Source organism: Leptosomus discolor, chromosome Z, assembly GCF_034619465.1.
Source record: "Leptosomus discolor isolate bLepDis1 chromosome Z, bLepDis1.hap2, whole genome shotgun sequence".
Taxonomy (NCBI): Eukaryota; Metazoa; Chordata; class Aves; order Leptosomiformes; family Leptosomidae; genus Leptosomus; species Leptosomus discolor.
In genome coordinates this window covers 23,437,282-23,725,639 of record NC_141419.1, presented here as the reverse complement: position 1 = coordinate 23,725,639, position 288,358 = coordinate 23,437,282, and the positions used below count along the sequence as shown (strand labels likewise).

At 41.2% G+C, this 288,358-nt stretch overlaps 6 protein-coding genes across 7 annotated transcripts; 2 read left to right on the top strand and 4 right to left on the bottom strand.

Annotated features, from left to right (window-relative positions):
- Window positions 1-13,681: 13,681 nt before the first annotated feature.
- UGCG (UDP-glucose ceramide glucosyltransferase) lies at window positions 13,682-45,969 on the bottom strand. Its single transcript, XM_086479288.1, has 9 exons — window positions 45,872-45,969; window positions 23,875-24,016; window positions 20,135-20,237; window positions 19,136-19,237; window positions 18,591-18,703; window positions 16,628-16,806; window positions 16,117-16,203; window positions 15,476-15,665; window positions 13,682-14,132 (listed from the first exon to the last, which is right to left on the bottom strand). The coding sequence occupies exons 1-9, from the start codon at window positions 45,967-45,969 to the stop codon at window positions 13,962-13,964; spliced, it is 1,185 nt and encodes a 394-aa protein (XP_086335414.1). The 3' UTR covers window positions 13,682-13,961.
- Window positions 45,970-110,103: 64,134 nt separating this feature from the next.
- On the top strand, window positions 110,104-167,513 carry SHOC1 (shortage in chiasmata 1). Its single transcript, XM_086480472.1, is given in 29 exon segments — window positions 110,104-110,172; window positions 113,942-114,071; window positions 114,674-114,755; window positions 120,556-120,746; window positions 125,355-125,517; window positions 126,685-126,787; window positions 127,496-127,652; window positions 128,990-129,097; window positions 134,586-134,715; window positions 135,517-135,611; window positions 136,628-136,870; window positions 138,018-138,467; window positions 144,411-144,536; window positions 146,509-146,685; window positions 149,950-150,057; window positions 151,807-151,997; window positions 152,960-153,032; window positions 154,457-154,526; window positions 155,060-155,244; window positions 155,773-155,878; window positions 157,625-157,736; window positions 158,731-158,852; window positions 160,455-160,548; window positions 162,957-163,106; window positions 164,136-164,295; window positions 164,515-164,707; window positions 164,709-164,818; window positions 164,821-165,069; window positions 167,413-167,513. Coding segments are annotated over 29 exon segments (4,248 nt in total).
- Window positions 167,514-172,394: 4,881 nt separating this feature from the next.
- GNG10 (G protein subunit gamma 10) lies at window positions 172,395-178,291 on the bottom strand. The gene is made up of 3 exons (XM_086478980.1): window positions 178,211-178,291; window positions 174,624-174,755; window positions 172,395-172,422 (listed from the first exon to the last, which is right to left on the bottom strand). Exons 1-2 carry the CDS (start codon window positions 178,289-178,291, stop codon window positions 174,630-174,632), a joined length of 207 nt encoding a protein of 68 aa, XP_086335106.1. The 3' UTR covers window positions 172,395-172,422; window positions 174,624-174,629.
- A 2,859-nt stretch (window positions 178,292-181,150) lies between these two features.
- On the bottom strand, window positions 181,151-188,773 carry DNAJC25 (DnaJ heat shock protein family (Hsp40) member C25). The gene is made up of 4 exons (XM_086478979.1): window positions 188,459-188,773; window positions 186,813-186,965; window positions 184,665-185,135; window positions 181,151-182,081 (listed from the first exon to the last, which is right to left on the bottom strand). Exons 1-4 carry the CDS (start codon window positions 188,771-188,773, stop codon window positions 181,959-181,961), a joined length of 1,062 nt encoding a protein of 353 aa, XP_086335105.1. The 3' UTR covers window positions 181,151-181,958.
- Window positions 188,774-193,740: 4,967 nt separating this feature from the next.
- Window positions 193,741-258,090, top strand: ECPAS (Ecm29 proteasome adaptor and scaffold). 2 transcript variants are annotated; one of them, XM_086479171.1, is made up of 49 exons: window positions 193,741-193,762; window positions 203,114-203,244; window positions 208,759-208,875; window positions 210,420-210,538; window positions 211,650-211,802; window positions 213,941-214,109; window positions 214,639-214,778; window positions 216,304-216,385; window positions 216,639-216,758; window positions 216,936-217,021; window positions 217,293-217,371; window positions 218,489-218,538; window positions 219,072-219,138; window positions 219,241-219,363; window positions 220,528-220,631; window positions 221,656-221,779; window positions 223,986-224,066; window positions 224,808-225,036; window positions 225,585-225,676; window positions 227,547-227,681; window positions 229,787-229,952; window positions 230,365-230,537; window positions 231,042-231,143; window positions 232,655-232,778; window positions 233,755-233,900; window positions 235,017-235,071; window positions 235,853-235,967; window positions 236,912-236,977; window positions 237,226-237,343; window positions 239,247-239,414; window positions 240,307-240,386; window positions 241,157-241,262; window positions 242,547-242,594; window positions 243,546-243,667; window positions 244,825-244,975; window positions 245,918-245,983; window positions 247,839-247,928; window positions 248,433-248,499; window positions 249,242-249,333; window positions 249,431-249,497; window positions 249,732-249,923; window positions 250,888-251,096; window positions 251,602-251,645; window positions 252,221-252,413; window positions 253,029-253,173; window positions 253,768-253,873; window positions 254,031-254,119; window positions 255,182-255,253; window positions 256,048-258,090. In XM_086479171.1, exons 1-49 carry the CDS (start codon window positions 193,741-193,743, stop codon window positions 256,185-256,187), a joined length of 5,535 nt encoding a protein of 1,844 aa, XP_086335297.1. In that variant the 3' UTR covers window positions 256,188-258,090. The 2 variants fall into 2 exon arrangements, with proteins under 2 accessions (XP_086335297.1, XP_086335296.1); XM_086479170.1 differs by lacking the exon at window positions 193,741-193,762 and adding an exon at window positions 194,144-194,180.
- Window positions 258,091-261,439: 3,349 nt separating this feature from the next.
- SMC2 (structural maintenance of chromosomes 2) lies at window positions 261,440-281,579 on the bottom strand. The gene is made up of 24 exons (XM_086480048.1): window positions 281,412-281,579; window positions 280,525-280,674; window positions 279,696-279,818; window positions 278,745-278,783; window positions 278,442-278,552; window positions 278,219-278,263; window positions 277,484-277,717; window positions 276,651-276,800; window positions 275,769-276,002; window positions 274,733-274,892; window positions 272,795-272,909; window positions 271,870-272,008; window positions 271,504-271,623; window positions 270,965-271,169; window positions 270,233-270,368; window positions 269,133-269,257; window positions 268,154-268,347; window positions 267,723-267,866; window positions 267,310-267,504; window positions 266,555-266,755; window positions 265,026-265,142; window positions 263,531-263,691; window positions 262,512-262,659; window positions 261,440-261,640 (listed from the first exon to the last, which is right to left on the bottom strand). Exons 1-24 carry the CDS (start codon window positions 281,577-281,579, stop codon window positions 261,440-261,442), a joined length of 3,615 nt encoding a protein of 1,204 aa, XP_086336174.1.
- Between the last annotated feature and the right edge of the window lie 6,779 nt (window positions 281,580-288,358).

Sequence of the window (288,358 nt, the reverse complement as noted above, 5' to 3'; positions counted from 1 at the left end):
GGAGCTGGTGCTGCACCAGCACTCTTAGGTGACAGAGAGACTCCCGCAGCAACAGCTTCTTAGAGAAATGGAAATGTAATTAAACAATCCTGTCCTGGGGGTCCTGTGGGACTGGCAGCACCAGCCACACAGGGGGACTGTGCCAACTCTGTCACTTACTTCTAGCCTCTTTGTACTCTCTCCTCCAGTGTGAGAGCCCAGCAGCAAAATTCACACCGTGGGCCACGGCTGAGGCTCCGCCTGTGCAGCACCAAGAGTGAAAATGGGCTACGCTGACTACTTGCTCTCAGTTGAATCACTGACATAGAGGGATGATGCAGAGAGCCACTCACCTCTGTTTCCCTGTGCAGTGATAACTCAGGAAGGGTTGAGTGAGGACTCATTAGGATATGAGGGAAGAAAGGGGAGAGGCACATGTGCCTCCTCCAGGAAAGGGGAGAGGGACACGTGCTTTCACAGGTCAGAAAATGGCCCTCCTGGCTCCATCCACACTCACTGCCCTTCTCTGAATTTGCTGTAAAGCCCATTCCCCTTGGCTTCTGCCTGCAGATGTTGCAATAGGATGTTTGCAGCTTGCTGCGCATGTGATGTTGTGCCATCCATCCTGGCTTGCTCAGAATTGGTTCAAATAGTTGCACCACTCCCCTATGTTAGCTTTCACCCACCCAAACTTGGGTCTGTGGTTTTGCTAAGACCCAACAACTGGACTGTGCTCTTAGCTGAATGGGAAACGGGCTGGTAAAGAGAAGAAAAAATGGTATGCAGTGTTACTAGAGCAGGCTTTCAGAAAACCTTCCCATATTGAATAGCTATTCAGCTATCAAAGAGACAATGCAAGAAACTGGCAAGGGAACAGTGCTATCTGCAAAGTTCATCAAAGCCCAAAAGCTAATTCAAAATTCTTTTATAGGGATTACCAATAAACACTCAGAATAAAGAGAATGCTAAAGACAGCCTAGAAGAAAAACATGGTAGGTGGCACTCACTAAAAGTGCTCAGTTTCAGTCTGCCTGCGCTCAGGTCATGTCTCTGAGGTTGTCAGGAGCAAGTCACACCACATGGGTTGTGATGATGCACAGTGGAGTCTTCACGGCATCTGCTTACACATTGATGAAGCCTGAAGGTCCTGAGCCTGGTCCCTGCTCTCACACAGTGCAGCCACCTCCACGGGCACACAGCAAATACCACAGCATGGTTTTCTTGCTATCCTTTGCCCCATGCATGAGTACAATGCCACAGTAGGTACAAAGGCATTTGCCACGTGTGTTTCCAAAGAAAAAAATTTTCATCTTCCCCTGTGGCAGTGTCCAGGGCCTTCGTCCAACTTCATCAGCATATGGCATTTTCTTCGGCAGGAGGGCAACCACGAAACTGTGCTCCTTCCTCAGCAGGCAAAATGGCCTGAAAGAGCAAGTCCAAGTACATGTACAATGACTTAAATCTGTAGGAGACGTTTGCAAACACAGAGACCTGAGAAATGCTAGTCTCCACAAAGGCTTTGGTTAGGAAACACAATTATAGCTAAAAAGACTAATTCCAAATAACACTGCTAGCAAATACCAGTATAATCATTCAAACGAGACGTGGGGAGGATACATCCATTGCCTTACACATCATTATGCCAGAGAAACCAGAATAAAGACGGTATAAGACGCTAGATTTCAAACTGGCATAATCTTACACTTTTCCTTTCTTTTTTTTTTGCACTGGAACAAATGAAGACAGTGAGGAATCCAGCCCTGTGGCTGCTAGATAAATAATAAAGCTTCTCGGGAATAGAATACCACCTTGTGGAAAAATTCAAGGCTAAGATCTCGGTTTGCTTGAATTTCTGTAATATCTGGTACTTTGCTAAAAGTGTACTGTGTTTGAACAAAAGGGCTTTCTAGTACGTAGAAATGCAAACACCTCCACTTTTTTAATTTACTAAAATAGAAATGTCATCTATTTAATAAAAAATAAAGGGGAGGAGGTCTATTAACAGCACATTTTCTGTTTGTTTTTTTTTTCTGTTTACATGACAAACGTATACACAAACAAGCATGCCTTATATTTGTTTAAAATTACATAAAATACATCCTCCTAATGAAAAAAAAATAGGAGTTAATATGAAAGTCAATATATTTGGGTTGAAAGTGAATATATTGCATATAAATACAATGTGCACATGGTTAATGTTGCTTAGCTAGCGTAAAGCTAAACCTAATCCAATATGGAACTCAAATTCCCACAGCTTAATACATTTTATGACTAAGCTGCATGCTTTAACAGCCATTCATAAACCCCAAATCACTTAGCCCAACATCCAAAAACCAGCATGTGCACCGAAGCCTGGGCTAAGCCATTAAAGGCATTGCTGTCTGAGGGTGTGACCCTACTGCAGCTTGTACTGGTGTTGGGGCTGTCTGCTGCAGTTTCCCTCCTCCTGCCAGCCACCAGACCCTTCACTGAGCTCTTCCACCCCTAAAGCAACAAACAACCAAAAAAAGAAACACCACCCCCTGCCTGCCCCCAAACCCAACCTTTACTACTTCCCCTCCTTCGTGACTGGATTTAGTTTGCTGAAACAGCTTTGCAAACAGTTTAGCAATCATTGCAGCCAGCACAAAAGAGGGGCATTCAGAAACCGTCTGCGGCCTCTTCCCAGCTGCGCCCATGACTTGAAGCTGGCGGGTGCTTAAATTTCTGCTGCCAAGGGTCTCTTTCAATGGATCCCTAAAACTTGCACAGTCTTGTCAAGCTCAGGAGCCCATGCCCCATGCTTCAGACCACTGGAGGACCAGCGGGCGCATTTGTCTAAACTGAGAGCTGCACTTCCCAGGGATACACAATAGGTGCCGGACACACAGCAGCTCTTTGCACCAGCTTTCTGAATGCCAGGGTACCCAGACAAAAGCACAAGACAGAAGACACCCAGAGAGCAGCTGAACCTTCTGTTTTATTCCCCAACTCACCTTCTTCACTGCTCCAAAGCATCTCCAGAGCATCCAGTACCCCATTCCAGCAGCCCCTGGCTCCACTTACCAGGTTTCAGGCAGTGGGCTCTGGCACAGAGGCTGGACATACCTTGAACCCAGCAGAAAGCCGTGCTATGCCCACCCACATGTGCTGCCCATTGCCAGCACTCACCGCCCCACCGGCCATGGGAGCAGCAGGACCAGCTGGTGGTGGTCAGCATGATGGTGGCTGTCAGGGCACCACAGCTGGCTCTGCATTTGTGCTCCAGCAAGCAGCAGGCCCTTCCCACATGCAAGTCCTCCAAGAGGTGCACACCAGCAGCACGTGCATGGTTGGCTTCTGTGTGAAATAGTACTCCTGGAAACAGAGGAAAGGAGCAAAAGTGGAGAGAGCAATGTTGGTCCCTGCAACAGGCACAAAAAGGTTGTCACACAACTCATTCCAATAGATATGCTGTTTGGGCAGGGAGCAGCAGCCTGCGTCTGCACTTGTCTGGGAGGGAAGAAATGGGAAGCAAGAGGGGGAGAGCAAACCTAGAGCTAAGATGATGGCAGTAGGAAGATGGCAGGAAAGGGAGAAGCCTGGCAGAGGGATGGGGGCACTGGGGCAAAGAGGAATGCTTGATGTGAAGGACAGTTTGTTGATTCCCTCACCCAGAAAAGATTAGTCTTATCCAAAATGCACTCAGAATCTGCATACATCACAGATACATAAACCCCATTTATTTTCTTTTTTCACCCAGTTATTTCAGGAATGAGCGTTGGAGCCAGCAGCTACAGCCAATGATTACAGTCAGCAATCCATTTGTATTGTTTCCATCTCAGGCTGAGAAGGAGATAATTTGCCTTTGGTTCAGAGTAATGGAATGCTTTTTCCCCTATTTATACTGAACTAAAATAATTTCAGATTCATAATCTGAATGCTTGCAGAGAGGCTTGAATGCTGCTCCCTGGCTGAATGCACCTATTTGATCATTAACACAAAATGCAGACACGAAGACCTGACTGCCTGTGTTACACTCCTGAAACAGACATGTTCTTTACTCGAAGTCTGCATGCAGGCAGGAGAGCCTTATTAGGGCAGTCTAGTGATGCCTAGAGCACTTGTCATTTCAGTTCTCATCAACAAAAGTTGAAAGTCTTCAAAAAACCCAACTTCAGTCAGACCCTCAAACAGTACACAGCAGCCAGAAACTAAGCGTGTGAAATCCAGACTTGGTGTTGTTGTTGGGGTTTTTTTGTTTGTTTGGGGTTTTTTTGATCTGGTGAAAAATGAGAGGTTGCTTAGTCATTGATTCCTCCTGGTAGGAAGTATCAGAAAACACTCAGCTTCTCAACTTTACCTACAGTTAGCTAATTAACATGGCAAAAGCAAAACCCCAAATATTCAGATGTTTTAAATAGGTGCTTGGGATAGCTTGCCAGTTAGGCAGACATAGGGCATAAAGGTTGAAGAAACGTAACAGAGACCAGTTATGCACCTAGTCTGTACAAAGGAAAATTTTGGGGACTCAGAAGGAGCCAATAAAATAACTTGGTTGGCGTGACTAAGACTTGCCATCAAGAGGACTCAAATACACTTGCTACAAAGGGATTTCATCAGAGATCCGAAATAAATTAGGTTATGCATTACTCTGGCATACACGCTCCCATTTTACAGGGTGCTGATGCACATATGACAGCCAGGATGTCATGCTGTCATCCAGAGGGACCTGGTCTGGCTGGAAAAACGGGCCAACAGGAACTTCATGAAGTTCAACAAGGAGAAGTTCAAAGTCATGCACCTGGAGAGGAACAACTGCTGGGGGCCAACTGGCTGGAAAGCAGCTTGGCAGAAAAGGATCTGGAGGTGTTGGTGGACAACAAGTTGAATGTGAGTCATCAGTGTGCACTTACTGCAAAGTAGGCTAATGGTGTGCTGGGTTGCACAGGGAGGAATGATGCCAGGGGTTAAGGAATGGTGATCCTTTCCCACTGCTCAGCACAGGTCAGGCCACCCCTCCAGCAAGTCCGTGGAAATGCCACAAAGATGATAAAGGAACTGGAAAATCTGACATATGAGAAACTGAGAGAGATGGGACTTTTCAGCCTGGAGAAGTCAAAGCTCAAGGGGATCTATCCACATGTATAAAATATCTGATGAGCGTGGAGTAAAGAAGATGGAGCCAGACTTTTTTCAGTGGTGCTCAGTGACAAGACCAGAGGCAACTGCAAACTGAAACACAGGAGGTTGCCCCTGAACATCTGGAAACACTTTTGCTATAAGAGTGGCCTAACAGACTGTTCAGATAATTTGACGAGTCTCCATGATGCTCAAAACCCAACTGCACACAGTCCTGAGTGGCCTGCTCTAGCTGACCCTGCTTTGAGTAGGGGGGCTGGACTAGGCCTCCAGAGGTCCTTTCCAACCTCAGCAACTCTGCAAGACCAAGATTCATGCCTAATTCTTTGTGGAGAGAGCTGCACTGCAGCTCACTGACAGCAGCACATACATCTACTCTTGGAGAGACAAGAGAGCAAGGAGGTCCTGTGCTACAAGGATGCTCACAGTGGCCTATTTGGTGCTGTTTGCAGCAGCAGTGATTATCTATCTTCCACTGAAGAGTCCAATTGCCATGTTTACCAAGAGGGTCCCTGAAGCAGTATGGACCCTCTCTGGTGGGAAGTAGAAATTTCTTAGTCACACAAAGTTTTCTTAAACTGCTGTCTTCTGATTCATTGCCTATGGACTTGTGGACATCTGGAGGCTACTTCTAAAGGACACACAGAATGTAACTAAGCAAAGTGAGCTTGTCACAAAAGCCTTCAACAGACCATCCAAGAAAAAAAGTTTAAGGATCTATCAACTGGGCAGACATAGGAAAAAGAATGGCCGTGATTTGATCAACCTGATCAAACTCAAGTAGGTAGTGAGGCACCTTTCTCCCCCCAAAACAATAGGTTTCAACTAAGTATGGAGAAACATCCAGGAACCTGAAACGTTGCCAAGATGTGTAGCAAGGACTGTCTTTCATAGGAATATTACAGTGAGACTCTCCAAACAACCTATTTATCTCTGAATAAATGCAAAGCAAAGGCTTACCTTTTTTATTTTTTTCCCCTTTCCATTGCCACCTTGGCAGGAACTGGTTCCTAGCAAGGGACTGCCAAGCATCAACTGTGTCAGACTTACACCATTTGCAGACTGTGTGGTATGTGGAGATAACATCCACCAACCAGGACTCGAGTGTGCCCTTTAGTGCCCTTTGATCTTCATCCGTTGCTATCAGCTGGGAAGAGGTGGTCATTTTCCTTTGTTTAGGTGAAATACATTAATCCACTAATCACAGTGTTGCAATGGGAGCAAATGGCTATTACGGATGCAGCAGACATCAGAAGTGACTGCAGTGCAAACCAGGTGAAGGCACACAGCAGGGAAGCTCCAGTGCAGAGTGATGAAACAGCAGAGCTTCAGTTGTTTCAGACACTTGCCACTTCCAGCGCACAGAAAAAAGGGAGGAAATATGTGTCCAGTGTATTTATCATGGCAGCATCAACTTCCTGTGGAGTGAGAAGCTCAAAAATTCACAGCCAAGAGTGGGGAAAACCAACAATGTGAAGTTGGGAGTAGTAAATTGACTAATTCCACAATGTTTTTTTCAGAGTGGGAAGTTGCTGGGGTTTGGTGGTGGAGGAAAGGGACCAGTAAAAAAGGCCTCCTTTGGTCTGTTAGACACTTTCCTTTAGGATGTGATCTGTGTTTAGACCTAAAGCAACAACAGGAAACTCTACTCATGCAGTGCAAAATCACATAATTTTGTGACCAGCGAGCTGGCCTCTGTGGTCCTGCAAAACAGCTATCACCACCCATTTGAAGGGTAATTTGCCCTGGGATACCTGTATCACTTTTACTTCGAACAGCCCTATGGGTAGATGGCCTCTGGGCATAACTCTGCAGCTGGGCTTAGGTTACTTCACTGAGACTCTGCAAAAACCAGCCTTGAGACAGGCCCTATGCACGAGTGTAGTCTGTCCTGCTTTACAGACTTGGTTTTATTACTTTATATGTTGACAAAGAACAGGTCCAGTGTTCAACAGCAGCAGACAGCCTGAGGCAGAAATGCACCAGCTTCTCTGTTAACCATAGAACAGAGGGCTGGAAACGCCAAATTTCACTTCTGCTGCTCATTTCACCTATGGCTTTAAGCAAAATGAAATCATCTCTTTAGCCATTACCTGCTGCATACAAAAGCAATCTGCTTGACAGGCAAAGCACAAAAATATTACACTGTTGTATTATGACTGCACAAAGACTGTGACTGCCACTGAATGTCAAATACGACTGTTCACTCCTAGCAGGGTTAGCATATTTCTGATGTATTATGATAATTGTTTGTGTCAGTCTGCATACAGACAAGATACGCATTATATTCACATGCAGTCATCATTGATCACATGCTACACAACTCTGCTTGTCATTATAATTGCAGGAGGATACACCAACATTTTAAGTCTGTGCTGTTCTAGTACCTGAAAGTAAGAGGGCCCCCAGTCCATACCATCAGGGTTAGTCAGGCCCTACTCACAGCACAACACTCCTAATATCTGCCAGCTCTCTTCTCCCTTCCTGATACACTCTCTGTTTTAGACAAATGGACTCTCCAGGTCCCACAGGGACCCTTCGCAGTAAGGAAAACCACCAGCAACAGTTTGAAGAGAAAATGTTGTCATCTCAAATGAAGCACATGGCTGCAGACACTCCCAAACTTTGGGAAGGTCCAGATCTGCCAGCTCCAGCTGTAGCTCCCTCCCCACTGAGCCAATGGGCCTACCATGACAGGCCAGCCTTATCCTACAAGTCATCTGCAGGAGTTTGCATGCAACTGAAAGCTCCAAGACACGGGGAGCCAGATCAGGAAGGTCTCTATCACCAGGAGTCACCAGCTGCAAGTTCTCGTGTCTTGCTACTTAAGAGCTGCAGGGTGGGCAGCAACCCATGCTAGCTTGCTTTCTTTCTTTGCCAGCCACACGGCATAACCCTAAACTCGATCTTGCTGAAAGCCCTGTATAACTCCAGGGAAACATGCTTATTCTAAAGCTAGCCTTGAGGACGCTCTTAGAGGTCTCAGCCTCTTTCCTAAGCAGGAACCCTTAACAATTCTAAGGTTTCATCTCCGTGTTATTCTTCCTCATTACCCAACATGTTGCAAAAGCACCCAGAAGCCAGTGAAACTGAACAGCGACAAAATTATGTGTCTTGCCTTGCTCAGATTTTGGAGGGCTGCCAGCTAAGGAAGCAGAGGCTCTGGATTCTCCCTCAGTGGGGGGTTACTGAGATGACCCAAGAGGCTAGACAAAACATCGTTCAAGCTTGTAAATAAAAAGCCCTGAAATAAACCTCTGCCTTTTTTTGAGCTTTCCTCTGTCTGCTGAGAGATGAAATGAAACTGCATACTAGCCCCAATAGCTCATGATTTATTTGACTTTGGGCTGCTGGCTTTTTATATTAGGAAAAAAAAAAATTATTTTACCTGTCTGGTCCACCTACAGAAAAGAACAGACTCATCAAATTCAAGGCTTCTTGAAAGGTTTCATTTTGGTATTAGTACATATATAATTATATTTAAAAGTTCATATATGAAAATGTATGCACATGTAAATTTATATATATTATGTATATACAAATAGAAAAATAAACTTAATTGTACATACTGACAGAATCCTCCAAAAGGCTTCACAGTTTCTCCATATTTTGTCATTTCCACAGGGTTAGGGGGTCACTTTTGAATGTGTTACTGCATTTCACGTGTGTGCTGTATAGGTCTCCTGTTGTCTCAGCACCTCCCCCCAGTATTTGGGTATCCGAGAAAGGAAAGAGCCCTTACAAGCAAAATAAGTTACTGTTGAATACGTAGAAACACTCTTCTAGGCAACAGGCAAGTCTTAAAAGAGGAAAAGCTACTCATCTTACAGTAAGGGCAGGGGGGTGTGGGAAGACTAGCAGAGCTTTAGATTTGAGTTCGCTGCACCCCTGTGAGCAGATTTAAGTTTAACACAGGCCCAGAGGATGCAAAGCCCAAGTCAAGAACAGTAACTCACTTCATGTCAAAGCCCAGTGAAGAGATTTCTTTTGACAGCTCCTGTTTCGTGCTCCCAGTGAGCTTACTGGCTTCCTGCACAGGCACACAAGCCTGACCTCTCCCATTCACCCACAAGTTGGCCACATAAAATGGCCATTAATTCCAGCTGGCACATGGGTTCAGCTGAGGCCCTTCCTTCCTGTCAGCAACAGGGAAAAAAAATAGAGCGGGGGGGGGGGGGGGGGGGGGGGGGGGGGGGGGGGGAGCGGGGGATGTGTAGGAGGATGAAGCAGAAACAAGGAGCAATCCACAAACTCCACAAACTTCCATCGCAAGCTGTCTGGTTTGCACCTCTTAATTGATCATCTATAGTCAGACCAACAGTTTGGCAAAAATACTTAGAACTGATTAGGATCAAGAAGAGGAACCATATTCTCCCCAGAAGCACAAACCATATGTAAGTAGCAGCCCACTCTTGATCTGATGAGAATTTTAAAAAAATAAAGCATTCCAAAAGTTGCACTGAAGAGTATTAGAAATACTAATTTTCTTTTTTTACAGTCTCTTAGTTTACAGGAATAAGCTGATTAGTTACTTTAATCCAAGCTTAAGTGTGAAGACAAGCATCATGAAATCCTTCCACTGAAAAGGCTAGACAGACATACTTTTTTCCATATGCAGACTGCAGGGTTTCAGCACAGAACATTTACAAGATACTAACCTGAAACTGCTTTTTAAAAGGAAACACGCTGGACATAACCCTGCAAGGTTATAGTCCAACAATGACAAAGTCTTAGGATCCACAAGGCTGGCTGGTTTGCTTGTAGTTGAACAAAAGGGAACCGAAGGCAGAACTGGACACCGATCTGCCTGTAGGACTTGTAACTGAAAACACAGCCAGCTGTCAGTAGAAACTGCTGTGGCTGAATTGGCCTGAGGCACTTCACTAAACTTTGCTTCCTTACTGAAACATTCAAACTCTAAGGACCAGACAAATAAGTAGTGAAAGCAGAATGTGGAGAATTTAACCGTAAGAATTATCACTTATTCTCAATTGTCTTCTAGCTGGCAACCAAAATCTGTTGTGCGATGTGGAAGAGTCAGAAACCTTTACAGCAGTCTGACTTCAAGATCATCTGACTTCAGGACACACAGAGCCAGGGGGGTTTCATTCTGTGAGATTTTTGGAGTTGTGTATTGTCATGGGGTGGTTGTTTGTTGTTGGTATTTGTTTTTTTAAAAGCATATCCCAGATCACCATCAAACCACAGATTTGAATTACAGAGCGTTCTACAACACTAAGGCAGGAATCATACATGCCTTCTCCAAAGCCACCTTGATGTTAGAGATGGCTTTCCTAGGGGAAGTTCTCATCTGTCCAGATAATGCAGCACTTACTGTTACAGGGCAGTTCCCTTGTGGAATTTAGTTTATTTGAAGAGCTAAGCAAGCACCTTTATTTAAACTTGTGCATTCACTCTGAGTATCCATGTAGTAGACCCATGCAGTATAATCTCACAATCAGTTAGAAACTTCGGCTTGTGCATTCTCAGATCCAAAAACTGGATTAAGTTTAAAATTACTGCCATTCTATACACTGCCATCCTCTCTTCCAAGTGTTATTTAGACAAGCCTGGAGAGTATTTAAGATGAAGTCACTTTGTATAACTAAAAGTTTATCCATTGCCATACAAAACTCCAGGTTTCCTTAGCCCCGATAGCCAGAATTAGTGTCCCAGCTGTTGGGGGAGCAGTTTAACCCAAGAACAGCTGGCACTCAACCCCACCTTAGAATCAGATGATCAGAAATTAGCTATGAGGATTAAAAGAAGCCTTTAAGATGAATGAAACAGCTTTCAGAAGCTGAATGCAGGTTGTTAGGAGAGATACTTTTCCTGCTAACAAAACAGACTGAGAGGAAATACAATTCAGTTATCAGGAGACTGAAGAGTAGCAACAAAAGGAATTCCAGTGGGAAAGATTTCATTTGAAAGCACAGAATAAAAATCAAAACATCAGTTAATAGCAGGCAGGAAAATAATAAAAGGATTCAGGAAAGGGTATTTAGATATTTTGCTGCGTGGCTGCAAATGTATAGAGCACAAAATACACTCAAGAATATTTAAGTTTCTGTCACTAGTTTTCAAGTGATTCCAGTGGTGTTTGTTTCTGCCATGCCTCCCAGATTCCAGGAATTCTATCACACACACAGTTTCTTAAATTCTGCATGAAAATCTTCATTACTGTTAGGGTAGAGATAAGAAAAAGCCAAGTCAGACACCAGAGCAAGCAGAGTGCTTTCTTGGTAGAGTACCTCAAAGCAAATTATCAATACTACTCCTCAATTTCAACATGTTTTGTGGCAAAGATATCCATCTCAATTCTGAATCTAGGCTGACTAGTTACAATAGATAGGGAAATATCTGTTCAGTTGTGAGCTTTTTATACACTGAAGTTATTCTAAAAAACTAAGGATAACTTAATCAGATTTAGGCACATGTGAAGTAACTGCAGCAAAATATAAAATCCAAACCAGACGGTCCAGGTATTAAAAAAAACTCAAAAGAAAGGCACATCCATTTATTGCTACAAAGACTAATTCAAAATCAAATCTATCAAAACTGCCATAAAGCTGTCATGTTAACAGCATCATTGAACAAAAGGTAAACCCACCCCCCTCCCCGTATTCCAAAGAGATTGTATTTAAAATTTATTTTTAAATAAAAGAAAAAACAAGACAATTATTTTAAATAAACATGGTATATTCTACATCACAACTTTACATTAGCCATTTTTAACTTTTAGAAGTTCTGTCGCAGCATCTTCTACAATGTTTGACAGTATTGGTTTCCATTTTGTAATCAACCGAACAATACCCCAATGAAACTATTTGCTTAAGTGAAGCTTTATTTTCCATGACCAAAGATGGCTCTGCTAATACAAAAGCACCTGTTGAACAATTATCCCCACCTAATTTTTTAAAAAATTAAGTCTGTTCAGCCTTTTTTTTGGTTCTGTTCCATTGCCTGCATAGAAATCAGCATAAAGCTAAGTTGCAAGCTAAGCTTCACTTCAGCAGTGCAACGAATGGCATCAAGCTTCATGAAACAAATGAAGATACAAACATTGTCAGCAAAATTCAACTAGGTAAAAAACAATATTAAAACCAGAATGTTTTTGTGGGTCACAACTAGACTAGCTTTCAGTACGCAACTTTCCTCAGGAGAAGTGCTCCTTCCTGATTCACATGAAAAGAATGAAGCATGCAACAAAAGCCTTTGTTCATAAAAAAATGCCCATTACAAGAGTTCCATGGTATCATAAGGCAAAATAGATACTAAGGTGGATGAAGCATTTTGGCCCAGAGTATGTTTTATGACACATACATCACATTACACTTGTGTAGCATATGACAGGGTAAGGGATTGGCTCAGTAAGGTAAAAATATCTATTTTTATAAATAAATGTCATTATTGCTAATATGCTACACGTTATCACCTAGCTTTTAAAGCTGCTTTGTTTGCATTAGCCTTGTAATTAGCAGCTCACATTCATGGTGACAATATGTTATTCCATATGAAGAAAAGTAAAGCAGCATAAATACCATTATGAAAACGAAAGGCTTATGCAACTTCCCTCTCTAGCTTTGCTGTGTTTTTTTTTAATTAAAGTGTGTTCAAAGAAAACAAGTCCAGTTCACCACAAATTAGGAAGTCTCACAATGAAGTTGGAAACCAAGCTACAGGGAACAGAGAGGTGAAAACACGGCATGCATTATAATCTAGTCCTTTTAGTCATACCACTGGAATACGAAAGTCCAATTTGAAGGCTAGACTAACAGTAGTAGGCAAAAAGCCAAGAGTAGACTTAGTTTGACATTTAAATTAAGATTACAGTTTTAATCAGTAACAGCAAACTCACCCGGTCCTTTAATATATTATGACTAGTATAGGTATGTATGTTCATTTTAAAAAGATATTAAATACCTGCATCATGAAATTACATTATTAAGACATTGTGTAAGAAAATAGCTCATGTGTGAAATGTTTCTGAAATGTATTTCTGCTCCCTTCTACCCCCTATGATGTCACATACACACACACACCTGCCCCCACCCCTCAAAGCATTCACTCACAGGGAAAAACAAACACCCCTTAAAAAAGGATGGAAATACTGAAGGGGACCAGGTTGGGTAGTTACAGCACAGTGCTTAACAAGGTTCAAGACAGAACCAGATCAGAGTTGGCCAAAAGGTGCCCACAATACATGCTTGACCAGCAGTTCCTTCCAACTCACTGTCAAACTCAGTCCACTTTTGGTTCATTGCAACAACTAAAGTATTTCACACATACACATATAAACACGACTCCAGCTTTACTTTCATTTGTTTTTGCAAAGCATTTTTACCTTTCCATTCATTTTGTTCTGCAGCAACTACAAGAGGTAGGCGTAAAGCATTTAAGAGCTTCTTTCCCAAGGTCCTGTTACTAGCTCAGTTTAGTGGGATAAAACAGAAATCAGCTGTACTTCCATGATTTCACTAGGTACAGCCTTGTACAATCCAGCTGGAAAATAATATGTGAACCCTGGATTTACTATGCTAGCACACCATGGAGTAAGAAGCTGTTCATATCCAGAAGGATATTTTTTTTTTAAAAAAAAAAAAAAAGAGTTTACTGCAGAGCATTCCTGTAGAAAGTAGATGTCAGGACCAATTCTCTCCATTTCTATTTGTACACAGGAGCAAGGTACCATTTGGCCAAGACTTCAGATGTATTTTCACAGATGCAAGTGCCATGCAAAAATAAATTAAAGAACAGATACCAAAACATACAAGTAACAAAACTACTGAAGGTAGATTTTCGTAAAAGTATTTATATAAACAATTTATAATACTTTTCTTGCCCCCCTTCTCTCTTTGACATTCATAGTTACAAAGCTAGGGCTATACATCAAGAATTTCTTCCGCAGTGCCTCCACAACGTAATCTGTAGCGTCCTGTCCTCCAGCTAATAGTAGGGTCCCACAAAGCAGATAGGAAAATATAAATCGTCATGGACTCTCTGATGAACCAAGCTACTGCATAATCAAGTTTTGAAAAACACAGAGCACCACCCTAGGAATATAAAAAACAAGTATTTAAACATACCGATTATTCAAAAGGAACTTTAAATTAATTTGAAACATTTGTGTTACAGGTAAATCTATTCTGAAACTCATTATACAGATTTACATATCAATATTTTTAATTGATTTTTATTTATTTTTTTTTACAATCCAATAACATTTTCCTCCTCCTCAAGATATGATTACCAATATTAAACATGAGGAGCTTGGCAGAATGACCCTGAAAGTTTGAGAAGAGACTTGTAGGTAGAACAAAAGCCAAGGAAAAGTGTGACAATTTCACTCTTCTCTTTTTGAAGCTTTGCAAAACTGTTCAAGCAGACACTGTTTTTGTACCATACTACTTTTGTACCAGAAGAACAGTATCTAGACAGAACACTCCTCCACATTCCCAGAGGAGTGAAATTCAAATAAATAAGCCTTTGGCCTATTGCATAAGAAAAGTGGGACTAAGGAAAAAGCTTATAGCCTCTCTATTTTCTGCTTATTTGCGAATTTCCAGCTACACACAGAGCTGGAAATCAAAGAGGCTTAAAAAGAGAAGAGCAGGCACAAAGCTCTCTCACATCCTGTGCACGGTGAGAAGAGCAATCAGAAAGGTAACTGTTAAACTGACCTGGAGTCCTAAAGAATCAGCACAAGGCCTAACTTTATTTTTTATTTCCAATGTGTTAAGACTACCAAAGCCATTTTTCAGTCTGATGAGACCTATGATAAGTTTGAATTCACAAGTAAACATGGATCAGATTTGGATGGAATATGGTGAGAGTGGAGAGTAATCTAAATGGTTCCTACAGCATTAGAAGAACAAATGCTATTCTGCTTTGTGATATCTTTCTATATTAAAAGATTTGAGGCCTCACTTCTCATCATGGGAAAATTTTACTTTTAGAAGTAGGCTACAGCTATCATATAAGTCCATTATTACCAAAATAGAATTAAAAACTTGCTTAAGAGTACATACACACCCCAATAAATATCTGACAGTGACAACTAAGATAAAGAAAAAACAAAATCCCACAAAGCTGCCACTCTTGCACTGCTAAAGCTTAAAATTTCTGGATATGCTGAGGTAGAGCAGACTGGAAACGTGAAGATATGCAAACTTTGAAAGCCTAGGCAGGGGCAGGTGCATATAGAAAACAAAATCACAACCAACCACACTTACTCTTTTTTGTGTTACTATAACTGAAGCTGGAAGACTAAGAAGTGACAGTATTTGACCCTTGATGTCAAGAAAATTACTTTGTTGTTATAGTTAGGCTTAACTTTTTGCTGAAGTAGATGGCACTAGTAACTTTAATAACCTCCAAAGAAAATGAAGCTACGTACCTGAACACCTTTTAGTTGAATGTAGTCAAATATAAACCACGCCAAGCAGTGACACATGAAAAATACCATTATATCCCATCTAAACACGTGATGAGCTGCCCATCCAATAACTAGACTGGCAACAAAGCACTCTGAGATTGGCTCACAAATTATTGTGGCAGGCAACATATTAATTCGCAGTTTGGCCCACCTAAAAAAGACAAACAAACCAGTTCTGACTATGCATTATTGTTTATGTTCTCCTCCCTGCCCTCATCAAATGAGCCATCATCATTTCTGACAATGTCAGTTTAATCTCATTCAATTTACACTGCTGAATAAAATACTGCAAAAATAAAAATTCTCCCTTTCAAAGATGCACATAGCTTTTAGAAGTTACTAAGGGTTTTTTTTAGGTTTGGGGTTTTTGGTTTTGTTGTGGGTTTTTTTTAATATTTTATCAGTCATACTTTTGTGGAAAGTCAGTGCCTGCTGCCCAACACAAACAAGAACCATGCATCAAGCTAGGCGTTAGAACTCCAGCATTCTGGACATTAGATCAAATTAGCTTGGAAAATGTATTCCCTCTCATTATCAGGTTATCCACATCAGAAGCAGGTGACAGGGGTGTGTGGGAGAGGATGTAAAGATTAAAATTTTACCTAATCATTCTGGACTGAAACTGAGAAATAGAATATGAACCAGAGTTTTGCATTGCAACCTGTGTGGCCATGGCAAATTTCCAGCCCCTGAAAAACAAATTTATTTTTATTAAAAAACATGCAAATAAGATGCAAAAAACAACTAGAAAACAAACACCCAAGAATTTTTTTAGGCTTGAAAAGTTTCTTTGGCATGTGTGCCATATTATTACAATAGGTATAAGAAAAAACTTAAGTGTGTTTTATCGAGTCTCTTCATTGGCAAAGAGCAAATACCAGTTGAATAATACTTAAACCAAGTTCAGAAACTTTTTTCTAAAGGAATTGACAATGATATGGCTTAATTATGTTTAAAAGACTATATTAATAGAACAAAGGCCATGTCATAAGCATGTTTGCTTTATACATGTGAAGTTGACCTGAACACCTATAGTTTATAGTATGTACCATGTGTTTAAAAAAATATTTAAACTGCACTTAAAGCAATAAGCTTACTTCAGAATCATCTTACCGGTCAGCTATAGCTTTGGCCATAAAGTAGTCTTCAGCAATATATTGTGCAAAAGCTATCAGTCCTCCAGCTTGGTCCAAGACATCCTTCCTCATCAAGCATGACATTCCTGTTACACACTTAAAGCCAGTTAAGTTGGCTGAAATATATGACCTTGGATGTGAAGTTCCAAAATAAACCTGCCAAACCAAGATGAGGATTTTAAAACTCTGTATGTATTTATGCAAGTACTACTCACTAAACTTTTTCTCCAAAAATGTTTAGAGGGAAAAGAACTAGACATGGCGAGTTATGACAGTGTATTCAGAAAGTTCTTTACCACCAATTCAGAAAGCTAGTCTACCACCAAACCTGAGAAATCTAGTAACAATATTGGCTGTGTTTTTACAAATCTATAAGTGTATTTTAAATCTGCATATTAAACTACTGTATTTTATTTGGTATTTAACTCCTAATTTATTGAGGTTGTTCCCAGGGAATACATAAATTTAAAAAATCTATTAGGTAACTTACTAATCACTAATATTAATATATTATTTGGTGATAGCTGACAGACATGCAATCTCCTTCCTCTTGTAGAGATTAACTACATACATGTTCTTAGAAACTTACTATATGGTTGTACAGAAGCAGGCGAATTTTGTTTACTTAACGTACTAGCAAACAGAAACAGCAAAGAAAAAAATCAGATTGTGAGCAAGTCTTTTTACAAGATTCAGTAACTTAAAACTAGCAGTATCCTATAAAGACACAGTGGGAATGACTGCTAACACCTCTCACTACTATTCTTCCTACAGATGGCCTTCACACTGGTTCTTACTAATACAGAAATTCAAGGAAAGGCATGCTCATCTTGCAGTATGCTGAATCTGGAAGCAAAAAGCTCTTCCATGAATATAGATGCAGGAGTTGTAATTCTTGCTACTTTAGCACATAGCAGTACTAAGATGTTCGTGGTATAGCTCCTTGCTCTTCTCTTGTAAGAGGAAATGCAGTCACCAAAAAAAAAAAAATCACATGAGCTGCCCTCTCTTCATGCAATGAAGGAGTACTGAATTACACTGCATTATCATCTCTCACATTTCTGCCTTTGACATACAATAGTTAGCCTTGCAGCCAAAATACCTTGTGTGTGCCAGCTTAGAATAAAAGGCAGCTGATTAAATTACATGCCTTCAAACACAAGGAACAAACAAGAAAACTCAACCTCTTAATTCCACAAAAGAACTTACTGACAAAGAAGAGAGGGGAGAATAGGACAGAATGAGTGATATGAAGATGGTGAACAGGAACTAACTGTTAACTTTCTCTTCCAAAACAAGTATTAGCAGACATGAAATAGCACTAGAGAAGAACATTGGTCAGAGTGAACAAGGTGGTGTTCCTGTAACAGATAGCAGATCTATGGAACTCCTTGGTAAAGACTATTATAGACGTTCAAATTCTATATGGATTCAGAGAAAGAATGGAAAAGTTAAGGTAAGAAGTCTCTCCTAAAATACTGATATATTGAGGATTAGCAAACATACAAGTCTACTTCCTGCTCAGGAAGTCTCTCAGCTGAAAATCACAGAAAGTTTAGACAGTATTACAGGAAAACAGACTATAAGCCCTACTTGTGTTCTGCTTATAACCCCTGCTGGAAACAAGATACTGTGTGAACTGGACTTTGCTCTAACTTGTCACAGCCATTTCTGTGTTCTTTTTCAGACATCAAGAACAGAATTAATGGCCCCTTCTGACTAAGCACTAGAAAGAGTTCTTCAGTTTTAATAATTTTTTAAATAAAATCCGTCATTTTCATCCTGTAATCTATTGTTTATATGGTAAAAGTTATCCTAGATAGCTTGACATGTGACTGCAGCTGAAAATAAACATTTCTTCACTCAAAATGGGCAAGAGGCACTATACAACTTCTAGTCAGCAAGGTCTTGCAAAAAAAAAAAGCCAACATTGCACTCACCTGTTCCAGGGTAGCTGCAAAACCCTGTCTATCTGCAACATAGGGAAGCCCATGAACCAAGCCTACTTTTTCAGTCATTTGATTGGCCATATCTGTCAGTGTGTCTGGTGTTACTAAGTGACAAAAGAAAAAAGGCAGTTCATTTAGCAATTCTGTCATTAGCAGCCTACTGGTTAGAGACACTAATTCTCATTCTATTACCAATATCAAGAGCACATATACTTTGATACACATTATTTTGGAGGCTCAAAGTGTCAGAAAAATAATAATAGCGATTAACATCATTATTATAATCAATAAATATAACGGAAACAATTTGAACAGTATTTTTTTAAGCGGGATTTTCATCTTTACTTGGAGATTAAACATTTTTATACCATGAAAATATTTTTTCCAGATTTTTAACTTCCATTTCTACTTGTATTCTCAGTCACAATAAACCTTCCATTTCTACTTTTGTTCTCAGTCACAATAAACTCCAACAACTGCTTGCCCACAGGGAATAAGAGCAATATAATAGTCAGCACATTACAACACACACCCACCTCTGATTCCACTATCACAAATCCATATGAGATCATACTTGGCAACTTCATAGCCAGGCATTAAGTTATTAATCTTGGGGTTGATGCCAACCTTCTTGCCACCTAAAAAATACAAACACCATACACAAATGATGTATGGGTTTTTTTAGAATTCACTCGATACCCAGAATATTTAGATATACTAACTGAAGAACAGTAAGTGTTTACCCGTCAATTCTTACAGTTCACTTTTATGAAAAGGATTTAAGTTTTAATTATTCCTTCACTTTCGTATTTTAGATCTTACTACAATTACGCAGAGAATTTAAAAGGAAAAAAATATTCAAATGCCTCCTCAAAACAGCAGGGTAACAAGGTTAATGTAATTAAAAAGGCAGTGGAACTACAAACTTTATTACTACATTCTGTAAGGTAAATGTTTTCTGCCTCTTATTTCTTAAGACTACTGATTATGACCATTATACTCCACAGTAATTTTCGCAGAAAAACTAAAAAGGAGCAGAAAAAAGGGAGACACACTCTTTTGCTTCCAACTGACAGACATGGTCCAGTTTGTTTCATGTCAGAGGAAAAGAAAAAAGACATTCTATTACCGAGTTCTAATATCCCTTCCCTCCTCTAACTCAAATGTAAAGCAAAGAAAGAGCCCCACAGTCTAAGCTGATGAAAGAGGATTGTTGCAGGATCTCACGCTCAAACACAGCCAAAACTGTAAGTCACTTCCCGCACATTTAGTTCAGTGCAGAGACAGGATTTAAACTATTTCAGATTTAGAAGGGAAAAGTTGCAAAGGCTACATAAATGGTTCTTCCTAGAGTTCTTTTAGACTCATGTCACAGATTGTGACTACAAACTTATTTCTTCACCCCAAACTGATGATTAAGCTACAGAACCAACATGAGCTGAATAAGATTATTATTTTCAAATACTGTATATGGGGATGAAGACCTAAGACCACTTTACAAGTAAGAGTCTCACCTTTTGAGTTGCACTGCTTACCTATGAATAGTCTAGCATCAACATTCGGGTATTTGCCAAGGAGCTTTTTGCACACATCAATAGCTGGATCATCATGATCTTGTACACAGAGTAGTACTTCATACTAGTAAAAACAAAAATGTATACACACACATATATATTTACACACACTTAATAACAATATGGTCTAGGGAATAAAGCTTAAAATTGTACCAAATGGAAAAATTAACAAGCACTGTTACAGAATTAAAAATAAAACCAAAGGGGTTGGGGTTGTTTGTTTGTTTTTTACAGCTAAGTAAGACTATTTTTAATGCACAACCAAGTACCTGTGAAAAAATAACGAAGCCTGTATCCCAATAAATTCTTGTACTGAGGAACATTAGTTTTCCTGTTATCAGAAGGGTTTCTATTAGGTATGAAGCAAGACATCCTGGTATACAAGGTAAAATTTTTATTTCCACTTCCATTTTTGTTCACATATGAGTCTTAAATCCAGTCTTACATTCAATGAAATTACAGCACACAAAATATTAAAGGAATGATGTTAAGATGCAGTTGACTGCACACCTCTGAACTACACCTTCCTTTCCTTTACTTTGTAGATGCATACGCAGAACAGAGCTGGAAGACAACCCACACAGACCAGTACATGTACACTTAATATTGTGTAATACAAAGAAGCTCAGGAACATGTATATGCAATGTATATGTATTTTCCTCATTAATATGATAATAGTTAAAAATCAACAAAAGGTAACAGAAAACTATAACTGAAAAATAACAGAAAATCAAGCTACATGCTTACACATGAGCTACACATAGTGCGCAAGGAAATAGCATTAAGAATCATTCATTAGAGAGAGCTTTGCAAGTTTTGATGGAGGTGTTTCTGCATTAACAGCAAATTCTTTAAATACTCCATACTTGATATAACCTTCCCCTCTCCCTGCTAAAATTACTGAACTATTACAAGTTACTACAAGCTCCAATTCAAAGAACAGAATTCAGAAAATGCAAGTTTCTGATCAAGATACCGAGAAGCCATTTTTAAAGTCCAAGATTTAAAAATTCATCTCATTAAAACAATTTTCTTGGACCTCTTTCATATAGCAGTTGTAAATGAGAGTGCCAACTAGTGATCAAAACCGTTCTTATTCTCCTTTTTACACTATATCACCTCATTGAACTTCATTTTCAGTGAACTACTTAACCAATAAGTAATCTGAACTTTGAAAGCTGCCTGTGGGCTCAATGATGACAATCTCTCATGTTCTTGTTCAGTAAGAAGTAGTATTTCACACAACAGAAGACATTAAGTTAAATACCATTTTTCTTGAAAGAATATATTTATTGTTAAACACAAAAAAACTCCCAGTGGCTAATCGCATTCAGAATATTGTGGAAACTTAAAATCATTGACTACTAGATGGGAGTTGCTAAGAATTGGTCTAGCACTACAAACTATCAGATAAACACATCCCTACCTCTCAGAATGCAAGCTCAAAGCCAATTTGCCTAAAGAGCAAGCAGTACTTGAATCTTATCATTTTACCAGCATGGAAAATGGAATTTAAAGGGTAAAAGACCTGTCTCACTAAGCAGATGAGTCCTTCCACCACAACAGGATGATCATGACAGCATGAACCATAAAAATTGAAAATGAAATAAGTTAGTGCTTTGCTGCTCATCCAATTAAATATGTAAAAGAACAACTATTTTTGCTGGTAATTAAATAACTATTCTTGAATCCTCAGTTGCAATGACACTTCTATACCCATATTCTCCAAGAAATTAAACCATAAGTAATAAAAAACTTTGACATTGCAATATCTGAAGACAAAAATTCACAGTAAATGGCCTTTGTATGCAGTAATAAAGTAAAGAACTACAAAATGTATGACTGAAGCAGAAGAAATACAACGATGTTTATCTACAGAAACATTACAATCACATTCATTTGAATGTAACTCAAATAGAAAGATTTCTGCCAAACTTATGATAAGCACAGTAGGTAAGAACTGCTCATTAATAAAAATAATGTGCAAGTCCTGCAGTTTAGAAGCTGTATAACTGGCTTCTACGCAGGGCAAGATTATTTCACACATGGGGTATCATAGAAGAGTATCAGAGAATCATTATCACTGCAGCTTCACTGGAACAAGTTTAAGATTATTCTTTCCCAATAAATTTTCCCTGGACACCTGAGCTTCAAATACCAGGCAATACAGACTGTTGTTCTAATTTTTGTGGTGTAATGTCAATCTCTTAAACAAAGTATTTTTGTAGTTATTGTACAGAAGTGTTTCCAAACAGTTTGGGGATCTTGCTCGCGCTGTATAATCTGTGCCCCAGTAAACCAAAGCATTCGTACCTCCATTTTCACTCTCCCTAGGAAAAACAGAGTTGTCACTATTGTTATGTGAAATTCAGATTTATGTGGAGTAGCAATATTTTAGGATTGCTGCCCATATGTATAAGTTATCAGAAGTAAGGGTCAAGACTATCTCTCAAAGCAAGATCCAGAATAACTGCTTTTCTGAATTCTTAAACAAGTTGTATTTATAGTCAAGTCTTTCAGCTGCATAATATTTTGATGCTCATTATAATAATGATTAAACAGCTTAAGAAATTGTTGCAGCTTCTTTGCACTATTTGCAATATTGGCATACACAGCATGCCTCAATTAGGCTTTAAACTTATCTTATCCACACTTAATCTTTACTGCACTTCCATCGAGTCAAAAGGATTCAAGTGTTCATGCCTGAAGCTTTTCAAAAGGCCCCAAGCTTCATTACAGAAAACATGATCCAACTTTTAGTAAGTTCTGAATAGCAGGGGTTGTTTTGTTTGTTTTACTCCACCTACTTAGGAGTCAGTTTAAAGCGCTTGGTCAGAAACACACAAAGAAAACCCACTGTACAGCTTACATGTACCTCTGACCTTTTACAACTGAAGCAGCAGTGTCAGAAACAGTTTCAAGAAGAACTGAGAAAAGAGTTTTTATTAAAAGTAAATTACAAGTTGTAGAATTCAGGAGGTACGCAGTAGAAAATGTAGTCCTTTTTCCAGGCACAGGAGCATACACCAAGTAGTAAATGACGCAGCAAGCATTTGCTCCTGTAAGCTGTAAACTCCTTTGAGCAAGGGCAGCATCTGACACACTTATCACTTACATTACTTACCACTTATATTACAAAGTCAAACAGTGTTCAAGAGCAAATGTAAGCTTTTTTTAACTGTTTCCCAACACTGACAAGTGGCTCAGAGACTATCCTACCTACCAACAACTGGTGAGGTACACCACCTCATCATTGAGCATTTCTTCAATAGATGAGCCATAAGTAAGAATGACCAGAAAGTTTCAGACTATCAGTTAAGTGCACTCTTACAGGGCCTGTTACAGAAAAGTAGTTAATTGGGGAGGGTGTCTGGCCTCTCAAACGATCTTTTAATAAAGACTGAAGGGTTTCGTACTGCTATTGTGGTGTTTATATGGGAATAATGATTAAACAAATCTTAGTGAAGAGCACAGTATGTTTGTCCATAAACCTTGGTCATGTTCTTTTATGGACAGCTTTTTAAAAAGCAGTAAGTTTTGTCCACAACATGTAAAAATGCATAATTATGCATTCGCTGCGGAAAGAACAACAATCCAAAATCCAAACTATGATCAAGTGCATAGTTCTAGCCCAAACTCCTGATACGACTTTTGGAGGCATGGAAAGAAAAAAAAAAAAGGCACTAAGTAGTATACATACTTTCGGATAATCCAGTTCAAAGAAGGTTTCTAAGTTGTTGATCAGGTTAGGATCCACACCTTTTAACGGCTTTAGAAGTGAAACACCAGGAAGCTTGCTATATGGTTGTTTGTCTGTGGTTTTCTTATTGAGGTGGAGGCGTCTGAAAGGAGAAGTAACATACAACCACGTAAAGAAAATACGCTAGAGAATTCCATTCAAAACACAATCAGAACTAAGAAATCCTGGAAGTTAGAATTGCTGCAAAAAATTAGTTTTGGTTGTAGAAACAACAGCTTTCTTTATATCTGACAGCTGATGTGTCAGAGACAAAGCCTAAAAACCTTAACATTGTATGCAGGCTAAATTCAACCTTATTCAACTTACTAGACATTATGAAATTAATGCATTTTGCACCATGCATTTTGAACAATAACAGCATCACTTTCTTCAAACTGCACACGAGGCAAGATTTTTCCACCTTCCTCCTTAGCATTAAAACTCATAGTATACCAACAAGGTAATCAGAAAAAACAATTTACTGTAAACAAGGCAAAAAAAGAAAAGGGTCAGGTGCTTTTTCCTGCATTAAGTTAGGCAAAACTTAGAGCAAGCTGAAAGAAAGTACAGGGGAAACAGTTCATCTTACTGATCAATTTGTTAACAAAGACGTCCAAGAAAAGGATAAGGATCTATCAACTGTAGTATAAAAATTCTAGAAACTGGACATCAGTCTGGGTCAGCAGCATATATAAACAGAGAAAACAGTCCCAGTCACTAGTATTTCAGCAACGAATATACAAAGTAAATTGAAGATCATGCCACAACTCACTAACATGAATGTTTAATCCTACAGTCCTGTCAGATTGAATGCAAAATTAAATTCTAAAAGCTTGATGGGCCAGTATACAATCAACTTTGCATCAAGTAAATATATACATGATTTAAATAACTGGAGAAAAAGTATTTGCCAAAATTTGCAAGTTAGTGTATACACCGCATACAAGACTCTTTCCATCATCTACCAGAACTCCTGGCTAACTGGGGAGGTCCCAGTGGACTGGAGAACAGCAAATGTGACACCCATCTGCAAGAAAGGCCAAAAGGAGGATCTGGGAAACTGCAGACCTGTCAGTCTGACCTCGGTGCCAGGGAAGGTCATGGGGCAGATCATCCTGAGTGCCACCATGAGTCATTTACAGAACAACCAGGTGATCAGGCCAGTCAGCAGGGGTTTATGAAAGGTCCTGCTTAACGAACCTGATCTCCTTCTAAGATAGATGACCTGCCTGATGGATGAGGGAAAGGCTGTGGATATTGTTCACCTTGACCTCTGTAAAGCCTTTGACAGCACAGCATTCTGCTGGAGAAACTGGCTGCTCATGGCTTGGATGGGCATCCTGTTTGCTGGATAAAAAACTAGCCAGATGGCTGGGCTCAAAGAGTGGTGGTGAATGGAGTTAAATCCAGTTGGTGGCCAGTCACAAGTGGTGTCCCCCAGGGTTCAGTATTGGGGCCAATTCTGTTTAGTATCTTTACCAATGATTGGACAAGGGGATCAACTGCACCCTCAGTAAGTTTGCAGACGACACCAAGTTCGAAAGGGAGCATGGACCTGCTTGAGGGTAGGGAGGCTCTGCAGAGGGATCTGGACAGGCTGGATCAATGGGCCAAGGCCAATTGTATGAGGTTCAACAAGGCCAAGTGCTGGGTCCTGCACTTGGGTCACAACAACCCCATGCAGCGCTACAGGTTTGGGGATGAGTGGCTGGAAAGCTGCCCGGCAGAAAAGGACCTGGGGGTACTGGTCGACAGCCGGCTGAACAGGAGCCAACAGTGTGCCCAGGTGGCCAAGAAGGCCAACAGCATCCGGGCCTGTATCAGAAACAGTGTGGCCAGCAGGAGTAGGGAGGTGATCGTGTCCCTGTACTTGGCACTGGTGAGGCCACACCTTGAACACTGTGTGCAGTTTTGGGCCCCTCACTGCAAGACAGACATTGAGGTGCTGGAGCGTGTCCAGAGAAGGGCAACAAAGTGGGTGAAAGCCCTGGAGAATAAGTCTTACGAGGAGTGGCTGAGGGAACTGGGGCTCTTTAGTCTTAAGAAAAGGAAGCTGAGGGGAGACCTTATTGCTCTCTAACCACCTGAGAGATACTGTAGAGAGGCAGGCGCTGGTCTCTTCTCACAGCTAATTAATGATAGAACAAGAGGGAACGGACTCAAGTTGCAGCAAGATAGGTTTAGGCTTGACATTAGGAAAAATTTCTTCACTGAACGGGCTGTCAGACATTGCAATAGGCTGCCCAGGGAGGTGGTTGAGTCACCATCCCTTAATGTGTTTAAAGGTCATTTGGATGTGGGGCTTGGAGATATGGTCTAGGGATGTACTTGGTAGAGTAGGGTTCGTGGTTGGACTTGATGATCTCAAAGGTCTTTGCCAACCTGAACGATTCCATGATTCTATACTGTGGTTCTCTAACATGCAAAGCAGTCAGACTGAAAGAATATTTTATTGCAGCATGTACCTAATGGTATCAATTCTTAACTTACAAGCTTTCACACTTTAAAATTTATAAGATGCTACCTCAAACAAAAAACCAAAAAACAACCCAAAAATCGGAACAGGTTTCCTTCACAGAGTGCTTCATCCTGGTTAAATGGTAAAAAAGTCAAGTTCCCAGGAAGCACACTCCTGAAGAACGTGCCTGACAAAGTGAAATCACTGAACTACAAAGCAGCTCCACTAAGAGAAGAGACTCCAGTAGTTCTCTAGTCATTTCTTCCTGAAATGGGACAGTAACATCATATCTGTTACCTTACCAGCCCACCCACCCCCGCAATATTCTCCTTTTAGGCAGGTTTGCAGCTGGACACCAGGGGCATAACACTGATACAGGGAATAAACAATGGACTCACTAAAAAGACAGGACAAAGCAGATGATGTCCTTGTACTGTTATTGAGTCCAAGCCTGGGCACTGCAGAGGTAGACTGAAATAGTGACAATCAGACCAAAGTAAGAAAAGCAATAGTTCAGATAGCTACCACAGACAAGGATTTCCTTACAATTTTCACAAACATAAACAGCAAACAAGGGCTTTAGTGCCAATAAGAAGGGAAAGTCTCAACAATGCAACTTGCACCAGGAGGAAGAAAAGGTAGACAATGCAAGGAAAAAAAAGGTACTCAGTTTACTGCAGTACTCAGACTGCAATGATGCATATAGCTTTGTACAGAGGCAAAAGCCTTGATGAACAGGAAATAAGAGGAGGAATTGGCAGATTAAATGGAAAAAGGTAAGGAGAGAAAGGATGAAGACGGACTTGAGGCAGGACTGTGACAAAGAATCAGCACCAAGTAATAAAACTGCAGAATCTTGCAAGGCATCACAGTACAAACCATGCTGAGACATAGTACTATGCAGGTGATTGAATTACATAAGAAAAAGCCTACACATCATGTAAGAGAGGGAAACCTTGGCAAACATGCAAACGAGGCATGCAGCACTACTAGGATCTTTTCAGTTATGAAATACCATACACTGAGACTTTTGACAGAGTATGGCTCAGTACAGTAAGACTATTTTTAACATGCTGTCTTAAAAATAAGACTAGTTCATGTTCTAGTTGTAACGCTGCACAAAAGTGGCAGCCTGCCATCCTGAAAGGACTGTGGTATTGTGACATCAAGGTGAAGCAACTTCCATGTCAGTAATTGCAATGCTCTGTTAGACTCTATGAAGCAAGAGGCAAATTAACAATAAACGAGATTATTTTACACTGAGAAGGACTATCTCAGTGGCATATTCTAAAGAAGAATTTAAGTTACAATTGAAAACCTACCATCACCAGAGAAACAGACCAACCATCATAAAAACAAATTACAATATTCAAATTAAGGCTAATATTTAGCATGGAAGTCAAAATAACAGACTAAATTTAAATAACATTAACTAAATTTAAATAACATTAACCTTGTTGATGCAGGTAAATTCTAATGAAGTTGTGTGCTACAGAACATGCACCAAAGTCTCCAAAGTAGAGGTAAGATGAAGCAGCAAGTTGATACTTCTGAGCACTTCACTTGTGCTTATGGCAGTTCAGTTCTCTCAGACAGGTGTTGTGAGCAGTGGTATTCATTCCCATGGAGCATGTATGACACATACAGTTCAAAATTATAAAGGAAAGCAATTCTTTCACAAAGTTTGTACCATGTATATAATATTACCTATTATTTTGCACTGAAGTTAGCCCAGAGCAGTCAAAACCACTAACTACACAGATGTACTTGCTTAATGCATTTTTAAAATACCCCTGCCTAATGCAGTAAGCTGCAGAAAAACACTACACCAAGGAATGTATAACAACTTTGAGCTCTGAAACAGATGCTAGCAGAGCCCTGTTTAAAGGCACTCTCAGATCCTATGTCTGAAAGACCAGTAGCCAGGTTATCTATAAGCACTTTTGCACCTCATTAAATGGATCAGTCTGCAATCCCCAGGTAGAGAAACTGTGAAATACCTTCTAAGCAGTCTGGTGCTAGTATATATAGGTGGGGAAAGAAAAAAAAAAAAGGCAGCAGAACACATAATGGTGTCAGGAGCTCTAGTTCAACTATTCTATATCATGCAAGAGGCACCCGCAAAATTTTCTCAAACTTAGTGCCTTAACACAGTTAATGACCAACACACAGAAGCAACTGTAATCCAGACCTCCTCTCTCAGAGGACAAAAGTCTCCCCAGAGACAAAATCCAGGCTACTGAGTTATCACTGCCTAGTATACTACATGACAAAGTCTTGCTAACCTGTAGCAAACTAAGCAACAAAACTTTTTTTTTTTTAAAAAGGCCAAGACTACACATGCTCTTCCCAGCTCATTAAGGGCAGGAGAGTATTCCAGCAAAAGCAAAAAGTTTGCTACAGTAGACAGCCTGCTAGGTCTCTCAGCAGAGGTAGTAACATATGCCTTTTAAAAGGAGCTGAAAACCTAAACACTCTTTATTCACTCCTTTTAACCTTCCCTCAGCAGCTACTTTACTTAAAGAATCATCCTATTAGGGGGAGGTAAGTAATTCTTGCTCAGAAATTTGTTAACATACTCAAATGCTGCGAGACAGCACTAAAAAAAATGTAGGAAGCACTGAAGACATCACCTGAAGGCTATGGTTCCACAGGCCGTTGAGAGAAGCTAACAGATCGCTACTTCTGAAAGGAGCTGATTTCCTGCCTCTACTTCTGAATTTACACACTCCCCCTTCCCCAGTTCATTTTCACACAGGTGGTTTGTGGTCTGCTATGGAGTAACAGGCAGGAGATCACAGCTTGAACAGGAGAAAAAAAAACATAAGACTATCCTTCTTTTGGCAACAGAAAGGTAAAAAGGATGAGGTCCTCATATCTTCCTTACTTTTGGAAATGTTTTAAGATATGATTATGTATAAAAGGTAGATACCTTTATCCATAGAAGAAATTTGCCATAGGTACACCGCACTGGTCAGTGCATTAAATACAACTGAAAGATTGGAGGAGTTCAAAGAGTGTTACAGACAACCCTAAATTCATGAAAGGGTTAAGAGCACCCTTGCTTCGCAAAGACTAATACTAACTCATTTTAAATCCTGCCACAGTAACGTAATGGTATAGAGACAATGTCACATGAGAAGGCACACATAACTAGCAAATAAGTTTCAATCTCTCTTAGCAGTGATTTTTTATACAGGCATCTGACCATTTTACAATTAAGTAACCAGGAACACTTTTTATATAGAGATTGTACTTTTATATATTAAAATAATATATTAAAATAATGGCCTTGGGATTACTGGTTAAGGGATCAGGAGCACAAGTACTGTTCTCCTCTATCCTTCCAGTTTCTGGGAATGAGGAGGAAATGACAGGAAGAGCCAGCAGATCAATATCTGGCTCCAAGCCTGGTGTCACCAGCAGAATTTTGGGGGTTTTGAGCATGGGTCAGTCTACACAACACCAAGCCTGCTAGTGACAGACAGGGTACACCTGCCTCAAAGGGGGGAAAGGATCTTCGCACAGGAGTTAGCAGGGCTCAATGAAAGAGCATTAAACTATATTTGAAGGTGAAAAGTAATAAAACCAGGCTCACTAGAGATAAGCCTGACAGTGGCACACCCATTTTTGGGGAACGGTGTGTGAGCGAGGTCCTTCAGTGTGCTGTCTCAGTGGAGGTAGGGGATGCAAAACCACACGGCAGCAAAGACTGAAGGGTTGATGATGTGTTAGAAACCACAGGAGCACCTAAGAACACTCATGCAGGAACAGGGGCTTCTCCCTTAAAAAACGTGGCAGGATAAACAACACAACTGAAGCGCATCTGCACCAATGCACACAGCATAGACCACAGACAGGAGGAGCTGGAAGCCATTGTACAGCTGGAAAACTATGATAACGTCATCCCACCATGTTTCTGTGATGATAACACACACAACCGGAGTGCTGCAATGGATGGCTATAAGCTCTTCAGAAGGGATAGACAAGGAAGGAGAGGCAGTGGGGTGGCTTTGTACCTTAGCAAGTGTTTTGACTGACTAATGATGGTGACAATAGGGCTGAGCGTTTATGGGTAAGAATCAGGGTCAAAGGCCAACAAGGCAGATATCATGGTGAGAGTCTGTTATAGACCACCCAACCAGGATGAAGGGGAGATGAAATATTCCATAAGCACCTGAGAGAAGTCTCACAATCACTAGCCCTTGCTCTCGTGGGGGACTTCAACTTACCAGATGTCTGCTGAAAATACAATACAGCAGAGAGGAAACAGTCTAGGAGGTTCCTGGAGTGTGTAGAAGATAACTTCCTGACAGCCCTGGTAAGGGACCCAACCAGAGACTGCACTCTGCTGGATGTGTTGTTTGTGAACAGAGAAGAGCTTGTGGGTGATGTGATGGCTGGAGGCTGTCTCTGGCACAGCAATCATGAAATGATAGAATTTTTGATTCTCAGAGAAGTAAGGAGAGCAGTCAGCAGAACCACCACACCTTGGACTTTTGGCAGGCAGATTTCAGCCTGTTTAGGAACCTGGTTGGCAGAGTCCCTTGTGAGGCAGTCCTGAAGGGTGAAAGAGTCCAGGAAGGCTGGGCATTCAAGAAGGAATTCTTAACAGCAAAGGAGCAGGCTATCCCCATGTGCCGAAACAGGAGCCAGCAGGGAAGACAGCTTTTGCTGGAACTCAGGAAAAAAAAAAGAGAGTTTATGACCTTTGGAAGAAGGGGGAGGCAATTCAGGAGGACTACAAGGATGTCACGAAATTATGCAGGGAGAAAATTAGAAGGGCCAAAGCCCAACTGGAACTTAATTTGGCTACTGCCATAAAAGACAATAAAAAATGTTTCTATAAATACATTAGCAACAAAAGGAGGTTGGCAACAATCCATTAGCAACAACTGGGGTTGTTTAGTCTGGAGGAGGCTGAGCGGAGACCTTATCGCTCTCTACAACTGCCTGAAAGGAGGTTGTAGTGAGGTGGGCGTCAGTCTCTTCTCCCAAGTAAGAAGTGATAGGACAAGAGGCAGTGGCCTCAAGTTGCACCAGGGGAGGTTTAGATTGGACATCAGGAAATACTTCTTCACCAAAAGGGTTGTCAAGCATTGGACCAGGCTGCCCAGGGTAGTGGCTGAGTGACCATCCCTGGAGGTGTTTAAAAGACATGTAGATGAGGAGCTTAGGGACATGGTTTAGTGGCAGACTTGGCAGTGTTAAGTTAATGGTTAGACTTGATGATCTTAAAGGTCTTTTCCAACCTAAATGATTCTATGATTATATATTCATAGATGGAATAAGATTTTATTTATGTATCAGTCATGAATTCAAGATAGCATTTGGCTTGGGAGCTACAGTGCAAGTTTTTGCTTGCCTGCGAAGGTGGGAAGGAAGGGGTCTGCCCGAGCAGGCTGTCAAAGCTCCGGTCCACCCCACCAGGAAGCAAACCAAGACACTTTGGTGCAGAGGCAGAAAGAAGCAGAAGAGGACTCACTGCAATGACACAACCAAGCCCAAACAGCACACTTATCAAGTGCTTATTTCCTCATACTGTTCTACCCAGATTTAAGCACAAAGGCATCCTCCTGTGCATTAAGAGGCCTACTACACTATTACTCCTTTTTAGGGACCTCCTAGACTTCAGATAGATTTGAAAATTGCAAAACAGATCAAACAAAACCCAATACCACCTGTGGCCACAGGCCTCCTACAAAATGGACATGATTACTCTTATGGCAAGAACTAAACAACTTGCTCTTATTTTCAAGCTTTTCCCCCCTAGAGTGGAGCTTTTTAACCTAGCTGAACCAGTTTAACTACAGGTTACTGCTCAGAGGCTCTCCCTCTTTCCTCCTTTCCTCTCTTTTTCTGAGATATGTTGTGGTTCTCAGTGGTGCTGACATTTGTCTGATCCTACAGTGACCTAGCTGACATACTTAAACCACCACATAACTATTACCCCCACACGCAACGTTAGCATTCTGTCAGTTTATCTTGCAAGTATACAGTTCAAAAGGATGTGGCAAGATGATCATGCAGTTCACTAGCAGCAAAGATCCCCCCAATGTTCCTTCTCCTCTGTGCTGTCGTCAACACCAGCCAAACAAGACATCATGCCAGTATCAATGCCCCTTACAATCCTGCTTCAACTCACTTGCTTCATAGAAAGTTAAAGCTAGCTTTTTTCCTCCCATTTCAGGTTGTCTTCTGCCAAATTAATGTTAGGGTGCCTTAAGGAATGCTGCAATAAGCTCCAGAACATGTTCAAGAAGGTGGCTGTGAATGTGCTGCCAAGATCACAGGAACAGAGGGGAAATAGGGTCTCCTAACTCCTCAGGCTTCAGAAGTTTCCAGAAAAGCTGAGCTGCCCATGGATGACCAGCATAAGCCCACTCACCATGGAGTCAGAGGAGGACCAGTGTCGGCACAAAGGAAGCATCAGAGGCATAACACCTTCCTCTGGAAACATACACAAGGATTAGGGTCAGGGCCCTTCCACAACCAGCTCCACATCAGTTTTCCTTTACAGTATTTAATCACTTATACCTTGCTCCCTGCCCTTATTCGCCTGCCAGAAACAGCTAATTAGAATTAACTACTAGCAGAAAACAGTGTCAGCATTCACAAGTGACTCCTGAAGCAATACTCAAGGCATGCCACCCTTCTACCTCTCTCAGCTGAAATGAAGAGATCGCCCCATAGAAGTGTGCTGATGCCAGTTCAGGACACCTTTGCCTGGCTGCTCGCCCAGGTCAACCCATCCCACCAGCCAATCAACACCAGAGTTTTCTCAGGTAGGCAGTCTTCCTCATCCTCCATTCTTGCCACTTGGTTATATGCGATTCAATGGCCACACGGACACATAGCAAGTCAATTCACCCACCGGCCTAACAATTACACAAGAGTCAGATCCGACAACAGGGAGCAGCAGAAATGCACAGCTGGAGACAAGTGGAAAGGACTTAGAAGGAAACCCTAATGTCACTTCTAGTGTGACAGCAATTGCAACTAAAAACATTAACACATTGCTTGGCCTTGATAAAATGCTCAGAGATATAAGGAAGTATACACGTCTGAAAGAAGGAAATGTCAGGTAAGATTCAGGTGCTCACTTTGTAGTACAGACTTTTTGTGGACAGCTGCCAGCAGAGAAACAGTCATAGGTTTGTGCCTGCCTGCAAAAAAACTCAAAACAGAAAATGTAATCCTGTGGTTTGCATACTAGAAATATATGTTGAAAAGCATCCTGCAATTGGTTAGCACTTCATCAAATGCTAGCTGAGGGTTTAGAAGTCAGACCAAACATCTCTCAATACCAATGTGTATTTTTTCCTGTACTACATATCCCAGAGGAAAAAAGAAAAGCACCTTAGAAAACAATGACTGAAATCACAAGGGGTAGTGGAGAGGAAGAGGAATGAGTTAAAAAAAACCCCAGCAACCTTCAAACAAGCTCCAAAATAGAAAGAGTCAAAGCTTTTCCACAAAAAAAAAAAAAAAAAAAAAGAGTCAAATTAAAGGTCTTGAGATGGAACTGAGTGAGAAAGAGCCTAGATTATGATCATAATTATTTTTCAGAAGGTAAATACTCTCAAAAAACAAACATCAATTTTGTCTTCCACTTTTGGGAAGCAGTATTTGATCAGTGGCTAGTAATAAAGACAAACAAAATTATACAATGCAGAACAGTGTAAGTCCTATCTAGTGCTATTTGACATTTTGAATTTGAAATCTTCATACACAGCTGAAACTCTTTAAAAAGCATCTTCCAAATATTACCACAAAAGTCATGTTCAGTAAATGGAATCCATACCTTGATACAGCCTTCCCTTTAAAGTTGGCCGGCGGGGGGGGGGGGTTAAACTTCTTTCAAACATGTTTCAGAGTTTTAAGTAGAAAAACCCCTTATCTTTCAGGAAGAATGAACAAACACTACAGACCTCAATTTAAAACCAGCAGACACTCCCTTTTTTTAAATCTAGAAATTCCTTCCCTACACCCCTCCCCGCCCCCACACCTGCACAGTAAGAGAAACAGGCTCCCATACAATAGACTGCAGTTAAACCTGAAGTAATGGAAACCCTTTTACAGTCTGAATCCTGAAACCTGAAATTAAACTAAACACAGCAAGCTGTCTACAACAGCCATAACTGGATCATAGTAAGCATTACAACGAACACAGAGTTTTTCCTTGCAGCCTATCTGCAGGCTGCCATCAAAATAGCAATTCATTCCCTGTTTCTGCTTTCCCACACCCTCAGCCTACTGGCAGCTATAAAGCAGTCAGCACCACAAGATAAATTGGATCAGCCTGCTGATCAGAGAACTATCCCACAGAAAAAGCTAGCTTGCTGATTTGAGTCACCATGTCGCCACATGCTCACTAAGGGCAGATGAGAATGGCAGAAATTTTTAGAAAGGTATAGGGTTGGAGAGTATTTGGGTTATCTCTTTGAATATCAAATCAAGAGCCACTGATGCATAGAAATAGAAATGCTTTTTGATACAGACTCCTTGCCATAAACGTTATGCAACTTCAGAGAATGGCTTCCAGTATGATTTGTGTTTTATTTATGAAAGCATCTCCAGTGGATGGCAGTAACTCTGGGCCAGATAAACCAACCACAGCAGAAAACTTTTAGCACAGGATCAACCCCTCAATGTTAAGTATACGATCTTCTAAAACACAAAGCCTTAGAACATTTCTACTGTGAGACTATTCAGTTTGTTTTCTGACTCTCATTTTGCAAACCTATAGGATTAAAATAGCTCAGGCCTATTCATTTTATAAAGTGCAAGTTTAAAAGATAGCACATTAGATAATGTGCTTCCAACAGACCCCATGCTTTTCCTTATTGCTCCCTTGGTGCCAAAGATCCCTGCCACCCATCAACATTTTCCAGTTTCTTCTCCTTAAAAGCTTCCAAAACAGTTAACTGCCCATAACAGAATTATGTTAATGACTAAACAGAAGCTACATTAACAAATCATAAAGCAGATACCATGCCAACTTTTTTTTTTTTTTAAACTTTCAGTGGATGGCAGGCCATTTTTTATTTAACTAACTCAGCTGCAAATGTTTTCAGAATACAAAACAGCATATCACTGAAGCAGAAACCTTACTCAAACACCAGTTCACACAAGTTTGAACACACAGTCCCAGGCCCTACTACCCTCAGTTGGGGTAATAGAGAGCCATAAACCTTGTTTGGACTGCATCATAGTCAGCAAGACAGTGTCACTGCCCTCACACTGCAAGTGCCCTGGAAAGTTTGAATAACTCTCCTATAAGGAACAACAGAAACTGAAGAAAGCAATCACAAAAAAAAATTTGAAAGAAAATATTAACTTAAAAGTAGCACTTCTACAGTCAACACCATACTTATGGATGTTTTCTGCCTTTTCCCCGGCCTGCTATACTGACTGCACAATATGAGGTGATACAGTGTGTGGTTGAAATAGTGTCGAGGGTTTTACCTGTTAACCTTTTGAAATACTAATGAGACGTTTCAAAATTAAGATACTCTATACTTCCTTTTAAGCATTTGTTTCATAACAGCATTTCGAACCAGATTGTCGTATGTAAATTGTGTAGTGTTGAGGGAGGTAATTTTTTTTTTTTTGAGGATCTATAAACTAAGTGTAGTGGCTTGGCTTTTTTTAGAAAGATAACAGGTGAAATGTACCAAGTTAGTTTTTCTGGCTTGTATCTGCTGGAAATATACATATATATATATATATATAAAAGGCTCTTCTGAAATGCTCTCAAGTATGGTGTTGACTGTAGAAGTGTTACTTTAACATTTTCTTTCAAATGTTTTTGAAAGATAGTCCTAATCTTTCACTTAGTACACTGCTTCACTTCGGCTTTCTATCTTTGTCTACACTTGTAAACACATTTACCTTACTTGTCCAAACCACAGTGTAAGACTTTCTTTATGCATGCTACAACTTCAATAATTTGACTCAAGGTATGAATTCACCCAGGCCAATTATGAGAAGGTATACTGTAGCCTAGGTCCTCATCAATTATTATTAAACCCAACGTATTTAAGAAAACTCAAAACTATTCACCTTGCAATCAGCAAAGCAAAAAGCTTTTTTTAATCTATAGCAAACAATTTCTCACAAAGCGATTAATTGATTATTTCTTCTAAACCATAGTCCTCAGTAAAATGCAAAAAGTGTGTCAAACCCACAGAACCTCATTTCAGTTAAAATAAAATGTAAAAACTCCAGTGAACTCTGACACCACTCTTCAGCATTATGCAATTCCCAGGACAGAAATATTGAAGGGTACTCTAGAAAACCAGTAAAACTAGTTACACACTTAGCATGCCACAGAGCAGTTCTGACAGAAATTTCACAAGTTAAAGTCACTACCATCATCTACCACTACTTATCCACGTTAATCAAAAGTTATGCAGGCTCATGTAAAGCCTCAGCTTCTTTAAACTTCTTTGAAATCTTCGTACCCTAACAAAACCCAACACAAAGATTATATTCTTCCTCATCTCACCGTTCAGCTTCAACTCCAGCTGACATACAAAGCTGGATGCTTTTTGTCCTCCAAGAGCTCCGCTAACCCAACTCACCTTATTTTCCTTACATACTCTAAATCTTTCAATCTTCTATCTTCCCCTTCCAAACAAACCACTCACACAGATGTGGTTTCCTTCTAAAGCCCATTTCTCACATCCATTGCACCATCTTCCCTCCTCTCAACATAAGCATACCATCCAGTCTGCCACAATTCCTCTCCTTTAAATCTACACTAGACAGTCTTTAATCTAGGCTTCAGTTCCTTGCATTCTGTTAAATCATTCATGTTCAGAGCCACTACTACCATTTTGTCACCCCAAAGTTTATAGTCTGCATCATCCTCCTGACTCACACTATTAAAAAAAAATCGGCCTTCCCTAACTGCCTCCAACATTATGGGTTGTCTCCCACATTGTTATCACTCTCATATTTCTGGTCCTGCACTGTTCTGCTTTCCCTAATTATTAATCTTGTAACACAAAGATTAACTCATTCAACCACAATCTTAGTATAACTCAAAAATTAACTCCTGCTTTCTCCAGATCTGTCTTTCCCTAAGGATTACTTAAATTTAGCTGCTGTGACTACACAGTGCCAGGTAAATTTCAACTTGTTTAAAAGAAGCAACATATATAACCTACAACCACCATACAACCTCCTTTTCAGTCTACACCTCTAATAGTCCACGCTGTAGCTTGAGTGTCATCTTTCACAAAAATCACAGAACAACAGAGGTTGGAAAGCACCTCTGCAGACCAGCTACTCCAACCCTCTGGCTCAAAGTGGGTTAACTACAGTAGGTTGCTCGGGAGCATCCAGTCAGCCTTTCCTGTTTCCAAGGATGGATCCTCCACAACCTCTCTAGAAATCCTGCTCCAGTGTTCAACCAAGAAAGTCTTATTTCATTTAGCATGAGAATCTTTCATTTGAAATTGTGCTTGTTGCCTCTCTTCCTGTTACTGAGCACCGCCGAAGAGTCTTGCCCCATCTTCATCACATCCCTCCACCCCCCCCAAAATCAGGTATTTTCACACGTTGATGGGATCACCCTGAGCCTTCTCAAGGCTGAACAGTTCCAGCTCTCAGCCTCTCCTTGTATGTCACATGCTGCAGTCCCACCACCATCTCTGTAGCCCCAAGCAGACTTGCAACAGTATATACATGTCTCTCATACTGGGGACCCCAAAAAATGTGCACTGCACTCCACTGTGCCTTACTGGTGTTGCGTAGAACAGGAGGATCACCTCTCTCAACCTGCCAGCAATGCAGCCCAGGATGCTCTTGGCTTGCTTTGCCACCACAGGCACGTTGCTGTTCTTCGTCAAATTGGCATCCACCAGCACTTCCAGGTCCTTTCTGTGAAGCTGCTTTCTATCCAGTCACACCTCAGCCTGTGCTGATGCACAGTGTTATTCCTGCCAGGTGCAGGACTTGGCACTTGCCCTGATTGAACTTCATAAGGTTTCTGCCGGACTGTTTCTCCAGCCTGCCCAGGTCCCTCTGAATGACAACACACCCATCTGATACATCAGCCACTCCTCCCAGCTCTGTATCATCAGCAAACTTGCTGATACATCCTGTCTTCCAGGTCATTAATGAATATGTCAAACACTGTTGGCTCCAGCACTGACCGCCGCTGATTTTGCGCATCTCAAACTTAGCATCCCTTCAGTGGTTTCCATATTCTATCACAAGCTATCATTATCCTATCCACCCACTGTGCACAGAGCAAACTGCTGAAATTTGGTCCAGCTTTGAGCAGGGGGTTGGAACCAGACACATTCAAGATCAGGCTTGATGGGGCTCTGGGCAACCTGATGGAGCTAAAGATGTCCCTGCTCACTGCAGGGGACTTGATGGCCTTTGGGGGTCCCTTCCAGACCAATGCATTCTATGGTTCTATGATTTCCAGCCTGAAGCATTCCAATCTCCTTCACGGTGCTGAAAAACTGACTCTCACCTCTGCCTGTAAGTTGTTAGAGAAAAGTCTCAGCCACTTGTGGGTTCCCACACCCTTGTCATTTTCCTGTGTTTCTCCCCAGTAACTGTACTTGACTTCTTATCTTTGCATTGCTGCCTTCCAGACTTGCCTCTGCTACAATGCCATCATCCACTTGCTGAGTAAAAGCAACCCATCAAGTTGTATGGATGTAACACTCATACCAACTAATTGAAGGTTTCTGCATAAAGCAGGGTCTATGCTCAATGCACAGATTATGTGAGACAAGGTTACTGAGAGACAGAGCAGGAAGAGGAAAATGTTACCCAAGATCAAACAGAAGCCTCAGATAACTTTATAACTTTTCATGCTTCTCCAATGTCCCAGTTTGTAGTCAAACATCCAAGTCCCTTTTTTTCTTGCTTTTAACCCTCTAAATTTTTGCAGAAAGAGATCGCTAACACAGATCATGAGACATATCTATATATAAGACAACTATCTATTGGTAAAGTTACCAACGTTTTACATCAAACTTGTCATCAGCTACATAACTGGAACAGCCATTTACCCTGCGGTAGACCACCTGAATGGAAAATTTCAGTGTAAGTGTTCAAGTTCAGTAAAGATTCAACTAAGGAATGAAGACAAATCCAAGAACAGACATGGTATTCTGCATGTGGTAGACATCTTCCAGCCACTTCCTCTAGAAACTCCAGTACAATCACACTTCAGTTTTCTGTTTGACTATCAACACAAGGGAAGGGTACCTCTAATCTCAGAAACTAGTATTTGCATTATCTCCACCAAAGTCTATCTGGTGTTACCAGGCATAACTGAACTAACGTTTTGATAGTAACAGGAGAGTTCTCTAAAGATCACCTTTTAAATTAGATCTACACTACATCCCCTCCTGGCTCCTATCTGTGACAAGACTGCCTCTGAAGCACTTCCACAAACCACCGAAAACGCAACCCTGTTACAGCAAAGTGAGTAACTACTACTGCTTTTAACAGCTACTTTAGCCAATCTATTGCCAGACACTGACAGTGGAAAATATAAGACAGCCCAGAGGAAGAAAGCACTCCCCCAACAGGCAAAAACATCAAAAGGAGAGGACAGAAAAACAATCAGAAAGGTCAGAGAACAGAGCACGGTAAGCCTGGATGGAAATCACGGACTGAGCAGCAAGGCAGGGACAAAGAGAAAAACAGAGTGACAAGCCAATCGAATAGGAGCAAAAGAAATAGAACAGTTGTTTTCTTAGGAATGAAAGGTCACAACTACCATACAGTAATAGATTATTAACCAAAATATTACAATGACTTCACATAAAAAAAACCAAAAGTCAAACATCGGCTGTGTGGGGGTTTTTGTTCAGGTTTAGAAAGCTCTTCAATATTGCAGAAGTACTTTAGGAAACTTGAGTTCTATTCATCTCTGCAAACTGAATTTCTTCCTTGTGTGCACATGCATTACACTAAGGTTTAGTTACTTTTAGTTATATTCAGATATTTTACTACATCTGTGTTTCTGAAAGTCTTAGGCTTCACTCAGGAGACAAGGCGCAATGAGCCCAGTTACGTCCAAATGCCACATGAATGCAGAATGCATTATTTCTTCATTGACTACTATAACTTACAGACAACTAAATTATTTTTAAAAGCTAAAACCAGCAATATATTTATCAATTAAGTGATATGCACTACCCTTCCCTTGCACCTGGGAACCAAGGCAATGAACAACCTCACTATTAACTGACTGGGGATGTCTTCAAGAAACTGATTTACATTAAGTGCTATAATTAGAATTGCCACTGACAGCTGTTACAAGAACAGAGACTCAAAACCAGAACATGACTGCATGAGTCCAGTTTTGTGGATCAGGCAAATAAAGCAGCAAGACATAAACAGCTTAAGAGATTTACCAAACATTTTCTAGCAACTCTGTGGCAGAGGCAATGCTAAGTCCAAGTTGCCAAAGACTGAATTTGACTTCCTCAACTTAAAAGCCTTATTCTTCTTCTACTGCCTCTCCTCAGTCCCAGAATAACTTTGCAATACACACCTCTACTTGGTGTTCAAGCTGAAATAATAAATCAACAACAAGAAGTGACAGTTATTCAGAGAAAAAAATATAAAACCTTTCATTCCTTTTTAGACATAGGTCTGAAGATATAGTAGGGAAACTGAGATCAGATTGATTATGCTTAAATAAGGCATTTCCTAAGTTCTGCAGGCTTCACTTGCCAGCTTTATTTTAGAAAGAGGTACGCCATGTTCAGAAAGCTCCTATCGTTATTAACTTAGAACCACCTATTTTGAACCACAGTTAAAACAACAAATCCACTGCCACAGATCTTGCTAGCCAATGATTCAGAATTACAAGATGTGTTACCAAGTGCCATAAACCCCAAGAAAACAGCTTTGGTTTTGTTTCGGTTTTTACTTTTTCCCTGATTTCACAAGACTTCCGTTCCACTCTTTGCATGTCTTTACACTGAAGTTAGTAAGACTCATTAAATAACTATTTTAAGACAGTTAAAATATCCAAATTCACCCCTCAGTTTCCTGAACAACACTTTAGCCAACACTATAAATCTTTTTTCCTTATTAGCACATCATACACATGCTCTTCCATTTCAGATATAGCTATACATTTGGGTTTAGTTCTGAAACTTCACTTTAGTTGTCTATTAAAGTACACAACTTCAGGTGGTTTCAGAGTCAGTATATCAGATAATCTGCAATACTAAACTCCTGCTACTGGACCAGCTGGTGGCTCAACTCCAACTGAGTTGAGAGCACCCACATGCAAGCAAGGAAGGGTCTTAGTCAAGGTCCTGAGTTAGGTATGAAGGACAGCAACTCAAACAGGTTAAATATCACAGCCTTACTGTGCAGAGTAATATATGCAAACTGCACTTTATCTAATTACTAGCTAAAAAAACCCGCTATTTGGTCCATGTTTATTGCGTTTACTTCACCGACTATTACTGAGAGCACCAAACCAAGACCCATTTCATAATCACATACATTAGACAATTTATAAAGATTGGCCTTTTGACTTAACAGTGTGGCTATCTGCATTTCATTGCTGCAGTCCACCTGTTTATTTTAAAGGAGTGTGAAACCAACCCATCCTACTATATTTATTTACAAACCAAAACCATTCAAAGTGGGGAGAGGCAGTAAGGGAAAGGGACCGCAAGAACCAGATTTCGCAAATGCAGTATGGAAGAACAGACTTTTTCCCTCAACTGAAGTCTTGTACAGTACCTTAGTTATCCAAAACCTACATCTTTTAAAGCAATTGCAGCACAAACCAACACAGCTGAAATACTACCACGGCCTTAACCTTGACAACTGCTGACAGTACTTCAAGGCAAAAAAGCTTACTTTCTTGAATAATCTACTTAATTCACACATGTTCTAAGCATTTTGCCAAGTCAAACATCTAAAATACCAATGGGAAACCACAGGAGGACAACTACCTAGGCCACAACAGCTTTGCTGACACATTTCAACATTATCTTAGTACTCCAGTGGCACAGATTGGCCCTTGCAATTCACCAGTTCAGCATTGCTAGACTCAGTGCAGATCGAAGACAAACAGTCCCTACCCCAATGACTTTAAAAAACATGTTAAACCAACGATACTGTCCATAAAGAGAAAACAGGAAGACTAATTAGTTTCATCTTTCTTCTTCTCTTCCTTTAACAGGTACAGTGTAAGTAGTTTTCAGTATAGGACAAGTACCACATAATTCTACTCTAATACTACATCCTCCCACTGACATAAAAAGGAGCTTCTGTCTGTAAGTGAAGACCCCCTTCATACCTCAGTGGTCTAGGAAAGGGTGCAGTGTGCTGTGCCCACTATCAAGAGCAAAACCCTCTCTATGAGATGAGGGGCACTAGTAACAGTGTCCAGTCACCAGAGTTTGCAGGCCATGGCATTAATAATCACCATCTGTCTGGGGTGTCTTCCCCATAAATGCGCTCCACCAGTCAAAGCAAACACAGTTGATTACTTTCTGCTAATTTCCTTCACAGGGTACCTCGCTTGCAGGACTAGGCTATTCCTTCACATACCATTCCACCAGACAACCCCACACCCTCCTCCCTTGTGCAGAGCAGTGTTTGTAAGTGGCACAGGCTCCAAACTGTGCAGTGCTTTTTCCAGCCATCAGCTATATCCCACCAGCTCCAGTTTCCCAGCACCACCACAGGCACCACAGGGACATTTCCCTGAGACAGCTGCTGTAGGTGTCCAGCATTTCTCTAATTTCACTACAAGCAAAGGGCAGCTGTGTGGTCACATTATGGGGAGCAGTGGTCCCGTTTCCACAGATCTGTCAAATTGCTGTAACTGGGGCAGCTTCTCCACAACAGCCTGCCAACCCAGCACAGCTTGCAGCTTGCAGTTTGGTCACTCCAGTGCTACCAGCTGCTCACCTCCAACCAAGGGCCACCTTTTCGCACTGAACACTAAATACCCCTGTTACCACCAGCCCATTACTCTGACAAAGACAGTCAGCTGTTGGCTCTGGACCTGCTGAGATGGTATCTTGAGAGCCCTACTAGAAGCACACTTTTCTCCAGGGGTCTCACTGGTTGGAACATGACATCCCCAATTCTTTCCCATCCCCTTGGCAGCTGGCAAGTTTTCCACCTGTTAACACACTGTTTGTATTAACTCTCCATACACAATAGCTACACTTGCAACACAAATTCTTAATAACAAAACACACAACTCCTTCCAAGTTTCACACCACTGCAAATATTCCAGCCCCAGGCCACACCAGGTCCAGTTGCTCCCTGTGTTCCCCAACAATTACTACCACAGGCGAGACAACCTCAAGTCAGACAATTGTACTCACTTTAAATTATTGCAAATTGACAAACAACTAATTACTGATTTGGGTATTAGGAAAACAAACAAACCAACTTTTAGGGGAGCACCTTTTGTCCTCCTTCCCCAGGCTCAGCTTCAGACCTTTCCTCTCCACCTCTGTATCCAAACTGCTTGCTTCCACTGCTCCTTACTCTTGAGTCCCTCCCAAGCCCTTCAGTGAGGTGACACAGGAGGTGAGAGTCAGTGCATAATGGTTTCTCTGCCACACCTTGCTGTTTTCCTCCACTGCTGGTTGCTTCTTAACTGTCACTCTGCTCTATCAGGCGTACCTGCTCCGCAGTGACTTACCTACAGGTTGCAATCCCCTTGGCAGAGTCTCTGCCCCAGTATGGGTCTGCCACGGGCTGCAGTCTCCTCAGGGGTGGGTCACCCACAGGCTGCAGTCCCTCCCTCAGGGTGTCTCCACCCCAGAATGGGTTGCCCACAGGTCACAGTCTCTTCAGGGCTATGTATACTTGCTCTGGCGTGCCCACAGTCCACTCAGGAGTGTCCCTGCTCCAGTGTGCAGCCTCCACAGGAGGTAGTCCCTCTGAGGGTGTAGCTCCTGTAGCACAGGCTGCCTAACAATGTGCCCTTCCTCTGGTTCTGTGTTCTCTCCTCTCCCTGTCTTTTGGTGTATTTCATCCTTTTTCCTCCTGTTTATCCTCTCGTATGTCTTCCCCCATATCTACATTTGGGTCTCATGCCCCTCGCAGCTGCCACTAAAGATTTGTGAGCAGCAGCACCACATGCACTCATCTGATAGGTTGAGGTTTTAGCATGCAACAGGCTGTTTTCATCAGCTTCAAAACTGTCCAGAATCTGCTGTGCCCATGGTAGTTCATGGTCTCTTCCCCCACCAGGCACCCTCGCAGCTCCCCAGCACTGAGATCCTGCCGTTTGTGCCCAAGACAACCCATACTGCTGGTTTTCAAGAAAGAAGTTAATTATCTCAGAAAATATAAGATCTAAAGGCAACCAAGCTACAGTACAGATAAGCGATTAGAGCTTATAAGTGATTTCACATAAAAAAAAGAACAAGACAGCCATGACCAAGGGCAAAGGCAAGTCTTCTAGCATCCATGAATTCAAGAGAAGCTTTGCCTTCAGCAAATGCTAGTGTTTATCACAGATACCTATCAGATGTATGTGGAACAGCAAAAAAGGAGAACAGATAAGTATAAGCAAGGCAAACAGAAATTCAGGTATTTTCTAATCCCTGTAGTGATGCAACAGCGGCCTTTTATTTAAGGGAGTAATAACATGGCCTTCTACAGAAGGAGAGGTGCCTTCTTAAACCTTTCCCCACATACTCTCAAGACAATTCCTTTGCCAAGCTCAAGCAAGAATATGCTTTGTCTGTCAGCCATCAAAATGCAAACATTCCTCACAAACTCTTAGAGCATTTTTCTTTGGCGGTATTCAGGAAAGGTCTGGACACTATATATACTTCTTTTTACTAGTACTATCATTTCTCAAAAAAAAAAAGTGTACTTACAGCTAAAATTCTGTCTTATCAGCACAGAGTACTGCGCTACTTCGGCTGTTCTGTTGTACACACGTTCCAGTCAAAAAAGCACACATTTTGTAACTGCTACGCCCACTGGTCTCCCACCATCAGCAGAAAATCCTCGCTTTACAGCTGTACCAGCAAACAACAAAACCCGAGCCCTCCCCAGCAGCGCTAAAGGCAAAGGAGCAAAGATCTGGGTGCAAAAGCAGGCTGCAGAAACCTACAGAGAGCTTCTACCCGGAGACCGACGGCAGGGTACTAGCTATGCCCCCACAACAGCCGACCCGACCCCCGGGATGCGCGCCGGGCCTGGCGCCGGGGGCCGCCGGACACAGGCGGCGGGCGCTGCCAAGGCGCCGGCCCGCAGGTGTGCTCCTCCGGCCCCACGCCCGGGGAGGGGAGGCGAGAGGCTCCCCGTGCCTGGCACCCGGCGGGGGAGGGCGGAGAGGTGCCGCCGGCCCGCGGGGGAGGCGGCGCGGTGGCGGGGGACGAGGCCCGGCGCCCCGCTCCTCGACGGCGGGGCCGCTCTAGCTCCTGGCGCGATGGCGGGCGGGTGGGGCGGAGGGGAGTGAGGGAACAACGCCGGCCCCACGCACAGCCCCCCGCCGCGGCCTACGCTTACGTGTAGATGATGGACATGAAGTGCATGAGCCAGAGCACGACGAAGAGGATGAGCCCGAAGATGGCGAGCCCCGCCAGGGCCAGGGCGAGCACCGCCATCCCTGGGGCGCGGCGGCCCGAGCAGGAGCGAAGCGAGGAATGGTCGCTCGGCGGCCTGCCGGCGTGCAGAGCGACGGCTGCCGCGGGCAGGCTCTCGAGGTGCCGCCTGCTCCTTCTGCCGCTGCTGCTGCCACCCCACCGGCCGCCGCCCCGCCAGCCGCCCGCGCACTGAAGAACCTCGGGCCCGGCCCAGCCCGGCCTGCCCGCCCCCGCCTTTCTGTCAGGCGCAGGCCCCGCCCGGCCCCCGCTGGCGGCTGGCCCCGGAGAGGCGGGGCGGACAGTCACGGGGCTGGCGGCGGGGCGGGCCGCGTCGTTAGGTCCGTTTCCGCGCCTCCCCTGCCCGGGCCGGCGGCTCGCTGCGCCGCCGGCTGCGTGACCTTGGGAGCGTCCCGCCCGGGTCGGCGGCGGCGGGCGACAGCGTGGCGCGGGGCCGGGGCGGCGGCAGGCGAGGGGCGTGCGGGGTGGGGCCCGGCGGCCGCCGAGGAGGGGTGCGGGAGCGGCGGCTGCTCGTTGTCCCCAGACTTCGCTGGTGGCTGTTAAGCGCTCCCCGCCCCGCGAAGGCCTTGTCGCCGCCGCTGGCGAGACCACAGGCCTTTAACGGCAGAAGTAGGGCTGGGGCAGCCGGTCGTTGCCCAGATGACCTAGCACGGATGGGGTGCTAGGGCTATGTAGCCTTTATTGTATTTTATTTATTGTTTTTGAGTCTGAAACCTTTCTTGGTGACATATAATGTGGCAGGGTAGGATTGCTATTTCCAGCGTAGGTGAGCACTTGGAAGTCGGTGATGGCGCCGATCCTCCCCGCATCAGGCTAGCCGCTGAGAGGACCGGGGTGATCCCAGTAGTTGTGCTGCAGGTACCGTCCGCAAGGCCCCTCCAGTGATAAAGCAACGCGGGGACTAACAGCCTTGCCTAGGTTTGGGTTAGTGCCCAGTGGATGAGAGACGCTGTTGCTTGTTACTAATCATCTAAGCCACCTAGTCTTAATTTCATCATGGTATTTATAGCAATTCCTGTTACTGTGATGTTGCCCCCCTTTTTGAGGGGATTCGTGTGGAGAAACTTCTCAGCACTTCCATTCAGCTTTTACACTAGGGTTTACACCAGCATTTTGGATCTGGGGTCAGAAACATCAATTTATCTCTGCTGATTGTGTAATAGGCAAACATGCATTGCATTAACAGATTTAAATTTAACTCCATTAATTTGGAGTATGCTGCAGAAAGGTAAAATTACTTGAGTGCCTGCGGCTGCACACTGAGCTTGCCAGATGCAGGTTAGTTCTTCATGCTGGAAGAACCATGGCCATACATAAGAGATTGTGGTTTCCTGTACATGAGAAGTTACCCTTTTTCCTCAGGACTCTTGACCAGTAGCACAGAATATTGCAGTGTATGCACACTCCTAATAGATTTTTTTCTTCCACAGCTCTCAATTATTAATGCAGATGGAGTGTTTATAAATTCTGTTTAAGAACTCAGTCATGGTTTTTTTAAAACATTCTAGTCACCATAATGCTTCGAAACTGTAGAAGAGTTAGGTTTCAAGGTATCACTGGTTGCGCATGAGAATTTGGGATGTAGAGATTTAAAGGCAACTTACTGTCAGAAAATCTAGGATCTCAATGCGGCAGGAAATCAACTAAATTTAAATTAAAAACACAATTTAAAATTCAGGTGAAAAGCTACGAATAACTCTGGTAAGAGCAGGTGTGGTATCAGTCCAGGCTAGAGTCAGCACTGCCTGTCTGTGTCATCTGTTAGTTCCTGCTTAATGTTAGTTCCCACATAATTCATGGCCAGCAACATACATTTACACTGGCTTCAGTGTTTTTTTTTAATAAAACTTCCTTAAAATTAAATTTTCAAGTAAAACAAATTACCTTAATTTTCAAATTCCCCTGTCACAGATTGTGTCCATATGTCACCTGTAACTGAAAGTGGCAGTCTGTATTTTTCTGTTTGTTCCTGTGGTGAGTCTCTAATGATGACATTTATATTATTAAGATCACCTCAATGACCTTTATAGCTCAATTTTGGCATTGTCACAAGACTAGTCAAGCCAGAGAATTACGAGCTGATATGTATGAGTTGTTTGAAGACAACTGATATAGCCCTTATCTGGTTGGATTGCATCTCTCTCCCAAGGGAGAACTAGCCTCTGCAAAACAGTACCTTGCATTAAAATACAACAGTACAGTGAATTTGGGAAGGTTAAGGGCCTGTCTTCGATAGTCAGTTGAGCAAATAATTACAGTTTTAATAAACTTTTTCTGGTTTTGAAGAAGTATTGAGCTGAAGCAGTAAAGCTAATTCTTTGTCCTAGAAGGTGTTTGCCTGGGAGATTACGTTGACAGCCTGCTTATTTTGCAATAGCTAGGGTCAGTGGCTCCATGCAAACAAACTTTGCTGAGGCTTCTCCATAAATGACATGAATAAAGGTCATTCAACCTGCTATTGACTCCTATACTTCAGCAAACGATACCAATGAATGAACAGTCCTCAAACAATATTACTCAGGAAAATGCCAAGCTGGCGTAAATCACTTTGCTTTAGCAAAGGACCCCCCGGCTTTGTGCCATCCTCTCTGAGGCAGCATTATGTCCTCCATGCTTTGTTGTGTGGGGAAAAAGAACTTCTCACTCATGAGCGGTTTAAGGTAAAAAGCTGCAGCACCCAACACTCAAGCCACTGTCTGGTTTACAATAGGAAGCTGAATCTGGAGATTCTTTGTGAGCATGGTGGAGGGAAGTAGGTAGGGTAAGGCCTTTGACCTGAGTCCCTTCTCCAGTAAAACCCTGCCACATCGATTCTTTAAGTGGGTGTATTAAGCTTAGTGGGAGCAAAGAAAAGAGCAAAGGTTGCCTGGAACAAGGGGCCGTCCAGAGCTGTGACAGTTCAGTACTAGAGGACGTGCTCCTGGTCTCCCCTCTGTTAGTGTGGAGGGCTATGATTCACAGAGAGCAGTGTTCTTCAGACAGTGCGAATCTGCCTCCTCCTCAAAGATGCCTCATCGTGCCTCAAAGGCATGATACACCCTGGTGCTTTAATCAAATGCTTTGGACTTAATGCTAATGTGTACTGTATTTAAATTTAAAAAACCAAACCAACCGACCTTCCCATGTGCTATAGAGCTACTGTTCCTGGTTCATTCATCATTTTGCCAAAATATGGATTAATTTAGTTAACAGTATTTGAGTGTAGCTTTGCTGCAGACTGAGAAAGATTAATTTAATAGAAATCTCCTTCCTAAGGGTCCTAAGTGGCCTAGATATGAGACTTTTTTTTTTCGAACAGCAAAAATCTGTAATATTTTGCTGCAATATAAACACTTACATAATTCTGAACTGATAAAAAGGTATATGTATGTTTAGATCATTAGCAGAAGAACACTGGTAAGTTAACCTGTAACAATAGTGGTATTAGTTCTGAGAAGACTGTGGGAACCAAAACCACAAAAGTATCTCATACTAGTATATATAACCTCTATGCAGACTTTTCAGTTTCCTCCTAAATCATCAGAGTTTCTGTCAAAAACCATAGTTTACATAAGCTTTGGAGAGAGAAAATTGTGATTTAGTTCTCCATCTTCATGTGGCAAAATAATTTGTCACCTGAGTTCCAGTTTAAAATGTATTTAAAATCCACTGAAATGCTATTTCATTAAAATCCACTGAAACAAACAGCTTGTGTGTGCCTTTGTTAGTATTTCCAAGTATACACTCCCCAGTTCACTGTGCTATTACTATTTTTGTTCAGAATGATATCACTGAGGTTCTGGGCAAACCGAACGTTTGGACGTTTAGAAATTGTTTCCAGGATTAGTTGATTCATCATGTTCCCAGGGACTGAGGTGAGGCTAATCAGCCTGTAGTTTCCTGGCTCTAACTTCTTGCTCTTCCGGAAAACAGGAGGGACATTTGCTTTCTCCTAGTCCTCAGGATCCTCCCCTGTTCTGCCTGACCTTTCAAAGACAATCAAAAGTGGTCTCATGACAGTGTCAGCCAGCACCCTCAGCACTTGTGTGCATCCCATCAGATCCAATGGCCGCATGTGTGTACAGTCTAGTTCAATGTTCCCTAACCTGATCCTCCTCCACTAAAGGAAGGCACTGAGTACTTCAGTCTTCTCCATGTCCTTTGTCACCAGGTACCCTCCTCCCTTCACCACTGGTCCCACAGTTTCTGTGATCTTCCTTATGCTTTAGGATCCTTGTAGAAGTTTTTGAAGCATCCTTCACATTCCTCATTGAATTCAACTCCATATGGACTGTGGCTTTCCCTACATGCTCAGAGAGTGTGTCTGTATTCCTCCTGGATTGCCTGTCCTGCTCCCATCTCTTGTAAGATTCCTTTTTTCGCTGCTGGTCATTCGTGCAGGCCTTTTTAACCTTTTTTCTTCATATGCTCTGAATATCTAACCTTCCTTTATTGCTTTCCCTGACTGTCCTTTGAAGTTCTTACTCTTCACCTGGAGCCCAGTAGAGAGAGCTCAATCTTCCTAGCATTTTAATGGCTCTTGCCCAGTCTTGTCTTTTTGTTTTCTGAGTCTCTTTTTCTTCAAACTTACTCCACCCCTGCTTGCTCCCTAAACTATGTGCTGCCATATTTCACAGGGGTTTGTTCCAAGGCCCACCCCTAAAAGTGTTTGCTCTATCTTGTCCTCTGCTAGGTACTCCAGAGCTTCTCCTTTTAATTTCCAATTATCAATGACCAAGACCAATGTGGATTTATTATAAGCAAGTGTTAACAGTTCCTTTTTTCCATTTTCATCTGTCTGTTTTGTTTTTGGTTTTGTTTTTGTTTTTGTTTTTTAATTCCTTTGCCTTCCCTTGTCTCTGTTCATTTTTATTGTGAGATTTTCAGGACAAGGATAATCTCTCTAAGGTGAAAAGACTTTTTTTTTTCCACTATACAGACTGCAGCAAAATTGTTGTATCTACATAGCAGTGTTTTCTTTTGCTTTTAAAAAAATGTCGTGTCCTATAAACAAATTAAATGCTCCTTCTGGGGAATATCATGCTGTCCTCACCTCCTGGAAAACAAAACCATCTGGCCACAGTATTTCAATTGTTGCGGAGCCACAGGCTAAGGAGGGTGGCCAAGACTCTCCCTGTGTGATGATCTGAGAAAAAGGGATGGTGATCAGGGGTGAGAGCATCTGGTTGAAACAGCTTGATATCTGTGATATTTTTCATATCTGATGTTTTTCCCATGCAGTTTATGTGAATCCTTCATGGACAATGGTATCTGAGGGACAAAAGGAAACAGTATATATATTTGTAGGCTCAGGGCTGTTTTTTTTCAAACTTCCAAATCCTCTCATCCTCTCCCCTAAATCCTAGAGGCTAGCTTTGTTTCAAAAGTAATCTCTGTGTTCCAGTGTTTAAAAAGTCACCCCTCTAACGCATATAAAGCAAACAGCTTCTCTTTAAAAGCTAAATGTGTTTGCAGGTATGTCCATGGAATTTTACATGCTGAGCAGAACATATGTCAAAATATAATTGTTTTTTCATGATCAAACCCCACGTTCAAGAAATATTGAATATGAACATAGAGAGGGAAAGAGAAGGTTTTACAACATTTTGCTCTGTTCAGGTAATGTTTTAAATTTATGTCTTTCATTAATAAATGAAAATAAATGAACTTCGATTTTTTTCACTAGTACCTTCAAAAAAATCTTTATTGTTCATTGTCTAGACAGATACACACTATACATGGACTTTTCACTCTCACTGTATTTTTTTATTCATGGTGTTCAATTAGCCATTGACATCACCTCATAATGGTTAATGTACTGTATGGACAATTCAGTTTTGTAAAGATAAGGAGAAGAATCAAACAAAATTGCAAATTGGTTAGATAGGTAAACGTTGCGTGACTTCTGGAAGAGCAACCATTCATTCAATGGGAGAGTTTCTGAGTTTCCGTCGATACAAAGATTCTTTCAAATAAAAATCTCCCGTAAATAAATGCTGAGTGCAAGTGAAAAAGCATACTACCAATGGAAACATATAGTCAAGTTCCTTTTTCAAATGTTGGACCCAAGCAGACACCTGGTTCTTGGCATCTAGCAATCCTTTTGCTGTGAAACTGTTGCGTTCTCGTTAATCCAGGCAAGGGCAGTCCAGAGCACAATTTCAAAGTCTTAGTGGATTCAATAAGCAAAAAGTTGTTTGGGGAGTTAGGAACCAAAGACATCTGGCAAGGGCTAGAACTGGGGGAGAGGATTTGATCTGGGAGCAACACAACAGAAACTGGGGGTCAGAGGGCCCCCTTGGGCTAGAAGACCAAAAATATGAATGTTTTTTTAAGCTGAAAGCAAGAGCCAAAAAGGGTGAAATTAAGGGAAAGCATGATAAGGGGAGCAGAATCCAATCACAGGAGAACTGAGCTGAGCAGTGATGTTTCACGACTGAATATGACACTAGATTTAAAATTAATGTTTGATGCTTCCATCAACAAATATTTGATGCTCCAAGAATACAAATAGATACAAATAATATAGCTAGATGTATCTATAGATACTGGCACAGAAATTAGTCCTTAAGAAAGCAGCTGGTGCACTCCTGAGCCGCACACTGGGCACCTGTGGTACAAAAATGGTGGCTGGGGTGGGAAGTGGTTCCTGAGCTCAGTAGAAGCAGATCCAGTAGCAGCTGGAAAGTACCCAGCCCTTTCTCACTGCTACGGCCATGAGGGCCTGGAAGCAAACCCGCCTTGGCCAGGTAGGTGAGCAAAATCACAGATGTTTTCATCCTTACTTACCAAAGCACCCCAGTATTAGGGGAGTGGAGGAAATAAGTGCTTTAGAAAGATACCTGGCTTAGAAATCATATTCAGCCCTGCCTTGAAGCTGGGTGCCTAGCAATTTCTGAAGTCCACAATTAACACATTGATTACAAGATATCTCTTGTGATTGAATGTAGTCATCAGGACACCTCACAGGTTTTCCTACTCGTGTCTCAAGGGCTAGAATTACAGCATACTCCACTAGCTTCATCAGGGGCATCCCTAAGGAATGTCTGTTTCCCAAGTGCCTGAGAAGATACAAGCTGTATTTCCCAACTGCTGCTCAGTTGCCAAGCATTCAGGAATCACTCTGCACTCCCATATGGCGTGCTGAGATCTCCTTCCTGATATCTGCAAATATTTGCATGCAATCTCCCAGAATTTGAGTGGAGGTGCAGACTAAAGGTGGAAAGAAAGCTTATGCACGAGTAGCCAGAACTCCCTGAGACATCCATTCTACCCATATGCTTGGTTCTCTTGGCAGAATCACAGATTCATAAATTGAAAGACACAGCTTGACTTGTCCAGTCTCTACTTGGGTGCTGCAGAAAGAAGCTGAGGACAGTGTAGCCTGAGGATAAAAATACACTACTAAAATTGTTAGAGGAAAATTCATCTGGCATTTTCAGACTGCTTTTTAAAAAAACATTTCAGTGGCTATTACATGACTGGTTTAGAAACAGTTGATTCTGAATAGCTGCTAACACAATATTTCAATCAATCAAATATGAATTGTTCTAGAGTTGCTCACTTAGCTTTTACCGCTGCTTCTCCATCTTACCACTTCACTTTCTGACATCCCAGTTCCCTTATTTTGTGAAACCAAGCTCAAAAATAGAGTTCTACTTACAGGAACATGGTAAAAACTGCTGTGCAAGTAATGTTTCACCACAACCTTAAGCAAGTTTTCCTGATTCTTTCTCAGGAGCACCTCTTATTAACGATGTCAAATACAGGTACACATCCTGCAAAAGCAGCACCTGCATTTCTGCACCTGCTGTTTAAATGAGCTGCAAGTAACAGGCCTCTATAACTAAGAAGCTCCGCAGTCCAAAAACGTGTGTATAGTGTAGTCCAGACATGCTATTACAAACAGAGAAATGTTTTTTTCCAGAAGGATGTGACCAGTCTTTTGTTGTGGGCTTGCAGTTGCACAGCCATTTCCACAATTACGTGCTGAACTGGGCAACGCTAATAGGTCATTATGACCTCCACAGCCACTCCTGCACAGCTGGGAGGTACACAGTGTGGTGAACCGAGACTAGCTGAAACAGTGGGGAGTCCACCCAGTTTCAGGTAAGACCCTCGGCTCTTCTCACCATGCTCACCCCAGATCACAGGGATCATCTATTCTGAGCTATGCCCATTTTCCATAATAGTTACAGGCTCTGGCTTTGCACAGGGACAAGCATCTAGTTAGAAGAAACGACAATAGGTAACTAACTTGATGACCTGACATGCCTGAGCTGCTAGGTTTCCTGTGATGTCTTTGTGGTCCTTTGTATTTCTGCTGTGGTTACTTAATTACCACTTTCACAATGAAGCTGTTGTTAAGTGGCTCAGAAGACTAATATATATTGAGTCTAGACAGACACAGTTTGAAACCAGAGTTTTCAGTTTCTGTCTAGATAATGAATGCTATCTGAGTTTCTGTTTCTAAAAATATTCAACATTTCCATAGCATTTTTAGGTTCTTTGCAAATGAAAGGTCATCCTTAGTTGTGTTGTTGCATCCTGTTTGACATGAATTACTCGTTAAGAAAGTGGGGAAAGCTGATGGGGAAATTAACAAGTTTCAGTTACCATTTAAGCCCATTACAAAAGCCACATGCTTTAATGCTTTTCTAAATTTCTTTGCAATGGAATATTTTTATAATTAAGCACACAGCAGGTGAGAGAAGGCTGTGCTTTGATGCATTACAAAGGAGGCAGCTCTGAGAAAATTCTGAGAAATGCTTTTAAATAGTGATTTTATAAAATTCTGCGTACATTTTCCTTTCCCTAAGCAGAACATACTTTTGTTTCTTTATTGTAAATATTAACTTCTTAGGTGGTGTGTCAACTGAGTGCATACTGGGGACTGCTAGCTAGGAAGAGATGTGGAATTACTAGATCTTTTAGCATCATGGTCGTTTCTTGTGACTTCTGCTTTTACTCAGGAGGTTTTCTCTCAGTTCAGTTGTTGACATTGACCCAGAGAGTGACTGTTACATAAAGATGTACAGACAGGAATGAATGTGATTTGGTATGGATGAATGGCAGAACGGTGTCTAAAATTATGCCCCTGAAATGGAATATATACTTGCTTACTTCTGGAATCAACTGCCTTTAGCAACCATTAGTGTCTGTCATCAGGCGTGCTTACATTTGTAAGAGCAGAGTCTTGCCAGGAACAGAAGTAGAAGCAGCTGGTTGCTGTTGTGTCAACATTCGTGATACCAGCCTAGACATCAAGGAAGAAATCAAGGAACAGCTGCAGGATCCATCAAAATTTCTCTTTGTTCAGGAGCATGAGCTGTTTCATATATTGCAAATAGTGAACAAACAGGTGACTGAACGATTTTCCCCACTTTCTTTTAAGTTTGAGACCTCAGTGCAGAGGACGAAACCGAAAGCCAGAAGGTTAGCACTTGATTTTGTCCTTCTGCTTGTTTATATGTGAGAAAAAGGCCTGTGCTCTTGAATTGGTCTTCTGTTGAGTGAGCTTGGAGACGTCGTGGAAGCATTGGCACTGTATCTGGGAGACAGAGCTGCTGTGCCCTTTGCCCAAAAACAAGAAGTTCAATACTTCACCAGTAGATCTGGTGGATTACCTGAAATATAGGGGACAGGTTCATTCTGTGTACTCATCATCATGAGTCATTGTTGCATTGCATGATGTATTCCAACCCCATGGTGTCAGTGTAAGGTGTGATGGTTAATTTTGATAAGTAGGAAGCAAGTGTCTACAAATTACTGCATCCTCCAAAAGGGGTTATTACAAGATTGTATCTTGTCATCCATTTCTTAGTGACTTGCTCTGGTTTTTATTACAGTTAAAGTTTCTTTTCAGGTATGCCATTTTGGTAAGTTTGGATACGGAAATACTATATTGTATTTCTGTGTATGACACCCTTAAGGACCTGGGCATCTGTAGAAACTAGTATGCATTTTATTTTCAGATGACTCCAGCACAGTTGAGTCGGAAACATTTTATGTACCCCCTCCTGGAAACCTTGCCTTCACCCTTTCTTTCTTTTTCCCTCTCAAGCAAAAAGAAATATTACTCAGGAAACAAGTATTTTGTGTGTATGTGTTTGTGTGTATGTAATCGCAAGCGTTAGTTATGGCTAAATGAACAATGTTGCTTGGCAGTCTAAAGACATTCATTTTCTTGAGCATGTGTTTGTGTGCTCAATACAGCCTTACCTTGCTTTTCATTGGGGTGTGACACACTGTTTCTCAGTGCTATGAGAGAGTAGGAGGCTCAACTAAGAGGCTTATATCATACAAACAGGTGTGGCTTCCGAAGAAACTCCAGGCTATTTCCAACAGGAACTTATTTGCCACTGAGTCTTTTCACAGTTATCTATTCATGTGAGTGGAGCTGGTGAACAAAGTCTCATTGGGCAATAAAGCTATGCATGGCATGGAGTAACCAGTTTTCCCAAAAGGCAAAATGAAAAACTTGGACTTCTCTGGCTGCTTCAGGTATTCACATGGAAACTTACTCTTTGGTTAAAGGGCTGTATGAACAAAGAAGTTGGGATGGATTGACTGCAGTCCTTGTCTCCATCCTTAGGGAATGGGGAGCAGGTGCCAGACCCTTCATGTGGACAGGCATATCATGCAGGGTCTGAATGCAACCTCCCTGAGCATCTTTAGGGCAACCTATTAGTAACGAGTAAGAACACAGGCCACTGGTGTCCTACAGGCAGGGTCTGACACAATGGTACCAGTCCATTCTCTAAGACACTGACAGGTTGTAGCTGTGTTAGTTTTTCTGGAACTATTGCCTACAGGTATTCCACCTTGTATGGAGACAGTTAAATATCAAGGCAGTGTGAAAAAAAGTGTGACAATCAAATTCAATTGTTTAAGGAGTGTTAAATTATGGTCATGAATACTTTCACAGTATTTACCTGATTCTGGGAAAAGCAAAATTAATTACTCTGCTATGTTTTGCCATATCTGCTAATGTCTCTGATTTAAAGGACAGATATCAGCACAGTTAACTAGGTCCCGGGCTCGGGGGTGGATAGGATGCTATTGTATGTTCATGCATGCTATTATGCATTAAATATAGAGTAGTCCGTGACCAAGTATCACTAAAGCAAAAAAGTAAGCAGCATGGCATCAGCTGTTGTAATTGTTGTCCCAAAAGGTGATTCCAGACTGAAAGCAATGCACCATCAGTTGTCAGAGAATATTGAACCCTGACTGCAATGGAGCTATGTTCAGCTATACTAGCCTAAAGCCTGGCCCAACATTTGAAAAAAAAACCCCGATATTAAAATAAATCCATGTTCAAAGTGTTACTGAGATTTTCATTATTTATCTTAGACATTTTCTTAAGTTTTAAAGAAATCCCGGTGTACTTTCTTGTGCCAAGAGTTAAACAGAACAAAACCATGTTCTGCTCCCATGAATCTCACTGTGGTATATGAAATATAGGATGTTTCATATCTGGTCATGCTGAATTAATTTATGTTTGTAATCTTTTCCCACTTTACCTGTACATACAGAATTGAACATTTGCTCAACACATTATTATTTCCTTAAACACAATGAACCAACAGCCTTCCTTACATACTCTGTTTCCAGTTTTTATCCACATTTCTGAGGGCTAGGAAAATAATTCCCAAGGCTACCATTTCCAATTAATGCAATCTACAAGCCTGCAATGTGATCTAATCATGTTATAATTCACATAGCTACTTACATGCAAAATCTAGATTTTTTTATTATAATTTCATTTCACTTCTACTCTAAGTATGTTGCATACTTTGTGATACTACAAAGAGGCCAGACTGTTCCTCAAAGAGCTTCTAGTCAGGTTTTAGCCATGATACTCAAAGACAATAAACAAAGAGGGGGAGATAAATAAGGGAAAATTAAAGTTACAACTAAATTACAGTATATAGAGACACCATCAGAAGTCCATTTCATAGTCTCTCTACAGCAGTGTAACAAATACAAAATACAAAAGCATATCTTAAAAGACATGTTTAAACACAGCAGCTGTATCAGTTTTGTTGTGATAATTCTGGAGTAAGCCAAATAAGACTGCGAACAGTAGCAATGTACTGAGAAATACAAATGAAAAAAAAACTATAAAAGTACTTTTGTATTAAAGACACAAAATCACTTTCTAACACACCATTAAGTTAGGGCTTAATTTTAAATCATGCCCATCTTAAGAAAGCAACCCCTGTGTCCATTTGCACTGGGCACATTACTGAGTTATTCTCTTTGTTCCCAACTGAAAAGTAAATGCAGTTTCAGTGGATGCATTGGTTGACCACTGAAATGATTCTCAGCACCTTCAGAGAGCTTTGTAGTCTGCAGTTCTTTTCTGATACACATAAGATATTTCAAGCATTTCCCCCTTTAGTGCCAAAGCTTGCTGCACTTCTCTTACCTTTCTAATTCACCCATTTTACTGAATGGGGACCTGTCTAACAGTCAGCTTTCCCATTCACATTAAGCACCAGATCTATGCAACATACAGAGATTCTGAGGCCCTGTGTATCCTGTTTGGACAGCAAAGGAAACAACATTTACAAAACCCCTTCCACCCCAGAACTGTGCTCATATTCACTGCCAAAAGGACACCAGGAGAACATCCCCAAAGTAGAGAGGTAATATGAAAGAAGCTATTGATACCACAAATGCCACACATCTTTTTCTGTGCCATACATAGATTACTGTCTATGGATTCGACTTTTGGCTTCCTTACCCTTAATATCTGGAATGTCCCTGAGCAAAGTAAGTGCTTACAAAATACTTTGCTCTTTTTTGTGTGCTGTACACTCCTCCTAACTCTCTTTTTCATGAATGTCAATCCTTTTACAAGTGGATATAAAAGGAAAGTGCCCATCTGACTTGGAAGGGCCTTCCTACCCCCTGTCCCCTGGTTATGCTGCCCCACATCTGCCCTGTAGCGGACACCATGCTCTGAATCTGGTCCTCTGTCTCTCCGCTCAGAAGATCAAACCCATCTCACAGCTGAAGAGACCTGTTACTGGGGAACTGGGTAGAAGTGAGCTTGAAATAAGAGGGAAGGAGATGCCTGCTTTAAGACATGAGACTGGATACTCCAAAAGTCAGCAAGAGAGACTTGGTATGGTTTGTTTGACGTGTTTGATGTAGATGCCTTGAGCAGTGAGATCAGAACGAGAAGCAAAGTTTTCAAAGAGCTAACTTGACATTCAGAGCCTGAAGGACCTTGAGACCTACCACTCCTCATTGACCCTACTATCTAAGCACCTCTCTTGTGGCCAGCACTCTCTTCTAGAACCTGACGTGTCTGTTTACTGACATGGTACGTAGACTTTTGTGCTCTTGCTACTCGCTGTAGCTTAATACTGAAATTTCCAGCAGTCCAGTCACTGTGTTCCTGTTCAATGGTCAAAAGCACTGACTAAACTTTGTTATATGACCTAGTAATTTTTCCATTTCAGTCCAACTTAATCTCTCTTACTTCCCATTTGAGATCCCTTTGCAAGCCCTTGATTTTTAAAGAGCGCTGACCAAGGCACTCCAGCCTTAGTGATACAAATTACAGTAAAATTAAATACATCCATTGTAAGCCGTACTTAAAATACAGAGTTTGAGATTGTCTGCCGTAGGAGTAGGCCAGGCAAAGAGAAGGTCATAGTAGCTGTATACTCTCCAGGTACTTTGCCCTGGAGGACTAGCTGAAGTCTAAAAAGCCATCTAGCATGTTCCTACATGATACAGGTCTGCTTAGACCCTCCCCAGCACATGCAGCTTGTCCCAGCTTCCTCACCACTCCCAGCCTTGGTCTGCTGCCGGACAGTGTTTCTGAGGAGGTCCATGGGTCAGAGATCTGTCTTCTGAAGTACCTGTGTGGAAGAAATCCTTTCCTGGCTAGATACAGGAGTTTCTCAAGCCCTTTTTTATCACTCTTGCCTTAGATCTGCTGTAAAGGAGCAAAGATCTCACCTGAGTACTGAAGAGGGATCCCATACCAAAAAAAGAGGATGAAATGAGAGGATGATAAAGCATGAAAACAAAACCCAGAGGTTATGCTTTAAAAAAAAAAAACAACAAAACAACCAACACACAAAACAAGAAACAACCCCAAAAATGTTCATTATTACAGAACCAGCTTGGGTAGGCAACAGGAAAAGTGGATCAAGTCAGGGAGGTGCAGGCCTTCATTAACCTTGACAGTCACCAGCAAATGTTGCAAGAATGTCATTCAGAAAAACATGTGGCAAGATTGTTTGGAAATATAGCCATGTGCTGTAGGGGTTTGGGGCATGATGTCATTTTTACAAAGCCCATGTGTGTGTCTGGCTTGCAACAAGCACTGTGAGTGCAGCTTACCAGAGAAATCCTGATCACTGCAAGCTGGATTTCTCACCGAAATGAATGAGTGGCCTCCTGGCACAGCAACGTGCGGGAATGTTTGGCCCACAGAATTACACATTTCTGCTGATATGTAATGAAGTGCAGTACTAGGAGTCATTACGGGCTAAGAGCTTTACTGAGAATATCTGCAGCATACACTTGCGTATCTCTAATGGCTGTGATTATGATGCACGCAGTGCCAGCCATGCCATCAGCAATACATAGGGCAGAAAACAAACTTCTCCATCCTTCCCCAAGGTTCAATATGTTTTTCCTACTTTTTCTTCCAATTTCTATCAATTTATGTTTTGGGGTTTTTTATTTATTTTCATTCTGTCTTTTTAAAGTGTACCAGATCTAAAAAATCTTATTTTTGTGCAATAGACAGGACTGAAATGCTGTACTGATTTGCAGCCAGTTCAGAATGAAGTAAGGTTTTGTTTCCAATCCTCCTTTGGGCAGAACTTTTGGTTTTTTGTCACCAAGACCATAGTTGCTCTCACCCCACAGAAGATTTTCCCTGTTACAAACATTAAGCTGAGTCCTAGAATTATGTGCTCTATGTGTCTTTAAGAGTCATGCCTTTAAACATCTTTAAGAAAGTTTTCCAAATTTATGCCCAGACCTTGCTTTTTCACTGTGTGCTAAGCACTGCCCTAGATGGTAGGTGACGATTTAGTGCTAACACTTCATTGCCTTCCTCTTCTATATATATAGCCGATTTTTGACAAACCTTCTTGAGACTATGATGACCATATTTATGTAACATATTTTGCAATCTTAACTCTTAGAAAAAAGCTAATTTACATCACTGTTGGAGAACTTGAATTCAAATGGTGTAAAATTTGGTAGTGCTTAAGCAAAACCTGACAACATCGATCTGACATTTGTGGCCAGTGAGACCATGAATTTTTGATTTCAAGCAGATTAAATTCCTTGGCTCTAGCAGAGGGGAGAAGGAGCAGGAGAAATGCTTTTCACAAGCAGTTTAAAGAGAAGTGTGGCCAGCAGGTCAAGGGAGGTGATTCTGCCCCTCTACTCTGCCCTCGTGAGAACCCACCTGGAATACTGCGTCCAGCTGTGGAGCCCCCAACACAAGAGAGACATGGAGCTGCTGGAGCGGGTCTAGAGGAGGGCTACCAAGATGGTCAGAGGGTTGGAACACCTCTTCTACAACGACAGGCTGAGAGAGTCGGGCTTGTTCAGCCTGGAAAAGAGAAGGCTCCAGGGAGACCTTATAGTGGCCTTCCAGTACCTGAAGGGGGCCTACAAGAAGGCTGGGGAGGGACTTTTTGCAAGGGCCTGCAGTGACAGGACGAGGGGTAATGGTTGGAAGCTGAGAGAGGGCAGGTTTAGACTAGATACAAGGAAGAAGTTCTTCACCCTGAGGGTGGTGAGAGACTGGACAGATTGCCTAAGGAAGTTGTGGATGCTCCATCCCTGGCAGTGTTCAAGACCAGGCTGGTTAGAGACTTGAGCAACCTGGTCTAGTGGGAGGTGTCCCTGCCATGTCAGGCGGGTTGGAACTAGATGATCTTTGAGGTCCCTTCCAACCCAAACCATTCTATGATACGTTCCCATACAGACAGAAGTAACTTAAACTGATAGCATCCATACCAACAGCCAAGCATTGTCAGTGCTGTAATTATTTTCATGGTAGTACAGGTATCAGGGAATTTGACTGTCAGAAGGTAGTGTATTTTATGCTCTTGTATCTTGCCCAGTGCCTTGTGATGCTTTACTGTCTCTATGGTGTTTTGATTAGTCTAGGTGACAACAGGATCTTTCTATCCATTTCTTGCTTGCGCAAGGGTGTATGAACATGAAGAAACTTGCTTCACTGATTGCACAGGTGGAGCAACCGTGTCCCATTTCCTGTTACCAGGTGTATTACTATCTATGGAGCTCTGCAGTTTATAAATACTGCCACAGCTCGTTAGCAGAACTACATCAACCACAGTATCTCATAACTGCTCCATATGAAAGTTTTCCCAGGTACCAGGGTGTGTTCAAGAAGGCCTGGGAAGAATAATGCTCAAACCCATGTTAAGCAACAGTAAACAGATAAATTGCCTTCTCTTCCTTCACTTGTGTAACAACGCCTGCTCTTGCGTGCATTTCCCATAGTGATCCTGACAAGCCATGAGGATACACTGTCGCAGTGCTGGCCTGCACTGAAAATTCTGCCAGGAGTGTCTTAGCATTGTTTCATGTGCCTGGCTTACTTTGTCCTGAAGTGATTACTGTACTGTACTGTACAGCAGAAAGTGCACCTGGGGAATCAAGTTCTAACTGCGATCTTTTCCTCCCTCTGCTCCTTTTTTTTTGTGAATGTTAACAATAACTATTCCCCTCCCTTTTTGAACGTTTAAAAGGCATCCTTTTTCAGCCTGCAAGCTGATTATGAACAATAATTTATTTCCACAACCCTTCAGTGAGGCAAGTAGGGACAATTATCACCATTTCACTGAAAGGATAATTGAGATACAAAGTTTAATGGACTGCTTAAGGCTGTATGACAAAGTCTTGTTTTTATTTACGTTTTTTTTAACAATTTGAAAAGTTCAGAGAAAGGAATCTCAAAAAACATTAATCTGCTTTATAGAGCTGTAAATGAGATCACTGCCCCCAGTCTAAATTACTTTTTTCCATGTTAGCCAATGAGACCAGCACTTGGTTAAATTTCACTTAACAGGGCAGCTATCTCTGTCCAGACCCAATACCATTATCCTTCTCTGTGAGAGGGTCACTCAACAGCAACATTCAGCACAAGCTTGACTTTAAAAAGTAGTTTGAACACAAGTTCATGGTTTCAGTGCAAAGTCTTCCTTCAGTAATCATCACTCACTGTAAACCTGTCTTCTATCATCCATTTTAATTTGGTGATGGACTTCTTAAGCCACCTGACACTTCCTGAAGAGCAGGAGCACCTGCACAGTGAATCAGCTTGGAGTAGTGAGAGTAACTTCACTCTTCTCGCAGATGTTTTACTCCCTTGTATCTACATGACCCAACCATCCAACACCGGAAGAAATCCCGGTAATTGTGAGCTTCTGCACTTCTATCTTCACCTTTGCATTTTATCAGCAATAGAGTAGGGTAGAACCATGATGTCTTGCCTTGCAGTCTGTTTTGTGGCAAAACAAAGCTAACACGCCAAGCCATGCTCAATGAAAATGGGCATGCAGTGGTCACTCCACGTGCTAGCAAAAGTATGAAACTACATTTGCCAAATATATTCCTTTCTGAATTTCTTTGAGGTGCTGCTATATAAGAGGCACTAGATGGAATATTTTTCTAAGTCTGCCAAAGTTCAGACCTTCCAAGAAGGCAGAAATCAAATCATTCCACAAAACTTAGCAACTAGTTTCTGCTAGAAAACTAGTACCTTAGATACTCATTTAGCATGATTTCCTTTAGTCCTGGTAGGATTTGTTATGAATATTACATGAAAAATCTCACCAGTAAGAACAGTGGTTTCCAATTTTCATGTTATAATTAATGTTGTTGTTATTATTATCATTATTATTAATAATATTATAATTTATTTTCCTTAAAATCCAGGATACAGCTATGTGGTCTTAATAAATATACTGTACAAAACTAGCAAGTTATCTCTGAGAATGAGTAATTTACCTCTTTTTATTTTAATAGAAGGATTCTGTCCATAGAGCTGTTTGTATATTTGTATATGTATTTTTATTAATGGAATACATTTCAAGTCTCATTTGTCCTTGTCTATTGTCAATTCATGATATATTGTTTTCTGTACTTCAGAGGTGACACTCCCTTATTGGGTAACAATTTTAGTGGGACTGAAAGCTGTGCCAGCAAACACAGCCTCAGGAAGCCCTGCCCCATCTTTTATTTATTCTGGGCAAAAATGTACTCCTAGTGTGAAAGCCTGACCTTAGCACTGGTGACAAAGGAGCATGGGCTAGTGTAATATACATGGGTGTCATCCCTGGCACTTAAGAGCCCAAGAAATACAGTATATTGCAAGGGAAAACCTGGACTGTATCCAGGCACAGCCCCAAGCTGAGGATGCATTGCTGCTTCTTAGTTTCACATGCAGTGTCTGTATTGCTTACACTTTACCCAGTAAAGTAAATTTTGACCTTAATATGGCAGTTTTAGTAATGGATGGAGCCACAAGTGTGCTATCTACTTTTAGCTGAGTTTTGCCCTATATGGGGGCAATGGGACCAATATGTTAAAAATATAGAACTTATTTCTTGTGGTATACACATTTCTTTTAAAAAGACTACAATTCCTTCCATCCTGTCTTCTACTAAAGCTTCCTTTCTTCTTTCTCCTCTAGGCTACTTGACCAGCTTGCAGCTGCTCTTTTAAACTGGCTTAGGAACTTTCTGAATCTTTCCTTTCTCAGTTACCAGCAGCAGAGTCAGAGGTTCCCATGGAAACACCGGGGGAAACAATGCAAAGCTTATAGCAGAGCTGCCTGAGCCCCAGCTTTAAGTGGAGCTTCATGGTTGTATTGTGATTGTGCAAGGGTTGATGCTTGAAGTGCCCATGCTAAACTGTTCAAGAACAAGCAAATGACAGCGGACTGACTTTTGGGATAAGAATTATACACAGGCCTACATATTTTTGCCTAGTATTATGGAACCTCTTAAGGAAGGTTGTTATAATGCATGGTTTTTTGCCATTATCCTGTGTGTCCTTGTAATTCTAATAATAAGAATATTTTTCTCATTTCCATGGCAACACCCATTAGTGAGGTGAAGCTGTTCAGCTCATTCTTCATTGCTGCTGATTTTACTCAGAAAGCTGTTTTTGAAACAAACAGTTAAGAAGAAGTATGCAGTCTGTAGTCCTTGTTTCTTTGCTCCTCATATGATAAGCACTATGGAGACCAGGCAATGTGACCTCTTCCTTCCAGCCATTACATTACTCTGTCAGAACATCGGAAAAAAAAGAAATGTATCCAATTATGGTTTTCAATATAAATAATCTTAGCAATGGTAACTACATTTTTTGCTGTTATAAGGACTTGGGCAGGACCTATGTCAGCACTAAGTCTTGAGCTCACAGACATGTCCTATGAGCAAATGTAAGCTTAGGCTCGTTCAGTTCTTCTCTTTCCCTGAGTAGTAATTTACCCATCTTCCTCTTCTGCACCAGAGCTGGCTCATAGCCAGATGGGGGCTGGCTCAACACCTGTCTTGTCAATGTGAGTTCATGTATGCTGCGTTTCCATTTCATATGACATACAAGTAAATCTGGGGCATAACACCACTGACAGAGGAGTACCTGGGGACCGTGGCCACAGGATTGGTGGTATCTTGCTTATGCATGGCTTATGTCAAGTTTATATCATAGACTGCTTCAGGGCTTGAGTGTCATCACTGTCACAGTGGCATCAGCTGACCATGCAGTGCGGGGCATCCTTAATCCTTAGCCCTTGAGTGAGTTCTGTAGTATTCAGAGTTTTATCTACAGATTAATCCAGGATGAGAATGGTTGCCGCTGTTCATAACTAAAACTATGAAACGTTAAAAACTGGTTAAAATGCTGAAAAGTATATGACTTGAGATTTATTTAAGAAGGGAGGATTCCACAGTTCTTTATAAACTGCAGATATGAACAGCCCAAAAAACTCAGCTGCTGGCACACGGGAAGAAAGCAGACAGACAGCACTTACTGTTCTTAGTTACTGTTTACATTGTGGGTAATGCACAGAAACTCCAGGCATGGATAGGGATGCCACAATGATTGACGGTGCACTGACAAAGGATGGAAAGACAGCCCATGTTCCAAAGGGCTTAATGTTTGTCATGCAGAACTCCACACAGCAAGAAGGGACAAAGAACAATAAATCAAACTTGGGATGCAGCTCCTTGCTGTCTGGGCAGCTGGGCACTGGTAGGGCCAGAGGTGTGTATCTGCTGCTGGTGTGCACAGAAGAATGGTGCTCAGCTCACACTTTTCTCTGTATGGGCCTCACTGCAAAAGCAGGTGTAAACATCTGTGCAGATGTTCTTCAGATGATAAACTTGGTATGTAAGTGTTAAAGGAAGAAGACTTGGGGTAAAAATATTTCATTTTCATGCCATTTTTATTTCCCCCAAGGGAGCTCCATCAGCACAGATGCCTGGAAAGAATGCACTGGATTTGTATATCCTGCCACAGTGCCTACAACAGGGCACCACTAGCTGCAGACTTCTGCAGCTGTTCTGCAGGCAGATATGTTCCCACAAGATGTCCTGCATTTATGCCAAAGCATGTCATACATGTCATTTATTTGCATAGTGTATTGTAATGACATGGTCTTCCCCCACAGCTGTTGGTGACACTACGGCCCTGCTGATCTGAGGGTTGATAGCAAGCAGAGCAGGAAGATATTCTCCCTTCTCTGTGACCTTCACAAGAGTAAGTGCTTCAAGAAGAGAGGCACAAACAGAAATTTGTTTGAAACACTCATCCTTAGTCAGATGCCTACCCTGGCTCTCTGCAGGTGCTGGAATCCCAGAATGGGACAACTTTCCATAGCCAACTCTACATGGCCAACTCTGCATGGCCAACTCTGCACAGCCAACTCTGTGCGAGGACAAATCTACACGGGGACAACTCTCTGAAGATTGGCAGATTCTGACAGTATTCCCTGTCGCACGATGCCATGCTGGACCTCCCTGCAACACGGCACCACACCAGTCCTCCCCGCCACATGGTGGGCTCTGCGAAGTCCTTGAACATCGGCAGGGGCTCTGCCCTGAGCAACTGGCAGCAAGTGGTCTCTCACAGGGGGGTGGAGAGGGGACCACCCATGAGCTTATTCCTGCCGTGCCTGCAGTATGCATTACATTAGCGGGAGGAGAAGGAGGTGTGCACGCAGGGGGCAAGTGGTGGGGGAGCAGCTCTGGGCGCAGCTCTGGGCACAGGGGGGAAGCCGGCCACCTGAGGACTGCTGAGCTGAACTGTCCTAGACCTGTTTCTGCTCGTGTGTATGCAGTGCTGGTACCGCCATGTGCATTGTGCAGACAAGGAAGAAGCGTTGCAGTGGTGGAGAGTTGCAGTCCTTCCCGTGTTGCTGGTTGCCCAGGATGGAGGACGCTGGGATGGGGGGGCGCCATGCCTATAAGTCCCTCAATTAAAAAACCAAAACCAACCCCAAAAATAAAGAGAAAAAATAAAACAAGCCAAGGCCAAAAAACCAGAAGGCTCTTCTGCCAGGCAGTGCTCAGGTGGCCAGCATCTCCTCTGCACCTGGAGCTGCGCCCAAAGCTGCTCTACCCGCTGCTTCCCTGCTGCATCCCCTGCTGCTTGCCCCCCTGCTTGCATGCCACCTGCTGCTCCCCCTAATGCAATACATACTGCAGGCATGGCAGGAACGAGCTTGGGGGTGATCCCTCCTCCGCCTCCCATGAGAGACCACTTGCTGCCAGGTGCTTGGGGCAGAGCCCTCACTGATGTTCAAGGACTTTGCAGAGCTCACCACGCAGTGGGGAGGACCTATGTGGCGCTGTGCAGTGGGCAGGACCAATGGAATCTGCCAACTCGTGGAGAGTTGTCCCCATGCAGATTTGGCTGCAGAAAGTTGTCCTAGACCCAAACTACAGAACCTGACGCTTCAAGACAAACAGCATCCATTACAAGAGTCAGAGAGAGGGTTGCCAATATTATTTACCTGAAAGTAGCACTTTAACCCCCTAGGAGGTCTGTTTTGTGGGGTACTGCATGCACCATATTGAGGGATAGTTCCATCTCCAAAGAGCTGAACATTTAGCTGTAGAAGACAAGCTGAAAAGAGGAATAACTATCTTTTAAACACACAATTTTATAGATAATCAATTTAAGCTTAATTTAAACTAAAACTTAAAGATAATATTAAGACTTAAAGATAATAACTAAGACCTAAATTTGTATTACCTATATCTGATCACACACAACCTAAATATCTGTTCTAAGTCAGCGGGTAGATTTGTTCTATGGTAAATGGAGAGAGAGAGAGGGATATGTTTGCAGAAGGGCATACCACCCAACTTAAATATGTGTGAATAATCCCTCTCTTCAGGAGTAATTTGCACAAGCAGTTTGAATTAGACATTACCTCAGCAATAGCTGGGTGGGATGAATCACTCTGTGTGACTTGCCCAAGGTGACATAGGAAGTTAATGCTGGAGTATGACCCAGAGTCCTCAGCCCAATGCCTCAGCCCTAAAAGCATCTGCCTTCCTTCATGTCCTGGTTCTAACTTAATGTGCTGTGTTTTACCTCCCTTCTGATCCAGCAGAAAGTTCAAGTTGTTGATGTGATCTAAGAAGTAAATAGGAATTAATACAAAATATTAGTAATCTTGGGTCATTTCTCTTTCCACCTGCTGTAGTAAAAGCTCATTCTTTTCACAATAATTTAGTCTATGGCATTTCCTTTTCATCTGAAATACAGTAAGTTTCACTAAAGCTCTATGTGCTCTGAAATACAGTTTAAAAAGTATTGGTATTCAAGCAGGAGACAAAGATGCACTTAGAAACAGAGAACAGCTTTTTAAACTTAGAGATCAAGAGAAGTTATTATTCCTCTCTACTCTTTTCATCATTATGGGCTTACAAAAATGTTCTGCCTAACATTTCTGGGGTGATCCCTCTCTGTCCTCTGGGAGTAAGAGATCATCTGCGGTTGTTGGAGATAGACTAGGTCAATGTCAGGCTGGCATTTGATTTAGCAGACAGCCAGCAATGTGTCATTCCCTTCCTATTCTGAGGAATGCAGCTGTCCCGGGTGTCAGGGTCTCGGGGAATGACACTCTGGTCACCCATGTTAACCTCTGGTAATGATCTGAAAGCACAAACAGAAAAGATAAAGGCTTGTGGTTCAGACTGAGGTTCTTTGACTCTGTATTACAGAGAGATTGCTAATGAGGTGGTCCTAACATCCTTGCTGGCCTTCAAATCTTTCAGTTGGCAGCCATCAGCAGTCTGTCACAAACCTGTGTTTTTTGAGGCTGTAAGCAGAGCACGGAGAGCTTCTCAGTCCTCTCACATGGGACAAACTAATGGATTCTGATCCAGATTGAGATTTTCCACGTTAGACACTCCAAAAACTACTGGTCACACATGTGCAAATATCATGACGAAATTCGTATCGTTGGCTTTCTAAGATGAGAGGTGGTAAAGAAAACTATGTTATACTGGTGCCTGCAAGGAGCACAATCATTTCCTAATACTGGGCATACAGGTGTACTGGTCAAAGTCCTGGTTCTGGAGACACAGCTATGTAAAATATCTCTGATTCTGACAGCAGATCGTCCAGGTCGCCCAAGTTCCAGAGGTGGTCACGGAGTTTCTCCTGATGTTTCCCATGTCAAGGCATGCTGCTATAAATGCTTCATGCAGAGAAACTGTAGAACTGCATGAGCAGTGACAACATTTCAAACTGCTTTTTGTCATACAACCTCCCCACCACAATATGGGAAGAATATGGGAGAGATGCCAAGTGCACCGCTCTACTGGAGCAGCTTTCTGTACAGTGCAAAATCAGAAAAGAGTGCTCTCACTGGAAGGACATGTTAATTTTTATCAGTGTGCATCAGCAGAAGAGTCATTCACTGTGCTATTCTATGGTGCTTTCAGTAAATCCTGGATGGATGCTCTGAGAATAGTAGAGGGCGTGATCTTCATCTGGGCTCTTTCATATCTGGAAAACAGCATGCTGTGATGAATCTTGCAGTATTATTCTGCAGGTAATAAAGAGCAGTTGTGATCTTAAGGCTGGATTAAAGGATGCCTTGAATTTTTCATTGTTCGTGAATTTCCGCCCTATCTTTTCCCTCCTAATTGTATGCAGGATTTATGTCATGTGTGTCTGGGCTAAAAGACTATGTTTGCAACTACCTTCATTGCTTTGTTTTCAGTAGACACTCTTACTACACAAGTACTTTACATTTACAATCACGTATTTTTACTGCTTCCTTGGAAAGTTTCTATCTCATAAAAGGCCTAAGAAATCTTGTAACTTTCTGCAGAGTTTGCTGGGATGTCCAAATCACAGTCACAGGATCTGTCATCTCTTTGCACCTCACCTTCTGCAGTTATAACACTCCCATAATTATGGCTTAAAGAGAGAATATAAACAGGTTGTTAAAATGTTGGCGTTCTTTTTCCTTTGGGTGTGGCTAATTCCCGGCCAGCCTCTCCTGATCAGACTCATAGCTGTTTTCAAAATGAGCTTTTCTCCAGATACACACATCTATGTTGGTAAACTGACCAGACATAAAACCATCTACAGAAGCCATGTAGCATAGTCTGGGTAAACAATTAGTACAAAAGGCTCTGTTAAATGAAGAGTACCCTTGAATGTTTTTGCTTTTCTCTTAGCAGCAGTTATACAGTTCAACACCATTGAGATCTTTGTGCTGTCTGGTCACCTTTGTATTGGAAATAAGAAATAACCACACTGTCATTTGTAACTTCAATGCAGGACTATGCCAAGAAGAAAAATTTCTTCCTTCTTGGTTTAACTTCCTGGACAAATATGACCCAATGCCTCTCTGATCCTGAGTACATCAGAATTTATATTTATGACAAATAACTCTCCAGATCACTTTCCTCTTAGTACAAGCTTTACGTGTTCTCCTGGCATATGAAGGTTCAATGTTTCATTAATGAGGTTCTTTGTCATAAGGAATTTGCTATATTTATAGAAGGAAAAAAAAAAAAGACTCCATGTCTCCCACCTGTTCTCCTGTATTAATTCTGTTCAGATGAAGCACACAACTTTTAAAACTATATGGATGCTGTGCTTCTGAGAGACCCTATAATGAAAACCCAGGAAATCTCTCGACTATCCTGCAGGCTCTATGCTCTCCCCAGTGAGATGTGTATATTTAAAGATCGTCTGATTATCTTATTTTGCAGTAGTTTTCTTGCATCTTGTTATCCACTCTGGCAATATGAAGGGAGTAAATAACAGCCCTTTGAGCAGGGGGGACATCAGCCGGGGAATATTTAATTGTAAGAAGCATTCTTACACTTAATTGTAAGAAGCACTGCAAAAAGTTTTCTGGAATGCAATCGCAGCCTGGTAGGGCACAAATGCATACAACAATATGACCAGCAAGTTGCTAGTTCTGAAAAAAAGCACCAAGACCAGAAGAAAAAGGAGTGGAAAAATAAGAGAAATTTGGATCCTGCATGCTTATTCTGGGCTCAAGGACTGTGGTGACAGTCATCCCTTCTCTACCTAGAAATTCCAGCTGCATCTATGTGACAGGACTGTGAGCCTATTGTGCTTGCCTGTATAATACTGCCTTCACCTAAGATATAAAAATAATAATAGATGCCATATCAATAGATGGGACATTTCATGTTTCACATCTGTCTTCTTTGGAAATCATGTTGAATGAGACTTATCAGTTTGAACAGGTCTGTCTCCTTTCAGACACCAGTCTACCTTTATGATTATGTGAGCTGTGCTGGTATTAAAATCACTGATGTGTGTATACAGGAGACAGCACAAAACTCAAAATGCAGAAAGCCCATACTTGGGACAATTTCCAAGCTGGAGATTTCCCAAATGCACTATGCTGCAGATTATCTATATTTTGTTTTTAAAAGATGAAGACATGCCGTTAAATACATCTGTATATACATTGCTCCATTTTACCAATGAAGTCAAGAGTCAGGAAGCCAAAATGATGATCTGGCTTTAAAATGATGAAGTTTGCTTTTTTACTTAGTAAAACAAATAGGTATCTAGTTGCATTCAGAGCTTTTAATCTCCTCAATTTGAACTTTTGACCATACATCAATGTAGCTCACACGTTCAGGCTTCTCTTTGTTTTGTGAAATATTGTATTTGTGGGAAAAACTATGGGGGGGGAAAAGCATCATGCTAAGAGGAAGGATGTTGCATAAAAGCAGTGCAAAACATGGGAGGAAATCACAGTTCACTGCTATCACTGGTAACTTGTTCTTTGCAGTGTGTTTGCTGATCAAATCAGCTTGGTGTTCTTACAGTTAGGATCCAGCTTTAGCGTTCTGTGTCATTTGCATGATAATGCTACAAGCCAGTTGCACCAGAAAGTACTTTTGCTGATGAAATCTAATTATACAGGCTTCAGTTCAAAGAAGCCCTTTAGTGTAAAGCCAGTTCTGTGGACAGCCATGAAACTGCCTTTATGCTTAGGGCTACCTATATATCTAAATGAAGTCAGTGCTTTTCCTGTTCTTCCCCCTTCCACAAGATACTAGTCCATTCAGGTAAACGAGAAGTGCACAAAACCTCTGTATTCCCATTCTTCTAGAGGTTGTACTTCTTTATGGCACATCTTCTTAATCACTATGCGCAAAGTAAAGGACCAAAAACGTTTCAGCTAACATATACAGCAAAGATTGACAAGGCAGAGCTTGGTAGCCCTAGACAGGGATTTTCTAAAATATCTCATTATATCAAATTACTATCTTATACTGAAATCAAGGAAGTTTTGACTGTTGTGCAGGTGAGTATCTTTACCTCTTATTATTATTCAAATAGTTTTAGAAGTCCAACCTGCACATGAACTTAGCTACTACTTGTTCTCCTCTATCTGTGCAGGATACAATATGAAGCAGTAGTTGGTACAGTGTTAATTCAAAACTAACAGGAAGGAATGAAAAAAATTGAGATATAAAGTAACATAAAACCAGTTATAGTTATAGCTATAACTGAGTTATAGCAGGTAATCCAAAGCTTGAAGGAGCATAAAACTTTCTTCCCAAATGTGCTATGAACGCACCACTTGAAGGAAATGGAATAAGCAAGTAAAACTGTACAGGCTGAGTAGAAGAAACTGTGCCTTGCTTCTCACATGGGCTGCAGGGAAAGGGCATCAGCAAAAAAGCAGTGGTAGCAGCATGTTTGAGATGAACTATTTGTTAACAAACCACCCCCACACACCCCCCAAACAGGCCGTTTCATTCTATGTGTCTCTGTTAAAGGTTGGTGCTGTGTGATACTAGCTGGGAATACTCTTCAGCAGGCTGTTTTAAGTAGAGAGTGAGTTAGTTCATTGATAGAGCTATGACAGCTTTAAATCCTAAGCATTATTTTGTATTAGCCTATGAAAAGTAGTCTTCCATGCAATGCAAATTTACCATTCTTAAGTCAAAGGCCAAGCTGGTACACAAAGGGGTACAAAAAGTCAATTTGCAGCAACTTTTACGGAACTTGAGCCTGAGTGGCAAAGATTGAACTGAAGATCTCCTGGTTTATGTCTGGAGCTAACTCTAAGTGAAGTCAGTCTGTAGATAGCATGTAATAACAAGGGAAAACAATTTGCTATACTCAACTGGATCTGAATCTTTTCCATAAATCTAGAATAATATATAATATAATCTATCTATAAATCAACCCTACTTCAAGAATTAGAACATTTATGGGAGTTTTATTAACAAATAATTTGCATGGCAGCAACATATATCCCAAAGCCAAAACTATTTTCATATCCATCCCTTTTTCACTCATCTCCATTTCCATTGCCAAGATTCGCTGGAGACTGAAACCAAAAGTACTTGGAGAAAAAGGTACTTTACACAGTGCTTTTGATCGAAACAGAACCAATAAATCTATGTTACAGAAACAGATGAAATTTTCCATTTCCTTTTAAGCCCAGTCAGATAATTTTCTAAGGGCAATTTCCTCATCTAAACCATCCATGTATGTTTCTCCCATTATTAATTTCAAGTGCCTACTGCACAGAAAAAGGATAAAAGAGTTACCTTCCTGACTGCTACAGAACATTCCAAAGGTTGGAGGACCTTGCAGGAAAATTAGGATCAAAATTCCATATTTATAATGGATCTTGGAAAATAATGGGGGGAAAAAAAAGAAAAAAACAAACAAAAAACCCCTATAATAGTGTCTTATTCCTTACCAGTGCATATTTGTCACAGATAGCAAGGAGGGGTCTCTTCTGAGAGAGTTTTTCTAAGAATTTAGTATTATGATCTTACTTAATTACTGTGAAGACCTGCACCTAACTACTAAATAACAAGTTTTTACACTTCACTTTGAAGTTTCTGGTGCTGGACATTTTGAAAAACATGACTCTGGTCATGGCAACTTCTATATAAAGAAGTGCTTCTTCTCTAGCCCTTTTACAATGTTCCTGCACTGTGGAAAGAATTGGTGGGCTCCAAGTCAGGGTAGAAAAAAAAAAAATATTTACTTCCTACCAGACAAGGAAGTCATGTTCCTAAAAGTAAATCAAAGCAGAGAGAAATAACTTGGCTAACACATGTAGAAATGTAGACATCTGGATTCCTCAGCTGTCCAACACTCCGCACTTTTGTGTTGTCATGTATTCTGTTAAAATGGGAGACAAAATTTTCTGCTGAGGCCAGTTTTGCTAATTGCATTTATTGACTTTATTGAACACTAAATCTAAAGAGCAGTGGAAAATTATGCCCAATATAAAATGTTGGACACAGGGCTGCCTAACACACCCACTGAGGCAGAGGATTGCAGGTAGAGGTGGAGTTTTAAAAACTGGGTTCATCTTTTAGCTCTGTCATTGAGTTCTAAAAGACAAGCTCCATTACCTGGTCTGCTTGAATTTGTCCACAACGATATACTTACTCTGGGGATATTAACACTACTTAACTGTCAGGGTTTGTGAACGCAAAATTGCTCATTTTCTGAAGATCTATGGAAGGAAAAGGTTATGGAAACAGAAAATAAATCTATTTTATGGGGCAGGGTGGTTACAAACCATTTGGTCGAGAAGGCTCCAGTAAGCATGTAAGATTGTGAGAGAAGGAATTTAATAGGGCTTTGCCTCTCAGTTTGTTTTAATTAATTTTGTTTATGCTTTTGGACCTCAGCATGTTTGAACAAAAGTAGTATGTTTGCCAAGAACTTTTGCATGTAGAGAATAAGTGATTCCTGGAACACCAGAAATTATCAGTCATAAGCATGACCATGTTGTGGGATAATTACTGGAAGTGAATTGAAAATTAAACTTATATTATAGACACAGCATTGTTCACACGTTAAGGAAAGATACAGAACAAAGTGCAGCTGGTACACAAGGAATCCATTCCACACAAGTTCCCTGGGCAACCTTGGATGTTGGCAACACCAGGGAAGCTTGATGTGCTGACTCTAAGAGAAAACATCACGGTGGGTGGAGCAGAGTGAAATCACCGCAACCAGGCTCTGTGATACCACTGGTGGGGTGGGAACTTGATGGTACCATGGAACTGATAAGGCCAACACTCTGTCATTTTTTGATAAAATACCATCCTTTGGGTGAACTTTGCTCATTATAATACCAAAACACACCTCCATCCCAAAAGCTACCCACCTGCAAGGTGTGACGACCCCTCACTGAGCTTGTGCCCTGAATTTCTCTATTCCATACCTTTAAAAGCAAAGCAAGAGAATTTTACTCCAATCATAATAAAGGTATGTATGACTGGAGTCACTCAAGATCCACCTGAAAGGTAAAAAAATATTATAAAAACAGCGTACAAGAGAAGGATGTCAGGGAAGATACCATCGATGACAATTCACAGACCATCTTAGACTTCTGGAATCAGTCAACAGGCTGAGCCTCTCTTCCCACCCCCCATAGGGACACCTTTGGGTAAGACACGAACACTTGGTTTCACCAAGTGCTCCCTGGGAAACTCTGAAATCTCTATAGAGTTGGTTTTACAACTTAGTGTGCTTTATAGCCAGGCTGTGTTATTCTTATCTAAACTTGCACGTGCTTTGCAGACAGTGAATTTATCACTGGCAATCCAAAGAACTTGTATATCTGTCACTGCTCTAACAAACTGCACTATCATTAATCTGGCCATGTGAGCTCTTGTGAACGTGAGCACACTCCTACGTGTGGCAGTGATAGTTTCATGGAGACTGCTAGACTGAAGGCGCTGGGACTCCATAATTGTGATGGTTCAATTATCTATCGAGCTGTATGAGCTCTTAAGTGCTGCTAGACTGATATTGGACATGACTGGACCCATAGAGCTGAATTGGGCATCACTCAGAATGATCACCCAGCCGCCCCCTGCCCCTCTGATATCTGAGGACAATCTGGAAAGGAAGGGTGTTTATTTTCTGCCAAATTCCTTTGCCCTTTAATGTGACACATGTACAGAAGAGTTTTTAAAAACAACTGGGCATTTTAATTATCCCTTTTTTCCTGAACTTTGTCAAGTTTAAACATGAATACAGAAAATTATTCCTGAGAAAGACAGATACTGAGCCTTTGGGTTTGAGATACACCGTGATCCTTTATGCTGCATTCCTAGAATGGAGATATTTGGAACTGAAGGTAGATATTGTCTTGACCCAGCGTCTACCCCATGACTGCAGGCAGGGTTGCATTCTGACCTGATGGTGCTCCATGGTGCTAGTGGTATCTCATGCTGCTACTCAGTATCACCAACACTAGATCTTGAAGCATCAGCACAGAGATTTGCTTAAAACCTAAGACAGGCTTAAAAGTCACAAAAATGCCCTGTTTTTTTTCTCTGTTTTTGGTTTCAAAGCCCAGGCTGCACTTAGAACCCTTCTTAACCTTCAAACTTGAGAGCTAGGAATGTCTAAATAGAAATTGTGACTATTCTGTAAGCACATGAGACTAGAGTCAGAGGCTACAGGAAGGGAAAACAACTTCCCTGAGAATCATGATATCTAAAATTCACATGTAGCTATGTTCCACTTCTGTAGATCCAAGCTGCCTGAGTATGTGGCTTCACAGGTCTTTTTTTTCTGGGCAGAAAAGCTGCCTTGAGAAGTTCTGTAATTCTCCCATTTTCCAAACCCTCACTGTGGTTCACTGCTCCTGGTTTTGTACTGTTAGTGCAGCTTGTTTGAGGCCAAGCTATAAACTGGTGCACTGAAATGGTAAGTCTTAAAAATAAGATTGTTTTCTCTATAATGTTATTGTTCACCAGGTATCTCTGGTGAGGGTTTACAAGACATAGGCCAATGAGTCAGTCTCTGCTTTTTTCAGCAGTTGGTTTAAGCTGGATCACATTCATCCTTGACTTTTATGCAAGAATAGTAAGATTAAGAGTTTCTTTTCTGATACAGAGGGAAGGAAGCACAGCTAGAGATTTTGTTTACTTAAAAATTGTAATTATTTCAGAAAAAAGAGTAGATAAAATAATGTTTTCCTATTTAACATCTCCCAATACTAAAATGAAATAAGCAGACAGTGATCAAGGATTTTACATTTACTGTGTACCAGCATCACATTGCACTAGGTCTTAAAGCAAAGCAGATTTTTCAGCATTTGTAGGGCAAATGAATCTGTATCGAAGTAGCTAAAAACTATTAATAGAGAGTCCCAAGGAAACTGCTTGCTTTTTCTCATTATGTCAGTGCAAATTTAATTAGTAAGGTGCACATTAATTAACCTAGAGTCAGCTATTAATAAAGAAGCTGAATAAAATCTTATGTGTTTCTTTTCTAAACCATCTACCAAGATCTCAGTTTGGACTTCTCTCACAAGCTTTGACTATACTTACATCAGAAGTGATGCAGCTTTCCAGACTAGCTACAGACTAACTTGTGACAAAAACTATCACTTTTTGTAAGTCATCTAGGGTCCAAATCTAACCTGCTTTTTCACATACAAAAATGAATTAAGTAAATTTCCAGCTTGTGGAAAATACTGGGCTAGAAGTGGTGATCTCTGACTTTTTTTTTTTCCTCTCTCTTTATATGGAAAAAGCAACTCAGGTCTGAATGCACCTTAGCTTCAATAATTTCTAAATGCTTACAGTTGGCCTGCAGAATGCTGAGGTAAAAGATGCTTTTATGATTCAGATCCAAAATCACAGACAGATATGAGTATTTTTTCTTAAATTCCCAAATTACTTTTCCCGTGGGTCTTTGAGAAAATCTCTTAGAATAGTGCCTCTGTAGGGGTTCTTTTTCTTTTTCTCTAATACGGAAATAATGACAGCTTCTTTTCATCACAAGCTTACCTCAAGGTTAAATTAATTATTTTTTCTAGAGTCATTTGAGAGTAGCTGCTTAACATGTCACTTCAAATTAATTAATAAGCTAGCTTGCAAAGAGGCCTTAAGCTTGACCTCTAATGATACAACTGTACCACAGTGGCAGCAATCACTGTGGTGTCATTCAGACCCAGCTGAGATAGCTTAACCAGCTGTTTCAGGTGCTTATAACTGCATCATTTTGGCAAACCAGATCTCTTACGAGCTATAAATCCTAAATGTTAAAACCAATATGGCATTGATTCTTTGAACAAATGACACATGAGCTTTGCTATCCCAAAGGAGTGAAAGAATCACAGAACCATGGAATGGTTTGGGTTGGAAGAGACCTTAAAGATCACCTAGTTCCAACCCTGCTGCCATGGGCAGGGACACCTTCCACTAGACCAAGTTGCTCAAAGCCCCATCCAACCTGGCCTTGAACACTACCAGGGAGGGGGCAGTCACAGCTTCTCTGGGCAACCTCTTCCAGTGTCTCACCATCCTCACAGGAAAGAATTTCTTCCTAATATCTGATCTAAATCTCCCCTCTTTCAGGTTGAAACCATTACCCCTCATCCTATCACTACACTCCCTGATCAAGAGTCCCTCCCCACCTTTCCTGTAGGCCTCCTTCAGGTACTGGAAGGCTGCTAGAAGGTCTCCTTGGAGCCTTCTCTTCTCCAGGCTGAACAACCCCAATTCTCTCAGTCTGTCCTCGCAGGGGAGGTGCTCCGGCCCCCCAGTGATCTTCATGGCCCTCCTCTGGACCTGCTCCAACAGGGTGCTGGGACCCCCAGAGCTGGATGCAGTACTGCAGGTAGGGTCTCACCAGAGCAGAGTAGAGGGGCAGAATCTCCTCCCTTGACCTGCTGGCCATGCTTGTTTTGATGCAGCCCAGGATGCCGTTGGCTTTCTGGGCTGCGAGCACACATCGCTGGCTCATATTCAGTTTTTCATCCACCAGCACCCCCAAGTCCTTCTCCGCAGGGCTGCTCTCAGTCCACTCATCGCCCAGCCTGTATCTGTGCTTGGGATTGCCTTGACCCAGGTGCAGGACCTTGCACTCAGCCCTGCTGAACTTCATGAGGTTTGCACAGGCCCACCTCTCCAGCCTGTCAAGGTCCCTTTGGATGGCCTCACTTGCCGCTAGAATATCAACAAAGAAGTACTCCTCTCTGAAAGACTCTACTCAGTGTTAATCCAGACTGTTGCAAATTACTGTCACTTTCCATATGTCAGATATGTAACACTTAACTGATGTCAAGTGGGTTTCTATTTTCATTTGCTTCAACAGAGGAAATACCTGTATATGTCACATTTTCACATTATGAGGGGTATTACCTGATACAGGTGTTCAATCACCTGCAGCAAATTTTCCTTTCACTTAGATAAATTAGCAAGAAAACTGAGGACATGCTAGCTATCAGTTGCCTGCACTGAGCCCTTTTACTTCTGTAGTGTGAGTCCAGATTGCACAGTTTGTAACCAATCTCCTATACATCTGTTTAACCACAAAATCTCATGGAGGCATTCGTGGGGACGGAGTAAAGGAAGGACAGTTCCTGTTTGTTCTAACAAAACTCCCTTTCTTTTTCCAGGAAAGCTATCTTACATTACTGCAGTTCTGTCTTCTGTCTGTGAAAGACAGTTTCCTACATAAAATATTTCCAAAAGCTTTTGCAGCTTGTAGTTCCACAAATAAAAGGATTTCCAACTCTTCCTCTGTGTGATTACCCCCCAGTCTGAAAGACGTCAGTATGAAGAAATGTGTTTCCTGACAACCCACCTATGTATTCTTTAACTCATTTTATCTCATTACACTTTATTGTACCATGGAAATAAAGTGTTTCCTGGTCTTACAGCTCCAGGCAAAAGTCCTGATAAGGTCTGCTAATACCTATGAAGATTGTTAGAACTACAGATCTGGACATGAAGAGCTATTTCAATCAAGCTGTTAAAAATTATTTTTTCACAGTGTTCTACATACTAGCTAGTCAGACTTTACATGTAGTAGCAAATCAAACTTCATACGTAGCACCTAATTAAGGAATCGGGAATTTTTTTCTTTACCTCTTGTGATTATATGTTCACATTCTTTTCGAGATTAAGAAGCCCTTTTCTCACCCTCTGATAAGAAAATAGTTTTCAGCTTAATCTTTCCCATTTCTTTGAATCTCATTACTCATTTACTTGAATCTCATTTCTGCTCAGAAATGGATTTTGTATTTGTTTTCTTTTTTAAAAATTGGGGTAAAAGGAAGGCAATGATCTATAAATACTGGCTTACAGAAAAAATTACTAATGAAATTGCCTGTTTTGAAAAAAAAAAAAGGTTTTTTTTAGTCCTATGTCCTTTAGCTTTCAGTATTTTGGGTTTTTTTTCTCATGTGATTCATGATCCTACAATTAAAAATGGGTCTGTGATGGGATGTAGCATGAGATAAAGTGATACAAAGATTGAGAACAATGGAGCACACCTGAACATGCCACCATGGCATTTTTCAGCGAATTAATTTACCTTTTGCAAACATGCTCTTCTTTAGGTAAACATTATTTTTTTAACAGGAACTACTGTACTCCATTCAAAACTTTAAAGATAATTGAAGGGTGTAAGTTCAGAAAAAAATCCATTTCAAGCTAGTTTAAACAATATGACAATATCTTTTGTTACATGCTTGTACTGAGGATCTAATCTCCACCATAGCCTTTCAGGTGCTCTTCAATGCGAAGGATAGAAATAAAAAGACATACTCGCAACTGATTTAGGCTAAGAAAGCAGCTTTCATGCAGACTGAAATTACTTTATGTGCACTTAGGCAGTCTATACCTGCTGTCATATAGAACAATGACAGACTGCCTAAAAACATGAGAATATGAACAAAAAAAAATCAAATAAGAAAGTCAAAGATAGGCAGTAAACATTATTATCTTTATTTCTGTCTTCATCTGTGGTGAAAGGTGTTTACAGATATATTACTGCCTCCCTAACTTCCTTGGGTGATCATTTGACCAATATAGTAGGGATTCAGACTTTCACAATTTGAGCCTAATTATACAAAAAATTTTTTGTCCACTACAGATCAGACACAACTTATGGATAGCATAGATGTCCAGGGCCTTTTTATATATAATTCCAAAGTCACTTTCTCTCTCCAAACCACCTTACCACTCTGCATAGTGCTCAGCTTAGGCACTTTAAAATTAGGTCATAGAATAACTTAGATGGGAAAATACCCATACAGATCTTTGGTCCAACCCCATCTCAAAGCAGAAGCAACTAGATCAAGTTGTTTGGGGTCTTACTGAGCTTTGAGTACCTCCAAGAATAGAAAACCCACAGCCTCTCTGGGCACCTCGGCCAGCGTTTGACCACACTTACAATGAAAAATTTTTTCTTCTTATATTCAGCTGAAATTTCGCTTACGATTAGCAAATAATGCCTCTTTCTTCTCTTCCCACTGTGTACCTCTGGCTCTGTCTTCTCTGTGGCCCATCTTCAAGTATTTTAATTCAATTAGATCCCTGCTTAGCTTTCTACTCTGCAGGCTAAACTCACCTGCCTTTCGATGCATGTGATGTGCTTCAGCCCCTTGAACCATCTCAGTGGCCCTCCTCTGGATTCACTCCAGTTTGTTGGTATCTCTTTTGCTCTGCCCAAAACTGGACACCAGTATTCCAGGTACAGCTTCATGAGTATGGTTCCAAGTGATTAAAGGGAAATAATTATGTCCCTTAACCTGGGACCACACTCCTAATTGGTGTGTTCTGAATTGCAAGGACAAATACAGCCTGAAATTACCAGTCCCGACTGGCACACTGATTGGAGTCCTGCAAGAGGTTTCTACCACAGGACTGGCTGGATTGTTCATGGAGAAGCTGATGCTGGCAAAATGGTGTGTTAAGAGAGATGTAAGAACACTGTGTTTTTACAGCCCGGGAAATGGGCCAGACAGGCCATCTTGGCTATAGAAGACACATTATGGAGCATTTGCTGAGGACTGGGAGTTCAGAGTATTGCTCCTTAGCAGGAACAGCCTATCTATAAACAGCTCTGAAGCTCAGCTTCCACCCACCACCTTGAAAAACTACTGTGTGTATATTATATCTTCATTACAGCAAGACTAGAATTTAGCAGGGTATGATAGCTTCCTTTGGCTTTTATTAGTGAAGAAAGAAAGTGTTTTCTTGCTCTTCGATTGAAGACACTAGTGTTTTCCAAGGTGCATCCTAGCTTAGCCTGTCACCGGTTTTAAGTAAAAAAGCAAATACCAAGAATGCAGCGTAAGAATGGGAAACCTCATAATCTTATTAGAAGACTGGAACTGCATCTGGAACATCTCAGCTAGCCACCCTGGAAAGTAAAGACCTCTGTCGACCAAGTAGGGACTTCATAAGAAGGCCCAAAGCAGGCTTTTTCAGGCAAATCTGTTGTTTTACTTCATCAGCCTAAAGGCTGTTTCCCCCAGGGAAAGAAATGCCTTGGACTTTCTAATACTGTCAGTGTATTTGCAAAGAACAAGTAGAGCCTTCCTCTTCTACCACTGGTGTGCTGCACTGCCCCTCAGGCCTCGAGATACTTTGCACAAGAGAAGTCGTCTGCAAAGGCTCCTTCTCCATACACAAGCCAAAATGATGAGGAGCAGGTTATGCTGAACTATGGTTAACTTCTTTCACATCCTGACACAGACAGCAGCCAATGAATAATTGTGTAGAAACTGCTGAGCTACTGAGCAAAGTGTTGGCTGGGATCTAATCTTAAAACTAGCCATAATAAAAGATCCTGTCAAAAGATAAACAAATGAAAAAGACTGCACAGAATTTCAAATACCAATGTCTCTTCGTCCCTGACCTTCCTCATATGGATTGTTTTCATCATATACATGTCACCATTTTTCTGTCAGCATCCTGCCTCTGAGCCTCCCTAGCAAATATATGTTAATTCCATGTTTCCCTCAGGACGTCTCTGAAAGCCTTCGTTTGTATTTTCAGGAACACTAAGTAGTGCACTTACAATATTTATAGCACAGCTGAAGATGTTCTGTAATCATTTTCCTTCTCCTTTTATTCCAGGTGCATGGCAACTACTATAACATTGCTCTTGGAAAATGTGCCAGAAACTCTCATCTCATCTAAGTCCAGGATTTAACTTTTTTTGTACTTTTTACTGCAATATTTCAAGTATAGTATAGAAAAATTTTAAGCATAGGCCACCATATATATTATATGGTAACAATTAACAGATATCCTTCAGAATATTAACCCCTCGTACATGCATATTCATAAAACCTTGCTAACCCATGCTTCTTTTACTAAAATAAACACTTAACCTCCCTGATAATAGTTGCTAATACTGTCCTGTAATATAACTCAATCCATCTTGACAACCAAATGAGAGATACCAAAAGGGAAGAGGCAGTCCCTTACTCTGAAACAAGAAATAAAATAGCAGAGATACGTACTTTCCTAAGTACTCAGGGGATGACATTTTTCCTGTGGGAAGACAAGACAATAAAGCTGGTAGGATAATGGAAAGTTATGAAAACTAGATGACATACCAACAGACAGTACTGCATGCTGGGAAAGCACACAGCCATCAAGTCTATTTTTGTGTAGCTGCAATACTTGAAGCATTGTATTCACTTGTGATGCATTATCGTAGTCATTTAAACAGTGGTAATACTTGGATAGCATGAACTACAATTAACTATCTTCTGGTATTTTCTCATCACAAAAAAAAAGGGGATGAGTCAGTGATACATTTACTCCAGTGATGAAGCTCGCCTAAGAAGCTCCTACCTCCTCGTTCCTCCTGCCCTGCTGCTTGTCAGTCATGGCCCTCCCACACGCCTTGACTCTGCCATGCAGCTGTCTGGGGGCTTAAGAAATTATCTGGGTTGAGGATCAATCACTTTCGCCTATCTGAGAGGGCTTATTTGGGACCCAGACAATTTCAGAAGCAAATCTGATCTCCCTATATGTTTATGTGTTTACACCTTGCTGCATCATTGTAGTGTCTGAATGCCAGGTCATTTGACAAGGCCTATATATGTTCCACCTCGCCAGAATTAAGGGGTGGGACTCACCAGCCATTATATCTACTATAAGCAACTCAACATGTGTGGGGTAGTCCCCAAGTGGGGTGTGGCCACCCACAGAGGATGGCCCATGAGGCACCTACCCAATAGAAACAATAAATACTAACAAAAATAACATCAGCTCTCACTCATCTTCACTGCAAGAAAAAAGGAAGTGCACTCAAGTGGCCACCTTGTCAGCTCAAGGGAAAACAGCTCCAAGGGCTAGTGTACAGTACAGGTGAACTACCCTGATTTTGCTCTAATGCTGAAGACAGTGGTTAAACTACCCAGCTGCCCGGTTCCTCTCTCCCCTCTTCTGTGCTTGCTGCTCCTCTTTCACCACTATTGGTGCTTGTTTGACCAGCCTGATCACAGGCTAAACTGACATAAAATCAGCCCCACCAAATAAATACATGAATAGTTTTATCCTTGTTTGGCTACCTAATAATAACTAACTCACCTCACCCACTCGACTCCTGTAGTGGGTCCCAGTTGTTGTGCAGTGTTTACCCCTCACAATCATGACAGCAGTGCCCTCTCTCAGATACCAGAAAGTATCACCATTAGCCTACATGTATGTAAACCAGCAAGTATTGTTTTAATTTGTCTGGATTTGTGAGCATTTGATCATTAACATCTTTAAAAGTAACTATGCGATACTGAGGAAGTGTTTTGCTGAATGACTTGGCACCCAGCTTCTGAGGACAGACAGGACAGAAACTGAATTCCTGTAAGTTCAGAGAAACTTACTCAGCAGTTTCTGCACCAAGACTGTACCTTCTGCTTGAGCATTTCCGCGCTTCATTTCAGCAGATCTCCAGTCCTAGAGGAGATGAAGAGTCTCTGGGTAAGTCTGATTTCCAGTGATTAATTGGCTTCAGTTTTAAAAATTCATGCCTCACTTCCAGCTTGAATTTGATTAGTTTTGACTTCCAGCAAGTGGATTTTCTTATACTGTTGGTCCCTTGACAGTGGTGTCTGTTCTATGTAACTACGGAAACAGAGTACTAGAAAAGTAGTTTTATAAAACTGTTATTTTGCTATCAGTCTCAAATATTGCTGATATGATGTACATTCCTGTGAATCTTCATACTGTCTCCTTCACCTCTTTTCTAAGGGCTCTAGGGAACGACTGTCAGAGGAAACATCTTAGTGTACCCACAGCATTTGCTGCTCTGCAAAGTTCATGCAGTCACACTGCCAAAAACCTGGAATGATTTTATTTTTCTGAGAACAGCATACTCAGCTGCATATATTATGGTTTCTTCCTTTTAGCCATTATCTGATGTGCTAGACAATGGGCACAGCTGGAGAAGAGACATCAGATCATTGAGACCACTGGGCAGGAGTTATGCCAAGACATCTATTCTTGGATGCTCAAAAGATCTGTCAACCTCATCAGAGACCTACAATCTGGGCTGACTTTTCTAAAGTTTGAATGGAAGGACCAGATGGCTTTACACTTCTTTTGCAGCTGGAAGATAAATAATCTGTTGGATCATCTGGGCATACATCATCTAAACAATTCCCTTACAAGGTCAGTGTGGCTTTGCTGCATGGTGAAAACAGAGGAAGAAAGGAGTCCGCGCTTGCATTGGCACCCATGCAAGCCACCCTGGTTGGTGGTAGTGGCTTCTTCATTAGAATCTCATTTATCATGAGGGCAACAGGGCATACCTATGGTGTCCCCCAAGGCTGTGAGAGAAGCCTACCTGTGCACAAAGCCTACCTTCTCAGCCTTAGAGCTGCAAAACACATTTGTGACACTCAGTAAGAGAATGCCATAGGAAAACCAAAAGAAATCCTATAGGGTGCATCTTTTTTTTAGATTTAGGAATCAATGAGACTTTGCCAATTATTTTATCTTTAATGTAACACATATAAAACAGACACAGATCCCTATGTAGACATATGATATCTAATAATACATCTAATAAAATTATATGATATATAACAACAAAGAACTAGTACAATGTGACCAAAATTTCCTAGGAAGGAAGGAAGGAAAATCCTGGAATAGCTAACAAGCTTTCATGTTAGTTCTGAATTAGTTATGAAATAATCTTCACCATCTGAAAATAAAGTTGTCTGCTACAAGGCTTAGTAAGGGCTGAAACAGTTTTTAAGATATTCCCAGGATTTAGTAACATGTAGAAAACAGCTGCCCCATGCAGCTGCATGCATGTTCTCACAGCCAGCCATGCTGAGCCTCACTTTGTGCGCTGCTCACTAGCAGCAGCAGCTGGGATGACAGTCCTCGCAGATGTTAAGACACTGAGCCGGTTTCACCCTCTGAATTTTCCAGGCACTTAGCCTCCAGCTGTCTTGGCTCAGTGCGACCATTCTTCCACTTCAGAACCTCACCACAGTCACCCACAGGACAAGCCCTACTGATGGCTGACCAGCAACATTTCCTGCAAAGAGGTCTGAGGCTGCACAGGGCTTGTGCTGCAACAGCAAGAAAAGTGCCTTTTCAGCCCAGCCTTAGCAGGAAAGTTGAGTACTGCACTCTTCCAACTTTGCTCTCCTACAGCAGTGGCGGAAATGATTCAATGAGGAAAGGGCTAAGACCAAATCCAATCACCTGTTCTTCACAGTGACTTCTGTAATCCTTCATCTTCATGGGCACTGTTTATAGTCCTTTGAGAGCAGGGACCTGGGGAAGTACTCTGCACAGCCATAGTCACCGTATATATATATACAGTTCGTGACAGAACTTAACTGAGTACTTCAGGTATGCTGACAGCACACATACTACACACAGCTGCTGGCCTCCTCTCATAGGTGAAACACAGTGTGCCGACACACTCTGTAAACTGCTCTTTGGACTCCTCATACGCTGTTCTGAAAAGTTATGCTGTCAACATGCAGTGGACCATTTGTGAGTTGAGGTCAAATAATGACTGTCACCTCCACATGAAAGAGACCTGGCACAAAGTAAGATCTCTTACACTGCTGCACCATCAGATCTGTTCAACTGAGGAAGATATGCCACATTAAAAGCAGGATTATTTGCTTGACAGTCATATTAATGTCTGCCTGAAACCCCAGCCTGAGATTGTAAATACTTAGCATGTAAGACCCAATGGGCTGCACTGAAGAGTGATGACCAATATCCTTGCAAGACTGCTTAAACGTTTGGAAGGTCCCTAACAACTGAAGAAAAGGAAACCTACCTTCCCCAATCTTCAAGAAAGATTGAAAGGACACACCAGGGAACAACAGGGCAACCAACCTCACTGAGGATGGAGCAAGTCCTTTTGAAGCACTTTTCTGGGCACAGGAAGGAGACGGAGTGACTGTGGACAGTCAGCATGACTGCGTGACCAGCTGGGTGTCTCCTGCGATAAAATGACTGGAACTGTGGATGAGGGGAGAGAAGTGGATGTCATTTACCTTAACAGTGCTCACAGCACCATTTCCACAATATTCTTGTATCCCAGTTGGGATACTACAGTCTGGGTAGGTAGATAACCATATCAGTAAATACCTGGTTGGATGATAGGCCTCAGAGGCTGGTGGATAATAAGTCATACTCTGCCTTGAGGCTGGTAACAAGTAGGGTCCACAGGGATCTGTACTGGACCTGTCCTGTTTAAGATCTGTGTCATTGACGAAGTGGACAAGGTGATGGGGTGCGGTTTCATCAAGTTACCAGGTAACACCAAGTTGCAAGGACCAGTTGATAATGCATGAGGGCAGGACTGCCGTCAAGAGGGACCTGGATCGGCAGGACAAAGGGTCCAGCAGGGCCGCCATGTACTTGGGGCAGGAGCAATGTGCAGCCCTGCCCCAGGCAGGCAGCCCTAGTGGGGCTGCTGTCAGCACTGGGAACAAGGTCCTGGGCCCTGGTAGGCAGCCAGCTGAGCAAGGGCCATCTGATCAGCAACAGGGGCCAGCAGCACCCGCAGCAGTGTGAGCAGAGTTCAGTTTTGCAGGACCCCAGCACCTATGGGGAGGGGATGGAGAGGGCAGGGACAGGCTCTTTGCAGTGGTGCCTGGCAGGAGGGTGAGAATTAACAGGCATAAGCTGAAACTGAAGAGATTCAGGCTGGAGATAAGGAACACATTTTTTCCCACAGGGACAGCCAGGCAATGGGGCAGGTTTCACAAAGGGATTGTGTCCTCTCTGTCATTGGGTGTTCTTGAACCCCAACTGGACAAAACCCTGAGTATCCTGGCTGATCTGGCTGATGACCCTGCTTTGGGGAGGAGGCTGAGCTAGTGTCCTCCCAAGGTCACTTCCAGCCTGAATGACTCTGTGAATGCTTTTATGTTGAACTGTCTAAGACCTCTGTGTGAAAAAAAAATACCCTTGAGCCCCAAAATTCCTGTAAGTCTTTTCATCCTCCATGGTTGTCTTTGCCGATGCACTGAGATTGAATTCACAAACAGAATTATTCCTATGGATTTATTGTGATAGAGGTGTCTTTGGGAGGCTTTTGGCTGTATTTCTTTCTGATTATTGGTTGCTAGAGATTGAACTCTGCTGCAATCTCACAAAAAATGCCCTCAGTCGTAGAGTCCTTGATATTGATTCCTGTGGTCTGTATAGTATTCTGACTTTTCTAGTCATTTCTTGTGGTGACCATTCTTTCAAAGATGTATCATGCATGCTTTGATGTCATAGATGGGGACTTCAGATTCACTGATTAGTTTTGTTTCTCTGTTTTGTCTGTCACATCATCTAAAACCAATCTTTTCCTGATTGACATGATGCCTCCTCAGTATCAAAACAGCTCCCTGCTGGACACATTACTAAGACTAGCCAGATTCCTGCCAACTCCTGATCAAAAGTTTTCAATGGAACTGCTCATGGATTGCAGTGCCATTCAGTGCGAATTAGAGAGACACAACGTGCATCACACAAAATTATTCTATTAAAAATAGTAATAGGCTTCATATATCCATGCTAGCAAGCAAGAAGCCTATTACCTTTCACTAGTAATCCTCCCTCCTATTTCCGTTTCCTTATATAGTGTCACCTTTCCAGGTCACATCCGACCTAAACTGCAGGCTTTTCTGGATGGGTTCTTTCCTTATCTGTTCATTTAAGTGGCAATACTATAATAATGCAGAACTAGTCACAAAACCAGAGGTGGAGTTTCTTGTCACCAGGTTTCACATAGCTGAGCACTGAGTGGGAGTAGATTGGCAAGTCTTTGGCTTGTCTTTGTCCTGCATCATGATAAATCTTCCACCCATGTAAAAGTGCCATCTGAACACACAGCATCTCAAGATGGTTCTGCGGTTGTGAAAATTAGGTGAAAGGTGAGTGTACTGCATAAATCACTGGGAGCTGAGTCAGCAACACAGAGTTTTGTAATATTAAAAATGTTTCTCTCTTCCAAACAGATCCTACTGTGTAAATACTTTAGTATGTAGCACTGAGTGTGACTAAGAAAATCATGATTTGCTTATAAGCACATTTGGAGCCAAGGCTCACTCTCCTATTAAGTGTATGTGCCCAGTGCAGCACAATGGTGCCCTGGTTTGCACTGGTATCTCCTAACTACCGTAACAAGTACCAGGCACAGTGAGGGTATTCATCTTACAGAAAAAAAGACAAATTGCTTGATTAATGTAAAATATGTATGTAAACAGTGTATAGTAAGTTAATATATAAAGCATACTTATATATATTAACATATACAAATTAATACAAAGGGGAGAGGGTAATTGTGTCAGAGGTTGCCTAAACCTTGGGGACAACACAGGTGCCTCAAGTTTCAAGTAATCTTAGAGCTGCAAGTTGCTTCTTTGCCTCTGGCTGCCTGCAGGAATGGGATGACTTTGTTGCCTCAGCCTTGCCCTGGTAGCCTTTTAGGACATCCCAAAAGACATTTTGCATGATCCATATTTCAAGGATGTACCAATCCATCAAAAGAACAGAAAGAGCCTGTCAGTTTACTTTAATTACTTGCTTTCTTACAGGACAAGCTTTAAGAAAAAAAAATGATCAAGACTTTTTGCTTCGACTAAAAGTTAAGTAGTTGATTATTATAGTGTAGATGAAGGTAACCCAAAAGAAAAATAAACAAAATTTTTTAAACTCTGAGACTGTAGCATTGTCCATTAATTTCAGTTCATGACACAAACTAACAAGGAAATTTCCTTGGCTGATTCTGGTGTTAATGAATGACCAAGGGATGCTTCTAAGCTTTCATAGCTGAGGGTCTCATTCCTAAAAACACCACAGCCTCCAAATACTGCATTACAGAACAGGACACAAGCATGGGATGCAGCTTACTGAACATAGCCTGAGTGTTTTTTTCATTTTCCTTTCAATTGAAGTATCAAAGACCTGTTCTTTCTTCTTTAATTTGTAATAGATAAACCCTTGAGGGATGTGAACATATCAGAAACATCTCTACATGGTGTTTTATCTTGCTTCTCTCTGCTAATTTATGAAAATACAAACCAAGCATTGTTAGGTTCACTTCTCTGTATAGAAATTTGATTTTTATGCTTTTGCTGTTCAAGAGTTCTCTCCAATCATAAAGCTCTGCTCTTATCACCCCGTTCAGCAGATGGTAGGGAGAGCTGACTGGACTGAAACTTCAGCTGGACTTCTTCTTAGGCCACACAACACACATCATTAAAACTTTCCCTTAATTTCCCAAAGTCATACAAAAGCTATAAACAATGTCATATTGGTTACATGGGAATTCTGACAATCTTGAAACTTGTGACAGATCCTGTCAGTGAGACACCAAGAGCATGACATAATGTGTCAACATTGCAGAAGACAAATGTGGCAAAGAGTCTTGTAAGTATGCACCTGCCCTCCCTTGCAGTACTGACTGAACACACAATTACTATCTGGAGGTATAACATAACCTGTGTTATGCAAAGGACTTCTTGCATGACTGTATCATTCTTATGCCTGTACATTATAAATCATGCACTGTAAGCTTTCTCATTCAAATAACTTAATAATTTTATAATTTACCATTGTTGCGTGGCGTTGCAGGGAAACTAAGCATGACACACGAAAATGCCAGGAAACGGATGTCAGAATGGCACGCTGTGAGGGCCCAGCCTTGGTAGCTTTCTGATCTCAAGGTTAGGGAAAGCGTGTTAGATTTTTAACCTTATTCCTTCATGGTCTTTGCTTTTTAGGCCTTCTTGGGGAAAAAAGAGTGGCTGTATGAGTCGCCGTGGACTAAGCAGGCCCAGGACAGGAGTTACGAGTATTAGCAAGAGTAACAGATGGAGTGTGCAAGCTGAAGCTGCTCTCTCCTGCTGACTTTCTGTCAACTGAAAAATGACTCCACTACTCAACTGACAGTACAGGTGTTTCCAGGTTTGCAGAAGAAATGGGCTTAGATGGTACTACTCACACAGACCCGACGGAGAGTAAACAAGATGACATCATGAAGGCACTTGAAACTGTGTAAAAATTAATTTCAGATTGACGGCACTCCCAGTGCAAAAGCGAGCTAGGATGACACACGCAGCAGGGACTGAATCATGTTGCCAAAATATCCCTGTGAGGCAGAAGCAAATGACGCTTGTCACCACAAGCACAATCTAGTGATACTGGGGACACGTGACAAACTGCATAACCTTTTCACATCTATGGGTAGTGGTATGAGAGGAATATCATGATTTCACTGCAGAAGAATATCCTGGTGATCCTCAAACTCATTCACCTCAGGATTCCCACTCTCTCTTTTGTAACCTTCACACAACTGTTGACCCATGTAAACTTTTTACTACTGCTACAGCTTTAAAAGCTGTGTTTCTTTGACCATTTCCATGACTCACAGAGTACAGGATGATTACAGCCTATTGGCACAGACCCTGTGTATAAGCTGTTCCAACTATATTGACAACCCTATGAATTTGCACTAGCTATCTTTTCCCTCTTTTTCATGTCTTCAGTAGTTAACATTAGTGTAATGTTTCAGCAGGAAGCCAGGCAACATAACTTTCATTAATTTCTGCAGTATAAAAAATCCACCCTCAGACACTACAGCCGAGACAGGAAGGGGGAGTTCCAGCGCAGAATGGTGAATACCCTTAGAAGGTCTCAGTATACCAAATCATTTGCTTGAAGACAGTCATAAGCAGAAACCTGACTTAATAACATTTTGCAACAATTATGACCCTTTTGATCCATGACCCTGAAAGTACTTAGTGATGAAATACTTTACTCAAGGTCAGACTTGACGCCAGTGATAAGAATTGGTATCAGAAGTGAAAAGAAAGCACTTAACAGATAAAATAAAGCACCCTGCATGTTTTTAGTTTTAACTCTGGGTCTTGAGCAAACAACATCCTCAAAATTGCCTGTGGCTCAGAGTACGTTAGACACTCTGTACTAATAAAAGCTTGTGGCTACCAACAGTAACATACATGTCAGAACACCTGGACCTTTTCCTCAAATCAATCTATCCTTGCTATGAAGTAGCTATAGAATCTATTTTCTGTGTGTTAATTTCTTTTTTTTTCCTTAAAAATATCAAACCCTTTTTACTAGGTTTTACAGACCAACATAAAAAGAAGTCATTAGTGTTTACAGAGATTTGCTGAAGGTAAAATATTTGGAAAATACTTTACTCAACACTACGGTTTCAGTGATACTACACTTCAGTAAACAATGGAGGCTGGCTTTTCAGTAGTTAATTTTTTATGGCACTTTAATTTCACTCCAAAAGAAAGCCTCCTTCTGTGCTCCATCAGGTGTGGAACATGAAACCAAACAGATGACTAACTAAAGCCTGACAAAAGTTACAGTAAAAATGCCTGGACACTCACAGATATTTTGAAACATGAGATGTAGCTTCCTAGATTAAACCACTATTACGACCAGCCTGGTCTCATGCCTCCTCCAGCAGCTACCAATATTCAATGTTTCTGAGGGAATAAACAGAGAATACCTAGCTGGTGTGGAAACATCTAATGAAAGGTGAAAGGTGAAGGGAAGAGGAATAGTCTGTCATTACTGGTGTATGTGAGGTTTTCTGACCACAACACTCCCTTTCACCATCACCAGCTGTTGGAGGGATAGTTACCAAATGCAGCAGAAATAACATCAGCACAGTCCTAAGGCAGACAGCTTGACACAGATATCTCCTGAGCTCAGGTAAGTACTGATCCTGATCATTATGTCAATGCTGCCCTCTAGTTAGAAGACCTGAGCTCTCCTTGGAGCCACCACTGCTACTGTAAAGCATTGAAACGTTTAATTGCAGAGCTCTACTTACTATAGCTCCATAAAAATCACATCTTGCAGGGCCTATTCTTTAAGAGCCCTTCCCTATACCAGACATCAAATTTCCTGAGTGCACTCCAAATACCCATTAGTGTGCTATCTGGTGTATTAACCTACGGCCTTGCAAAAAGCTGCATTTGTTTTGGATTATAATGTCCAAGAAGCTGTCAACACCCTATCATTCTGAAAGTGTTCAGTGTACAGTTAAGTCTATAAAAAGTGAATTCACCACCAGCTGTTAGCCCTCCTGAGATCATGATTTCACTCCCTGCTTGCTGCCCACTGTAGTATGGACTGGGATAATTACCCCATATACAAAGGATTTCACATGGCAGTTGCTCACTTCCTCAGACTCTCCAGCTGGAACAGGTAATCCCAGAGAAGATCAGGTTCAGAGCCTGCACTGACCACGGGGAGATCTTTTGAATGCCTTTCCTAGCCAGACGGATAGCTCTAGATGTGGTCATCCAACTGAAGAAGGCTCTCAGTACATAACACCCACCCAAATTTCAAAGCTCACACAGTTTCCTGTCTCTGTCAAGAGCACCAGTGTTTCCAGACTTCTGACTGCTTTTTTCTTTGGAAGAGAGTTTTAAGGATATCATATTCTCCTGAGCCAACTGTTTCCCTCATTTCCTTACACTTTCGCTGTATTTATTCAAGGCCATCCATCCTAATGATCACAGGGGGCTGCTGAGTCCTTGGCAAAAGCAAAAAAGCATTCTCGTTCTGTGTTCTTTTGTCATTATCATCTGAAGGGCTTGACAGACAACAGCAGGTCACCCTTCCAGCAGAGATGAGATTACTCAGTCCTCAAACTAGTCCCCCTGCTCTCCCATTTGTAAGTCATTCCTAACCACAGTAGAAACTTCTGAGATGATATCTGAACTACAATCTTGTTGTGAAGCTGGCAGTTATTTGGCTTTCATGTCTTCAGAGCTGGATGATGCTATTACCTGTCAAAGCCAGCATGCTGCAGAATGTCAACCACTTGGCTTCATTTCAGCTCAGATCAGAAGATATTGAGACTGCCTGTGATAAGGAAGCATGAGGAGGAACTGTCAAAAGTCTCTGACAACCCCATTTATCATACTGCCCAACCATAATTACAAAAGCCCATAAGTTCAGACACTATCTAGATACACCTATGCTTCTTTTCACCCTAACACCAGAAATATCTTCCTCTAGTTCCTGCATGGAAAAAAATTACTCTTTCTTTTCTGTAACTTAGCGCACATCTCTATCATTCAAGCCACTTAGAGCAGGCTATAACAAGGTATTCTCCCTGTTTGGGAGACTTCCAAAAACTTCACCTCATGAGGTATAATGCTTTCTACAACTGTCAGCATGTTCTTGTTTCTGTTACAGTTTTCTGTCCTGGTGAATGTAGTTTGCCATGTACAACTGAAGTGCTGTTGCAACAAAATACTAAACACTAGCCGGTCTAGATTGTTTAGAGATGCAAATCATATTACTGTGTTTTTATTACACTGTTATTCTTCACCTTATATGCAAAGATGTTCAGTTAGAAAAGATCTCCATATTAAAACCCATATGTAAGCCTCACAAGTAAAAACGCATCATATGTAAACCAAGCAAACAGATTTTTACTAAGCTTTTACATCAGAATACAACAGTTGATGACTTGAATGAGCCTCACAGATTTGTTTTATCATCCTATTTGCTAACGCAGTCTATGAATATATCACAAATTATTTGACTTAACAAATTATCTTTGCAGCTATATTATTCAAGACTTATATTTTGCTATTCATGAAAAAAAAAAGGCCACACCAGTAATTAATATTGTGGCCAACACTGAAGCACTTAGCATTTCCAAACCCAGCTCCCAAGACACCTGAGTCTGGCTGCTCAAGATGGCTGCTCAAGTTGGCTGCCCAAGATGGTAGATTAGTTTTATCCAGTCATAGACCTATCCTGAAGAGAACTATTCAAGCTATTTACAAATACGCTCTGAAGCCAAGAGAACAAAAAACTGCAGCTAATTAGTAACCTCAGGTCACTATTACATATATCCTGACTGTTGCATTTTCTATTAAGAATTTCACTAACATCTAGCTTTTCACAGCTCTGGATATGCAGGAGAAAAACAAATGTAAAAAAACCCAAGATCAGTCCTCAAAGGAGCTCACAGAAAGTAGCAACCACTATCAATAGTGCACGAACTATGCATGAAAGAATGCCTTTGAGTCTTGGTGTAATAACCACACCAAGACCTGGCAAAGTGTCTGCATTAAAGAGAATACAGATTGTATTAATGACCATCAGATAACACATGCAGACATTGTGTTTGTCTTCTTCCTTCTGCAGTTTTCTCTTTGTTTTCCTTCACCTAGATGCAATATCTACTTTCAGACAATTCCCTTTAAATTTGGTACATCCCTAAGTACATTGCAGATGTGTATTCCCTGAGTTTGGACCTCTGTTTTGCACAGTACTGTAACCGTATTAAAATTTGCAAAATGCATAAAACCACAGAATATAGTCCTTGCTTTCCTCCTGTGGCCTTGGCTACATGATCTAGTGAGCCCTTGCTAGCACATGCTAGCATAGCATTCGCTGCACCTCTTCAGCCACTCTGCTGTTACCAAGTTGCCCCCTTTCACTTTTCCACCCTTCACCTTTCCACTGGTGCTACTGGCAGTTTGGGTGAAAGACAAGCTGTCTTTCGGAAGCTGTGGCTGCCCCCTCCCTGTCAGTGTTCAAGGACAGGCTGGATGGGGCTTTGAGCAACCTGGTCTAGCAGAGGGTGTCCCTGCCTATGGCAGGGGTTTGGAACTAGATGGTCTTTGCGGTCCCTTCCAACACAAACCATTCTATGATTCCATGGTTCTGTGGTGCAGGTGTCACAAAGTCCTGCATTGTGAATCCTCCACTCACACATCACAGTGGAGCAAGCTACTACTGAGCCTGCTGAAGGAAATGTTAAATAGATGAAGTGTTTCCCTGCAGTGATTCGGATGCAGAGACAGTTTGTGTTATTAAGCATTGAGGGCAGGTAGTCTAATGACGAGGACTGATTGCTGCACATTTAATGGAGAATAGTATTTCAGCTTTGTGTCTCTATGTGAACTGTTGCCTAAAAGGTCCTGGAAAAAGTTTCAGAGGCTACTTTGAAGACTGTGTAGACAGGGATGGCAGGATAACAACAGCAACCCAACACAAGCAGGAGCCATGGATGTTGAACTGATGCTGTTTCTAAAGGCAGATGCTCACTGCAGAATGGCATTTCTAGGCCAGAAATGCAACCTGGAACTGCTGGGAGTAATCCATCTAATTTTACATTTTGCACATGCCTGAGTTAGGAGATAGGTCTGATAGCTAAGAGGAAGAGTAATACCCCTCCCCCATTCTGAGCAATGAAATATACTGAGCACTGAGTACCTCTATCATTGACTGTACAGGGAACCTGACTTTAAATATCTGTAATTAAACAATGTATGTGCCTCCCTTCTGATTAAAAACATAATTACCACTGGAAGGTCCAGAATTCGGTAACTATGCAGCACAGAAGGGGCTTGTCATTGCTGCTCTGCTGCTTTGTCTTCAGATTTAGACTGACATCAAAATTAAGTGCCCCTGGCACTGTTTAATTCATCAAATATTGCTGCAGTTGTTCCAGACAAGCAAATAAAAAGGTATCCTGGGTTTCTTCCTTTTTCTTCTTGATCTATACAGCTATGACAGAAAAACAGGGTTTTTTCCCCCCAGAAGAATGCTAGTCTCTTGTTCTTAAGTCACCACACTTCTGCCTGAAATGAATAACATATCGTACCAAATACTACATACTGAAGTAAGCCATCAGTAGAAAACATAGCAACAATGACTACATTGCATCTTTTTTTAAGCCACTGAAAACATACAAGGTGTTGATATGCTTCAGACACTAACATGAAAGGTATCATAGTTAAGACTATCCCTTATCATACTAGAAATCTCTGTGTCTGTGAGAAACAAAGAAAAGTGAACAGAAAGAATCGCCATTGTAATTGCTCTTTTACCAATGAGTACTTCAGCCTGGCTAGGATTCTGACTGATATGTTTTCTATCAGATCTCCAACCCGGGCAGAAGAGGAAGATCAGCAAAAAGATCTGCTATATTAGTATATACACAAGCAGTTTGGGATAGTAGTGAGCAACTCTAAAGAAAGTTTTACAGCAACTGATATGGCTGCAAGACTTTCAGATTTTAAAATTATATTTGTGCACTTGAAATGGTGATGGTATTGAAAAGAAACCAGTGGCCCATGAGTCATCATGAGGAAACTGCAAAACAATCACAATTTCCACACCAATGTCTTTATGGTAGCAACGGACACTTCAGAATTGCCCTTCAGTTCTAAGATTAAAATTGATAATACACTCGGGAAGTACTATACGTACATGGCAGGAGAATTAAATTAAACTTGGATGAAAACAAAAGCAGTGAAGGCAGAGTGTAAAAATATGTATCCCAGGTAATCACACGCCCCTCCATATGAGTTCACTGAGAAACACTGACACAAATCCAGCTATTTTGCCTTGTGGTTTTCACTGAAACCACACTCAAAGACTAAGTCTTAGATAGCCAAAATGTAAATGTTCTCTGAGTTAGTGCTTTATGCTTTCACCAAGTTTCTACAGCTAGTGTACCTGTGGCATCCTATTAATACTTCATTATCATGGCACAGAATGTCTTAGTCCAACTTGTGAAATGAACCATAATAAAACTCCAATCTTAAAAAAATCAACGGAATAAAAACTCATCTTGCTAAAGATTTTATGTGTCTCCAGGGATGTCTGAGGCTGGCACGTCTTCACAGGGTCCTTTTTAAATGGGTCTCCTCCACTATGCAAATGGCCCAGGTCTGGAGTCATCTTCGACTGTCACTCTGATGCCTGCTTTGTTTAGTATAAAGTTTGCAAATGTACTTCAAAAAGCATTATTAATATTAGAATGGTACTACTCAATTATTTGAATTACTTTCAGGGCTTAGTTGAGACATGTGTGACAGAATTATTTTTCATACCTAAAAAAAAATTATGTAGAAATATTACACGATATCTCCTCCTCAACAAACAGGGTGTGCAAAACCAACGCAAAAATCTTTAGTGGTACATGTGAACGATCACATGCCCTACATACATGGTTTTTCAAGGAAGATGACATGATCATTTGCAGTATTCAGGAACTGTTAAACACAAATATTTAAGTTCACTATGTTTCTGTGGCAGCATAATAATGTAGCTGTGACTAACTTTCATTTCTTTCTCCTTTGGAAGTAAGTAAATCGAGCACTTTTATTTCAATGGCTATTACTAAAGCCAATTCCCCTTTTGAGCGTGCTCTGTTCTGACAGAGAAGCTGTTTCTTTACGCCAACAGGAAGATCCCTTTCTCAGGAGATACCCGGAGAGCCGAAGCCCTTCTCTTTCAGCCCCAGCGGGAACTTTCTGCCTACGCTTTGCTCTTGCAAGTGGAAGCTGTTTACCTAGATGTGAGACAATGACAGCCCCTAGTGGAGCACAATAGCATCTACAGCAGCCTTTCACAAAACCTCTTCCACAAGCACTGCAGGATTTGCTTTACTTGGATGTGTATTTTTCTACCAATGTTGGTGACAAATGAGTATGACCACAAGTTTCTCCATTCTTCATGCACTCTAACTAGGTATTAGCTGCACGCCCCGGTCCATCAAGTTGTTTTATTTTATCACTTCTAGACTTACCAATTATATTTTCCAGTTATTTTTTTCCTGAAATGAAAGCGAGTACAAAGTTTTATTGGTTTTCTCATTGTTCTGATTCACAAGTAAAAAAAATTTTATTTGGCATTTGTTCACACTTGAGGTGGCACAGTGCTACTTACTACCAGATATCTTTCATATCTTTGCTTTTCTCTGCAATCTTCAGCTGTCTTGTTTGAAAGCAGAATTTTTGCCTTTCTTTCCTTCATGAAGTTGTTTGCCATCGTCACATGACATAGGCAGGAATTTTACCTTGATGTAAAAGTTATTATTACCACCATTAAGATGAAATTTGGCAATTCTAGTTGAGATGTTCTGACAAAAGGCAGTCTCTTAGTGACTAAAATGATCGAACGCATGACAAGATCAACCCTGATATTATCTGATTCAAAGTACCTATTTAAAAAGCAAACACCGAAACATTACTGTAGGTGTGAGCAGTGTTGCAAAACAAAGGCAAATTCAACAAACCATTAACAAATTATAAAATAGAGAGTACGGCTACTTGTGGGATAAACATAATCTCATCAACTCATGTTGCTTCACACTGAGGCATCCATTTTAGAGGTGCATTATATAGCTGATGTACCTCGAGCAGCAGAGACTGCAAAAACCCAAAGACTCCACAGTTCTTATTTAGCAGTCAAACTCTTCCAATTTCCTCAGTAAAATACAATTCCATGATACTGTCTCTCTAGGAATAAGGCAATTTGATTTTACAAATCGCTGCGGTTTTTTTGTTTAGACAGTAAGTTACAAAGGTGATTTTCCAGAGCCAAACACTCCTTCATTACAGAAATGAGACTACTGCCTTGTACAAAGCAGACCACAAACTTCAATGTGTTCTCCAGTCATAATGGAGTATTCCTTGAGCCTTTACATCAAACGGGATGAGCCTTGCTAACTCTAAAATATAAATGATCCAGTGTTTACTCAGTAAGATCAACCCTTTTCATGCCTCTCCTCCCTATTCTTGAAAGGAGAATACCATTAATATACAAGCTAACATATAGACATATAATAGATCTTGGAGTAAGCGAGAACAACAGAGTTCACATGGATTGTGCAATATGCATTCTGTGAAGGGCACACCATTCCTTGTTTTATCTTCTTTTTTCAACTTAATTGCAAATAAACCTCCAGTTGAAAAGCAAAGCATCTATTTGAAAATGTGGCTACCGTGACATGATGTGTTCGCTACCATTACTAAGTGTCTGTACTTCTGTAAATTAGGAAGCAAGCCGCGGAAACGAACAAAGTATGATCAGGAGGACTGTCAGCTCAATAACAAGTTATTGAAAGATAGTATGCCTATGAAATGACATGTCCAGGCAGTGCATTAGTCAATCTTCAGAGGTGCTGAAGGCTCTTGAAAAGCCATTCCCGATCGACCTCCAAAGGGTGCTGGTATCAAGAGACTGCATTGTTCTGAATAGACAAGAGATATTTTGTGTGTGTGTGCTACAATGACTGCATCAGTTGATTTAATCTGAATCATAGCACTTTTAATGTTCAGAAAACAACACCTAAATTCATTCACCACCTGATGCTTACAGCTGTATGCCAAACTTCTAGTGCACCTGTAACACACAACATGGATAATTTTCTTCTTTTTTTTTTTTTTTTTTCCACTTTGTTAGATACATCGACCACAAACCTCCCTCAGAATCATGCACTAAATAGCAGGACCACTGTGACTGAAACTTCTGAAGCTCAATATTGTAAAAATAAGTCACTGGGGCAGACTGGTGAAGTTCCTGCTGACTGGAAGAGGGTAAACCTAACCCCTCTAACATAAGGGGAAAAAGGAAGACCCGGAGAACTGCAGGCCAGTCAATCTCACATCTGTGCCCAGAAAGATCATGGAGCGGATCCTCCTGGAAACTCTGTCAGGGCACATGGGAAATAAGGAGGTGATTGGTGACAGCCAACATGGCTTCACTAAGGGCAAATTGTGCCTGACCAATTTGATGGCCTTTTACAATGCGGTTACAGCATTGGTGGATAAGGGAAGGGCAACAGATGTCACCTACCTGGACTTGTCCAAAGCATTTAATACTGTCACATACGATATCCTTGTCTCTAAATTGGAGAGACATGGCTTTGATGGGTGGACCACCTGGTGGATCAGGAATTGGCTGCATGGTCACACTCAAAGAGTTACAGTCAACAGCTCAATGTCCAGATAGAGACCAGTGACGAGTGGTTCTCCTCAAGGGTCAGTATTGGGACCAGCGCTGTTTAACATCTTTGTCGGGGGCATGGACAGTGGGATTGAGTGCACCCTCAGCAAGTTTGTAGATGACACCAAGCTGCGCAATACTCTAGCAGGAAGGGATGTCAACCAGAAGGACCCTGACAGGCTGGAGAGGTGGGCCTGTGCAAACCTCATGAAATCCAACAAGGCCAAGTGTAAGGTCCTGCCCCTGCATTGGGGCAATACCAAGCACAGATACAGGCTGGGTGATGAGTGGATTTAGAACAGCCCTGTGGAGAAGGACTTAGGCGTGCTGGTGGATGAAAAGCCGGACATGACGCAGTGTTGTAAGAGTAAGAATGTAACGTTTGCCTGTCATAGTCTCTCAGGGACTTTCACTGAAACAGTTTTGCAAAGTTGCAAATATAGATAATTTATTAAGGCGACAGATATAACGAATACGGAATTGCCATTGATAAATGAACTTACTGCAATAGTGCTAATATATTACAATAATGCTGGCCAAGTTTTCCCAGTATTCTTCAGCAGGGGCAAAGGCGCAATTCTTACGAAGACGGTGTCCCTAGCTTGGGTAGAGGAAGAGGAGAACAGCCCATCGATCATCTCTTCTAGATCTTCAGTCCCTTTCTCCCAATTTTTACCCCTTATTCTCCTCTTTTTATTCTCTAATTCTTTCTTTCCCCTCCACAGGTTACATACAGCATGATTTAGGCGGAGAGTTGGGTAACACAGTCAGATATGTTTAGCATGATCTCTATAATTTTCGTTAACATAAGCAAAGGTGTTAACTGTACTATTAATTTTCTAGATAATTAAGCAAAGGTTTCACTGCAGGGTGTCATAGCCTTCAGAGTTTTGTGCTGAAACTGTTTTTCTGCTTGGTCTCTCGCTCATTAGCCAAAACGGAGCCATCTTGCCCCCGCAAGCCTCCCTCTTTCAGCTATTTTATCCCCTCAAAGGTTTGCAGAAGGGAGAAGAAGATACCAGCAATCTCATCCTTTTGCTGTTTTTTGCCAGATAAGCAGGTTGCTCAGCTGTTGTCCTTGCTCTGTCCACAGCACGATAAACACATCGCTTTACTTTACTTGAAGCCTTGCAAACCTTGCAAACCTGGCACTTCCCCGCACCCAGCAGTGTGCACTCACAGCCCAGAAAGCCAATCGCATCCTGGGCTGCATCAAGACAAGAGTGGCCAGCAGGTTGAGGGAGCTGATTCTGCCTCTCTACTCTGCTCTCATGAGACCCCACCTGCAGTGCTGTGTCCAGCTTTGGAGTCCCCAGCACAAGACAAACAAGACAAACCTGCTCGAGCGGTTCCAGAGGGCCATGAAGATGATCAGGGGGCTGGAACACTCTCCCTATGAAAACAGGCTGAGAGAGTTGGGGTTGTTCAGCCTGGAGAAGAGAAGGCTTCAGGGAGACCTTCTAGCGGCCTTCCAGTACTTAAAGGGGGCCTATGGGAAAGGTGGGGAGGGACTCTTGATCAGGGAGTGTAGTAATAGGACAAGGGGTAATGGTTTCAACTTGAAAGAGGGGAGATTTAGATTAGATATTAGGAAGAAATTCTTTCCTGTGAGGATGGTGAGACACTGGAAGAGGTTGCCCAGAGAAGCTGTGGCTGCCCCCTCACTGGCAGTGTTCAAGGACAGGCTGGATGGGGCTGGGAGCAACCTGGTCTAGTGCAAGATGTACTTGCCCATGGCAGGGGGTTGGAACTAGGTGATCTTTAAGGTCCCTTCCAACCCAAACCAGTCTGTGGTTCTATGATGATTCTATGATCTTGCAGTGGATAGCCTAGGAACAGAGCCAATGATGGTTAGGAACAAGTAATTTTAAAAGCTTCTTCCTAAGTCAAGAGCAAATGCTAGTCAACTATTAAGCTTCACAACTCCACATGCTTATTTGATAGCCCTGTTTAGCTTTTGGTGAAACAAACTGATGATTTTGTTTGCCACATTCTTCTTACACAACACCAAAAAGCGTTCAGCATAAATAGCTGCTGAAGCTTCCCTGTTGCAAAAAGAAATTAAGAAAAAAATAAACAGCTTGGATTTGGAGTTTGAAAAAGAAAGATGTGGTTTGAAAAGACGAAAAAATAGATGTGTAAAAAATTGGTTGGATGATCAGGCTCAGAAGCTGCTGGTTAATGGGTTGTACTCAACCTGGATGCAGGTAGAAGTTGGATACCCCAAGGATCTATCCTGGGACCTAATCCTGTCCCCTATCAGTGACGTAGACAAGGCAAGGGAGTGCAATTTCACCAAATACGCAGACGACACCATGTTATGGCAACCAGTCAATACACACAAGGGCTGGCCTGCCATCCAGAGGGCCCTGAACAGCACAAAAAAGGAGCTAACATCAACCCAACAAAACTCAGCCAGGACAAATGCACAGACCTGGAAAGGCAGAAGTGCAGCAGTGATCCCAGCTGTCGCCAGCGGGACAAGGGAGAACCTCTGAGGGGAAGGCCCTGGGCCCTGGCAGGCAGCGAGCTCAGCAGGGGCCAGCAGCACACTGGGTAGCAACAGTGGGGATAGGCTCAAAGAAGAGAGGTTCAAACTGGAGATAAGGAAAAGCTTTTCCCCCACAAAGACAGCCATACAGTGGAGTTAGGACACAGAGAGTTTATATCACCGTCACCTGGGAGAATCTCACCTGATCTGATGTCTGACCCTGCTTTGAGCAGGTTGATCTAAGGTCCTTTCCAAATTAAATTATCCTATGATCCTATATTCCTTTCCCCATCATTATCATGTATTAAATAAATATAAATCAAAGCTGCCATTTCCATCTAACAGAGCTGAGGCATCTTATTCTAGCCCCTAAGCAGCCACCTGGAAAGCTAAGAACTTCATCAACAGCCTCTACAGCAAATCAAATTTATGTAAAATACAAAGCAAATAAAAGAGCAATGTATTATGTTCAGGTTCTTACAACTCTTCTCATTCCAGTATCCGAGCATCATAGGTGAAATACAAGCACATGACCCAAGGACACACTTCGTGGGTGTGTTCCAGTTTCCTCTACTTTTCTCTCAGCAACTACAGCATCTTTCACAGAATTTGCCAGCCTTCCACCAATGGCTGAGGCAGAAAAGTATGTCTCTTTCAACATTCATTTCCCATATAAATATAATTACGTATTACAATGCAGTAGCGATGCAAAGTAGCAACTTGATTAAAAGATGTCATAGGAAGATACGCTTCTGAACGAATGACTGTGATACATTTAGGTATCCATATTGTGTGGCTAACCTTTTTCTCTGTCTTGTTTTTCTGGATGCCTTAGTTCTTCGTGTCGTCTTCAAAGTCTGCTCTTGTAGAATGAACACTTGTTTTGTTCATTTAAGCTGGCTTATAAAAATTCTTGATGAGTAACACAGAAAATATTTATACCATTTACATTTCTGTGGAGGTTTTGAATAACTTGTGCTTGAGGAATACACATACGGACAGAACAAATCAGGCATAACTCCATTATGTGTTATCCAAGGATATAAATCCTCTGAAACAAAATTAACTGATTCCTCCAGAAAAAAAAAAAAAAAATCCACAACTTCACACATTTTCAATCTCTTTTGATCTCAAAGCAATATGAAGCAAAATACTTCTTTTTTCCAAATTACAAATATTTCTTTCCATCTTTATTGCTTTCTTGCCTTAGTGGTATTTTACATTCAGTTCTGATTTCTGCAACTAGCACAAAATGAAATGAGAAAAAAAAAAAAAAAAGTTATAAAAAAGACTTGGGACCAAATTCTCAGTTAACATGAGTGGTGATGCTTATACACAGTTAAGCTGAACTGAACCAGCTGTGATCTAGCTCACAACATTCTATCTTCTAGAGAATAATGAGATATAATCAGGATTATGATATATATATATATTTCTATTGTATATCTTATATATTACTATTATATATTTATAGTAAACTTGTGCTCAACACTGCAAGACACTCAAAAAAGTCTTTCTGAAGTCCCATGATAAATTTTATGGAAGCTGAGGAAAGAGCACAGCAGCAGATTCCATAGCACTGGTCAGGGCTAAAACCAAATATGTCATCGTTTCCGGCAATTCTAAAGAGCAGCCCCACTGTAAAAGATGAGCAGGAGAAACACATGCAGCTGCCAAATTTCATCTCATCTCTCCCCACACTCCTTACCCCGACAGACAGTGCTGACTGGCATTCATGTCATTCTCATCCATAACATTCTCAGCTTCACTCACAAGAAATCCCACCAAGATGCAGCCTGTAGTCTTACGAGGAAAGCATGTGCTTGCCCAGTGAATACCAAAGCTACCACTTTGATTTCACATAGCCCCCACTGGCATCCTGCATGGAGGAAGGCTTTGCCTGGGTTCAGGCAATGAGCTGGAAAGGCTTCTTCCATTCACGATCTTAATCGTAACAGCAGTAATATACTTTGTATATACCACTTACCACTTTTCACCAGCCATACAAAAAATTCCCGTGCACGTGTTTAAAAGTTTTACATACAGACATCCAGATCTACAGGTATATCTGAGGAAAAGAGTCATGGTGGTAACTATGAATTGCTGCCAATTTTCTTCTGCAGGACATGTACCCCATTAACTCTTCAATCTGATAAAGAAAAACTGGAGATACCATAATCCTGATAGGATAATATCTCTATCCCCTTAATCACACTATGCATTGCTGCATTGTTTCTTGGAGTAGCTGCATAAGGTACCTGATCTGCTCCAGTTGTTGTCCTTCCACCTTTCCCAGGTACTTCAAAGGCTTTGCTACTGGGGGGCATTTCTCTGCTGTAACATCCTGTTCAATTACTGATAATATACTGTTATTTTGTTTCCTGGTGCGGGGTAAAACCATGCATTTCTCTATATTCCAACCAGAGAAATACTTTAGAAGTTACTGTGTTTTGTGTGTTATGCCTACTTGGCCCAACAATTTGTCTTCTATTTTTTAGAGAGCAGAACAGAAATACATTTTAAAAATATAAATACTGAGATAACAATAAAGCATTGGCAATTGCACTTTTCATAGGAACAGCTGTCTGGGAAACAATGGCAATATCCCTGTGCCTACACTAATGATGGGCTAAACCCATCCTCTCAGTTAAGAAAAAAGTAGTACTTGGTACCAGTAAAGACAGCATCTGTCCGTATGTTTTTTACTTAATGTTTTCACTCACTGCAATGTACAAAAGCTAATGCAGCTCTTAAAAACAGAGCAAAAAGTGTAACTTTTGTTTTCCCCACAGAAGTCTAACCTCATCTGGGACTCAACCCGCAAGGAGTTCTTGGAGGAGCCACACTTTCCAGACTCCCAAGACTACTGCAGCAACAGGTTGAACACACCTGCTGGAGCATTACCAAAGATTTCTGCACTTCTGATACATCCTCAGTGGGTACCTACTTCTAAGGTAAAAGGAGGAGGTAAGGACATGCAATATAATGGCTTTATGGTGCCAACCACAGTATAAGAGGGTGCCATTCCAGCAAGCAGAACTGCATCTGGAGCCTAGTTGCAGCCAGGATATGACATGTGTAAAGTCGGGGGGGGGAGAGACAGCATTCTCACAACTACTCTTGAAATTTCTGTCAGTCGAGGCATTACTCAGAGCCTGGACCGCAGCAGAAATTTGATGCTAAATGTCTGCTGAGAAAAACAATTTCTTCAACAGACAGCAGCATGACAACTCTGGGAGCAATTTACGGAGCCAATTAAAAGGTAAAAAAAAAAAAAATAATTAAAAAAAATTTAAAAAAAGCAAGCCTTTTCTCCAAAGTTGACAGCTATTTGTAGGAACTGACATTTCATATGCTTGCTGAGCACATGAAGTGGAATCATTTCTGGATATTAAGTTCTGGCCTCATCCTACTTCTGTTCCCAAGGTAACAAACAGCAGGTCAGCGGTTTTGGATACAATTGTTTTTAAAACTAACCTTGTCTCTTCCTTTGGCTTCTTCTTCCATACAAGCTGCTACCGGTGGACAGAAGATGAAATTCTGTTACTTAATTGCATTTACTGCTTTAAATATATTTTCAGCTCTGCTTTGAAGATCACCTAAGTTTTCCCATCTGCGCCTCCTGAGAATTTTTCTTTCATAGAGAGATTAGGGACTATCTGCTTCTGACCCCTGGGCGCTGCCGCTTGTAAGGGGAACGCTGCAGTATTTCAGCACAACGCAACGCCCCCGTCAGTTCCACAGCACTCTCCGCGGAGGGCCCTGCGGCAGCGCCGCGGACACAGCCCTCCCCCGCAGGTAGGATGGCTGCCGGCACCCTCAGCGGCCGCGCCCGGGGTTCGCGCCCCCGCAGCCCCGCGGCGGGGGTCTGAGGGCAGCGAGGGCGCGCGGCGGCGAGCGGAGGCCGCGGAAGGGGCGGCAGGCAGGGCGGCAGCCCGCGGAGGCCGCGGAAGGGGCGGCAGGCAGGGCGGCAGCCCGCGGAGGCCGCGGAAGGGGCGGCAGGCAGGGCGGCAGCCCGCGGAGGCCGCGGAAGGGGCGGCAGGCAGGGCGGCAGCCCGCGGAGGCCGCGGAAGGGGCGGCAGGCAGGGCGGCAGCCCGCGGAGGCCGCGGAAGCGGGGCCGGGCAGGGCGGCAGCCCCAGCCCACCGAGGGCGCCAAGGCTGGGAGGCGCGGTAGCCGACCAGAGGAGCGCGTTCCGCTTCCCGCGCGGGCAGAGGGCGCGGCGGCGGCGGCGAGGCCCTGAGGGGAAGGCGGCGGTGCCGCGGCCTGGGCGTGCGCGTCGTACCTCGCTGCTCTCCGTATGCGTCGTGCGCTGCCGGTCCTTCTCCGATTTTGGAAACTGCGGATTTGAAAGGAACTGCTGCTGGCAGAAGCACCTCGTACTGCATGTTTCACTTGTGTGAGGTGGTGTTCCCTGGAGTTCCTGGGAAATTAAACAGGATCGTGTTCTTCTGCAGTTCTACACTTTCTCCTTAAAAAACTTCAAAGATTTTAAGTGTGCTTGGATTTGCTTGTGTCCTCACAGACTTGTGTTTCGAAGTCCCACTCTTTCCATCTTAAACTGGAAACTTGAAAGGTACTTGACTGAGATGGTGTTGATGTTTTACTGATGAAGTGACACACCCTTAAGAACTGCTACTAAGCAGTTCGCTGCTTTTAGCTCTATTAATTCACAAATATATATCACTGTCAGTAATAGCTGCAAATCTATTGCTTAGTATTTGTATGAATGCATGGTTATGTTGTATAAAGAAACCTTAATACATGATGCACATCAGTATCATTAAGTTGCAGTTCTAGTCCCTGTCCTCCTGCACTTAGAATTAAGGTACAAACCTGCCCCTCCTTACAAACCTGTCCCTTGCTCCACTCTCCCACACAAAATCTGTTTGATGTAGACCCTATGGAGTGTCGAGCAGGTTGTCCAAAAGGTTTTCCTTAGCATCCCCAGTGGTTTTGGTCCACTGGTTGGATTCACCACTGTCTCTAACCACCCACCCACCTTCCATGGGAAGCTTCCCCTCTGCTCTGTTCTCCATCTGATTTTATACCTTATTCCCTCTTTCTTTACTTTTCCTGAACCTACCTTCTTACTTCCCCTGCACTTTATTTTCTCTGCCCAGACTCCTCTCAAGTAAGCAAACAGCCACTAATTATTTTTTTCTTATTGTTCCCAATTCTGTTGCATCCATACCCAAGTTTGGTATTTCCAACCCTGTTACCTAGGCAGTTTTAGCCTAATACCATGTTACTGATACCCAGTGGTATGTATATGAAGACAGTTTCTGTCACAAGTTTCCCTTATGGCCCTACAATTCACGTTGGTTATGTTTCATTTACATCGTACACTTTTGGGGTAGAATTATCTTACTTTAGCCTTGACTCTTCTACCTAACTTTAATTAAGAACAAATATTCTCTTACCTTATGCATACCTGGTCAACCATATATCCTGTTTTGCGCTCACACCTTACCTCTGTCCTTGTATAGTTTTCACGTCACTGCTGGTTCCCATCAGAAGCATCAAATGATTTAGAGACCAGGTGTTCCAGCAGGACCTCTTGCTCTCAACTGGCCTATACAATCACCTTTTCCTTTGTAAATCTGAAGGAGAGAGAAAAAAAGTCCCCTCATAAATACATGAGGCAGTGAAAAGTTAATAGTTTAGATAGCTGAACCACTATTTTTAAATGCTTATTTAGAATCCATAAAAATTAATTGAATCAGTTCATTTCTCAAAATTATTGCTTAGGGGAGGTAATATGTATTGCTTACATTCATTTAATGGTTTGAAAGGTTTTCTATGAAACAAACTGCAAGAGGCATAGCTAAAAAAAACCCCAAAGCCCAGTGCCTCTGGATAAGAATCAAGTGTCCATGGTCTGCAGTTACTTTGTTACATCCTTCCAAAGGAAGAATACTGAATGCTTTGGGTATCCTTCCATAGGAAATTCAGTCCAAGGTGCACGGGCTAGCAGAAATGAGGAAGTTGTTCTTGTTGAAAGTTAATTTCAACCTTCTCTTCAACATTTTTGCATGATATAGGAAGTTTTTAACTGATCCGTATTCTGTGTATCTTCTAGACAAATGAAATGTTGAAAGCATCACAAACCAAGATGTTTGCAGCTTTGAAGTATCACTCAACAGACTATTTGTATGAGGTATAGTTTTATTATTTCTCTTAATATTCTGAAAGAAATATGGCAGTAACTGAAGAAAAGATTGAGTGCACATTAAAAAAGATACAGAGAGCTACTTTCTCAAGAATTCTGTTTCAGGGAAGTTGGTACAGCGCTTGCTGGAATAACATAGTGAAATCATTACAGGTTTTTTAATAAAAAATTAAATATTGCCAAAACTGAAGAGCATAAATTTGTGTGTGTGTGTCTGTTGCACTTACAATTGTGCTTTATAGCCAGTTTCCTGCCTAGAGCTTTCTTTGGAGAGTGCACTGTGCCTTCTAATGCATGAAATTCAATTACCTTTTTGGAGAACTAATCCAATTCTCTAGCTACTTTAATATATGGCAGGATACTGGTGTGCAACACTGTGTTCCCTACTGATGGTAGGGAAGAGTTTTTATAATGTTTTAGATTAAATTCATGGAAAGCGGATGTTTTCTTACCTACAATGAATATTTTGACTTTATAGATGTTGATCAGTTAGACATAGAACCCTTATGAAGTCTTGCTTTCCTTCCTGTCTACATCTGTGTGATGTTACCAACTGCTTATCACTGAAGCACAGTGTCTTACTTAATTGAGTTTTTACTTATTTACATTTTCAAAGAAAGCCTGTGAGCCAAATGAAAACTTCTCTGGCAGAGTGGTGCTTTGCCAAAAGGGGACATTTCTAGTGTGTGAGCAGAAGAATGAGGTAGTGAGACATGATGCCTTCAAGAGTTCAGGGAGAGTGCAAATACATAGACGAGCACTCCTGGCACATAGCTGGAGACAAACAGCCTGGGAAGTGGTCCAGCAGTAGTATTCACAGGTAAACCAAGATCCTCGTTATGAAACCCATTGCCCTCATCCCTTTCCTTAGAGTGCAAGAATTGTTCCATGTAGTGCCTGTGTACGTGGCTAGCGTTTTCTTAGATTGTAGCAACCAGAACTTATTTTTCTATTCTGACTCCAACAGTATGCAATCTGTCATTCAATAATTGTGTGAAAACCTTCTGACAGTAGTTCCATTCTGTTTGATCTTCAGATGTTTCTGTGTGGTCTATGAATAAAAAATAGGTGTGTTAACAAAATATGATGTGGGTTATCATGCAAAAGAGAAGAATTATGATTCATGGCTTTTCTCGCCTGAATTTTGAGGAGTAGGGCAGTGCTGACAGCAGGACAAATGGAAAGTGGTAGAAGAGAAATGTTTGGTGACCTGCTGAATGGCTGCTCTGGAGCAGTGTGTGAATGTTGCTCTGTAAGACTACCGGAAGGGGTTAATGGATGTGATCACGCATTTAAAGGTGTTACAGACCTGACTGTGCAAGGGATATGCTGTGCTAACACTGCATTCTTGTGCCTAAGTTCTATGCTCCTGCTAGAAAGTACCTGGTAGTTAAATTGACTTTTGACGCACCTGATATATCAAGTGCACTTGCCTAATGCTTCCAGTTCTTAGGAAATGCTGGAATTCAATGAGCCTATCAGACTCTGATTCCTACATGCCTCTGGCTGAACTGGATGTGGAATCCTACTCTTAATGTACTTGTTACGCATTTTTATCAACCCCAGATAGTTTTTCTAGCTGCCCAGTATAAATGTATTTTTGAAGAAAAGAGCCTTTTCAGCCATTAAAGACACAAGGCTTAGATTCCTCATGCTGTTGAGTGTTGTAGGTATGATTATGAAGTCGTCTTAGAAGTTCAACATTCACTTATTTTGTAGACTAGCAATATATGCAAGCTGCATGGAGCTATAAAAATGCACAAAGCTTTTGGTTAGAAGAAAAATTTGCAGAGACCTTTACATTTCCTTGAGAAAAGGGGTAAATATGCATTGATTAAATACAATAGCCATTAATAATGGCCTTGAAAAACACTTTTATGTATTTGAGAAAGGCAAGAAAGGCCGTGTATTAGCAGACTTTATAAAGTGAACTAGTTCAGCCTAACCTGTACATTCAGAGCAAGTTCATTTAAAAGGTTTTGTAAAATGCACAGTTTTCCTGTTTTAAGGCCATTATCTGTGACAATAGCCCTAGGATGTGTTTTTTGCACTTTACAGACATCAATGACTGAAAGCAATTTTAGCTATTAAGCTAAAGTTAGCCTCAGTAAAACTACAGCCTGGTGTTTAAAATGCCTTTCTAATCTCTGTCATATTATTGCTTGTATTCACTTGTTCAGTAGTTTCTACTTAAACTCCAGCAGGTCATTCTTCTGTAACCTAAGAGTACTTTTGAGAGCTGTTATGTCATGATCTTTACAACTTGTTTTAATGAAGAGAAAGGTTGTCATCAGCTCTTTCTGTTCCTGTGATCTCTTCCAGGAGTTTACTAGCTGTACTTTATTTTATGGTAAATGCAGTTGTTTTAGCGGTAACTGATGTATGGCCAGTAACATGTAGAAGACCTAGGTCCAGTTGCCTGTAGTTTTGGCCTTCTTTGTTCAGAATTTGTAAAGGAGAAGATCACTGGGGAAATGTCATGCTTTGACTTAGGCAAGAGGAAATGCATTGGATTGGTAATGGTGTTTATCGAGCCTTTTAAAGAAAAGATGCTATGATGGCAGTAGTTTTTGCCTTTTTTGGTTTAACTGGCATTTACAGAATTGTAACTGTCCTACAAAGGATTAAACTGAAATGGAGAAAGGATCTGTAATGGTGACCTTTCACAGAAATTACAGTGTTTATTCACATTGTTTCCCATGTCTTCTTTTTTTTCTTTTCTTTGTTCTTTTTTTTTCCCCCCCATTTTCTTTCTGCCTATACAGGAAGGTTTGAAGAGCACATCAACAGCACGGTTGTTCTGGTAGCAATCCAAGTCAGTGACCTATTTCTCGTTTGTCACCTGAGATGTCTAGCGGTGCAGGCTATAACTAGCTTGACAGCATATGCTGAAATGGGTGGACATTTCCAGGACCTGAAGCAACAGAAATGAAGTTATGCAATGGACTTAGAACTATAGAGAAGTTTCTAGTCTCATGATGCTCTCCCACATTTCTGTAGCTAGTTGCCTTTTCCAATATGCCTTTTGCACCCCAGAATTTTTGAGAACATCCTTCTAAGCTATAAACTTGTTAAATCCAAACCCCTGTGTAAGAATCATTTTTCTGTGCTTCCTAAACTCACTGTTTATTCTGTGGTTCTGTGTTGTTTATATGGTACCACACGTGGGCTTTTGTGGCAAAAGAACTGTTAGATAGTTTATTGAAGGTGGTCTGTGTGAAGAGCTACTGAAGTTGCCACATTGACTATTTAATTCTAGAATTCAGTTGATTACTACCATGCTCCAGTGTTGTTTTCGTTGAAGACAAAAGGATTTATAAAGGGCTTTTTTTAGCTCATAATGGCACATGAATGCTGAGAGGCTTTAGAATATTATGAGCACTAAAAACAGCAATAGTAGGAATAATTTTAAATTGTTTCTGATCAGCTTATACACGTGTCAGCTCAGGAGATGTATGCAAATGTTATGCACTTGTAGTTGCACACGCAGAGTTTAGGTAAATGTAGCTAAGCCTATATGCAATTTTGCATACACAGAAGTGTACATTAGAAGTTAACTGTCAAGTCAGGTAAATGTTAATATCTTCTCTTAGTTTGGACTGTGTCAGTTTTACAAAAAAAAAAAGTTTAAATATAAAATATCAGGTTCTAGTAGAAAATAGTTTAAAGTGGTGGGACTGTTTGAAGTGGTAGTGTATAAAAAGGAAAAGAATGAAACTGTCTCATAATTTTATCACATCCCTTATTTTTTGTGCAGAGCATGGCGAGGCAGAAGTATTCCATTTGGAGATTATCACTGTGCTTTCCTCCCTGTTTACATCAAGATGAAAAGTATCATCTCACTGGACTCTTTGCTGATGATAAGTATAGAAAGCCATGGACTAGAAGTAGGTTGTATAGTCCTTAAGTTTTAGTTTAAATTTACTGTGGATTAAAGCAACACCTCGTGTTTGTGCACAATGTGATAAGTCTGGTAAAAAAAATGGAAATCATTTCCAGAAGTAGCACTACGTCAGTTCATATAGCTCTTGAAGGTATCACATGTTCCTTGCCTAAGTAGAAACAAATGGCTAATGAATATTTATTTGTGTATGGCACCATAAATGAGGGTGATATTTGATTAGTTTGTAGAGATCTCTGGAAAACTTTCTCTCTGGACATGTGGTTATGGAAGAAAAACAATGGTCAGAGATAAGTAAAATAATAAATTTGATTAGTTGGGATAGGTTTGAAAGATGATGCTAAGGTTTTGACATATGGAAAAAAATGGGGGGTTTTCAAGCATTGAGGGGGAAACATATATATAAAAGTATTTGCATCTTTCTGGTGTATTTGCATTTCCTTTTGCTAATGGGAACTAAGAGCGTTGTTTCTTCTGTACATCCTGTGTAAGGTTTGGTTAGCCCCTGCAATGACTCAATCAATACATGAAAATAAAAATTAATTTTAGTATTTTCTATGTGATTCTTTTTATCTCTTTTTGTCTCAGTTACTTCAACCCAGAACATGATTGCTATGTCTGTACTGGATCAATGGAAGAAAAGTTTATGTGTGGAGGATTTCCTGGAAAAGTCAGTAACCTTAAGTTAAAAACATATGTGATTTCTTTGATATCATTTAGGTACTTTGTGAATCATAAGCTAATGATGATAACAGAATATGGAAATGTTTTCTGACAGTGGCAAGTGTACAGTGTGCTGGAGGTGTACACTGTAGCACATAGCTTAAAGATGGCTTTTTTGCTAAAAGTAGTATTGTGTTTTTATGGAGTTCTCTGCTTCTTTATCTCAGCTTTGTAATGGTTTTGTAATCTATTTATGATGTTGGAGAAAGTCTCTGAAATCCATGCATGAGCATGAAATTAAACCATGAGAACATATTTTCCTCCTCTCTCTCTAAGACAGTTACCTCTTGTAACTGTAGATGAAGGTATTCAAAGATAGGATATTTATAAACCTTTGAAAAGGTGTAAAAGGCAGCTATAAAAAGTAAAATTTGCATTATAGCAATTGAAGAGAGATGTATTATTTTAAAATTATATATAAAGCCAAAATGTATCAAATGAACTCTGAAATAGAGTTCGTTTTTAAAAAACAGGTTTGCAACACAACCTTTACAGCAGATTATGGTTCTGTGAAACCAGTAAAATGGTGTGAATTTCTGCTCTCAAACAATCGTCAGTGAGAAAGAAATAGAGACATTACATTTGTGCTTTTACAGGCCAGTCTAACATCTACGTTATCTTCAAATCTGCATAAAAACATGGTTGTGAAGAAAACTTGTGGTTGAAGAATTAATTAACCACGTACAGAAAATGCCAGCACCAGGCTTGCCAGTACATTACAGTGGCACTCTTCTGTGATTTTGCTATGATATGGTCTTTAATTGCATTGCTACATACTATTTTTTTCAGCATAACCCTCTACTCATTCATGGTACAGAAATGATCATGCTCATTGAATAGATCAAAGCTGTGCACAGAGTGATGGGGCTGTCTGTGAAATTCAGCCCCTATTGTAGCAACGGAGAGGTGTTTTTCCTGTAGAAGTGGTGCTGCATGAAGAGTGCATAGCTTTTCAAAAACATAGTTACTGCATGAGAAGAAAACCAGAATAAAAAGTACATAGTGAGAGGATTTCTGGAATAAAAAGTCTTTACCCTTAGTTTAAAAGGACAGTTAACTCTCTTGGTGTTCTGTGTAATACTTTGATCATTAGTTAATAATCATAATAGACTCTGAAGAGATTGTATTTTCCTAGTATTGCGTAATTCCTGGAGTTTGGTTAAGGAAGTCGAATATTGCCTGGGGAAGTGATTCTGGTTTTGGCTTTGTCAAAACTCGTCTGTGACTTTGGGCAACTAATTTGAACCAAAAACTGCAGTTATCCACTGAATATGCTCCTCTTGTTTGCTGGCAGATGATCTCTGAAGAAGATGAGTACTCATAACAGATTGATTGGCAAGTACTAGTGTTTAAACATGGAAAAATGCCAAATACTTTGAAAGGCTAGAAGTTTGATGTCTCAGATTGGCACCCAGCATGAGTATCTTGGGTTTGTTCTAGAGAATATATTATTAGTATTATAATTATAATATTAGTATTTTAATAGGAATCTTGTGAATATTAATGAGTTAATTTTCCATTTTTCTCACAATACTGTTAGAACTATCCGTGATAGTGTGCTTGTATATTTGTATTCCACTTGGGTTTTGTTAAACGGCCTAGAGCCATATGCCTGGTAGTGAAGATAATAGCGTTGAACAATTTTTGTTACTTAGTCAACTGGAAGATTTGTGAAAAAAAATTGTTTATGGTCACAGCTTTACCACAGTACCCAGCAGGGCATAACATAGTGTCAGTTTTTAAACAGGGTCAAAGTCCAGTTAAAAGTTTTCTAATGTTTCAGTGCCTTCCTTTGTAACTTTCAACATTATTTTGATAGGGATTTTTAATAAAACTTCCCCTTTTCTTTTTTGAAAAAGAAAAGAAAAGCAACAAATAACTGGAAAGTGTTCTCAGGTTTGGTCCTTTGGATCCATAGTATTAGCCTTTAGCTTCTGGAGACATATCAATAGTGAGGTAAATATTTTATAAGGCTTTGTGGAAAGCTCGAGGAGGTTTCCTTGTGATGCATGCATTCCTTTCTTGGGTTGATGGAACGTGCACTCTATAGGCTAATGGGCAGTCTCTTCCTGTCGTTTTATGTCTCTGGAGTTCAGATAACTAGCAGATGTTGAAATGGCTAACTTTAAGCTGTATTGGCCCTCCTTTGCACCTTGTCCTCAGGCTTGTGGTACTAAGTGAAGAAATGTCTGAGTACTTTTAAAAGTTTGGACCTGAAGCCCTAACTCTCCTCTAACATTTGAGTTAGAAAAAATGCACATTATGTGAAAGATGGGCTGATTTTAACTGCTGAACATAAAAAATGGAGAATTAAAAATATTTAAATAATATTAAGAAAAAGAACAGTTTTGCACAGATGCAGAAATTTTATTGTGCTATATAAATAGCAAAACTCAAAGTAAAAAAAAATGTACTCACTTGTTGCCAAAACCAACCTGGAAATGTTGTTGTAGAGACTTGTGTTTGAATAGCTTAACTGGGGTTGGACTAGATAACCTCCAGAAGTCCCTTCCAACCTCAACCATTTTGTGATTCTGTGATCCTGTGAACTAGAAGCATTTGATTATATTTTCAGGCTTTAATTCAGTCCAGCATCTATCAATGTAACCAGTACACCACTGCATTTTTAAAGAAAACTGTATAGATTTTGAGATTTTATGAAAAAAAAGATAATGACAAAATTAATTGCATCTGAAATTATTCTGTGTTGCAATGATCTTGAATTCTAGGTTTAGATTAATGCCAAAAATGCACTGAATAACAATTGAAATTACATTCTTCATCTTCAGAAAAAAAATAAGACTATTATATGTAATATAATCATCTTTGCACCTTGAGAGTATGATAAATCTTCGAGGATGCTGCAAAACCCATGCAAAGATATCACACAAGGCATTGTCTAGACTAATATCAAAAGAAATTCCCAGAGCAGTTGTTACAAAGACACAGTGTGGTTTAGTGAGCAATTCGAGTCAGTTAGATGCCATCTCAAGGGATATTAAATGCCAAGAATGAAGAAGTTCATTAGACCAAACAGCATTTACTTTGCCTGCTGTTTTAGCACTTAAGCTAGTCATAACATCTGAGGAAATCAGTGCATGTATTAGTCTCCAGTTACAGAAAATTTGAGATTATTTCACTTAATGTATTTTAAAATGAAGTGGGCTTCGTCTGTGTACCAGTGGAAAAATAACTGGACTGTAACTAGGAAATCAGGAGCAAGGAGTTAAATTTAGGAGGAGAGGATGTATTTGTGCTTCAGGTTCTTCAAGTGTTTTGCATTCGGTTTAAAGTAAGTAAAGAGAATCGAAGTAACTCAGGTATTTTAGCATAGTGGCTTCCCTGTGAGTAGGACTAAGCAGTATTAATACACATAATTCATCACAAGTTATTGTAAGTGTTCCTGTTTGGGAACATAATATACTGCCATGTATTTTCAAAGCAACACACACAAAAAAGAGACAGGAATGGGTAGTAAGTATGGTAGGTGGTTTATTTTGGCTATTTAAAACTTGGCCTACAGTAAATGTTTTTCAGTAGATTTACTGTTAGTAAGGAACAAGGAGTGAATAGCGTGACAAGTAAATTTATAGATAACACTAATTTCTTTCTGATAGTCAAAATGGCAGATGACAGAAAATAAGCAAGATGTTATAATCTTTTCAAAACTGGTTAGAAACAAGTACTAAAATGTTCTGCTGTCATTTAAACCAATGGTAGGCATTTTTTCTGGAGTACAGTGTTCACTGCTGGCTATGGCTCACAGAACAGTAGTCCTGGGGTTGTAAAAAAAAAAAAAAAAAAAAAAAAAAAGTATATGTATCTAGTTAGAAAATATTTTAGACTTACAGTTTGGCATAACAGCTATCAAAGTATGTCCCAGATGTGCTGATATGTAATACGCTTATAACTGAGTTCAGTATCTTTGGATTGCTTATCATAAGATTCAATACATTCTGTTCTAAGACTCTGCTCAGAAGATTACTTTGTTATCTTTTAACAGTAGGCACATGTTTTTACTAGCAAATAGGTGCTTTGTGTAGATTTTTTTATGCTTTTTCTGTGTGTCTAAAAATTTAAGTAACAAGGTTAGGAGTGATGCTATTTTGACATAAGCTTGTCAACTTGGGTTTTTTGGGTTTGTGATTTTTTTGTTAAGCTTTTCATGGAAGCCAGTGAGGAGTGTAAGTGTGAATGACTGATCAAAGAGGTCAGTGAAGTGGGCTGATACATTAGGGAAAACTGGTTCAAAGTGCCAGGGAGCCTACTATCTCCTTGGAGAGGCTGAGAAACAAAAAGGACAAGAAACAAGTGAGGGAAAAACACTGAGTGAGAAAAACACTGAGGAGACACAGACTGCCTAGACAGGGATGAGGGGACCCCTGGCAGGAAAGGGGATAAGGAAGTGAGTCTAATTCTTAGAAACTGCCAAATGACTTAATTGGATAAACCCCCTTACTAGCTTTAGTACATGAACTTAATTGCCATGCTTATTTTGATGATGGGACTCAACTGTGCATATTTCAAAGATACTGCTGAAAGTTTTGCTTCATGTTGTAAAGATCTAATTGAAGCTAAATACGTACAATCTAAAGTAGTGCCTTCTGTGTTCAAAACACTGTGCAAGCATAGCTATGTGACTTGAACATGTGTTTCCATACTTAGAGTAGTTTGTTATGTAAAATATTTACAGATTTCCAGAACAGCCTTACTAAGGGATTGACTCTGGAAAAGGCTGGCCCATGTAATCTCAAATCAGCAACTCGTATAGGCATGATCTATTTATAAAACTGTAGGGAAAACCATTGCTTTGAGTGAAGCAAAAATGTCATAAAATACTTGATTTTTTTTTTTTTTAAGATGTGTAGTAGAATTTCCTCACTATTGCTGCCTAAACATGAATGCCTATACTGAAATTCAGAGGTGCACTCATATACTGGTTCCATTTATGAGATTTACCTCCAGATGGCTAGCAAATATCAAGACTGTATAATGCAAAGGATTATTAAAAACCTGAATAAGTCGATAGAATGTGCAGTTGAGAAATCAGTTGTCTGAAATTAGAATATTAAGTTCAGGAAGTATAGATGAGCAGAAAATTTGGGTTCTTCAGAAAAGTCAGCACTCATCAGAGTCAGTTTATTGTTCCAGTCAATTTATGTGGATACCATAGCATTAACAGGACTATATTTTAATTTAAAACTACAAATATTTTGTTCAGATGCATAATTAGCTGAGGACTATGATTTTTTTTTTTCTTCTGTAGTCAAATGATTTTGCTATTTATTTGGCAAGCAGCATTTTTTCCTGGCAAATAATAGTAGTATTGAGATTAGTATGAAAAGTGACAGGAAAATGAAATGGTTTTGTTTCTTCATTTATCCCGTCTTTTCCCTATTGCAGTTACTTGCAATTTCTGCATGAGTTTTGAAACACAGCAACACATTTAACTAATAGGTTTGATGCTTTTTCCAGCCATTATCCTTTTGTTCTGTTTAATGCTGATGTTTAATCCCTTAAAACTTAAAGGGATTTTTTTGGAGAAGAAATAAACATGTAATTTGACCATGGATCTGGTGAAAAGTGATAACAACTCTGTAATTTCTGATCTTACTCAGTGAACACAGTGATTATCAAAGTTCTTAGAGTATCTTTTTGAGTGTTTTTGACTCACTGAGGAGTCAGGGAAGTTATGACAGTGTTTTTACAACAGCTTAAGTATCAGATTTTTTTTTTCTGCTCCTTAGGAAACCTGTCTCCTCTGTGGAGTTCCATGTTAGTAATGAATTAATGGCAGTTATTCCAAGTTCAAATCCCTGCTCTCAGACTGACATAGCAGGACCTTTTTTACTTATGAAGAATGTTTTTAAGGAAGAATCCACCCAAGACAAGTATTTGAAGATTGACTATACCACTGAATTTAAAGAACAATGGCAAGGTAGGTTGTTTAATTTGTTGTTGCCTAACTTTCTGTGGAGTCAGCTTGTTAACTTCCATAAATTTTCGTGTGTGATCTGTTGACATTGAAGAGATCATTTGAGTGATCACAGCCTTTGCAAATGCAGAAGTTAGAACCGTTTAAGAGAGATTTGTTCGCTGGAGAAGCATGTCTTGTGTTAACAGTTCCAGATAGATGCAAGCCAAAAGAAGTTTCAGGCTGATCAAATACATAGCAGAAGGTAACAAAAAGTATCACAATAAGTAGATGTTACCAGGCATTGATCAAAATGCTAATAATCCTTTGTACCTCAATAAAATTAGATCCTTGTGTTCTTTTATCATGTCAAGGAGGGAAAAGGTAAGCAGCTTCTGCTTTTTTGCTGCAATGAAGATAGTTCAAATTGGTTAGTGTTCCTATGTGTTTTCTGAAATTTTATGATTAGCACCCTAATAGATACAATCAATTCTGGTCACAGAAAGCAAAATGTTGAGAATGTGTTTGATTCACCTGTACTATGATTTATTATTCTGAACTGTCTGGGGTCTTTTTTCGATACAGTGACACAGAGGAGGCAGGTGGTTCTTGATACAATATTGTACAAGAGAACATTTACTAAGAACATAGTATCGACCATGCAAGTGTATTACAGTTAGTAGTTGAAAGACAGTAATCTTAATTCATCTCATTGAATAATTAGCTGGGGTTTCTTCAAAGTTATGTGGCATGTGGTGGAAGGTTTCAAAGATTAATAAAGCTCTCTGTATTACTTACAAAAAGAATAAAAATAATTCAGATGCTTTCCAATGTCTTAGCTACTACTTTCTTAGGAACAATTAAGAGAGCTAAATTCCCATGGACAGTGGTCTGAAAGAAAAAAAAAAAGTATAAATTTCATAAAACATTTTATATTTTTGAACTTACAGATTATTATCATGCTTAAACAAACATAAATAGGCGAGCTAAAGAGACTGGATTTTTTTTTAATTTAAGAATATTAAATTATTCACTATTTCGGTTGACTGGTCTATTGTATAATAATTATCTTCCAATGTAACTGATGTGTTACTGCAAATCCTTTTTCTAATTTTCTGTTTGCATGAAAGAAGGATATGTTAGCAAAATTCTGTTGACTTTTGAGGGAGGTATTGATTCTAACATTTTTAAAAGCTGCCATTCTGAAAGATTTGCAAGCTATTTTGTGTCATTGAGAATATGCTAATTAATTCCAGCTAATCTGCTAACAGCACAAAACTCACTAGGTTTCACTAAAGGTGTGAAAATACATACAGAAAGTGCAAAAACATGGAAGTTTACTGATAGATAAAAATTATTAGAAGTGGAATATTATGGGTGATATCACATAATTATCTAACCTGTATTGAAAAACAGTAAGAAAGAACATGATATAGGCTTTGAAATGATCATTTAAAATGTATTCTTCCAAGAGAGGAAGGTTATCTTTGAATACTAACTAGCTTGTTTTATTACTGCAGGAGTTTTTGTGCGTTTTAAAATGTGATGTGGTTATTTCTGTTAATGTAACCTTGTTATTCCTTTCAAATAACAAATTTAATTTCTTCAGTTGTTTCACTTTATGAGGTGTAATATAAGAAATAATGTATATAATACTTACTAAGAGCTGTAGTATTTAAAGGTTCTTGTTTAAAGCAAAAAAGTTTCCAGTAAGGTTGTGAAGTTTACTGCAATAGGTTATGCACACATTTAAAATGTAGCTAGTAAATTATTACTGGACTGTAGCAGTGGAAAATGCTAAGAAAGTGAAAACCTGTGAAACATGAAGCACATTGAATAGAAAAGCTAAAAACTTAATCTGGTTCTGACATGCGGAAAAAAACTTTACAACCTGAAAGGTTATAAAGTAGGTATGTTTATTGCGCGCAGATGCACGGGGGATCGCTCCACCACAAACGTGCATGTCCATCATGGCCGCTTGTCCAGTATTTATACAATTAAAACACTACATATTCCAGAGACACCTATACATATTCATGATCTACCCCCGAAAAGGCAGTCCCTTCCGGTCACTTCATTTCCATAATCTCCGCCTTGGGCTCCTCCTTGGTGCGCTTGCACAGTCCCTCCAGGTGGTCGTGAACAGGGGTCTTCAGGGATGAAGGCCGTAGGTCTTCCTCGCTGTGTACTTTTCACCTTTCCCCTGAAATCTCTAATTTGGCTGAGCTTGCAGTCCCAGACCGGTTTCGGCCTTGTCTGTCCTTAAGTGCACATCTGGCTACCTCCCTTTTGTTATTGTTTGAAGATGGATGTTAGCTAGCCCTGTTAGCCCTTATCTCCTCCCGCCTTTGACACCTTTGAACCATGAATTACATCCTTGGTTTTGTCTCTTCTGTTTCCCCTTAACAGCTTCTTTCTCCAGCATTCTGGGCCTCCTTCTCAGGTCGTTTGCAGGTGTTAGTAATTAATTGCCTACTTGCCTGCATGTTAGTTCTGGGAAAGCAGGTTTTAATAGTTTTAGCATTTTCTATGTAGCTCTCTATTAATATTTTCGATATATCTTCGATTAGAAAGTATATTTTCTATATGGCCCCCTATCAGTTCAGTCAGTAGCTGTAGAGTTCCAGTCTTCATTGCAATTACAGTAGATTTATATTAGATTACAAACAAGTTTTCAATATTTAACATGCTGTTAATTGCCTTTCTGTTTTGCATAGGCTATCTGTTGGCAGTGGAATGGCAACCATCTTTGTACCATTAAGCTGAAAAGCACTAACTTTACACTAGCACATGATGACACTGGCAGTGAAACCCCCATTCAAACATGACCTGAATATGTGCTCCCTGATTGACAAAGTACTTTAGCACATGCTTAAGCCTATTAAAGTTCTTTTCTTAAGTGCTTTAATGATCAGAAATTACTGAATCAAAGAAAGTGATGATACTGCATTCAAGTTACAATTCTGAAAAATAAGCATATTAAAAAATGTGGAACTTCACTTCCTAAAATCACAAAATGGCAACTCAGTTCAGTTTTGCATGGATTTCAAACATTGGCATTTGTGAATTTCAAACTTTACTTATTGCTCCAGTTGTAAAATTCTTTATTAGGAAAGCAGTTAGGTGTGTGGTTGCATCTGTTCCATCTCAGGACGGCACTTCATTAGATGTGTAAGTGCTTTCTTGCATAGGCATGCTTCCCTGAGGTAGGAGTTAAAAGGTTAAAATCTGTTGAAATTAACAAAGAAATGCACTAATTTAAATACTTGAATCACATTAGAATAAAGAGATTCATTGAAAAAAACCTGGTTTTTTCATACACTTGAAGTACTAGAGCCTCTTATAATAAAAATATACAATACAAATTAATATAATTTTAAAAAATCTGCTAAATTAGGTTCATAAATGCAAATCAAGGGCAAAGTTGTGCCTCATTTGACCGGATAAATCTGGTGTTAGGATATTATGACTTACCCTGCTTTATTTGAATTAACAAAAATCAAATGAGGTATTATTTGAAGACAGTATGGAAGTTGAAGCCGTCTTTATTTTCTGATTGATTTTAGCACCTAATTTTGCAACCACTATTTACCTGAATATTGAGGTGCTTCCTATTTTGTTTGTCTGGTTGCCTGAAGAAAACAAAGAAGAATAGATTGGGGATTTTGTAAATTGTATCAGAAAAGATACCTATTTTTCTATTGAAGTTACTTTAAGCTTTGTAGGCAGCTAGAAGCTCCAGTAGCCTCTCGCGAACCGTTCATCTCATTAAACAGAGACATTTTATAACAAGGCATTTATTTTTTAATTGGTGGATTTCTTTATGGGGATGTGTTTGTGTTAGCAGCATAAAACAGTTTGGGCAGAACGTAATCAGTCTCTATCATTTCCAGCCACTAGGAAGGAAAGGAGGGTTAGTCAAGATGGGGAGGCATTCAGTGCAAGAGGGATGTGGGAATGAGAAGACTTCCATTTTTCCTTCTATATGTATTGTAGATGTATAATATGTGTGTATATGTATATTTGTGCATTATATTGCAAATATAAAGGATTGCATTAAATACAGTTGTGATTACCGCATCAGTTCTGTCTCATGGATAGTAGTAGTCTAAACTCAAAAGAAATTAAGGTCCATAACATTATCTTTTTTTAGGATTCATAATTTGTAACCTATATCTTTTGTCTGCTCATTTTGTAAATGAATTTTTTGTTGCTTCAGAATTAAGAGAATCTGCGTTTAGATTTAGATGTATATGGAGAGACTGCCTCATTTCTGTATTAAAAAATGCACTGAGCTAAGTTTCTCAGCCAAAATCTACCTCAAAAGTTCCTTTATCATACTTTACAATGCAAACAAGTGAATGAAAACAAAGTAACGTTTTCTTTTTAACAGGTATTATATAAAACAAAAGAAAAAGCAAAAGAAAAACAGAGCTTATCATATGAACCATTGGAAGTCTAGGCTTTGTTGCATTTGAAGCTTAAAATCCTAAAATATTTAAAGTAAAAAGTAGTTATTGTTTTGCTGACATTTGTAGCATTCCAACAGTTGCTGAACAATTCTGCTTATTCTGATAATTCTTATTATGTTTATATTGTTTGTTAATGTATTTTTTTCTCATTTTACTTCAGATTTATGTATGGAAGAAGAACTTCTTTTTATTGATCATCTTGAAAATTTTCGTAAAAAACTGCCTACTTCATCTATACTTCTGAGCAGACTACAGTTTTTTTATGTGAAGGATCCCCTTTTAGATTCTGAAGGACAGAACTTAACAGAAGAGAACGTTTTCAGGTATCTACAAATTGTTGTACGATGTTAAACATAACTAATACTATATGTGTAAAGCCATTAACATTTTAGCATGTTCTGTTGTATGTTAAAAATTTAACTAATTTATATTTGCAACAGGTTAAACTTCAGCTTTTCTTCTTACTTATGAAAAAATGAGTAGGATGAAATTTATATGCATTATTTAAGAAATCTGGATAAATGAAATTATGTCATTCTTGCATTCTGTAAGTGTGAAATGTGCTCAGGATTTCAGTTTTGGAACACTGAAAAAAAGTCCATCTTTAAGGGACCTGGTCCTCCCTCAGACTGACTGATTCCCTATCAGTAAAATGCCACTAAATTTCATTGGGCCAGGATTTTACACATGCTTCTGTGTTCCTTCCTTCCTCTCAGTCATGCTGTCAGAAAATACATGCTTATCTTAACCTGCTGAATTGTATTTCTTCATGTTCAAATATTAAATATTGTTATGTTTTTGCTTACTTTCAAATTGCTAGGTAGGTTGCATTTAATTGAATGAGGTCTTATGTGAGGAATCTGAACAAACTGGTACATTAAAACAGGTAGAAGTTATATTCAGAACGTGTCTAGTATTTTGTAAATGTATTCATCTGTATACATACATTCATAAAGTCTGTCTGAACTTTGCGCTGGTTTACTCCATGTCTGGATGACCTGTGTAGCTTCCTTTGCACTTGATAGGGTTGCATGATTCACAAGCAAGGTGAAGCAGATTTTACCTGACTTAACTGTACCTATATAGTAAAAGAATAGGGAGAAGTGGGGTTTTTCAAACATGAGTCCTGATCACGCGGTGAGTCTTGGACATAAGATTATGTGCAAGTGTGAGTACTGTAAATACCCAGCAAAGAGAACATGATGCAAATTCTGCAATGACTTTCAGAAATAGCAGAAACTTTTTTAAGGCAGGTCGCAATATTAAGTGGTTCTACTCTGCATGTAATGTACTATTTCTTAAAAATTAATTTCAGTTAATTACACAGATTGGTACAGCGTCCCTTGGAATTGCTTTCTTAGAAAAGCATGGATTTAGAAGGAAGTAACTTTTGGCACATATATTGCTATCAAAGCTATTGCTAAGACTTTCAGTCTTAGAGATGAAGTAATACAATGAAGTCACTTGCTTTATTTTATGATCTTTTAAAGGGAATGTTTAACTTTCCAAAATGAAATTAAGATGGAAGAGAGTAAAAAAGAATTGCAGGGGATTAAAGAGAACTTCTGTACCATACCTGTAGAAGATGAAGAGGTATCATCTTATTGTTTCTTACTAAATATTATATTAGTGATTGCTTTATGTTATGCATACGTGTTTGATCATCTGCAAGTCATTTTAAGGAATTCTTTTCATACTTGCCAAGTATTTATAGCCTTCGTATATCCAAAATTAGAAAACACTAGTAGTATTTGGGGTTTTTTAATTCTTGGATGCTGTTGTTGGAAATCTCCACTCTGACCAGCTATTTCTCCTGGGACCTGATGTGTTGGCCATTTTATGTAGGTACTGTTACACTAAGAATTAAAAAGAAGCAGAACAAGAAGCCATGACATGTGCATGGGAAAGGGAAAGTTCCAAGACATATTCTGGGACTTGAGGGGCCAGCTGGGCTTCTTTTAAGAAAAGAAGTCAAATCTATTTTTTTTCTCCATTTTTCAAAATTCTAAAAAACAAACTCTCAATGAAATAAATGAGATTTTGCTTGATTGGGAACTATAAGTTCTGATCCACTCTTTATACTCCACTGAATCAGTTTGAAATACTGTGGCACTATTTTTTTCTCTGTATGGAGCAAAGCTTTGTGTGTGCTGTGTAAATGTCATATGACTTCTTTTGACCTCTTAAAAGCTCTTAAATTGGTTTAGAATTAAGCTATTTCAAGATTTTGAAAAAGCTTAGACTGTACAGTAACATCAAAGGAAATTTACTTACCAGTCTGTTGTGATTAATATTTTTCAGTATTTTATATTGCCTGTTGAGTTAGAATTCTGCAAACCCAGCAGTGGCAGATCAGAATCTGTTAAGGTTCCATCGTACTTGGAACTGAAAGAGTTGTTAAATTTAGCTCCAGAAACTATGGCTGATGAAGACATGTGCAAAGACGTGATCAAAGAAGGTGAGGGTTGTTTTTCTTAAATGCTTGACCTGATTTTCCTTTCATTTGCACACATTTAACACAATCTGGCTCTTTTATATTCAGTTCACTTACAAATTGCATCACAGCATATCAAATGAGAATTTCTCCATATGAGAGTATGAACTCTATATACCCAAATTTCTGAGTATTAGAAATGTCACCTCAAGTAGCCAAGGGGAAGTAAACTATTTGCTATTTGGTTCAATCCACAGTTGTGTTGTAATCTTGGAAACAAACATAACGTGAGCTGTGATTCATGATATCCAGTCTACCATGAATATAATAATTTAGTGTTAAGTTTTCTGTCTGTAATTAAATTTACTTTCAGAGACATCCTTAAAAGGATTATATGCAGCAGAGTCATACTGTAAAAATTGCTTGTATTACATTGTAATTGCAAACATGAAAGCAGATTTCTGGAAAAAAAGGTTAAATATTTCCATGGATAACAGTAATATTCTAAATGACAGTATTAATTTCTTTAAAGGAATTTAAGAAAAGTTACTAAATGCTTTTATACTACAGTTAAGTACAACTTTAATGACAGTTATTGGCTATTGGATTGATATCTATGACAGTATTTTATGTAATTAAAAGAAAAATCACAGTGCCTGAGATTTTTTTATTTTGATTGAAAAAAACAGTTTCTATTGGTTTTGGCAAACAAGTGAAGAAAACCACTTTTTTGGTAGACAGCAAGCAGCTCAAAGAAGCAAGATTCATGTTTCTGACTGGGAGTGTGTGTGCTGAATTCTGTTTCTGATAGGGCAGCAGTTTGGAGTAATCCAATCACTTATTGAAGATAGGAACAAAACTTAATTTTTAAAAGTGTATATTTGAGTACGGCAGTTTCATGTGCATTCCTTTGATACATTTAGTACATCACAACCTATGTGCCATGTTCCAAGATGAATGACCCAGCCTCCACTGGAGAGGTTTGAGGATTTTGTACATAAATGTCAACATATTATTCTTTTTTGCTCTGTTTTAGTCCTTTTTAGTAGCAAGAGAATCTATATACACAAACTCCTAGTAAACTACATTTAGGCTTCCTACTTGTTCCAGAAATCACATCCCTGTAGTCATAAGAACTTTGAATAATTCAGATAGTGACTGTACTATATTGTATTTTTTTCTGGCACCTTTAAAGGATGAGACTGGGCACTGCTCTGATCAGCTACGGATTTGAGGTTACTGTAAAGTTTTCTAACAAAGTGTTACAGAGATTCAATAAAAAGATTGAAAGAAAAAAATTACTCTCATAGGAAAAAGGAATAAACAGTTCATTTGTGGCACCTTTTAAAATACCTTTTCAGATCTCAAAGCAGAAATTACCTACGAAATGGAAATTTCCAAGTACTGTCCCATGCCACAAGAGGTTTGCTCCAGTAATAGCAGAAGTATGTTGGAATTCTGTGAGTCAGGTAGGAAGATCTACATAAATCAAGGGGTGATATTTAAAATAAATTCTGTAAGTCTTTGTCCCCATATTCTGTCATTGGGAGTACATGAATCATATAGACATAAGAACATTTTCTTTGTGTAATCTGCTATTTGGTACCTGCACCATAGGCAGGTATAAGTACCCATACACCTTTCAAGAGTTTTAAAAGCTAAACACAACCAACTTTAGAGTTCCTTCATGTTGCTTTTGGCTGCAGCTGTGTCTGTATCTTTTGCACTTCATTAGTTTTTTAGATTTTTTTGTCTAACTTCTTAGATTAGATGTAAGGAAGTAGTTCTTCACGGTGAGGGTGGTGAGACACTGGCACAGGTTGCCCAGAGAAGCTGTGGCTGCCCCCTCCCTGGAGGTGTTCAAGGCCAGGTTGGATGGGGCTGGGAGCAACCTGGTCTAGTAGAAGTTGTCCCTGCCCATGGCAGCAGGGTTGGCAGTAGATGATCTTTAAGGTCCCTTCCAGCCCAAACCATTCGATGGTTCTACCTAGAGAGGGCAGAGAAAAGTTAAGGCAGATTGATTAAAATTGTGGAGTCAAAAAGCACAGTTTAAGAGTTTGTTGAAGTCTTACGTAAATGCTTTAAAAGAGGATGATGGAGGACAATCCAGGGAGAAGTACTGAGTTTATAACTTCTAGAGGTTCCTGTGCAGACATTTTGGTTTGCAAATGGTTCAGTAAAGCTCTGTGATCGAGAAATTAAGTCATGTAGTCCTCAGAGCTGTTTTCCACAAAAATAAACAGAAAGTGTGCGTTGAATCCTGGCTTCTCCTAAACTGGCATCAGGAAATCCTTTATACCCACCCGCTTTTAATAGCTTGAAAACTCAGACAAGCATGCTGGTTACAATGCATACCAATGACAGACAGGTTTGGTATTTGACTGTTCATCCTAACCATCCAACCTCAATTAAAATTTCTTTAGGTTCCAGGTGTAACCTCTCAAAATAGTGGATATTCTTGCCAGCCCTACTGTTTTCATAGGTTAATTTGGCTGGCTAAGAGAGGCAGAAAAATAGCTGTGATAGTGACATTTTTCACCTTTAATTTCATGCAGAAAAGCCTGCGCAGAGTGACATTTACAAGTGAATGTGATCTGGGGAGAGTGGCAGTACTTGAATAAGCACATACCTCTCATCCTAAAGTATATCCTATCTTGGAAAAAGACCATCCATTATTGCATTGGACAGTAGCAGTATTATCCTCTGGTGCATGTTCACTTGATAGTTTTCCATCCAGCAGTTACTAAAATACTTTAGAAACTTGAGTTTTGTCCAGACCAAGACTCTTCTGTCGTGGTTTGAGCCTACCCATCTGGCAACAAAAGCACCCCACAGCTGCTCACTCACCCCTACCCTGGGGAGGAGAAAATACAAGCAAGAGGGCTTGAGGATAGAGACAAAGGACAGGGAGGGCTCACTCACCAGTTATGGGCATGGGCAAAAGACAGACTCGACTTGGGGATAACAACACACATTTGATACAAAACAACCACCACCATCAAGGATAATAAGAGATACAACCAGGTCTTAAATGCAACACAGCTTCCCCGCCCCCTGCCTCCCACCTTCCCGGTCTCAGCTCTGCTCCCTCTTCCCCCCCAGCAGCGCAGGGGGCAGGGAATGGGGGTCACAGTCCGTCCGGCACGAGGTGTCCCCGCTGCTCCTTTCCCCTCAGGGAGAGGGGCCCTCGCAGCCCTCCCCTGCCCCACCGCGGGGTCCCTCTCCCGGCAGACAGCCCTCCGCCCACTGCCCCAACGCGAGTCCTTCCCGCGGGGCCGCAGCTCCCCAGAACCCCCCGGGGCGGGTCCCTCCCGGGGCTGCCGCCCTCCCACCGACGGGCGGCTCCAGCGCGGGCTGCCTCGGAGCCACGGCTGCTCCGGGCCCGGCCCCTGCTCCTCCGGCCCGGAGCCCTCCGCGGGCTGCAGGGCGACCTCTGGGCCACCGCTGGGCTCCAGGGGCTGCAGGGGCTCAGCCGCCACCCCACCGCGGGCCGCAGGGGAGCCTCTGCTCCGGCACAGCTCCCCCTCTCCTTCCTCACCGACCCGGGTGTCCGCAGGGCTGTCTCTCTCCCATCCCCCTTCACTCACCAGCACCAATAGACCAAAGAGACAGCAGTCAACGGCTTCTTTCACTCCTAAATAGTTATTCGCAGCGGCACCTTTGGCCTGACCTTGCCCAGAGGTGGGTCCAAAATTGGAGCCGGGGGAGCTTCTTGAAGCCTCTTATAGGGGCCACCTCTGCAGCCCCCTCCCCCACTACCAAAACCACACCAAAACCCTGCCAGACACCAAACCACCACATGTTCTCAGTTTCAATATGATTTAAACTGGACTGGTAGTGTTGCAAATCTGCAGTGGATAAGAAAAACTTATCTACACAAAGTTAGAGACGTCCTTTAATAACAATGTGCATGGGGGACATGGGATTCTTCCCAAAGGTGTCCACCGGCACATTACAATCAACAGATATTTATACATTAAATTCATACGTATTTAGTTTATACAATACATATTTAATTTCATCCTCTCGATGATTGATTCTTCTTTTCTCGCTTCTGATGCAAATTAGTGTGCAGCTGCAGTCGTAGTCTTCTATTGTTCCCTTTTGAGTAGGTGGTGTAATTTGGGTAGGTGATCCGTGAGTCGGAGGTCTTGACCACTCCTCGAATTGACCATGTTTGGTCAGGGAACATGTCCTTGGCTGGCAGGCTTTTGGCTCGTACCTACTCTGGTCATGATTCAAAGATTACACACAATGGGTATCATCATAAATCCTGTCTGGCAGACATCTTGGACTACAACATACTGTCCTTGTTTCTAACCACTAACAAATTATTGGTTAATGGATACCTTAGGTCTGGAATTTTACAGAGGCATGCTAGCAGCATAAGCAATACAGATTTTATTTTATATTTAATAATTTATTCTATTTGAGACTGATCTACCTAAAATTATCACTAGTTATCCCTACTAATGGATATTAATTAGAATTCTTGATATTCAAATCAGAATAAGAGGGGTAAGTGGTTTTCAAACAGCGTCACTGCTGCATAACAGGTTTCAAGATTCTCTAGTTTCTAAACCGCAATCACCTGGTGAAGTTTCTATGCTTACAGATTTTAAAACACTCACAGTTCTAACATTCTAAATCTGATGATTTTATGCAACAATAGTTGTCCCCTTCAGGCTAATAGCATCACACTCCTGATTCTGTAGTGGACTTTTGGTAGGAGCAATCGTATCAGCTCTCAGTGCCTGGTATAAAAGCTCAAGGCAAACCCAGCGTATGTTGTCCCACCAAGACAAAGCTAGACTGGAAATTATTGCCTAGCATGCTTAACTGTAATCTGAATCTAGTGAGCTATCTCATTGCTTTTTACTTCTGAAGCTTATGGTAAGCAGGAGGAGCTTAAGTGCAGTAGATCTGAGCAGTTTGGGACCCTCCTCCTGTATGCAATAGTAACAAGTTGACTGAACTTGTCCGGGATATTGTCCATTCTTCTGGAGTAGATGAGTAGTCAAACCATCTTGAATTGTTTTTAAAAGAAAGTGATAGCTTTAATCTTTATGGCCAGTTTTCTGACTTAGCGCTGCCATTGAATCAGGCAAGATTCAATCACTGGGGCACAGACAGCTTCAATGTCTTTTTTTTTTTTTCTTAGGGTATACTCAGTTCTCTAGGATAGAGACCCGCAAACCTGTACATGCACTAAGACACTGTTTGCTAATGGAAGTTCCTATATCAGGTGTCAATTTCAGTAGAGATACCCTACAGTCTTCTAATTTATTTTGCTATTTATGAGTTACCAAAGTGAAATATGTTTGCTTGAACTCAGAGAAGAAACAGTCATAAAATGGCATTTTCTGCCAACATTTAATTGTTTGCCTTCCTCTTCTGCTAACTATGGGGATTGTTTGTTGATAAATGGGTTGAGCAACAAGAGAATTCATTATTCAGCCTCAGTCATTAATGCTCTGGGAAGGGGAATGGCACCCTGAGTGAGGCAGAGTTTAACTAATGTACCTGGTCAGAATGTTTTGATCTCAAAGGCAAAAATAACTAGACAAGAACGAATATAAATAGTATTGCTTGAAGAGAAAGAATTGTGCTTTTTAGATATGTCAGGGATTTTTTCTGTCCTGAGATCAACTCCTGTCCTGTTCAAAGAAAAGTGCTAAATTTGTTTCTCACTACAAAAAACAGTTTTTGAGCTTAAGTTCACAGTAGAAGTTCACTGAGCTTTGTTTGTTCTAAGTCAATGGGAAAGAAATTACACTGATTGGAAGTCTGTTTCTTTCTTTTGTAACCACTTTTATTTCTTACCTTTTATTTTTTTCCCCAGTGTGTACTGTACATTATCTGTCTTTCTAACACTGTCCTTTGTCCTTCCTGTGGTAAAATCTTCTTGTTAGGTCAGACAAGGAGCAGCTGCAAGCAGCTGGGCAGGTGGCTGATTCATAGCCTGCTGTGTGCCAGTTGGCCAAACAATGTGTGTGTGGTGATTGCATCTGCTTACTGTCTGTTGGAATGAATAGGGAATTTGTTACAAGTGTTCTTCCTTGTGGAGGCACTTACAGTTTTACTTACAGTTTTCCTGGCTATTAGTTTTCGCAGAACATGGAGGAACTGTGGTTTTTGTGACCTCTACTTTCTGGTCAAGCTTAACAAGAAATATTGTTAGAAGAACGCCAGAGAGGTGAATACCAGGGCAGTCGTGTAGAGTGCCAATTTTTGTGGAATGACATGAAAATCAATGAAGTTGCAAATTACTTACTAGTTTTTAATAAAAAGCAATAATCCATTGAAATGTTCACATTTAATATGACTGGGAAAAAAAGGAATTGAAAAGTCTCTTTTAGGGGACTTTTAACATGCCAGGTTTGTTTGTATACTGCTTTAAAAAAACAGTGGTGTAATTCATTACAGTGGTCATCCCTAGAAATTAAAATTAGTAGTAATTCTGATTAAAAGAATAACTTTGTCTTTAAAGTCCTGACTCTCTGTTTCTGAAGTTCCTGTAACATTCAATTCAATGTTACAGCCACCACAATATTGTCTGAAGTCTCTCTCCCATCTAATTAACTTCATTTATGTGGGCCCTATCTAAGAAGGCCAGTACGGATGAACACTTAATGTCAAAACTTCAGCCGTAGTACCTGGTGATTTAATCATAAAAATCATCTTGCATGGGAACAGTATGTAGCCAGAACTACATTACTGAATGCGTAAAGGAATGTGATCTATACATTATTATCACCAAACTGTCTGGAAATTAAATGTAACGTATTTGGGGTTTATTGCTTAAATAGTGAATTATGTCATGAAAATATTTTGTATTTTAATCCAAAACTTAACTAGTGTAAAATCCCTAAGCATGTGTGTTTCATTGACAAGTAGCTTTGTGATTTAGATTTTTTAATTTTTGTTGGGGGGGGGGGGGCTTTATGCAATTTCTAGCTAAATGTGTTCCATACCTGAAAGACGAAACAGAAGTACCTTTAACTCCTCCATACAGACGACAAAGATCATGGGTTAATTTTCTGCGCACAGGACTTCAAGAAGAACCTGTTTCTCTTTCTGGTAACAGGTAATGAAAACTTCATATTAATATAAGTCCTGTCATAAATGCTCTAAATCATAAATCCTCCAAATTAGTGCAAAAATAACTTTAGTCTATTTGTGAATTGGTAGTTATGTTCTTTGAGACAGCTGCATATATTTTGTTTTGCCTGAAAGAGTGAACAGAGCATGATCCATATCTGTGGCTTTTCAGGGGAGCTTGAAAAACGAGATGACAGTCGCTACCGTAGCTGCCTTTCTCCTGGGGGCCTTAACAGCCTGAAAATTCAATCTCCTTTTTGGAGTAGGCAATAGTAAATATTTATGTGTATAGCTAGTGTGTATATGCATATATTTATACATGTGGCAAACACATATGTTGAGCAAGTATCACCTACAAGATCTCCAGAAGAGATACAGGAAGAAAGTATTTGTGTTTTGGGGATAACCCGACCAATGGAATTTAAGCCTTTTCATGCTGACATAGGATCAGGATTGCTTCATCCTTCTCATCTGGTTTGTGAGACTAGCATTTTTTGCCTTGCTATATTTCTCACATATGCACGAAGAATTTAAATATCCTTTTTGGGAGGGAACCACAATCTTTGTGAACTAGCCTTGATGGCTCCTCTCACTGCTACCTGTTCACCATGGTGTTGCATAAAGTGCCCCTTTATATGGACAAGAAAAAAATTTTAATGAGTGAATGCATGAACTGAAAATTTAGAAAGAAAGTAGATCTTTAAAAGGTAGCTTTGTATATATCAAAATTCAACAGATAATGCTGTTAAACTTCATACCTCCAAGTCTTATTTTATATTCTTCTTAGTATTTTGATTACAGAGCCCTCTAGGGAATACATAGAAAGTTTGTTATGGCAATCAGAGAAGTATTGGGATAAGATGAACTCTCTTTTGCTTGTCGGTAAGGATTTCTAATTGATGTTCAGTTTCTAATTGATGTTGAGGAGTTCCATGTACATGGAGAAAATATAGCAAAGAAGATAATGTTATATTACAGAGCACAGCTTTTGAGCCATTGGAGTGTATCCAATTAAGATAATCCAGTCTTCAGAGTGTTACATAATTATTTTAGTACATATGAAAAGTTACAGTATGGCAACATAGAAGTTGTTGTATCATGTATCCTTCTATGGAGGTAATTTGAATGAAGTAAGCATTTTATTTCATTACAACAATGTTCAGCTCACTACTACTATTCATATTCAATAACTGAAATTTGGTAGTCTGTCAAACTCACTTCTGTCTGCTATTTTTCCTTAAATAATGTTTCAAATTATGTATCATCAATAGAAAAGTACTGTTAATGGAAAATAACAGCTTGACAAGAGCAGAGTTCCTATCAGGCAGCAAAATTTATGAAACCAAAATAAGCTGCAGGTTATTTCTGACAGCACCAGAATGCTCATTACCGCTGTTCTTTCCTTTCATTTTATTTGCCTTCATTTTACAAATCTCAGGATTAAGTTATATATATTGACGTTATGTTGTCCAATTCATTTGTACATTCATTTATAGCTGAAAATAATGTATGGTAGGCTCATTACTATTTAAGTTCATTATTTTTTTCAGGTGAGGATTATGTTAAATCTTTGTAAGCATGACAAGTAAACCCACAGATAATGAACAAGATAATTTGTAACTTTAGTGATGCAGCAACACATTGTTAGATCTGAAAAAAATTTAATACACATCCCCCCTTACTCATACACTCAATAAGTTAAAAGCACACTTGCTCTGATAATACTAACTGCTTTGCTCTTAAGTCTATTAATGGACACTTGGAGTTACAAATGGAAGTATAAACAATGGATATATGTAGTAGGTCATCAGTACTTTAAAGCTTTCATTTCCAAAATTACATTCTGGTTTCATGTTTCTAGATTATTAATATTATATGTTGATTTCTGGTTTTTGTAGAGTTTCAGACTGTTAAGCTTGCATATCAGCATCATTCACTTACAGAACTGAAGGAAATGCTAGCAGTTGAGGCAGAAGGACCAATGCTCAGCTCACTAGAGGAGGGCTGGTGGCTTCATTTGGGTTTAAATCCAGTCTGCATAGAAACTTTGGAGCAATTAAAGATGGATGCCAGTAATACAAACAGTTTGCTTCCTACAGAAGTAGAAACATTCACACGATTTACATCACATCAGCTAGAAAGTAAGTATCTTCTTTTTTTAAAAAAAGTGATAAAAAGGCAAAGATAAGTACTTTAACAGAGAGTCACACAGTGACAGTTACAGCCCTCCAAGGAAGGAAATGGAAGATTTCTTTTTCTCAAGAACAAAATGTTTTATAGCTATATGAAGTAGCAACCCTACTACAAGTAAGGTGTACTTTCACAAACATAGAACAAATTGTAAATACAAAAGTGTTTAACTGCACAAAGTTATCTTTTCTGTTACTGTGCAGATGAAAAGGAGCCTCCACCAGCCATACTATTTTTTAATAAAATAGTTTCATAGAGGAGAATTTCTTGACAAATACTAATTTTGCATTGGAATATTTTAGTAAAGCAGATATTCGTATAGTCCTATCTGCAGAAGGTCAGTGGGGAGAGCATGTTATAGTGAAAATTCTTTTGTGACACTGTTCAGAGGGGTTTTTCTTATGCTGGCTGTGGTTTCAAATGTGAACCACTCAAACTTCAGAATTTCTCTTGGACCATTATGCATACTTATAGTCAAACTTTATTAGAAAATACAAAAAGTTATTTAAATTTTATTATGTAACTATGGCCTGACGGCAAGGCACCAGTTGTGGTTGTAGAACTCCAAGGATTGATAATAACATGATATATTGTGAAACAAATAGGCACTGCTTATGAAAGAATGTTTCCACTTAACTGCTTTTTACATATCATAAAGTGTTTAACTACTGTGTTTAGCATGGATGTGCAGCAGCAATGCAAAAAACTGCAGTTCTAGTGAAGCTCATCTTTAGAGGGAGATAATTACATGCTTTACTACTTTTTTTTCCTCTAAAAAAATTCTATTAATCTTTTAATCTTTCTTCCTAATGAAAAGTGTTGCATCGCACTCCTAGAAATCTAACACCAGTAAGCACCATGCAGATGGTGAAAACTTCTCTAAACAGTAACATAGCCTTCTATTTCTCAACATTGTTCATTTTTACTTAGGATTAATCAGTACAAATTTTCTAAAAGTGGATTCTAACGATCTGGGAAGGCAGAAAGAAGAAATAAAAAAATGCTTTCTCTGTAATTATCCAAAATTGTTAACTCCAATCATGAGAAAGAGGAAAAAAAATCTATGTTGAAGTGAAGAAATAAAATTTTAATTTTTAGGATGGCTTGAAGAGAAGAATTCTGTGACAAACCAGGAGCTGCTTTCTGCTGAAAGACATCAGTTGGATAAAGTAATTAATCTTTACATGTTACAGCAGACTCAAAGGCAGTACTTTGCCCTGCATATTAGTACTCCATTTGCCAAAATTCACAGTACACATACATCTGTGGAAGAGCTTACTGGAGGAAATATAAAAAAGAATAAGGTAGAAGAGGCAATTTATTTCTTAAACCAAGGAAAGAAAACCCACAAATCAGCTGAATCAGTTAACTGTAAAGATGTGTCTTCTAAACAAGACAGCTCATCCAGTAGTCAAAACCCTGCATCATTTGCATTTGCTACAAAATGGGACAATGATGATTCTGATCTGAGCAACTTTATCATGCTGAGATCTAAACATACACTCAGCCAAAGAGAGAAAAAAAATTATGTAGATAGTCCTGAAAAAGGTATGTGAACCAGTTTATTCTGCTATTTTTCCAGGTTTAATTGTGCTCTGTTATACCAGTTACGATAAATGCTAGTAGATTTACAGGGGAAAAAAATCCTTTGAAGTCAATGGTAACATTTTTATGACCTTCAATGTAGCTGAATTTTCAGCAAAGAATGTTACCTTTTGAGTTTTTTCTTTAGATATCTTAGGGGATTTTGGTTGGTTGGTTTGGGGGGGGTGTGCTTTGGTTTTAGGGGGGGCTGGGTTTTTTTGTGTGTGTGGTGGAAGTGGGTTTTAATAAAATAACATATGAGTTTATTCCTATTTTGGGAAAGTAACTCCAAATGGTACTTAATCCAGATCTCTGGTGTCCATATATTCTGAATCAGATCTCCTGGCCTCTTTGGAGAAATAGTAGTTATCAATAGTTTGATAGTTAACAGATTAATTGTAGTTATCAAATAGTAACTATCAATACTCTTTTATAGAACCACCATAGCCTAAACAATGAACAAGAGTTAAAGTTCTTCTCTGGAAAGAAGAATTTAAGGCAGTTACCTCATCAAACAATGAGGCAGCACAGGTCACAGGGAAAACAAAGTTGTTGGTAGCCCTGTTCTTGTTGATGACAGTGCTTATGAAAGAATCTCAGGCTATGTGTTGAGTGTTACAGAAACACAAAATAGAGAGGGAAAAGAAGTAGAAGAAATTCCTTATTTGTTTTAAAAAAGGAATATTTGTGATGCAAAATATAAAGAGACAGTGAACATATTTCCAGATTCACTTTTCAGGATAAAGATGTATTTAGAAAGAATATCTTTCATTTTTTGGACTTGACAATAACTTTTATCTGATTTCAGTTATATGTCCCAGCATTAACAAAAAATTAAAGTTGTTACCTAAAAGCTTTCAGCAATAGTTCCTTTAGAATAAAATTGGGATATTTATTTAATTGCAATCTTATGTAATCCTATGGAGGAAATTATTTCTTGGTAAAATTATTCTGTTACTGACACTGGTAGACATGCATAGAACACTTCCATGGCCTCAGAAAGCAACAACCCCAGTTTTGAAAGGAGCTCAAGGTACCTGAACTGAAGTTTTACACTCCCATCTAGTGAACTCTGACTAGAATTGCATCTCCTAACAAGAAATACAAATGTACGGAAAGACAAGCTGTGTTACATTTACAAGTAGGCTTGTGGAGGTTTAACTGAGATAAATGCAGTTTAGAATATGCAGTTTATAAGTAGGTCCCAGTGTTGCATATCAGTTATGTCTGATATATAGAGAACCCATTAAGATGTATAGGTCTTACCACACTGATGTGGTAATAATGTAAGTTATTAGAATCATAGAATCATTTAGGTTAGAAAAGACCTTTGAGATCATCAAGTTCAACCACCAACCCTACTCTACCAAGTACACCCCTAGACCATATCGCCAAGTACCACATCCAAATGACCTTTAAACACATTAAGGGATGGTGACCTAACCACCTCCCTGGGCAGCCTATTGCAATGTCTGACAGCCCGTTCAGTGAAAAAAATTTTTCCTAATGTCAAGCCTAAACCTACCCTGGTGCAGCGTGAGTCCGTTCCCTCTTGTTCTATCATTACCTACCTGTGAGAAGAGACCAGCACCTGCCTCTCTACAATGTCCTTTCAGGTAGCTCGAGAGAGCAATAAGGTCTACCCTCAGCTTCCTTTTCTTAAGACTAAAGAGCCCCACTTCCCTTAGCCACTCTTTATAAGACTTATTCTCCAGGCCTTTCACCAGCTTTGTTGCCCGTCTCTGCACTCTCTCCAGCACCTCAATGTCTTTCTTGTGTTGAGGGGCCCAAAACTGCACACAGTACTTGAGGTGCGGCCTCACCAATGTCGAGTACAGGGGGACAATCACCTCCCTACTCCTGCTGGCCACACTGTTTCTGATACAGGCCAGGATGCTGTTGGCCTTCTTGGCCACCTGGGCACACTGCTGGCTCATGTTCAGCCGGCTGTCGACCAGCACCCCCAGGTCCTTTTCTGCCGGGCAGCTTTCCAGCCACTCATCCCCAAGCCTGTAGCGCTGCATGGGGCGGTTGTGACCCAAGTGCAGGACCTGGCACTTGGCCTTGTTGAAGGTTGTACAATTGGCCTCGGCCCCTTGATCCAGCCTGTCCAGGTCTCTCTGTAAAGCCTCCCTATCCTCAAGAAGATCAACACTCCCACTGCACTTGGTGTCAACTGCACTTGGTGTCATCTGCAATCTTACTAAGGGTGCCTTCTATCCCTTCGTTGAGATCATTGATAAATATGTTAAACAGAAGTGGCCTTAGTATTGTCCCCTGCAGAACACCACTTGTGACCAGCCGCCAGCTGGATTTAACTCCGTTGATCACGACTCTCTGGGCCCGGCCGTCCAGCCCGTGTTTTACCCAGCAGAGTGTGTGCTCATCCAGGCCATCAGCAGCCAGTTTCTTCACTAGAATTCTGTGGGAAACAGTGTCAAAGTCTTTACAGAGGTCGAGGTGAACAATATCCACAGCCTTTCCTTCATCCATCAGGCGGGTCATCTTGTCTTAGAAGGAGATCAGGTTCGTTAAGCAGGACCTGCCTTTCATAAACCCCTGCTGACTGGGCCTGATCACCTGGTTGTTCTGTAAATGACTCATGGTGGCACTCAGGATGATCTGCTCCATGACCTTCCCTGGCACTGAGGTCAGACTCACAGGTCTGCAGTTTCCCAAATCCTCCTTTTGGCCTTTCTTGCAGATGGGTGTCACATTTGCTGTTCTCCAGTCCACTGGGACCTCCCCAGTTAGCCAGGAGTTCTGGTAGATGATGGAAAGAGGCTTGGTGAACACATCCACCAGCTCTTTCAGTACTCTTGGATGTAGCCCATCTGGCCCCATAGACTTGTGTGCATCTCAGTGGTGTAGTAGGTCACTGACCACTTCCTCTTTAAATGTGAAGGCCACATTCTGCCTCCCCTCCCTGTCTTCCCGCTCAAAGGGCTGGGTGTCTAGGGAACAACTAGTTCTGCTACTAAAGACTGAGGCAAAGAAGGCATTGAGCTCCTCAGCCTTTTCCTCATCCTTTGTCACTGTGTTTCCCACTCTATCTAGTAAAGGAGAAAGATTCTTCCTAGGATCTTGTATACTTTTGTAATAATGAAAATTTTTTATTGAGAGTCATTCTGCATTTAACTGAAAATGAGAAACGCCAGCACTGCTTTTAGAGCTCTTCCTTTGTTGTCTCTGTGGTTTGGCTTATTTTTTAAAGATGTCATTCTGTATCACTGAATCAAAGAAAACTTAATAACAACTAAGTGTTATTAAGCAGGTATTCTTTATTGTGGCAGCTGGCGGCACGAGGATAGCTCCTTCCATACATGCGTGCGCAAGCGTTAGGATTCTTGCTTTATATTTACAGCTTTTATACATATTTATTACATTTCTAAGAAAAGGTTGGGTTATTCTAATCATTTCCGGGAATTTATTAACATAATTTCCTCCCATAGTCCTGCCTCAGTCCACCCAAGTTACACCTCCATTGGTGGTCTTTGAGGATGAAGATCTGAGTCTTCCTCATGGTTAAACTCTTGAACTTGTCCTGTGGTGCATGCCCTGTATCATCCTGGGTCTTTTTCCAGTTCACAGAACCAGCTCTTGCTAGCTGCCCTCCTTATCTCTCCTGCTTAGTCCTTTGTGTTCCTTGAGCCCCACAGTCTGATTAGAGGATTCCACCTGGTGTCCTTCATTTGGCTAACTTTGCTTCCATCTTATCTCTAAAGTCTAGTTTGTTAGTCAGCAATGGATACATACACATACTTCGTTACAAACTGGCCTTATTCTTTTTACATCATGGTGTCTACATTTAGCCTGTATCTGGGGCTAAACTATAACAGTTGCTCTATCATCCAACAACCGCTCACCAGGCAGGAGGGGGAATTGGGAAAAGGAGAAGAGACCCATGGGCTGATGTGGAAACATTTAATGAAACGACACCAGTACCAACAAATGTGTACAAAGTTATGCTCAGCCAAATAAATATGCAGCCATCACAATCAATGGGAGAGCAGTCCTCAGGAGCAGGGAGAGGCCAGAGGAGGAGCAGACAGGACCCCAACAGGAGCCCCACAGGAACTCCTCTTCCTCAGCCAACCTTCCCACTTTATAACGACCATGACATTATGGTGTGGGCTACACCAGTAGCCAACCCAGGACAGCTGCCCTGGCTGACTCAAAATTGCTAACAGCCTGCCGAGTATGGCTAGGCTGGAATTCTATCCCAGCCAAACCAGGACACATGTTTAGTTCTGAAAATATACAGAGGGGAAGCAGTAAAAACAGTTAATTGATCCAATTTTGAACGCTGTATACCTTTTCAAAATCAGGAAGGTATTTTTAACTTAACTGGAAAAAAAAATTGTTTTATCTTTTCTTTCTGTCTCTATATGGTCGGTTTGTTTTCTGAGGAAACTGACATTCTTAACTAGAACAAATCAGCAATATTTAGGAGACACCTACTCAGCCAGAACCCCTCTCAGAAATAAAGAGGTAGTGCTGCTGCTGTGGGCAGAAGCTGTAGCTCGTGCATCACTATTTGTAAGGAAGAAGGGAAGGCAGCTTAGAAATGCTAACAAGTTGCAAAAGATACAGCTATAACACAGGAGAAAAAGTTATTTTCAATAAGCAATTTTTCTTTGCCTTTTATTTCCTGCCATTTGCAGCTTCCATGTTCTTTCTGGATCACTTATAGTATCTAACCTTTTCTACTCACACTCACTGAGATACTTTTATAGTTTGAGCTTCTTATAGTCAGCAGCAACTTTTCTCTCTTATGTACTTTCTCTCCATATAAAGGCATGTGAGCTTTCCTGTGGAACTATGTTACACAGATACAGTTCCAGCTCCTTAATTTTTGCAGCTCTGTATTTCTGCTCTGTGGCAAAGGAACCTGATAATGCCTGACTTTTTGGGCAGTGAAGGTTGACAGGGCCTCATCTCTCTCTGTGTCTTGATGTTTTTCCATATTATATGAGCCCACGAAGACAATAAAGAAGTTCATGAAAAGAAAATGTATGTGTCATAGAAACTACTTCATTTGAAAATATTTTTGCATGTTGTCATGATCTGATCTAATGGTGGAACAATTTGGCAGAAGTTAAACCCCCTTGCTTTCTAACCGACCTCAGGTAATCCTGGGTGGCTAGGGGCGGCTGAGCTTAACTCCTGAGTGATGCTCAGTTAGATGTTTTATTGGGACTCAGGTTCGCAATTCTCAGAAACAGAACAAAGACTCAAATGGAGTCAAGTGCTAACTCAATTTATTGAACTACCAATGTTCACGTTAAGAAGAAGAGAGAAAGAGAGAGAAAGAAAAAGAAAGGGAGAGGAGAGAGAGAGAGAAAGGGTCAGTCGCCAGATAACTACCACGGATCTTCGGCGTCCCATCAATCCGATGAGTCTTTTAGGGTCTTTGTGCCTTCGATGTCCAGCAGTGAAGGGGTCTGTCCACAGCAAGAGACAAGAAAGGGCCAGCCCTGTTCTTCACAGCTTTTGCTTTTTATAGTGATGTCTCGCTCCATATTTGGAATTAGTTTTCCTGTCCATGCCTCCCACCTGCTGGTGGGGAGCGTGCCCCGTACTGTCCCTAGAAGGTCCTCGGATTTTCCAGAGGGTCTGAGCCTCCAACCCTGGGCCCAGATGCCTGTTCAGTGGGTCGTGGTCAGAGTGGGGCATGGTGTGCACCTGTTGTCATCTGTCCTTCTTGGGGCAGGGAGGGAGGGGCCTGTTGCTGTGGTAACGAAGTCTTGCAGTTAGAAGGGGCTGTTGAGGCATACATACAGACAAACTGACTTTTCTTTTTAGTCTCTTTCGTGTGTAGAATCACTTATGGAATAGTTTTCTTATTCATTGAGCTGATGTTGTGACATTTGTAGCTAAATGTTCACTTGTGGTTTAATGATTTAGCACTACAACCTGAAGAACAGCATATACATGTTCAGAAAGAGGACAGTCCTGTTTGTGAGACTATAAGAATAGAGGAAGAAAAACAAGAGAATGAAGACAGTGTCATAGTTGATATTCAAGCATCAGGTATACTATTTTGGGATATGCTTTATTTTATATAGCTTTGCAATGTAATTTTATATTAAAGAGTACTACTCAGACAAATATGAAAATTATTAGGCTTAGTCTCTGCTCATGTGACTGAAAAATTCCAAATAGGTGAATATTTATTTTGACACAGGTGTGAAAGCAGGCTATGGAATTCTGTCTTAAAACTAAAGCCAATTGCATGCAAGCTGAAAAGTGCAGACTTTGAGTTATGTCTGATCTAAATCAGCGGAGATGAAATTTCTTCATGCCAATTAGAACCCTCAAATTATTATTCTGCATTTGTTTCTGTGACAGAGTAAATGAGAGATTTGGAGACTGAAGGGATTGGCAGTCATTTTGGTAGGAAATGTATTTAACACAGTAGTAATCCACTATGGATTTATCTCATACATGACTGAGCCCTGTGAGCTCCTACAGTTGAACTTTCCAAAGTGTTATATCAAAGAACATGCACTGTCGACAATTTTGTCATGCAGTAGAAATGATGAAGAACCCAGAAGATATTTATCCAAGTTATTATACAGCCTCAAAATAAGCACGCCCAGTGCTAGAAAGTTGTATGCCTAGCACAGATTAGTTTTGTTTCCCATGGAAATGCATTCACTCCAACCTTGTGCTTAAGGGAGTCTCATTCACAGAACTGGTGAAAGTAGAGTAGTATTTTCATCTGTTCACATCTGAGATGAGAATCATGTAACAGCTGTAAGCTTATTTTTTAATTATTTTCTTAAATTTTGAAGCAAGACTCCTTTAATGCAACTGGAAAAAAATCTAAAGCTTTTCTGCAGTCAAAACAAAACTTAAATTTTGCAAAGGTAGTATTTGTTGGGACTGCATGTCCCGTTACAGTCCTTGAAATGGTGGCCTTGCACCATGAAGGAAAGGAATCTTTCTCAAAACCGAGCTGTAGCCAAAATAGAGATTAGAAAGATTCACACAAGCATTTTATGTAACAGTGGAACATTAAAGATGCATGATTAGAAATACACTTTAGAAAGAAAATGATACATTGATACAGGAATGCCCCAATTAAATTATGCAGTCGACATCCAAAATTCTGTAGTATCTGAGTGATTTCCATAAAGGTTTAAAAACTGGACATAATAATACACCTTTTTATAGAGTGCTTAAAAATATGAAGTTAATTGCTGTTATGAAATAATTCATTGACCAAGTGAAGTTGTCAGCTGCTAGTCAAATAATTTGTATAGATCAGTTGAAAATATTTTTGAAAAGTAATAGTAAATCTTTGAAAATTAAGAAATGCAGAGTTCTGATCTTGTTGATGTGATCAGCTCAACTATAATTTAAAAAAGGGATATGGAAGAGTTTCACCTTCTTACCTGAGGAAAAGAACATCCCTTTCAACTCATTCAGCAATTGACAGCTCTGTCATGGATGCTGACAGCAAGAGACTCAGTTGTAGTTTCAAAAGAATTGTAAAACAGACACCCAGAAGCTATTAAGAACTGTTAGTATGAAAACACAAAGAGACTAACAGATTGGCTTGTTTAGCCTTGCTAGACAAAGACATTAGGATTTAATTACTGGGGAAGGAGAAAGGCTGTTTAGTTGAACTTATAGTAACAAGCGGATGTAAAGAGACTAAGTCTAAGTTTAGACTACAAAGTAGAAGGCGGCTGTAGAGCAGTGGAATAACAGTACAATCTTAATGGGAGTCACGGGAGCAGAAAATCCTAACTTTCATCATGGAATTTGATATCAGTTTATGAAATTCATGGAATAATATGGTTGCCTGCTGTGAGGATCAGCTTATTTCTACCATGCAGGAGGCTCCCTGGTGAGCAACTGTTTCTCTATTTATGTTACAGCTTTCATGAAAAAGTCAGTGTTGTTTGGATTTTGCTAGGGCTTTCAAATATTCTTGTCCAGTAGTAGTATATGAATTCAAACTTTATGATTATGTTTTGTTTATTGTGCTATCCAGAAAGCCAATGCCAGGCGTACTGCCTCTTGGAAGCAGCAGCCACTTCTGTTCTGAAAGATTTGACACATCTGGGTGTACTTGCTTCTGTAAATTGGAGCTTTGACAGCGTTAAATTTGATCATACAAGGTTTTTCTTAAAGCAGCAAGAGAAAGTGATATGTGATGATTTTAAGGAAGGTATTAAATTAATGATGAGATTATTATTGTTTAATTATAAATTAATGATAAGACTTTCAGCAGTTTATCTTGTAGAGTAATTGATTTCCTTGTTTCCAAAATAATGTCTCCTAGTTCTTCAGCATTACATTTATTAAACTCAGTATTGTGATAAAGTATTCTTATTGAATTTTGTTTGAAAATATTTTAGATATACTTCAGAAATGTTGCTTCTATATCAAACAATGTTTAATTTTTTTTCATGCTAGATTTTAAAATGAAAAGCTATATGGTTTTGTTGTTTCTTTCCTTTTAGTAGCTATTTTTTGTCACACCTGCATGATGCAACATGCTAAACCTATGTTAGAAATGAGAAGAAAAGAATCCATGTTGATTTGGTTTCTTTCTGACTCCATTTCTTTCTTATATGGCATGTGAAAACCCTGTAAAACCAGAAAAATTAAAACAAAAGCCAGCAAAGTCAGTGACCCCTTACAAAGATTTTTGGCTATAAAGAGAGGGTCAGGAAAACGTCACAACAAAATACAGACTGTGTTTGAGGAAGATTTAGAAATCTATTGGGTATTTTGGATTATTTTTGAGTTGTACTGCACATACTTGAGAACTAGTTGTAAGGATAACATAGCAGCAAGGCTGCTACCTGCCAAGTTTTTATGTTACATCACAAGTTATGCGACAAACTTTAGCTATCTCAACTTTATTGCTTTATGTGCTGAAAGTATTTTTCTCAAAATAAAGCTGATGATAATGAAATTGCAAATGAGAGAGAAGGCAAACATAAAAGAATTTAGAGGTCTCTGCAGAATGACAGCCTGTGATCTATAGACTTGTCAGCAGCAGGGTTCTCTTAATTCGAGGGAGCTTACAAAAGAGTAAACACCATCTTCACAAACATGAGGGAGAAACTCAGTGTCTGTATCTGTATTAGGGAGTCACAGAAAGGAAAACATTGCTGAGAAAAGTGTACAGAGTGTACTGCTTCTCAAAATCAAGGAAAAAGTATGTGAAAGTCTGCATTTTGAGTCAAGATTAATTTGAGAAAACCTACATCCTTTCAAATACAGTTTGCGTGCTGTAGAAATGTAGCCTGAAGTAGGAGCTGAGCTGAGTGGCGTGCTTATTTAAACTTCAGGGACCTCTTTGCTTGTAGATCCGCTGCGCAGTATATTACCAATTGCTAAAAGTTACAGCAGTTAAATCAATGAAAACGTTTAGTGGCTTAAATACTGGTGAGGTAAATAGTCATCTATTGGACCTTCCTTTTAAAGGCAAGTGTTTTCTGAGAAATGGATAATATTTACCCATCCCTTGTTATCCAGAAATAACTGTGGTTGAACACAAAATTGACCGATGAAATAGGTGAGTCCTTGGACTACAGCTGAAGGAACACAGTAAAAACTTTATGCTCTGGTTTAAAATACTGAAAAGTCAGTCTGTAGCTACTGTTGTCTGCACTGAAGAGACAGAAAAGGGCATGGGAGGTCTTGCATTTTGTCCCCAGCTAAAGAAGCAGAAGGAGATAAGAGTTTTCTTGCTGGAAGGTCCATAGAAATGAGGAAGATTCTAACATATCCAATCCATTCCTAATGAATATTTCTCTTAACTGTATAGGAGATTGCAAAACTTCCCTGGTAACTTTCTTCTCTCTTTCATTGCCTTCTTGGTTTTAAATAGTTTGACAATATCCCATCTCATTCCACTTTACTCTAAAGTATACTGATTCATTTTCTTATTGTGAACACAGAAAACAATCACTTAGTATGACAGTGTTGATCTATTAGGAGATTATTATTCCCCTGCTGGTCTTTTCTTTCTGCACCAAATATCACCAAATGCTCCAGCCTTTTGTCATAAAATGTGGTTTCTTACTGTCTTGCTTTGTCTCTAAATGACCTGTATGCCTCACTGAGTTTTTATGGTGAGTGGTGTCAAGAGCTGGACATAGTCCTTCACTGACAGAGATGAACAGTTGCTTTCTGTCTTTTGATACAGAACAGTGGCAAGATCTTTGTCTTCCATGCTGTTTCCAGCTAATTGTTCTGTAAGCTGTGTTTGTAAGTTTGATTTTTCCTTCCCAAGTGCTTCACTTGTCTTTTTGAATTAAAAGCTATGTTGATCCCAGTACACAGAACTAGCTAATATTTTTCTTGTGTAATGCATCATGTTCAACAATATCCTTGATTAGCTGTAGTCATTTATTCTTTAATTATCTTTGTCAACCATTTTTTAGCATCTTGAAATACGCTTTTTATTAGTAAGTCTACTTACTCTGCAGCAGTCACATATTTCCTTTCTTAAGGTAGTGAACCACATCACTCCCTGTGTGCAATTCCCAAAAATGTCCTCCTTCATCAGACTAATAATTCCTTCCTGTTCAGTCAAGTCCTTGAAGTGACTTGGGTGCATAGGGGTGCATAATTCAGAATAGGTAGCCCATAAATTGTTTGATTTACTCTGTGGGTCCCATAAGAAGTAGGTGTCCTCCAAATTTACCTTCTCAAAGGTTAAGATTCTTATCAGGAGAGGTTAATTAGGTGTCAGGAAGGTAATACCAGAGTTAAGACTCTACATGGGTCATTACTGAAGAAAATAGGAATTTTTCTCATGATATGTGTGAAGAGTAGCTGGGTCCAAATAATTTGCCATAAAGAATATGGCTTTTATAGGCTAAAATTTGTTTAAAGGGTTGTGTAAAAAGCTCAATTTGAGGTTATCACTGCTTTAAAATTGCTTATTGATTAGTGGATAATCTGCCATTTTGATTTCTTGGAAAGAGTTCTGCAAAGTTTGGAAAATGGGTTAGATGGAGTTACAGCGCTGTTGAAAAATGTAGTGATTTGACTAATCAGATGAGGAAATAATAATGTGAACAGCTGGGCTTGTATGACAGAATAAAAGATGGGAGATTTATCAGTTTCCGTGTACTTAAAGGTGGCCTTACTAAAATTAGTAAGGCAGTGTGGATTTAATGGCACACCTAGGGGAGCTGTTATCCCCTCCTCCAGCAAGCACTGACTGTCCTTACAGACCTTTGAAAAACACTTCCCTGTGTGCCACTTGTTCTGGGTCATATGACAAGGGAAAAGTTATACTATCTCATAAACTTTTTGCCAAGCCCACCGAATCCAGCCTTTCAAGATTATGTCTGTTTAAGTGTGTTTAATGAAAATTCTGAGGTACCAGGATCTTTAAAATTGGTTACGTATGTATAGCATGATTTCTGAAATTTTATACAGACCACACCTGTGTCTTCTATCTGTAAAGGTAAAACAGAAGAGAAGAAGATCAAGCTGTTCAGACGTGCTGCTCTGGTGCACCTGCTGGTGACAGTTCGAGATCTTCTATTAACCTGTGGCTTGGACACAGCACTAGGTTTGTTTTTAGTAGTGAATAATGATACCTGGAAAAACAATGCTTTGTGTGTATTCTGCAGCCCAAACTTCATGCTTGTAGGCTGTGATTCTTTGCCATCGGTATACTTCCATCATAGCTTCAGTATGATATTCAGCACCCTTTGCTTCCCTATTTCTGTTTAATCATTAGAAATTAATTTGCTCCACATTGTACTTTGGTAGTGTATTTGCTCAGTTCATGACTATTATACCGCTGTTTATGTTACTACATGGATTTGCCTAAGAAACATTCACATGAACTTCCACATATAAAATGTGTTGTCTTGTATCTCAAAATGACAAATTTTCATTGGAATTTCTGTGTGGAAACTGAGAAATATGCAAAAATGGCAAGTCCTTTGTTGCTTACAATCCACCTTCTGCAAGTGTGGAACACTTTCCACCTAAAAATATTCTTAGGCTCCTTGGAAATCAGGTACTTAAAAACAAGGGCATTTTAAGCAAAACTCAAATATTATCTAATGTATCATGAGGCAGGGAGTTTGGAGTTACAATCCAATTCTTAGCACTGGACTTAGAAGCTTTTTGTGAGCTTTTCTGGTCTTATGCAATTTGGATTTGGAATATTAAAATTTGTTGTAACCCAGTTTTATGCCTGAAGTGATAAAGCCATGCTTGTCAAGTCCCCATAGTTGTGTATTGTGAATTTTCAGATAGAATAGATTCATAAGGAGCTGAAGTCAGCTTTTATGAATGCCTTAGGAAAGTCAGGCTCCATCTGTCTTTACAGGACATAAGGCAGTTTATAGCATCTAACTTCAGTCGCTCTGAGTTATCCCTTGGTGGAGGGTGTTTCCTTAAAATTGTTGTAAAATGGAAAACATCTGCCATAAACTGAACTGTGGGGAAAAGGTATTATTTTCAGTTCACTTAAATATTCCTAGCAATAAAAGAGTAGGAAGAAAAATACAAAATTAATATATAAGTAGAATCCTAAGTAGAATTCTTTGCTACAATTACTATAAACAACATAGGAGGATGAGAGGGAGACAAATAAGCAGTTCTTCCTCCTCTGTTCTGTTGTAGCAAGAGCACTCCTAGATGATATCACAAAATTACACAGCACCTGTCCTGCCAGATCCCAGCAACACCTCACACAGAAAACTGCACAAGTAAAAAAGATCTGAAAAAAAACCTTAGAAAATTGACACCGGTACTAAGTAGGCCCTGTAGTCCTCACTTTTGTTGTGGTGTTGTGCTGCGCTGTGTGACTGTGTGATTCATCAGATATAGTTATCTTAGATATATTTTTCTTTACGCATTTTCAAATAACCCCAGCGTTGCTCACCATTTACTTACAAAAGGCATCATTCAGAGTTGAGAAATAGTTGTGATGATGAGTGGTGAAAATACAGGACAAGCTTTGGACATTGGGAATCTAAATAAAGTTGTTATTTAATATAAACCATGTAGACTAGTTAAATATAACAGTGCTCCTGGTGGTATCTGCAGCTATAGAATGCAATGTTCTATAATTCTAGCTGGAGTCATGTAGCAGATAGTACAGGAGGTATAGCAGTTTTGTAAAGGCCATTTATGTACCTAATTAGTAGTAATAGTATCCTTACATATTGGTGAGCCATTAAATGTTCACCTTTTTTGTGCAAGATACCTTCACATAAATTTAAGATTTATATAGAGATTAAAAACAAACCTTAGCAATTATTTTTTGTCACTGCAGTTGCTTCTTTTGTTGCTTTATTAACAGTTTTTTTGTCCAAGGCAAAGGATATCTATAAAAACGTCTTAGAATCCTGTTTGAATAACATCTGGAGGCAGTTGAAGATTGTACAGTACAGCAGCCAGAAAAAGTGTGAAACAAATCCCAAAATAACAGAGCTTCAGTGTCAAATGTTAAATTGGATGCAACGTTATGGAGAGGAACACAAGGTTAACAATGTAAACCATTTCTCTAAGCAAACAAAACTACTCCAGACTACACAAGTAATTAAGAAACTGTCTTTCAACAAGGGTTGGTTTATGGAAGAAAGTCTTATCATTACCTTTCCAATTCACAGTATCTGTTAAATAAGGGTAACATAAAGTTTAAGACCTCTATTGGGAGCAGTGCAGGTTTCTGTTTGATCAAACCTGCCCTGGTTGCATGACTGAAATAACATGCATATGATTTTTAACATTGCCAGGGCTTTATCTTGTTGCAGGTGGTTCTGTTTCCCTGGTAAGTATATGGTATCACATTACTTACTGAAAATTATGTTATAAGGTTTTGTTTGAAGGCCTCAGTCTTCTGGTGCAAAAAGAATCATAGTACAAGTCAGAATTTTGTACTTGTACAGTGTGGCTCAGAGAAAACACACCATGGAGGACATGGATATTGTTATCCATAGATGACCTCTGCTTAACCCATGTATAGGCAAATCTCCTGGCATTATAGTTACATAAGAAGCAAATATCCATGAGTGATAGTTATAGCATGGAGAACAGTTATGGAGGAGATTCAAGTTATCCAAAGATTTATTTTTTTCTGGATATGTGAACATTTTGGGTGATACTATGCAGTGCAAACCACCATTTTCCTTTGCAGAATATTTGTTACTTATTTCCAGAATACTATGTCAGAGTTTAGGGAATGTCTGGATGATGGTCTTAATCCTACAGTTTAGTTTTAGGTACTCCTGTGAGGAACGGGGAGTTGGACTTGATGATCTTTATGGGTCCCTTCCAACTTGAGATATTCTATGATTCTGTGCTTATCATTCTGGAATACTCCAAGGTTTCCATTTTTGCCGCCTGCTTAGTCAATCTAGTACTTTCTGTGCAAAGGAGAAAGAAAGATATATACAGGCTGAAAGAATAATTTTTTTACAGTACTAGAGTTTCTCTTACTTGTCTTCTTCCAGATACTAATCATAACAAGGATGGACTCTGAGAGAGAAAAAGCTGTCCTCATTCACGCTTTATCCAGAGTAGAAGGTAAATAATTATTTTAACATGTATTTTTGAAAGAAAAAGTGGCTGTTATTCTGTGCATCACTGCATTCCTGTTTGTATGCTTTTTGCAGGTGCTTTTCCCTTTTCTCCTCATCAAGAACCTTTCTATATACTTTTCTCACTGTTTGCTGTTTCCTAACTCTTCCATCAGACCTTTTTTCCTTTCTTGTAGCTTTGTTTTCCTCTGATTAAGAGTTCTGGTATGATGTTTTCTGTTGCAAGAGAATGAAAGTTCATCTGTTAAGTCAAAGATTTATTTAACAGAACACAAAAGGAAATGTGGGCAGCCCATTGCCTAATTATAATTGCATCTATTGTCTTGGTCAGATTGTCTGATTGTTTTTAGCTGATCAGTGGTCACAAGTTTTCTTCCTTGCAAGCTTATTAAGAGCAGTTAGAATTTAAGTATTAACTAAGCTCCCTAGCATAAAACCTTAAATGAGTAGTTAGGTAGAGATCATTATTTCCCTTTGTTGCTGACCTTGTTTGCTGGTTTGCTAAATATGTAAACTTAAGCTGTAGCAATCTGTTAAACTAAAGAAAAACAAATACTATTTCCAATATCCCAGCCACCACTGGTGTGAGCCACGCTTTCACATTAGTTCATCATTTTACCGATGAGTAATTTTTGTACGAGCTTGTTCAACATCACAGATTCAGCTGGTAAAACAAACATGTTTCAGGAAGGTTGTTATTTGAGCCTGTACTTAGGTTTAGAGCAAGCCACTGATTCCTTTCATGTTGCTTTTTAAAACCCAATGTAACTCCTTGCTTGAAACTTATCAAGTGTCATGTATTGTATTGTTCTTTTGCCTTTAAAAGTAAAGTTAAATTTCCTGTGCTCTTAAAAGAAGAAAGCCTGTCTTTTAGAATGTTTTGAAAGGGAGGTGGAATGTTCACAATCCTTTTACTAATAATAATATTTAATGAAAAGTATTTTATTTGTTTTAAGATCTTAAGACTTGGTTGCAAACACAGGTCAATCCAACTAACCAAGCTTTTGAAAAGAGGCATTTGTGTTATACAAATATCCCTTTTTAGCTACATCTTCCAGTCATACTTATAAAACTTGAAGTGTAAAGGAATTTAAATGAAAAAGGGGCAAAGATGCTTCCTTTTGCACTAGCCTTTCATTTTTTGTTTTAAGGTAGTCGGGTTGTGATTTCAAGTGAGACATTAAACTTGTTCACATTACTTCCTCCTGGGGTTCAAAAATGGAAGCTTCTAAATCATTATAATCACTGCAATATAAACTGAAATTGTGTAAGACTTCATCAAGACAGATAACGTAATACATAGATTTTTAATATCCTGTGTTCTTCCACATTTGCTGCTTACTGCTGTGCATTTATTCATACCCACAGAGGCTCATTTGTTTGATTAAGGCTTTAATTCTTTTTACGCAGGTTTAAAAGCTATGGATTTGAATTCTGAGAAAAAAGGAACCTTTTTAGGTTGTAAAGATATCATAAGCAAGTAAGTTAAATTCTTGGGTTTTGAGAACAAAGTCTTTGCTCAGGACTAATGTCAGTGAAACTTTTGTTACTTTTGTTCATTTCCATGGGACTTTCCAGTTTGGAGTAAAAATTTCAGAATATGGATCTACAGCTTCATTGTGGGAGGGGAGAATTTTGTCCCCGCTCTAGTAGGTGCTTACTTAGGAGGCTCAAAGGAACTTTTAGAAAACATGCAATTGCATGTTTTTAACTTTTGTTTTGCATGTTTTAGAAAAAGGTAGGTAGAAAGGGCATAAGAGAAATAATGGCAAATTATGACATTGCAGGAAAATATTAATACTTCAAATAGATAATTGGAGGGGGGAAATACAGCTTTCAATATTTAAATTATTTTTTTTTTTAAATTACAGTTTTAAATTCAGGAAGGGTAAATACTTTTTTGTGAACAGACTTTAAACAGTGACAATCCTCCAAAGTAAAACTGTGTTTATTTTGTTCTGAGGGTAATTCTACCTGAACTTTATTTTGTTAATGTTTTGTTGGTTTTTTAAGCCTTAGTAGATATTCCTGTGTTATTGTACGTAATCAGCAAATTGGAGCTGACTTCCCTTGGACACACTTCTCATTAGTAATGGAATATGATTATTCTGAAAACTCTTGCTGGAAAAATCTGTGCAAAAATCTGAAGGTTACTTACATGACTTTTAAAACCACCCTCCCTGAAATAATACAAATGGGTAAGTGCTCTCCAGAATTGTAACAAACAGCTGGGCTGGCATATGAAAGGAAAGCATTTTGTGTTCCCTAAAATGCTACATTCATGTGTCTGTGGAAGAGAATGAGTAATAAATTATGAAGGCTAAAGCTAAACAAACAGAGCTGGTTTAGCTATGCAGCAAGATAGGAAGGTTTTTTCCTTAGGGTGTGAGCTTAGTTTTGGCCAGGATGTAGTAGTGAATGTTGGTTGATAAAAGACTTGTGCCAAGTTCATAGGTTGTTTATAGTTACTACAAGCTGTATCCACCCTTCCACATCCCAAGGGAATGTTGCTGTAGATCTAAAGGAATATAAATTAAAGCTTAATTTCAGGGAGATTCAGAAGAGTTTAGTTTGGGAAAAAAAAAAAAAAAAAGGCATATTATGGAAGCATTTTAATGGGGATTAATAAAAGCTGCATTTTTAAAAGATAAGTCTATTTAAATACCTAAATGTATCTATTTTTTTTGTGTATGAAACTATTATCTTACATACACAAAATCTTTTAGGTAATCACTGTGGTTCCTTTCTTCTGGAGGTACAGATTCCATATGTGTTTCTGACAACTGAAGGTCTTCTTAATATGCCAGATATTCTTCAGCTTTTGGAATCCAAGTGAGTGAAAATAAGCTATTTAATCTTATTGACTATTCGTTTTCTGTTTTCCAGGACATGTATCTTGTCCTATATATCATGTATTAACCATCTACTTGACTGTCAGGTACATTACTGCAATTACACTATCAGCATTTTAAGAGACAAGAAGATAGTTTTTCTGCTGTAGTTGATAGCTTCATTATATAGATTCACAGAGATGTCAACCAGCATGGAATTGGCTGATTTGTTTATTTTGATAATGAGCTGGCACTTTTAATCAAAACAACTTTTTTAATTGTCTACTTTTCCTTGAAAATCATAATGTTACCCCAAAACATTTTTTTGCTTTAGTGCTTCTTGCTGCTTGGAAGATGTTCTGTTTAATTCCTTGTAAAAATTGCTTTTGGATTTTTTTGTTTTTACCTACCAGAGCTATGCTAAAAATACCAAAACAACAGTAAAACAGTCTCATTTTCTGATACATCACAGCTTTTGGGAGAGGCTAAGTTAAAACCAAAAACTACTTAATTTGTAGAATTCAGATTTAATGTCCACCTCATTTTGAATACTTTTTAACCTGCACAAAAATTTTCATGTTTGTAAATCATTGCACATGTGCATTATTTTCTTTGACATCATAATTTTCTTGCGTTTTGCTTTCATAATAATAAATACCTGATAAAAGTACCTCTTGTCACGGGGCAGGAAAAAAAGAAAGAAATAGGGGACAGAGCAGCAGCAGTGCCAGAGATACAGATGATTGATTTGACCATGTTGCTGAAGAGACCAGTTCTGATCCTTGCTCTATCCTCGAGTCAGCTGTGAAGCCATTTTTGGTCTGTGTCTAATTACAGTTCAGTAGGGAAAAAAATTTGTATGTTTGACATGTAAAATTTGAACATGCACTTCTAAACTCTGACCTGTTCAAATTATCTGTTCAGTCTGGCCGTAACCTAAAGAGTCAGGAATGCTTTTTGGTATTTTCTCCTTTTAGCACTAATGAAGTAATTAAATAGGTGAGCAAAGAGCTATATAGTTTCAGAAAAGCTTATAGTTCACTTTTTTGTTAAAGTTGGAATACCCTTGTTCATACAAGTTTCTAGAGGACTTAATGCTGGCAGATTCAGGTTTAGGTCTCCTGTGTTTCCTAGGGATGAGGCCAAGTAGTATGGCAATTGTCTTTTCTCAACTTCCCCTCTTAGTCAGCCAAGACTCCCCAAAAGCCCTGAGTATGTGATGTTCATTCAGCGAGTCTTTGCTAACAGAGCTGGTAACAGCAGGCTGTGCTGCTGGCAGTTCTCATGCACTCAGAAAAATTTAGGATCATACCAATGGCAGCAGAGAGTTTTCACTCAGTTTGCTTTCCCCATGCTGCACAAGCATGAAAAGGATAAAGGAAATGCAATATACATTTAATTACTCAAAAGCAATATCTAAGTATATTTTCTTGATTTATCTATCTTAGTTTCTGTATTATGGGGTTTTTTTTGTAAAATCGAAGGCTGTGTATCAAGGTCATATTTGGTGGGGTTAGCAACATAATTTAAATAGTCCAGTAATATTTCATTAAATCACTGCTACATTGTTCTGTAGTCTTCTAATGTGTCTTAAAGAGAACTTGAGCATTTGAGAAAGATCAAGGTATGAAAATACTGTGTAATTTAAAAAATTGTATTAAGAGATGTATGTTATTCGTGTCCTTTAAGAAAATCTTATTATTTTACTTAAGTGATACTTAATAAAATAATTTGACTTCTTCTTCAGGTACAGCATTACCTTTGTTGAAAGAAATAGCAGTTACTCCTTAAGGCTCTTTGGAAGTACAGATCGATATGTTGTGTTGACAATAGATGAATGTACTGCTATCTTTTTGCAGGTACAAAATGAAACTACTATGTCCAAATTCTGTTATATGTTGGGTCACTTCCAGGCCATAGCTGCAGCTTCTAACATATCTTCTCTTGCTCGTAATCATACTTAATTTGTGCATTGTTTCACAACACAAATTATTTCCAAATTCAGTAACTCCAAAATTCTGTCTGTGCCAGTCTGACTAGTTTAAAATGTTCTCATATCTGTACCTACATTTCTTCACAGGAGTGTAACATTTGACCTGAGATTGGAACGTATTAAATACAGTTAGAGGATGCATACCTGAAAATAGGGTTCTATAAAGAAATAGTGTAATAACCAATTACATGTGTCTGTGACTATATCCTCTTACCAGTGTGCATGTTGATTCCTCCCATTTCAGACCATTATCTGAATTAATCTAGAAAATAATTAGTTGTACTTTTAATAACAAGTAATAGTTTAAACAGTAGCATAATACTTAAATTCTGGTGTGCAGCAAGACAGATGGCTTTACAGGTAGAAGAACTGCTACTCTAAGATAGATAAAGAATAACATAATAATTAGTGTTGCAAGCACAATACAGATAGACACTCCTACATGCTACTGCAAATGCTACTGCAGTTAGTGATGTTGTATTTTACATATTCAGTGTAGGTGTAATATGATTTGTATAGATTAAGTAAATACTTCAGAGGTTTATAACAGTATTTTGCATTGTTAAAGTTCTCAAAAATCTTAAGAACATCCTAACAAGTTAGTTGCAGTGTTCCCTTTTTACAGGAGGGAAAAAGAGGCATGAAGCAGTGAATCAGGTTTTCAAAGGTCAAACAAAATAGAAGTTGTGAATACAACCTAGTTTTCCTGACTCCCAGATGGGTCTTTAATACCTATATTATTTAGCTTTATTTATGTTTGAGCTAACTTATACATAACACAGTGATGCACATTAAAATCTTGTGACAGCCATGGTAATGTATTTATTTAGTTTTTACTTTTTATATTAATTTTATGGTAGACTATGGAAGAACTAAATTATGAGAAATCCTGTGACAATGTATTATCGAAGCTGATGGCATTATCGCTCCAATATACATGCTGTTGGGTTGTTTTCTATTCCAGAGAAAGACTGAGATTAGAGTAAGTTATTAAATTCTTTTGTTATCTTAGTATTTTTAAAACAAACTTATCACTAAAGTAAGCCTCTTATTAGAACAAGCTATCACTCTTTGTTCTTTTAATTTCTCTGTAGCATACATTTCCCTTAGAACAATACGAATATTGTAAGCTCCTATTTCTAGTGTGCTTTGGACTTTTCACTTAGAAACAGTGTTTTCATGCTCGTACTGAAAAACTCAGTGGAATGTTAAAAGTAACAGTGACCATGGGAGACCCCAAAAAAAGTTAGCAAAGGTGGTTTTTATGTGCTAGGATCTTCTTAGTCTTACACAAGAGATAAAGAAATGGTTGTTATAACAGGATTTAAGGCAGGTAATGCTAATGTGAGATGTATTGTCTTAGCATCAATGTATGTCATTTACAACAGGGAGACATTCTTCAAGTGTCCTTCCAATCCATCAGTAGTTCTTCTTTTGTTAGGGAAGCAAGTTTTTTATTTATATAGTTCATAAGCATTTCTTTATTACCTATTGTGAGATTTTTTTTTCTGTAAGCAGGTGATATATTTTCTATGCATCACCTTTCCTGTCTGTATGATTTTTCTCCAGTGACTGACCCTGATCCAGTCCTTTTGCTTCAGGCTGGGCTTGCTTTGCTGTGGGCTGACTCTATTTTCTTCCTCACATTCTTCAGCACTCAGTCATTTAATGTATCCTAGTTCTCCTTTCACAGGTATTAATTCACAGAATCACACAGAAGGTTAGGGGTTGGAAGGGACCTCAAAAGATCATCTAGTCCAACCCCCCTGCCAGAGCAGGACCACCTAGAGTAGGTCACACAGGAATGTGTCCAGATGGGCTTTGAATATCTTCAGGGAAGGAGACTCCACAACCTCTCTGGGCAGCCTGTTCCAGGGCTCTGTCACCGTCACAGGGAAAAAGTTTTCCCTTATCTTAATGTGGAACCTCCTGTGCTCCAGCTTGCACCCGTTGCCCCTTGTCCTGTCATTAGACATCACCAAGAAGAGCCCGGCTCCATCCTCCTGACACTCGCCCTTTACATATCTATAAACACTGATGAGGTCACCCCTCAGTCTCCCCAAGCTCAAGAGACCCAGCTCCCTCAGCCTTTCATCATCAGGGAGATGTTCCACCCCCTTAATCACCTCTGTGGCTCTGCGCTGGGCTCTTTCAAGCAATTCCCTGTCCTTCTTGGACTGAGGGGCCCAGAACTGGACACACTATTCCAGAGGCGGTCTCACTAGGGCAGAGTAGAGGAGGAGAAGAACCTCTCTCGACCTACTGACCACAGCCCTTCTAATACACCCCAGGATGCCATTGGCCTTCTTGGCCACGAGGGCACCTTGCTGGCTCATGGCCATCTTGCTGTCTACCAGGACCCCCAGGCCCCTTTCCCCTACACTGCTCTCTAACAGCTCAGTCCCCAGCCTATACTGGTACATGGGGTTGTTCTTTCCCAGATGCAAGACCCTACACTTGCCCTTGTTCTCAAACTGTACTAGCATTCTGAATTCCAGGAAATAAAATAGACATTATTAACACATGGAACAAATGTTTTGGAATTATCACATGATATTAACAGTCCAATGAAACTGTTTTATAGGTACAGTCTCAAGGGAGATACTCTCCTTAACCTTGTCTTAATTTATGCCAAACTAATTGAACTTACACAGAAGTCAGAAGACTTTGAAGTGAAGGTAATTTTTTTGGTAACAACCTTTCTGTTTTAAGCTTCACTCTGTGATATTTCTGAAGTGCTTAATCAAGTATGCATTCTACATCAAAAAACATGAAATAGGTCAAAATTGCTAAAATAAGAAAGAGGAGCTTAATACAGTGCTGCTGAAGTCAGCGAAAAGACTCCAGTACAAGTTGAATCAGATTCAAATAGCAGCTGAGATGTTTTTATGACTGAGAGTCAAGAAATGAGATTGTACCTTTAATTTTATAAATTATTAGAAAGTGTGTTAATCCAGTTTCTGTCTTAACTTGAAGTTTCAAATTAATATTATGTTACTAATGTAGCAGAAGAAAAGGAAGTGTAATTTTCTCTGCTGATAGCTAGTTTGCTATTTTTTATGTGGCAAGATAAATTAACTTTTTTTTATTATAAATCAGAAAATACAGTATCTAGAATAATCAACATTAAAAAATAGGCAAAAGTTTCATTTGGCTTATCAAGTTGATGTCTAATTTACTTTGTTTGCATGAGTAACATCTTTTTTAGGCAATTTTTTACTTATTTATGTATTAAAATTTGTTTAAAATTTTTCTGGTTAAATGAAGGTTAAAGAGAGGACAGCTTTTTTCATTCCGTGTACTCAGCAGTATAGTTCATGTGGAAATTGCTTAGACCTTTAAGGTGTTAACATCTTCTTAAACTATATTAGGCATCTCAGAATTACCTGTTTTATTAGGAACTCATATTATACCCATAAACTTGATCACATATAAAAGACCTATAGGATAAAATAATTTCACCTACATAGGATTTGCATAAATAAGGAATGTAATTTGCAGCCAGGCTATTAGTCAGAGGTTGGAGTTCCTCTGCGTGATAAGCATGGATCGGGTTTTATTACTCCACATTAGCAGCTGTTGTCTTCAGGGTCACCTTTCACGTTTCACTTTTAACTTGTTAGTTACTCTTAAGACAGTCCTTAGTATAAGTTTTAACCAAAAATATTATGTATCACTTTTAGGTAGTTCTTACGCCAGGAATTGAAGAGACAGCGCTACTAATTCGTCAGATTGCTGACAACATTTTGGTAGCATCTAATATCAGTCCTCATGAGTGGTTGGACAAATCCTGGCTTTCTGTCTTGCCATCTGAGGTTTGCTTATCTTTCCATTAAATTACAGTTTTCTTCCTGTTTCTCAGACTCCTAAAGTCCTGGGCTTTTTTTGTTGTTCTCTTAAAATTTATTATTAAAAACAAAAAATTACTTGCAACTTGGACTTTGCCCGTGCTTTCACAATTAACCAGTAGAGAGGTTTATCCTCCATATCTGCTGGCCAATGTGTACAGTTCCACACTTCTAGGCACTAAGTTTAAAAAACTATCTAAATTGTAAAAGATAAACATACAATGGCTCACTTGGGCAGGGTGCCAAATTCATCAGTGCTGATCCATTACTGAAGTCAATGGTGTTGCTTACAAACTTGCTTTAATACAAGATAGTAGAAGTTTGTTTAACTTCTCATGCAGTAGTTGATATCGGATATTTACAATAAATGCTGGAAGACGTCCATGAATCACAGTCAAATATATGAGATTCTTTAACTTGTGTATTAAGATTTTCAAATTAAACATAGGAATTTGCTCGTTTTATGTGGAAACTTTTAACTCTTGTAAAGCCAAGATCCTTTTTGGGTTTTGCAAATTCAGAAGTATTTTAAAGCAGATATTGGTGTAACCTTTCAAGTGTGGGATATTGGATTATAGGTTTTCCAATTTAGATATTAAGGATACTGGTAAAGAACTGAGAGGAGTCATTGATTGTACGTTGCCTCTGTTAAAGGTTAGATCCTGGCATCTGTTGAGTGCAGGGCTTTGTGAAAGTCAGGAACTGGAAACTAACGTTCTTAAAATGCTACAGCTCTCAAATTGCTGCCCTCTGTGTGACATTCAGCCTCCTCTAGCAGGCAGACTCCTGCTTTTGGCACCTGTCTCATTGCTGTTTAGGAATGTAACTTTTGTAAAACAAACCCAGCTTTGTCAGTTTATCCTGATTTAGGGAATTCTCTTCAAAATGGAGAATAAACAGTAAATCTGGTAATCTGTTTTGAAATCAAATTTACGTGATTCACTGGTTTCATCCTTTAGAATAGAAACATCTTTAGGCTGTTCTTGCTTTTTATCAAACTATTATGCAGAACTTACTCTTTTGCAAAAATTATACACTGCTACAACTGTAGTGAAAAAAAAAATCTTTTTCGTTGGGCTATGAAAGTGCGTTCTTTCCTCTTGTCTATGATATACTTTATTTCTGTGATATACCATGTGACATATTCATAGAGATGTCATCCTGTAGAAACAGAAAAAAAAAAAAAGGAAAAAAAAGTTTGTCAGATACCAATCTAACAAAGTAATTTCCATTTCCAGACAGAGAAATGCCTACTTACTTTTCCATGTATTAACCCTCTGGTTGCTCAGTTTATGTTAAGGAAGGGATCTTCGCTGAACAGATTGTTTCTTGCAAGCTTTGATCAACTTCAGGAACTTCTGCCAGAGGTTCCAATAAAAGTTTTAAAGGTTGGCCAAAATTTATTTATGTATTAGATCAATCTTTTTGCACTGTGGTAATAGAGGGGGGTTTTAATCTATGCTACATGCACCTTTGCTGTTATCTAAAATGTTGAGCCTGCTAATTCTCATCAGATTTTGTCAAGACACTATTATGTTTGTGTGAAGATGATCAGAACATTTCCTTAACTGGAAAAACACTCATTTGGTCAGCTTCCTCTTCAAGATTCATTGTATCAAGCACTGTATCAGCATACAAGATTGTATATTTCCCTAACATAAGAAATGTTTTCCAATTAAGTATTTCCAGGACTTTTGTCCTGCCTTCCTTCTACAATAATAAACCCACCACCTATAAATTAGATAGTACTAAGCATTTGAAAGAGTCCCGGAGGTTAAGATGAAGACTTCCATTCACTGAAGTGTGAACCCTGAAGTTAGAATTGTGTGCTCCTACTGTTTCAGTTGGTCCAGGTCTGGGAAAATTATAGACTGATTATAGTCAGCTAATCAGGTAAAAAATGCATAGTTTTTCTCAGTCAAGAAAATGGGAGGGCAATCTCACACATCAGCAGCACTCAGTTAACGTGAAGGAGCAAGTGAACAGATATTTGGGTACTGAATATCAGCTTGTGCATGTTATTGTAATAGCTGCATATGTTTACACATTTACTGACCAAAAAAAACCAGAAAAAGATCTCATCAGTGTAATTCCTCTATGATGTATGATACGCGCCAATCCATTGCAGACACTACTTCCTACAGTCCTGGATTAATGAAAGAGGATAAAATATATTAAGGTATTGATTTTCCTGTGCTTCAAGAGACAGGCTATTACTTACTCTGTTTATAGATTTAAGACAGGTCACACATTGTCTACTGTACATGCCTCCTTCTGTATTGTTAAGTTTGGGTTTTTTTCTTTCCACTGAACAAAAATGTATACATCTTAGAATCCTCACAACTGGTTTAACTTTTTGTATTTGACAGTGTAGATGTGCTATAAACACTCCTCAAGTACCTTTTTTGTTGTTTCAGCATTTTAGTGACATGACATCTTCATATAGCCTAAATGCTGCTGCTCTACTAGAAACAGCACAGAAAGGTGCATCACCCCCAGGAAAGTTCAACAAATGCTATCCAGATTATAAACAAAATCGTCAGTCTTTAGAGCTGCTTGGTAAGGCACAAACCAGCACAGCTAATAGCTTGAATTACTAGGAAAATGTGTCTCCTTTGAAACCAAGTGAAAATATGAGTGTATTAGAATTTTTATCTTCTAATCATGGAAAGGTTAGTTACTCTGAGGAGACAGACTGCAATTGAAATGCTAAATGGCATCTTTGTTTTCTGTAAAATGTAGAAAAATAAGCTAGTTTTTCACTCTCCAAACAGAATGGTTCAAATTTTTCTCTACCAGGAACATCTCGTATCAATACTGAAGCCATAATTCCTCTATTGAATCATCATCAGTTTTTTTTTTAGTCTGATCTTCCAAGCTATATGCAAAAGAAATAATGTTCTTAAGAAGTAGTTATGGGGAGGAAGCAGGATTTCTTTGCTGTGCCAAAGGACTGTGAAGATTTTGCTCATCTAGATGTTGTAAATTTGTGTTCAAAGACAGCCTTTCAGGATGCATTATAGCTCCAATCATTCTTCCAAACACTCTGAAAAAGAGGATTTCTTTGCAACTTTCAGTGACTATGCACCTCAGGAGAGGTCTAGAGTTTTCTAGAAGAATTTAGACACACAACATTTAAGAGGCCAGAAATTCTGATTGACCAGACCTCGTGGAATGATTCTTCATCCACAGGCCCATGTGATTCATTTGCATCTGATGGTTTTCTCTCTGATTTCTTTGTTGACCCAGATGACCTTCAAAGCCTGAATTTTCACCAAATAGGTAGAGAATCTAAACCAAAGAGAAAACGAAGTCCACCATTCTTATGGACAGAAGAAAAAAATAGAAAAGGTATGTCCAAAGCAAGCAGAATTTGCTGAAATTCTGTTTGTAACTTGACTGGAAATAGGAGTATCAGTAAGATTAGATTTTGTATTTTCTTCGAATAGTTGTTCAGTCCAACCCAACAGTTGCATGTGTCCTTTACTAAAAAACTTACTTGCATGTATATCTTTCCTGTGATAAAATGTTCCTAAACATTTATTATCTGCTTTGAGCATAAAGAATATTTTTTTTAAAATAGAATTGTGTTACTGCCATTATTTTGCCTTGGTAAAATATTGAAAAGTGTAGTTCTCCAACATTGTAAGCTCCAGCCTTCTCTCTCTGACAGTGCCTGAAATGTGCATAATAAACATGCCAGAATTATTTTAAAAGTTATGGGAAAGATTATTTTGTAAACATAGGTTTGGACAACAGGGGGAAGACTAGAAAGTATTTTCTCTAAACGATAAAAAGTAGATTCAACAAATTCAGAGTGCAATTTAGATACTACTAATGGCTGTGTTTTGCTGTTGGTGTTAATGGAGTAAGAATTTCACTCTGATGACTTCCTAAGTTTATTTCATACAGTTCCCTTATTCTTGGAATATTTGTTTTAGCTAATGTCTCCAGGGCTAAACTCTCCATCTTGAAATCGTTCCAAAGCATATTCTTCAAGTAGATGGTATAGTGTGTACTTCAAAACTTTGTTTACCCTGAAGGTGTGTACAGTCCTTCTATAAAATCAGGCTTCCCTTTTTTCGTAGTTTTCTTATCCCTGGTTTACTTTCTCAAATATAGTTAGCTTGAGACCTTTTTCGGTAAGCCATAATGTGTATCCATGGAGTCTTAAAAGAAAGCAAGCATCACTAGTCCCTGTTGGACTAAGTATTGCCGTGCCGTATATTGCAGTATAGTTTTGATCCTACTGCTTCCCTATAGGTGAGGTGCCCCATTCTTTAAAAATCCAAGGTTAAGCTTCTTAAATAAAGTGCCTAACTCCTAGTACAGGTTATTTAATTTATGTTTTCTCTGTTGCTACCTGTCATTCAATCTCTTGGTGGTACAGCAAGGTCAGCACAGCATTAAAATGCTCTCGCTAATTAGATCAGACTCATTCATGAAACACAAGTAACTAATTGATATCATTATGTTTCGTGGGCTGCTTAAGGCAATTATGGAAGTAAAGAGAGGGAAAATTAATTAGATATGGTGAGCTGCTTTTAATTTTCAGCCTATGTAAATTAAAATGTTCATACAGAAACTCTAAACAGACCTGTTGCCCTCTCCATTGGGACCAAAATTGAGACCTGGAGTACTGCTGGGTAGTTAACAGTAACCTGTAACTGGCACTGATAGTATAAAAGTCTAAATACAATAGTTTCAGTAGAGATCAGGGCAGATTCTTCTGGTACCACATTTTACAGTATTCTGAAAACACTGTGATCTCTGACTGATAAGATTTCTGTATTACTTTTGCCCAGTAGGGCAAACGTATACTTAAATCTGAATCAAATTAAAAAAAGGAATTTTTGGTTTAGATTTTGGAAGAATAGGCTTATTTTACTTTACTGTTCACTAGCCAGGGGAAAAACAAGTATACTAAATACTTGTGCATGCTAATGCAAAAAAAAAAAAAACCCTTAATGCAGTGAAAGCCTTCTGAAGACCCAGATTTAAGAAATGGGAAATCCGAGGTTCAAGAAATGTGTACAAAGTCAAGCTAAAAACACGCGTTGGGAACCCCCCAGGGATTTCTTCAGGCTTCAGATCAAACTTTCATTAAACCACAAACATTAATGCCAATGTGCCAAGCCAGCATTTCCACTGGAACAGATGAAATACTTAGATCAGTGTTAAAGTTTTCTGACAATACTTTTTGTAAAGACTAAAAGGAATTTTCTTACTGTAGCTTATTTTGATTAAGAAAATACTTGGAATATTTTATTGTAAAAATATTTGAATCTTAAGAATGTAAGTAGCTTTTTTAAACAACTTAGAAATATGAACATGCCTCTGGTTAAGAAGAATTAACTTTCACAATTACTGAATAGTACTGAGTGTAATCTTAATGAAATAGAAATAAGCATTAAAATTGTTACTAAGCATAGTGCAAGTTGATGTATTTCTTTTGTATAAGACCTGTATTACTACTATTATAGGATGATATGCATAAAACTGATAAGTAGTAGTAAGTAATAGTTAATATTAATCTGAACACATTTAATTTTATGGCAGCTGATACTTTTCATACAGAGCATACTGATTAAAACTAAATTCTGTTACTGCTTCTGAGAAACACATAGTTAAGTCTGCATATGTGTTGTATTTGTAGTTTATCATACGTATATTTTCTTTCTACTTCTTTTCCAGATTCAGGATTTGCGGAAGTACCACAGTTCAAAAAAGGGAGATTGACATATGAAAGAGTCCCTGGAAGAAGTGATGGACAAACACGTCTTAAATTCTTTTGAATACTACACATACTTTTTTAAATTCCTAAACTCTTTGAAGGGAAATAGATTAAATTCCTATTTTTTGTTCAGTTTTAGAGAGAAATTAGGGTTGGGAATCCTTACTAATTGAGGATTCTTTTGTATGTTTTTAAAATTTTACTGAACAAACTAGTTCCTTGAACCTGGAGAATTACTGCTTCTGTTTGTTCTCATGTGTGATAGAACGGTACTGTACCACTCTTCATACAAAAAATAAAATATGAAGTAAAAAAAAAACCAGACACTGAAGCTTGTAGAGTTTTTAAGGCACCTATCCTTGCTTCCTGAGCATGCAGCTTTCCAAACTTAAAGATGGACTACATCTGCTAGAATCTCGAGGCTACTCATAAAGTCTTAGAGTTTTCTTGCAGTTACAGCAGTGACCCTTCCTGTTTGTCCCTTGGGCTCAGTTCCACTTGTTTCCTTCCAACAGCTCCTCTAACAACCAATCATGAACTGCCTCTAATTATATCAAGCTACAGAAACAACCCATTTGTTTTACGGACAACATGTGAAAGATATGTTGAAATTTAGGATTCTAATAGATTTGATTCAGAGAACTAAGCTGTGACCCTAGCTCTCTGCATAATCTGATGGAAGCCATTTGTTGGCATCCATGTTTTTCAGCCCGCTATAGTGCATCGGCAAGCAGTGAGACGACAGTCATCTGGGAGGCAGTGCCATATATTGTGGGCTACAGCTGGAAGGGGTAAGGGATTTTTTTTTAAAAAAAGGCATCTCAATTGCAAGCTACAGAAGAGAGAGGATAAAACAGTACCCAAACCCTCACTTTCCATCAACAGATTTGGCAACGAAACCGGCAATATGTGTGGGAGCAATAGTAGACAGTAACTCTGTTCTGCTGCAGGAATGTGTACACGGTTTGCACAGGCATGCCTGCCAGCTCCAGAATGTCAGTACCTGTTCAGGGGCCTTCAGCTGAGATGATTCAGTTTTCAAACTCAAAAATTTTTTCAAGTTTGATGCAATAACAGAAAGGAAAAAAAAAAAATTACCAAGTTTATGCTTTATGCTTGCAGTAAAATACTTTATTGACATTGTGACTTTATTAAGCGCAAATTCATTATTCAGATAAATAAAACCAGTACTTAGGGGAGAAAGCTTTCATCTCTCAGAGAGAATGGACTGCTGATTTTTAGCTGAGAATTCCGAAATGCTATGATGACTAATAGCAGTTTTAGTTCATAGTAATCTCAAATTTTTTGTACCCAAATTGTTTGCAAGACTTTAGAATAAACACCTTTCAAGTGTAACATAAAAAGACTTCTAGTAGAATTGCAAACAAGCCAGCCTATTTTGCCTAGAATAAGAGAAAGGCTTAAATAAAAATTGCAGTTTCCTTACTATTTCTGGCCTATTGTTGTGGTCACTTGACCTAACCATGTTCCATCTCTTTGCATCATAGATTTGGCTCCATTTTTCAGAACTGTCTCCTAAATTGCCAGGCCCAGGAATCTGTTCTTTTAATAGTGTAGGTCTACAAAGTCTTGGTCACAGATGACCACAGTGGAGAAAATTATAGCTGCCACTACCAAACTATGTATTTATGTCTTCCTTTCCCACAGGCAAAAACTGACACCGGAACTTTCATATGAACAGTCATGGAAGACTAGCTCAGATAATCTATGGCTCACTTTGAAACCAAAGGCACATTGCCTACATTAAATCAGTAAAGAAAATTCAAGTGCTGTCTGCATTAAGTTTCCATTAGGTAGAAAAAATGTCAGTGCATAGTTAGTTACTGGCAATGTAGTAGAAAATAAGGAAAAGGGATTGCAATGACCAGTTGTTTTTTACTGTATTTGTTTATGACTTCCAGTCTCACACAGATATGTACACATTGACAAGTTTATCACGTGTGACATTCTCCACCCTCTCCATCTGGTTAATGTGGAAGAAAATTACTATTACAGGATACACTTTTTTTCCCCCCTAAATCATCTATAACTAAGAAGAATTAGGGAGCAACTAATTCTCAGACAAAAAGATGCAATACAAAAACTAATCACCAGTCCTCCATCAGAAGGCAGGGACACTCAGTTCTTGGATCAAATTCCTGAACTGCTTAGTGACGAAGCAGGTGGCAGCTGTAGCTGAAGAAGAGCCTTGCTGGTGGACTGTGAGAGATGCCAGAAAAGGGGGCCGTGTTGCTCACGCGAGGCACTTAGCGTACAGATGTGTGCACTCGCTTAATTTGCTTTATCCTGGGGAACCTGTGAGACCTGCTGCCATGGGACTAGTACGAAGGCCTCTGTGCAGTGTGTGGAGAGTTGGGACCTCAGCAGATAACCCTCTTGGATGGTCTTTGCTAATGGAAGCTAAGACATTGTTGTCCACCCCACTGCAGGTTACAGCCGGGGCAGCAAAATGCGGTACTTGTCCCTGTCTAAGCCATCCCAGTGTACAGTTCAGCAACACGGCGCATACCCAAGCACACCTGCAGCTGGAGATGAGACATTGTCCTGCAGACTGAGCCGGTAAGAGACACCCTGTTCTGCTGCCTACAGAAGCAGACAGCTGCCCAGGTGCATGTGTCAGGTTCCATGGTTACCTCAAAAACAGGGACCTGCAAAAGCCGAGCTGCTAAGGTGCAGGGTGCTTCATTTAGGTAACACAAAATAACCTGCAGTGGCACGCCTCATAAAATTGACTCCCCCCAGAAACTCAAAAGAGTCTCAACGCCAACCCTGTTCTGGAGCTCGTTCTGACACCCAATTTTTGTCACAGACCATGGCTTGGGAAGGCAGAGGATGCATTGCTGTCATCCCTCTCCCTGCTCAGCTGCATGCTGCCCTGGGAGCAAAGGGGTGCAGCAAGCACACTCCTCTAAAGAGACAAGAAACTGTGTCTTCCTCCCACGAGACAGCAGAATAACCACCACACTCACAGGCACACCAGGATGGAGCACTCCCAGTCCATCTCACAGATGCTGCACTCGTCTTTTTATCCACTGCCGGTTCACGATGCGGATGCAGTCAGGACCTGCAGTATGCTGACAGTGCTGCTCCTCTGACACGTGTTGACCACAGTGCTCGGGCTGAAAGATACCACACAGAGCTGGGCAGGGCAGCCAAGAGACAGCAGCCGTTGACGGGTGGGCGAGCAGCAGCTGCTCCCTCCCGCACTCTGTAATCTTGCAGCTCCTGATGCCAGCTCAGCAGCCACTCCAGAACCCAAGCTTGAAGTGAGGCCACTAAGCAGGAAAGTGCATGCAGCAAGGGGGCCTGGGGAGAGAAGCAGGGGTGGGGTGGGGGGAGGTTTTACTGCAGGAGGTAAAAGCAATATGAAGGGCTTGCCTGGGAGGGAGTGGCCAGCAGCCAGATGCTGGCTCTTCAAAGGCATTTGATGCATGCTCTCATCCCTCACTCTCCCCTGGAGCATTTCGACCTCAGTCTGAGCCTCTGATCACCTCTCTGCAAGCAAGAATAGCCATGCTTCCTCTAGACTTCCGCAGTGGGTGCATGTGCCGAGTACTAAAAGAAAAACTGCTGTATTCAATAGCCTACAATGAAAGGAAGCCAGAGCGAAGAAAAGCTCCTAAGGAAGGACATTCTCTTCTGTAATTAGAGGCACAGTACGTATTGACAGTATGACTCTCATTTTAGTGTCTTCCTGCAGGACAGCAAGAATGAAAACCTTTTGACAAAGACCGAACTGCCTGGAGGACACTCATTGCCCCATTTCAGCTAACATTAATGAAAACTAAATTCTCAGATTGCAAAGTCCTTCCTTACAATTTTGACATGTATAAATGAGCCTGATAACATTGTTACTGTTTACCACGAAAGTGGTAAATAGCTATAAATAGGATTTTTCTATTAATAAGACACATTTTCTGAAGACCCATCAGCAACCTTCTCTTCCCAAAAAGCCAAATAGCTTGAGGCCTCCCCTCCCACTGCAAAATCAAAGTATCCTCTTCATTACAATATCTGCTCTTTGTTACAATTAAACAATGAGTTCAAAGCCAGTAGGGAATGGGATTTTATTTCCAAATTTCTGAAAGATTAATACAAACAATAAAAGTAGACAAAACTAAAAACCTATTTAAAAAGTTAGTTGTCCTTGTAAAAGTGCTCCATAAAAAACTGAAGGCAAACGACCAAGCACATTTTAGTAAGTTTTGTGTATTGCAAACCTTAACAATTATGCATGCAACTATCTTTGGGTGTTCATGGATTTTTAGTGTCTGTTTGGTCACATTTTAAACATGTCAAGGAAAACTCCACCAGAGCAGTACCTTTACAAATACAATTAGGAGAAGTATTACAGATTAGAAGTTTTGTATGAAATATGGCTTAGGAATCAAGCCTGTGCTACACACTGTGCCCAGCAGTTTCTAGTATGTGTCATTTATGGATTTAGATGCACTTGGAAAAAAAAAACCTGCAGTTGGTGCCAGGTCTTGCTAATGGAAGCAAAATTCCCCCTAAGAACATTATTTCAGTACTAACAGCATTTCTTTTTATATGTTAACCATTCACTTTTTGGATGTTTTATTTTGGAAAATACAAATAGGTTTTGCTGTCATTCCAGTGTAACAGTTTACCAAGATAGGAGTAAGTAATTTGGTAAAAATTAATGTGCTTTTCTTTCCTAAAATGTAAACTTCTCAAGTAATATTTGTACAGTTAGCATAGTGCAGTAACAATGGTGACAATTATGAAAAGAATAAGAGTTAACATTAAAAAACTTTAAGAACATTAGCAAAAGATAGTGAAATACAAATACACAAGTACTAACAGATAAATATCTAGGACATTGTTTTAGCCACACAAAAGTTAGGACACAGAGAGAGACTTTTCTTGTGAAGGAAAGGCAGTTGTTATTCATGTCATGCTTGAAGGCAGCTCTCTGATGACCTTCCCTATAAGAAGAAAAAAAGGTTTATTAAATGCTGTCTTCCAAAGTTGACATATTTCTCTTACAAATTATAACACAAGAGCTCCTTTGCTCTCAGAAAAACTGAATAACCACTTTCCTTTGTCAGATGTTGGCATCCTTGAATATTATAATTTTTTTTAATTGGCTTTTTTACTTTGCTCTCATTTTTTATGATCCTAAGATAACTAAATAATAATAATAAACTAGATAATGAATCTATCAGAAGATGACTAAATGATGTCTTGGGCTGAGCTGTAAGTTTCTAAAAGTATCATAAATTAAGCATCAAACTCATTTGAGAAAATATTTTGTATCCTGTCTCCATGATGTAATGGAACTTGAATCCTAGAAACACATACATACACACCGAGACACAAGAAAAAGCAGAAAGGCTGCTTCAGTAACAGAAGAACACATGCAACAGTCAATACAAATTTTATCTTATTTGCAGAAAGAATTAAGGGTAGCACCTAAATTAAGAAAATCTTCTGATTGTGCTTCCCCCTCCACCCAAGTTTTTCCAATGAGTATCTCAGGCTCAGTTGTTCTCTCTTCAGGTTCAATCCCGTTTTGTCAAACCTACGTAGCAACAATCAAAACCATGCTATTGATGAGGCACAAGCACAACTGCAAGCTCAGGAACCCAGGCATTGGGAAAGGGAAGATTTTACAAAAGTACTCCATCTTCACAGAATCACACAGAATGGCTGGAGTTGGAAGGGACCTCTAGAGATCATCTGGTCCAACTCCCCTGCCAAAGCAGGTTCACCTAAAGCAGCACCCAGGCGGGTTTTGAATATCTCCAGAGAAGGAGACTCCACACCCTCCCTAGGCAGCCTGTTCCAGGGCTCTGCCACCCTCAGAGCAAAGAAGCTCCTCCTCATGTTCAAGCGGCACTTCCTGTGCTCCAGCTTGTGCCCATTGCCCCTTGTGCTGTCACTGGACACCACTGAGAAGAGCCTGGCCCCATCCTCTTACACCTGCCCTTTAGATATTAATAAGTGCTGATAAGGTCCCCTCTCAGTCTTCTCCAGGCTAAAGAGCCCCAGGTCTCTCAGCCTTTCTTCGTATCAGATATGCTCCAGCCCTCTCATCATCTTTGTAACCCTCTGTCGGACTCTCTACAGTAGCTCCCTGTCATCTTCTAGTTTAAGTTCTGCCTTAAAAAAAACATTCATTTTCACTTTGATAGCACTCTCAAAGAAAGAACAGAATTCAGTGGTTTTTCCTCTCTCCGTAGGTCTTTCAGGTCTTTCGCAGCAACTGCTTTTATTTTTTCTTTTAAAATAAGAGTAACCTCTTCTGAATATCCTACTTCCACGTTTTTCTGCCATGCAGAAGAAATAACACTTTCCAAGAAAAGTTATGCTGTGATCCTGCCCAAGACTAAGGGTGCATATGGCATTTCTTCCTCCTGCTGCAACCACCGGTATCTGTCTGACAGGTGGGCGAGACAAAAGCAGGAATCATGGAATTGGATCCCAAAGACACGCAAGCGCTGGACGGTCACCCACCCACCCTGCAGGTGTTATGCCAGTACAAGCAATGCAGAGTGCTAAGGCAGGCTTCAGGGAGTATCTCATCTTTTAGACCTGTGCTGATACAGGTTACGAAGGATGAGATTACACATTGCCTCAGCTCTTCCCTGCCTCCACTGCTTTTGCTGCTGTACAAACAGAAAGAGGCTAAGGACAGACACAGCTAAATGAACTGCAATATGACACTGAAGACAAAATGTATTTTAACAAGGCTCTTGCTTAAGCTGTGAGTTAGTCATCAAAACACATGCAACTGCCACGGCTTTGTCTTACTTCTTCAAGCTGGGTATGGACTGGTTTTTATGTCTGGCTGTGTCAAACACAGCCATGTTTCACAGAGTTTTTATTATTTTGGATGCTGCTAATGACCCTGGATCTGCTCAAACACAAAAATCAACTTAACCAAAAAAAAAAACCCACCCAAACCATAAACAAAACACATCTAGAAAGAGCTGTAAAAAAGAGACATACCTCAATTGCCACACCTAACAGAAACAGAAAACAATCTGTAAAGCCAACAGGGAAGTGATGAACACTTCGCTACCAAGAACTCAACATTCAAACAACTATCACCATGTGCCATTGTCCCTCCTAGGGCTTGAGTTTCAAATCAGAGTTGTGGTCATGGTACCTGTGACTTTATTACCTGATTTCAGAGTAGAGCACAGGATCGGGGTTCTCGAAAGGGATTGCTCCCCGCAGGAACCCCAACAAGCAAAGCATCTTTGCAGGCATTTTGCATACAGTACTGCTGGAGTTCTGCAGCTGCCTGAGAGACCTGTGTAAAGGAAAAGAAAAACAAATCCAGAGAGGAAACTAATTCATTCACAAGCATCTATTAGGCATTTCCTCTTGAAGAACCATTATCAAACAGAGCTGAAGAGCAGCCAAGTCAGCTCTTGGATTCTTAAAGACCAAGTAAATCAGCACAGACATACATTTACAAAGCCCTGTTCAAATGCACATGACATACTACGCCAGTGGTGAGCCAGAGGAGCGTAGAGGACTGAGGTGTAAGTGCAATGGAAAAATGCATAGGGCTGTGACCACAATCTACTGTACTGTTTTTGCATTTATATTAGAACTCTTATATCCTCAGATAATTTACAAAAACTATTTTAATTTCCAAACTGTTAAGCAACACAGAGCATAACAAGGAATTAAAGCAAAAAGGTAAGGATGAAAAGCTTTTTAAGTCCACTGCCACCTTTCCCTGGTAGTGAAGTGAGAGCTTCAAATCCACACCCTGGCCCCCAAAGAGGACAGTCCAGACCTGCAGAACAAGCCCAGGAACCCAAAGGCAAGATGCCTCCAGCACTAAACTCCCCTGCTCTCCCTGTGGACAGCAAGTCAGTCATGTGTCTGTATTTTTGAAGGAAAACATAGGGGAATTCCTGATTTCTTAGGCACACATCGGTAACATCACCAGGGAACTGTAAAAATCCATGCTGTCTGCTGCATTTTTTAAAAGAGGAAATACCGAGCATATTGGTAGGAATAAAAATTCCTCTCTGACTTCACCTCTGCCCTTACGACAGGATTCCTGAAATACTGATTTTTTTCTCCTACACAACTTTGCCGTATTGCCAGCAGAGACAACAGCCAGAAGGACCACCCACACTTCCCAGCCTCCTGATTGAAGGGGCCACCCAGGAGACCTGATGGGATCTTGGTTCTAGGCCATCCCAGCTAACAGCGTCTGAAAGCACGTGGGAGATCTGGCCTAGAGCAGGGTTTGGTTTGCGATTTCACTGCTGTCCCATTCACTGCCTCCCAGCTCTCCTCCAGAACACTCATCCTGGTTACTGCCTGAATTTACCCGGCAGCTGCCAGCATTTCAGAGGGTTGCTGAGAAGCACTTTCCCACAGCCTCCCAGGTTCTCCTGATCAGAGTACAGGCAGAAGCATCCGCAGCAAGGATCCCTGCTAGTCAGTGGGCTTTTTCACTCCTCCCTTCCTTGAAGAGAACCTCTTTCTGGAGGCTGCACAGGTCTCCCACCCTGCCCAGCTCCTTGGACCCCCTACGGCATTAGCAGCCTTGCCTCAACCACAGTGCTGACCCCTTGCTGGTACCTGACTACGCACCACACAGCTATCAGACAGAGGTGCCACTTGCCAACACCGACCAGGCCAAGGCTGCGTGGAGCTTTTTCCTGGGAAAATGAGCAGAGAGTTGCTCAGGGCTTGGTTTGACCTACAAGCGCAGCACAGCTAGCAGCTCCTTACCGTGTCTCCTTGCACTTTGCTGATGAGCTCTGCAACAGGTACTGAGCTATGTATATCCTGGTGCTCCTCGAAAGATACAAACTTGATTTTTGGCAGCTGTGTGAGAATTATCCATATGGCAGCAGACCGTTGTTCTGGGACAGATTTGCCTACTCTTAGCCCTGCCTATGCCCCTATAACATTCTTCACTCCTTCGGTTCACATAGAAAGTACGAGGGTTTCTGCTGTATTTCAACATAGGACAAATACACTCCCTGCGGCAGCCTCCTGCATCCAAGATGTGTGTGGGTACTTCTTTCCTACTTGGTTTCCTCTTTCTGAAAATATTTTTCCTGTCTGCTTTTTTAGCTGGCAGGGTAAACAAAATCACCATTGGAACTCCATAGTATGAGATGTATTTTTAAAAATCCTTTCATATCCAGCTTCCTTTGAAAATACATTGTCTATTCAAAGTAGCAGAAACAATGTTCTCTCCTATCTCACTGTCTGCTAAAACTGATCCAAGTGCTTTTCGACTGGCTGAATATGCTCCTGTTTTTACACTGCAAGTCAAGAAACCCAGATGATGCTTTTTTCAAGTCACATTTTTAATCATGCTTCATTTCACTTGTGAAAAAGACATGAACAGTTCCTAGAACAGCAAACCTGGAAAGAGACTGCTGTGCACAATGCTGCAAGACAGAGGAGACTGAGGTCTCAAGGCCAAGCCTTTCTGGAGTACAAGCAAACGTATAATATGCAACCTTCAGAAGTCCAGCTCCAGAATACATTACCACGACAAAGTGACCCCAAATAAACTACAGACTATACTTTTTAGATACCCTCCCTGCCCCAACAAAAAAAAAAAAAGTGTGGGGGGGTATATGCCTCAAAGTGTGCAGGAACCGAGATCCAGGCTATTGCTGGCGATATAAAGCAACAGAAATGTCTGGTCAATCACTTCTGTGTTAGGCAATATCCCTCTTGCCACAAGAGTCTACATTTCTCTTCTGCACTGGGCCATTTCTCACGGATACCCACACATCATTGCAGTGATAAACGACAGTCACTTTTAGTGCAGCAAATACCCACAGATTCAGTATTAGCTAAGAAAATTTAGTAATATTAATGAATTGATCAGGATGATGTCCCAAAGCGACAACAGTTTCACCTTGCAAGGCGCACTTCAAATTTTCACCAGCCCAGGACAGGAACAGTGAGAAAAGGCATCCTAAATGACTCTTAAAATCAATTAGCTAAGTTCCTGCAGCTCAGTATACTGGCACTTTCGTCAGACTGAGGAAGCTGCTGTTTTGTGGCGGGGCAGAGAAAAATGGCGAATGCACGGAGGTGATGTGAAGAGGAAAGCACAGGATACATATTAACCTGACCTTCCTCACTTCACAGCCTGTGCTGGATTTTGTGCGTGGCTGGAAAGCACGGTTTTCGCAAAGCAGCTGCGGGCCCCCCCACACCTGCTGGGAACCAAGAGCTGTCTGGGACAGGTCTGCATGGGCGAATTTGGGCTGCGAGAGCGAAAAAAAAAAACAAAAAAAAAACCAAAAAAACCCAAACAAACCAAACGGAACCCAAAGCTTAGGAGCTGGCAGATGACAGGACCGCCTCCCTAGCCTGTCTTTGTCTGGCAAGCAGGAGAAGGTTCATGCAGGCGTACAAAATCGCCTGCTTTCCCCAAGCGTGCCGGCGGGTACAAAACCACACCGCCTTTCCCCGCAAGCCCCGCCAGCGCTCAGCAGCGGGGGGCAGCCGGCTGGCTCCGCCGTGAGGAACCGCTCCCGATTATCATGCTCGCCTGTGCAGAATTAATGAGGTGCTGCTGTACTACCGACGGCAGCTCCTTCCACCCGGGAACGGCGCCCACCCCACCGCGCCCTCCCGGACGGCAGCCGCGGAGCCCCCCCGGGGCGCAGGAACCCCCCCCGGCTCCTGCCCAGGGCGGGCAAACGGGGAAGAAACGGCAGCGGCAGCTCGCCTCCCCCGCCGCGGAGCCCCGGCACCTCGGCTCACCTTGATCCGCTCCACGGCCGCCTCCAGCTTCAGCTGCTCCACCAGCCGCTGCATGGTGCTCAGGCTGCCGCCCGACGACATGCCGGGGCCGCGGGGAGCGACGGAGGACGGGCGGGCGGTGCGGCTCCACCGGGCTTGGCGCGGTGCGGGGCGCGGCGAGTCCCTCCGCCGCCGCGGAGCCGCCCCGGGGAGGGGCCGGGTCCGCTCCGCCCCGGGCAGCCCCCGCCGCCCCGCCCCGCCCCGCCCCGCCGGCAGCGTCCCGGCGCTACCGCCCGCGGCGTCTTGCGGCGGCCCTGGCTGAGGGCTCCGGCTGCTCAGGGGACGAAACGCCTTGTCGGATAAAACAGGACAGGAAGAAAGGAAAAAAGGGAAGAAAAGGGAGAAAAGAAAGGGGGGGATGGAGGGAAAAGGGAGGGAAAAGGAAAAATGGGAGAAAGGGGGAAAAGGAGGAAAAGGGGAAAAGGTGGGGGGAGAAAAAGGAGGAAAAAGGGAGCAAAAAGGAGGAAAAGGGGGGAGGGGAAAAGGGAAAAATTGGGAAAAGGAGGAAAAGGGGAAAAGGTGGGGGAAGGAAAAGGAGGGGAAAGGGGGAAAATGGAGGGAAAAAAAGTGGGGGAAAGGGGAGGGGGGAAGGAAAAAAAAAGGAGAGAGGAAAGGAAGCTCTAAATGCCCTGCAAAGGTTTAAAAAAAAGTCCCACTCTGCCCACAGGCAGCTATTAGGGTCAAACTGCCCCAGAATTGCTGCATCCCCCCCACGCTGTTCGTCACTAGTGACCATCAATAAGTCACATCACTTTTTGGTGGGGGTTTGCCAAGCACCGGAGTTTGCTGGTCTGTTAAAAAGTTGGCAGGATGAAGCCCATAGCCTCAAATGATTGCTCCAAACATAGGGACAAACAGCCATGGACATGACTGAGCCTCAATCAAAGCCTCAGCTTGGTCACAGAAAAGACTCACACTGAATGTGAAAAAGGCCCTGGCTCTAAATACCTTTTGCGTATCAAGCAAAACGCACGTTTCACCTTATATACACTGTATATTTGAAAGTCCAGAAACATGCTACAGAAACAGACACAGTTCTTTGAAAAAAGGTGATAGCAGGGAAGGTGGTTCTTTTCTAAGACCCTATTACCTTGCCACACTTTCCTACCCAAAGATCTCACTGCTACTCAGTACCAGTGCAAACACTTCTCTCTGAAATCATCTCAATTTACACTGTTAATTGGTATAGTATTGTAACTCTCAGCAGTCTCATTCCTGCTTTTTTTTTCCTAATGTATGTAATTGCTTTGTCACCTTTATTTCAAGATAATATAGGCCCTGAAGATTTATGCCCTGAAGACAGACATCACTTAGAACTACAATGAAATGTTATGCTAGAAATGCTCAGTAGCCTCAGCTAATGATGAAGTGTTACTGCAACGCTGACACCTTTGTGAAGACAAGTTTTTTTCTATCCTTCGTTGCAAAGATGTGACTGCAGTGTCACTGCCCAGCAAATTTTTGCTGCAACCTATGGATTTATGCCTGTGCCTGGTTATTTTCAAAGGGCCGAGATGTCAATAAAAGAGGGAACTCCAAGTCGAGCCTGCAGAACAGCTCATTTCCAGCAGGTCGTACAATACCTGCTGACTCAAATTCCTCAGTTTCAGGCCACAGCTTTATAGAAGCAAGACACTACTGCTGCTGAGACAGTTCTGTTATCCCCAGTGTCTGCCCCTCCATTGCACCGACTTCCTACTGTGGTGTCAGGTCAGGAAATTAATCTCAATTAGAACTAACCTAGGCAAAAAGGGAAAACAGATCTGTGTTCTGAATGCTTATTTGGCTTAGGAGGGAAAAGATGGAGCAAAATGAGGCACAAGGGCAAAAGTGGCAGAGCTGTCAGCTTGTGACACTTGGGGCCACAGGTTTAGAAACTCTTGAATGCACTTGCCTGATTCTTTTGCAGATCTGTCTAACCGAAGAACCAAAACCATTTTACTCGTTCTTACCTTTATGCCCTTTGTTTCTATCACAGCAACTTCCCCCTTCCACGAGGCTGACTGTGTTGGGGGTGAAGCAGCAATACACCCCAGCTATGACGGTCCCTCACTTCATGAGCATCATTGCAGTGTCCCTGCCCCGCCACTACAGTGTCCGCAAGACTACTTCCTGAAAGCAAGCACAGCTTATTCTAGACACCTTCTTTAACAAGTTTTAAATTTGAATTGTGTTAAACACAGTGACTTAAGTTTACAGCTACACTGCGTGCAGCAGAGATGAAGGACAAATTTAGCAGCAGTCCCTCTTTGATTTTACTAATGCATACGGAAGTTAGCCATTTAGCATAATACTGCTAACATGCTTTTGAGTATGTATTATTTTAAACAGAAAACTGAGTCAACATTCCAAGAACTAGTAAAAGCTAAACTAGCACAAGAGGCATCGAGAACAGAAACTCTCCCTCAAAAAATGAAGACAGATCACCTTTGCAGAATCAGCTAAGTCTTGCTTCAAAAATTAATCAGCAAGAATTTTAGAACTTTTAGCTATTATGGGCTTTGGCAGGAGTACCAAGTTCAAGAGCTTCTCTCCCAGAACCAGCCTCCACAGAAGCCTGCTAACCTAGCACTGTTTTCAGCAGAAACACTTCTGAAGAACTTGCTTTTCCAGACCAACAGTGGAAGTCTCATCTCGCTATGCTCCCCACCTGCCCCTTCCCCAGTGAAATTCCTGAACAGAACTAAGAGTAACAGAATCCCTTTTACCAGCAAATCATGGAAACTCTGACCTGGGCTGAGCTACAGAGCAAACCACAGCATGCTGTTGTGCATTATTTATTCTAAGTACTCTGAGGTCTGATCAGAAGAGATAAGCATTAAGAATGCTTTAGGTTTAGAACTTAAAACAAATTCAGTATGTATATTACATAAACTTTTATTTACATAAGGCATCAAAATTGCCCTTTTTAACAAAAGGGTCATTTTCCCTTTTACCAATACTTTGGTGAAAGAAATGTCACATTTAGTAGACTAATATTCACTGGTACACTTGTTCTGAACAAGCAGGTACAATCCAACGTACAAGATGAAAAAAACAAATGAAAAACCAAATGAAAAAGACCTTAGCATACTATTTCATGAATCACTCTGTAGAACAAAGAATTAAGGCTTGTTTGCATCACAATGATGATCAGTCATGCATCATTTATACCCACAAAAAAAAAATTCATTTCCAACTGCACCATGAATAGCAAAAGAAGCAGTCCAGTATAATCCCCATATTGTCTACATCATAAAAAAATTTGGCATCTTAGAAATTAGATTGAAAAGTAGGGGGGAAAGAAAGGAAAACTGAAAACAGCTCTTGTTTCAGAATCCTTTATAAGCATTTCCAGCATCCATTTGCAGGAACCCTTCAGTTTAAAAAGGAAAAACAAGACTTTCAAGGACTGACCTAGAAACATTTTCAGAAAGACTAAAATTATGGTTCCATTGATCATGAACATGAAATATGTAGAGAAAATACATTGTGTGGAATAATAAATTCCACACTGAGATCCCCAAGTAAATGGCATATATACATTGAGCTGGGACTGTTTAATAGGTCTGATTTATAAAAGTGGTAAACCTGTATTATTTTTCGGCCTGATTTAATAATTCCTGAGTTTTAGACCACTGACGAGCCACAACAGACAAAACTCTGAATGATGTAGTGAACAGTTTTGCAAATGACTTTCAACATTAGCACACATTTCATTCAGCAACTTTCAATCATCAATGAAAGTCAGTCTTCCGGGTCCTTCATTCTTCATCCACCGCCGATATCTCTTCCATCGGGGATCCATGGCCATCTTCTTCTTTAACTCCTCCTCTTGTTCTCGTTTATAGACCTGATAGGCAGACAAAAGATTTTAATAAGGCTGAAGAAACAGCTGAAGTGAACCTCAAGGCAGGGGGGTAAGCATCTGTAGTTCAGCCATTCACCAACTTACTGTTTTTAACAAGAGACTGAACTGCAACATAGAAGCGGACCTCGGCCAACATAAAGCGCAGGAATACCTTCAGCTGAGGAGTCTACTGGCTGCAGTCGAGATGCTTTGCATTTTTGCTGAGAGCAGAACTACCTCCCTGTAAGATGGTGCTGCAAGCTCCAAACTCTTTTTGCTAAAGAACTAGATGCTCATGCCTTTGACAAAATAACATTTACAGCAAAGAACTGCTAATGCTTAGAAAACTGGACTTTGAGTCCTTTCTCAGCACACATACTGTTCAATGCAGTTGTTCAGCTCCTCCCTTTCGTTGTTTTCCCATTTCAAAGTCACTGTCGAGACAGAATACTGCTAGGGAACTTTTTATTCCTAATTAAGTTTCTCAACTAAATTATTATCTCTGCATTAAGTATTCGCAGTACCAAATGATAGGTTATTACATTCTGACAAGAAATGGTGTCGCAATGAAATCTACAATCACCAGCAAAGTCAAGTATCCAAAAAAAGCAACAGCATCTGCATTTCTATTCTGGCAGGCAGTTATGTAGATACAGCCAGTGTAAATCTCAACACCATACAGGTTTATGTCATCTCTGTGTCATCTGTCTTCCTCCCAGACAGGAGTTAAATGTAAGGTTCTGCTGAAAATATTATAGATGGCTTTATAAATACACCAGCTTAATGTTCACTGATCATACAGGTTTAAAGAATTACTAGCAAAGTAAAAGAGGGGAAAAAAAAAACCAAACAAACAAACATTGTGGAGCTCCATGATGTATCCACGTATTGAATTCTTGGTATTTCCCCTCCTGAAAGGATATTGGAAAACTGAGCAATATGTAGACACGCATCTCCTGTGATCAAGGAAGAGAGAAACTTTTGAGGAGAAACACCTAAGCATATTTTTCAGCCTAGAAAAGACACAACTAAGTTTCAAGTAAGGACATGGTAGTGGTACACAGGAGCACAGGTAGCATGAGAAAAGAGAATAAAGCACAATTATTTTCCATTTCGCATAATAAAAGAATCAGCAGATGTCCAGGTGGCTTAAAAAAAAAAAAACAAACCACCTTCTACACGTATTGCTGAACTCATGACCAGATGGCACAGCAGACACTGAAAGTTTTAATGCACTCAAGGAGTAACCAGGTAAGTTCATTAAAGAAAAACTCATTAAAGCAATTACTTACAATGACACCATTTCCTTTTTAGGAAGTCCCGCAGCTACAAATTGTACTGGGTAAGTATTGCTTAGGTGCAACTTGTACGTATTCTTCACTAACAATCAACTGCTGGCCACCGCAAGAAGTGAGTTTGGGCTAAACGGACTTCACTTCTGGCAAATACAGCTAGTTAGAAACAGCATGGATGCCAAACCACGTCATTTTTTCTCTACAACAACAGGGTATCCATATAACATCTTCTTTGACTTCTGGACTGTTTCCTAGCAAACCCACCACAACTCAACATGTGTATGTACCTGTCAGATAACCCTTTCCTTACATTAGCATCGATTTTACTATTTTCCCCTTCAAGTTTCTAGATTAATCCACCCCTGCCTACTTTTAAAGAAGCATTCTCTTATCTCTGGTGCCCTGCCAGCAGCAAAAGCAATCCTGCCACCATTCCTTTTCTTTTCCCAGCACATGCACAGCAGCAACAACATCTCCTCTTCCCCTTAAGCAGGCCAAGTTCATATTCTCAGTTTCTCTTCTAGCAAGCTCCCACCCAGATGGCCCACAGATGAGCTTCTATGGAACAACAAAAGTGTTTTGTCAATCTGCCAATCCCCAGCATCCCAAGTCATTCTGGACTGCAAATTCCATGCTGTGGCTAATGTTCTTTCACTGTTCTCAGAGAAAGCTTAAAAGATAAAGTTACACATTGACTATTCAGTAACTGGCTATCCATAGCAGGAGCAGCAGTTGTGCCCAGTGCTATTTCGTATGCAGTCTTTACTTGAAAAGGTATACAGCGCAGCAAGAACTCCCTGCCTTACCGGAGGCCAAAGAATTATCAAGGGACAGGTCAAAAAAAAAAAAGGAGCTCGGAATTAATGGCTTAGAAGACTAATGAAATAGGAGTTTCAGGTGATCCAGGTAATTCTTGTTACAAATTATTACTGCTTGGAGAACAGTCTTCAACTTACTGTAATAACTTTGCCATACCCCATTGTTATAAGAAAGCCTTTCATCAGATTCAATCTTGTATGCATAGATTCCTTAGCAATCACACGTGGACGTCCCCTGACCAAGCAAATCCCTTCCTATATCCAAGGGCACGGTCAGGAGCTGTTGTCTACCAGTCCCTGAGCATAAGAAGTCTAAGAAAACACACCGGGTAGTTGTCCAACTGTTTTCAATTTAGAAAGCAACAGCTAAAGTTGAAGCAATGCATCACACAGCCCCCTCCCAAGCACCTTCACAAAACAGCTGTTCTTACTCTGGGATAATTAACATTAGCTTTTCCACCAGAGCTACCCACCTCATAGTTTTCTCGTATCCACAGCTGCCGCTCAAGAAAGATCTCTTTCTGATGATCTTCTAGGCTGTCAAACTGAGACTGAGACATTTTCATGTACCTTCGTATGATATACAGCTTCTCTTCCACACCGTACTCCTGCCCTTTAATAGTGAAACAATAAATCCACCAACAGTACCAAACGATGTATTTGCACAAGTAGAAAGGAGCAAGAAGGATCTGAAATAGAAGGATATCATATATCTTGGGCTTCTGATAACCGCCTTTTATATCTATTTTATTTTTAATAATATCTTTGATGATTTCTTCCTCTTCTTCACGAATTTCTTCCTTAGACCGCCTGTTCTTGCCTTTTTCTTTAGTCTTGTTGAGTAAACCTTGTTGCCTGGCAATCTCAGTAGCTTGTATACGGTATTTTGGCACAGTAGCTAGATAGTTGATAGCTTCATTGTAACTACTCCACCAGCTGAAGAACTGTAATTGAAGAACAGTAAAAGTAAAAACCACGTTTTTATACACATTCCTATTCAGAGGTTTGCCAGGAAAAAAAATAATGCGGTCATACACCTTTAACCACAATTACATTACAGCAAGGGTAAAACTGAAGGTAAAAGGACTTTTTCTGCAGTATTACAGAAGTTACAATTATTCCTCCAAACTTAGTAAGGCATCTAGAAAGTTAAGATGTGTATCCCACAGCAATATTCAGTGATGAGGAAGGACAAGCAGACACTGGTCAAATTGGGTTTGTTCACGAGAAGATTGTAGTCTCCTGAAGGTTAATGCTAGGCTGTGCCGGCCATTCCGAGAAGTCCACTTAGATTTGTAAATAAAGTAGCTGGTATATGAATATTCCATTATAAAACCATTTAGAATAGTTAATTAAACACAGATTACGTAGGTGACAATCTCATTAGTCTAACAGGATTCACTTCACAAGATTCAACATCCCTCTCTAATCTCCAGCCATCTTCCGGATTTCACTGGCCAAAAAAAAACCCCAAACAACAAACCAGAACCATAGTGCCTGGGGTGATCATGTCTTATTGGGACAACTTTTTAAAAAAAGCAGCACTTCACACCATTCACCAAGACACAGGGCAGGCATATGCACATTATACAACCCCAACAAAGGCCAAGAAGCAGAAACAACAGAAAGCAAGAGAGAGGCAAATTGTTTTACCGAGATGGTTACACTGAATTGTAATCACCTGGCAGCTGGGCTGCAGGAAATTGAGTGTCTCCACTTATAGCCAAAATCAGAGGTAAAATTAAACTCTGCCCCTGGAAGTAAGTCTGGAGAGAAATTAAGTATTTGTCTGCATACGCCATTGGAATTTATTATTCCAAGCTCTCAAATCCTGATCAACATATTTTAACTTCCAGTATCCCATTAAAAAGTAAGCTATCTGCGCCATCAAATAATATCATATTATCAAATAATACCCAATTTTTGAGTATTTTTAATGACATTTTGAATGAATAATCTAATAGATCCTAAAGAAAAGAGCTATGCATCTTCTTCCACTTAAATATTTGTCAGCAATAGCACAAGCTTTCTCATCGAAAACAGGCTGTTTTCTTGACCTTGGATCTACCACTTCAGCACAAACTTTGCTGAACCAAACTGGCTTCTCTCCTGACTTCACTGCGGTGTTTAAAATACGCTGCAATGTAAGATTCACACATTAGTAAACCCCTGATATTCAGTCCTATTATCAGAATTGTGTCTTGTATGTCGTTCACAGCTAGTCTGGTTTTTAAAAAAATTACTTGGGGAGCTTGGCAAACTGACACACGCTTATTTGGAACACTAGCCCTGCCTGTGCTCAGGAACAGGCTATTCCGACCCTGCCATGAAGAACTAAGTAACTTCTTTAGAAAAGCTGCACCTGTCTCTATGAAATATCCTATCATTAAAAGAAACTAACCTCTACCTTTGTCCAAGGCACCAAGGGCAGTCAAAAACCTGTTCAGTATATCCTGACTTCAGGTTTGTTATGGACACCGCAGAAAAGCTGACCAAGTAAGAAGCGGGCCTCCTCACTGACACCGGTCAGGTTTAACACCTGGCACATTACGAGAGCTGCAGATACTTGTCTTCCCATCCAGAAACTCACTGAGCAGTGTCACATAAACAGGAAATTTTACCTGAAACATGGAGATGGCACACACAGTAACCAGAATCACTATTCTGACATCCACTTTAGGTGCTAGTCTCCTGCTGTAGTAGTGATAATAATGCCTGTAATACTCTTCTGGATGATCCAACATGTAGTCATAATCTTTACGTGTTTCTTCATCCTGCAGGATGAGACAGAAAACATGCATGGGTTCAGATTCCTGTTTTCACTTACTTTGTCATAGCTGTGTTTTGCATCTCATTAACAACCATGTGAATATGAAGTTGGCAATAGCCTGACCAAGTATGAAGCACAAAGTCTTTGGTCCTTTTCTCATATTCTCTTTTAACTTGTTCTTACACTCATCTGCCCACACACATCTGACATATGTAGTCTTAAACGCATAAGCACACACTGCATGAAGACATTTAATACTGAAATAAAGACAGGCAACTGAAATCCACGTAATAAGTATTTTCAACTTCAGAATGGGAAATCTAGATGGACTAGAGTTAATAAATACTGCTCAGGAAAAGATTTTCAGATGAAGAAACTATTAAGAGATTGTTTTACAAATCTTTTAGAATTAGCTTACAGAGCTGTGGAATCTATTCAATGGAAGGCCATTTCAAAACCTCATTGTTCTCATTTTCTCAGAGTTTTTTCCCATTTTCACCACTTAATTAAGAGATGAGAGATTTAATTTTGTCAGCGTTAACTGCATTCCTTTCCTACCCCCAAAAAAGTTCCCTTTTTTCCTCCGCTGCAGCACTAAACCACAGGTTTCCTTCTTCCATTCCTGAGCTCCATCTTTGCCCTGATAAGCTTCCATTACAGATCCCATATGCTACTCGAATCACTGTTACTTTTTTTGTTTAAAGGCACACTCTAAGATAAAGCCCAGTCGGTTCACTTTAAAGACAAAAGGTTTTTCAAAAGAACAAATTCTAAAGACAAAGGCATTTTCAAAAGAACTGTAGCCTGCCCCCACCCCCCCCGCCCTCGCCCTCTTGGACTGGTAACTGAAGAAGGTTTTTTGGGGTTTTCTCCCCTCCCTGACTGATGGTAGGAAGTAAGCCGGCTAAGTCCGCTCAAAGGAATGCAAAACCGGAGCGTCAGAGCCTGCCGCAACACACACAAGTGTAAACCTGAGGGGCTCCGGTCCTGGCCGGGACAAGAGACAGGACACCTGCGCGACGTGCACGGCCAAAGTCTGGCAGAGCCCCGGCGTCTTTCGGGCTTCAGACACAGATGCAGCAGAAGAGTCGCAGCCGTCGAAAAAACTCGGAGAGGATTATGTACCTTTCGGCGTCCTTTAAAGACACTTTTCTTCTCGCAACACGCGACTGCACAGTTTTGCTGCCTGCTGTGCAGGCGGTTGCTGCCCGCACATCGGGATGGGCGACCTAAGCGCCGGTAACGGAGACAGGTGGGCAGCGCGCCTCGAACGGCGCTGGCCCCAAGGCCGCACCTCCCCTCCGCTCCCAAACCGAGACCGCCGAGGGAAGCGGCAGCGCGGGCAGACGCGACGCGGGGCCGGGCGCCCTGCCTGCCCGCCGCCTGCCCGCCTGCCCCGCTCCCCGGCCCGCCGCCGCCCCCCGCACGGCCCCCCGGGGCGGCCCCCTGTCTCTTACCGGAGCGGCTCCGGCCGCGGCGGCGGTCCCGCTCTCTCACCTTGAGGGTCTCGTAGGCGGTGGCGATGAGCAGGAACTTCTCGTGCGCCGCCTGCGAGCCGCCGCTGCCCGGCGTGGCCGGCTCCCCGCGGTAACGGTCGGGGTGGTACTTGCGGGCCAGCTGCCGGTAGGCGCGGGCGATCTCCGCCTTGCTGGCCTGCCGGCTGACGCCCAGCACCTCATAGCAGACCCGCCGCCCGCAGTACAGGCCCTCCGTCAGGCCCCGCGCCGCCCGCGGCAGCAGCGCCACGCACAGCCACAAGCACATCAGCCACCACCGGCCAGGCCCAGCGCCGCCGCCACCCGCCGCCGCCATATCGCTGCTGCCGCTGCCGCCGCCGCCGCCGCCGCCGCCGGGACCCGCGCCGTGCGCAGGCGCCTGCGCGCGGCCGGGTGGGCGGGGCGGGCAGGATGCCCTCCGGGGAGCGGGACGGGCGCGCGGCCGGGACAGAAGCGGGGCTGAAGATTCTGACCTTGTCCCCGATTTTCTTCCGCTCGTTTGTTCTTCCGGGGAGGGAGAATGTTTTGGAAACTCGCCCTGCCCCCGTGTTTAGTTTGAGCTGGCTCTGCGGGGGGGGGGGGGGGGAGGTGACGTTACCGCCGCCCCCAAGACGCTCGGCTGTACGTAGACGCAGCGCGCGCCCCACGTGGCGGCAGTGGCCGGGCAGAGGGTGCAGCAACCCCTTCGCGCCGACACGGGGCCCAGGCCGCTATGGCGGGTCCGCCGCCTCGGGTCTTTCCTTCCCAAAGCCTTGTTTCGGAAGGGAGGGCTCGATCGCCGGTGCGGTGCGGTGCGGCGGGCGGGAGCAGTGCCTCCGGGCGGGAGCCTCCGGAGGTGTGCGCCTGACGCTGGAGGCACCCGCCGCACCCGAGCTCAGCCCGTCAGAGAACGCGCCGTCCTCGCCGTCAGTGCCGCGGGTCCCCTCCTCGGGCCACGACGCCCGCCCGGACACTGCCAGCCCCCGGGGAGCCCAGCTCCGGAGCCGGCCGTGCCTGGGAGCACTGAGCCGCAGCGGGCAGGAGCTGAGGGCTTGGCCCCGTGTCCCCCGGTGGTTCCTCCTCTCCGAACAGGACCCCCGGAGAGAGGCGGCGTCGGTCCGGAGCATCCCGGCGAAGCTGCTGGCTGGAGGTTTCAGGGAAGCCTCGGCAGTTTGCAGCGGCTCCCGGCCCCGCGGCACAGGGCTGTGGCTCGCTTTGCCGCGCCGGTTTGAGGGCTCAGGTACGCTTTGGGCGGTGTCAGTTTTGGCCCACGTTACCCTCACATGCCTGTTGCGAAGCGCAGGAAGCGGACTTTGGTTACCACAAACTGCTAAATAAACGCCGTTTGTTTTGTGGGTCACAAAAGGTTCATTTTAAAACATTTTTGCTTAGTTTTGTTGTGTTTTCTCTTTAGATCGCTTTCCACAGAACAGACCCTTCTGTGGGCCAGCTGCCTTCAGCAGCACAGACCCATTGCTGGTCCTTCCCAGTTCAACCCTAGCAAGGCTGGGCAATGACACGCTGTCTCCTTTTGACTCACCAAACGTTACGTGTGTGCTCCTTTGGCAACGGGGTCTCTCTGCTTTTAAATTAATTTATACTTTTAAATTCTTTTGTACCAATTTGGGTAAAATACTGTGCTGAGGAGAGTGGAAATTCTTTGTCGTGCTGTCCTCCACTAGAAAGGCCCGCACACCTCATGCTCCGGCCTCCTGCCTGTCTCCTTTTCGCATTAATAAATGTTTATTATTTCCTTGAGAGATGGGTGGGTCCCAAATCTGCTTCCTCAAAAACAGTTCACCTCTTTGCAGCTCGGTAGAGTCCAGCCCCTCAGCGCTGGAGGCTGACATTCAGCTCCTCAGATCTTGAGCTTAACGAACAAAGCAAAAATTGTCCACAGCCAGTTTTGTCACCTTTTTTTCTTTTTCTGCATTGGGAAAGAAGCTAGTTGCTTGGCGCTGTGTTACCTGGGGCTCACGCCTGCCTGGTAGAGCTCTGGGGCTGCAGGGAGAGGCCACTGGCTGACCCATGGCATCTGCAGGTGGCATGGGAAAAGCTGGGAAATGGGCAGGTGCCGTGCCGCCTGCTGTCGGTCGTACTCCAGGGGCGTCTCATAACATCTTGCCGGCGTGCTGCTCACAGAGATCACCCGTGGCACCGGTGAGCCTGGGAGAAAGGTGCCGTGCGGTGGCCGTGTCTTTCTCCCGCAGCCTTAGCAGCCCTGAAACAGCATGTGAGGTATTTTGCAGTGCAGCTTCCTCCGTTCTGTTAGAGATTTTGGAATACCATAGCTCAGCAGCAGGGGTATTGAACTTTTTTTTTTTTTTTTAAAAAAAAAGATATTCCTAAATATGTGTTTGTCATGCATGCTAAATGTGTTCAGTTCTGGCCAGGGGTGGATGAGTTTGTGGGTGAGAATCAAGGGGCAGGCTAGCATGGGAGATGCTGTTGTGGGTGTCTATTACAGGCTACCTGATCAGGATGAGGAAATTGATGAGGCCATCTACAGGCAGCTGACAGCAGCCTGGCAATCACAGGCTCTGGTACTCATGGGGGATTTTAACTACCCGGATATTTGCTGGAAGGCCTACACAGCTAGCCATGCACAGTCCAGGAGGTTCCTCCAGTGCATCGATGGTAATTTCTTGATGCAAATGGTGGATGAGACAACTAGGAGAGGAGCACTGCTGGGTCTTATACTGACTAACAGGCAGGGTCTGGTTGAAGCAGTGAAGGTTGAGGGCAGCCTTGGCTGGAGTTCAGGATCTTGTGCGGTAGGAACAGGGTACCAAGCAGGATCACAACCCTGGACTTCAGCAGGGCCAACTTTGGCCTTTTCAAGCAATTGCTAGGGGAAATCCCATGGGACAGCGTAGTGGAAGGTAAGGGGGCCCAGGATAGTTGGTTTATATTCAAGGACCACTTTTTCCAAGCTCAAGATTGAGCATCCCAGCGAGCAGGAAACAAGAAAGGGAGCCAGGAGACCCGCATGGTTAAACAGGGAACTGACGGGCAAGCTCACATGGAAGAAGAGAGCCTACAGATCTTGGAAGGAGGGGATGGCCACTTGGGAGGAATATAAGACTGTTGCCAGAGAATGTAGGGAGGCAACTAGGAAAGCTAAGGCCTCCTTGAAGTTAAGCCTTGCAAGGGAGGTCAAAGACGACGGAAAGGTCTTCTTCAAATACATTGCAGATAAAAGTAACACCAGAGGCAATGTAGGCCCACTGTTGAATGAGGTGGGTGCCCTGGTGACAGAGGACACAAAGAAGGCGGAGTTACTGAATGCCTTCTTTGCCTCTGTCTATACTGCTGGAGACTGTCCTCAGGAGTTCCAGACCCCTGAGGCCCCAGAGGAAGCCAGGATAAAGAGGAGTTTGCCTTGGTTGATGAGGACTGGGTTAGGGATCAATTAAGCAATCTGCAGATACATAAATCCATGGGCCCTGATGGGATGCACCCGCGGGTGCTGAGAGAGCTGGCGGAAGTCATGGCTAGACCACTCTCCATCATCTTTGGTAAGTCGTGGGGAACAGACTGAGGACTGGAGGAAAGCAAATGTCACTGTAGTCTTCAAAAAGGGCAAGAAAGAGGACCCAGGTAACTACAGACCAGTCAGCCTCACCTCCATCCCTGGAAAGGTGATGGAACAACATATCCTTGGCTCTGTCTCTAGGCATATCAAGAATAAGAGGGTCATTAGGAGCTGTCAACATGGCTTCACCAAGGGGAAGTCATGTTTGACCAACCTGATAGCCTTTTATGAAGACATAACCAGGTGAACAGATGGTGGTAGTGCAGTGGATGTGGTTTGCCTTGAAGCATTTGACACTGACTCCTTGCAGCTAAACTGAAGAAGTGTGATCTGGATGGTCGGCTGGTGAGGTGAGTTGCGAATTGGTAGAAGGAAAGAAGTCAGAGAGTTGTGGCCAATGGGACAGAGTCCCTTTGGCAGCCTGTATCCAGTGGAGTCCCTCAGGGGTCGGTACTGGGACCAGTACTATTCAATATATTCATCAATGACCTGGATGAGGGAACAGAGGACACTGTCAGCCAGTTTGCTGATGACACAAACTGGGAGGAGTGGCTGACACACCAGAAGGCTGTGCTGCCATACAGCGAGACCTGGACAGGCTGGGGAAGTGGGCAGGGAGAAATTTAATGAAATACAACAAGGGCAAATGTGGAGTCTTGCATCTGGGAAAGAACAACCCCATGTACCAGTATAGGCTGGGGACTGAGCTGTTAGAGAGCAGCGTAGGGGAACGGGACCTGGGGGTCCTGGTGGGCAGCAGGATGACCATGAGCCAGCAAGGTGCCCTCATGGCCAAGAAGGCCAATGGCATCCTGGGGTGTATTAGAAGGGCTGTGGTCAGTAGGTTGAGAGAGGTTCTCCTCCTCTTCTACTCTGCCCTGGTGAGACCGCCTCTGGAACAGTGTGTCCAGTTCTGGGCCCCTCAGTCCAAGAAGGACAGGCAACTGCTTGAAAGAGTCCAGCGCAGAGCCACAAAGGTGATTAAGGGGGTGGAACATCTCCCTGATGATGAAAGGCTGAAGGAGCTGGGTCTCTTGAGCTTGGAGGAGACAGAGGGGTGACCTCATCAATGTTTATAGATACGGAAAGGGCGAGTGTCAGGAGGATGGAGCTGGGCTTTTCTCGGTGATGTCCAATGACAGGACAAGGGGCAACGGGTGCAAGGAGGAGCACAGGAGGTTCCACATTAAGATAAGGGAAAACTTTTTCCCTGTGAGGGTGACAGAGCCCTGGAACAGGCTGCCCAGAGAAGTTGTAGAGTCTCCTTCTCTGGAGACATTCAACACACCTGGACATGTTCCTGTGTGACCTACTCTAGGTGGTCCTGCTCTGGCAGGGGGGTTGGACTAGAAGATCTTTTGAGGTCCCTTCCAACCCCTAACCTTCTGTGTGATTCTGTGACAAGTGCCCGCCCCAGCATGGGGATGGAGGAGCCAGGGAAGGTGTTCGGTGGAGGTGGTGCCCAGCGGCCGTGCCCGGGGCTGCCAGTACTGGCACCCAGGTCTCAGGCTGAGGCAGCCACAGCCCAGGAGTGAGGGAGGAGGGCTGTGAGTGGCATGCTGCAGGGGGGGACCGGGGCTGCGCCGGGGTGCGGGTGGGGCTGTGCCAGGGCCTGGGCGGGGCTGTGCCAGGCTGTGGGCGGGGCTCGACGCCCGCGGGCTGCTGGCGACACCGACGGCCGAGAGGGGGCGCTGCTGCGCCGCCCTCGGCTCCCCGGGCCCTTTCCCTCCTCCGCCCCTGTCGGGAGTGCGGACCGCGACGCGGCCGTCATGGAGGTCAGCGCGGACTCTGGTCAGTCTGCTGTCCCCCCTGCCCCGCTGCCGGGGACCCACGGGTAGCCGCGGGCGGGGGGGGGCGGTACAGCCCCCCGCCGCGCCCGAGCGGCGCTGGCGGGCCGGTGCGTGTGCGCGGCGGGGGCGGGCGGCGGGGACGATGGCTCAGCTCTTTCTAAATATAAAACGGCGGTGACGGGAGGGCTGGTGCTGCCGGGTCCCGCCGTCTCTCGCAGCGGTGGGTGTCGGGGGGAGCCGCAGAGGGGAGAAGGAGCCGGCAGCCGGCTCTGTGCCCGTGCCGAGCCGCCGGCGGAGGAGAGGGGCGGGAGGCGGAGAGCGGCCGGGGCCGGGCGGCTGCGGCGCGTCTCTCACTGCCTCCCCTCCCTCCCTAGCTGGCAACATGGCTGCGGCCGCCGCGGCTGCCCAGGACGAGCTCAGTAAGTGGCCGCGGCGCCGGGGGCTCCCAGTCGGGCGCCGACCCCGCGGGGGGTGGGGGTGGGGGGCGTGCGGCGGCGGCGGCGGGGCCGGGCCGGGCCGGGGGTTGTCCTCGGCGGCGCCCCCCCTACGACGGGGCCCAGCTCCCGGCCCGGCGGGGCGGCGGCAGCGGTGGGGCCGGGTCCGGCCCCGGGTAGCCATGTCGGTAAGCGGAAACCGAAGGCAGGGGCGGCCTGCCTCAGCCCCGGTCCCTCCGCGGGCAGGGAAGGCTCGCTGCGGCCTGCCGGGGCCTGCGGCCGCTCCCGCCGCTGGCCGGCTGCGTGACCTTGCGGGGCCGCCCCGCCGCTCGGTGCGGACGAGGCGGTGGTTCCGCGCCGAGGGGGAGCCCCCGCTGTCGGGCTGGCGTCTGCAGCCCGCTGCCCTTGCGGGCCCGCTCCCTAGAAGGGCGAGCAGCCGCGCTCGCCTGCCGGCGCTCGCTCCCCGTTGTTCGGGCACCGTCTTTTAACTGCAGAACCCGTGTAAAAATAGCGTGCGCTGAAACACCGATGGGTTTGCGCAGGCCTCTTGTGTGCCGTGAGCGAGGTGCTGTGTCCGACGGTCGGTATGCAGGCACGTCCTCGGCCCCTGCGGCGCCGTGCACAGGATCGGAGCAGCCAGATTGGCAGCTGCGCGCCTCCGCCGCCGAGGGTGCAGGGCAGGGGAGGCCCAGCAATCTGCTCCTGTCACCACCAGATCCGTTTCTCGGTCCGGCGCTGTAAACGATCTAATCCGCTTCTCCTTGGAGGAGCCTGTGAAACCTTGAAGAATGTTTTTGCTTTTCCCGTCTTGGAATAGAGCTAGCTCTTGGACAACCGCGAAGGGTTAATAGCAAGATAACGTATGACTCAGCCAAGCAAGAGGGCCTTTAGTTGCCCTGAAATAGTACTTGGCAACCACCGGAGAGGAAGGGCAGAAGAAATACTTTGAGCATATTTGTGCTATTGGCTTTCGGTTCTAAGGCATTTCTGTGTGATGTGTCACTTGGGGTTTTTTTGCTGTTCTCAGTGTGCTGCTGTGTAGATAACGTCCTGGTTCTGCTCTTTGTTAGATGCTACTGGAACTAGGCTGAGTGGAGTAAGGCACATGATAACTGTGGGGATGTCCTTTATGTAGCCAAAGGGCCAGGGTCTCATGGTGGAGTAAGAAGGATCTTTTAAGTTACACTAATCCTTGAATCGGAGACACAAATGCCAAGCTATTTAACAACTGGGATAAATTATAATCGTGACCATGAAAGACCTCGCTGTCGCTGTCATCCAAGAGATTCTATTGTCAGTGTTACAATGCTAACTTGATTCCCCTCGGTGAAACCAGTCAATGTGAGATCTCTTGCTTGTAACTTGGTGTTTGTGTGTAATCTAGCTTCCCAGCCTCCAAATCTGATCCTGCAAAAAATTAGTCCTCAGCTGTGTGCTGGTTGCTACAACTGCCCTTTGTGTTAAGCTGCACTGAAAGGATGAAAGTCCTTAGATTGAGATTCACGTTAATAATTACATGATACCATTCAGGTTATTTGACTACTGCATCCTTCGGAATTGGATTTTTATTGGTTTTGTTAAAATCTTTTTTTTGGAGGGGGGAGGAAAGAGTGGATTTTTTTGTGTTTTTTTTTCCGCGAGTGGCTCATCTGTCACTGAATACAAAGTACTGTAGTCTTAAATGAAAACTAAAGCTAATGGAAAAAGAGTAGTTTCACATAGAGAAAGAGAGGGAAACTAGACAGCCTCCATGTGGGCCTACCGTCTTTTGATACATTTAAATAGTTAAATTTCAGCATATGTGGAAAGAAATCTGTTCCTTTTTGGGACTGACAAGTAGTCTCAAAATAACAAGAATAATTACTACTAGTTTTAGACTGGAAAACCAGTTTTCCTTGTTTTATATACATGTGGCTATAGTAAGCTTTGATCTGTAGCTCAGTCAAACATAGAAACTCATGCTGTTTTCTTAAATTCTGTGTGATGGTGCTTACCATTTTAGAGGACAAATCGTTTGAAGGCAGCATAAGAATGGAGATATGGCAGTTTAAAAAATAGTGCAAAATCAGTAAATTGGCCCAGAAGCCACTTGGATATAAGAGAAAGGAAAGTTAATCTTGAGAAAGAATAGTCAGCCACTTGAACAGAGAGTCTAAGCCTGGCATATTGCAAATATTTCGATTCCCGTATGCGATTCGAGCTTTTGTGTAAGCTTTTCTGTAAAATGGGAGAACAGGATGAAAAAAGATAACGTATCCCCCTCCCCCAGACCTTCCCAGCCTTTTCCAGTCAGGTATTGTAAAATAACCTGGTGACTGGCCTACTTTTACAAATGCCCCCTTAAGTGATTTGGCTGTAGGCGCACAGTGGGTTACTGGTAGAGCCAGGAATAGCACCAGCAAATCCTGACTCACTGCTGCTGTAATCACACTAGATAGATTTTCTCCCAGAGTCCAATGCCATTTGAACAAGAATTTGACTCCTGTTTTAGTAGTGGCACAATAGACGACAACTTTATTCTGTCTTCATCACGCGGAGTAGTGCAGAAACAATTGCTTAGCTCTGGAGGGACTGAAGGGTGTGTTTGAGCTTTTGCTTTGCAGCAACCTGTCCCTAAAACTACCCTTGCCATCTGGGCAGTGCAGTTGAAACGCTCCTGTGTCCAGTACTCTTTATGTAGTATAGGGCCTTTTGGAGAAAATGAGGATGCTAGCGCAACGTAATAGTTCTACAGAGTCCCGGTCATGCAGGAGGTTTTCTTTTTGTTTGTTTGACTTACTGAGACAATTCTAGAAATGCTTTAATGTATCAGTCCCACTAATCTGTCAAACAAACACTTTTCAGGAAAGTGAAGATAAATTCTAGCTTTATGCACAGAATTTTGCTGTCTCATTCTCTGTTTTGCAGGGAACTTGGACTCTCTTTTTGGTTTCTGGGATGCTTTTGTGGTGATCAGTTAAATTATGAAGTACAGTTAGCATGACATGTCCTAGCCCCAGTGGTTTCTTGAGTCAGTTTTCATAAAAAGAAGGGTGTGTTTTTTACTTGGTACTCAACTACACAAATAGACATTGCTGAGGGGTTTGTACAGAATGGCTGACGTGCTGTGTGTAATATCTATGAATGCCAGAGGGAGCTAATTCTTTATCTTGCATAAGGACAAGTAGGAGAACCTGGGCACATGAAATGGAGCTGCTCTTAGCTGGACTGAGAGGAGATTTCTTTGATAAAAAGATGGATGAACAGTGAACTAGCTACCTCAGTAAGGCCAAGCATTCAAAGTGTTCACTTCTGTGATTTTAATTGAAAAAAAGGAAGGGAAACGCCCTTGTTAACAGAAGGAAAACATTAAGCTGTTTATTTATTTACTTTATTCTTCCTGTGTCTTTCTCCCAGTTGTTCCCTTTGGCAAGCTACTGTGTAGCAGAAGGGAAGAAGGGGCATGTTGTTTCAGTAAGCAGGCTGGGGTTTTGCTGTTGGCTCGGCAGACTGCAAGATCAGTTCTGAAGTAACAAGACTTAGAAATAACTCTGACCCTTTTATGGCCAGTGTTGCAGGATTTGGAAGTTTATAAAGAACAAGTTAGAGCCATGTGGTTAATGTGAATTTCTTGTAAAATTTGTGCACATTATCTGTGTTTTGAAATATATTCCTTTCCTTTTTTGCGTGAGGTGTGGTCCTAAGTGCTGAAACCTATGTTCCTCCTTGTAGTCTTAAATGAAGACTGGAAAGAACCAGAAGTAAAACGTGCATTTTATCACAGATAGGTAACTGCATTGCCATGGTAACTTGGGGATTTCAAATTTCAAATACACCATGTCTGTTGACACAATTGGACACTGCTACTGGAAACAGGGATACAAATATATATCTTGTTTTCATGCCACTTTGGTTCTTTTACATACAGTGAAAGGGAATGTCTCTTCATATGCAATGCCTGTTGTTAAATTCCCCATATTTATGCTTATCCTCTTGAAAACACTTTTTTTTCCTCCACCAAGAAAACACCACAAAAAGTGAAATATTGTGTGAAAATACTACACAGCAGCATGGAAAGAAGTTGTGATTGTGCCAAAACACATGAGTGCCTGTTACAAATTTTTCATGGACTTAATTTATGTATTTTAAAAATAAAATGAACAGCTACTAGTTTTTATACTCATACAGTTCATTCTTGGTTGTGGTTTGTTGGTGTGTTTTTTTTTTTTTTTTAATCCGTAGTAAAATGTTGACTGTCATAGCTCTGGCACACATACCATGTTTCAAAGACTACTTATTAAACTAGGTATGACTTCTCAGGTGCTTTCTAATGTAATGGGCAAGTCTGACAGGGACTGTGGTTGGCATATAGCTCATAAGCAGATTCTGGCTGCTATAGCAATCATCTTCCTGTCAAGAAGTTGCTTCCAGCTTTCATGTTTGTAAAGGGGAACTTGCAAGAGTATCCTAAAAATAATGAATTCAGTGATGCACTGAAGGCTTGTAGTGATTTAATCTTATTTGGGCAGAGCAAGGGCCTCTCCACAATGGAGTGAATCTGGAAGGCTCACAGTGATCTTGGTGCACCCTGCGCTTTAACGTTGCTTCTGTCACACAAGTTTGTTCTTGGAGCAGTTTTTGTAGAGCCCTGCGGGATTGGGCACAAGGTTTTCTGGTTGTGTTTCCAGTGAAGTCTCCTTCCTGTCCTCCTTTCTCCCTTTCACTTTTACTTTCTCACCAGTGTACATAAAATAATGGCAATCTTCTGGTGTTGTTGGATTTTTTTTTTTTTTAATTTTTTTTTTTTTTTGGTGCGTTCTCTGGATTGCAGTAAAAGTTGATCCATTGCCTCTGGCAGCACATTCTTCCCACAGCCCCATGTTCACCAGAGTAGAACTGCAGTAGATTGACTGTGGAATTAATTTTATAGTAATTTATAATTAGTGAATACAAAGAGTGCTATAGGTGGGAACCAATACCAAGGAGATATTACAGCCCTAACTTTGAGATCAGGGTTTAGTGTGAGATTGAGGAAGGAGAAGCCTTTGTAAAAGCTCAGCTCTCTTAAGTGTTGGCTTTTTAGATGGAGATAAAGCTATATATTACTGAATATAATCCCTCCATTACTTCTTTCTTCCAGTGCTTCCAGAAAAATTTAAAAGCTAGCTTTAACGGTATTAGTCAACTTTAAAAAGGAAAAATTATGGGAAATGTGTCATTGCATGGACTGCATTTCGTTTTCGGTGTTGGCTAGCAAATGTAGTGACTGAGATATGTAAAGCTTTCTAATTAAAATTCGGTGCTCTTACTGTCAAGTTGTGGTGAGATTGCTGTAGCAGTTAATTTCAGTTGCTAAGGCTTATTCAAAACTGTTTGTGTCATTTTTTTTTCCTATGTAGCAAAGCTAGTTCAACTTCTTGCTTTACTTATTTCTATTATCATACAAACTAGTGGTTCCCCCCTGAAATTATAACTGGGCAGTTTTACAGTCAGCAGCAGGGGCTGTAGAACTAGATGGAGAAAGTTTTGGCTTCATTCTTTAAAACTTGTGAAGCACACGTTGCACAAATGTGAGATGGGTTGGGAGCAAATCCTTCGTGGTGTTTGATGTCTGATGCATAGTGGTCTGCTTGCTGGAGGTTGTGAGAAGACATAAGGCAGAGAGGGAAGGGAGCTTGCCCCATGCCAGCCAGCGGCTCTGCAACACACATGGAGTTAGAACATGGTATCTGAGTCCCAGGTATTGCATCCCCGGCTCTTCTGGACCGTTGTGTGTGGTGTTTTAAATCTCTAGGGTTTGTGCTTTCCCATAATGAATGCTGTTGCCTTGAGAGATGGTCTTAATTGTTAGTAGAATGAAAACTAGTGAGAAAATGGTTGATGTGCAATACTTGTGAGCATTTATAGCTCTTTGTTTTCCTGTTCCGCTGCTATGGATACAGCCTGCATTGGCAGCACGGGAGACTGCTCTGACAAACTCCTGACCAGTTTCTTAACTGCAGCCAGGTGACTAGTCTCCTTGAATTTACTGAAAAGTCCTGTCGTGCTTATGTTAAGGGGAGGATACCTGATGGCAGTATTAGGGCTTAACTGACTGTGCAGCAGAGATATGGGAAAAGTCAGAAATGTATGTCACAGGCAGCATAAACAACAGGGTAGGGTTTTTGTTTTTTTTCCCCTGATCTCTATTGTTACTACAATTCTGGTTGCTCCTTGTAACAACAGAATATGGAGAATGCTGGAAATGGGGTAGATGTTTGCAATTCAGGCCATTTCTGGACAGCTGCATTTCCTGTGGGCGTGTGTGGCATGGTTTCTGTGCCTTTCGGAAGATGTGTATAGCCCAGTGGCTGCAACAACAAATGGCTTTAGAAATAACCTCACCGTTTTATCTTACGCTTGAGTCTGTTCTGTTGCCATGTGAGGGAACATGTTGTTGGGGAGGTTCCTCAGTTGGCTTGCTTGAGGATGGTGGTTCTGCAGTGATGTCCTGGAGTTCCAGGTCTGAGGGGAAAGATTTGATAATTTCGTTCATTGTTTGAGTTATTGCAGCTCGCTGGCATGGCCTAAGCAGTCCCCTAGAGCTGGTAGGGTTGTGATACACTGTGGAGGTCCTGGAGGGGGAGGTCATTCACCTGGGGGGTTGGTGGAGTATGACATGGAAAGGAAGGTGAAAAGAGAAAAAAATTGTTAGGATTTAAAAAAAAATGGAATATGAGATAAATGTCATGAAGTTGTTGACTAGCTGACAGCCTGATGGCTGCAGGAAACCTTTCTGAAACAAAAGATTGACTTGCAAGTCAGTTTGCATCGAAGATGCCGCAGAGTTTTGGTTGTAATTTCCCTGACAGTAAAATTTTATAGTCCTCTGTCTTTTTAGCTACTTGTCATATTTGTTCAGCAGAAAATAAAATGTTGGAAGTGATATGTTCATGCTTAATCTGCAGCTGGCAGAGGAGGAATGATGCTGTGAGGACTGTGTTAATGCAGGGATAGCACAGATTTAAAAATAGAACAGTAAAGGCTTCTGCAGCTACATCATGGCAGGTTTGCTGGCTAGACCTGTATTTGTGTTTTAACATAGTTTTTGTTCATTTAAGTTCCAGCCATATCCATTCACCTCAGTCTTTACCTCTGCCCTGTACCGCTGCTTTTTCTTTTTTTTTTTTCTTTTTTTTTTTTCTTTTCTTTTTTCTTTTTTTTTTGTTTTTGCCTCTGCAGCCCTCTACGGCCACCTCAGTGATCCTCCTCTGCTGAAGGAGGGTCCCCCTTGGTCTCCCTCTAATCTCAGTTTGCAACAGGTGACTTTAGGTTAGATTAGCCTTTGAGGGAATGATGTCCTCCTCATAGGATGTCTTAAGACCTGTAGTCCCTTGAAAAGCTCTGGATCTCTTGCTGCCTGGGGATCTGGCCTACAGTGCTGCAGTACAGAAGGGACACTCCTGATACTGTGCACCAGGACTCTTCTCAGTCTGGTGGTCGGGAATGCTGCTGTGCCAGGGAGGCTTTGCTTTGCTTCTAGTTTAGCTGTTGGGACAGCTGCATGCTGGCACTTAAGACAGGGACTCTTCTATTCTTTTTATACAGACAGATGGTCCTCAGCCCTTGTGCTTGAGCTGCTGACAGAAGATTTTGGTCTCATCTGTTTCCTTGGAATGGTCTTCTGCTAGCTCACTGAGAAAACAGATGTTACTGCTTCCCCCTACCCCCACCCTCCACCCCTCCCATTCTCTTGATCTTGTAGGAGTTGAAACTGCTACCTCTTTGCAGATGTTAAAATTTTTTTTTTTATGTTCCTTCCTGGGTTTGGGGAGGAGACCTGCTGGCTGGTAGAAGGTGAATTTGTTACAATGCTCCAGCAGCTTCCTAGGGTGATAATAGGAGCTTTGTGTTTTAAGTTACAGCAATGTGTCCTGTGTTTCATGCTTGCTGTCTTATTATTCCTGTTGATGATAATGCTGTCTTTTGCAAAAAAGATCAACAAATTGTGACAAATTAGGAACTGGTTCCATCAACATATGGGTGACTTTGTAAAGGTTTTCTGGAAGACCTGAGTGGCTTAACAGAAAGTCTTGGGCAGGATAGGTTGGCTTGTGTCAAGATGTCCCATGAATACTGCCCATGAGTATCAAATTTACCCTGGAGCAGTGGTCTCAAGCTTTCAGAGAACTTGTTTTTCAATTTGTAGCTTGTTTCTTGTGCTTTCAGCTCGTGCAGTCTGTTTATTTGTATGCAACTGCCATGGTATGTCTTGACCCAAGCTTACAAGTTGTGCTTTGCCTAGACTCTTTCTGTGACACTAACTGTAATTGGTCTTGGGTTCTGTTGTAAGTGCTTTGTGCTTTTGTTTTGTTGACACGATGTCTACAGCAATAGGGTCCCTGTGCATGACTGGAACTCTAGATTTAACAAGAATAACAACAGGAATTGACCAGATATTTTTGCCCTGTGATTAGCTAGTGGAGATATGGAACATCATGGTTTCAGTGTAGATCACGGCAAGCATATTTTCAAAAGTTAGCAGCCCCACAGCCACAGAGCTTTGCTGCCAAAGCAGAATGGGCAGGGAAAGACTTGGAGGTCATAACATTCCATTTCACCTTTGGAGGTGTTCTAGCCTCTATTTGAAATACAGCGTGGAGCAGCACAAATCTTATTTGCTTCTGTCTTTGGTAGGAGTACTCTCCACATAGTTGTGGAGGCTAGTGCTGGAAGCTATCAAGCTGGTTTCTGCTGTCAACAGTTTGCTTAGCTAGTATTGAAAATACATAATGGGTCTGTGCTGGGTGCTGTTGAGGTGGAAGTACTTTTAAGAATTGTGTGTGGCATTTCTTACAAGCCCATTAGGGGATGTTCAGAAAAAGTTGTTTCCTTGTTACAGCAATTTAGAGTTTCAACCACTTTCTTTCTTTTCCTTTTTTTTTTTTTTTTAACTGCAGATCAGCTTGAACGTGTGTTCTTGCGTCTTGGCCATGCAGAAACAGATGAGCAGTTACAGAACATTATTTCCAAATTCCTACCCCCTGTTCTCCTCAAGCTGTCCAGCACACAGGAGGGAGTTCGTAAAAAGGTAAGAGTGCAATTTACCATAATAGTATGTTGGCCCAATCAGATAGAAGGAAATGCCCCTTGTATATCATGATCTACTGTACTTGGATGTTCCCTGTGGAGAAATTTCCTCTTTGAGGAAGAGTTGTCGTGAGCCGGATAGAGTATAGGGCTCAAAGGAAACGGTTGTTGCATGTACCAATGAGGCCTTTTGCAAATGTGTGGCTTTTGTGGGTGTGTGGAGGCTACATTCCTTTCTACTTGAGGCCAGCTAGGTATGAGTTAGCCTGAGACCAAGACTTAGTGCTGTAGAGGCAGTTGCTGTGGTTTCCAGGTTAGGGCTGTTGTGCATCCATCTTACTTACAGCACCTGTGGAGCAAGCTTGCTTCTATGAGGGAAGGACCTTGAAGACTTTCTTATTGATGTCATTTGCTTGTTTGGTAACAGGAATAGGAGTAAGGACCAAACAAATTTGAAGATGAGATTTGATACCTACCTGAAGGAATTCAGTACCCTAGTACAGAAGGCAGCAGTATCACAGAATTCATTCAGATACATATTAAATTCCACCTCCAAAACTGTTTGGTCCTTGCCTGGTTACACGCATAGGAGCAAGGACCAAGCAGTGTTGGAGGTGGAATTTAATATATACTGGCGGAATTCAGTTCCCTGTATTACGTGATAGGATAAAAGCTCATCTGCCCACCCATAAAGGATCACAGAGATACAACAGGAAGTGCCCCAGCTACTCGAAGGCCCATCGTGGGAGCCATCAGCCCATCAAAGTCCCAGCTCCACAAACCTAGGGGAGCACAGAGGCACTGTGGCAGGCAAGAAGCTGAGTTAAAGATTCAGAGGAAGGGGCACCCTGTCCAGGTCCTGCCCAGGGCTGTCTCGGGAAACCTTTAGCTCCACTGTCCGGGCATGAAACCCATTCAGATAAGTCAATGCCAGAACACCTTTTGGACAGAGAAGGTACCACCCAGAGGTAGTGGACACAGTGGGATGCAGGGGTTGCACAAGCCTTCTACTGGGATGTTTAGTGGAGGAACCAAAGACAGGGAAGGGGATGGACCTAGGTGATTTGGGGAGGAGCAAGTGTCGCTAGGGATCAAGCCCACTGGTGAACGTGTGCCTCTCCTGGTTAGACCTGGGGTTGCAGGGCTGCAGCAGCATGCCCTCTGCTGGGCTACTGGGCCTGGCCCTGGTTCCCTGCCACCATGTACTGGTTGTGCCCCCTATACCTGTGGCCAGGCAAGGACCAAATAGTGTTGAAGATGGAATTTAGTATGAACATGAAGGAATTCAGTGATGCGGCTGCCTTCTGTAGCAGGGACCTGAACTCTGTTCACTAGCAGGTTTTTTTTTTCCCCAGGCCTGTGTTCTTGCCCAGGTCTTATGCAGTCTCACAACTGGTGTTGCATGAGGGGATCACTAAACCTGGTGTTAATGGCAGATAAGATCTGACCTGGCCTGGATTCAGGCAGAGGAACACCTGCTTGTGTTTCCTGTTCTGCCAGGAGGATGTGACCCAAAGAGGCAAGTGGGGCAGCAGCAGCTGCATATAAGAGATTTGAGCAGCTGGATCAGAAAGCAAAGGACAAATTCTTGACCCTGCAGCTGTTCATCAGAAGGAGCTGCCTGGTGATAGAGGTGGACCAGAACCTTTTTGAGCAGAGTGCAGATGTACTGTTGGGGTGTGGTGGTGGGGATGAAGCTTTTTATAATCCCCTTTTTGTCTTGTAGAAATAGGGAAATGATCATGCTTTCACTGGATTTCAGAACCTGCAAGTAACTAGAACATGGATTTTTCTAAAAGTTCTGCACAAAACATGGGCCTGGTAGTTATTGCATGAAAGTAATCATGTAGATGTGAAGCTGTTCCACCGTGCTGAAGATACTCCAGTTGAGATGGAGGGTTCTTCCGAATACGTGCTTATCGTGTGCACTTGAAGCTGTGAAGAAAGGCATCCAACTAGCTAGTGAAATTTCTTAGGGTATTTTAATAGGAAAATTTTTTTCCATAAACTGGAATATATTGTCTGGGTTTTTTGGAGTGTTGTGAGATTCAGGAAGTGGGGAGGACTACTCCTTTGAAAATTAAATTTTAAGAGGCCTCTCAAAATCACACAGCATTCTTACAGTATACTGTAGTTTTTGTGTTAGAATGAATAACGAAATAAAACTCATTTCTTCTTCTTCCTTCTGTGTGTTTAAACTATAGATTTTTATCTATACAAGATGATGATAATATTATAAGCAATTACAGCATTTCCCTGTACTTCTTGGCATTTGTCAAATTCATTGCAGTCTAGGAAATTACCCTGAGTTCTGCTCTTGCCCTGTCAGTGAAGGGAAGTTGGCTCTCTCAGTATTCTGTTTTCGTAATAAATTAAGAATGTAACAAGAAGGCTCTGTATGTGTTGATTTTTTTTTTTGGTGTTTTTTACATAGCAAAATAATTTATCAGTGAGACAGAGGGGAGGGGAAGACTGTCAGTTTTTTATTCTAATGAACATCAGTGGAGATGACTGTGGAGTGTATAACATGCGCGTAAATCTATTCAATGTGCGTATGGCCCATTTCTGTTACTCACATCAGAACTCAGATTTTCAATCTTCTACTTGCTTTTACTTTGCCATTAATGTAGTGGGAAAATGTCTTAAGAAGTCTTGATGCATTTTCAAATGCTAATGACTTTTAAATACAAATAACCTAGCTTTCCAGTGCTAATTTTGCCTGGTGAATGACAAAGAATGTGCCTATTGTTCAACTCCAACCTCAAAACCATGTTAAGGCAATGTAAGTAAAACAAAAGCATATGCTTTTTTACGTGAGTGCTCAGGTGATTGGAAAGCTAATCTAAGAGAGGCTAATAAAGTAGATGAAATAGAATAGAAAGAGAAAGACAAACTATTTACCCATTGCCTGACTATAGGCAGTGACAAAACTGCCATCACAAGTCATGTCTATCTCCTGCAATACTGTAGTGTTTAAAACAAAAACAAAACCAAAAAACCCAGCAACAACAACAAAAAGATGTGCCAACGTAGTTAATTGTGGTTTGAAAACTTACACCATTTCAATTGAATTGAAAGTGTAGCTTTTGATCTACAAGCAAAAAAATTTGCTATACAAGCAAAAGAGAACATGTGTGTGTTGCCAGTATGCTGCTGAACTGTAGATAATACCATTGTTCATGGACTTCCTTTCACCCAACTTCAAAGCACAGTGTAGTTCATTCAGTACACCAGATGGATTGACTGGTTTTACTCTGACCCCCAGACTTTCTCCTCAAGCTCGTATTGCTAGAGTGGAAAGGGGAAATTAAAATTCCATTTTTCTTCTTCCTGCCTTAAAATATTGATTTGTCGGTTTTATCCTTGCCCTTAATTTTGTGACTGTCGGGTCAATATTACTACAACATTTAGTAATTTGAACTCATTTTCCTCATATGTTTTCAGGTCCAGGGTGTAGTCTAGCTGTGTGGGTGAGCTTGCAATGCCTATACCTTCTTGTACCTTATATCCATTTACTCTGAAAAAGTAATCAATCTTCAGGCCACAGTTTGAAAGATGAGTTAAATTTAACTCTAGGATGTTTTCTAGCAAATCAGTTATCCTAGCTGTGTCACATAAAGAACTAATCCATGGTAAATTCACTCTGCTCGTTCAGATATGCTCCAAGAAGTATTGATGCACTGGCAGCATGTCTGCCAGACTGGATTATGTCGCTTTATGCAGCCCATGTGAAGCCAGCAGAAACATAAGAAGCAGTAGTACTTGGAAGAGCAGACATTTGCCTTATTCATGTCAGATGAGTACTGCTGGATGAGATCCTTAATGCACTGATACGATATTAATGATTAGAGAAGCAGGACATGAACTAAATCCTCCTCACACATAGCCAAGTCCAGCCACATCTTTTTTTCACCAGCCAGCATGGGTAATTTGAACAGGTTCCTCAAACCCTGTTGTACTCGTCTGTATCTCTTCCTTCACAAAAAACTGTGCGCAGACAGTATTTTCCTTTCTAATGGGAATGTGTGACTGCTGTTATAATAATGTTCCAGCAGCAAAGTATGATAGCTGTCAGCATTACCTAGTTTGTCAGCTTGTCTCTGGTCTCAATCACATGCTTGTCAGCTATGCAGCTTCTCTGGATTATATCTGGACATGATACCTAGTCATGGAGTGGATGCAAAGACGATGTCTTAGCTGATAAGCAGCTCAGCAAGCATATGGTTCTGCAGCTTCCACGACAAACTTCCGTGACTGGAATTTAGCTGCTTTTTCACCATACTATGACCAAGGTAATGAGCCATCAAAAGTACAGGACAGTGTCCCCACCCTGGCTTTTTGACTTAAATTGCTTGAAGTCAACGTGCATGTAGGACTGGCTCTGTTTGATTTTACTGGCGCTGAGCTGACTCCATTTAATGTCACATATTTTTGCACCACTTTGCTTCAGAATCCGATAGGGTTTGTGAATGACGTGCAGACATCCAGCGTGATTTCTTGGAACCTCTTGTTCCAGAGTGGAGATTGTCTGTAGCTTTTCGAGTTACTCCCTTCAGTTATGGTATCTCGGTTACTGGATTTAGAAACGACACTTTGCAGATGCTATGCTAAGAAACTGCTTCATGGGACTGTAGTATCATGGGATAATTCAGCTTGGAGGGGACCTCAGAAGGTATCCAGGCCAACCTCCTGCTTAAAACTGTCCATTACAAGTTCAGACTAGGATGCTGAAGGTTTTATCAATATGGGTCTTGAAAAACTTCTGAGGATAGAAACTGCACAAATTCTCTGTGCCCCGATCTACTACTTGAGAATCCTCATCATGTGAAAGTACCACTCTGCACCATGCTCAGCTTGCTGTCCACCAGAGCAAAGGGCCGTCTCCTCAGAGCTGCTGCCTGGCCCCACTGGTGTTGCTGCTGGGGCTCTGCCTGCTTAGGGCAGGGCTGCACATTGTTCCTACCTGACGTTCACAGGGCTTCTATTGGCTTCTCCTCTTGCCTGGAGGATTCAGTTCTGTATTGTTCCAATCCAAACACAGTTTTCATACGCTTATTTGGTAACTTTATTATGGGTGGGGTTTTTTCATTGTTTTTTTGTTCTGGGTCATGAGTTGGAGTTACTCTACAGTGACAAGATAGAGGCAGCAATGCAGATTTCAAAGCCAGGCTCAATTTTGAGGAATAGTAACTGACTGTCTAGAAAGAACTGATCATTCCTTTCTGACATTTCTGTTGACAGAGGTTGTCAGTTGTTGCATGGTTTGAGACTTTTTATGTGTTTGTCTTAACTGTGACTTGAGACATGCCAGAGTGGTTTCAAGATAATACAATAAATGATAGCTGCTATTTTCTTAGAGGTTAAATAATCGGGAAGCTTGAGCCCATTTTGTTTATAATAGGCCTGCGTAGTGGACTGAGGGTGATATGTGAAGTCCAAAGTAGTAAAATTAATGGTGGTTCTTTCAAGTTTTTCGTTTTGTGGGGTTTTTTTTGTTTTTGTTTTTCCCTGTCAGGTCATGGAGCTGCTGGTTCATCTGAATAAGCGCATCAAAAGTCGTCCAAAAATTCAGCTTCCAGTAGAGACATTGCTAGTTCAGTATCAAGATCCTTCTGCAGTGTCTTTTGTCACTGTAAGTGTCTGTTCTTCCAAAAACAGTTGCCGATTTACTTGTAACAAGAAGAGTATTTTTTAAAGTCCCTGTATTTAGCTTTGTCGGTTTTCCTAGCAAGGATGTTACTGTCATGAGGTTGATGTTTTAAGATTTTTTTAAACTAGACCTTATAGTCTGTTGTGGGTAAAACTTAGTTTTGTAAAGCAGCTACATTGTTGCTTCTGTTTAAATTACTGATAATTGCTCTTGATATTTCATGAATGTGTGAATGGGTATTGCTCCTATTGTTAAGGGTCTGTTCATTGTTAGAAGCTCTATTTTGCAAGCAGCGACTGCTCATTATCCTGATACATGCAGGATCAGGGTCTTACTTAAAACATCCGTGTTTCTCTGAACACATGACAACTCATATTTTTATGTGTTCTTAGGGTTTTAGCTGAGCAACAAAAGATGAAAAAAACTGTATTTTATAGATGGTGAAATTTTACTAGATGGTTTCATTCAATGTAGTTTAAAAAGTGAAAGTGGTTTAAAAATGTTTTTGTGAAACAATGAAGACAATTTTCATTTCAACTGTAGTAGATCTATTGCAAATCATCATCATGGAAAAAAGTGATAAAATCAGAGGGAAACTCTCTGTCCTTCTCATTTGACTGTTCAGTCACATGTAGCATAAATGGAAACCACATCTTAGAAACCAATGGAGAAATACTTAAACTTTAAACAGCAATAACACAGAAGTAACCTCAGATTGTCTTTAATCAAATGGGGTTATCCAGAGTTCACCTTTTAGAAACGGCCAAAGGCTTCTACAGTGCATACATTCTGTAGAGCAGTAAAAGAATCATCTTGTTTGAAGACAAACTTGCCATAACGTGTGCATGAGTGATTCATGGGGTTTTTGTGCCATGAGGCTTTATAAAACTTTAACAAGTGCTATCTAGAAAGAAATGTAATGCTGCCCACTTCAACACTTCTTTCAACTGGTTCACTGAACACATAATTTACCTCTACAGTTCTTGGCTGGACTTGGATCAACACAATAGCAGTTAGATAGTCTAGTATTCAGTACTGCTCTGCTGTGCTGTCATGTCACTGGACTCTGGATTGCAACTTTTATTTATGATGATTGAGAAACACATTTTCAAGAGAAACCTTGCCTATGCTGCTGACTTTGTATTTATTCAATATGGCTTTCTATTTTATTTCAAAAATAGGTAAGAGAGAACATTACATTTGCTTTCTGTGAAGCTGTTGTTCAGGTAAAGCTGCTTTTATTGAAATTGGCAGCAAATAAGAGAAGCTAGAGAGGTTTTTTTGCATTGTTGTTTTCCTCCTTTTCAAGTGGAGGCTCAGCAAGACCTCAGAAAGGATTTCTGAGTAGGTCCTGCTGAGCTTCCCCTTTAATAGCTGTCAGTCTGAGGCTTAGAATTAAGAAATTGGTCTTCTAAAACATGTTGTTTCCAACACCCAGTTATGTAGCACAACATACTGGAAGAGTTTAAAGAACAGATATTTCTTTTGCATTGTTGCAATGCTGTCTGCTTTTTGTACTCGTTTAGAATTTTACCATAATTTATGTTAAAATGGGATACCCCCGTCTGCCGGTGGAAAAACAATGTGAATTGGCTCCAACTCTTCTCACTGCAATGGAAGGGAAGCCTCAACCACAGCAAGACAGGTATAGCTACTTATTCTTGGAGTGAATTCTGTTGGTGTCATTTTAGTAAAATAGTTTGTATCAGTTGTTAAAAGATTTTGTTGGCTCGTACGATGTGGATCAGAAGTTCAGTAGTTTGGGTGGTACAAAGAATTCATGTAGTCTAATGTTGTAGTAATATGCAGGATCTACAGCAGCAGATTTGCTGTAGGATAAGAGGCCTGTGTTATGACAGATATGCCTGTCCATATCTGTCATCCATCTTCATTAAATTCGGGTTTCCAGCTTCAGGCCAGGCCTTCGGTAAGTATCGTCTGTCCAGCAACAGGAACAGCAGTGAACGTCTCAGATTGGCCACTCTAAATTGTGAGATAACAAAAATTCCTACTCACTTGAAACACTAAGTTGTAGTAAATAAAAAATGACTGAAGTTGGGAATGGCTGTGCACTAGAAAACTGTTAATTTTGGTTTTCCACCATGCTGGCACTGGAAAATGGCATTAAAACCATATCTTCATTCACTCTACGCTGTGACAGTATAAAGGTATTTTAAAAATTACCTCACTGAAAGGTCTTGCAGTAAAATCTTGCTTCTGTACATGAGATCAGTGTGAAAATACTTGATTGTCTTCTCTGGGACCATGGTTTTGCCCTGTCCAAAAAGCAAGTATATGAGTGAAGAGAGCTTTGGGAAATCTGTCTATACTGGTGTATACTCAATATATTTGTCTTTCATGAAGCTGAACAGTGTTGATCAACTTCTGGTCTAGGCAGACTCAGATTTAAAACTTTAAATTTCTTACAGATGAGACAGTCCTAGACTGCATTTTGTGGCATAATTACGAAACATTAGAAGTCTGGACAAAGGCAGTGACTTTTATCTCTCCAGATGTGTGTGCATGCACAAATGTTCTATTTTAAGCACAAATCCTAATTTATCTTCTGCCTTCCATTTTTAAGTACATCAGGTGGCAAATAGAGGCCACTGGATTATGAATCACTTTAAGTTTTGTTAAGATTTTTTCTTTTGCTGTTAAGGACTAGGTTTGTTGTTAAAGGTTTCTCTCTTGAATGTTAAGAATAAGCAGGTGTGGTTTTTTTAATGGTTGCAGTAAATATAATTGTTTTTCAGCCTAATGCATCTTCTAATACCAACCCTTTTTCACATGAAATACCCTGCTGAACCACTGAAAGCAGCAGCTTCTCCATTTAATCTTGCTGAAAAACCAAAGACTGTACAGCTGCTTTTAGATTTTATGTTGGATGTTCTTCTTATGCCTTATGGGTAAGTAAGACTTAATACCAGTCTTCTCTAGTATTTTGATGTATTCTTTATGTGTGAAACATTGCAAACTGCACCCTTGGAAACTCATTTAAAATATGCTGTTATTTCCTACCTTGAATGAAGCCTGTTAACATATTTCAGTAAGATACAAAGCAGGGTCCTAATTTTAAGAATGGGATCACCATCTTCCTTATTTAACAAAACATCTTTTTTCTACTTAATTAGGTGTTAGACTATTCTGTCCTTGACCTCTTTTGGGATCAAAGTGAAGCTATGAGACATGTGAGCTATTTGTTGAGTAATCAAACCTTTAAAATAGAAGCCAGATCAAAATGTGTGCTCATCTTCCTGCAGTTGAGTTTTAAGGCTTATTCCTCCAAGGTCATAAGAAGTGTAATGTCTGAAAACTTGTGCTTCCCAGAACTGAACCTTCAATAACAAGATTTGTCTTTCATCTGTCTTCTGATGGAAAGTGTTTTAACTGTAATGGTTTGTCTTGGTGTGAGCACTGTTTCTGAGAGCAAGAAAGATTTACAGAGCAACTTGAATTTACTGATCACTGCTTGTTAGGAATCTTCTAGTGTCTAAAATCAGTCTCAAAATCTATTTTCCACTGACTTTTTTCGTGTCTTTATATTGCTAGGAGAACTTTTGCTTTGAAAGGAAATAGAAATAATTTTAACAATAGAATACATTTCACTTTTCTGCCAGTTTGGTGATTCTTGTGAATCATGATTACCTAACTTTTGCTTGGCCAAGTGGATTAACCTAAATGAGTGACTTTTAAAATAATGAGCATGTGATACTTCTCCATGTGGCTTTGCTGGAGGCCGTGCTCCCATCAGATGTTTCGGGTGTCAATTGCTTACCATTTGAGTGTGTAGAGTCTTACAGCTTATAATTTAAAATGCCTAACCTGCTCCTCTCTTCACAGCTCACACTCTTCAGTTTGCCCAGGTTTATGCTCTTAGCTTCACCCCCACACTGCTGTGGCTGTAGCTTCAGCAGATAAACTCCTTGGGCTTTGCAAAAGCACTTCAGTTCCTTCTGTGCTTTTGTACTCTGGCCAAGCATGAAAATTTTGAAGTACTTGGAGAGACCACAAGGGTAGGGGTGAAGGTTTCATTTTTTTCCAGAAAGTGCTCAGAGAGTGTCAGCCGGCCTGTGGCTCTGGATGTCTGTCTCTTAAAGTGTTGCTCCCTGGGGTGAGACCGTTTACAGCAAATTTATGCCTGGTGGAACTTGCTCTGTCATCGCGCAGTTGTGAATTAGCCTTGCCAGTCTGCGGGCAGTAAAACAACCAGAAAGTCTAACTGTACAGCTCAAAGCTCGTAATCAAGTTCAAGTGTTCAAAGTTTTAACTAATGAGACTTGGGATGAGTGTTTATCCTTCTTGTTGAGACTGTGTACTTGCTTTTGATGCCTGTGTGCTGAATGCAGAACAGATTATGGTTGTCTCTAGCAAAATAATTCTTGTTGGTCTCTGCACTACAGTTTTGATGCCTTCATGTGTTGACCAGCTTCCAAGGATACAGGGAGAGATGGAGTGGCTTTTCTGATAGTATGGAGACATGCACAGGGCAGCTAGACTAGCCAGTCTCGAAAAAGACTAGGATCTGTAAACTTAATTTTTATGGGGTTTGCTTTCCTTCCCTGCCTGGCACTAAAACTGCCATTTTCCAAGACACTATCTTTTTTTTTTTTTTTTTTTTTTTTTTTAATATCAAGGATTGCTTCCTGCCGCTTCATCTGTTGCATATGCTTCACTATTTCCCTTGTTAGGCTTGCATTTTTCATAGAAATCGTACAAATGTAGTTAAAGCTTTTAGTACCAGTTTCTTGAATGTGGTGCTGTCTAGGTACTCACTTCTAATACGAAAGATACCATTCTTTCAGGTTCATAACCTGAGATAACTCTCTTCAGAAACGCCAGTGGAACCTTCCCTTTCCTAACTGAGGTTTGTTTTCAAACAGTTACAACAAGATTGTTACAGCTCTTGCAGAGTATGCTAGGATAACTGGTAGCTGAGTCTCAACTGAGTAAAATTCTGTCCTATGTCAGAATCTAAGAGCATCTAATTCATCTGGCAATGTGGATTGGTAAAGCCTCTAATGAAACTTCTTTCCCACCTGCTTAGGTTCGTATTGAATGAATCTCAGAGTCGACAGAACATGCCCTCGGCCCAGGGCTCTTCATCGAGTAGTGCAGGAGGTCCTGGAATCCCTCAGCCACCTCCAGGGATGAGCTTTTATGCAGCCAAAAGGGTAATTGGAGATAGCCCATGGACACCAGAGCTGCTGGAACAGGTACTTGAAGCTGCAGGGCTGGTCCTCGGTGAACTGGGGATAGTAACAGGGATAGCTACAGAGAGAGGAATGGAAGGCCGAAAGGAAAATACATTCTGGCCAGGTCTTTAGTTGTCCTGGGGGAATTTATGGAGAGACTTCACATGATGCCTTAAGGAGCTTTGAAACAGTGAGATGGAGTGGGCGGTGCCAGCATTTCTCAGAGCTGGTTAGGAAGCAGCCATGACTGCAGCCTACTCTTGCGTTTTCCTTTTAGAGACAGTAAGATTGCAAAACTCTCTCATGTTGATGAAGCATCCCTTTTTAGAAGGGATGTAGCGGAGTATCCCCAATTGTAATGCTGATACTTTGCCGCAGGTGACTGTTTTGACAGGAGGCAAGGGGAGGGCGCTGCTAAAGAGATGGAGAGCATGTGAACTTCTCCTTAGCAAGCAAAAGCCATCATTTCAGACAGCTGAACTGCTACGGTTATTGTGACATATGCTTTCTTGTCAGTAACACTGCCTTTACTTTACCCGCTGTTGAACAGTGTAAACTGGGGATAGTGAAGTTCATTGAAGCTGAGCAAGTGCCAGAACTTGAAGCTGTTATACACCTGGTTGTAGCCTCCAGTGATACAAGACACAGTGTTGCCACTGCAGCAGACCTTGAACTAAAGAGCAAACAAAGGTACAAGTTTGGATGTTTGGAAAAGATGGTGCTAGTTTCCTAACAAAGCTAGCTGCAATTAATGTAGTGCTCTAGAAAGACTGTTCTCTGGAACGAGGAGGGCTGCAGTCCCCCGCATACCTGCGAAGCTGCAATGTCATATGGGGGTGGTGTGGCTCAGTCCTGAAGCTGGGAACATCACTTGGCTCTGGAGCTGACAGCTTTAGCTCTCTGTTTTCAATCATCTTTGGTATTGTTTTTGAGCCATTTTCTTACTCGTTGGTTTCCAAATTGTCCCCTGTGGATTATCAGTGGTCATTAAGGCCTTAGTAAGTGATTCACAGCTGGTCGACTTATCTATTTTGTCTTTCCCAGAAAAGTATACTTTCATTTAATTTATTCAGGGAGTAAAGAGACTGTAATCCTTAAGTGGACCATAGTCGGGAAAGTTTGGCAACCGCCATTTTCTGCATTATTAAAGCTTTTGCTTTGTCTGCAGTCTACCTTTCATCATCTAAAAACAATACATCTGTCTTTAACCTATCAAGAGGCCAGAGTAATTGCTGTTGGTACTATTTGCTGAGTCATTGATCGTGCAAGGTTTGCTGGCTCACGTAGGAAATTTGGAGCGAGAAAGGCCTGCCTTCGAAATGTGTAGGTGGCTTCTGTGTTACTAGAAGTATGGGACTATTTAACTTGGAGTCAAATATGTAATGTGAAACCTTCTTCATTTGAGTCTGTTCACGTGCCTCAGTCATGGCAGGGGAGATGATTCTAGTAAGTGACGACAGCCTGGTTAAGGAAGGCAGTCTCCTTTGCTGCTTGCCTCATCTTTCCCTTTATGTTGTTATTTTTTGCTTGGAGAGCAAAATACGTGTGTGGACAAAATGCATGTTACTATGCAGTGTTAAATGTCTTTTATGAGAAATATATATTAATTAACAGCTCGCTTGTTTGGAAATCAGTTGCTTTACTAAAAGAAAGAGATGATTCTGTCTCCTCCATATTTTCAAAGTGTGCATGCTTAACTTTTTTTTTTCTGTGGGGTGTTTTTTACATGTGTGTGTTTCAGTCTCAACAATAAGCTCGCATTAGGTGGTTACCGTGGGCAAACAGGTTTGTCTGAGAGACCAAGAGGAAATAGTTCTAAAATTAAAAGTGCCGTCTTCTCTATTGAGATGTCAAAGCACCAAGGTTGACGAACATGCAGGAATTTGTTAACAGATGACCATTCTGTATTCAGCTGGTAGACTACCATGATTTATATGTCTTGTTTCAGTGGGAGAGAAGGGAGCATGTAGTTTTCTCACAAATTCTTTGGAATTACGTTGTCAGAATTTGTAGGTGAAATTTGTAATCACTTCACACTCTGTGTGATTGTATATTATGTGTATATGGGAGGACTGATTAGAAGTCAAACTAGGTCTGTTAAAACTCTGTGAAGACTGTGAGTATGATGTGAAATGCTGTAAAAGACATATATTTTAAAAGGTAATCAAAAGACGGTACCATAACATGTTGTTGTTCAATGTGGTTTTTTCTTTAGTTTAATTGACTGGAACAATCCTACTATCATCAACAAAATGTATAAAGTGTATCTTGGGGATATACCACTGAAAACCAAGGAGGTGAGTTACATACCTGCTTAATTTCTGAACCTGTAATCTTAGTTGCCTTACTTCATTTGTGGAAGACATATATATATATATTTCTTAAATCTATAATTTCCTTTGATCTCTGCTTTCACTGAACATTTTTGCTATTGAATAATTTTTCTCTCTGTCCCAGTATGTTCTGATTTGCAGTAGAAGGTAATTCAGCTAAATTAAGAGTACTGCTGTCCAAAGATGCACTGCATTATTTCAACTCTGTTTCTGACAGGGATCTGTTCTGAAACCAGAAATGAAACGAGAGTCAGTCAGTACTCGTGTTAAATTAAAGATAGTTCCTCATCTTCTGCGATCCAGGCAAGCTGCAGAAACATTCCCAGCTAACATTCAGGTAATGCTTGTGTTCCAGAGCTGCTATTCCTAATGAGCTTGATAATACAGTTCCTCCAGTACTTAGGGGAGGGAAGGACTGTTACTGATGACAGTGTTTAAAGAAGAAGGGGAATTAGAAAACCTTTGAAAGTGAAGCTGGGCACTCTCTGATCTGCTTTTTATTTCTTTTGGCCAGGTGGTTTATGATGGACTCTTCGGTGCAAACACAAATGCAAAACTGAGAAGTCTGTCCTTGCAGTTTGTGCATCATATTTGTATAATGTAAGTAATTTAGAGTGAGCACGTTTTTTTTAGCTATTTGCCTAGAAGCCGCTCTGTTTATATACCTGAACTAAGGGCAAAGAATGACTACTAAAACTCAAGGAAAGTAGGGGTTTTTCCTTAATCCTGAAATCTCTGTGTGTGTGTGTACTTGCACACATTAAGATGTAATTTTTCAGCTTAACAAAGTTGAGAAAAAGTGATACTGAGAGAAGATACTTTCAAGGGATGCAAAAGATAATATTTTGTTTATTGGTGTCTCTGATTGCAGTTGTCCAGAAAGTAAAATAAAGCCGTTAGGCCCAATGCTTTTAAATGGACTTACAAAGCTGATCAATGAATACAAAGAGGTAAGCTGAAAGGTTCTATACTATAGAGCTATAATTCTTCATATGAATATAAGCAAAAGACAAATACCTTTTTGACGGAAACTGATAAATCTTTCTTTTGTAGTTGCCTAAGGTGTCTATTAAAGGATACTTTTAAAGAAATTTTGTTGGAAGAGACAAAAATACTTTAAAAGGCTATATAGGAAAACTTCTGTTTGTTTAACGGCTATGGATAGGTGCTTGGACACTTTGCTAAGTCTCAGGAAATAATAGTGTTGGTAATCTAAAGAGTGAGGCCAGAGTTGCATCTAGCTGCTGTTACTCATTGCTTTGGAGCACACAAGGGCCCCAGCCCCTGCCATATACCCCGTTGTTATAAGCAGCTATATAGGCCTGCTTGTAATACCTTCCATCCTGTCTGTCCAGGAATGATATTGCTATGGGAAGGATGTTACAAACAGAACTGCAGATGCCAGTCTGGCCTGAAGAGGTCTTTCCAATGCCATTTCGGAAGACAAATTCCCCACAATACTCCTACATGTATCTTACGAAGGGCTGGTGTTGCAGATCACCTGTTCTGCAGCTTTGATTCACTTACTGGTTCATTTGAACTGTCAGATGTGGCCTTCTGGCCACCTGGTTGGTGTTTGAGTATGAGGGCCTCTCCTGCCTTAGGGAAGGACATGAAGAAGGGAGTATTTATCAGGAAGTAAGCCCATATATAAATGTGCTGCATTGGTCATCTGTGGGATCCGTTGTGTGAACAGCTTTCTTCGTGTAAAGCTGCCGTTGAGGGCCAGTGGAAGGTTTCTGTTCCTTTGCTACTGTTCCATATACTTGCTGAATCTCCTGATCTGTCTCTCTTGAAATAAACTGTGGTTAGCTGAGACCGAAAGGGAGATTTACATTTTGTCACCATTTGTAGTTTTCTGTTTCTTGTGGAAAAGCATGCTCCCTCTGTTCCTATGTAATGCTTTTATTCTTGGATAAGATTATTTTATGTTCCAGGATTCTCTGTCCATGAAAGCCTTTTTGAGCACTTTGGAGACAGGATTTAAAGTAAATGTGTAATTATAAAAGTTATGCCTTTATGTTTGTCTCTTTTTGCTGAATTTTATTTATTGTTTTATCATTCAAGGATTCAAAACTGCTGTCAATGGCATATTCAGCGGTTGGAAAGCTCTCCAGGTAACTGAAGCACCATTTAAGCAATGGGACATTGAATAGTTTTTCCAGAGTAATCTCGTTAATATATCAGCAGCGAGTTTTATGCCATCTGCCAATTTTGCAATTGAGTGTACCGTGCAGAGAAAAGCATTTTTCTTGTGATGTCTCCAGTGGTGTAAAAAGAAATATGTTTTTAGCTGATAGCTTCTCTAGCAGTGATTGATGGCAGCTCATGCATTATGCACAGAATTTGAGATCCACTTTCTGCATTGCCAGAAACATAAATTTAAGGAATGTACAGCAAAGACCAGAGGGCATGAAGCTAGACAAGTGATATGTTCAGTGGTATGCTGGTGATATAAGTGATTTTCTGCACTGTGTTAAGGGGGAATGTGTCGCTCTGTGGTGGAAATCGATAAGATAGAGCAAACTTTCCATGCTGACTCTGTTTTGTTTTGACAGTTAAAATGTGAAATGAGGGGAAGATGAATGAAATGTGAAGCATTTCAATTTAAAAACTCTGAAACTTAATGAATTAAAATATCTTGTTTCAGCCGAATGCCTCAGCTCTTTACCAAGGATATAGCACTGGTACAGCAGTTTTTTGAAGCTTTATGCAAGGTGAGTGCTGACAGGGCTTTGGGAAATTGTTAATATTTTGTGCTGTTTTTTCATAATTGTCACTGCGCACTGTAAAGTGAAAACACTTGGTTTGTCCTGCAGGAAGATGCTGATACCAGGCTTGCTATTCAGGAGGCCTTGTCTATGATGGTTGGAGCATACAGTAACTTGGAAGGAGCCCAGCGTACCCTGATGGAAGCTCTTGTAGCTTCTTATTTAATAAAGGTATTTTCAGTGGAGTCAAAATTGAGTACCTTAAAAAAAGAGCTATTTATTGTTTTCCTGTTTCCTGACATTTCCTGTTGTGTACTTTTGGAAGAGGTCTCCCTTTTCTTGCTGAATATAATTGGTCTGTCTGGGAGAAGGGGGGGGGGTGGTGCTGTGCACTCAGATTAAATATTTTTGATATGGTACAGTGGCTGCAAGAAGGGTGACAATGCAGTTTTCTATTTGTATTCTGTTTTGCAAAGAAACAAACAGTTGGAATTGTGCTGTATGTTTCTCATATTCTCCTCCTAAGAAAACTCCGAGAAATAGGTGTTTCAAGGACCGTATCTTGTGAAATGCTTTGTGAAAGCAGGAGTTTGGTAGAAGGATCCATCATTCACTGCTAAGTGGGGATTTCAGTGTGCAGTGTGATTTCTAACATTGTAAGGTACCTGGGAACCTCACCAGGAACTCAGCCTGGAGACGCTAATCCAGAGGAAACCAATCTTCACTGACTCTCTTACTTTACTGAGTATCTTGTTTGTGTTCAGAATTCCCCAGAGCTCTGGGTTTTCAGAAACAGTGGGTTTTCTACACTGTGTGTTTGTATGGGTACTCAGGGTGACTGCGGAGGTATATGTATTTCTAGTGGTTGCACTAATAGGTGTGTAAGAGACTATTTTCATGCTGATGACTCTTTTGCCTGTATGTTCAAGTGATACAGGTCTCCAGGCAGTGCCATTTTGAGTCTGTCTGAACCCAGCAGAGAGAATGACCACCCTAAGCTAATGTTTCTTTTCCACCTCTGTCTGTGCTGCTCCTAAGCGCAGCTCTGTTTCGTGTGGATAGATGATGGATGTCACTCTTCATTTCAAAACTGCCTGGGTGGAGCAGTTCAGATGTCTAAGAATTTGTGATAACCTTGATTTATGACACTTCAAAATGTATTTAATTAAACATTTTATTCTCCACTTGTGTATATATGAGAAGCTAGCTTTTCTTTTCCCTGTCTCCTGACATATGAAGAGTTAGGAAGAACAGTGTCTCAAAATGTCTAAACTCTTTGAGTCATATTGGTACCAGAGAACAAAACAGATGACTGATTATTTACAAGTGCTGAGTGCAGGTCATTAGTGTGTTCATTTAAAACTTAACCATATGTTTGTGTCTCTTCTGTTTAAGCCTGAAGTTCAAGTACGTCAAGTGGCTGTGAAGTTTGCTAGCACAGTATTCCCTCCAGATCATATCCCATCCAGATACTTACTCCTATTAGCTGCAGGAGACCCGTAAGTTGTTTTAAGTTATTTTCATACACACACATACACACACACACATATTTGCATCCAATATATGTTTGGATGAAATATGTATGCATATATATGTGTGTGTATATGTATGTACATAAAAGCTCACTCACTGAAAATCAACTATGATAATTTGGAAATTAACCTTTACATAGGAGCGTTCTTGGCAATTCTGTGGAGAATGTTACTGTGCCTTATGGTAGTCTTCAGCTTGGATTCTTGTTTCGGATGAACTGCTGTCACTAAAGCACTTCATGTTAATAACCAATTGCAGTTGCAAAGTAAGAATGCATTGACTGAAATCACCTTCACAGTGGCTAGAAATTGTTTTTCTTGGCAAATTCTACCAGTCTGTTTTTAGTTTGTATTTGCAAAGAGTCAGGAACATGCAATTGTGAGAGTTGCCACTCTGCTGAGGAGTAGCTGACTCATTAAATTACAGTCATAATTTCATTTGTAGTTTTCTGTTACTGCAGTTTAAGTGGTGGGGTTTTTCCGATTTACTTTAATTGCTTGATTTTTGATGTAAGTAGCTATTGTGTAACTGAGGAAAGGTAAACAGATCAGTTGCCACAAACCGCTCTGTCATTGCAGTGTCAGCACTGTTTCAGGAGGTGATCTGCTAAGTAGATAGTGATAAACCTGGTAGGCGTCAGATGAAGCTGGAATATAGGAAGTGATGGGGAGGAGAAGCAAATAGGAAAACAAGGATGTGAGAACCAGGAACTGGTGGTGAACGCTAGCAGGATGTAAGAGGAGCAGAAGTGGGTTGATCCAGACTGTTTTGCAGAGGGCAGTCATCACTATCCTTTTTCTACTCCCCTCTCTAAAATAAACAAATCATTAAAAATTCTAATGCAAGCTTTTTTCCCCTTCCTTTCAAAAAAACCCAGTTCTCATTTAAAACCTGTTCTCTCTCCCCTAGCTTCCCAAGATATCTTACTGCTCATTAAAGGCCATTTGTTCTGTGCAAATAACGTCTGTTTCTCATCTTTTCTTCTGCAAGGCGGGAGGAGGTACATGGAGAAGCCCAGCGGGTGCTGAGAACATTTCCTGGTAAAAATGAAAAGGAGAGTTCTGGGAAGCAAATGCCTTCCTTCCCTGAAATGGTCCATTACATCCAAGACAAGGTACAGTGCTTCTGTCCCCGTAAATGACAAATACATGCCTGATGCTCAGGCGCATAGTAAGTGTGGTCTTCCCTTCCCTGTATCCCTCATCTCGCCCTAGGAATAAAGTTAGCTAAAATCACAGTGAAAACCACACATTGCCAAAATTAGCACTCATTGTTACCTTCTGCTGGCAATAATTGCCAGAGATCCAAGTGTTAAGTACTTAACAAGAAGACAGATCCTTTAACAAAGGGATTATTTTGCTTTGATGTAGTTTGTGCAGAAGATGTTTGACGCAAGGAAACCAGTGTTCAAGGGTGATAATCCAGCATATTTCACAAACACAGTTCGCTCATAAACACATTCTTGAAGGGATAGGAAGATCACCCTCTGGTTGGGCTGGTGAAAAATAATATTGTGCATAAAACAAAAAAAAGATTCCAGGCTAGGAAAGGAGATACTGTAATAAGTGAAGAAGTCTGGTTTGTTGACTTAAAGGCTTAATTATTCATCTTCATTGCAATCTATGGAAATAATGGCCATGTAAATAATCTCTCACAAATCTGATGGAATGATATGCCAAAAATTGTACCACTGAGTTTACCCTCACTGTTTGCACTGAGAGATCATCTGGAGAGGTGTTAAAATCTAGTCTGTGTTACACTAGCTATACTAGGTTTATAGGCTATAAAGAAGATGTGGAGGGTCACTGACAATTCCTCTGATAGTCTAGTTTTTTTAAAAAAATGTCAGAAGTATATAATGTTGGAACACATCTGGTTTGGTAAGAGATCTGTGATAGCAGAACTCTTACACATGAAAGATTTCTTGTGAAATGTTGTATGCTCTGCTGATGCACTCTACTAGTGTATGAAGTGTTTGAAGCTTTATGAAAAAATTTGCTCTTGTCCAAAATACTGGTTATTCAAAGAGATATAAAAAAGTAAGAAAACAAGATTAAGTTTTAGATAATGCTATTAAATGCCTGTCCCCTTGCAGTTAAAATTTTCCTTGACTTCTGTAATGTCACTAAATATCTATGGATCAGCTAATTTAATCTACTGAGAAAAACAGGATTCCCTCACTCTTGAGTAAATTTAAAAACAATTTTTTGAGCACTTTTCACTCTTTCTTACATGTCCTGAAGGCTTATTAAAAAATCCTGGGGGTGCATTCTTTGGTTAGTTATCTTGAAGTGTGAATTTTCACATATCATGAATAAACTGTGAGTGTTGGAGATGTCTGAGAAGTCTGTATGCGTTGCTTGGCACAGCAGGCTGACATGCAAGATGGCTTTCCTGCATGAGTTAGCATAATCCTTCCCTTCCTCTGCAAAAGATTAGGACCTGATCTGCTGGGTATGGATGGGAACCCATTCTTCAAAGGATTCATCTCCTGGTTCACTAATTGAGGTTTTCACTAATGGTTCTGGATGTCATCGAAGTTACAGTGCAGCAAAAGATCTGAGCATGTTAAGAGGTGTGAGGATCTGTTGACTTCTGTGCAACTGCCTTGTGTGTTTATTCAGGTACAAGGCTGCCTTACTGAATCCAGCCCTAGCACTGATGTCCGTATCACCTAGAGAATACGGATGTGCTTTTCAGCCGTGTTTGCAGTGGGTGTTACTGGAAACCTTCTGTTCAGATGTTTCTCTGTTGGAATATTCCTGCTTGTCAAAGCTAACATGTCCATGGAAAGGAGTTGCTCACTTGCTGCTGGAGCCTTCTCCCTAGCAGGTAGCAGGGTCTGAGAGACTCCCTGGGCTTAGCTGGTGCAGCACAGGGCACCCACCTCCCAGTACTGGGGAAGCCTGATTGCTCTGCAGCCTCTCCAGTCAGAGCTGCTGTCTCCAAGCTTCCTGGCTGCCTGTCAGCTGGGGCGCCTAAGAGTTTGGAAGTTTATGAGGTATTTTGTTTCTAATTTTAAAGCACTTCTCTTTTCCTGAGGGGAAGAAAGAATGTTGTCCTCCTCCTGCCTCCCTTGCTGTTCCCTGTCATGAATTCAGAGTTTCCACTTTCTGAGTTGATAGGGACATAAAGTTGATGTTTCTAAACTGTACTGTTACCAAGGGCACTGTGCCCTTCTTGTTACAGAACTGTTGTACATTTTGGGTTGCTACGTGGAGGATAAACGTAGTTGCGTCAGCAAAATTTCATTGACCTTTCCAACATCTCTGCTATTTGTGGGTCTGAATGTTCCACTCTTATTATACTCCGTTGTTTAGGCCTCTCATCGAATGAAAACTCCGGCTAAATATATGACTGGAACTGCAGCATTGCCTTTCAATCCTGCCACGTTTGGAGAGGTAATTGCCTGAATTTACACATTTTGTGTGTACCATTATTTATTTAGAGGACAGTGTAAGGAGCTAACAGTTACCATAAGTCATGCTACATTCTAAAATTCCTCTTTTAAACAGATGTTGGGATTAGCTCTCCATCCTTTATCTGTCTATCCTTAAATGGCAGTCTGAACAGGATTTTCATGGGCGGTTGGGAGGAATGTTCCCAAGAGGGCTGCTCCACTGCCTTCTGCAGCATATCTAATGTAACAGCTTGTCGGACAGAGAAACTGGCAATCCTGTGCAAAAGTCCTATTATGCTCTTTGAGGCTGTTCTTTTCATAGCAGGTTCCCTGGCTTCATTGATCTGTAGACAGAAACTCAGATGTGATGCAAGGTCTGTATTAGCAATGCATTGAGTTGCATTTGTATGCATGCCAAGCTGGTATAGAGTACAGGCTGAGCTGCCTGTGAGGAGGTTTCATCAGCTGATGATATTGTATGTTGTATGGTCTAATCTTTTGAGAGTGATGCAGGCACTGTAGGGTCATCTGCTTACACAGGCATATTGCAAAAACTGGTCCTAAGATTTGTTACACTTTATATTTGTTCTTGACTCTTCTGTCTAGATTTGATTAAAGAAGAAATTGTCTTGTTTTGGTTACATTAAGTAGAGCACATTCCTTGTTCTTTTATTTTGTCTCTGCCATGGATTTCCAAGTGCTCATGCACTCAGTATCCTCTGTTTTTTTCTTCTCTACTTAGATAGTTCTGTACCTGCGGATGTGTCTTGCTCACAGTGCAGGTGTGGTGCCAACCTCACAGAGCTTGGCAGATATGCAAGATCATGCACCAGCCATTGGACGTTATGTAAGAAACCTCATGTCTGGCAACCACATATCTTTCTCTTCCTCCTCCTCTTCAAAAAGTGGAGAAAGCAACCCTGTACATATATATATTGGCCTTCTTCAGCAGCTGTTAGCTGGTGTTGGAGGTAAGAAGCTGTGTGCAGCATGATCTTGAAGAAAAAGAAATCTGCCATTGCTACAAATGAGTTGCCATGCCCAGTGCTTTGAACTTGGCTGTCCCAATCAACAGAGTTGCAACAAGGACTATATACCCTTCAGTTTATACTTGTTCTCTTCTATGCTGCTGTGTAGGTGGGAGAAAGCAGGACATTAAATTGCAGCGTCGGTTGAGATAATGCTTTTAAATTGTGAAGCCATTGTCTATGACAGCTTCCGCACCAATGTATGCTCCATCTTCCTCACTCTGATAATAGTGTATCTGCAGCAAGTGTAGTCTTAAAGCACTTGAATGCCTTCAGAACAAATTGCTACCAGAATGTTTGCTTTATTAGTTTCCCTAATATTTCTGAGAAATACTGTACCCTGTTGTTCTGTATTGTTTGTTATCCCTAGTGACTTGCAAATGAATGCTTTGAAACGCCCAATATTTCTTAACCTTTTTTTATCACTGGTTGTTAAGATTGTTGTAAATACTGCAATTGTTTAATAACCTGATTATTTAATTATTGTTTAGGTTTGCCAGTCATGTATTGTCTTCTGGAAGTTGTTTCAGTGTATCCAGAAAAACTAGCCACCAGATTTGTAGACAAAATGGATTGGATAAAGGTGTGTTGAAACCCCTTTTTTTTGTTTTGTTTCTTTTTGGGTGGACAGGGTTTGACATTGACAAAATCTCACATTTTCCCGTGGTGGAATGGACTATTATTTCCAAGTATGCACTTAATTTGAAATCTGGTATTTCTGCTTATGGCCAACACCTCATGAGATGTTATATGTAGCAGGGTGGGGAAAATTATTATCTGGTATTTCTACCTACAGTTAAAACCTCATGAGATGTTACATGTAGGAGGATGGGGAAAACTTTTGTTGGTTCCTTGGTGTTACTGATTTTGTTCATTTACCTACATGTTCTGGGTAATCTATATCATTGGTTCTGTTGGTGTAGTCAGTCAGTTTTTCCCCTTGATCAGAAGATCCGTTAAACAGCAAAGGAAAACTGAAAACAAAATTTTGCAAAATTTTGAAGGTATTATTTAACAGTGAGAATGTTCCAGTGGGAAAATGTGAATGGCTTCTCAGAAAATGAGATTCATTAGTTCCCTGATTGTTTTAGAGCCCTTTCTGTGGAGGGTGGATTTTTTTGGTTTCTTGCTTGTTGTTTTTTTTTGTGTTAGCCTCAAATAAAAAAAAAAAACCCAGATAAATTGGAGCCTGCTTGGGAATAAGCCAAATCTTTCCCTAGATTCTTTTCCCAGGCAATTTTCTGCTTTTTCATGATTTGCTTCAAGCATCTAGGGTTTGCTAAGCTCTTAGAGGTTGCCTTTGCTTTTGTTGGCGTAATCTGGCAGAAAAAATACTTCATCCATTTGAAGAAAAATTAGAATAGGTTCTAATAGTTTCTCCTGCTGATAGCTGTGTTGCATTGCACTATATACACATCTCATTTACCACAGTGTTTACCCCATCTCATTTAAGTGCAGGTATGAACCTCAACAGAGAGGACTTAAAAACATTCTCCTTTTCAGTACTGCTCATTATTTGCAGAAAAAACTTCCTTTTCTTTGGCCTGGTGTCACTTTGCAAAATTAAGCTTCTAGGAGTGGTAACTGATACTACCTAGTTCCAGAAATACTGTTGTAAATCATCCTTTGTGGATTTTGCTTTGCCAAGTGGAAGGAACAGGGCCAGGGGTTTGTTAGAAGTCAGCTACGTGATCTGATTGATGCAAGTGTTGAGTTGAAGTTAGAGTTACATTTCATGAGGCTGATGGATCTCATTTCTTGTTTGCTTGCTTGGCTCATTTTTGCCTTCTTTCTGGTGGCCCAAGCTGTTCAGAGATTTGGGTATGAATTTTTCACATAAATGTGGTGCATTATACATCAAAAATGGCAGAGGTAAGATTATATCTTAACAAATGGCCTGAGGCTTCCCAAATTCAACTTTTTAACCATTTAGATAATACAAGATCTGTAATACAAAGTGGATAAATTTGCATTTAAAGCTGTGATTTCCTGGACACTTTTTTTGTCACCATTGGATTTAACTGTTTCACCTCTGATTTAATAAAAAGGAAATGGAGGCCTCCAGTAGCTCAGGAAAGATAGTGTCTTCGGGGTTTTTTTAGCTCAGTACGGATGCAAAATGTGGCAGCTCTTCTCTGAAGACGAAATTCAGCCAAGCATTCAATCAGCGTGTTTAATGCATTCAATGGGTGTGTTTAAGGCAGAAACCCATGGGTAGCCTTCTTGTGGCTAGTGGTAATCTTTCTCTGAAATGCTAGGTGTGTAATGAATGCTTTGCTGAATTGTGCTTTGTTTCTTACTGACTGATAATGCTGTCGGTTTAAAGAGTGGTTTCTGAGTTAAATACTGTTTATGTAGCTCCATGGCAGTTGTGCTTGTATATTGAAGCTCTGTATGAACAAACTGTGTAGGAAGCTGCTTCCGTGTTTTATGTTTCTTAAAACCTCCCACAGAGCCTGATGAACACAAACAAAGAAGAAATGCGTGAGCTTGCAGCACTGTTTTATTCCGTAGTGCTGTCTACCATGTCTGGAGATAAGCTTAAAGCCTCCTTGGAGCAGCTGATCAAGATGACAAAAGACAACCATGTAACTACCTTTCTTTGTCTGTTGCTTCTTCTTTTTTCTGTAACTGATAGGAAATCTGAATTTCGCAGTGTGCTGAGTTAGTATTAGCCTTAATCAGGTGTAAAATTAACTATCTGACTTCCAACTGGATGGTGAAAAGGCATTATTGTTGTAGCTGGGTGCAACAGATCTTTAAATAGTCCTCAAAGCTATTGTTAAGGTCAGTAGGAGGGTTTCCTGAAGGCAATTCCCAAGCAGAGCCAGCACCTTCATGTGTTTAACTAGTTTTAGCCAGCTAAATATTCTTCATCCCATTGAGTGGTAATGGGTCACACTGCCTACTTCAAGTGGTTTACTGGTGCCTTATTCATGAGCAACTACAGGTACTCACAGAACTAAGAAAATGTATAACTTGTTAAATGTGTAACTCCCCCTCCCCTCCTGAGCCATAGCTGCTTCCTGGCTCCTCATCACTTCAGGGTCTTGTCCTGCCAGCAGCCTTTGCCAGGTGAGGGCTGGCTTCTTCCTCCCACCCCACATGGACTGCTTAGCAGCCCTCCGCTGCTGTGTTGCGGCATGGTGGGTTTGCCTGCCTCCTCCAGCAGCTCCTGCCCCCTCCCGTTATCCTTATCTCTGCATTTTGCCACTATGAGCATGGAGGAGGAGTCCTGAAAGCAAATTGGGTGGGTTTCTGTGCTGATGTGTCTTGAATCCTGAAAGGGAGGGAAAATAGTAGCGTTTTTAGGTTATATTTCCCCAAGGTGTTTTTATATCGGCCTCTCTGAAGGACTTAGTGGGCCACCATTTTACACTGCAGGTAACAGGCTCAAATACTGACAAGAAGTGCTGATTGCTTTATGTTGTAATGAACAAACACAGTTTGTTTTGAATCTGTGAAAGCTGTGTCCATGAGCCAAAGCCATGTCATCGCGCAGTTTTACATAGGGCGCAGCTTCTGTGGTCACAAAGCCAGCACAGAGAGGTCCCAGCTCCCCCCTGCCCCCGGCTTTCTGCCCCAGTCACCCATGAAGCGCGGTTGACCTGGCTGAGAATCAAGAGGGATGCGAAACATGAAGCAAAAAAGAGCAGGGGGTTCCCATGCATTTTTGAGTTTGAGTCAGTCAGAGCTCTGGTTTGCTGCAAGTGTACAAAACCAGTTGGATCAGTACAGCCAGGGGTAGTGGTGATCTGTAGTGGCTCAGTAAGGACTGTGTGTAAATAGATAGCTGAAGTGGAGAGAGGGGAAGGACCCATCTTCGGCTGGCTTTGCTGCTGTGAGAGCACAACAAGGAGCAGTCCCTGGTGGCCAAGCTAGGTTGAGGATCCCATCCTGACAGCAGAGTTGCACAGATGCAACTTTTTGCAGGCTTGTGTTGAAAGACAGATACATGAATTAATCTGAGTTTAAGCCCCTGCCCCCTTCCTTTTTTTCTATTAAGGTAGCATTTAAGACTCACAGCCTTATTTCTGCACAAAATCCTTTTGTTAGAATTCACCTGTTGGAATGAATGGCATCATTAGATAGGCTCAGCACCAAATCAGCGTTGGAGAAATTCATGTACTTGACATTTAATTGTAAGAATTAGGTTTCACAGTTTGTGGCCTGCCAAACTGTGTAGAGGTATTGCTTTCAGTATTCATAGGCCACGTGTGTTCTCCTTCTTAGTACTGCAAATCTAGAGTAATTCCCCTTTACTGCTTTTTACCAAAGAGTACATCTTGTCACCTTAATCTGAGTATATCCAATTTTTAAGCAAAGACGGCATAGTATTATCTCAGTTCACCTTCGTAAGTCTGTACTTAGAATCAATGAGTCATATTTTTTTAATATTTTTTTTGTGTAGCTACCGAGGGGTGGACTTTAGGAATTTGAGTGCTGGTGATAAATTCTTAATCTGTCCTCTTAAGCCTCTTCTAAATTTTGTTAATTTGTCTTGAAGGTCTCCATCCATCAGAGAGCACAAGCAATATTGAACTCTCTGTTACTGCATTATGTGTTAGAACTCTGCTTTCGTAAGGGTGCCTTCTCATCTGGCTTGTCCATATGTGTTTTTAAATCAGTGCTTTGTGCAAAGTGCTCCTTGCTTTGAAAATGAGATTTTCTGTACTATTGGTGTTGTCTGTAGAGTCCGGAGGTTCAACATGGATCCTTGTTGGCTTTGGGATTTACAATAGGAAGGTACTTGGCCAAAGGGAAAATCAGAACAATGGAGCTACATGACATAGAACAGCCAAACACTGCATTCATGCCGGAACAAGAACAGCTCATAAAGTCGACGACAGAGACAATAGGTAAGTTCCTGCCTAAGACTTTACTGGATGTAACAGTTGTTTTTTCAACCACTCCACACTTTTGTCAGGTATTCAGCCCACAGATACTGTAATATTGAGTTCACTTTCTTTGATAGAATTTACGGCCTGTAAAAACATGATCTGAGTAGATATATGGATGTAACCATTTTCAACAAGAACTAGGTGGGCTCTTGGCTCATAGACCAACATAGCATAGTTAGGAGCGTTGTCACTGCCTAGACTGCTCTCAGTGTCTCCTTTCACTTTGATTTTGTTGTAGCATAATGCTTCCTACCAGCTGGAGAGAAGATAAATTATTTGCTTCTTACATTGGTAAAATGTAAGTGCCTGCCTGCCCACTGCTAAGTAGTAATGGAAAACCCAAGTCATCCCGTTTCGCTTTTTCCGGTAGGTTCTTTTCTGGACAGCACCTCTCCCTTCCTCGTGGTGGCTGCTTGTACGGCTCTTGGGGAGATTGGCAGGAACGGCCCCTTGCCAATCCCCAGTGAAGGAACAGGATTTACAAAGCTGCAACTTGTTGAAAGCTTACTGGCCCGAATCCCTTCCAGCAAGGAAACAAATAAGGCAAGATGCTGCAGTGTTGTTATGATTCTTATTCATTTCTGGAATGCTCCATCCCCACGTTTATGTTATTACCTGCCAAACAGCCTCATTTTTTAAATGAATTAGGGTTATCATTGGCTTTAGTGAGTCAGAATTAGTCTAAGGGTTTTCAGAATTAGGTTAAGGGATTTCCCAGTGTGGTTGAGCGGTTGATCACTTATGCTTTCTATAGTCATTAGTCATATAGCTTAAGGGACGAAAACTATGAATGGCCATACTTTCAGTTCAAGAAAGATGGGAGCATCTTCTTTCACTTGGAAATAATCCTCAAAGGTAACAGGACATTTGTTTTGATCTGTGTTTTGGAAGAGGGGTACACTGGTTGATCTAATAAGTCATTTGCATGTCCAACTTCTGGTAACTTAAGTGGAACTTCAGCAAGAGTGAGAAAGGTGGGTTTAAAGTGTATCTTCTGAACCTACAGGAAGGTTATGTGATGGTGTTGTTTTTTTGTTTGTATTTAAGATGAAGGAGCGAGCAATACAAACATTAGGTTACTTCCCAGTGGGAGATGAAGATTTTCCCCACCAGAAGCTACTGTTGCAGGGTTTAATGGATTCTGTGGAGGTGAGGCGCTATCAATGTATTAATCTTTATACTGCAGTGAGTGTTTCTGTTTGAATGTTTTTTATGTACTCCAGAGCCAGGTTTACAAGGGGAGCTGTCTTTTTGTAATAGTGCCTCTGGGTTTTTTAGAACTGCCTTGAAATAGAGAGCAGAAGTAGGTTCGGGGCTTTTAAAACATTTTATGCCACAGTTTAAAAACTTGCCAGTTGAGGTGTCTCTCTCACTCTCGGAGACGAGTATGTGTTCCCCTTCAGGAGGATTACCTGTGTGTGTAAAATCTTAAGAGCTTATAGTAATGAGGCCATAGGTCTGTACTTGGGCATTCAAAGGTATCCTAAGAATAGATAATAAAATACGCCTTATTTTTCATTTAAACTGATCAGCTGACACGTCACATCACTTGAATTAGAAGCTTTGTTTATAGGAATATATGTATCTGTTGTCAGTCTAAATGCATCAGCGTAGTGCACTGCATTCTTTCGCGGTACTTCAGAGCTGCTATACATACTGCAGTATGCCAGACGGCAAAATTAAATAGTCAAGGAGCTTTTTTAGTGTTCTTCGTTTACAGCTTGTTTTATCTTTCTTCCTTGTTCATACTGACATAGAATTCAGCATTGTAGAAGCAGCTATTGAGTATCAGACAGTCTGGCCTTGCCGAGTCCTCCAATCTGATGTGATCAAACAAGCAAGAATAGTAAGAACATTGTGTACGCAAACACAGGGTGATGTTTCTAAGTGCCATGTTTATCTCCTGTAACTGCTTAGGGACATGACAGCTTCCTTTATAAAATGTGTACTCGAAAAAAACCAGTTTATCTTAGATTGCAGGAAGCAAAGGGCTTACTTCTCCAAATGCCTGTAAGAGAATAAGGAAAGCAATCTAGAAGGTGTTCAGCAGGTATGGAAATCAGTTCTTATGACTCAAGATTCGTCATAAATAATGACGTAAAAGTGGCAGAGTTCTGCGCATTCTGATCCTGAGGGCTTAGAGAATAGTGGAAACAGGACAGAGAAGCAAAGTATTGTCTGAATTCTTTTAATGTGAAAAACAAATTTGTGCGTCTTTTAGAGATGATCAACTTCTGGATGGAATTACAGGAGAGTCTTTTACTACTGCATACTGTAACAAAGCCACAGTAATTTTCGTTAATGACTGGCACTCTTGTTCTAACTTTTATTGTATTTTCGTCGTGTGTCTGAAATTCTTTTTGTTCACTAAGTTGAGCTTTTCCATAGACTAGCAAAAGCTTCGTAGGAGGTACACTTTAAAAATAAGTGTGGAAATTTTAGCTCTTACCATTTGTTTTGGAGGGTTTGATATTGGCTCAGTTTCCGTCAATTTCAGTGGGTCTGAGTAGAGACATAGAGACTCACCAAGAGTGATCTTACTCAAATTGGTGCTGAGAATTGGGGTTGGGAGAGAGACTGTGATTTTGTGGAGTAAGTGTCAGAAGTTTTGGCGGGTGTTTAATTAGTACTGTCACTGAGGCTCTGATGTGTTTTTTCAGGCCAAACAAATAGAACTGCAGTTCACCGTTGGTGAAGCTATTACCAGTGCTGCTGTAGGAACCAGCTCTGTGGCGGCACGTGATGCATGGACAGTCACAGAGGAGGAATATATCCCTCCTTCAGGTAGGCCTTCCTAATACAGGGGCTGGGTTGAGGAATGTAAAATCTCACAATTCTGGACTAACACAGAGCTCCATAACTGTGGTGTTTGATTTATGACAGTAGAAGTAAGAGATGTTTTGAGTTTATTAATGTGCTGCTCGGTGTTCTACAATGCTGGTTATATACAGGTGTTTTCACCTCTTCGGGTCCATCTGGTCGGAGGGTAGGAGACTTTTATTTCATGTGCTGTTTAAATAACTTGTTGATGATATCTAATTCATTGCCACTGAACACTGCATTTATTTTATTTTTTAATTTTGGTTTTCCGTGTTGGGTTAGGTTAAGGTTTAACATACACATACCTTTTAAAATAGCATTTTGAAGCCTGCACTGGAAAATAGGGTTATAAAATTAAGTTGCAAGTCTTTTGTCAACAGCTCTGAATGGTGATTAAGTGACATTTACATGCAGGAAATGCAGAAATTTTATTTAAGGACTAAGATTCTGTACACATTGAAATACAAGCATGACAAAATCCTCGCCTCAGGCAGCTGTAAATCTCAGCCTCAGACCTGCAAAGAGGTGTTTTAATGTTGTGAGAGTGGTCTTAGATCTCTAGTGTACACAAAGCTGAGCATGTGCAGAATGGGTAGAAACTGAACCCTGCTGTTGCTCCAGAAATTTTGAGTCCTAACAAAAGAAAGTAGCGTGCTGAATTTTATGCAGTATGAGTGGTATCTATTCTCGGCCACAGGCTCTGAAACACTTTCATGAACAGTTAGGAGGACTCTGTTCAGTGTTTCTATTAGGAGAAGTACTTTTCCAGTGACTCCAGTGGAGGCTTTTCATAAATAAGCAGAGATTAAGGTGTCACCTGAGTACTCTTGGGCTGATTAGGTTTTTCATTGCTGCTGCACATTATATTGAAATTAAAAATGGGTGTGGCCAATTCTCAAAGCTCCCCCTCCTCCCCTCCACCTTTCTTTCTTTTATATAGATTTGAAAGTGAATGACGTGGTGCCCTGGGTCCTAGACCTTATTTTGAACAAGCACATCATCAGCCCTAACCCGCATGTCAGGCAGGCAGCTTGCATCTGGCTTCTATCAATGGTGAAGAAGCTGAGCACACACAAAGCAATTAAGGTAAGAAATACACCCTTTCCTAACACTGGCTCCTTGTCTCTATTTTTGCTCCTTCCCTCCTTTCTGCCCATTCCTTCGCCTTCAGTTCTGTTGCCTCTTTTCCCCCAGTGCTGCTGCAGTCCTTATTGAGGTCTTTTTGCGACACGACCCATCTTTTGGTACTGGGGGAACATACTAACTGGCAGATGAATGAAGCTCTTTGGCACCTTTGAAAACATCTGACTTGTACTCAAGTCAGAGTGAGCTTAGTGTAAATAGCTGTTGTAAGACGAAGTAGCAGTACGTCTTCCTTGGGAAGAAGAGGTTGGTGTCTGTATAGTTTTTAGGATTTATTTTTGGAAAATACAGTGAAAGTAGGTCTAGGAGAGGAAGAAGGGGACACCTAGATGGAATTCCTGGACTCATTTGTTTCACAGAGTTTATCACAACTGTGGTATGTAGGAGCAGTTATGATGTGCTTCATGTACTGTGTATTTTTGGTGTGCTTTGATGAAAACCTGATATTTAGGGTGCTTGCCCGTCGTGAGAGAACGTGAAAGGTCCTACACAAGGACTTAACAAAGCATTCCCAACCAAAATGTCCTCTCTCTGCGTAGAGGCACTGCAGGCTGTGATGGGACCACATAACCATTTTGTGCTCTTCAAGTAATGAAAAATAAAGGGCTTTGGAACAATAGGTGCTTTGCAAATGTAAGCTGTTACATGTAAAACCTTGCCGCATATTACACTCATCTAAACAGTGGACCTTATGGGAGGCGGCAACATCCACTAGTTTGGGGATGAAAAAAAGACATCCTTACACAGAGAACAGCCCCATCTGGCTGCAAGCCGGATTTATGACGCATTACTGCCATGTGTTAGACAAGGAAAATAAAATACGTGGTTTACTAATGACATGGTAGCTGTAAAAAGGTGTTGGACAAATAACTGTTATCTTCTATGAATGTCAGTCAGGCTGCTGCTTATAGTCAGGGCAGTTCTTGTCGTAGGTGTAGCTCAAATAGGCAATTCCATTGATACAATAGTCTTTGTTTATCTGTTACAAACTTGCCTTGACACCGGACAAAGGATCCAAAACCTGAGATAAAAATAATGTCCTTTTTTCTCATCTTACAGTCTCATCTCAAGGATATTCAAAGTGCATTTGTTTCAATTCTGTCAGATAGTGATGGTAAGTACTATCACATCTTAAGAGTGGTGCCTTTTTGCGGGCTTTTAACAGAATGGAGGTAATCTTTGAACAGGTGGAAAGTCACCTACACCCTCTCTGTCAGTCAGCATTAAAAGATGACTGTAGAAACATCCCATTTCTGATGTAATATTATTTCTTTTCTTGGCATTGCACGTAGAGATAAGAAGCACAGCTTTTTTCCTTGCTTTGCTGACCAAGCACAAATCTTTTTCTGCATTTGCCCCTTCAGACTAATAACAGAAAGTGTTCGGTGGTGCTGCTTCTGCTCTGCTTTGGGCAGCAGGGTGCATATCACAGTTCTGCATGGACAGGAACTGTAAACCCTCTTTAAGCTAGCAGATTTTGGCTCTTAGGTCTACTCATGGCAGCTGGTGGAAACAGTGGCATCCAGCAGCCTAATCAAAGCTCACTGAAGTGGAAGAGAGTATTGCCATTAACTTTGCTGGACTTCAGGGGCCATCAGTGTGTCAGAATACTTATGTCTCTTGGAACTCTCTCTGCTATTGCAAAACCTGCAGTGACAGTATTAGCATGAAGATGTCACCTAATTTGATGGGGGGGTGCCTTCAGAGCAAATTGCTGCTTCAGAATGCAAAGCTTGTGTCTTGCCAGACTAGATCTCCTCTAAAATGGAGAGCTGTGAACTTCAGCACAGAGCTCCATTTGCTAGATCATGATTTTGGTTGAATAGTGTTTTTCAAATTTGTGTGTACTTAATTACATGCTTATCTTTAATTTTACTTTGTAAAATCTCTTGCAGAGCTTAGTCAAGATGTTGCTTCAAAAGGTCTTGGGCTGATATATGAACTAGGAAGCGAACGAGATCAGCAAGAGCTAGTCACTACACTTGTTGATACCCTTATGACTGGGAAAAGGTACAGTGAGCTCAGAACACAGTGAGACAATACTCTGAGCTGTGTCTGATGGGAACAAAAATGGGCCTCTCTCATATGTGGAAAGAGGTGTTTTGTGGCCAGGGCCAAGCTGATACCCATATATTCCCAGTGGGTCAAACTAGGACATTTCTTAACTCAGCTTAGAGTTGGTTGTGACTGAAGTTGTTTCTGGTTTGTTCCGTTCAACAAAGCCTCAAAATAATAATTCGGTCCTGACTCGAGCAGTTCAAATCAGTTGGGGTTTGGTTAGATTTCCCACTTGCTGTATTGTGTAATTGCAAAGGACACCGACTTCTTGCAGCAACTCTGCACAATGTGAATGTTGCAGAAGTGGGGACTTGCTTGTGCCTGAAATGTACCTTTTACTGAGGAAGTGTTGTTAATGGTCACTTGTCAGCTTTAGTGCAAAACATGCTGGTCTTACAGGACTCCTGGCTAGTAATTATGTCTGTCAGCGCTAAGAATCCTCTTTAGCAGCCTACTCCTGTCTAACCTGGTGTGGCCACTGTGAATGACAGAACCTAGGCTGGGAGTGTGGGGATCCAGTGGTGGTAAACAGGAGAACATTAGATGAATGGAAATCAGATTTTTTCATTTTGAAGTAGAGAAGTGCTGTCCATTACATGGCTTGTATCTGGGCAGAAATAAAAAGCCATCATTCAGTGTTAGGACTTTTTACCTTCTGACTGCACAGCAAACCCCTCATTTTCTGCAGTGTCTCCTTAACATTACACATGATGCAAGTTAATGAAAATCCTTGCAGTGTGTGGCTTTGCACACCTGTCTGTTTTTTGCGGGATTGGATCTGAAAGAGTGGGAAGTTACTGACCTAATAAAGCAAAGCAAATTAACTTGCTCTGTAGAATGAAATCCATTCAAGGGTAGAGTTTGGTAAAGCTAATACGGGACCTCTTTTCCACCAGAGCGAAACATGAGATGACTGGAGAAACTGTGGTGTTTCAGGGTGGCCTGAGTAAAACCCCAGATGGGTAAGTTTACTGACAGTCTCAATGACAGACACACAATCAGTGCTGAAACAGTATTCCCTTGCTTATAAATCTGCTTTCTGAGCTTTTTGTTCCTTGTTCTCTAAGTTACCATAACTATTACTTGTGATACAGATAGGGTATTCACTTCTCTCTGTCTGCATTAGGCTGTGATTTGACTGTAGCTTCAGCTATTATGACATTTGTGTGGCTAAAAATGGTGACGCTGATTTCCCTTCTGCTTTCCAAAGTCAAGGCCTTTCTACCTACAAGGAGCTTTGTTCACTGGCTAGTGATCTCAATCAACCAGACCTGGTGTACAAATTCATGAATCTGGCCAACCATCATGCCATGTGGAATTCTCGGAAGGTAATTTGCTGCTTTCATATCACTTCCATTCCTACTGGGAACTCTGGAAATGGTAACTGCATTTCTCTAGCTCTGGTTATGTGGTCTGTGGATATAATTGCATGTGGTTGATGCTTTGGTGTCAAGTCCAATGCAAATTTACCAGCTTGAGAAACAAATTTAGGGTTACTTGAAATTCTTACAACAAAACATTGGTATCACAGGGTTCGTAACATCCTACATTCCCCTCTGAATCAACTGTGATGCTCTCCTTGTACTTTCAGTTGTGCTTAGAGGCCACATCTTGATGTGTTCAAACAGTGAGATAGTATTGTCAAAACTGGCTGAATTTTCAGATGCCAGAGAAGGTGACCTTTGTTAGGTAAAAAAGCAGAGGAAAAAGTATTCAGCAGTAAGTTGCTAAAAAGCCAGTTGACAATACGCCAGTTTAATCCCTGTTGTATCCTTTTTTAACTTAAATCTTGGTATTTTAAAGCTACTGGGACCTTTAGCACAGCCGAAATACTCTTTGATCCACTTGCTGCCAAAAAAAGTAGCATTATAAATTTGAAGATTTAAGTATACTTCTCAGAGCCTTAACTTGGGGACTTTTTCACTGGCTTTACATAAGCATGGAAGAACTTGTTTTGTCCCTGGGAGCAGGCAGAGCACCTTTCATGTGCTTTCATGCAGAAGACTCAGGTAGCTGCATCTACTGTATTGCATCTTTCATGCCTGCTACCTGAGGTTTTGAATTTCTGGCAACACCACTTCATGCAAAAAACAACCCCCAGCATTAACTTTCATCCAGAGTTTAACAAGTCAGTGTGTCTCTCAAGACTTCCCTCTCTTTTGCACCAGGACTTCAGAAGCACAGGAGCATAGCTAGGTTCCTGACCTTTGTGGAATTTCAGCAGCCAGGATCAGTCAAGAAAATACACTCGTTGAGCTTCGTTGAGCTTCGGCATTTGAGGAATTTGCAGAATCGTTTAAGTCAAAGGGGGCACCTGGAAGTCTGTGCTCCAAACCTCCACACAAGACCTAGGCAGAGCAAGCTGTTCAGGGCCTTGCAGATAATGCCCCCCTTTTCCTTTATACTTTCTGCAACCTGTTGCTCCTCACAGCAGTGGTCCTAACTGAGAGTGTGTCATTATTATCCCTCCTTTTCTAGATGAACCCAGACAGCACATCCTGTCCTGTGAAATCCCTAGAGTGGGGATTTGAGTGGCAGCTTTTGACACTTTTGCATGTCAGGAAACATGGAGCCATTAGAGGCCGTCACTACACTGCCTGGATTAAGCAATTTCTTTTTGGGCTATCCTGCCAAATCCCATGGGACTTCACAGGGGAGCATCAGTTCCACTGTGTTAGAATTGATAATGGAATTGACAATGTTGGAGGAAGAAAAGAGTATGGAAGAATACTTGAGCATAAAGTAAACATGGACAGATGCAAAATTATAATCCCCAGCAATTTCAGGTTGTGGAGCTAAAGTAGAGTTGTTTTATTTTCAGTTTTTCGTTTCCTGGGTTATTCTAGTTGTTCTAAATGCAGCAGAGTTGTAGGGAAGGCCCACCCTCACCAGTTTTTCCGAGAAAGAATCTCTTTTGGAAGAACATATTCAGATTCTCATAGTTTTAATTCTCCACCACCACTTTTGCGAATGAGGTCAGTCGGTGTCTGGAAATGAAGGCTGGAGAGAAGGAAGTTTTAAAGTAGTATTTTGTCTGCTGAGTGTGATTGTATGCTTGAGATCACTGTGGTACTGTAGCACTGATGGGGGGCTAATTCTGGTACCATTCTAGACCTTTTGTTTTGGTCTAAATCTAAACTGTCAGTCTACTTTGCCGCTGACTGTGGTGTACCCAGGAGCGATAACTGAGTGAGCAAATTGTTTCAACAAACGCTCTTGTCATTGTTTCAGGGAGCAGCTTTTGGTTTCAATGTGATAGCTGCCAAGGCTGGAGAGCAGCTGGCTCCATTTTTGCCCCAGCTTCTTCCCCGGCTCTACCGTTACCAGTTTGACCCCAACCTGGGCATTCGACAGGCAATGACCAGTATTTGGAATGCCTTGGTCACCGACAAGTCGATGGTGAGTGAGCAGCAAAATGCAGAGTAGGGGGGTTGCTGCTAGCCAGCAGCATCTCGGAGATCCTCATGGGACAATTGCATCTTGTCAGAGGAGGGGCTGTGCAGAAAGGGGTGAGGTATTGTGCTACAGAGAAAGAGGTGGTTGAATCCATAGGCGGGCTGAAGGATACGCAGAGGTTTTGCACTGCCTCTCGCATGTGAAAAGAAATCGCAGACCTTGGTTCTGTGGACAGTGTTAAAGTTTATGGTTTGCTTTATTTAAAGTGGGGTCTTTGCACACTTTGATACTGCTTTGATATTGCTTATGAGAAGCTCTTCAGGAATCCTTATGGCCTAAGATGCCCTTCCTAAACCAAGAGCAACTAAATATGTTTCCTCAGTTTTTAAGTAGGAGGAGATCCATGAGAAGAGGCTGTTCGATCAGTTTGAGGATAACTCCTCATAGACAATTTTCAGGAATAGGTGATTTTCATGAGATGCCCTTGCTCTGGCTCTGACAGGCCTGGAATTGGGTTTGCAAACATTTTCTCATAGCAAAGCTGATCTTACTGTGAAGTCATTTGCTCTGAGCCCTCATTAAGGTGCAACTGCTTCTCCTGTAAATACATGTTTGGTGCTACATCTAAACAGTTCAGTTGATAGAGGACTAAGGGACTTTCCTCTTTTCTTGTAGCGTATGTCACAGCATTAAGCCCTGAAGCAGTGCAGAGAAAGGCATGTCTAAAGCAAAGTCAGAGTTTGTGCAGGGTCAGCTCTGGCAATCATTAGTTCATCTGCTGTGGTTGAAAGCAGGTTGTATTGTCTAAAAGGACCTTTTATTTTTTTCCAGAGTACAGGACAAGGATGCATGGTCCATGATTGTTTCATGATTTTTCTTTTTTTTTTAATAATAGGTTGATAAGTACATGAAGGAAATTCTAGAGGATTTGATCAGTAACCTAACCAGCAGTCTGTGGAGGATCAGGGAATCCAGGTATTGCTAGGAAAAGTAACAGATTTTTCTTTGAACACTCTTCTCTTCTTCACCATAAACTTGTTAACCAGAAGAAGTTGAGGATGGGAAGAGGACACATCCTTTCCTCAGTACAGAGCCCAGTCTTGTAGTCTGCACTCAAAGTGTGATACAATCTTGAAGCTATTTGCTTCATTGAGCCTGAAATTTTTACTGGATGTAGCTTGTGCATGATACTTAACAACATTCTCTGAAGGAGGCGTTTTCCAGCCACAGAGTTCTTGCCTATTCTTGGACCTGAAATATTGCTTAGTTTTAGAAAATCTTGACAGTCTGGATATATATGTATATATATATGGCAGCAGGATGACGGTCAGTATACCCTTTTTAATAAGCTGCTTTTTATTTATAATGGCTTGTAGTTATGCTGTATTGAAAACTTCCATTTTAATTTTAATTCCAGACTTTAGACAATTTTGTTTGTTCTTACCCTATATTTACAGAAAAGAAATCCGAAACAATTTTGTAACTGGAATATTTGCAGTAGCAGTTTTCACTACAGTGGCCTTTCTCACTTGCTGTCACCTCTTTCAGATTTCACCTGATTGAACTTTTTTTTTTTTTTCTCTGCTAAAGGAGACGTTCTTAAGACCAAGTAGATTCAGGGTTTGGGGAAAATAAGGAATGTGAAAGGTTTTTTAACCATTTACTTATATTTATAAACATACCTGTATATACACCTATATGAAATAAGTACACCATGTGAAGGAAATAAAATTCCTTGTTTGCAGCTGTCTGGCACTGAATGACTTACTAAGAGGAAGACCTTTGGATGACATTATAGACAAGCTTCCAGACATCTGGGAAATCCTGTTCAGAGTGCAAGATGACATTAAGGTAATGGAACTGATAAATGAACGGGAATCTTCAACAGAAAGTACAGTGATCAAGCTCTGACGTGTTTAAAGAGAGATTCTCTGAGAAGTCAAGTTGAAGCCAATGGGAGTTTTGGGTATTAAGCAGACTAGAAATTCAGGGCCCTTGCAGTTAAAAATTCCATGCCACCTTGGAAATTATTTGTGTATTTTCTTACGTTTTTAAGTCTTGGGTTTCATTCCTACTGTGCTTGTTCTTGACAGTTCAGCATTTTTCCTCAGTATAAAAGAATTCCTAAGTATTTGCTTAACTCTGGAGCGTAGAAGTATTTATTTTGGGCTGCTTGTGTGCCTAAATGACTTGCATATATGAAGTCAGAGCCCTCAGGTCTTTCCAAGTTTCAGCTGTGTTCTCTCTGGATCCAGACTTCTCTGCTCAAGCTTAAGCAAGGTTTTTCCAAAATGTGTACCAAGACGTTGCTTCCATACTAGTACATTTAGTGTGTTCAGAAATGTTCCTGGGCGCTGAAACTAACTGAGCAGTTTTTCCTCAGTGCTAATGAGCTATATTAGCCTCCAAAATAGAGCATCTGCTTGCAAACTGCCTTTTGGGAAGGGTCTAATTCATGAATTTTACCTGGAAATGCTTTGGGAAGGTCTACTTGTGGCAGGACAGTTTTTTTTCAAAGAATATCCTAAGACATTACTAGTCCAGGTGATTTTGTTTCAGTACCCAGGAATATTGCTAAATACTGCTTAATTCATCAATACAAGTAATGTTAGAGAGTCATGTGCCACCAGAGCTGCACTAATTTTACTGTTTGCTTTTAGGCCATCTTTCTCCAGTCCTAAACATTCAAATGAGTAAAGCAGCACTAAGAAACAGGGATTATATTGAGAAGGGGTAAAGCATACACAAAGCACTATATACTTCTTTCTGCAATAGAAGGTTCTGTTAGGGTTTTGGGGGGTTGAGTTTGGGTTTTACTGTTTGTTTGGCATTTTTTTCGTTTGTCAGTTGTTTTTTTTTTTTTTTAAAGGACAACCAATAAAATAGTATCACAGAGACAAATGTGAACTGAAGTACAGAGAACCTGGTGGTGTCAGGCAAGATTGTTAATGTATTTGTCATAGGTAGACCAGATACTCAGATTGACCAAAGCCAAGATTTCTTTGAAAGATGTTATATTAAGTATTAGCCATGAATATAGCCTGGTCAGTACTAGTGTTATACTTATCAATTAATATGAATCATTCTATAGAAGATTTAAAAGTAGTAACAATGGATTATTGACTTGTTTTTTAGGAGACTGTGCGGAAGGCAGCAGAACTAGCCCTAAAAACTTTAAGCAAGGTAAAACTCTACTTTCATCATTTGCACTTGGAGACACATATGGTTTTGGTGTCAGGTAATCATTCGCTATCTGCAGGAGTGACCATTTGACCACAGGCTGTTGTCTTGACAAGATCGCAAGTATAAGGTGCAGTTGTGATAAACAGCACATCCCCCTAGAAAGCAATCATAATAAGCTTGACCACATATTTTTCTGTACTTTTGTTGATGCTGGTGAAGTTCTGCTCTTTGAGGATAATGCAATGTTAAGTTCTGTACAACCGAAGGAGAGATCCAATGAACTGGCTTTTTTCCTCTGATGTCCTTTTTTCCCACACTTGGGTTTTAGGAAACTTGCTGTAACTTCAACAGTTGACCAAACCCAGTGGAACCTCACTGGTGTAAAACAAAGTAATCCAGTCTGGACTTCACTGTCTGGTGCTGTTACTGACACAAGGTTTTTTGGGTGTTGTGCACATATCATTTAATAATTCGTTTGGTATTCATCTAAAGAAGTCACATCAGTGGAAATGGATTGCGTTTGAAATCACAACCTTCACAGCGCATGTAGCATGACATTTCAATGGCACAAGTGGTGAACTGGTCTCAAAACACTGTTGCAATTGCAGAATCTGTTCTGATCTGGGTCTTGCTTGCCTGCCTCGTGGAATGGTTGAATCCATGTGGCTGAGGTAGGCTATCCCTCAGCTGAGAGGTCATTTGGTCCATCTCTTCATCCAGATGCAGATTGAGGCCTGCTGGGCCCTTAATTTGCCTTTTCTGGTAACTGACCATAGCTGAAACTCCTTTTAGGAATGTGGCTTAGGGCTTAAGTACCTCCCTGAGAGGGGGATGAAGGTGGAACAGAGCCTGGGTTTGGCTGTGAGCAGTTACTGTAGTTGCTGTTGGCTTCTTCTGTCTGATGGAGAAGGTTGGTACACACTTGCAGTACTGATTCTCATCTCTCCCCAGGTCTGTGTGAAAATGTGTGATCCCTCTAAAGGAGCGGCTGGACAGAAGACAATAGCTGTGTTGCTCCCTTGCCTCCTAGACAAAGGAATAGTAAGCACAGTCGCTGAAGTCCGATCTCTCAGGTTAGTTTTGTATCATGTAAGTTCTGGGAGGGGGGTCAGGTCATGATTTGTCTTGAAGAGGCGCATCTTATTCACCTGAGTTGCAGAATGTTTTGTGTTTGAAGTGACAAGGTGACAAGTTTCTCCCCAAACCAGCTTTCCTGCTGAGTCCTTTTCTCACTGAGTTCAAACAGCAGCCCTGGAAACTCTGCCTATCTTTTGGGAGTATCTGGCCTCTCTGCAAATGCCCAGATTCAGTTCTCAGCAGGAAGCTCTTTTCTCCCTGTACAACTAGCAAACTGATTTGCAAGCAGTTTGCTGTGCTTGGGGCTGTCCTTCAGGATTGGCTTCTCTCTTCTGCTTGTGAACAAAAAATCCCATGGTAGTTATTGAAACAGCCAGGTTTTATTTCACCACTGGTTGTGAGTAATGACAGTTGGCATCCCAGAGGTGACTGCATTTGGTCACACTGTTCAGATACGTTCTATGTCAGGTAACGGTTCAATGTCCCGTGATGTGTAGGGACTTCAAATGCTTGTCGCTTTGTAACCTGGTTTATTCCATTCTTTGCTTGAAGGTCAGAAAAGCTGGAAAAGTCAGACTTGGAGTGTATCTGGTCTTTGCACAAATAATTTTCTTTTATTGAACGTGATTATCCAGGGAGGTTAGAAAGCTCCTAACAAATTAAAATGAATATTTCTTGAATTTTTTCATTGCTTTTGAAGGTATGAAAACCTTTGTCAAAATGCAGGCTGAGAGATGTGGTCAGTCTGAAGCTGACAAGTGGGACTTGAACAAATCATTGTAATTTGTTTTTTCTTCAGCAGAGACAATGGATGTCTCTGTGGTGACTTTGCCCAGAGCTTCTTTAAAACATGAAGATGTCTTTCTTCCTGCATCTGCATGTAATACTGCCTCTTTGTCCATTCCCTTTGTGATACCCCAGTAAAAGTAAGCACTCTCTGTGCAAAGCACAGCATGAGTTGGAAGCTCAGGGCTAGGATATGATTTTGCTCCAGCAGAAAAATGCACAGATTGTTGTTTGCAGGTAGATTTATATTGATGCATCTGAGATTTGGATTGGCCTTTTTTGTTGGTACTGGATTAGAGTAGACCAGAGAAGTTTTTCAGCCAAGTCTGTATGTTTCTCTGTTGACCTTCCCTTGATCTTTTTCCAGCATTAACACTCTTGTGAAGATCAGTAAAAGTGCTGGGTCTATGCTGAAACCTCATGCACCAAAACTTATCCCAGCCCTGCTGGAATCCTTGAGTGTGCTGGAGCCTCAAGTCCTCAATTATTTGAGTCTTTCTGCAACAGATCAGGAGAAAGTAAGTGCAATTATAATGGGAAACTGTCAACAGAACAGAGATAACAAAGAATTAAGCTTCATTCAGTGAGCAGAAAAATAGCAGATCTGGTTAAGAGGTGTTCAAAGATGCAGAGACAAATAGCTAAAATTACTAAAAAAGAGTTTGGTTATTGGAATAAGGCTGGACAAAAGTGGGAGTTTTTTTGAAGGGCTCGGATTTTTTTTTATTCACTAGACCACCACATACTTCAGAAAGTGAACAACAATCTTAGTAAGAACTGTTGTTAAATGTCACTTCAGCTCCATGTACAACTGTGAAACAGGTGAAGAGAGAGTCTGTAATAATTATCTGGAATGCACCTGTATGTCAAACTTCGCTGCTATTTTTCCCAAGGGATTAACTGCAGGACTTCTTACAACATAAATTAGAAGGTGTACCATAGGACTGTGGGCTGGAGGTGGATGTTGCCAGTACTGTGTCCTTTAGTCTTCCTCAAAGAACCATATTAATCAGTAGCAGTCTTTGGGGAAAGTGACTGAAACCCACTGTTCAGAAGCAAATTCAGCTAATTTCATTGTGGGGAGGGAAAGAGGTCAAGCTGTGCCCTTTGCAAATGAGAATGGCGTGAACAATAGGTCAAAGTGGGATTTTTTTTAATCTTTTTTTTCTCCTTTTTTCTTTCTTTTTTTTTTTCCTTCTTTTTTTTTTCCTTTTTTTTTTCCTTCATTTCTGTGATGTCAGGCATGCCTGGTTTAGTTCCTGTACTCCAGCTAGAACATCCACCTGCCTCTGAAAGGGGGGACATTCATAGCCTGTAGACATCATTACTTTCTGTCTGTATCCATCTGAAATGGAATTTGATTTGAGTCTGTGGGGTAGTGAGTTAATAGCTGATGTTGCCCTTTCCACTGTTTTCATGATGAGTTTACTCTTGGTTTTGGTTTTTTCCCCTTTTTTTAGACTGCAATGGACAGTGCCAGACTTAGTGCTGTCAAGTCATCTCCCATGATGGAAACCATTAACATGGTAAGTATTTGATTCAGAAGGGTTCCAGTGTAAGCTGTGTTGTAGGGGAAGAACAGGAATTGAAGTGGGACCTTTACAGAATACCTCTTCAGGGTTCATTTTATTATCACAGCTCCATGTGGATGTCTGTCCACCTTCATTTTCGTCTGCTGAGTTCTCTCATCCTGTCACCACAGCTTGTTCTTCAGATCAGCTGTGAATAACCTTGGCTCCATTTGGATTCAGATGGATTGTTTCTCCACCTGAAGACCTGCTGCTTTGATGAAGAGGCCATCTTTCAAGTGCTTTTCTTTGGATGGGGGCTCAGCTGTTTCTGGATTACACTAGCTACCATTTCTCTTCACCTCTGGCCCACAGTTCCACAGTCAACTTCTTACCTGGGCCTCCAGCTGGTGGTAGCCATTGTTGCTAAGGCACAAATACTGTCCAGCCCTTGCCTTGTGGTTCCTTGGTCCCTGCCTGGGCCTTACCAGTGCTTTGATGGTGGAGATATTTAGAGAAAATGCTGATACCACTGAAAGCACTGTCAGCAGCTCGTGTTTGGCATCATAGTTTCCTGCTGCTGGAGGGGGAGTGGCTGATGCCCAGACACTGTGCTGTAGGGTCTGTCCTGGCAGAGCTCCCTGCCCTCTGTAAGAGCCTGCCCTTCCAAAAGGAAAGACCCCTCTCTCAGGCACTGTACACAGCCAGGGGCATGCAAGCAGGCAGAGGGTGTGAGTGCTGAGCAAATTTTAGGAGAAGCCTAGCCACAAGAGCCCTTCTTTGTTTCCTTTGCTTATGGAGAAGTAACAACGGCAAGTGGAGCTGCGTTTTGGTGTCAGGTGGAGCGCTTTCTATAAATAGAGTGTAAAGAGGCTGGGAATGAAAAGCTGTATGTAAAAGAGTACCCACTACCACCCCAAAGGCTGCAGCAGCTGCTGCTGTCCCTCCTCCAGGCCATGCCTCTCCCCTGCCAGCCCTGGGGGGACAGTTGTGCTGCCCTGATCAATGCTTGGGATTTGCTAGGGGAGGGGAGAGATAGTATGGCTTCCCTGGAGTAGCATGAAGATGCCCTGGTTTATGAGCAACCTTCTCTCTATTCCTCTATATTGTGGGGCCGTCTGGGAGATGATATGATATAATGGATTATTCCCTTCACCATAGCAGTGCAGGAGGAGGAATTGACAGCAGATCTGACTTTTGAAGCTGAGAGAGGTTTACCTTCAGTTAGTGTCTGATCCTTGAATTTTGTAGAAGATGGATCTCCCCTCTGCAGACAGTGTGCCACTCAGAGTGCTGGTAACATGAGGATTTCTGTTTTGCCCAGTGACATTTTGGGCATAGGAAATTAGAAATTATACCAATAATATCCCTCTTGTACCCTTACGTGATTTATACCACTTGTTTGTCTTGACCTGCTTAAAAACTATCTTGACCAGTTTCGTTTCCGTGTCTAGTTTGGATACGTTATTGCATCAGGTTTTCAGACGATTGGGGTAATGTTGGGTTTTGTCCTAAGATAGGCACACTTTGCATCTCTTTCCCTCCCCAACAGGAGTTCTTGCTAGTGTGTTACTTTCAGCTTACTAAACAGTTGGAGCGCAGGAGTACATCAGTTCCAGCAAATGATAATTTTAGCAGGGTCAGCTCAGCATAGAAGTGGGACAAGAGAATCTGTATGTGGTGGAAGCCACTTTGCGATGCCTTTTCTCCACTATGCAGCAAACTCATGATTCAGCTGAAGACCAGCCTGCAGAACTGAGGCAGACCTCAGCTGGAAGTAGACCAGCTTAAGTCTGCCACCATTACCTTTCTCTTTCTTTCTTTCTCCCGCGCGCCACCCCCCCCCCCCCGCCCCCATTCCTTGCCTCTCTAGAGCTTGCAGTATTTGGATGTGTCTGTCCTGGGTGAGCTGGTACCTCGGCTGTGTGAACTGATCAAAAGTGGAGTAGGCCTTGGCACAAAGGTATGTCTGATTTTAATAGTTTATTTGGGAACAGAGAAAGGAACACAGAGCAGTGTCAATGTAAATATGGTTCTTTTGACTGTTTCTTTTAAAGTGACTTCTTGGGCTCATTCATACTAGAGGCATTTTACATCCAATCTCAATCCACCTACATTACTTGTGATTTTCTGAATGTATGCTGCCTTAACCTCCCTTGGGCTACATGGCTGTTGTGCTCTGTGACAGCTGAGTGCAGAAGGTTGACCTTGATAGCTGTAAATCTTCCAGGACCATCTATCCTAAGTGTGGGTCCTGGTAACTTTTTCACCTCCTAATTCAGTTCTTGTCATTTGTTACAAACCGTTTTTCTGCTTCCACCCTTGGCTCTCGGCTTACCAGGGCAGAGGCTTGGTGGGCCTAGATCATGTTGTACAAGTGCATGTAACACTGCAGCAAGTATTAAAGGTAGTAACCAGGGACTAATACTGTTTCATCTTACCTTTGCTTTCCTTTGCAATCTTCCAGGGAGGCTGTGCCAGTGTGATTGTGTCGTTAACCACACAGTGTCCTCAGGACTTAACACCTTATTCAGGTAAGGTTTGTTTCTAGTGTCAGGTTTTAAAGTTGCTTTTTGTTTCTGTTCTGTAAGTAGTGTTCCCTCCCTGTTGGCCCTTGATTTTGTCACCAGAGTGATCTTTACTTGTGTATTTTCCTCAGACAGCTGTTTGAAGTTGCCTTGTGTGTATGAGACTGGCATGCTGGGTGTAGGTGCTGGGGATGTTAAATACCTCACCAAGTTGAAAGAGGCAGAGGAACGAGTTGAGGGAATTTGCTAGCACCCAGCAGGAAGGGGTGGAAATATCTCTGGCCTTTCTTGGAGCAGACTTAACAATGCCTGTGTTAGTGCAGCACTGTCAGTAAGCACTTGTTCCTTCAGTTTGAGCTATGGGAGGACCATGAAAAGGGACCTTGCTTCCTTGGGTCTTGGTCTTCTCTCTAAAATTTATTGTGATAAATTTTCTTCGATAGTAGAAGAAGGTCATCTTTTTGTTGCAAAACAGAAATAAAGCCTAAAGCATGATCAGCTGGGGTGCTGACGTAAAGGAACATTATCGGTCAAGGTGTGCAGGCTGAGGCTGGCAAAACACTAGCCTTGCTGTGTGATGCTGTGCGCTTGTTTAAACATAAGGACCAGACAGGTCTATAACCCCTGCAAACATGCCACAAGGAAAAATGCATAAATTCAGACAATCTAATGAAATGCAGGCTATTGTAATTCTTGCCACATCAGTAAAAACATTGTATTTCTGATAAATCAAAGTCTCTCCCAACAGGCAAACTTATGAGTGCTTTGCTTAGCGGCCTGACTGATCGCAACAGTGTGGTACAGAAGTCTTTTGCCTTTGCTATGGGGCATCTAGTCCGGGTGAGTTTGGGTTTGAGGTGGTTTTAGGTTTTATTTTGCTTTTTTGATGTTGGGATTTTTGAAGTGTTTGAGTGATTTGAGTCTCTTCCTGTTACAGACTTCCCGGGACAGTAGCACTGAGAAGCTGCTGCACAAACTCAGCAGTTGGTACATGGAGAAAGAAGGTACGTTTCTTTTGGGGTGTTCAGTCACAGAATAGAGTGCAGAAAAAGTTCCTGCTGATAGCAAAAGCTGGTGAAGAAGCGTTTCTGTGTTGTGATACTTGGTTTCACTGGCTGAAATTCCCATGCGTCATTATACAATACTGTGCATTCCTCTGTTTCCCAAGAGCCAGACCAAGCTGTTAAAGGAAAATCCTGCTTCCCAGTCATAACATGTGATTGCTTTTTTTCCTTCAGAGCCAATTTACAGAACAGGCTGTGCTTTAACTGTGCATGCTATGGGTCGCTACAGTCCAGATGTGGTGAAGAACCATGCCAAACATGTGCTGCCATTGGCTTTTCTTGGCATGCATGAGGTTCGCGATGAAGAGAAAGGAGAGAAAGAGAATTCTACTCTGTGGACTGAAGTTTGGCAGGAAAATGTACCCGGTAAGTTGCATTAAGAATGATAAAAGCTTTCTGGGAAGCATGGGGCAAGAAATACAGTGCTTTCTGGAAATCCATTTTGCAAATACAGAGTTCTCGTGGTAAGAGATTTGGGAAGCTTGTTTCCATTTTCTTCCTTGCTAAACATGTCCTGCGTGAGTTTCGGCAGGTTAGCTTCTCTGTGGCTATTTAAAATAATTACAGGGGTGTTGATCACTGAGGATACACAGACACAGTCAGGAGAAGTATTTTAGGATTGTGAGGCACTGAATGCCACTGTAATATGGCCTTGATCATAGTGCAAATAGCTGGGCATCTTCAGAAATTTTGATGTCAGCCTTTGAGGACTGCTGCACACTCTGAAGTTACAGAGGACTTTGGCCTGTGTCTCGAGTTGGAGATCTCTCCAGTGATGCCTGTGGTTTTAACTTCAATGAATGAATCTATGTTGTAGAAGGGCTATTTTGCACTGCTTTCTGTCTGTAGAGGAAGATCTGGATGCATGGTGAAATAGTTTTGCTGGCTCCTTCTCTGACCTGGTTTCAGATCTGGTCCCTCAGTCACCCGATTACTTTTCTGGAGTTTGGGAAGGGAGCTGCAAAACATGTTTTTGCAGTGATCTGTTCTTGCAAAAAAACCCAAACAGTTAGATTCTTTAGAAACAGGCTAACACAGTGTCTACTGTTTGCCATATGGAAGGACTGAGATGATCTCTTTGTCTAGATATATGGTAAAGATTTTCTTTGGAAGCACCTAGAAAACAGAACTCATCTTCAATCAGCCTGGGAGAAATTCTTCACTCCTTTGCCTGAAGCAAAGTAGGCCTTGCTGATATGTTTCATGTCTAGAAAAAAAAGATAAATCTCTAACTGCCTTTTTCCCTTTTTTTCTTTTTTTTTTTTTTTATAAGATCAGATTTTTATTTGGTTTGTGGAAAAAATTCAGTTGTCCTCTGTTTGACATGCAGGTACACAGGGTGGCATCAGACTGTATATGCAGGAGTTGATAACCATTACCCAGAAGGCTCTGCAGTCCCAGTCCTGGAAGATGAAAGCCCAGGGAGCAGCTGCCATGGCATCGATTGCCAAACAGACAGGCTCCCTTGTACCGCCGCACCTGGGAATAGTGCTCTCTGCACTGCTGCAAGGCCTGCCGGGGAGAACCTGGACTGGGAAGGTAAAAAAGGAGCTGGCACCTCATGGATCGCTGTGAGCACCAGCATGTGGCCCTTGAGCCAGGAAATGCCATATCCAGTCCTGTGCTGCAGAGCAGCACGTGTAGGAGCTCTGGCTTAGGAAGTCTGCCTTTTGCCCTGCGTTTAGCAGATACAGAAATGACAGGGAAGATAAGTAGATGAAGTTCAGATTGCTTTAGGGATTGGGTTTCCATTTAGACTACTTCCGCTGTGCCACATTCTAGCCCTGAGGGATACTAGCTTGTGCTCAGAGGCACTGCAAGGCCCCTTTCTGCTGCCAGTTTAGTGCAGATGGAAAGACAAGTCTTCTGCAGCCTCTACAGCAGGAGTGGCCCAAGCCAGGCATTGCTTCTCTAGGCTGGTGTCATAGGCATATTTCCTCACTACCTCTCGCAGTGGAGTACAAAGGTTTCCCCTGTGCAGCAGGACTATGCCATTTGGCTGTGTAACGTTTGTCAGTGATACCTTTTTTTTTACTCATTGCAGGAGGAGCTGTTGAAGGCCATTGGCAGTGTCGTCTGTGCATGCAAGTAAGTGTCTTGAAATAGGTGGTGCTCTCAGGATCTGGGGTCCCAAAAAGGAGGTTGTTGCACAGTCCTGTCACCTGTCCGGTGCTAAGGAGTCTCTAGAAAGCTGTGAACACCATCCTGATGTCCCATCAGCATGTGAAGAGTCTCTCCCAATCCCACTTGTCAGTGTGTGGGTCACTGGTGAGAGCTGGGAGGGACGAGTGATGCTTCAGAGGGACCTGCTGAGATAAATGGTTGATTTAGGGCAAGGGAGAGGATGTTGGGAGGCCAGAATTGCTAAGAAGGAAGAAGACACTAAGGGGAAGGATGGACACCTTAAAGGGGAAAAGAGAAGGAAAAGATGAAATAAGAGTGAGGGGGGGAAAGCGCGTTGGAAACACGTGAGCAAAGACATGAAAGAAAAGCAGGGAAAATAGACAGGGTAAGAGTGAAGAGCAGCACCAGAGTGTAACTCCAGTTACAACTGTTGGTAGGCAACCCTGCGCCTGGACACAGGAATTGCTGCCTGTGTGTGGGAAAAGCAGTGTTTGGGAAGGGACTGGCGTCTGATAGTTTCTGTGTGCCTTGTGTTTCAGTGCAGAGCTGCAGAAGTCGGTGCCTGGCCAGCCTGCTGTCAGTGAAATTGTCCAGGCTGTCCTGAAAGAATGTCGTAAAGAGAACCTGAAGTATAAGATGGTGGCACTGCGCTGCGCAGCTGGGGTGCTGCAAGCAACAAAGGAAGACCGGTTCCAGGAGCTGGCTGATATCGTCTTTCCCATGATAAAGAAGGTGACAGTTCAGCTTCTTGAGTTTTCCCTCTTTCAAAGCTAAACATTTGAGTGATGACAGTGCTGATAATGCTGGACGCACACCAGGCTTCTGCCCAGAAGGCTGCTGGTGTGAGGAATACCCCACACTCAGCCAGATCCTTGGTGGGGCTGAATACTAGACCGTTGGTGAGCCCTGGAGGGGGTGCTGCCCAAATTCTGAGTTAGCCCAACTGTTCTGTAGTCCTTCCTGTGGTGTCCAGCACTGCCCTTATACAGCATTAAAAGTTAATTAGTGGCTGCTCTACAGGCAGGAGACTCCTAGGAAGCCAGTGTAGACAAGAGTGCTTCTGTTCAGTATCTGCAGTGCTTCGCAGCTCTGCAAGTGGGCCTCGTATAGCACAGACAGATGTTTGGATGTAAGGCCACGGAGCCTGCTGTGCTCTTCTGCCGGCTGCCGATAGTGCCGGAGCTGCCAGTGGCCAAGGGGGCCTGTGCTCCATCTGTATGGAGGCACTGACTGGGTAGGAGGACTGGTGTGCACAGACTGCCAGGGAAGACTGAGTCGCACTGAAGTGTGTGGCTAGCCTGCCCTCATCCTTCCGTCCATCATACCTTCTCCCCATGGCCTCCGCAGAACTCTCTTGAGAGCATGGGCACGGGTTTACCAAAGGACGATGAAGAGGACGAGGACATGAGGGAGAAAGAGGTGCAGATGGAGTCCCTGATCTGTGCCTTCGAGACCCTGGGTAAAGCCTGGCCAAGGATCCCAGAGACACAGCGTAAGTCCGCTAATGGTGTGCAGAGCAAATTTTCTTGCTCAAACTGTTTCCTCTTAAAATGAAAGGGGGAAAGAGGGAGGGACCTGGAGATCCTATGGGGAGTGGGGAGGCTTTTGCAGCTTGCAAGATCTTCAGTGAGGAAGCTGCCCCAACAGCTTTCCCACAGCGTAGCCCATCCTTGGGAAAATTCGTTTACTGGTGTCTTGAATTCACTTCAACAAACTGTTCTGAGTTTGTGGAGACATGCAGGATGCCTGAGGTGGCTTGCCTAATCAAAAGCAGCCTATTTCTGCTGCCGACGTTCATGTTCGCATCAAAGCTGGTACAAGGGGGAGGAACTGGATGTATCTGAAAAAAACACGTTGCTTTTATTAGCATGCCAGAACGTGTAATGCAGCTATTTATCTTCCAGTGTATGTTAATGAGAGTCTTGATGTGGTGAAGATTTTCAGGGTCACTTGTTACAGGATGTTGACTTGGTCACATGCAGTGACTAGCTTGGTGTCATCTGGAGAGGAGTGCAAGGAACATGTGGGAGACAGAGCCTTCTGCCTTTTCCTGTGGTAACACAATTACATCCATATTTTTCCGTAGGTTGCTATCGCCAAGAATTTTGCAAGTTAATGTGTGACCGTCTGAAACTCAGCACGTGGAAAGTGCAGCTTGGGGTGCTACAAGCCATGAATGCCTACTTTCAAGGGTAATTCTCCTTTCTGCAGTCCACTTTGATGATGTTTCTCTTCTTTGTTGCTTCATACTGTTTAATAAAATTGAGGATGACATTGGATTCTCGGAGGAAGTCGAGCAGACTTCTGTCCCAGTGATGCAGGGTGTCTGACTGTTTTTGCATTTGACAGGCTAATGCTGTTTGATGAGGAGCACTCGCATCCTGTGGCTTTGACAGAAATACTGTCGGAAACCTGTTCATCTATCACCCATTCTTTAGGTAAATGGACTTTTCCTGTTCATGGTTGAAGATTAATTGCTTGTTAATACATTCCTTCTCTGGGAGTTGGCTGGTAGAGGGAGTGCAGAATAAGCATAAGCTGTCAGGTAATATTTTGCTCTTCGTGCACTGTGCTGTGATAATTCTGATGTTGCAGTAGCTGTTTGAGACAGTACTATGCAGGGTGCTGTGCACAAAATAAATTCCTCTGATGCAAGAGAGCTTTGAAAAGAGGAGGGAGAGACAGACAGCAAACTCTGTGCAGCCTCTGAGGAGTGCAACTTGGAAACATAGTAAGTTTCTCCACGCAGAAGATGGACCCCAGCTGATCAAGCTATTACTGATTTAATGAAACACAAGATTTTCTTCTCCACAGTTCGGACTTCTTGGATATATACACATTGGAGACACCCAGAGTTTTTTCAGCCAGCTGGTGCATGAAGCTCCAAGGCTTTGAGGCAGTTTGTGCTCTCCTGGAGCAGAGCACCCATGGGGATCTAAGTGCTGCCTGTGCAACGCTCACAGTCGTGGGGCTGTTTATTGCTTTGGCAGTGCTCCCACATGTCCTGTGACTCTTAACGGTGCCCCAAGTCTCCTCATACCTGCGTGTGGCTTCTGTTTCTGGTACCCCTAAAGGCAGCACCTACTTTAGAGCTAGCTACCAATCCAGAGACTCCTTTGGAAAAGTTGCTTTTAACTATCAGTCCTCCTGAAGTAAGACTTTAACAAGATTTTAGCTCAGGAGACCAAATAACCTTTTGTGTCAAGCTCATGCTTGATGGCATAGGATTTATGTACCCTCGCTTAATGCTACTTGTTAAAGTTTGGGTGGCTGTGCACGAGGTGTAGTCAGCTTGTCAGCCTCTAGTTGGTCATTTTCTGCCATTCAAATGTGTCGCAACTGGGGAGGATTGCAGGCTGCCAGCACAAATGGGCTCAGTGAGCTGTGCTAACAGAAGTGGTCTGGAGAGCACAGTGGGACTGCTCTTTGTACGGTTAGCATGCCTTTGGTTCTTAGTGTGGTTGTGGATTTTTTGTTTGTTTGTTTTTTCAATCCCTTAGAAAACAAAAGCTACACCTCCATAAGAACAGAAGCTTTGTCTGTGATAGAACTGCTGCTCACTAAACTGCAAGGTGAGACTTTTTGCTTGCCATGTGGGAGAGACACTGTTTGGTAGAGAAGGCACGTGGCAGTGTGGCCTGGAACCCTGGCAACATGGTGTGGTTTTCTGCATGCAGCACTAGGTGATTCTGGGGCGGTTGGAGTTCTGTGCTTGGTGACTTGGGAAGCTTGGAGAGGGCTTGAAGTAACTGTGGGTAAAGTCAAGGTCTAAAGTACTGTTGGATACTCCTTTGGTGAGGAAAATGTCCAGGGGAGAGCACACAGGACTGAGTGTGTAGTCAGAATTGCATTATGTGCGAGCTCCTGTTTGTGCAGAAGAGTCATTTTTACCCTTTCAGTGCCAAGTTTAGTTCATCGTTGTTAATTTAGGATTTAAGCCTTGCAGAATGTACTTCAGAGAACGAGTCTACTTAGGTCTTAAGGCCATACATGTCTGCAGTTGTGCTGTAGCAAATTATTTCTTTTGGATTTCTGTTACACTTTTCATGTTTCCTTATTCTAGCAACAAACTTACATTACCTGAAGCAATTGTGAAGTGGGAAACATTTGGTCCTTCAGGCCCTTGTTTTCACATGTTACAGGCTTAGACAATCAAGCCTGGGCTAAACAGGCATGACTGCCTGTGCGGGAGGCAGCACGTGCACCTGAGTGTCCGGTTGAATTGCTTCCTTCTGCAAGAGCAGTACGGACTGCGAGTGAAATGTTGAAGCAGTCACTGCTTCAGCCTGTCTGGGGATGGAGGTGGCCTTTTGGGGGTTTTTGACATTCTGGTATTCATGTCCAGTGTCTGTCTTTATCTACACAGAAGCTCAGCAGTGGGAAAGCCTGACACCAGAAAGCAGAGAGCACCTCATTTGTTCATTATCTACGATGGCATCGGATAGCAGAGCCGAGCTACAAGAAAAGGCATTTATATTGAAGAAAACACTTGAAAATCTTGACTGAGTTGTAAAACACAAACTACAAAGTGCCATGTAAAACAAAAACAAAAAAGTGCAGTGGTCTGAAAACCAAGTGGGAAAATTAAGATTACTCTGTAGCATGCATCATTCCTGGCCAAAATAAAGAATGCCTTAAGTTCTTTTCCCCATTAATGTTATTTTTACTCTTTTAAGCTGATGGTTAGTTGTTTTATCAGTAAATACCTCTAAGAGTCTGCCCTAGAATGTTTATAAGTGTGCAGCATAAAAAATGTTGAGGGCAAGATGCTTTTTTTTTTTTTTTCTTAAAATCGGCAAAAGAATGTTACTCAGATCCCCTTTGTCCCTCCAAGGAATTGTTGAAAAACCACCAGCAGAGGAAGTGAAAAGCGTATTTGATTTTCACTTACGTCGTGTGTGGAGATCTGTTACCTGGTGTCTAAACAGTAAATCTTTGGGACTCTGCTGTAGAGCTAATGTTTGTTACCTAGAACGAGTGAAATGCTTCCCCTGATGAAGCTAGTGTTAAACTCCAGTGGCTTCCCAGGGGCAGGGTTTCATCTGATGCCCACCTCTGCTTCTCCTGCTTGCTCCTCCCTTGCAGCCTGTTGTCTGTGAGTTATGAAAGGCAGAGTACTGTTAACTTCGCTCCTTCCTCCTTCTCTGACCTCAACATGGATTGACCGAGACTATGCCTTCCCCAGCTAGCAACCTCGGCCTCCCAAACTTTAAATGAGAACTTTTTTCTTCAAAGGATGCACAAGAGAGCACTTTACTGAGCTGTGTGGGACAAAATGGGGCCTAGTTGGTGCCCAGGTGGAACACTGCTCTTCTCAAAATTGTTTTGCATGGACACTCCTCAGCTGCAGGAAAAAAAAAAAAAAAAATAGGAAAACAATCTTTTCTAGGTATGTTTTTGGAGAGTGTTCGAAGTTTGCAATGACATGTTTTTTTAATAGTAGTAATGTTTTATTCCCCTCCTGTTCGTAACCCTGTTCTTGCTTTGGAAACCTGTAATGTTTTAGACTTGTCAGTATTTGTAAGAAACTGAGTCATCTGTCATTTCTCAGCAGCCCAAGTCGTGCTGGTTTCTAGCAAATACTTTTTAATTTGCACTTAAGAAGAAAGATTATATCTGCATTAACGTGGAGTAAAATTGCTATATGATGATGTGGCCATGCTGCCTGTCTCTTTTTTTGCCCTCAGATAAAAGACAAACCTGACCACTATAGCAACAGACTTTTAATAGTGTGAAGTTAGCACTGCACCATAAATCTGACCAGTATGTGTACAGCTTTTTGGGGATAAATGCTTTGCTGATGGTGAAATAAAAACATTAGTGTGGGCAATATCATGTCCATGGCTTTCAGCATAGGAAGGCTTGTTTCTTTTCTTACAGTCTGCAGCTCCTTTGAGATCTGACCTGTTAGGAAGAGGGTTGCTCAGGTAGCGTCACATTTCCTCCATGCCCATTTGTTCAGAATCAGGTATGCAGTACCTACTTTTCCCTCAGGTGCCATTTCCCATTCAGTGTTTTCTGGTACTGTGACAATCTCGTCGTCTGGCTCGCTCTCCACAGGAAGGGAGGAATGCCATTTGGGCACACCTGGCAAGAAGATGTCAGCAAGGAATGGGCAGAGCTGTCCCACTGTGGCTCTCGTGTAGCAGAAACCTCAGCGAGCACTATTGCATTGTACACTAGAACTGGTCAGCGGGCGACTCCTTGGTGCTGGGAGCTGGTGCTATAATGTTTTGATTTACACCTTGTTGCAGGGAGCTGCTCTTTGTTTACGTGTAGGTTGAACTATCGAGCACAGTGTACATTTTAAAATTTTACTGGGCAAATCACTTTGCAGTATCTTTAAAAACTTGCTTACCATGACATGTAGTGTCATGAGTGCTTCTTTCTTTTTTTTTTTTTTTTTTTTTTAAATATTAAATGAATTATTACCAGTGATGCTTTGCTGTAGCAGTTCATTGTCTGACTTGGGTTTTCGTATTGGTGAGTGACAGTAACAGAAAAGCAAGAGCCTCCACGTCTCTGGTAATGTGAGTTTTCACTGTGGACTGGAGTATTTAGAGGCAATGCCTAATATGGTCAAATGACCATAAGTAGAATAACTGTAATCATTGTCAATAGCAACCTGAATTTCTTTATTGGGGATTTACACTAGAGGGAAGAGCGCATTCTAGGAACTCTACATGGATTAACAACTCTGGCCAAGAGTGTTGGGAAGGTTAGAGATGGTTTAACACGTTCTGAATCACAAAGCAATATGTCTTTCTCGTGATTACAGAACAGATTCAGAGCTCCTCTCTAAAGCATGTGCCTATACACAAAACCTACCTGTACAAAAATTAATTCAGTTGGCGGTTTGATTTCTACCCCCCTCGCATTTGTGAACTTGACAGGATTAAAAAAAAACTAAATAAATAGATGTGGCCTTCCTAGAGTTTTTCCTCTAAAAGTGATTGCACTATGTAAAACACACTGTACTTTGCCCAGCGTGGGCATCTCTTGTGCTGCTGCAATGCTTTGTATACCTGGAGTGCAGTGCACAGACTTGGCTCTAGCACTCACATTCTGACCTACAAGCTGTTGCTTAAATGGATGTATATTGAGAAAAGTTTTCTAATGTTGCAAGATCTCCATCAAATTCACTGCAATCTGTGCTGTCAAAGTATGTGAATGATCTGACTGAAAGAAAACCCTCCTGCTTACCAAAAAGGTAAAATCAAATAAAAGCTGCATGACCTGTTCTTCGAAGTGACTGGTAGTGTGGTTTTTTTTCTCCCACCGCAAGTATTTTACAGCGTCCTGGTGGCCCAAATTCGAAAGGCACCTTTGGTTCAGCTCTGCCCTGTGCTCCCTGCCCTCGGGTGATGCGGCCCTTGGCTAGCCAGCAGCTGCTCGATGGAGGGTGACAGGGGACAGCGTCCTGTGGAGGAACCGTGTGAAGATCCCAGCCAACAGGTTGGTCTGTGGCAAGCAGGCAGGATTATGGGGTGTGTATATGTTACAAATGTATAAAAAATATACATACATATATAATTATATTCCATGTATGTATTATATATTCGGTCACCTCCAGAGGTTGACAGTCTATACACATAGTCTACAGGTGACTCCTTGGGATGACAGCTAAATTTTTCTGGAAATTCTGTCACTTCGGTAGCACTATAGGGTATTTCTTTAGTGGTTATTATTGTCCTCGGGGAATCACTCCCTTCATCGAATTGGTACTCTGTTTCAATAAGGGGTCTGATCTGGGGAGAGTGATTTTCTTTTGCTTCCCTCATCACCTCCCAAGGATAAGGAGGAAATACTTTTTCCTCAGCCATAGCTTCTTCCTTTGCCAGGGTCCCCCCACACCGAGGAGCTTTCCGCATCACCCTGGGTTACAGTGAGGTCATGCTTTAACTCCTTCTCCCCCTCATAGGCACTTTCCAAGTGTTTCATCAGGGTGCAATTCTTCTCTCTCTCCGTTTAATTCGCCTTGTAGTTACTAAGTTTTGTAAGGACTCCCTCGTGTCTCCCCCATTGTGTTTGCTAATGCATTTGTCTGTCTGTACTGCCGGGAGGGAAGCCCCCAGTAACCCCACATACTGTAGCTTTCCTTCGTCCCGGCTTCAGTTTTCCTCATCCAAATCCTTTATCCGTTCTGCCACCACCAGAGGTGCCTGCCAATTTACCTCAGCCCAGCTCCGCCCTCGGGGCGTCGGGCAAGCTTTGTGTTCTTTTAATAACTGCAACCATGGGGAACAATCAAAGTCAGACCGTACCCGGGAAGCCGTGACCACGGATCAGAGAGCTCGGGCTCGGCCGATTTCCTGTTCTCCTTTCCCGAATTCCGATTCGGGAGCTCTTCCCCTTTAAGAGAGTATCCTGTCCGTGACGCCAAGTAACTGTCCCATCCCACTTGGTGGGTTTCGGGGTAGGCGAATCTTTTGCATCCTCCCTTTTAAAGGGGGTTTGCCTTTGCACGGCAGAGACCCTTTGCTCGGCAAAGGTAGCGAATTAATAACCCTCTTTGGGCAGTAGCTGGGCAGCAATAACACACTATTAGTAATATTTCACAGTTCGGATAATAGTAATATTTCACAGGTCGGATAAAGGTATGGCTTTCCCTAAATCTATTGGCAGGGGGAGGGAGAGAGAAAGAGACACACTATTCAGAGGCGGTCTCACCAGGGCAGAGCAGAAGAGGAGGAGAACCTCTCTCGACCTACTGACCACACCCCTTCTAATACACCCCAGGATGCCACTGGCCTTTTTGGCCACGAGGGCACCTTGCTGGCTCATGGCTGTCCTGCTGCCCACCAGGACCCCCAGGTCCCTTTCCCCTACGCTGCTCTCTAGCAGCTCAGTCCCCAACCTATCCTTGACCCTCCTATCTCCGAGAAGAGAGCACCGCTCCACCTTCACAAGACTTGTTCCCTCTCTGGAGCAGGCTGTACTGCAAAGCAGGCTGCTTTTAGGGCTGATACATAAAACTTGCACTGTAAAACAGGTTTGTTCAAGACACATACATAAAATCTGCAAAACAGATTGTTTAAGGCAAGAAAAATCACTGTCCTTCACTCCATCCATGTCTAAAAATACTTAGATTTTCACTTATCTTTAATGTTTACAGTCCAAGAATTAAATAACTGAACTTTGTGAAATACAGCAGGGAGTTCAAAACTGAGCAAACTTTAGAATTCTGAGTAGGCACTGTTCAATGAAAAGTGGTGAGGGAAGAAAGTGTACACAATCAGATTGTTTAGGTTAAGACATTTATTGATTAAAAAATTAGTGCAGCAAAGTGCAGAATAGGTTAGTTAAAATGCTTTTGCTTCTTAAAAAAGTACGGGAGATTAATAATTTTTATGCCACTTTTTCCTGGTATTTGGCAACAGGATACGAAGGCAGTATTCACACTTTGCAACAGTTTCCTGAATGCTGTTTCAGTGCAAGTCAAATCAGATTTTTCTCACTCAAAGGGTCCAGTTCCTCCTGGTGAGCTCACAGTGCTACTGTTCGTGTATGTTTGTGTGTAAATGCTTACAGAGGGGATGACAGGAATTACTTATGGGATTTCAACAGCAATAAATGCAGCCAGTTTAGCTAATAGTACAGGCAACAGACTCCTGGGACTTTCAGTTCTTCATGAGGTGTGGATGTGAAGAAAAAAGCTAAGACAGAAAAGAATCTTCCAAGTTAAAGAAAAGTCAAAATTAGAGTTGCTTCCTGGCCTAGCCATAGACTGGGGACAGAGAACACATAAGAAGCTGCTACTATGAAGGGCCAACGTTGAATTTTCCCTGTTCTGCAGGGCTCCTTTTCTTATTCCGTTGGGCTTTCTTGAGGGCATGTTCATCATTGCTCTTTTGAAGCTGACTGTATCTTGCAACAGTGGATACACCATCCACAAACTTGGTCTTGTAGATGACATTTGCATTGTTAAACATTCCATCCTTCAAGGACACCACAATAAACTAAAACAAACCAGAAAGCTTTAAGTAAATGCTGCCAACCAAATAAACGCTAAACAACATTGCAAAAGGCTTCTAAAAAAGGATTCCTTTTACTTGGCTAAATCTTGGTGGTAATTCTTCAAACACTCAAAACGTAACTGAAGCCCAACAGAACGTGCTGAGCATGTTGATGTACGCCCACAGGCCAGGCATTTCCTGCAGCCAAGTATGGCTCTGCCCATAACCCAGCGCTTGGCGTGGCACACAGGCCACAAAATACCTGTTCATGAGGCATCAATCACTGGAAAAAATGTTGCCACAGATTTTGTAACAACGCAGGGTCTTTCGTAGTCTATGATACTGCTCAAATTCTTTTAAAATACTAGTGACAAATGTTTCCCTCCTCTCTCTCCTAATTTGGAAAGGTCATGTCCTACCACCAAACAGAGATAGGTACTGCCTTTCACTCAGAGTACTAAGTTTCTTTGGTTCTACAGATTTTTTCATGCACAGGCCTCAGTGATACAGAGATTGTTTCCACTAACGCCTGGCTTATTTCAACAGGGTCAGAAATAAAATATTTTGAATGCTCAGGTTAAAGAACTCTAGCAAAAAAAAAAAAATCAGTATGTGGGTCATGCCATGCCTGAAAGTCATGGTATCACAGTTACTCTTTCCTGTTACTACATGGCAGTGGCTTACATTAAAATGTCATGATCACAAGTTTCATGGTTGCCATATCATCAGTGTGACTTCCAGTTGAAACAACTTAGAAATACAACACACATCTCTTGAATAAAATACCTGAACAGCTGAGACTCCTCAGTGGCAGACTGCCTCTGAAAAGAATGAAGTGCATAAACAGATGATCACAACAGTTTCAAGATCTTACCTGGGAGCGTTTGAAATGGGTACGAAGCATCTGCCCGATGTTCTGGGTATGAGAGATATCAAGGGCTGCATCCACCTCATCTAAGATGTAAATTGGGGCAGGTTTGAAGAGGAGGATGGATAAGATCAAGGACAAGGCCACCAATGATCTAATACAGAGAACAAGAAAGTTATGTTTTACCCTCTTGTTAGAGAGGCTTTGGCTTATGCAAATATTTGTTTGGTAGCAACGAAATGCTCTCTCAAAAGCAGGTTCATGCTATGACTTCTGGAAAGACAGAATGACAGCTTCCACCCCAAATTTTTATTTAAAAATGTGAAGCCTTCTGCCAGAATGGCAAACATTACTTACTCTTACCAGAAGATCAGGTTAATTGGGTGATGATATTTAAAATCATGCTGTTGCTTTACCTATTCCCAATTCTGAGTTTTGCAGCACTGTTTTTCAGTGTACAGTTCTTGAAGCATTCTGTCCTTCAGGAAGTTCTGTATCTCTGTCTCACCTCTTCCTAAATTCTGTTTCTACTTTAATTTGTTAGATTATTCCTCAGAAGTTGCAAAGAAGTCCACAGCCTACACAGGGGCTGTAATCAACGGAGAAGCAAACTGTCACCACGACACTGCCCTGACACTGGGGCAGAACTTGTCTATATAGATTTTTGAGATCGCAACTCAAAGGCTGGAAGATTTAATTCAACAGTACCTCAGTACCACCTACAGTTACCTGCAGTTTTCTCACCACTAAATTCATTTTTTGTCACTTCTCCGGGAAGCAAAGTCTTGCTTGTTATCATACACCAAGGAATGTATTGTTCTAAGTCAGATTCCCCTTTCAGCTGAACTGATTGAGTAGCACTTTCAGTATGAAGTCAGGTTGGAAGGAGACAGAGTCCCTGACTTGACTAGGGAAAAAGATTCATTTTTTGCTTTCCTGAACTATAATTAGCCAGACACATCAATGATATACACAACAGGTAACTGCAATGGAAAACAAACAAAAACCCCACAAAGTTCACCAACCTTTGTCCTCCACTAAGTTCTGTTAAGTTTTCCTTCCAGGTGTTTCCTAGGGCGACTCTGAACTCCAGACCACTCAAGATATTCTCCGCTTTACAGGCTACTAGCATAGCTTTGGCTCCTGGTAGAAGTGTTGAGAAAATTGAACCCAAGTCTTCATTCACCTAGAAGTCAGACCACAAAAGAGGTACGTATGTGCTTTGAATCAAGAGCACCTGCACCTAAACACTTAGCACTGAGCTGCACGACACTCCAGGCGTGTTGCCCAGCTTAACCCAATGGCTGCTTAAGTCTTGAAGACCAACACAGAGGACAGGGAGAAAATATTAGCATTCGAAATCTTTCGGTTTCTGTCTACTGATAAGAGAAGCAACACCAAGGAAATTACATACATACATCCATATATGAGATACGTTATACTAAGCATTTAGAAGGATCAAATGAAATACATATCAGAAGGCTTATGCTGCCAGCCAAGGAAATGATTACGCCCCACCTCAGATTTATTAACTGGTAAATTGTGATTTCTCCCAATTAGAGGACTATTACAAGTATAAACACCTTGTAAGAGGCACACACTGGCATATTCCCCACTCCTTTTTCTCCCCAGGATTACTTAAGCAATGTCCAGGTATTGGATGGGACGCAACTTTGTAAATGCAGATTAAAATTTCCTAGGTCAAGGAATGTATCTGAGAATGCCCTTATTCCACCACCCACAATGCTTTTAATTCAATTCATTAATTTTTGCCAAACAAGATTTTGCAATGAAAAGGTACCACTTTGTCAGTGGTATCTTTAGCACAGGCAGCAATAATTAAAACCCGTACTTCATTTGGGAGCAATTTAATCTTAGGTAAACTGATCTCCTCAAAAGCCAAAAAGTACTGGTATGTGTCAAGAGCTTTCCATGGAGAAAGGGAAAGGGAAAATGTTATGAGTTCGTGATATGAGTGAACTCGTAAGGAGGCAGAGTGCTTAGGCAACAGAAACATAAATCACGTGTTGCTCTATTCCAGTATTACCTATCCTATCAGTGACAGGAACAGTGGCCCAGGTCCACAGCCCCAAACTGTACAGGGCTACACAGAACCAGATTTTAACTCTGGTCAAATACTGGTTTAAGCGAACAAAAACCAGACTGCACCACTGTTTTGCCCGACTTCCATGTGAGAGACAATGAATTCAGCAGGCCAGCAGCTTAACCTTCCTTAAGTTTTTGTGGGCACTAAAAAGGAATGGTAAAGTAGTTTTGCAGGTTTAACTGTATCTTTTACAATTCTCAGAGAATTCATGTCTTATTCTCAAAAATGAGATGAAACAGGAGAAATTAAGTGGTTGTTTTGTAATTTAAATACTAAGCAAGGGAGATTAGTTCTGGAAAGAGACATCTTCCCCCCCCCCCCCCCCCCCCCCCCATGAAAATACGCAAAACAGCTATCTAAGATAAATCTAATCCTCTGGCCAAAATGTGAAGATTAGATTTCAAATGTCATACCTTTTTCCATGCAACATGTAAAGCTTCAGTTTTCTTCCGGTCAAGCTCTTCAATAGTTGCAAGAATTTTTACCTTGTCGTTCTCTACAATTCTTTTTTTCTCCAGTAATTCATTGTACTGGTGCAATGAGAAGAAAATAATGATTTCAATGAACTTTGTGCTCAAACACATTTTGGGCCAAGCTGGTAACAATGGACGAGGAGAAGGCTGAGGTACTCAATGACTTGTTTCGCCTCAGTCTTCACTGGCAGCCTCTTTTCCCACACCTCTCAAGTGGATGGACCTCAAGGCAGGGACTGGGGGAGCCAAGGCCCTCCCACTGTAAGAGAAGATCAGGTTCATGACCACCGAGGAACCTGAACATATGTAAGTTTGTGGGACATAATGAGATGGATCCCAGAGTCCTGAGGGAATTGGCTGATGTAGTCGCCAAGCCACTCTCCATGATATTGGAAAAGTCATGGCAGTCAGGTGAAGTCCCTGGTGACTGGAAAAAGGGAAACACTGCACCCGTTTGTAAAAAGTGCAGAAAGGAGGACCCTGGGAACTAAGAACCTGTCAGCCTCACCTCTGTGTCTGGGAAGATCATGGAACAGATCCTCCTAGGTGCCATGCTAAGGACATGGAGGACAGCAGGGGGATTTGAGACAGCCAGCATGGCTTCACCAAGGGCAAGTCCTGCCTGACCAACCTAGTGGCCTTCTGTGGTGGAGTGACTACAGCAGTGGACAAGGGGAGAACTACGGGTGTCATCTACCTGGATTTCTGTAGGGCCTTTGACACGGTCCCACCCCATCATCCTTCTCTCTAATTTGGAGAGCCAAGAATTTGATGGGCGGACTGTTCAGTGGATGAGGAACTGGTTGGATGGTCACATCCAGAGGGTAGTGGTCAATGGCTCAATGCCAAGATAGAGATCAGTGATGAGTGGTGTCCCTCAGGGGTCCGTACTGGGACCAGTGCTGTTCAGTATCTTCATCAATGACAGACAGTGGGATCAAGTGCACCCTCAGGAAGTTTGCAGATGACACCAAGCTGAGTGGTGCAGTTGACATGGCTGCAGAACGGGATGCCATCCAGAGGGACCTGGACAGGCTCGAGCCCATGTGAACCTCATGAGGTTCATCCAACAAGGCCAAGTGCAAGGTCCTGTCCCTGGGCCGCAGCAACCCCCGCTACCAATACAGGCTGGGGGATGAAGGGATCGGAGCAGCCCTGCCAAGAAGGGCCTGGGGGTGCTGGTGGATGAAAAGCTGAACTCGGGTAGGGAGGAATGAAATTATTCTTTTTACCATCCAAAGTCAACCTAGAAAAGCATGACCTAGAAAACTAGTAAACAAGTGAATAGCTAAAAAGATGTAAGATTAGTAGAAAAGATCTAACAAAAGGTTTCCTGCTATCTCATGAAGATTTAGGGGGTTTTTTGGTGTATTCAGAAACAGAGCATATGAAAACTTAAAGCTATTTTACATGTAATACCATACGCCCAAACCACCACATCTTTGTAGGTTAAAGCATGGAAAGTTTACCTTTTCTTCTGTCTCAGAAAGAACATTCACGGCTCTCATGCTCAGGTTTCGACTCAACTTCTTTTTTTTCTCATGCAATTTCTGCAGCTTCTGATATATTTCTTCAGGATTGTTAGCTTTGAAGTCATAGGTTGTGTTCGGCTGACCAAAAAGTGGCTTCTCTGAAGCTATCCACTCATACTCTTTCAGCATTGTGGTCACCTGTAAACAAGAAGATATATTGAGGCTTTTTTTTTCCCTTCTCAAATGAGAATTAAAAATAATAATAACAAACAGATCAACAACATCCTGATTACTCTACAACGTTAGTTCTTCTATCACAATGCAGCACAGGTGCATACCTTTACAATGCTTCATGTGATCTCCAAGACTGTAGATGAACCAAGATTTTAAGGGAGCTTTCACATATACCCATCACATTTACTTTGAACATGTTTTTCTGTATCTGTACTAAGCCACTGCCACTGAATCTCAGGATTCACTTCTTCAATTAGTTACCTAATCTATCCATAGTCAGAATGTTCTTCTCATTGATGACCTTCTCACTGTGATCTACTCTCTATTAGTCCATACTGACAAGCTCTTTTACAATTTACAATTTTCACCCCCTCCTCAAGGGTGGAAAAGCTTTTCACATCAAGAGATACAAATACAACAGTACTTATTAAGAAAAAAAGGCCATTGCCTTTGCAGGTGGCAAGTGAAGTAACCACTCTTGGTCACAAGATGCAAGGAAAAGCACAGTTCTGAAATACCTTGGCAGCAGCATCAGCAGCCTCTTCATGATGTTTGCTGATGCTGTGTTCTAATGTTTTAACCTGAAGCTGTAACTCATTATTTTGTTCTCTGTATTTTTCCATCTCTGCAGATCTGTCTTGAATTTCTTTATCCTGTAAAAAAATCACTTCCTTTTGCTTAGCCACCTCCTTTTGTGATTTCTCTACAGATTCCTGAAAAGCATATCAAACAGTTATTTATTAGCTTTTTTTAAAGGCTGGTGTTAGTTGTTAAAAGAGAAGGACGCAGCAGGGAAGGAGAAATAACCACATGCAGCAATGAAGTCAAAAAAATAGCTACCTATGCTACACATAATTGGATGCTGTCAAAAAAATCCAAACAACAAAACACACATTCATTAACATCAAAACAAATAATGAAACACATCTACCTTTGTCTTAGACACCTCAGCCGCCATGGCATTAACTTGCTCCTGGTAGAAACTGATGGCTTTTTCTGCAGCCGCTGCCTGTTGTTTGTAGGAGGCTTGTTCTTGCTTTAGCTCTTCAAGTTCCAGAACTAAAGCTTCAACTGCCTAGACAGATGTTTTCAAGTTTATGACAGTTATACTCAAATGGAAAGAATTAAGATGCAGTTTGACATAATAAATGCTGTAGAAGATTAACAGTACCCATTCTTCAGCAATGGGGCAATCTTACAAAAAACATCCAAAACCAAAGCACCAGCAATTTCTATGTCAGTGACTACAAACCAATATAAGTTCGAAAACTGACAATATTAAAACTTCCAGAGAATGAAACGTTCTGATTACTGCAACGGCTTTTGACATTGAGAAAATTGCCAACAAAAGTTAAGTTTTACCTGCTGCTTTTCTTTCATTTGTTTGCTTGAAGCATCTGCCTTTTTCTTGGCACCATCTAGTTTCTGCTGGGCATTTTTTAGTTCTTTTTCACGTTCTGCTTCTCCATTTTTAATTTTATTCTCCAATACCTTATATTTATCTTCTGCTTTCTTTCGGCTCTCTTCAGTTTTCTTTAACGTCTCTTCACACTCCACTGAATCAAGAAGTACAGTACTGAGATTGAGCATTGTTCTTATCTTTAAATGTACATCCTGAACTCCAACCGAAACAAATCCATCTTTACCTCTAACAGGAAAAAGTAGCTGTACTTTCGCTAGTTACTGAAGTCAGCTATTTCAACGATAACCCTAAGACGGTGTTCTGTTGTTACCAGTAATTGGTAGGGAACCAAATAGACAACCAGTCACTAAAATTAACGAAAATAAGCCTTTTTTTCTTTTTTGACAGGGGGAAGTATATGCCAAATCACATGATCAAGAATTAATTAACCAGATGGCTACCACCTCATCCCCATCTTTTTTCTTTATGTTTTACTTACTGATGCATTTGCTTCCTTTTACAATTTTCCTTAGCTATACAAACAGTACTTCTTTCCAATGCTTTCTTGTTATGCAAACTATTTATATGGCTAATCTTAAATACCTACAGAAACAGATGCCTTGGAAACAAACCAGATTACTCAAATATAGGATTAAATTGATTTTAAAGCTTTCCTACAAAGCCATTTTTACTTTTCCTTTCCTTAAAACACTTAAGAATATAACGTTTACTACAAGAGAACGACCAAGCTTATGTGAATCATGTCTATGCAAGTCTTGTGATTCTGTATTTGTTACATATTCCAAAATGTAAAGTTAGTATTTTCAAAGCAAAAAATATTTTCTTTTCAAGCAAAGATTCTGCTACTTGAACAGCCAAATATCCATCTCACTCTCAGCAATTAGTTTTCAGTTAAAAGATTAAGAACACATTTCTTACCAATGGTTTTCGTCAGAGCAAGCAGCTCTTCCTCTTGTTTGCAATAACCACTTTGATGAAGCTTCGTTTGCAACAGCTCTACCTCCTCAGACTTCATCTCCCACTGCTGCTTCAGTTGCCGGTACCTTTAAAGACAGTAATGATACACACTGCTATAATGAAGGTACCCAGCATTTCAGTTTCAAAGCTGATACAGAAAAAAGCGGATAAATACTTATATTCCCATTCTAATGTGAGATACAACGACAACTGTAGGACAACATTGCTTAATATTAAGCTTAAAAGGCATAAAAGTCTGATATAATTTCTTTAACACTAATTGTGAAGTTTGTAGGTACTTAAGTTATTATATATGTAACTGCTGGTTATATAGCCCTGATAAGATATATTAAAAACAAACATAACACATGGAATTTGGCAACAATTCACAGCTCATGCTTTTCCACCCAGGAGTATGACAGATGCTAGGCTGAAGCATTAAAGAAAAAATAAAAACTCATTTGTTCCTTGAGTCTATTATAACTCAAAACAATTTGAAAAATAAACCCAGCTGGCAGATAACATATTACACAACACTACCTCCTTATGGGATTTTTACAGAACTGACTAAAAATATGTTTATATTCCATTTGCTAAAAAGATCTTCCATAATTGCGTAGATGAAAGTTATTTAATTTAAATTCTTACAGCAGTAACACTTGGATATTCCCCTTTAGTATCTTTACATTTTCTTGGGAGAAAAATAAGAGCTATCACAAACCAAAATTCTGTACAGGTGTTACAAAATATGGCTGGAACAGATCCATTCTCCAATGGACTTCATGAAACTTTGGAAAACTTCAAGCCATGTCAAGTAGACATCATTGTATGCCCTTCCTTTCCTGTGTTAAGTCTTCTTGTGTGTGTTATCTAAAAACTAAATTTCCTTGTGATTGATGTGTTCATACATTAAACTGCAGGGAGGCAGAGAGGGAAGAGGGGAATACTTTTCTGTGTATTACATTCTCAACAGGCCCTATGCCCTCCAAAAATACTTCTTTATATTATGTTTACTCCATCACATAAGAGAAACAACGGACATTTTATAAAGCAAAACTTACTTTTCAGCAACATTCTTCAAGCTTGCCAGCTCATGCTCTACAGTCTCAAGTTCAGATTCCTTTGCCTTGAGTTCTACTGCAGCATCTTTCATTTCTTGAATTTCACACAAGATTGATGCAGTACGTGAGAATGCACCTGTTCAGTGGGAAAAAAAAAAAGCAAAGTCAGGCTAATTGGAATTAGACTAGTGGATTCGTCACTGGCAAATAGCAAATTCTAAATGTTAATAATGATGCAGGTTGATGATTTGTTTTAGTTACAAAACAGAAAGGCAGCTAGGCTAAAGTTACAGTAGTTCTCAGTGCAGAAAGACTACTTCCTCTGTTGTAGCATTTAGTTCTGCAGGCTTTGAATACTATATGTGCATTTCTTGTGAAAGCAACTAAGTTTTCATAACTTAAGAAATTACCTCAAATGAATTCTGAATTACTTCAGAAATTACTTGAATTCAAAGCACTTCTCCTTCCAAGAGGATTATACAGCCATATAAGACTTAAATATTTAAAATCTAAACTATTTCATGCAAATCATTTGCCATTCATTCTTTCTTAGTCTAATCAATCTTATTTCAGCTCAAGACTGACAAATTTTGCTCAAACAGATCGTATTATCCCCAGCATGAGTATAAACAAAAAGGTTACTCTTCATTTTTATAAAAAACATGCAGAGCAGTAAACAAATCAACAGATACATATTAATATTATTATTATAGGAATAAAACCAGCAATTGCCTCCATGCAGCGTGCCCTGGGGGTCAAATGAATCTCCATCAAGTGTAACACTTCTTGCCATTATCCTTTTGTCAAAGGACACTTTCTTAGCATTATCCATGTTATCACAGACTAGTGCTGTTCCAAAGACATATTCCATTGCTTTCTGCAGTTCAGGATCATATTGAATCAGAGAAAGGGCTAAATGCAAGTCATCATGACCAGCCTAGAAATCAAATAGAATGCAATTAGACTTAATTGCCTTGTTACAATAATTTTCAAATCTAATTTCTGTCTTCTCTTTGTAAAAACACTTTCAAAAGAAATCGCTACATTTTAAAACAATTTCACTTAAAAGTGGAAAAGTGGAATAATTAATATCTATTTAAACATTGCCTAGCTTAAAGGATACAAAGGAAAAAAAATAAAATCAAGATACCCTAAAACACTATAGAAGTTCTTATTAATATAACCACTAAGAAGTGCATGTTTTTAGTAAAGAAACAAATTGAAAAAGGTACCCAAGCAAAACAGTGTAAATAGTGTATTTATTTACATACCAAGGTTTGGGCCAACTTGACCTTGTCTGGTTCAACACACCTGGCTGAAATTTTGTTTAGTGGAATCATGGTGTATCGACGCTTTAGTTCACCCTTTTCTAAAAGCTTTTTGGCAGCAACCTCAAATGAGAAGAGTTACAAAGCATACCTGAATACAGAACTGATATTGTAAAGTCAGACAATAAAGCATAGCAAGACAAATACAGTGTTGCCAGTAACTATACATGACTCTCTTGACCAAATTTAAACATGTACAGGGGTCCAAAGTACCTCTTAAGCATTCAGTGCAAGGCACATGCTCACTAACTGTGAATCACACAACCTCATCTCAATATTCAGAGTTCTGTATTAAAGTAATAAACATACCTCTGTGTCCACAACAATGTTATAGAGTTTCCCTCCAGCCACGACTTCTAGGGCTTTTGCTTTGGACTGATCTTTCACAGTGATAAGAGACACAACAGAACCTTTCACGTGGTTTGGATTCCAATTTTTTTCTGGATCTCTTCAAATAAATTTAAATTATGATAATCATATGTTTGTTTCTCTCCCACACATCTTAAAAAAAATTACATTTAAAAACTCATCCTGCTTATTATACTGATATAAGAAATTCTAAATTCCCCTAGGAAAAAAACCAACAGAAAACGGTTAAAATAAATACTTCAGGACAAGAGATTTTCCAGTAAAGAGTCAGTTAAGAGTCATTAAAAGAATGTCCTTCCTGATTTTGGTATAATTTGTTCGCAGAATTTTCAACTGATTCTTACTGTGCACTCTATTATTAGCACAGCTATAGGAATACATTCAGACTAATTATAACACAAGCAAATAAATCTGGGGATACATATACTTGATTGGTGGCAACAGATACAGTGTTAACTTCCACAGAGCAAGCTATTCACAGTTCTCAGGCAGGACTCTGAAAAGTAATGATTACATATTTTTGCAGTTTAGTCTTTTGGATTCTGTTTTAGCTCCTGAAGTTGAGGTATGGCTTGCAAACACCATCATACAGAACTTTTCAATTCCAGTGATTTTGATAAGGCTGTTACTTAAGAATGTCTGTATTATCACTTCCCCTGTTGCCCAATAATTCAGTTAACATTTCCTGACTACCCCCCCACGCCCCATCACCTGCATCACAGGTAAGATAGTCATTATTCACTGGCACTAAAGGAAAACGACACCTAAGCAATTGATGGCATTATCCTGTAAATCCCATAAGCCATGCATAAAATGCCCCCAAAATCACTTTCAAATGTCTTATAGGGTCACATTGAGATCTTACTTGTATTCAAAGCGTAGATAAGGAAACTTTGCCATTAAATGTTCACATAATTCTCTGAGCCGGCTGATGTCACAATCCAGTATCTTCTTTTTTGCTAAAAGGTCTTCTTCTTTCTCTTAAGAGTTGAACACAAGCAGTAGACAAACATCCAGAGCACAGAAATCTATTAGCTTAAAAATTGGTATGCTACACTGTTTATCTACATATACGTAGAGAACATGTAATTGAAAGACTTTCTAAAATACTTTGTGAACTTCCAGTTTAGACAAATTAACACCATCACAATACCAAACATGCAAAGAAAAAGTTTAAAGTCTAATGTGCTTCTCTGAATGTCATTCTGGAATACCAATTTACAGTTTTGAGTAGCTTCTGCAACAAATGTCACCTGGAATGAAAAATGAACTTTAAGAAGTGTTTTAGGCAGGGAAAACCAGGAAGGAATAGGGAGGTTAGTCACTTTTTCCATCTAAACTTTAGATGGAATTTAGATTTTCCACCAAACTTTAAAACATTCGGGCTAAAGTTTATAAAATCAAATTACTTTAAACTATTTTCTGTGGCTGGCAACAGCTTGCAGAGCTTCAACCAGAGAAATTTATTTGTGCATGAAAGCAGTATATTTGTTCCTTATCGTGTTGGGTCTGCTGGGATGGAGTTAATTTTCCCCAAAGCACTGCTCATAGTACTGTGCTTCGTATTTCTAGTAGAAATGAGCTGATAACACACCAGTGTTTTGGATACAGCTGAGCAGTGCTCCCACAGCATCAAGGCTGTCTCTCCAACCCCACTTCAAAGATCAGTAGGCTGGGTGTGGGCAAAGAGGCTGGGAGGGGACATAGCCAGAACGGCTGACCGAAGTGATATTCCATACCACATGAAGGCGTGCTCAGCAATAAAAGCAAAGAGAAAGCAGGAGGTGAGGGGGCATTCATTATTAAGGCATTTGTCTTCCAGAATAGCCACCACACACACTGAGGCCCTGCTTCCCAGGAAGTGGCTGGACGGACATTGCCTGCTGATGCGAAGTGGAGAGGAGATCTTTTTGTATTCCTCTGCTTCTGTGTCTGACAGAGACAGTTCCAGCTGACCCCACAATGGACCCACCACTGACCAAGGCCAAGCCCATCAGCAACAGTGGTAGCATCTCTGTGACAACATATTATACACGGGGTAAAAACTGCTGCACAACAGCAGCTGGGAGAGAAGACTGGGAATATGCAAGAGAAACACCCCTGCACACACCCATCTCAGTACAGATGGAGGAGGAGGAGGAGTCCAGGCTCCAGAGCAGAGATTCCCCTGCAGCCTATGGTGAAGAACATGGTGAGGCAGGCTGTCCCCCTGCAGCCCATGGAGACAAGCAGCGGAGCAGACGGACCCCATGCCAGAGCAGGTGGATATGCCCCAAATGAGGCTGTGACCCCGTGGGGGACCCACACTGGAGCAGTTTGTGAAGAACTGCAGCCTGTGGGTGGGACCCCATGGTGGAGCAGAAGAGAGCAAGGAGGGAGGAGCGGCGGAGGCAACATGTGATGAACTGACCGCAACCCCCATTCCCTGTCCCCCCGTGCCACTCGGGGGTGGGGAGGCAGAGAAAATCAGGAATGAAGTTAGGCCTGGGAAGGAGGAAGGAGTGGGGGAAGGAGTTTTAAGGCTTGTTCCTATTCCTCATTACGCTACTCTGATTTGATTGATAATAAATGTATTTCCTCAAGCTGACACTGTTTCACCCAAGACGGTAACTGCAGAGTGATCTCCCTGTCCTTATCTTGACCCACAAGCCTTTCATCATATTTTCTCTCCCCTGTCCAGCTGTGGAGGGGAGTGACAGAGCAGTTTGGTGGGCACCTGGAGGACAGCCAAGGTCAATCCACTGTAATGTCTATATTCCTTTTCAGATCCCCCCAAAACAATACAACAGAAGTTTGTACAGACCTTCGTAGTTCAGCTTCTTCATTTCGTTCTCTAGTTTTTCTTTCGTTTTTCTGATAGCTTCAAGTGCTTCTTGGTCTTTCTTGTAGCTTCCATCCATCTTTTTAACTTCAGCTTGTTTTGCCTTTAATTCTTGTTGTGCATAATTCAACTTCATTTGAATCTGTAAGGAGTAAGAAAATAGGGAACCAGAAGAACTTCAAAGAGAATCTTGCAGGTGCAGATTTAGAACATGTGCACTAACAAGGTGCTCATATAATTTGTAAAAGTTTCCACTGGTTGCAGAAATGCGAAAAAGCAGCCTTGGCTTGAAAGCAAGGGCACAGCTGATTTGGAAATAAAAACATAAGTCACGTATTTGGATATAATAACTCATATTAGTACATAAATAAAGTCTGAGAAGAAACAAGGTAAAATAATGTGGGACACAGCTGTCCTTGTTATTTTCCCCAATAGAGTTTTTCCTTAAATGAGACAAGCAAAGTGCACTTTCAACTTTGAAAATTTAAATTCCACCATGAGAATTACCCCAGCAGAGGTTTCCTATCTTAAGACAAAAGTGGCACCAGTTTCAGTCATGTGACTAGCACACAATGTAACTGAGGAGAAAATAGTTTCTTCTGAACTCTCCATTCAGTCTCAGACACCTTTATTTTGACCCATTACATTTTACTGCAGCAATCTCTATAGTATGAATGTATAACATGAACTGCAGTCTTAATTTCTTCCTATCCAATACTGTCAGTCATTTCAGTACTGTGAGTCCCACTTTATGTCTCAAATGCAGTTTCTATACTTCCTCATAGCAATGTTACAGCTTTTCCCTGTTTGTCAGTATCCATGCAAGGATATTTTTCCTTTTAACGACCTGTTTTACCACAACGTCACCTTAATAACTATGCCAACTTGTAAAAGTGTCTTGCATAGATATTCTGCAAATCTTTTCACTGACGTTTCAAGAGTGTGCCATTTGGTGTTCAGAAAATTTTCAAAAGAAGAAGGAAGGCTGCTCTGGGACAGGCAGCGCTTTGATTGTTACCTGTTTAGCCTCTGTTACTGCTTTGCTGATTTCATTTTTGCAGGTCATCATCTGCCTAGCAAGAGTATTTTCTTCTCCATCGTCACTGCTGGACAAGCCAGCAGACACAGCATTAAAATGCTTTTGTGCTGCAGCTAAAGCATCTGCATCTTTTTCACTTGCTTCCTGTAAAGCACTTAGTTCTTTCTCGATCTTATTTACTTCTTTCTCCTTTGACACCAGAGTTTTAGAATCCTTCAGCAAAACAAAAAACAAAAAAAAGGAAGAGTCCCATTAACTTTAAACTCATGTTGTTTAGATGAAAAGCTATGAGTAGTTTCATCAACTACATTTCAATGACCCTTTGTCAGATTTTGCGATCTTACAATTTGTCTTTGCATGTTTTCAAGTGTGTACTTTCCCCATGAGTGCACTGAAGATCTATAAAAAGTTGAAATACAGGAAGAGATGACAACTGCCCAAGAACTAGGAGAAATAGCTCTTTCTTCCCAACATCTTAAAAGTATTCTTCAGCACTCTTCTTGCATAAAAAAAAAAAATCAACTGTCAGAAATAGGCAATGTAGAAATTTCTCCTTTAATTTTAAGAATACCAGATATCCAGAGAGCATAATACTTTTGAAGCTATCTCTCCTGAGCTTAACAGAAGGTTGGCAACCATAAAGAGTTGTAATTTCTTTGTGTATGAATCACATTTATTTCCAATGGAAACCTACTACCTATGTCACACAAATCAAACAATGACTTTACCATCTGTTTCTGCTTTCCTGATGCAGTTTTTGCCAATTACAGGATTTTTCTTATAATAGGCAAGAAAAAACAGCCGTCCCCCTCAATCTGAATTAATTTAGTGTTTAAAGAAAATTATATACAAAGGTCTTACCTCCTGCATTCTTTTTACCAGTTCTTTGTGTTTAATCTCTTCATTTTTTAAGTTTTGCTTATTGAGATCAAGGGCACTTTGAGCTTTAGCATTAACTCTTTGAATTTCTGAAAAAGCATCCTCCAGTGAATGGAGCACACTACCAACTTCCTACAATCAGAAATAAAAGAAATTTAATTTAGTCTAAGAAACTGATACAGTATTTGTAATATTTCACCATCTGTTCACAGCTATATGTAGGAGAGGAGATAAAGATCTGATCAAGTAGGCAGACCTCAACGCAAACTGGGCAGAACATCTCTTCCCTCTGAAACCCAGACTAACTCAAAGCCACTGTTGAAGGTTCGCATCATCCCATACCATGGGACACTGTCCCTGTACAAAGGCTGCATTTAGGCATCCGAAGACTCTATGGGCCATCCTGTATCTAATCAAATCTACTGTCCCCAAACTGAGGTCAGTACTGATTTTTGTTGAACAGGAGTTTCCTACCTGAAGTGTGTTTCTTCTGAGACATTAACAAAAAGGGAGGAAAAAAAAAATCTCTGGCAAAACTTACCATTGAACGCGCAGAGCGGAAACATGAGGGCAACCAGTTTCTATTCTTTGGTTACTATTCATTTACAGCCATTGGAAGTAAAGCATTTCAGACAAATGAAAACTTAAAATTGATATATTTTAGACAATAGCCAAGAATGACAATGAGCAGTGTATAATCTAATAATCACTAGAAGATAAAAATTCAAAGGTATATTATCTGTAAAAATAATTATCTTGTCATTTGACTCCTTGTACTCAGATATTCAGACAAGTAGGATGCTGTTCTCACTTACCTCATCCCTTTTCTTTTCCATCTCCGCTATTTCTTCATTAAGTTGGCTCACCTTCTTTTCACTTTCAGCTATTGATTCCCGAAACTTCTCTACATCAGCCTGCATTTCCTTCAATGCTTCAGCAGAAGACTGCTCTGTCTTTTCAGCCAGAACAAACTGATAAGCTGTATAGAAGCGGCTGAAGTGGTCTATTTTTCGTACTGTTTTTTGGTATTCTAAATAGGATGATTGTTCCTGAAAGACACCAGTGAAAAAAAAAAATCTAAAATTTGATGGAAAAATAATATTAAGTAGGACCATTATAGAAATCTTCTAAGCACTTCTACTAACATTACTATTAGTAGATAAAAGTAAGGATTCTCCATGTTAAGTAATATATTCAGTATTGTACATTGCAGGCCTGATCAGGAAAACCTTAGATAAAACAATACTCATACAATTGATTGTACAGCAGAAATATCACTTGACACAAATTTTTTTAAGAACTAGGATACGTTTTTATCTTCTATTTTTATCGAGTTCTCTTGTTTTCTTCCTTCTCCCTACACTCCCCTCTAGGATTTCATGGAAGTCCTGAATGTCCCATTTTCTGTATTTGTACAGAAGATAAGATTTCTCTCTTTTACAAAGCTTGAAAACATGCTGTTGTTTTAGCCACTACATAGTGGTTCAGAGTAGCTGAAAGTATTTTTTCAGTACTTTATGGGCCCTACAACTCTTCTAAGTTTTCCATACCTCTCGCAGTTTATGTAAAGTTGGACCGATCTCCTCATCTAAGACCTGAAACACAAACCAGAACATTTATATTCCAATCTTTAAAACTCTCATATGTCTGAGCATGAACAACTAGTTCCAGGTGCAGAAATGAAATATTCTACAAGTTAAAAACCACACTACGCTAGTTATTCAGTTATCTTTAACAAATACAAAAGAAAGTATACTTTCCAACATGTAGCACCTTTTGAATGTTTTTCAGTTTGTCTTCCTTCTTCTCTATGGTTTTCTGGGCAATTGTTTTCTTGCATTCATACATCCTAGTACCAGCTGCTTCTTCAACCATAGCTAAAATCTAAAGAAAAGCAATGCAACAAAAATTTTGTTTCTTCTTAGATAGGTTCAACTCAGAACTGAGCTTAACATCTTATCTCCCTCCAGCACCGTTGTGGTTTTTTTTTTCTGTTGTTCCCCCCGCTATATTGATTCTTGAAGTTAAAAACAAATCAGTAAAACTTCAGAAAAAAACCTCCCACAACTTTCTTACCTCTGGTGGCTTCATATTTAGAACTTTGGTAATTCGTCCCTGGTGACAGAAAGATAAAACAAGAATGGTGTTTAGGCACCATGCAATAGTAAAACAAAACCTACCAAAACCCTAAACTCAAAAAAACCCACTCATTTTTAAATGTTTTATGTTCAAACCTGGTGGGGTTTTTTGCTACAAGGATAATCTAGTTTGCTCAATTGTTTCGGTCTTGAAAGTTCAAACAAGTCATTCCTTCAGGCAACACGCTTGAAACAGCCCTTATATCTTATCTTAGGCTTCTCCTCCACATTTCAGATTACACCCTAAAGGAGTAATGTGCACATTTTGTCTTAAGAGCCTTACTGAGTTCCTAATGTTGAATAAGTTCTTAATCATAAACTGGCTTTTTGGAGATTTATCTCATATGTAATTAGGGGGAAGCAGAATAGATGCAAAACTGCCCTTACCCCCTCCCCCCTGCCTCTGCAAGCTAGGACAGTTCCATTTGAAACAGCAAATCTTGCTCTGTTTTATTATTCCTTGCAAATGTTTCAGGGATTTGTCTAGTCCCTGTGCTGATGTTTATAAGGGCCTTTTTCAATTGGTCAGGTATATCAGCTTCATTCAAAATAGTGTCTAACATGGAACATGCATAATAGGAAAAAAAAAATCTCAAAAGCAACACCTGTCTGCGAAAGAGACAAAACAGAAAATAGAATTGGAATGTGTTTTAGAAAAAGCTTGCTACATGAGGGCTACATGAGGTTTTGTGCTGTAAGACAAGGACAAGTTTTAGGGTCAAACTATGCTGTACTGGAAATCTTAACAACTCCACAGACATTTGATTTTTACTTGATAAGAAATAGCTTTTCTCTGATCATAAAATTAAGTGTTCTTCCACTATCTGTTCTGCCTCAAATTTAATACAACTTCTCTTCTTTTTGGGTTTTATAAAGATGTACACCATACCTGCATAATGAGGAAGTGAGGGTTATTGACATTGAGTCCAACAGAACAGAAGAGATCCTGCACACGACTGCAGGCAGCATTCACACCATTGATAAGATACTTATTTCTACCTCCAATGATAATCTGGAAAAGGAAAAGAAATGGAAAAAAACTTCAAGTGACATAAAAATTACTTGACATCATAAGAATTTAAACTGTAATAATAAAGAATAAAAAATCCCATATGTCTGAGCAAATCCCATATAACTTTGCATACATATACATACACAAAACATCAAAACATCAAACCAGAGCTTGTTGAACTGAAGAGGCATTTAAAATACCTAACTAAAACATAAGAAAGAACAGTCATTGAGGGCAATACTGACAAAATTTCCAAACACTTTAAAAAAAAAAATATTAGGAGACATCTTCATCAGAAAGATGAAGGTTCCTTTGTTATTAGAGACCAAATTTAACAGAGATATTAAGAGGAAAATATGAAAGCAGAATAAAAACCCACAAAATAGAAAATTTTAACTTGCTTTTTAACTTGTTTTAGGAACATTATTATGATGTTTCTGTGCAAGTCCATAGAAAACATTATTGACATAATACATTTAACAATATTACACTAATTTCCCCAGTAATTTTTTTTTTTTTTAAACTAGTACACTGGATCTAATTCTACAGTTCATGTTACTAACTACACTGTAGAAGCACCGCCTCAATTGTAAAAACTCAGGGACTTCAAAAATCACCTTTTTTTTTTCCTCCTTAAAAAGTCACTCTATTGAGCATGCTAAAAATGTATATAGGCTACTAAGCAATACAGATATTAAAGACTCACCTGCCTACTGATGGTGATCTCATCACTAGCTTCAAATCCCAGTGGACTTACTCTCTTGTCAGAATTATCAAAGGTAACGGACACAGTTGCTTTAGCAATTCCAGCTTGCCCACCTTTATAAACAAGATCTTGAAGGCTGACAGCTCGCACCTAAGTTCATGGAACAGATAAATACATTTTTGAAAGAATTTCATCACACAGCTTCAGAACGCTACTGTAGGTTTTGGAAAAATGAATAACTGAATACATGTTTAAAAGAAAAAAAAAAAAAAGCCAGATGACCAGTTCAGTCACCAGTACGTTTACTTAAAGATCATTTATTATCATAACGCAGTTCACAGACAAATGAATGGGAACGTGTTCCTTGGAGGTCTGCTGGATTTATCTGCAGTTGGGGAGGGACTAACAAGAAGAAAATCACCTGAAGACAGAGATTCAGATTTATGTCAGAGCACACAATTTTTTTATGAGTAAAGCAGATATATCATCTTTTAAATACCAGGCGTTGCAGGAAAAGCAGCTTTTAATTTTTTTCTGGTGAACACAGCCAAATTTTAAGACCCAATCCAGAAATGAAAAAGTTTATGACAAACTAGTTAGCGCCTTTAGCTGCAAAAGATCTTTGGCTTGAGGCTGTCACCTTTTAAGTGAGTATTTTAGTTTAATGTTCTGAGCTGCATACTTTGAGCTACTGTAGTACATTGATGAAACTGTAATTCAATCTTAATATAAGAAGTTTCGTGTAATGAGAAGTCCAAATAAATACAACTTTTTTTTTTTTAATAGAAGCACCACTTCGGGTCTTCCATTAGAGATTACGCGAAAACGCAACATGAAATGCTGCTGACAGAAGAAAGACCTTTCTTAAATGCCCCCTCTCTCTTTACCTGTGTCAGATTGCTGATTCCCAACAGGAAACAGATTGAGTCCAAGATATTGGACTTGCCACTACCATTCAAACCAGTAATGGCATTGAAAAATGGGTCAAAGTCACAAACTTCTGTCCTGTGGGCATAGGATTTAAATCCCTCAAGAACAATTGACTTGATGTACATCTTCTTTGTGTTCCTAAGGCACCTGGCACAGTATTCCTCCCAAGAGTATGAAGAAAGGTTTCTGGATTGTAGTCCTAAATATTTCAAAGAAAAACAAGAAAGAAAAAAGAAGAAGCAAACGAATCACACTGCATGCCAAACAGCTAAATGCACGAGAAAATGGAAAGAACATATGCCTTTTACAACAAAAACATTATGCATTTATAAACGGAAAATTCCAATCAGACCCCAGGAAGCATCCCAACAATAACCTGTACTTCGACACCTTCAAGCGACGTGACTTTACACAACGTCCATCACGACACTTGTATCAAGACTGTGGCACAACCCTGGCCGTTAATCTATCAGGGAAGGAAGGGGAAAAGCCTGGATCTTTCAGAACCGGGCAGAAGGGGAGCCTCCCAGTCCAGCCTGCAGGATGGAAACCTGCTCAGCCCCACCGCACCGCAGGGTTGAAGCCCAGGAAAACGACAGCCTCGGCTCTGAGGCGCCGAGAACACAGCTCCAACCCGGCCCCGGCCCCGGCCCCGGCCCCGGCCCCACGGTGCCTGCCCACACGTTCTCGCCGACGGCGCCGCGGCTCCCCACAGCCCCGTGGGTGCCGCGGCCAAGCGAGCCCCTGCTGGCTGCTCTGCCGCCGGAATCAGGCGGCCCCCCCCCTCAAGCCCCGGTACCTCACCGCCGGCCCCGCTCCCAGCCACACGCTACAATGATTAAATTTTGGCGCCCAGAACTGGCGGCCGTTAGAGGAGGCGCCTGCTCGCGGCTGCTGCCGCCCCGCCTGCCCCAAGCGGCCCAGCTCCTCCCTCCCGGAAGACCCAGATCCCTTCCTCGTTCCTTTTCTTTTGTGGGGGGTGGGGCACGTCCGTACCGTCCCCTCTTAGCCTGAGGCACCGGGCGCGGTGAGCGGGCGTCGAAGAGGACGCCTACCCCTGGAGCTCCGAGAGGCCGACAGGGGTGGTGGGACATGGTGCCGTGAAGAGAGGGAGCTGTGGCTGTGCGCCCGCGGTCCCTGCGAGAGGAGGGATGGGGGTGGGTGAGAAGGCACTTGGTTAGTGTGGGGTTATGTGGCGGGGCTGAGGATCTGAGAGTTAACTACAGCGGGAAGTGTCTTTCTGCCGCCCTTAAATGACGTGAAAATGAAGAAAGTGCAGTTCTGTAGTTCAATACCACGCCACCCCCCCAACTGTCTGTGCCTGTTCACAGCTATCTTCCTGTGATTTGCAGATGTGGTTCCGTTCAACAGAATAAAGAGAACCTATTCAACACTCTTGAGTGCGTGTCATTGGAAGAACAGTAGTGCAGTGCTGCATTGGTCGAAGTGGAAAAGCAAAGTCATCTGAATGTGTTTACTCTTTCCTGGAGTTGCTGTAGTTTTGCTACAAAAAATAGACCAGTGTTTTGCAGGAGGAATTCTGCAAAGTACCATCAGCTGGACATAGTGTTACCGCTGAGATCTGGGGAGCTGCTGTAAAAGAGTAGGGTTGATGGTTGGACTTGATCTCAAAGGTCTTTTCCAACCTGAATGATTCTGTGATTTCATGATTCTACAAAGGTAAACATATAGTAGAAAGCTTCACTGCTTTGTAAAATGAGTATGTTGAGAATTGGGAAAGGGCTTGAATTTAGTAAGTACATAATACAGCACAAAATGCTGTGATCAGTTCTGAATCAAAGAAAACTCAATAACTAAGTGTTATTAAGCAGGTATTCTTTATTGTGGCGCTGGGCAGCATGGGGGATAGCTCCTTCCATATGTGCTCCAATGGGTTAGCAAAACACATCAGTTCATATACACAAAAATCATACATACTCATCAGATTTCGTGAGAAGGGCAGTCTTATGGTGATGAGTTCCCAGCGTTCATAGTCTTCCTCACCTGTCCACTAGCTGAATCCTTCTTCTTGAGCACAAGCCCGGGCCCCTTTTCTGATGAAACCTTTTGTAACAATCAGTTGTGTATTAGAGGTGTTGTCTCGACGTCTGGAGCAAGATGTTATCTATTTATCACCTTTGCTCAGCAAATAGCTAAAACCATCCTTGCAGTGGAAGAAAAACTCAGGAAAAATGCAAGTAAAGTTTTTATGTATCTTAGTCAGGGATTGTTAGGTGTTCAACTCTTTCAGTTCAGAAAGAAGTAGGTTTTTTTAAAGACACTAGCATGCTCACTAGAATCTCTAAGGGCTGAAAGCATGGTCACAGCAGATACATAAAGGATGGTGTTCCTTTTTTGGTAAAGCAATACCCGTTTCTTTTTTTTTTCATGGGATGAATTTAGCACTAAGCTTTTTGGGTAGACAAATACTGTAAGGGCTGTTTTTTGGATTTTGGTGGGGTTTTTGCAAGTCATGCTATAGTGCTGTTGATTCTTGGTTCAGAAGAGATAATTGTTAGTTTGTTTGTTTTTCACAGGACACAGTTCCAGTGAAATAAATCAGTTTTTTTCTGGTTCTTCAGGTATTTTGAAGAGTATCCTGTAGAAACCCGCCCTAAATAATAAATTAAAATAACAAAAATAAATACAAAATTATAACTTTGATTGCTTCTGATATTGATTTAATTCTTTAAGTGTTCATGCTCACAGTTCATATGAAATAAGCACTAGATGTTGTACCAAGAGCTAATTGTGAATTAAGAGTGCTAGTTGCCACTGTGTAGTCACAGAATAATTGAGGTTGGTAAGGATTTGGGGAGGTCATGTAGTCTGTACACAGGGGCAAAGCCAGACCAGACAGATCAGGTGGCTTACAGGTGACAGGATTATGAGAGTGTCTTTACAAAAATATAGTACCATTTACCCAGGCTAATACATGATACCATAGACCTAAACAGTGATAGATAAGGAGGAAAATGTTTTTGCAAGTACATGGCACTGTTTATCCAGAGGAGACATGTGTTTAGTAACAAAACTAAGACAAGGAGGACTTGGCAGATGTACAACACTATTCAGCAGGCCTTGTAAAACAGGAGGTGCCATATATCTCAGCAATTAGACAGGAACCAAGGACAAGACTACAAAGCTCTGTTAGATAAGAAGATGAAAATTTTTTTTCCTCGGAAGTTTCAAGGGAAGTTTGAACTTTTCAACTTTAGGACAGTGTGCAGGCTTAATAGACTTATTAATATTAACTTCTCCACCCAGGAGATGCATAATGACATGATAATGAAACATAGGATGCATGATGCAAAGGGGGGTACATGTTAAGGGGTAAAAATGTAGTGTACGTAGTAAGCGGATTGGGAAGTCTGTGCCTTCCTAGTACCTTAGCCAATGGGGAACGGGAGAGGGTCCTATGCAGCCGGGAAATTAGGATAAATAGGGGGCTGTGACCCCAGCAACTTTGAGAGACCCCACGGGATATGCCCAGTGGACTCTCCCTTTATTCGAATAAAGTTTATTTTTAAAGGAGTCCTCTGTCTCCCTTGTGACCACTGAGCACTTGTGCCAGGATTTTCCACACACAGGCGTGCGAAGTTGTATAAATTTTGAAGGGTGGAGATTCTACAGTCTCTTTAGGCAACCTGTTCCAGTGTCTGACCCCATCACAGTTGAGCAGGGGGAAATCCCACAATTTTGTGTGTGTCATTGGAAACGACTGCCTTGCAAACTACATTCATTATCTCTTACCCTGTCGCTGTGCACTCACCTGTGATGAGCTGGTTTCCATTTTCTCTGTGCTGTCTTATTAAGAAGCTGTAGAAAGTGATAAGTCTCCCTGTAGCTTTTGTTTCTGGAGACTGAACAAAGCCATTTCTCTCAAGTTTGTCCTTGTCTGTTACATTTTCCAGTTCATCATCTGACACTGGACTGGCTCAGGTATGTCAGTGACTTGCCTGTACTGGGGAGCTGAGAACTCAACATGGCGCTCTGGGTGCAGCTGGGTCCAAGTTCAGCGTGGTGCAGGGGAAGGAATCTGTCCTTCCAGGTCATCACTGTCTAGGTCTTTTATAGGGACATCAAACATGGCTCCCAATATCATCCCTGAGCAATGCCACTAGTAATGGGCTGCTAACCAGGCTTTGTCCCACTGAGGGCAGTCCTACAATCCTCTACCTAAGAAGATATATGCACCAATTTATGTCACCAGTTTATCTGTAAGGATACTATGGGAGATTGTGTCAGTGCCCTGTTTATATCTGATTCTTTGCTGTATTTATGCAGCTTTGCTTAAATATTCTTCGTATGAAAAACCATGCTTCTCTCAGTCTAAAGCAGGTACAGATATCCGTGTACCAATCAGTAGCATCTGGGATCCACTGATGTAGCTTATGGCTCCGTTTCCTGGTAAATTTGGGACCACATTGAACAGGCAAATCCAGCCAGTTATTCAAAGTTTCATTAGCACATTGAATTACAATTTGGGAAGGCAAGCACAAACAAAGGTTGAACACCAGACCAAGTATTAAGCAGGCAATTTAGACAGGGAGAGAGGAAAGAATTACACCCTGATGAAACACTTGGAAAGTGCCTATGAGGGGGAGAAGGAGTTAAAGCATGACCTCACTGTAACCCAGGGTGATGCGGAAAGCTCCTCGGTGTGGGGGGACCCTGGCAAAGGAAGAAGCTATGGCTGAGGAAAAAGTATTTCCTCCTTAGCCTTGGGAGGTGATGAGAGAAGCAAAAGAAAATCACTCTCCCCAGATCAGACCCCTTATTGAAACAGAGTACCAATTCGATGAAGGGAGTGATTCCCCGAGGAAAATAATAACCACTAAAGAAATACCCTATAGTGCTACCGAAGTGACAGAATTTCCAGAAAAATTTAGCTGTCATCCCAAGGAGTCACCTGTAGACTATGTGTATAGACTGTCAATCTCTGGAGGTGACCAAATAAATTTGAGAGAGGAAGTGGCCCAAGGGTACTGGGGGCCCGGAGTGTTTCTGACAATTGAGGGGGGCTGAAGAGCCCTGTGGTCAATTACCCGGAGGGCTGCCTATTGGGCCGGGGGCATAGACCTCCTCAAACAGGGAGACCCCCTAATGATCCCCACAAGGGGCCTGGATCAGTTAAATGTGTCGACACGTAGGTCTGCACATTCACAATTGATTAATTCTAGAATTTTAGACCTAAAATGTCCTGCCCCATGCTGTTAAAGGTAGATCCTGATAGAATGACTCTGTTAACACGGGGACTGCCTGACTCACTGAAGGTCTGTGCAGTACGATTACAAGACTGACTAAGAGGTAAAATGAGGACAGAAGGGTCAGCAGCTGATAGATTAAAGCGACACATGGAAGGCGAAGAGGTACTTGATTCCTTACAAACTTGGGGAGAACTAGTGAATGACCTCATAGCTTACAGCAGGAAACTAGGGCTTGGTTTGTCAGAACCACCCTCCTGGGCAATTAAGAGATTAGAAAATAAATAACTCGCAGGTAATGATAAAGTTAAATGGGGGTCCCACTCTGTTCCCTCCAGGAATCAGTTATGGAGGGAGGGAATAGAGAAAGGAATCCCAAGGAAAGTGATGGATGGTATGTTAAAATTGCTAGTAAGGGTATGGAGGAGGAAAGAAAGACGAAAACCTCGAGAGGGACCTTTGCTGAAACCATCCCCTGGTGCACCTCCGATGAATCAGTTGGGGAGCCCCTTACTCCATCCCCAGTAAGTGGGCCCAGGGATAGAGAGTCGGTGTGTTTAAGAAGGCTCACTGAAAATTTGAGATGTATTGATTATGTTCCCAGTTGGTCCCCACAGAATCCCTGTGACTTTCCTAGTCGATACTGGGACCCAGATTTCAGCTCTTAAAACTGTAACAGCCCAGAGGCGCCTCTTTGCAGTTAACCTGGCCCTACAGGAAGCGGAGAAAATCCTACGTACGTAAACACCCTGCGGTTTTGAGAGGTCCCTTTAAGGTCCCGAGGACAGCGATGTCCGGACGACCCCCTTCCGGGGCTGCCGCAGGGCCCGGCGCGGCGGCGGGGGGAGCGGCGGGAGGCGGCGCTGGGCCCTGGGGCAGTGTTTATAGAATAAACCGCTACGGCGGTGTTTGTAAAATAATAAGAGGGATTTACAACACTGCTCAAAATCCGAGAACCCTCGACCGGGGATCGTAATCAAGACATGATACCTGCAGCGATACAGACGGCTCCTCCGTTTCAACCCCACTTAAAAAACGTGTGGTTCACAGGTGCCTCTGCAAAACGGGAGGGAAAGGCATGGGAGTATCGGCTTGTAGCGCTTAATGTTAACAACCAGGAACAAATAATAACTGAGGGGGAAGGAAGCACCCAGGTAGGGGAATTATTTGCGCTGTGGAGCGTAGTTACCCGAGACGCTGCAAATGCTGAACCGCTGCCTATTTACACTGATTCTGGTGCAGTTTTTCGGGGATGCACAGAGCGGCTCCTGTTTCGGGAATCGAATCAGTGGGAGGTCAATAGGGTGTCTGCGTGGCAAGCAGCCAAATGGAAAGATACGCTAAAAACTGCAAGGCAAAAGCCCATTCTGGTAGGATGGGTACCTGCCCATCAAGCAGCTAACCACCCAACTGCTCTCCTGAATAGCAGGTGGATTTCCTGAGGCATCTGTCTGCAATTCACGTGACAGAGGAGCCAGAGGAGGAATAATGGGAACCTTTAATTGCACGGTTGCGTATCAAACGAGGGCATTCAGGCCCGTTTTAAAGCAGCAGGGAGCATGAGGTGGCCAGTAACTTGAACAATGTAGTGAAGTGATCTCAGTTTGTGGACAATGCCGTACTCGCATGGAACCTCACCCATTAAAAGACACCCCTCTCCATTTAAGAACTGGTAAAGGATTATAGGACACATGGCA

Bases quoted from the DNA above. Each gene is read 5' to 3' on its own strand.
- UGCG (XM_086479288.1), bottom strand. From the start codon at position 45,969: ATGGCGGTGCTCGCCCTGGCCCTGGCGGGGCTCGCCATCTTCGGGCTC. The intron at 16,204-16,627 runs GTAAGATGATTC...TTTGTTTTTCAG, and splicing joins GCCAAAGCTATAGCTGACCG to GGGCTGGAAATTTGCCATGG. The intron at 14,133-15,475 runs GTACGTAGCTTC...TTATATTCCTAG, and splicing joins TTCAACTAAAAGGTGTTCAG to GGTGGTGCTCTGTGTTTTTC.
- GNG10 (XM_086478980.1), bottom strand. From the start codon at position 178,291: ATGTCGTCGGGCGGCAGCCTGAGCACCATGCAGCGGCTGGTGGAGCAG. The intron at 174,756-178,210 runs GTGAGCCGAGGT...TCCTTTACACAG, and splicing joins CGGCCGTGGAGCGGATCAAG to GTCTCTCAGGCAGCTGCAGA.
- DNAJC25 (XM_086478979.1), bottom strand. From the start codon at position 188,773: ATGGCGGCGGCGGGTGGCGGCGGCGCTGGGCCTGGCCGGTGGTGGCTG. The intron at 186,966-188,458 runs GTGAGAGAGCGG...CTCATCCTGCAG, and splicing joins CCGCCTACGAGACCCTCAAG to GATGAAGAAACACGTAAAGA. The intron at 185,136-186,812 runs GTAAAATTTCCT...CTTCAATTACAG, and splicing joins GTGCCATCTCCATGTTTCAG to TTCTTCAGCTGGTGGAGTAG.
- ECPAS (XM_086479170.1), top strand. From the start codon at position 194,144: ATGGCTGCGGCCGCCGCGGCTGCCCAGGACGAGCTCA. The intron at 216,759-216,935 runs GTAATGCTTGTG...TCTTTTGGCCAG, and splicing joins CATTCCCAGCTAACATTCAG to GTGGTTTATGATGGACTCTT. The intron at 218,539-219,071 runs GTAACTGAAGCA...ATCTTGTTTCAG, and splicing joins GCGGTTGGAAAGCTCTCCAG to CCGAATGCCTCAGCTCTTTA.
- SMC2 (XM_086480048.1), bottom strand. From the start codon at position 281,579: ATGTACATCAAGTCAATTGTTCTTGAGGGATTTAAATCCTATGCCCAC. The intron at 266,756-267,309 runs GTATTTCAGAAC...TCTTGTTTACAG, and splicing joins CTGCTGATGCTGCTGCCAAG to GTGACCACAATGCTGAAAGA. The intron at 265,143-266,554 runs GTAAACTTTCCA...TCATTGCACCAG, and splicing joins TTTCTGAGACAGAAGAAAAG to TACAATGAATTACTGGAGAA.